Here is a 212288-nt window from a genome sequence, read left to right as displayed (position 1 = left end):
ATCCACCACCTGCTCTGTGGTGTCTTGACCATTGAAGAACAGGGCATGCAGAAAAAACAGATGGGCTATAATCTACAATTGTAGATCTACAAATCACTCCTATATTGTAAGTGGAGCTGCTAAAATCGATGATTCTTGTACATACAAGCAGGTGTACTTAATGAAGAGGCCGCATCTTCTACTTCAATAACTGCTACAGATTGTCTGCAGTAAGAACACTCCTTATCAGTTCAGTGGGAGGGGATAAATTGTGATAGTTTAAGTGAGTGGTCACTGTTTTGCTGCTTAGTTTCCATACATACACTGGGAAATGAACAGTCAGGCTTATGTGTTTTAAGAAAGTGTAGACAAAATATAAAATTCTTTTATTTAAAGAAATATATTTTTTACATTAAATAGGCCCTTTAAAAAAATAGTACAGTAAAAGCTGTGCTCTTGCAAAAATCTGAATCAAAATTCTTCAACATTCACTTCAGAAAGCGACCACTAAACATACAGATACAAAGCAGTAACAGATGTGAGCTGAGGAAAATTCCCACAGTCTAACTCAAGTAATTATACCCACACCAAGGGTGTCTGGACCAGCCGTCACCCCTTTACCAATAGGCAGCAGGGGGCTAGAGACAAATGCCTGAAGGTATTAGTGCCACCATAGATGAAGAAAAATTCTTCTTCTGAGTCTATACACACAGAGAAAAGAGGGAGGGGGCAGGGAGAGAGAGAGAGGAGAGAGAGAGAGAGAGAGAGAGAGAGAGAGAGAGAGAGAGAGAGAGAGAGAGAGAAATAGAGAGTCTAGAGTGTGTTTCTAACTCTTTTATGTGATGTAAGAGATCAGTGGAAATCGGTGATCCTAGCTGTGCCCTTGAGTGGGATATCCAACACCAAACCACTGGCATCTGGACATATGACTACTAATAATATCTGAAAGAGTGCAGAGGGATAATGCTAGCTCAAAAGCTGGAGAGAGAATTCTAGCTTATTTCTGCCCCTGGGGAAGTTGCTTTCCCACAGTTCTTAGCAGAATTTGCTGTGGCATGGTGTGGTTTTGCCAGGTGGGATGGTGATGCAGTTTTATTTCATTCTAATACAGTCTCCCAGTCTCATCCTCATGTGAACTCTGCTGCCTTGTCCTATTCACACTGTGTGTGGATCCTAAAGTCCTTTTCCACAGTATACTTGCTGCTTTTTCGCCTGTGGGCTATCCCTTAATTTCAGCCATATTATGCTAGCAAGTAGTTTTACAATGTTAACATAGCTAACAAACAACAGAAGCTAACATATTCATGAGTTTTTGTTTTATGTTTTATGCTGATGCTAATATTTAAATCATTATGTTGTATATTATGTTGTATGGTGGAGGCTTTATAAAAGCCTATCAGTTTTTTTGCCCCTCTCTGCATGTTATCTTAGTCTATTTGTGTGTATTTTAAATTTTGCAAAAATAGACTATAAACTATAAGATACCTATGAATTTTTGATTAGCCTATCAACCAGATGTTCATTCCTAAAGGCCTCGACTGCACAATCAAAAACATACCTGTTCTATCCTAACAGTGTGGCCTTTCACAAGCATATAAAATATAATTTTACATAAATAACACACAATAAATGTAAATATTTTCATTACCTGTGAGTTTCCCATTAAGTTCAACAAACTAACAATAAAGCTTCTTTTCCACCAAATGGTACCAGCTGAACTCGACTTGACTCTACTCTACTTGACTTACGTAGTATCTGGTATTATTTTGGCATCATCTCTACTGATGTTCCAAGCGACTTCCGCCAATATCAAAATGTGATGTGTAAAAACTGCAGACTACTGATTGGTCAGGGAGAATTGTCATTATCACCCTAAATGCACATGTTTTTTCAGCAGTCTTTTGTTTTGTTACCTTCAGCCTCTTCTGAACAAAATTTGTCTCTTTCACATCACAGCAGTTTCATGTGGCCTCACTATGACAACCAGCTACTTTGAGGGGGTACCATATCTGCATCAAACTCTCTCCAGTCTGATTGACCTCCAGTGAGCAAGCTAGCTAGCTTGCATTTTTAATGTTTTATAGGCTCTAATTTTATGTAAATACTCTTTTTACTTTTTATGGTGACTCTGGGTTTTTATATTACTTGGAGAACCCTGCTGAAAAAACGCATGAATTCCCTGTTGGTCTAAACTGGTTTGAGCTGGTTTATTAAATTTAATTCAAGTTTATTTGTATAGCGCTTTTTATAACAATGTTGTCACAAAGCAGCTTTACAGAAGTTTGAAAACATAGTTACAACATATATCCCCCAGTGAGCAAGCCAGAGGCAACGGTGGCAAGGAAAAACTTCCTCAGACTGGAGGAAGAAACCTTGGGAGGAACGAAGACTCACAAGGGGAGACCCATCCTCCTCTGGTCAAACAGTATTTACAATTTAATAAGCTAAATATTAAATAAAAGCTAAGAGCATCTCTGCTTGAAGTCTGGAGTCTTGATGGTAAAGCTTTAGAAACTGCACTGGTAGAGGCAGTTTCTGACTGAGGCAGTCTCTGACTGAGTCTTTATGAAAAGTGGGAGTGAGCTGAAACAGTCCATCCTCTCTCAATGCTGGCACATCTGGTTGGCACAGTAATGTAATTGAGGGTGTTGCAGTTTGCACAAATGAACAGGAGAGCGGGTTGGGGGTTGGTGATAGGTGAGGAGGAGGCCCTGATGGTCAGTCTTCCAACAGCGTTCAGTAGGATGGGAGGGCAGTCATTATCTCAGGAAGAGTAAAGAGACAAAATTAGTTCTGCTCAGGAGTATGACTAGGAAATATGAAAAACAAAATTTATGCTGGTCTGGTGCTGATTGATTTTGCTGGTGACCAGTATATAGATTTTCATTGTTGCTGACCAGCATACTAGCATCCAAAACACAACATGTGCTGATGTGCTGCCTTTGCTGGTGGCTGGCCATGCTGGTCTATGCTGTTTTTTGCTAGCAGGGAATCCTTCAATACTTAGTCAAACGACTATAACTCAGAAAATGCTGAAGGTGTTTGCGTGAAGTGTTGGTTAAATTCTTATTTGTGGTAGCCACCAATATCACTCCCAACATTTTCACAATTTTACTCCCAGAAACTGATATCCAGATTTCCGACTGGGTTCTATTAACCCTAACCTTTGTCGTGGATATATTAGCATAGACCAGCATGAATTCCGTATTGACCTAAGCTTGTTTATGCTGGTCTGGTGCTGGTTTAGCTGGTCATGCTAGTTGACCAGCATACCAGCATCCAAAATATATCATAAGTTGGTTTTGATGGAGATCAGCATATCAGCTATAGCTGCTGGTGACCTAGTATGCTGGTCTGTGCTTTTTCCAAGAATGGAGCTTCTAACTCTTTTAGATTTAGCTTCATCCGACCATGAACACTGTGGAGAAGTGGTGTGATGGAGAGCTTTGTGTCAGAAAGAAGAGTGCGAGAGTAAAACAGGGTCTAGGTCATGCAGAAGTGTATCCATCTCCATCTCTGTCTCTCTGAGAGAACGCTGACACAGTTTGTAACTCGAGTTGCTCAGATAGTGTTCACCTTCTCTGCCTCAGTTCGTACAAATGATCCCATCTGTCCTGTCTGCTCTCCACACACTTGAGCGCTAGAGTAGATAGCGTATCATTCACACTGATATCCGTACTTTATTATATGCTGCTTCTATATTAGTATTTCTTTCTTTTCTGGCTGTTAATCTTTGTTTCCTTAGTTGCTTTTCCTGACAAAAGTATGTAATCCAATGAAAATAAATAACTCAATATTTGATTGACAGTCCCTGAATTTCTAAGACTTGGAGAGTAAATGAGTGGTTGTGTTTGAGCAGCGATAATTAGCTATCTCGCATTACAATCCTATCAGATGGAGGGAGCAGGGGTGGGCTTTAACAAGCTTTCTGTGTGGAACTGGACAGGTCATAATTAAAGCCAGCGCTTGTGACTTTGAGCATGTCTCTTAAAAATGAACTACAATTCAGTCTCAGTGCATCCACCTACTTTCATTCTCTGCTTCTCCTAATTGAATTCAGCGCCTGTTATTGATTTGATCTTTCTGAAATCAATTGTTAAAACAGAAAAGACAGAAACATGACTGGCTTTAAAAACCCTCTCCACTCACTTGACACTCCACACACTTTATCTCCAGTAAAGAGTTGATTCCAGTAGGGATATTTCAGAAACAAAGATTTCTCTGTGAGTCAGAGAGCTTGCTTGTTATGTATTTAAACAGTCATAATTCATTTTTACATGACCATTTTCCAGCTTTTCTGTATCCCTTAGAATTAAGCAGGCTGTTTTTATTTCTGTGCCATTACTATTATTTAGTTGGGAAGCATTAGGGCCTTCTAGGAAGGCCTAATGATTTCTGTGGAGAAAAAAAAAAGTATTTCATTTTTATTTAAGTATGATCAAGCCATTGTATTTATCCACTCTTTTTCATTTCCATTTTAAATCTCAGTACAGCACTTTTAATATTTTGTTTATTGTTGTTGTTATTATTATTATTGTTGTTATTGTTACTGTTGTTGCCATGTGACACTTTATTTTGAGTGGTCCTCTATAGATGAAACAAACACTCAACAGACTCTCAGTAACATCTTAAAAACATATGATGGTTAGGATTAGATTGTGTGTTGAGGTTAAGGTTAGGGTTAGGATTAGGGGCAGGCTGAGGGTTAGGATTAGGTTTTGGGTTGAGGTTAAGTTTTAAGTTTAGGATTAAGGCCAGGGTTAGGGTTAGGTTTTAGGTAAGGTTGGGTAAGGTTAGGTTTTGCATAATGGAAGTAACATATTAACAATACATCTACTTAATATAAGAAATGTATCAACAGAACATCTTTGATGATATTTACTTCTATGTATACTTCTATGTATACATTATTATCTATTCAGATGCTTCACTGCTGCTTCTTCACTGATACTCTGTTAAAGTTCTATTAATCATAAACTCCGAATAAAGTGTTACCTTTATGATTATTAAAACAATGGGGCTTTAATGTGAAGGAACAAGCACAACAGCAAAAACAAGAATAGCATAATTAAAACATTGTGAATGAGATAAGAATTGAATTGAACTTGTTACAGTAGTAAATTGAAATGAATAAAATAAAGTGTAGTTCAGTGAAAGATAGAAATCATTAAAAAGATCAAAGAAAATGCTCATAAAACAGCATTTGAAGACAATGCAATTTTTAAATTTAGAAAAGCTAAGCTAAAAAGATTTTAAGCTGCTTTTTAAAACTTGCCATTTATGCATTGGCTTGTACAACCATAGTCATACACAGCACAAACAAGTGCTTTAAACTACTGAACTTTCCCTGAACATTGGTGTTTAAACTTGTTTATAGACTGATATTAAATGAGTTTGAACTTTATCACAGACAAGTCTGCCTTTTTTGAACATCAATGATAGAGGGGGAGAGAGAGAGAGAGAGATAAAATAGTAGATGTGCTCAAACAGGAACAAATTTCCAACCTTTCCAAAAATGGGATTTCCAAACTTTTTTATAATTACATTGTTAGGACATAAACAGAGTCATTTTGAGTGATTTAATTCTAGAGAAAATTCCAGAGTCAAACCTGTTCACAGTGGTGCTGGCCCAAAGAATTTAAACCCTTAAATCCCAGGGCCCTGGCTATATGAGGGGTTAATGCCTCTGAAAGCTCCTTTACAATAAGCTATTATTACATGAAATGGTTATAAATGCAGTTTGATGCCTAGGATTTGTTTAACTGTAGATTTGAGACAATCATTTGACTCAAAATGTTTATCTCAGAGACACACTCTACATATAGGGTGTTCTAACGCAGAGTAGTCCCCCATTATTTATTTATTTATTATAAATGTTGTTGTTGTTGTTGTTGTTCCAGATTTACCACTATTTTACCATCACAAATACATGTAATAACTCAGAATACATTTGTAGCTTCACTAGTTATTTCTGGTAGTTTATAAAACAACATACTTCTTATCAAAGCCATAGTAAAAAAAAAGTGGTGAATTTTTCTGCTATGAGCCATTACCACACAACTTGAACAGGGGAACTTCTGAACTCTGATGTACAATGAAATAATAAAATGTGTGTGTGTGTGGTTTGTTTACATACATGCACACCAAAGAAGATAGATGCTGCAAAACGACTCAACAAGTGTCTTAACTGGCTCATGTCATCCTGAACAATTACAAACCTGTACCAACTGAAAAATTGGAAGGACCTAATACAGAGAGGGGGAACGGAGATGGCCTTTTAAACAATCTGTGTGTGGTTGAATTTTGAATGAGGTGAAAAGATGTGACTTCAGTTCAATGTGAAAAAGGCTAAGGCTATGACAACAAGAAAGACTGTAAACATTTCCATTAAAGAAAATAAGACGTGGGAATGGTGGACAGCTTTTGGATCAGTTATTAACAACACAGGGTATAGCGCTCAAGAAATTTGACAGAGATTGGCACTCAACAGAAAAAGTACGTAGGAGCTTTTAAAGATCTTCAAAATACAATGATTTGTCTGTACAAACAAATATCAGAACTGTCAAGGTTATAGTCTTCTCTGTGCTTTTTTATAAGCGTGAAAGCTGCACAGTAAACAAGCGAGATGGAAAAAAATATGATGCCTTTGAACTTTGGTGCTCACGTCTGAGAGTACCTTGGCCAGCAAAGAAACAAACAGATCTTTCATCAAATCAAGGCTGACCTCTCACTTGTAGCCCAGATAAGCAAAGTAAAGCTATCTTACTTTGGACATATTCTGAGAAGAGCTGACACATTGGAAAAGAACAGGTCTAAGTTACATTAGGAAATTTAGTATTCAGAATATAGAAGGAGGAAAACTCATTATGAACATGCAGCACGCATGCACGCATACACATATACATACACACACACACACACACACACACACACACACACACACACACATCATCTAAACCGCTCATCTTTCTGGGTCATGGTGGGGAGCCTATCCTAGCTGTCATTGGGTGGAAGGCAGGATACACCCTGGACAGGTCGCCAGACCATTCATTATGAACACTTAACCTCTAAATAAAATACATACAGTTTATTGTTATATAGTTTATTATTGGGTATTTTAAAAACATCTGACATTGTGAAGCAAAAATACTAAAGACTAAGTAGACTGATAAATCAATGTAAAGATCAGTTACTAATCTTTGTTACCAAACTCTAATAAAGACTGAGTAAACTGATAAATCAATGTGATCAGTTATTAATCTCACTGTTACTCAACTGTACTAAGGACTGAATAAACTGAAAGATCACTGTGATGATCCTGAGTAGACTGACAAATCAGGGTGATGATCAGTTGTTAAACTTAGTGTTACTGAGCTCAGCTAAATCCTGTTTAGACTGAAAAATCAATGTGATCATCAGTTAATTTCTGTTACTGAACTGTACTAAAGACTGAGTAGATTGATAAAGGAAGGCGATGGTCAGTTGTTAATCTCAACAATATTGAGCTCTGCTAAAGTCTGTGTAGACTGAAAAATCAATGTGATAATCAGTCATTGATCTCATTGTTACTGAGCTCTGCTAAGACTGAGTATACTGATAAATCAAAGTGATCATCAGTTGTTAATCTAAGCATTACCAAACTCTGATAAAGCCTGCTTAGACTGATAAATCAATAAGCAGGTCAGTTGTTAATCTCGGGGTTACTGAACTCTGCTATAGCCTGAGTAGACTGATAAACCAATGTGATGATTAATGTTTAATCTCTGTGTCACTGAGCTCTGCTAAAGCCTGAGTAGACTGATAAATTAATATGATGATCAGTTATTAATCTCAGTGTCACTCTGCTAAAGCTGTCTTCTTTGTAGTGGACATTTGCGAGTGATAAGTTTGGCATCAGTATTGGATCCTGCACAAGGGGTATTTGGAGCATTAATTTCACATCTGCCTTCTCGATATTTATTCTAAACATACATTGTTATGTATTGTAAATGAATATGTTAGTAAAAAACTTTCAGGACTGTGTATTCAGTAATCATCCATCACTATTCTCGAAAAACATTTTGCTCATCCTTGTGAAAAAGCCATTGGGAAGGCAAAAGACACAAGCAAAATATAGCATATTCTGGAGAAACACTAACAATAAGGTTGCCAGGAGATAGAAAAAAATTGACAACACTACTAATAACTTGCATAGATGGATTTAGGAAAGGACAAAACACTTGTGTGTACGTGAGCAATTTTCCACTGTTCTGATGCCAGCTTTACCTCCTATTTCCAAAAACGGGAGTGTTAAGCAGTCAAAAGTGTCTGATCTTCATGCTGAATTTTTCTATGGCAGACTGGCTGTGGTCTGTTTTCTGCCCCAGGAAAGATCTGGCTCTGACCACTGCCTGGCTTCATTGAGGTCAGTAAGGTCAGACAGTTTTCTGACAGTTCCAACACACAAACACACCCAACAGAAACAGTCTGTAAGGTTTAATTGTTTCTTCTCAGGGTTTAATCTCACCATTAACTTTTCAGTGTTCTGCACACAGATGCATTCATTTATAGCTACTGTTGCATGGCTAATCCCTTTCAACCTAATGAATTGTGGTTCACTACATGACATTGAGTTTCCTGTTTAAAATGCTACACCACCAGGCTAGCCTATCACTATTACCTGAGAAGTTAGGTCAACTTGATATCAACGCTGGCGAATGCAACCTTTATGACAAACAATGCTTGTCATAAATGTTTGTGTATGTCACATATGTATCTTAAAGCTTATAAACACTACAGTAAATTTCTTAAGGGAACCACATGTGATTCTTTTATGAGCTCCAAAGGAACTTTGCACTTTTGTTTTCGAGTTTTATGCAAACATCAGCAGCCACATCTGCAAACTTCACTCAATCAAGCCTCCTACAACTCACACATAAAATGCTGTGTATGAAAGCAGGAATTTTCAAAACGGGAGTTCAAAAATGTTAAAAAATAAAAAATGGGACTTGTAATAACCACACAAGCCAAGAGGGAGACGAGAACATCAAGCTCCATGGTTGCTTCAGATCTGAAAAAATCCACAGGTACTTCCGTCCATCCTTCCACTGTGAGAAGACAACTCGAAGCTATGATTCTGAAAGGATGTGTAGCTATCAAGAAGCCCTTACTGAGAAAAATACTGGACTCCACCCCAGGTCTGGGAATCCAGACCTCAGCATCACGGGATTTGGGATTACTTGGGTCGGAAGTAGGAAGTGCAACCAACGTCTAAGACTGAACTTTGGAGGTGTGAAAAAAATATGCGAAATACTAAAAAGCCTGGAATTATGTTTAGTTGTTCGATGTAACTGTCTGTTAAGTATATGTTTTTTGCTTTTTAAGTTAAGGGTAAATTTTGCACAGCACTGTGTCAAAGGCAGCAAACATCGACCACAACATGTACCACTGTGAAGACCCTTTTATTAAAAAAAAAAAAAAAAAAAACATCACTCTGGTCCACATCACTGTTTGAAGGACTGCATACATTCATATTGTGTCGTACATACAGTTTAAAAAAAAAACCCACAGGGCGTAAGTAAGACAGACTCTGCAGAATCTCGTTCACATTCTCATAGGTAAGTGATCAGCTTACAGTCAGTCTACACAGTTTATAATGGCAAAGAAAAAGATGGAGGGGGTGGGAGAGGGAGCGAGAGAGATACTGTCTGACATTGTCATTCATATCGGTCTTTGTCTGCCTCTTTGTAGCCGAGCCTGTAATTGCCAACATCATATTAATCTCTGAATATACTGGTGCATTTATAAACACACCACTATGATAAAAAAAATTACATATTATATATAAAAAAAATAATAAATCAGTAGACTGCAGCAGTACATCATGAAACTCGTCATGCCCAAAGGGTTTACAGTACAGTACAACTTCCATTCAGAAACTAATGTACAGTGTCAGTTCGAGTCACAGTAAAGTGTCTCTGTAAAATAGAGGATGAGACAGAGAAGGGTGAGAGAGGGTGGGCGAGAGACCAGAGAAGTGCATGGGAGCTTGTGTCAAGGTGCTGGAACCCAGCTGTGGACACCAAGAGGGTCACCAGATAATGAGGTCAGCACACAGAAGGGAAGGAGGTGAGTCAGAAAGTCATCTACGTATGTACCAGGGAGGAGAGAGAAGGGAAGGGATAGATAGATAGATAGATAGATAGATAGATAGATAGATAGATAGATAGATAGATAGATAGATAGATAGATAGATAGATAGATAGATAGAGGGTGGGACAATGGGCACTTCTGTGTTTGGCTCTGTGAGTGTATGTGCATAGGCTGAACAAAAGTGATGCACTGAATTTACTAGATTAATGTAGATTACTGTCGTTTTATTCATGTGGAAATTGTACATAAATTAAGTGAAATTTAATGCATCACTTTTTTTCAGTATTATAGGTATGCATTTCTACATATATACATACATACACAAACATATGTATGTATGTATGCATATATATATGTGTGTGTGTGTGTGTGTGTGTGTGTGTGTGTGTGTGTGTGTGTGTGTGTATACATTTATATGAATGAATGAAAGATGTGAATATTTTTTCCATTTCCACTCTTGTTCGTTGGTGGCATCTTCTGTCCCATTTTTATGGGATTAGCTAACGGCCTCAAATCTCTAATGCATTCAGGCCGCGTGCCGGCCGGCTCGTGCAAATCCGGTGCGGAACGGCACAGCAGGTCCAACATTAACCTCATCCCAACAATAAACACAGTGACACATTTAAGACCCCCACCTGCCCCCACCGCTTTCCATCCCCCTTATCAGCCCCTCCCTCCACAGAGCCAACACCTGGCGGGCAGGTTGAGGATGACAGAGCACGTGATGTCACAGACGTTGCTAACGGCTAACGCACGCCGTTCGGCGTGAATGGCGCGAGCGCGTCTAGGCTGATGTCGGCGGCGCTGCGGTCCAGCTCGCACGCCGAGTCCGTGGCCAGGTCGTCCAGGTCGTCGTTGTTGCGCGAGAGCTGCGAGATGCGGTCGAAAGTGTCCTCGCGCTCGGCGCACTCCACCACGTTGGGGATGATGTTGACGTAGGCGCTGGCGATCTCCTTGTGCAGCAGCGTGTCCTGGTTGTAGGACACGAGCTCGTTGCTGATGTTGACCGTCTCGACGGGTGTGCTCGTGCACAGGCGCCTGCAGCCCAGCAGGCTCGCGAAGGCCTTGCGGAACTCGGCGTTGAAGGCGTAGATGACGGGGTTCAGACTTGAGTTGGTCCAGCCGAACCACACGAAGACGTCGAACGTGGTGTCACTTACACACGCGCCCGCGCTCGCGTCTCCCGAGCGCCGCGCTCCCGAGCCCGCACCTCCGCCCCCGGGGCTCGTCCTGGCGCAGAAGGGCACCACGCAGTTGAGCACGAAGAAGGGCAGCCAGCAGCACACGAACACGCCCATGATCACCGAGAGCGTCTTCAGCACTTTGGTCTCGCGGCTGATGGACGTTCTGAGCGTACTCGTGTGATTCTGGTGGTGGTGTTGCTGCTGGAGCTGCTGGTGCTCGCGGCACGCCGCGCGGCAGCTCTGCGCGTGCTCGGCCGCGCGCTCCAGCGAGGCGATACGTCGGATCTGGGTCTGCGCGATGCGGTAGATGCGTGTGTAAGTCACGAGCATGATGGCCACGGGGATGTAGAAGCTCACGAGCGACGAAGAGATGGCGTACTCGCGGCTCAGGCTTGAGTCGCAGTCCTCGCGCGCCGGAGCGCCCGCGTGCTCCTCAGGAGAGTCCATGTCAGCGGTGCTGGAGGTGGAGCGCGTGCTGTCGGCATGCGCCTTGTGCCAGTTCAGCTGAATGGGGATGAAGGAGATGAGCACGGAGAGCGTCCACGTGACTCCAATCATGACAAAGGCCACGCGCTGGGTCATCTTGCGCTCGTAGCGGAAAGGACTGGCGATGGCCCAGTAGCGGTCCACGCTGATGACGCACAGGTTGAGGATGGACGCCGTTGAGCACATGATGTCAAAGGTCACCCAGATGTTGCAGAAGGCGCCGAACGGCCAGTAGCCGGCCACCTCAGCCGCCGCCTTCCACGGCATCACGAGCACGGCCACCAGCAGGTCCGAGAGCGCGAGCGACACTATGAACGTGTTGGTCACCTTGGTGCGCAGGTGGCGGAAGCGCAGCACGGCCGCGCACACCAGCACGTTGCCCAGCAGCGTCCACAGGATGAGCGCACTCAGCACGCAGCCCGTGAGCGCGCGCAACGCCGGACGCGCGTCCGCCTCCGTGCCGTTCCACATCGGCGGGGGAGCAGCGGGAGGTGGAGGAACGGCTCTGGACGAGGAGGAGGACAGGCAGCGCGCCGGCGTCTCCATGCGCGCGCCCGCGGGGTCAGTGGTGTGTGCGCGCGCGCCCGCGCGGTACCGCCGCGTCTTGTTGCGCGCTCGGGCTCTCGCCCCGTGCGCAGAGCACGAGCGCGCGCGGGCGCTCACGGCCTTCGGTCAGCATTTGAGGAAAAAAAAAGTGAGTAGTAGAAAAAATAAAAAAATAAATTAAAAAAAAAAAGCAAAGAGACAAACAAACAAATGAAAACTCCACTGCGCGCGTGCGTTAATCCGGGGAAGGAAGCGCCATCGCGGAAACCAAAAGACCTCCTAACACCACAAGAGCTCCGCGCACAGCGCCGCACAGCAACAGAGACTGAGAGACAGATACAGGATAGACGGTGAGGACGGAGCTATTTAGAGCTTTAGGAGAGGGGAGGGGGAGAGGAACAGAGAGAGAGAGAGGGGGGGGGAGAGAGAGAGAGAGAGAGAGAGAGAGAGAGAGAGAGAGAGAGAGAGAGAGAGAGGGAGGGAGAGAGAGAATGGAGGTGGGAGAGAAAAAAGGAAGGAAGACTGGGGCTGACAGAATGGATACAGCGAGAATAAAAAGAGAACTCAGATAGAGATAATGAAGAGTGGGAGAGAGAGAGAGAGAGAGAGAGAGAGAGGGAGGAGTGGGTAGGAGAAATTAATTGAGAGTGAAGGGAGAAGGGATAGAGAGGAAGAGAGAGAATGGAGAGAGAGAGAGAGAGAGAATTTGAGTGGATGTGGACGTGTAATGAATCCACTTGTAGGATTCAGGGTTCAGGATTAATTTATTAGGATTTTTCTGTTCGTGCACTGCTGGCGTCACCAGTTTCAGCCTCTCTAATTAGTGGTATTGAGGTCACGCTGTTGCCTTCTGGTGATTTTAAACTTCATATTTCGCGACGTGTCTGGCTTGTATATAACGGCGGCAATGACGTCACGCGTCGCATCTTTGCTCCTAGAGGCAACTGCATTGTGATGTCATACATTGCGCTATAAGCAGGTGCGTATAATTGAATGTTGCGGGAGTGAATGATCACAGTGGTACATTTCACATTGGAGAGAGCAGCAGTGTTCAGAAAGGAGACTCCAGGCTACACCTGCAGGAAAAGCCTGTGGGACGATTCACGATTCACCATAAAAAGGATACAGCATCATATGAAAAAGTGGAATGACTGCTTTCTACCCCTATTAAAATAGAGGGTTCTTGAAGTGTTCTTTATTAAAAGCGATGGATCCACGAATTCTATATAGTAAAAGGTTCTTTGCATGATGGAATGATTATTTAGATTGATGGAGAATGTGTTGTATTTGGTTCTATATAGAACCTTGTTAAAATTCTTCTATACTTCTAAGAATTATTGTGTGTAAGGCACAGAGCTGTAAACATAGAAATGAATGTGGTTGGTAGTCTACTTGCTCCTCAAATCAACTTCACTTTGCAACATGACTAGCTATTAAGCAGGAGAGACATAGACATATATTATATAATGACTATTTCCCAGTAAACACCATAATCAGGACACCATAACTTGAATTAGTTTTTTTCAGTATGAAGCTGGGATTATTTTTTACAGCCTACTGCAAGCAGAACATAGATTTTTCTAAGGGGCGGTTAAAGCTGCAGGTAAAAATTAAACATCTGTCCCCCTCTAGTGGCCAAAACATGTATGTAAGGCTAAAACAGAACGCACGTAAGCAGGCAAGAAAGAAAGAAAGCAAGAAAGAAAGAATAATTTTAAACTGGTCTTGAGGGCCTGATAGAAGGGACACTGGGGCCCAATCCCATTTCACCTCTCGCCCCTGCCACTTAGCCCTAACCTTAGCGCGTTCTCATCTAGTGGCAGTATGTCCCCATTTTGGATGAGATAGAGGAGTAAAGTGTTAGGATTTCATGACCCTCTACATGGAATGGAGTGTTGTGAGAAAACAAGAATAAACAGCAAAATGGCTGCAGAAGCAACCAAAGAAACCCACAAATGTATTTTCTCTTTAAAAAAAATTGTTTATGTTCATTTAATGTGGTTTCAATGATTATGGTCTTTTTCTTCATAACAAGCAAAAGCATCGCTAGCAGTTTGCTGATGTCTTAGTAGCTAGCTAACTAAATATCCCATTCCACCTTACATGGTGCAGCAGTTACATTCTGGCACCTCAAGATTCAGAACCATTTAAGGTGGAACGGGAAAACTCTAACTAGAAGCTGGTGAAAAGCTGACTTCAGATTCATATCACCAAAGAATTAGAGGTGGGTAAAAATAAATTATTTTCATACCATCCCCTTTTTGAAAGCATATGATGCCCTAAATTTAAGACCAGCAGCAAAGTTGCTGAACTTTACCCTCCTTTGTCATCACTGCAGACTGTCAGGGTCACCCACAGAGCACCACTAGTAGCCTGTTAATGATGTAATGTCCTTTTTTATTTGATGCTCCATTTCATAGACTTCAACCACTACAACTTGTAACTCACTTCCAAGGGGCAAGATGACACTCAAAAACAAGGGGTAGGGATAAAAATAGGAAATGGGATTGGGCTTAGAAGTCATAAAGTTATGAAGACACAGTCTTGTGTCAACCAGACACACAATGTAAAGATAAACACTGTTGTTTGTTTTGTTGCAGAAAGTTTTATTTTCCATATGTAAAAACTCAGTTGGGAATTGCTGAACCCTGTGAACCAGCTTGGCATTTCTTAACAAAGCCCAGTAAACACAAACTTTTAATGTCTCACGCTGTCTGCTGCTAATGTCTGCTGCAGTCTTTAGTACCAAAAATGAGCATACTAGCTGCAGCTGCTCCCAACTGGGATACTTAAAGTGTTCTGGAGAACACACCCAACTGATCACAGCCATCTAAATGTAGCTCTTTGTTCGCTTCAGCAGGAAAACAAAACGTTTTTGATGTTTTTGAGGTTAGCAGCACCAATTGGTTGTTTTGCTCAGCTTGTGCATATAGGAATGAGTGTACAGAGGGGAGAGAACCACTAAGTTTTAAATTTGTTAAAAAAAAAATATATATATATATATGTACAACCCCAGTTCCAATGAAGTTGGGACGTTGTGTAAAACAAATAAAAACAGAATATGATGATTTGCAAATCCTTTTCAACCTATATTCAATTGAATACACTACAAAGACAAGATATTTCATGTTCAAACTGATAAACTTTATTGTTTTATGCAAATATTTACTAATTTTGAATTTGATGCCTGCAACACATTCCAAAGAAGTTGGAACAGGGGCAACAAAAGACTGGGAAAGTTGAGGAATGCTCAAAAAACACCAGTTTGGAACATTCCACAGGTGAACAGGTTAATTGGAAACAGGTGAGTGTCATGATTGGGTATAAAGGCAGCATCACTGAAAGGCTCAGTAATTCACAAGCAAGGATGTGAACAATTACGTGAGCAAATAGTCCAACAGTTTAAGAACAACGTTTCTCAACGTGCAATTGCAAGGAATTTAGGGATTTCATCATCTACAGTCCATAATATGATCAAAAGATTCAGAGAATCTGGAGAAATCTCTGCAAGTAAGTGGCAAGGCAGAAAACCAACATTGAATGCCCGTGACCTTCGCTCCCTCAGGCGGCACTGCATTAAAAACCGATATCATTCTGTAATGGATATTACCACATGGGCTCAGGAACACTTCAGAAAACCATTGTCAGTGAACACAGTTCATCGCTCCATCTACAAGTGCAAGTTAAAACTCTGCCATGCAAAGCGAATGCCATATATCAACAACACCCAGCAAAAGCCACTGGCTTCTCTGGGCCCAAGCTCACCTGAGATGGACTGACACAAAGTGGAAAAGTGTCCGGTGGTCTGACGAGTCCACATTCAAATTGTTTTTGGAAATCATGGATGTCGTGTCCTCCGGGCCAAAGAGGAAAAGGACTGTCCAGATTGTTATCAGCACAAAGTTCAAAAGCCAGCATCTCTGATGGTGTGGGGGTGTGTTAGTGCCCATGGAATCGGTAACCTACACATCTGTGAAGACACCATTAATGCTGAAAGGTACATACAGGTTTTGGAGCAACATATGTTGCCATCCAAGCAACGTCTTTTTCAGGGCCGTCCCTGCTTATTTCAGCAAGGCAATGCCAAGCCGCATTCTACATGTTACAACAGCGTGGCTTCGTAGTAAAAGAGTGCGGGTACTATACTGGGCTGCCTGCAGTCCAGACCTGTCTCCCATTGAAAATGTGTGGTGCATTATGAAGCGCAAAATACAACAATGGAGACCCCGGACTGGTGAGCAACTGAAGTTGTACATCAAGCAAGAATGGAAAAGGATTCCAACTACAAAGCTTCAACAATTGGTGTCCTCAGTTCCCAAATGCTTACTGAGTGTTGTTAAAAGGAAAGGTGATGTAACACAGTGGTAAATATGCCCCTGTCCCAACTTCTTTGGAACATGTTGCAGGCATCAAATTCAAAATGAGTAAATATTTGCAAAAAACAAAGTTTATCCGTTTGAACATTAAATATCTTGTCTTTGTAGTGTATTCAATTGAATATAGGTTGAAAAGGATTTGCAGATCATCGTATTCTGTTTTTATTTATGTTTTACACAACGTCCCAACTTCATTAGAATTGTGTTTGTATATATATATATATATATATATATATATATATATATATATATATATATACATACAATCCATCCATCCTCAACCGCTTATCCGAGTCCGGGTCACAGGGGCAGCAGTCTAAGCATAGAGACCCAGGCCTCCCTCACCCCCGCCACCTCCTCCAGCTCTTCCGGAGGGATATCGAAGCATTCCCAAGTCAGTTGAGAGATGCCTCCAACGTGTCCTGGGTCTTCCCTGGGGTCTTCTCACTCCCTAGGGAGGCATCCAGAGGCCATCCTTACCAGATGCACGAAACACCTCAACAGACTTCACTCAACATGGAGGAGAAGCGGCTCTACTCCGAGCCTATACCGAATCGCAGAGCTTCTCACCCTATCTCTAAGGGAGACCACAGCAACCCTGTGGAGAAAGCTCATTTCGGCTGCTTGTATCCGTAATCTTGTTCTTCTGGTCATGAGCTTTGGGTAGTAGGTGAGAGTCGGAACGTAGATTGACCGGTAAATTGACAGCTTTGCCTTCTGGCTCAGCTCTCTCTTCACCATAACGGACCGGTATAGGGTCTGCATTACTGCAGATGCCATACCAATCTGCCTGTCAACCTCTCTCTCCATCCATTCCACCCTTTTCTGAGTGAATCCCAACTCAAACTAAATCCTCACTTAAGCGGAATCCAAATCCAATGTCAATCCACGTCAATCCAGTTCCAACACTGACCACAAATCAAACTGAATCCTAACTAAAACTTAATCTTGGCCCAAACTGAATCCTCACTTAAACTGAATCCAAATTCAAACCAAATCCTGGCCAAGTTAGTCCAATTCTAATATTGATTAAAAATCTAATTAAATTCTGACTCAGACTTAATCCTGACCCAAATTAAATCATGGCCTAAACTGAATCATGATCCACACTATAACCTCACTTAAACCAAATCCAAATCCAAACTGGATCCTGGCCAAATCAATCCAATTCCAACCTTGGTCTCAAATCAAACTGAATCCTAACTAAAACTTAACCTTGGCCCAAACTGATTCTTGCCCCAAACTTAAACCAAATCCAAACCAAATCCTGGCCAAGTTAGTCCAATTCTAATATTGATTAAAAATCTAATTAAATTCTGACTCAGACTTAATCCTGACCCAAATTAAATCATGGCCCAAACTGAATCATGATCCACACTATATCCTCACTTAAACCAAATCCAAATCCAAACTGGATTCTGGCCAAATCAATCCAATTCCAACCTTGATCACAAATCAAACTGAATCCTAACTAAAACTTAACCTTGGCCCAAACTGATTCATGCCCCAAACTTAAACCAAATCCAAATCCAAACTGAATTCCGGCCAAGTCAGTTAAATTCCAGTCTTGATCACAAGTCAAACTTAATCATAACTCAAACTTAATCATGGCCCAAACTGAAACCTGACAGAAACTAAATCCTAATCTAACAGGAAGCTGTGAACCAGGTTCACTGTACAGATGAATCAGCAGAACAACTGTCCTTAAACACACACTCATGCACAGAGAAATGAAAACATAGCTGACAAAAGGAGACTGTAATTCGAGGTGGGAATGAAGGTGAAAAGGGTTCTGTGAGCAAGTTTGTAGTAAACTCTCATAAATGAATGTGTATGTGTGCACACTAGCAGCTTTTAGAACATATCACGGTCTCACACCCTGATTCTCAAACACACACGCACACACAAATGACCCCGCACGTCACGGCATTGTTTGTTTCATGTAAGTGGCCGGATAAACTGTGAAAGAGATTGTTGTCTAAAGGTCCAAACAAAAAAAGTGCTCACACATGCATCAGGTTTCTGTTAAGACACTTGAGTGGAAATTTACTCATGTACTGATATAGCATGGCAATAACTAGATAGAAAGGTATTTGAATAAGAATTTCATAAAACATACTTAGTATACACAAACATGACAGAGAACTGTCCATCATTCTATAAAAGAGTAACTTGTCATGGTGAAAGAAAAACCTTGTAACTTGTAAATAACCAGAACGTGCCAATTTCCCTTTACATTGTATTAACAATTTATGACCAATTGACCAAAAGAAACTGTTACCATGTTAAGGATACAAGGTTTCATAACAACAGCCTCAATTATAGTGCCACATATTTTGGAGAGTAAAGTTGTCTTCTGTGAAGGAGAGAACACAGAAACATGTGCCTGTTCGATTCATCTTCTGGAGTGTTTGAAACCAGGTCTGCCCAGAAAAATACATGTAAAACAAATGCAGCTCTGCCCAAATTGAATATTGGCCCAAACTGAATTCCAGTCCAGAAATTAATTGTTGCTTAAACCGCATCTCTGCAACTAACTCCTGACCAAAACTGAATTTAAGCTCAAACTGAATGTCAGATTCCAACACAACTGACTCCTGGCCCTAGCCCAAAATGAACACCAGCCACAACTAAATTCTGGCCCAAACTAAATTGTGGTCCATATTGAATCTCAGCCCAAACTGAATCCTCACTGAAGCTTAATTTTTGCTCAAAAGTGAATGCCAAGTCCGGCCCAAACTAAATACTGGCTCAAAATAAACCTCAGATAAATCTTGGCTCAGAGTGAATGCTTGGCAAAATTTAAATCAAAACTGATTCCTGGCTCAAACAGAATCATGGCCCAAATTGGACCCTAGCCCTAATCAAAAACTGGCCCAAATTAAATTGTGGCCTAAGCTGAATCTCAGAACAAACTGAATCCTGACGAAAAGTGAATTTTGGCCCAACCTGAATGTCAGATTCCAACCCAAAATTCTAAATTCAGCCAAAACTTTACCCTGGCCCAAAATGAACACTAGCTCCAACTAAATTCTGGCCCAAACTGAATCTCAGCTCAAACTTTGGTCCAATTTGAACACCAAATCTCAACCCAAACTGATTCCCCGATCAAACACAATCATGACCCAAAATGAACTGTAGCTTTAAGTAAATTGTCTTTGCCTTAAATGAGTTTTGATTTAAACTAAATTTTGGGTCAACTGTAATGCTAAATTCCAACTCAATCAGAATCCTGGCCCAAACTTCATTCAGGACCCAAATTTAATCTTGGCTCAATTTTGAATACTAGCCAAAGGTGGAATTTAGAGCAGAGTACTAGGCATTGTGATGCAATCTTTTGAGGCTTATGAAACTTTTATTTGTTGTTAAGTACAATATGTATCCTATGAATGACCAATCAAATGAGATATGTTCCAAAATATGTACTGCAGAGTTTGCGCAAGCACTCCAGGAAACTTAAAAACACCATTTGCGCATACACAAAGATGCAAAATCAGTTTAGTGCTGTGTGCAGTATGCTATGTATGGCTCTAGACTCTTATCAACAGAGGAATTCAAGTCTTCAGCATTGAGAACATGATCCATCGGACTACATACAATTCACATACAAATACAGAACCAAAATCAACAGGATTTGTTTCTTTCTATTACAGTAAACTCTCAATCAAGTCCAAACAGAAGCTTGTGTGAAAGTTTTACAGTGAATATGAATGTCTCTGTTTTTGATTTTAAGGCCAAACCACATCACCATCTGCTGTCCACAGCAAGAGCATGTAATGTCCAGCAAAATGAGCAGTGTTAATGAGAGCTCCTCTCCAGTGGATGCTACTTGTGCTAGTTCAGTATTAGAGATTTTAAAGGGTGTAAATAAATAACAAAAATGAACTGATCAGTTTTTTCCTAGGTACAATTAATGACAGCAATGAACAATCAAGTGGTTCCTGTATTTTCCAAAGGTTGTGCATGAGCGTGCAAATAAATCAGCAATTAAGCCAAACTATTACAAGCATAAGAGAAACACTAGAAACCAGAGTGGACTGTTAATGAGATAAGAAGTTAAAACTCACTACTCATTCTGGCTCTATTGTAAAAATGTAGTAAATTAAGTGACCAGCATTGGCAAGATTTGAACTCAGGCCACCATGAATTAGAAGTAATGAAACACATCTTTATAAATTTCCTTACTAACTAATATCAAATGTGTGAGAGGTTAGAATATATACTATTGTGTACAATGATTAGTTCCCATTAAAAGTATCATACGGGAGAGTCCTGATGTGTCACAGAGTTCAAGAAGATATATTATGACATAATCGCTCACAAGTAGTATCAGTCAGATAACAGATATCATCATTGACACCATACCTTTATACCACTACTCGTTGAAATCACTAATTTATACCAGAGAGTAGAGTCTCAGGGTGATGCCGTACAATCTTACTTCATTTCACAGTTGGTGATCCTTTATTTGACTGGATGTTTTTATTGATGTGGGCTGCACAATATATCATTTGATAATCATTATTACAATGTCTGTTTTTGAAGTATAAATATCATTCATGTTTTTTTTTATCATGTGCCATGAACATCTTGACCAATCAGCTATCCAGATGACTTTCTATGGGTGTTTTCAAGAATAGCTTTCATGGAAACCTAATTCAACAAAGGCAAACTATTTTGTTGAAAATACAGTACCATGCAAAAGTCAGAGACCAACCTTTGTTTACTTTATTTCAGGTTAAAATGGCTATTATGTACAGGCTATTCATTTTTCAAGAAATAGGAGACACAACCTACATGTGGAAGGGAGATGTCAAAGCAAGCAATAACCAAACACTCTTTAAAGCTTTCATCTTTGAGACACAGGAGAAATTCAAGCTACAGTCTTGTTTCAGGTCTGAAACAATCTACAGGTGTTTCCATACATTGTAAAAGGATGTCTGGTTGTAAAGAAGGACTTGCTGATAAAAGGAAAAAATCTGAACTATACCTGGAAAACTGATATATAGAGTCAGGTTTTATTGACTTGTAACTATGAGAAGCAAAAAAATGCAAACAACTTCTAAGATTGAACTTTGGAGGTAAGGAAAAAGATTTTTTGAAAAAAAAATGATAGCAAATCTCCTGAAAAGAATAGAAGCTGCAATAAAGGCAAAGCATGGACACACTAAATACTAGTTGTCAAATATATGTTTTGATGCTTATTAATGACAATGAAAACCTTATACCTTGCACTTAAGTGGTCTCTGAGTTTTGCACAATACTGTAAACCAGGCCATCTTTAATCCTCTAATATTATTTATTCCCCAGTGCATTTTTGATCAATTGCAATTTCAATGCATTTTGGATGTATTGCAAGGCATATCACAATGGTAATATGCTAGTATTTTTGCTATATTGTGCAGCCCTAGAAGCCAGTACAATGCCCTAACCTACAGTCATATGAACAAGTTTGATCTTTGTGAACATACATTAACATATCCTCTACAGACAAAATTGTTTGACCAGGGGTGCCCAAACATTCGCATACAACTGCAAGATAACCTGAAGTTTGAGTGTGTACTGTAGGCAGTAGCACCAATGAACAGCAACTCAACTCCACAGCCCAGAGAAACTTGAAAAGAAAATTTTAAAAACAAACAGCATTGGAGTTGGGAACTCTTGATGAGAGAGCATACAGAGCTCTAAAGGTGCTGAATGTATGTAAATCAAAAAAGTTTTTTAGCGCCACAGCACAGCACCGTGTGAGAGACATAGTCTGTCCAGTCACAGTGAGGAGAAAGCAAACAGCTCTTCTTTCTTTACAGTCACAGTGTGAGAGAAGGCAGTTTTCCTTCTGCCCAGTCAGACTACGGAGAAGGAAAGTCCAGTTTTTGAGAACTCATGGAGAAGACCTTTCAGTCTGCTTCTTCCAAACCATCTCTGGCTACACATACAGAAACACACAGACAGTCGGCCTGGATGAGCCTGGACACAGATCAGTCGAGTCAGGTGCTGGAAAACCCTTCTATACACTTAGATCTTACGGAAGACCTCGAAGAGAGAGGCCACAGAGTGCATGCGATAGAAGAGGCTCATGGGAAGGGCAAAGTTCAGCACTGTGCTCCAGATGGAGAATCCAAATGACGCCTCCTCCAGGCCATTATCGAACTGTGGCCGACAGCCAAATGCAGGCAAGATCCACAGCTGCAACACATAACCACAAACAGCACATGAAATAAGGATGCTAACTCTAAACATTGTCAAACTGTGAAACATTGTCTACTGACCAGGGCTGAAATTGGTTTATTGTGTTAAAATGAACACAACTGAGAACAATAAAATGTGGAAAGAATAAACATTTCTTAACCTGGATTATGGAAAAAAGAATAAAATAATATAGTGTTGTTGACTCCCTAGCTAACTCCCTAGTTCCCTAGCTAATTTTTTTATATTGGTCATGTCTTTATATTCAGCATTTAGAATTTCTTTGAAGATAAAACATCAGCTGTCGGCTCCATTCCAAAGATAACCAATGATGGTGCTGAGTTAGCAACACTGCTGCTGCCTGTGATAACTGCCAAAAACGTTACTACAGCTGTTGGTGTATCCATATTACAGAATAAGCATTCATTGCATCCAGTGTGAGAAATAATCAATGTAATCAATAATCAATGGGCCCTGTTTCAGTGGCAGTAGGAGTTTTCAATGGAAAGGCTAGCAAATGTTGCTTGTGAAATACATTTTGGAGCAGTACATCCAAACTTTCAAAAATGACCAGGCCAAAAGGTCATGCATAGGTAGACTAATAATTATTTTAAGGATATTTAGTTTGTCTTATTACCTTGTCCAGGTCTACATTTTGATCTAAAGCTGACCAGGATTTATGTTCATCGTGAGGTTAGCAACAACAAAGTTGGAGCTCTACTGAAGCTAGTTAGCTAATGTATATGCCACATGCCCCAAAGTAAATATTAATGTTCCATGTGAGTTTTATGGCTAAAGCAGTTTGTTTAATCCGAATCCTACACCTTCTCTTGTGTCTTAGATTTAGATGACTGTTGAAATTTCAATGTCCTCCTCCAAACTCTTGGAATATCACATATCCTAATGTAAAAGTACCCCATGCACAAAGTTTTGAAAGCATGTCAAAGGTGTCTGCACCCTGATAAAGTTGAGCTACTGGACAATCAATATTAAGAGGTGTGGTTAAGCAAAAGGTCAACCAATTCATTACAGAACCAACCTGCAACAGACTAGTGCCACAGCCATTTTGAGGGTAAAATAACACATGGCCCATGTTTTATCCACTATGGGCACCATCATGGCATAAATGTTGAATGTTTTTAAAGTTTATGCTCAGGGAATACCCAGCAGAATGCTGATTTTGAGGTTTTCAGGGGTAATTTAGAGGGTATTGGATCACTGGAGATAATAGCCTAAACTAAACTACATTGATCATAAAAAATCTCACCGAAATGTTGCACATGAACAGGAAGATGGCGACATTTTTCAGGACCTGCCTCTTCCTGCTGGGTGTGTCCTGGGCTCCGTGTCCAACAGCAAGTGACACATCTTTGGTTTTCTTGTCATATGTGTGCTTGTCAGTCTTGCTGCTCTCTAGCACATCCTGGTGTTTATCTGGACTTTCGAATGCATGGTTTACGATGCCATCATATGGAGGTGCCATGGATGCCGTGACTGAGAAGATCTCATGGGCAGTCGTGCTGTGGGCATGACATTCTCCTGGCTCACGGCGTCTGCGATACAGGGACTCGATGACGAAGAGGTTCTGTACACACTTCTCCAAGACCAACAACAGTGCATAGGCTAGATTGCTCCAACGGTAAGAGGGGTAACTCTGAGCCCCGCCCACTGCCACCACACTGCACCAGCACAAGAGCCACGAGCCCACAGATGAACCAAGCAGCAGCTTGGCATCAAGTGTCCGGGCTGGGTTGGGTGTCGTGTCCATAGGCCAGTCTTCAACACGGTAGATCAGAAGCCCCAAGGCACCAGCCACACTCATGCATGCCAGGATCACGATGCCAAAGCAATAGAACATGGAGATGGCTGCTTCACGGGCTTCCACTGACTCCTCCACGTGGATGATGTAAATGATCAAGACAGTGATGGAGCTGGCCAGAGCAAGAAGGCCCAGTACAGGCCCTATCAGCAGACATGAGCCACCTGCTGGTACACGCTTCTGGTTGGTCTGGTGGTCCAAGGTGCGACCGATGTTTTTCCACATGACAAAGAGGAGAGCTGAGACGAAGATGTGGTATTCAATGTTGAAGGGGCAGAGGTAATACAGGCTGCTGCTGAATATGGAGCAGGCACTTGTTGTACAGTTACAAGTGGGTTCCTCAGGTTCTGAAAAAGGGAGAGAAGGGGAAGGCACAGGGACAGTAGTTGAATGTAAGTGGGCAATAATTTTAGTATCCCAATTACTGAAAGAAAAATATAGTCATAATAAAAGCAAATCAGCAATTGATCAAATGATGAAATGAAAATCAAATGATTTTGATCCATTTTCCCTGTGTTTTTCCCCAAGTCCCTTTGTCATCTTTATGTCTACATTGTATGTGCCTACCTGTTCTCCAATTCCTGTTGAGAATATGCATCATTAGTCCTGGATTACAGTGCACCATTTATTTTCAGTATCTGTAGAAAGCAAAGATTTTTTTGACTCTGTCTCTGATTATGCTCTATTTCCAGTTCCTGTCCTTTCTCTGGTTCTGATTTGACCTTCTACTCCTCTCGCTGGTCCAACCCTTGTTTGTGTCTCGGGCCTAGAACCGAATTCTGACTCTGTCTTTGGCCCTGTTTGTGGCTGTGTGGTTCTCATATTCTTATTCTGGCTCCACCCTTCACTTCCTTGAGCAAGGTTGTCCCATCCTCCTATGAATAGTTTTTCTCCAGGACTATGTCTATATGGGATAGTAGCCACAGTCAATGAAGGCTCATAGCTTGCAACGCCCAATGCTGCTCAGCCTACGGTCAAGGATGCCGCACAGCCTGCAACAACTCTCTGACCGCAGCTAGTCTAGTTTCCCTATTAACTTGCAGCCAAACAAGCCACTCTACTTAAGCCTTCAGCCGCACACAAGTCCTCCATTCAAGCTGGTGCTACACAAAGTCCAGTTCTGACCTGCAGGCAAGTATTTTACAGAAAGTGAGTGAGAGGTTTCCAGACTTGGCTGGGTTCAATCTAGTTGCTCAAGCCTTACCTCCAAACAGTCCAGTTTTCCAGCCATGGCTGTGGTACCTGAGGAGGCTTTTCTGTCCCACATTTTTCTCAATATCCATTACCTTGAAGGTAAAGCTTTAACTGGTTTAGCTTTTGCATAAGTTGTTAAAGTGACTCCTGATTCAGCTCCAGACTCACTTGAGACCCTTGACAAAGCTCTGCTATCTGTTTCTTTTTCTGCCTCAGATCCTGGCCACATATTGTTATAGTTCTCTATTTGACTGCTAATTTAGCCTCTGATTTAGTTAGAAATTCTGAGTCCTTCTTTGTTCAATCCTCAGCTCCAGTTATTGATTTAGTTCAGTACTTGATTCTGAACCATACTCTGTCTCTGATTCCACTCCACTCCCAGTTTCTGTCCCTTCTCTGGTTCTGATTTCGGTCCCTGCTTCAGCTCATTTTTGTCTTACTGTCTTTGTTCATCTAGACCCCTCCACTCCTCTTCCAGTCATTGTGATTCCTCTTGCTGGTCCAACCCTCCAACCCATCATTTTAAAAACATGAAAAGTCAATGTGTTTGGTTTCAGTGATATTTGCATCACTAATCTGTTTTTTTTTTTTTTTTTTTGGATAGTCGCATCAACCGTAGTGAGCAGAACAGTAGAAGGGTCAGTCATGCTGGTGTTTGGGTGGAAATGAGTGCAGAGATCTGTAGAGTATCAGTTACTGTAAAAGCAACTGCCACCAGAGATTTGGGGTGAAAGAGGGGAGAGAATGGGGCAGTGTCCAGGCTGAGCATGTCGGGCAGAGGAGGGCTAGCCATGGGGGAAGGGGCAAGGGAGCAAGTGTGTGTGCATGTGTGTGTGCTGTCTGAAACCTTAACCTGGATAAAAACGTTGGATTACCTGCACCACCCCCCTTTGCAGGGACCAGTGGAGCAAGCCTCAAGGGGACTATTGTCCACTTTCTTTACTTAAAAACCAACAAGGTAACACACACAATCCGTTGCTCTCTCATATACACATACATTCAAAGGCATGGCTTACCTACAGTGAAGTTGAAATATCCAAGGGCTGACAGTCGTCTCTTGTGGTCATTAAGAGCATGTTCTGCCTCAGTCATCACTCCGTTACTCCAGAGCAGAAGGTTGGTGAACACGGCATGGATCACACCAAACCTGCCAAGCACCACCAGACAAATCACACAATAACACAGCGTACATCAGCTTGAACCTGAAGATACAGTATATATCATCCTACACCTACGAACACCACTATGTGGCCATGAGTCTGACACCCATCAGAAAACCGGGTAAGTTGAACCTAACTGCCACACTTGGGTTTGTATGATCTAGAGGTGAAGAGTATTTACTTCCATTTTCTTGTTTTCCGGTACTTAAGTAAAATTTTCAGTCACATTTTTCAGATTCTATCTTTGGGTTTCATTTTATTCTGTTATGTTGGTTCAGTATCTTGTAGTCTTTACTGCTGTTCATGGTTTTATTTTATATCAAAAGGTCACAAAAAGAGAAAAGTAGAACAGAACAAACTTCAGTTCTGTGCTGATAGATGCTGGAAGACCAAGAGCTTCTATATAGTACATTAGTTTGGCCTACATTTTTACTGAAGCTGGATTCTGCTGGCTACTTTTCTTCTACTTGAGTCTATGTTTAATAGCAATATCAACTCTGTATAGTGTTTGTAGACTGCTACCTTTCACATGTCTCATATCTCTTGATGACATCTTTGATGTGGAACCAGAGAAAGTGCACCTGCAATGAAGGAAAAAATCTAAATGGAGCACATGCAACTCAAAACACAGCTCAAGGCCAAAAGAGTAAGAAGGGGTGGGTGAATGTGGTCTGGATGATTCAGTTGATCCAGGTAATCTGCACACTCAGTGACAGTGCAGTGTTGTTCATGCTCTGTGATGTGTGTGGAACAGATCAGTCATTGTTCATAGACCATCTGAACTCCTCAAGCAACTTCAGAAGAGAAAATTTGATGCTGATGAGCAATTTAATTGAAGCGCTCTAATAAATGTGGATGGTTTAGTCACAATAACTGCGAGAAGACAGTTCAGTTTAGTGTGCTTACAGGTTCAGTGCAACTTTTAGGGTTTAATCCATTAAGGTTCAGATTCAATGTACCTTTACAGGTAAGATTATTCAGGTAAAGTGTTGCCTACAAATCTTTACTATCTTTTCAAATGGCTGCAAGCTCACCTGTGACACGGTGTGAAGCGCATGCACCACCGGGTAGACCCCCAGCATGATGGACACACAGGCCTGATACCCAACAAAGCTGCCAATGCGGAAAGCGTCCATGATGAGTGAGAGCAGTGCCAGCATGGTGAGGCCACCTGCACATGGAAGATATCAAGCCCCACTATCAGCTCCCACAGTCATACAACGGTCAACTTAGGGACATAGAGCAGTTTAGTGTCCATTTTAGTGCCTGACTTAGTGCCACAGAGCAGGGATCTGGTCACTTTAGTACCCAACTTAGTGGCCACTAGCCACCGTAGTGCCCAGTTTAGTGACACAGAGCAGAGCTGGGTCTGTATTAGTGCCCAACTAGTGCCACAAAGAAGGGCTCTGGCCACCTTATTGTCCGATTTAGTGCCACAGTGCAGAGCTCTGGTCATTTTCCTGCCTGATTTAGTGACTCAGGAGAGATCTCTGGACACCTTATTGCAAAATTTAGCAAAACAGAACAAACCCTACTCACCTTAAGGCTCACTATAGTGCCCACTTTAGCTCTTCTGAACTCCAGTTGTAGGAATAGGGGGTCCTGCACAGTTTTAGTTTGATCGGGTGTTTTGCGCCTGAGAATAGTTGAAACTCTACAAGGCAGTACAACCCCTGGGACTGAAGCGGAGAACCAGTGCCTTAGTGTAGGAATCTGCCTTCCTTAGTGCCATTGAGAAAGGCTTCTTAACTTCACTACTAGTACATTATGCTGAATAGATGCTATTAGAGTGTGGAGTAAATTCAATGTCATTGATACTGCTACTACTCAATAACAGACTTAACTTCCTACATTTCAAAAGACTTCATCAGAGCTTGCTATAAGCAGTCACTCAGGGTCTCCACACCACCTGAGGACCTTCTAACAATTCTCAAAAAAAATTTAAAGCATTGTTTTCAAGCCTTTCTTAAATAATGTTCCCAACTTTTTTCCAAAAAAAAATGTATGAAGTTTTATTTGTCATTATTGTATAGAGACTGATGCTATTCTGGTGGTAAGATGTGTTTTCCATAGTTTTCTGTAATGGGCATTTGTATTGGAGTGATGGGATTTGGTTGAGATGCAATAAACATATAAAGGTTGTTTTTTTTTTTTGTTTGTTTCTAAAAACGTGGGAGAAAATCAGTGACAAATCAATATTTCTAGTATTGTAGAAGGATAAAATAACTCATGGAAATACATTAAAGGGCTTTCACTATGTATTCATGAAGTACATTTGTGGAACAATAATAAGAATTCTAAAACTAAACAATGATATGGAAAATGTAAATTTAGAAAACTTTCTCAGCACACTGCAAAAAAAGAATTGTTGTTTTAACCTTAAAAGATGCTAACCTGGTTGTAATTAAGTTAGTAAAAACCACATTTGACTTCAAAACATCGCTAAAAATGCAGAAATTGCGGCTAAATTTGCGAATCTAGTTTCATATCTTGTTTTTCTTCATGTTTAGTCTCTGCGCTTCAGTAATAAGCACAACTGTACGACTCAATTGTGACATAGTCGCTAATGCATTTCATCATTAAATTCTTGGATGTTCTATTAACTTGAGATTGACAGTGCATTTAAATAAATACAAAAAAAACGTTGCAAATGGTGGTGTTTCACAAAGACGTACAGAAATAATAATACATTTAAAAATGCATAAATATTAAGTAAATTAATCGTTATAAGAATTACATTTAATTATGACGCAAGTATCTATTCCACCAAAGAGATTACAGTCAGTTCGTACAGACTTTATATGATAAAGTTTTGACATATTTCACATACTGTGATACACAATCACAGTTTTAAGATATTTTTATAATCTAAAAAATAGAACATAAAATCTGGTCTGTGCAAAAGTTATGGCACGTGATATTTTATGCTTATTGTTTCCCCAATATGTTAAAGTAGAAAATGCGCAGAAAGTTTATTCCGCATATATGGTTACCTTTTTTAAAAGCAACAAAACTTTGACCGAACGTTTACATACGACTGTATTTTCTACCCCTCTAATTCTTTTCTTACATCTGTGGCTTACACTGACCAGTAAACGACCCTGCTGAAAATTTCAAACGCGTGAAAGATCAGGTGTTCTACCTCGTATCCAGCTCGTAGCCGCTTGCGCGTCTCTCTCCGGTGGCACGCTGCGCCTCCGTTCTCTCCGCACCATGTAGCAGACCATCCAGATGAGCTGGACCAGCATGAGGGCAGTGAGGAAGGACAGCACGGTCTCCTCGCTCGCGGATGGGCCTCGGTAGGCCAGCGCGAGCATGAGGGCGACACCCACGAGCAGCAGGTTGATGCCGTACTGTGCGCTCAGCACCTCGCCGCTCTTCTGCGGGTACTTCTTAGCCAGGCTGCCGCGAAGCGCGCGGAGCAGCCTCTTCTCCCTGTCAGAGGAGGAGGTGGAAGAGGAGGAGGAGGAGGACGAAGAGGATGATGAGTGGGGACAGTACTTGCTGAGGAACATCGTGTCCAGGCTGCTGTGTTCCACCATGGTCGCCAGAAGCTCTAAAAGGCGCAAATGAATAAACCCGAACAGCCAGTCAGAAACGCCGCAACATCAATATGCGCACTCAAACAAGTTCGCAAACACGCTCGAGGTCTCTCTCCTCTGCGCTAAAAGGGCTCCGGTGCGGGCTCCCACGAAGAGCGCTCGCGTAACTTTGCTCTGAGCTGAGAAGGCCGAGGAGAAAGAACACACGGCTGCTATATAACCCCGCGTGTGTGTGTGCGAGTATGTGTGTGGCCAAGATTAAGCGCGAGTGTATTGGGTTTCATCCCTCCGCACTTCCACTCGGGCCACCTGTGCGCTGTCGGTGCGCCCAGGACACCAGGCGCTCAGCTTGAGCTTCTCAACAACGACCCTGCTGCCGAAAACATACAGCCTCACGACGCGCAGGGGGGGAGGTCGTATCCAGAAAGGGTGGGATGCGACCCAGCGTGCGCAGACCCGCCAACCAGAACGGGTAGAGGAGCGGGCGTGTCTCCAGTGCGTAAAGGCGCACGACGCCTGCCGGTAACGTAAAGGCTTGGCTGAGCTGTGCGCCCAGGGCCAAGGCAATGAAGCAAGGCTTTTAGGAGGCTTGATGGGAAATAGGTGGGCAGCCTGGACTCAGGTTTCACTGGTCAATGCTGCAGCCCCACAATAGCCCTTTATAGCAGGTGCCTTTGTGTGACACGCAGCAGCTCTAACTGCAGCCATGAAAATGAGTGTGTCAGGATTATGTAATGCTGAGCCCGGTCCTTTAGGCTCCGAGCAATCGGTAAAATCAAATGTTACCTGTATAGGTAGAACTCTGTCATGGTCCTCAGGGGGTTAACGTACATTTAGTACCATAGCATAAATAAATCAAACTAAACTCATAGCATAATGTTTATAGAGCAGTAGGCCAAATCCAAGTGAATTCCATCATAAACATCTTTAAGTCAACATAATGAATACATGTGTAGTAGGTTCAGGTCATGAATCCTAGCAAATTCTCCTGGAAGTTTCATTTCAATTAGGCTCCTAGTGTTTTAAGTAGCTGGTCCATGGTTGCATTGCCAAAGAGGTTCTACAAAACTTGGAAGCCCATTCCATCCAGGTTGAGGAGAAAGATATTGTCTATGGCTTCTTGTCTCCTTTTATGATTCTCAATCAGTCAACCTTTATTTCAACTGGGAAGGACATTGAGGGTGACCCTGACTTACAATGTAGCTGAGCAAATTACAAGGGACTGAAAAAATTGAAATAAAATTTACTAACTAAAACAAATATTCAGGCAGAGGTTTGTCAAAATATTGACTTAGTATGTCAAAGTAATGACATATTTTCTAGAAATGCTTACATATTATATACACACATAATAACATAACAATTTTGAGAAAACAATTTATTTTGACATTAAATGCTATTATTTCAAATTAAGTCATACTTCAGAGAAAATAAGGCATTATTTTGAGACCAAATCAAGATTTTGGCTTATTTTGTAGAAATGTTGACATAATATCTCGTGTTTTTTTCTGATTAAGTAATTATTTATTAAATACCTTCATTAAATTCGTGAAGTCCTGAAATAATGAATTAATGAATCATAGGAAAACATGTTGAGATGTCACTTATTTCTAGAAATTCAGTGAAAGTTCTAAAGAAAATAAGTAATTCAAGGTGCTGAGAAAATAAGCAATTAGTTCAATACAGTTCTATAACATTAATACAATTTCAATGTATTAGTGTAATATTATTTCAAGAAACTAAGTCAAATATTTGAGAAAATTAGTCATTAATTTGAGATACATTGAGATAAGTAGGAAACAAGAAAAAAATGTATCCTCTACTGGGCAGGAAAGGGTTTGCATACTAAACTGCATATATTATAAATATAGTAAGACTCATTTTTTTCAAATACAAGCTGAAAAATAAATAACACCAGGGTTTTTGAAAGAGTCCATTTCATTGTAGTGGCACAATAATGAGCCTCACAGGGTTAAACAAACTTTGCCAGACCAGGGCATGACTAACAAAAGAGCCTATTATAGTAAACACATCAGGTTTGTAGAGCAGAAGATTAAAAAGATCAAAGATTGGTTAAAATGTTTCCGGTTGTCATGAACTTGCTGACCCCTCCTTCCTTTCCCAAAAGCAGGATGACCCTGAGCCAATAAGGAGAGTCAAATGACTACACAATGGACCACAAAGAGGGAATTAAGAGAGGATATTCTGTGGTAATGTGGTCAGGTCTTCCTGAGGATCCACACCATGGCAACTGACCATCTCACCTGGACTGGTCCAACACCTAACGAACAGGTGTGAGCAGGTACTCGCACTTGTCGCCAGGGTAACCTCTGTAGGCGAAAGAGGAAGTAAATGATTGTGTGAGATTCACGAAGTTGGGTTGGAGCAGAGCAATTGAGGTAGGAGTGTTGTAGCAATCACAAGCCTCAAGTCTTGCTCAAGTCTTAAGTTTCTTAATGTTGATTTCTTCATGCTTGTTTCCACAACATGGCTAACAACCGTCTAAGACCCCATCATATTGCAAGTGCTCAATGCCTATATACTGCTCAAATCAATTTCTCTAGTTGGTCAAATTTAGAAGAAAGAAGTTAAGAATGTGTTTGCCAGCTCTTGTAAAGTTACCATGTTGGGCATCACTAATCTGTGGAAATCAAGCGGCAAAAAGAGCTCATTTTGATTTGACTGATTGACTTTGTGGTGTCACCAAAACCCACACACTATCCATCTACAGCCTAAAGCAGTTCAGGCTTAGGTATAGTGGTTAAAAAAGAGATATGCAAGTATTAATATAATATACATAAATACAGAGTGAGTGGAGAGCGTACAGTGAGGTAGTCTGTCCTGTGGAAGGAGCATATGTAAAAATATGCACAGTAAACCTGTACAGTAAATGTTGGTGCAAATATAAATAGTGCTGTAATAGACTGCAAGTGTCATCAGAGAAAAAATAAAATGAAAGAAAAAACTGTAAAATATGGACAGAAAAAAATGGTGAAAGCAGTCTGTTATTATACAACAGTTAGCTCTGGCAACATAAGCAGGCTGTGCTGTTATTTCGCCATTACATCACAGATTTTTCACGAACACCGTATCACTCCGCTAAAACGGCGACTTTGACAGCTGTACTAGACACTCAAGCCATCTGAACATTTCTACTTCTTAACTTTGCGCACAAACAGAAATGGATACTTTTAAGATTTTACCTACCGATTCAGTCAGAAGTTGATGGATATCACCACATGGGCTTGGGAGCACTTTGACAAACCATCATCAATGAACACCATCCGTCAGACTGTACTATCCATTGCCGACTTCTATGGGCTCAAGCTCATCTGAAATGGACTGATGCACAGTGGAAATGTGTATTGCGGTCTGGCAAGTAAATCTTTCAGATTGTTTATGGACTATATTAATGAACACTGTTCTCCAGGCCAAAAAAGAAAATTAAAGTACAAAAAAAAACAGTGTCCATCATGAAGTCGAGGTATTCATGGGTGACCTGCACATCTGTGAAACACTGAAAGGTTTGCTGCCTTTTTAACAGGGACATTTTTGCTTTTTTTTTTTTTTTTTGTCTCTTACTGAATGCATGTGGTGCATTATCAAGTGCAAAACATGACAATGAAGGCCCTGTACATTTGCACAGCTAAAGATTTATAGAAGTGAAGAATAGCACAAAATTCTTCAGTTTCCAAAAAATTAGTAAATGTTGTTAAAACAAATTATGATGTAACACTGTAATAAACAAACTACTGTTTCTATTTTTTGGAACGTGTTTCATGCATCATATTTGGAAATTGCATATATTTATAAAAAAAAAGTTCATAAGATGAAACTTCAAACATTGTGTTTTCCACTAATCAAACAGAATTTACTAATCACTGTTTCCTGTTTTTATTGGAATTTCATATAATATCACAACTTTTTCTGCAATTGGGCTCGTACCATGAATAGAGCTGCTTCCACCCTGACTGGATGGGTCCAGTCAGAAACACAGCCAACCTTCGTTTACAAACTCTCTAATTTGGTCTACCATCCATCCTGAAACCAGAAAGTGAGCAGATAGGTGAAGATGTGATCAAATGATCAATCATGGGAGGGAAAAAAAAAGCCAAAAACTTGTTAAAATGTAAATTGTTTTATTTGAAAACAGCACTGACCACAGGCATTTAACTTGTAAAATCACATTCTTTAGTCACTGGCTGGGACACATACATACACATTATATATATATATATATATATATATATATATATATATAAAAAATACAAGTTACACTGAAAAACAGGGTAAAAACAGACACTGCTGCTATAAACTAATGATATAAAAGAGGGAATTCCACATTATTTAAATACAGACAGACTGGATTGTGTTCCAGACTCCAGTGTGTCAAGATCACCCTGTAAAAGAAACAGAAAACTGTATTCATCGCTTCCATTCAGCACAGAAAAAGGTCATTTTGTGTCACCTGATACACTGATGATAGTTGTGTCAGCAGCTCACTATCTGCATCCTGGGTAAACACGCCCACACAGTTCACATACAGAAGACACATTGCATGGAAAAAACCAAAGGTTCCACCTAAACCCCACCCCCCCACACCCCCCAAGTGTATTTAATGAGAATGCATGTACACCAACATTCAAAGTTTGAAATCACTTACTTTTTTGATTAATATGTACATTGTAATATACATGTTATATGTACATTAAAAAATATGTACATTTATATAAATATAAACTAAAATATATATATAAATTAGATGTTCAATTAAGAACTTGGGAAGTGTGGGGGCACCTCCAGATTTCAAGACCATTTAACTGCCTGCTAAAAATAAAGGAACTAAGCCTTACTAGAATTAAAACATCTGTGTGTGCTTGTTTTAAGGTGGAGTTTGAATTGCTTTATTTACATATTGTCCATGCACTATTTAAAGGAATGGATCAGCGAAAAATTTAATTTTCACAATTTTCCACAAATGTAGTTGATCGGCCAAAAGATGTCTGAAGTGCATATACTGGTTCTTTAGTTTACAACTGGAGCTATGAGGCTGATGATTTGTGACTTCTGTAAACGGTATCTAGATCTTTACTAAGGTCGAGCACACTGGTCAAAGTGGTTTAGACCTCTGTATGATGGGAATAACTGGGAACTATAATATAAAACAGCAGGCATCCACTATAGACAACAGTGTCCTCCTCAGGAGTGAACCAGCATCTAGATCAATGACTGCTTTAAATATGAAGGAATCTGATCCATGATGATTCCTGCATTGTAAATACCAGCCGTGGTGCTGTCTAAAATGATTTAGGCTAGCTGGGTAAGTTTAAGTTTAAGTTTAAGTTTAAGTGATACTGTTTTGATCCCACAACCGGGGAAATTCCATCTCCGCATTTAACCCATCCATGCAAGTGAAACACCACACACACACACTAGGGGGCAGTGAGCACACTTGCCCGGAGCGGTGGGCAGCCCTATCCACGGCGCCCGGGGAGCAATTGGGGGTTAGGTGTCTTGCTCAAGGACACCTCAGTCATGGACTGTCGGCCCTGGGGATTGAACCGGCAACCTTCCGGTCACAGGGACAGATCCCTAACCTCCAGCCCATGACTGCCCACTGAACTTGACTACTGAGGTCTAGTATTTGTAGTATAAAACATTAGCCTTTTAGCACTAGATATAAACTAAAGCTGACTGAATACATCTGGAAGTGGAAACTGTGATGTGTTTGACAACTCCAGCATCAGTGCTGTGTCTGATCCACTTGTACATGTGCTACAACATGCCACCACAACATCAGAGAATGATCCACCACCCAAATACCATTAAAGGAATGGACAAAAAGGGACCAACAAATCATTCAGAGAAACAAATACAATACAATCTGCAATTGTAGGACTACAAAGCACACCTTTATGGTTAGTGGAGCTGATAAAATGGACAATAAGTATAGATACAAGAGGCATACTTGATGAAGTAATGGTGGTCAATCAATGTATAAGAATGACTTTTTTTAATATATTACAGAAAACACTGGTTACAGATGTTTGAACGCTAGTGTATGTGTATGGTATGTGTTCTTGCCTTGCAAGTCTCATCCTAGCAGAGAGATGAGCATTACCACTCCCATGAACTGAGTGAAGAGAATCACTGGAGTCAGGAAGGACCACACAGGCCACAGTGCAATGTTAAAACTGTAAAACAAACACACACATGCACACACACACCCTCCAGAACATTAAAAGTATAAAAAACTAAGACTATAGTTACACCATAAATACACAAGGGCTGCATGGTATATGAATAAAAACATACTGCAGTTTTATTGCTATGTGCTGAGTTTGCTTCGATACAGATTGGATCAGATATGCTTAAAACAGGCTTAACTGAATAACAATGTACCATCCAGAGCCCTTCAAAGATTCTAAAATACTTTATTGTTCCATTGGCTTGGTTTCTCAAGAGAGACCAGTAGAAGAATGTAAAATGATCAGTCATCAAGTATCAATTTAATGCCTTTCATGCCTTTTTCCTGCCAATTTGAGAAATCTTGAATGCATCTTTGAGTCATTTCACAAACTTACCACAACCATCCTACACTATAGAGCCACAGTGAGCAGGTATTATTAGGGTCATTCTCAGCACTGCAGTGGCATGGACATGGTGGTGGTGTTAGTGTGTGTTGTGCTGCTACGAGTGGATCAGACCCAACAATGCTGCTGGAGTTTTTAAACACTTGTGTTTACTTGTGTGTCACTGCTGGACTAAGAATAGTATACCAATCAGAAATATCCAGCCAACAGAGCTGTGTGGACAGCATCCTGTGACCACTAATGAATGACTAGACCAATGACTGACACAAACTGTGCAGCATCAGATGAGATACTCGATCTGACTTTACTCCTACAAGGTGGACCAACAAGAGAGGTGTGTCTAAGTGGACAATTGTGAGTGCACAGCGAGTGGACAGTTCATGAACTGACAGGCTCTAAGACAAAGACACATTCAACATTTCTCAGATTGGCAAAAGAAGGGCATAAAAGGCATTAAACTGAGACCTTCACAATTAACTGCTCTGTGGTGGTCCTGTGAGGGTCCAGATCACTGAGGATCAGGTTAAAAGGGAGCTAACAAATTATGCAGAGAAACAGATTGACTACAGTCTGTAACTATAAGAAAGTGCAATTATATGGTAAGTTAACTCAATAAAATGGACAGTGAGTGCAGAAACTAGATAGGTGTAGTTAATGAAGAGGCCCGTCAGTGTATATGGAAAGTTTAAGCATACTGCTTCACTGTGTAAGTTTGTTTTAAGAACACTTGTAGGGTGTAGAAAGTTCTAATATTTGTGCAATATTTTCTGAATGAAGAAAGTGGATTCAAAAGCTTCCCAGTGAATAAGAATTATAGCTCAAACTTTCGCCCACGGTCACTGAAAAACTAATTCAAACAGAAACACACTGAGCACACAAATCATTTGTTCTTATGTAAGAAATAATGCGTGTATTTATACAGTGCCTCTGATTCACACTGACTTGCGTCATCCTGCAATACCATATCTGCAGTTTTTTTGTCTTATATATTGTTTAAACTCAAATATGGGAAAAGGTGTCCCATTTCTATTTTCCAAGTATGAAATTTAACTACATAGAACATCAATGTTGTTCAAAGTAAAGTACGTATCTTCCAAAAGGTAAAGATGACAGCAAGCACTTTCTTACATTTAAATGCAAGTTAATGTACATTTAAAGACACAATGTAATGTAAAGACCTTTATTCTATGCAATTTTGGAGCATTTCTACTGGTCCATTCATCAATTGTTACACAATGTAAAAGCATCTGCTGAGCTCAAATTATGTAGAAAACTAAAAATGAAATAAAAATGTAAAAAAACATTTTTTTTCTGGACAGCGACTGTATACACTAATTTAAGTACATCTTTGGTTCAATTTTGGCTCTATCTTCTTAGCAAACCATCTTCAAATCCCCAAGGACACAAAGGTATCACTGTTGTCAAGTCAGGAGACTGACTAGGCTATGCAAGCACCTTCACTTTTAGAATGAAGTCTTAAGTTATTTTGTATGTTTGTTGTCTTGCTGAAATGCCCCTCTCCCTTCTTGGCTGATGAGCTTAAATTCTCCACTAATATTTCCTGGTACATTGCTTCAATTATCTTTTGATGACATGTAAAGCCCTTTTACCATTTGCGGAGAAGCAGCCTAACATCATGATGCTCCAGCCTTCATACTTCACTGTAGATATGGTGTTCTTGGGATCATTATGTGCAAGTGTTTTGTCTGTTCAGAGTACACTGTTCGGAATTGTCTAAATTCTCATATGCAAAATTCATATGTCTGTGCTTGTTTTTAGTTTTGCATGAGGTGTAGGAGCAGAAATGATCACTAGTCAGTTCACTGTTCATTGTTACGTAACTGTAAATATTGTGTAACTGTTGTTCTGCAACTCTTTTCAAGTGACTGCTGGCTTTTCTCTTTCATTTCTGAGTGAAATATTGCATGCTGCACCTGTCTTTTATAGGGACACCAGGTGCAATCTACAGGAGAACATGGTGTTATATTTGCATCAATAGTAGAATGTGTTTCTTTTGGTTGACCGTTACATAAGTGTATTTTTGTCAAACTGTTTGCCCATCATTTTCAGGAACAAAGCTGAAAGATACAATCTGAGTAAATCTGAAGTGAATACATGCCCTGTAAGTATATTAAATAACAAAAAAGTATCTGAACACTTGGTCCCCCTCTATATATTTAGTGCTCAACTAAATCAAGTAAACTTACATTTAACAGCAGAATTACATGTGATTCTTACAGTAATAAGAGTGAAGCGGTTGTAAGTGAAGTGTTGCCAAAACAGATGACTAATTCTGCATTCTCAGGGGATTTGCTTGATAATTCCATTAATTTCTTAATTGTTATATGCTGTACCTACTGGTTCGTAATGAATGGAAACACTAAACTTACTTACTTAAACACTAGACTTAACTACCACTTTAAATTAGAATAGTTAGGCTAGATAGAATAGTTAAGCTAGATATAACCATTATAACCAGCCAAAATGTCTGGTGGGTAATTATTTTAAGATTTAAGAATAAACTGTAAATAAATGACGTCATATGATCCCTACTGTATATGGTACATTTCTGAATTAGCTCACCTTCATGAATAAACAACCATATGTGGACACTTTCATTCCTTACCTTACCCATGAAGTCCTTTTCAAATTGGACGTAATTTGTGTGTTTTGACTGGTCGTGTTATACAGGATACATGTAATTTCCCCAAATGGAACCAAATAATGAGTCAAAACACCAGCGTGCATTTATTCATGTCAGTATTATGCGACAGGGTCCACACTTCTGAAAATTACAACACATTGTGCAGCCAAATGGCATGTAGACCAGCATTAGGCTAGTAAAGTGTGGTAATTCAACTTACCAAACTACTGTGGAAGAGGTACATTTGAGAGATTTCACTTGCTCTTGTAATTTGGCCATGACCAAAAATGTGGATGTCATGCACATGAGGATTAAGGAATTTTATCAAATCAAGCTCCATTTTAGCTGTTAGCCTTGTCTTCAGGTCACAGAAAAAAAGAAAAAGAAACTAAGCCTACTTAAAAATAATGGATTTTCGAGGGGTTTTCACAAAAAAAAAAAAAGTTCTATATTACATTACATTACATTTAGCAGTAGCGGGGTAGAGAAGGGAAGATGAGGTTGGTAGTGGTATATATAGAACCATGAACACTCAAAGACTCAAAGATCCCTTTGCTTGATTAAAAAATGTGTGATGGTGAATGTGTTGCATATGTTTCTGTATAGAATCATTTTGGAAATGGCTATTTAGGTCACTTTTCAGAAGGTTGCAACACATTCTCCATGAATCTGAAGAACCCTTTCATGATGCAAGGATCCCTTTAATCATGTAAAGGGTTCTTTGAGTGTTCATGGTTCTATAAAGAGCTAAAGAATTATCCTTGCTAAAGAACCCTTGAAAAACCATAATTTTTAAGTGTGTAGTTTTGCATTGCTGTGTCCTTTCAAACAGGACTACTATTACTGAGGGAGCTCTGAGGCTGGTGAATTATTGAAGGTAATTCGCTCCGGAATTATTACATAACAGACTTGAAAACCACTGATTCAGACTGGATTAAATGTTGAAAATCATTTAAATTAAGCCCCGACCCACCCCATTACTGAATAATCCATAGAAGTTACTAGTTACTAAATAAAAGGTTTTCAGATTAGTAACTTAACAAGGCTAAAAGTAAAAGGGTTAAATATGCACTTCATTAATATGCAGACCTCTAGGAGTATGCAGGATAAGCCTTTTAGGGCACAGGTTAGTGGGCTTCACACTGAGTGATGTTAATATGACAAGCCCACTCAGCACCCACAACTGCACCCGCACACTTTCGGTTATGGTCTGGTCGCAATTAGCCTTTCAACACCATTGGCCTACAACATGCCCAAGCATCCCCTACAATACAGGCTGGACCCATTGTACCTCCATAGGAGAAAACTGAAAAAAATCTTTTTTGTGTATTTATAGGCTAAACAAAACAGTGAGAAACTGCATGTCACCGCAAGATGAGTATTGCGCCGCATGATATCGCCGAGACAGACAAGCTTGTAGCAGCATTCATATGAATCAACCTTATGTGAGCATTAGCTAACTATGTTTGATGACATTTTACAGGATTTAAGATCAACCTGAAATCGAAGAAGTGCTACATGATTCTGGACCTCCAAACGAGAAGACATGAAACACTTTAGCAGATCATCATGTATGCTTTCACTGCCAATCTAAGGTCATGAATGGACAAAGTAAATAATAAAGGGCCCACAATAGAGCCCTGTGGTTCTAGTATTAGAATAGAGGGGATAAGTAAATTGGAAACATTAAAAAAAAATACAATAGAGCGTACTACATCAGAGCTTTCACCTGAAAAACTTGAAAAGATCCTGCAGTGTCATCGGCACACCCAAAGTCTGAATGACTTCTATCACCGGGCAAACGCCCTCCGCAGTTACATGAACCAGGAGCAGCATGAGCCTTTCAAATGTGTGAGAACGGTTGGGAGGTGGGGGGGGGGGGGTGTCATTTGTATGATTGACAGGAAACTGTGTTAGGGTGAATGAACCAATGAGTGGTTGCTGATGAATTAGATAAATATCAACAAATACACAATCAAAACATTATAAAACCTAATGACTGATTTTTGGGAATTATGATTTTTTTTAGCTGCTTTCATTAATCCAGATTTCTATTCTGCTATAGTCAGGAAGGGCTAATCAACAATCATCCTTAACGTCAAGTTAATAAACTTTGTTATGAAGGCTTTGCAAAACGTACCCCAGATCAGTATAAAGGTGTACTGCCGCTACAGGTCAATGTGACGACGTTTGAACTACTCAGCTGTCTAAATTACTTCTTTGATGCCATTTTTATATAACTGTATTTACTAGTTGATAGAAACCCACGTTAACATCTTCACAAGTTATGTTAGTGACTGTTCAGGAGTGTGACGTGTAATACAGTCACTGACCTGCAGGAGGCAGCGATGAAGGCTGCAGTGGTGATTGGTGGAATAGCAGGGTATTCCTGATCATATTGTTTGATCCCTCTGAACCACTCCAGATACACGATACAGAACGCTGCCAGGCCCAGACTCACAGCTAGGAGCACCAGGCCCACATTAAACCACCAGCTGCAAAAGAAAAACACATGCAGAGACACACACACACATCAAACACACCTTATAACAATTGTAAGAGAAAACACACATGCACACACCAATGTCAACACACACAGCAAGCGATTATATCGCTATATGCAGAGAGAGAAGAGCGAAGTATCAGAGTGACGCAAAATGACACAGGAGATCAATCTAAGCCAGGGCTTTAAGCTACTGCTTAATGTTCCATAGGAAATGCCTGATATCTAGCTAAGGTAAGTTAACACTCTAGGTAAGATAATGGGCAGCCTGGATACCCTCAGACATTACACAGAAAGATGTACTTAATGCATACTAGCATCACATACTGTACTTCACCTCAGGTCTCAAAAATTTCTGTTGTCATGTTTTGATGTAACATTCACTTTTAATTTAGTTTTCTCTGTACAAAGATGATACAACCAACACAGAAATGTTAAATTACATTTTTAATTCATTAAATTAAAAATCACTGTTGTTGTAGACATTCTCTCCCCCCTTGTTTTTTACTCTGGGGCAGCAAAACCTTCACTGTGCATGGCAGCCAGCAATAAGACAGTCAGTGCAGGTCTTTAATTACTACAAACTTCAATTCCAAAAAAACTGGGAAAGCAGTGATTTGTAAATGACATATTTAAATGAAAACAAGATATTTAATGTGTTAACTTTTTTGGTGAATTTTCCAGCAACCCATCCCAAAAAAGTTGTGACAGGGGCAACTGAAGACTAGGAACAATGTTAAATGTTCAAAAACGTCAAATGATACTGGAGTACAAAAGGAACATCCAGAAGAGCAAAGCTGGGTTTGCGGTAATGGAAAAATATAACAAAAAAAATGCTTTTCAAATCTGGATCAATTGCCATAGTAAACACGCGCTTTTTGAAACATGTTGCAGACGACAAGTTAGGAATGAGCATACATTCACAAAAACAACAAATAAAATGTACAAGTTATGAAATGTCTACAGTTCTTCTGTTTTCAGTTTAATACAGGTCAAACAGAATTTACTAATCATTGCTTTTTATTAGGATTTCACATGCTGTCCTAGTATTCCTGGAACTGAAGTTTGTGTTTGAAATTTACTAATGAATAATAATAATAATAATAATAATAATAACCATAATTGTAAACTCCAGTTTTTTACTTCTCTCAAGGGTTATCATTCAAGTTGGCCTACATTATTTAAAATATTTGCACCATCGGAAGTCAAGCGTCCAGTAACGTCTCTACCCTCTAATGACCTTAACAGTCTTAGATACATGTAAAGACATGCAACTACTGACTAAAGAATAATGAAATTATTCTTGAAATAATGCAATAAAATTTTTCTGGACTCAAATGTTAGTACCTGTCACTCAAATAGCAAACTTGCCCCGATGGAACTGCTGCCCACATGGCAATACTTCCATGTGCAGTCAAGGGAATGATCTCTACAGTAGCAGTGCTTTTTCTTTAAAATCAACAAATAACCAGTTTTTGTACCCTTTCTTCTAAGATCGTCATGCACAAAGCCCAGTAACAGTTGGAGTACTTAAAAGCAAACCACCACTGGACTCTGGAGGACTAAAAACATGTTTTTTGGAATGATGAATCATGCTTTACCATCTGACCGTCTGATGGACAAATCTGGATTTGGCAAATGAAGGAAAACACCTGCTCAAATGAATAGTGCTAACTGTAAAGATTTGTGTAGGAGGACTAAAGGTCTTCATTTCATAATTAGGATTGGGTCCCTTAATTTTGAGGCTACAGCACTGTCGCGTCACAACAGTGCAAGACCTCACTTATATTCTCGCGGAAGTGAACCAACACAGCCATGTTCCAAAATTTAGTGCAGTCTTCACAGAAGAGTGGGACTGTTACAATTGCAAAGGGGGATCAACTCCATACTTCCTCTACATTCAGTCTCAGTCCTTCTGCCTCATACCCTGTAGGTCCATCTCAGTCTCAATCGGTCTCAATGAATGAGGACTCGAACAGAAAGTGGGGGAAAAAAGACTAAACAGGAATTACAGAATACATAAAGCCAATTAAAAATAAAGTGGACTCTGCACATTAAAGAGTTCTGACCCCGTATGAATTTCACAGGACTGAATTTGTGAATAACTGACCTACATGTAGGAGCTGCCGAGACGAGCGTCAGAGAACCAAGCTGTTTATCTGAGACTGGATCTCATGCATTGTACCACTGTTACAATGACCACTCCTGTGCCATGAGAGAGCACCCAAGACTGCATGTGATGAAAACAGGTGGAGTTGTGTCTCCAAACAGTGCCAACTGAACAATGCAAAGAACATTGGTATCCAATGTCCAGTGTTAGTGTCCACGATTATTTTGCACAGGACAGCAATGTTTACTCTAAAAAATGCTTATAAAAAACAGGACCTTCAAGTTTTATCTCTGAATCAGAGGATTGTCCATAATCGATGGAGCAACTGATCATCAGACGTTTGTCGTCTTTCTCACATGTAATTCCTCAGATTTTAAACCTTTAATTGATAAGAAATGTGTTTGGACGCAGGACAGGAGATTAATTTGTGTTTCAAATCTGATGAAAAGCTGAATATAGTAATGCTTTATCGAAGAAGAAATACATTTACACTTTCCCAATGTTCTGTAAATTGTGTAAATATATTAATATCAGTAGTGTAGTCTACTATGAAGTAGTGAGTATAGCGTGAGTTACTAAAACACTAGCTTACTATCACTTATTGATGTTGTATTCGTGGTTTAATTTACCTTCAGTATCATTTTAAAAAGGTATTTACATGTATGTCTCAACATTTATTTTAATAGTCACCATTTTGTTATTTAGTCAAATTTAATTATGATCTAGTTAATCTCCTAAATGGCACGGAGCTGCCAACTAAATGCTCCTATAATTTAAGAATGAGCCAGTTTGCTTGCATTATAGTCCATCTAATTACTGAATAACACTCTATGGCAGGTCTTAGGATATAATAAGCTTTGGACCATCTCACCAGCAATCCATTCTGAGAATTTGTCCATGGCTCTTTATGCTCCTTTATATCTGCTGCCAGAAGAGTTATGATGTGTACATGTTCCACATCTGTGAAATGCCTAAGAGTATAGAATGTGATTTTCCTGCGAGCTACCGTGTTTCCTATCACTGTATTCATGAGGCTTCCTTTACTGTCGGTTGTACCATGATATTCTTCAGAGTGAACGTGAAAGCTCATTCAGAGCATAGTCCAAATTAGTAAGCATGTTCTTAAATCCAACTAACATTCCTAATTATGTTTTTGCGTGTTCAATAATGTAGTTTGTGAGACAAACCAGATAAAAATTGATAAATCTTCAGCTCTGTTAAAGTCATGTCAACTTTGTCATGCTCTTTACATATTAAATAAGCATAACAGCACAGAGAAATCACCTTATTCATTGAGAAGAGCACATTAAACTGAAAAAGACACTGAGTCAATCTTGAAGGGTTAAAAATGAACAGGTAACATTTACAAAATGCTTCCGTGAGGGACCAGGCAAGTGCACATACACACATCTTGCGCCGATGTCTTGTTCAGGTATTTTCACACTGTTGTACTGAGTGGGAAGCACTGCCTATTTTTTTCTGCCAAACTTTGTCAACATAGAAGACAAGACCACTGTAATGAGCTGGTATCTTTTTTCTGCTACCATTAACAAGTCTGCTAACCTTTAGGTGACCATGCCTAGCTACAGTGAAGCTAAGACTGGACAAAACCAGGGGAGTAGTTTAGCCTTGATCTCTTGCTTTAAGTTCATCAGCCAGCAGTGTTTTAGTATTCGAGTCTGGTCTTGAGACCATTTTATAAGCGCCATATACTATATAGGTGCACTTTGTAGTTTACAGACTGTAGTCCATCTGTTTCTCTGCATACTTTGTTAGGCCCCTTTTACCCTGTTCCTCAGTGGTCAGGACCCCCATGGACCCTCACAGAGCAGGTACCATTTGGGTGGTGGATCATTCTCAGCACTGCTGATGTGGTGGTGGTGTGTTAACGTGTGTTGCACTGGTTTGTATGGATGACACACTGAGAATGATCCTCCACCCAAATATTACCTGCTGTGAGGGTCTATGGGGGTCCTGTCCACTGAAGAACAGGGTAGAGAGAGCGAGAGAGCGAGAGCGAGAGCGAGAGAGAGAGAGAGAGAGAGAGAGAGAGAGAGAGAGAGAGAAAATACATATATATTTTATATAAATAAAAGTCTCTCTCCCTCTCCGCTCTCTCCCCTGTATCTGGTATATGTATCTGTTTTTTCACCAGAACAGTGGATCTGACCACACAATAGGACATATTTAGTCTAGCTCTGTCTAACCTTGCACTACTAAATTAAATCCATCAAGGCCTGCAGTGTCTACAGGCATTTGCATCAAATCCCCAGGTTTAACTAACTAGCTCTTTGTTGAAGAGAAAGTTCCTTGGTGAAATCAGATCACTGAATCCCTGATAGGCTACATTGATCACAGTGAGATGAGAGTAATAAGGATGCTCAGTAGAGTGAGACCATGCTGAAGCTTAGCCAGCTGAAGCAGTACATTCAGGACACAAATTGTCACTGTTGTTTCCAAAACAGAATGTTTATAGTGGAAAGAGAAAACGCTGCTAAGTTTAAATGTATATCAACATGTTCTTTCAAAACTTTTTGGACCACTCCTGTTGATCCACTCGGTATGAAATATTCATACAAATTTAAGAATTCAAATTTGAAAGAACTTTAAAAGAAAAAAAGAAAAAAAACATTTTGGTATGTCCGCCACAATATGCACAGACTCATGTACATGCACATACATACAAAAAACAATCTTTAAATATAACAGAAAAACAAGCCACCTCCAGTCCCTCCTAGTTTTTACCATTAAAACAGACTTAACAGGTCAGGCTGCTGCAGGTCAGTACTACCCTCTGATATAGAAGAGTTTTATAATTTGATCTTGCACTTGATTTATTTAATTCATTTTAAGTAAATCTATTTTGTAGGTTTAACAGTGGCCTACTATTGTGTGAAATTCTTTCACTTCTTAATAGGAATGGTTTGCAACAACCAAAAGCATATCTAAAATATTTTGACTGTGCACAATAGTAAAAATAAAACAAAGAACAATATACAGACAAACCTCAAACCTATGTCAATACTACTGTCTAATGCATGAATTCCACAAAATCAATACTGGGCTCATGAGACAAAGTCCGCTGTAAATTGAATACAGTTAGAATTCATGCCAATAAATGTGACATCGCATATGGTACATGTTTGTTCTGCTCCATTTAAGGTGAAACAGAACATCTTACTAAACAGCTACTTTTCCCTACAGGATTCAAGCAGCTGCCAAGTGCAGATTCTGAACGGGCTAAAAGAAAAACCTTGTAGGAATGATAACAGCTACCGATTCCCACATCTATTGTGGTTGTTGAGTCCACCTCTATTCAGTTGTGGATTCCAGAGTTTACTGGAAGTGATCACACCACATTAGAAAATCTTCTCTAACACTTATTTCAGCCAGAACAGACCACACTTTACATGGAAAACCAAGATAAACGATTGTAAATAAATTTGTAATGCCCAGTTTATTTAATGCAGAGCTGTAATCTTACAGTTTCCGATTTTTGTGTTTACTTTTATACGGATACTGCATTTTTGTTTACATTCATTTTTATTTATGTCTTCTAAGTAAATGACTTGTGTGAGCTATCCCTTCAACAAGCACTGCTGTCTTCTGGAGGCAACTATCAAAGCATAAATATATAGAAAAAATTAGTATTGAAGATATGTTAGCATTTTTTCCAATTCTACAATAAATATAAAAGATTTATTATATCACAATGCAATGCACAATATGTATTTGTTACATTTGTATCATTACTTGTACATCAAACAGTACTAGAAAAAAATTACAGTCATATTTCTTCACAGTTGCTGCGTGGACAAGGCCTGGAAATCGCATTGTTCACTCTTCAGCTAGGCCTCATCGCACTGGCCATTCCTTTATCTTTTCTTGAAAGTTCTTTGGTCAAATGACATGTTTTGTTGAATTTCTAAGTGATAAGTTAACACATCCTCTACAGAGAAAACACTTTAGCACATGTGAATGTACAACCATTATTTATTTGCTGAATCTAACTTACTGGGGAAAACAACAGAATCTCTGCAAATGTTATGGCACACTATCATTTTTGTCCCCCCAATATATTAAACTAAGCACATAAGCAGAAACCACAGACTATTTCTTAGATGTTCCCTGTATAGAAGGTGTTAACATATTTTGTATACCAACATAACCTTCTCTAGAGGAAAAAGAGCAAAATTTTAAATAATATAATATAAATGATAATCTTGTTTCCAAATGCCTTGTAACTGAAATCTTCAACAAGACATCTAAAAATATAAATTTAAACAATCAAATCTTTTTATGACACAGCATTTAGAAAGCTGGTCAGAAGATCATTTAAAGTACTAGTATAAAGGATATGGGGGATTTGAACAAGTGGATGTTCAAATCCCAAAATGAATGAAACAGGGAAATGCAGGACGTGACTGAATTACATACTAATATCATCAGTACCGTTTTGCATTCAATGTACAAACATCAAGTCAGACCTTCTTTTTAAGCTTGTGCATGAGACATTAATAGGCACATGTCCTCGTATGACATGGTCTGAAAAATTCACCCCTGTACCTTTGAGCTCTAAACGTTTATTTCAGGATTGTAACAGTTGACTTGCAGCTGCACACACATATTTTAGTGTGTTCTTTTTTTCTCTATACTCAGTAACGCAACGTCTTTGAGTTTTAACAAGAATATTAAATATTAAAGTGCTACTTTAATAAAATACACAAGTCAGATTACTAATAAATCGAAGTACTGGCGAGCAATTGCATAAACAGCGCTCAGAGAGAAGATTTTGACTCAGTCTGTTACAAAGCATTGTATCTACATTGGCTATGTGCCTACAACATGTGATCAACTGATTGCTGTGGAAGATAAGAAGACAAACGCAAAAGAAACTCACTAATCCTTGTATTTTTCCACTTGAACATGAGCATGAGAGACTGGATGTTCCCTGAGGTGAGAACAATAGCGCACCTAAACCTTGTGACACTGTACCCTGCTAGGATTCTAAAGCATGCACTCCTAAATGCATCATGGATACCACCTACATGTCTTTTGAAGTATCAGTTTTGCAAAGAAATCAAAATTATGAAATTTTACATATATTCTAGACGTAATCAATCAGCGATTCATCTCTTGTCTACAATAGCTGCCTGCTGCATTCAGTTACACAGTGAAGTTATGTTGATTTCTGCAATCAAAGTACTACCGTTCCCTTAATAGCACTGCATCCTGCTGCATTATTTCAAACTTTAGAAAAGTCAAATAAGTTTAGTTCGCTCACAGAGATGGCAAAATAATGAAAGCAGTGCAGGACTTTAAACCCACCATTCAATAAATGTCAACATTTCAATCTAACACCAATTTCTAAGTTGCAAACAGTGCTGATAACAAGGAGAGAGTAACTGGGTTGCGTTAGCTTTGCTAGCATGCTGTTCATCACAGAACAGGCTACATTCTGACTAACAAAAGCTTCACTTACACAAATTTAGGTGATAAGGATTCAGCTCTGAGGAAGCCAAGGCAAGCGATGTCATATGGACAGAAAGCCAAAATTAAACCTGTTCTCTGGTGTCTGGAGCTGAAGCCTCCTAGCTAAGCTAATGCTAGCCACCTCCTCTCTTAAAGAGATCCAAACACCCCAGTGCAGGTTCAACTAACTGGTAATAAAAACTTAAAACAGCGAGAGCAAAGTCAACTGATTAATGGTGGAGTGACAGAAAGCCAAAACCGAACTTGTTCTGTAGTCCTCTTAGCTTGCCTGGATAAGCTAAAACGAGTGCACAGTGATTCCCACAGCAGTATGGGCTTAGTTCTAGTGAACTGATGATTAAAATACCGGTTTAGAGGATATAGACTCAAATTTGTTCTCTGGAGTGATAAATCATGATTCACTATCTAACAGTCTGATGGACAAATCTGGGTTTGGCAGATTCCAGGAAAATGCTGCCTGCCAGAATGTATAATGCCAACAGTAACGTTTGGTGGAGGATGATGAGCTGTGGTTGTTTTTCAGGATTTATGCTCGGACAACTACATGGCTCTAACTCTGTGGCAACAGTTAGGGGGAAGGCCGTTTCCTGTTCTAGCATCACTGTGCCCCTCTGCACAAAGAACAGCCCCATATCAATGCCCATGATTTTGGAATGGGATGCCCAATAAACTCAAATAGGTGTGTCAATCAGGTGTCCACATACTTTTGGCCATATAGTGTATATTATGAATGCCTGTCCTTGTATATAGTGTGTATGAGTGCTACTGACATCAGATGACTGCACAACTCTGTGAATATGAGCAGCACAGCATGGAAGCACCGTAAACTTGGCAAACAAACTGTTCATACATCTAATCATACTTATATAAAACTGATGGATTGGGGTGTATATGCTGAAAAAGAAAGATACATACAGATTTTTTTTTTAATTATGTTTACTGTAATTGATCATATCTTTCTAAATTAATAACTGAAAAGGACTTTTCAGACTGGGTTTTCCCTTGTACAGCTGGTACAAGCAAGATTTGTAGAGTGACTCTGAAGTAAGCTAATGAGTAAAGAAAGTACTTTTCCAGAAAGTAATAACAATGAAGTTTGACAGAAGTAAACAGTAACTTGCAATGAATTGTTCCGTTTTGAGTAACTACCCCAACACTGATCTGATTTGAGTGGATTAAGAGAAGTTTTGGGGATGTATTGGACGAAAAGATTTGGGTGACTATTGACATCTAGCATTTTTTATTTTTCATTGAACTATTGCCTAAACTGATGGTAGTGGAGCACACAGTATAACACATCAGTCAGGATACAAATGTTATATCACAGGACAAAGATGATCAGTCAGAATTACTGTATTGACCTGTAGTGACCCTTCTCTCTAAGAGAACAAGTGATCCCCAAACCATGCCAGCAGAACGTTCCCATCACAACAAACCACCACCACACTCTCTTCCTGTAGGGGTCAACTATTAAGGCCTGTACCGCTCTCTTTGCGTACTCTAGCACAAGCACTCTCCCACTTGTTGAGAAGGACATCTATATTAGTGCATATGGTTTTCGCACTAATATAGAGAGAGTTCACCACTGAACTCTCATCTGTGCATTTGTCCTTGTAATGAGGGTTTATGCACAGAAGACCTGCTATAACATTCTTCTCTATGCAGTTGTCAACAGACTGATCTTGCAGATACAGTATCATTGCAACCTGCATTGAACATGCCAGATGGAAAACCAAACGGAATCAAACCAGCAGTTCTACATGAACTGGTCCTGTTGAGCAGAGCGGTAGACCACTGCGTATTCATATATCCCTTAGTTTGTGCTATCTGAAACATTAACTAAGGACTGGCACATGTCTTAGTATGTCTAATCAGTCTAGACTCCACCACAACAGTATATCAATGAATGTGAAATGCAAGCAGCACTGAGCTACATTTGCCTGAGGCCAGTGGAAGTGTTTCTGGTGTTTTTTAGCATGTGCTCTTATTCTATTGTAAACAGGAAAAGAATTGTATTACAGTGCATTGGCAGACACACTGTGCTCTCACTATAAAGGAACACTGTTTGATACAGGTTTGCTAATCCTGCAGATTAGCCTGACTACACCAGGTAAACAGCTGCATTTCAGTTCAACAAACCAACTACAGTTCATATGCTAAGATATTCATATACTAGTTTCACTGCCTGAAGATCATGTTGAATCTCGTTCAGCCAAAAATCCATTTTATCCAAGGTTACCCTCTCTCCAAAGATAGTCAATAAATCAGGATGTTTGGTTTGCTTCTTTAGTTTTGTAACAAACCTATCAGGCTAAAGTGGCTAACAAGTCCAGTCTGCGACATGGAAGCTAAGGCTATGTTCACACAGTAGGTAAAAGTGGTCCAAATCTCATTTTCTCTTCATCATCATCATCATCATTAACCGCTAGTCCAGATAGGGTCATGGTAGCAGTTGAGAAAGCAGAGAATCCCAGACAACCCTGTCCTGTGCGACTTCCTCCAGCTCATTCTCAGAGACCCCAAGGTGCTCCCAGGCCAACTTGGAGATATAATCCCTCCAGAGGGTCCTAGGACGACCCCAGGGTCTTATCCCGGTAGGTCGTGCCTGGTACGCCCCCACTGGGAGGCATCCAGGGGGCATCCAGATCAGATGCCCAGACCACCTCAGCTGGCTCCTCTTAATGCGGAGGAGTAGAGGCTCTACTCCAAGCTGCTCACTATATTAAACAGATTGAAGCCTGCCACCCAACGAAGAAAGCTCATTTGTGCCACTTGTATTCGCGATCTTGTTCTTTTGGTCATTACCCACAGCTCATGACCATAGGTGAAGGTCGGGATGTAGACCGACCGGTAAACAGAGAGCTTCACCTTTCGGCTCAGCTCACTCTTCACCACTACAGTCCGATACAGTGACCACATTACTGCTGCCACCTGTCCCAGCCTGCAGCCGATCTCACGATCTGATTTTATCACCGAATCCAATTTTTTTTGTTTGGCTGTTCACAATATATTTAAAATGTGATCTGTATGCAACATCAGTCTGAATTGCCCGAATTGCCTCATGTGGCTCATCCAGAGGTAAACAATCATGACTACGAACAAACACCAATCTCTCCTGGAGATTTCAGTTTCATCTTCGCCAGTGTCACAGGAGCCATCATGAGGCTTCACTAACTGACAGCTGGGCTCATCACCCAGAATGTGTTGAGCTTGCCATAAAAAGGATTTGATCACTACTTTGCTTTCAGACTTTTAACTGCTCTTTGACGCTGCAGCCTCACTCTTCTATGGCATTCTGCCATATCTTTCAAAATCTCTTAAAACACGGAGGGTTTTGGAGAAGTCTCTTCTCATTTTTGTACAGAAATATCGCCCCAAATGTGTATTAGGTCTCAGCAGTGCAAAATTGTGATGGATGTTAAGTTAGATTGACGTGAAAGCCACGTGAATTCCGATCTGGCTGTTGAGACAATTTACATTAAGATATGCAAAGCATATTTACAGTACAAACTTCGTCAGTGAAATATGAGGGCAAAAAAAATATATTCGTCCATTAATTGTAGTCAAGGTAAAATATTCAATTAGTCACATTAATCAATTACTAGTATAACTTTGTACTATTGTTTTAATCGCGTAATCACACTTTGTGTAGTTAATCACTATTAATCAATAATTTGTCTAATTAGTTTAAATTTACTCTCAAGAACAATGGATTTCCACTCAAAATGAGGTTAATTTTTGTACAGCTATGTGAGTGGACCAAGTAAGAATTCAGAATGTATTATATTTTTCCAATAACATTAATTTCATTGTGATTTTCATTGGTTTCTCATATTTTCTATGTATATGCACTATATGGACAAATGTATTAGGACGGGCCTCCTAATTCTTGATTTCAGGGGTCTCTGCCACACCCACTGCTAACAGGTAGACAAACTTAAGCACACAGATTTGCAGTCTTGATAGACGAACACTGGCAGTAGAATGGGTCACACTGATGAGCTCTGATGTGACTTTAAACATGGCACTCTCATAGGACGCCACCTCTGCCACAAGCTGGTTTGTGAAATTTCTGTCCTGCTAGATCTGCCCCGGTCAACTGTAAGTGCTATTATTGTGAAATGGAAGCATCGAGGAACAACAACAGCTTTGCCACAAAGCAGTAGGCAAACTCACAGAGTGGGGCTGCCAAGTTCCAAATTGCCTCTGGTAGCAACATCAGCAAAAGAATTAGGGGCTTCATGGAATGCGTTTTCATAGCCAATCAGCTTCACACAAGCCTAAGATCAAAATGCATAATGCCAAGTGTCAGATGGAGTGGGGTAATGCAAGCTGCCACTGGACTCTGGAGCAGTGGAAATGTGTTCTGTGGAGTGATGAATCATACTTCTCTATAAGGCAGACTGATGGACAAGTCTGGATTTAGTGAATGCCAGGAGAAATGTACTTACCTGACTGCATTGAGGCCAGGTGTAAAGTTTGGTGGAGGAGGGATAATGCTATGGGTTGATTATGGGTTGGATGGGAGCTTTCAAAGTGATAAAAATACAGCTTTAAAAGCCATTTAATTTTAGCAACAGAACTACAATTACAGATTTTAGCAAAGCAACAGGTAGCAGACAAGCAAGGGTCAAACTAGGAAAATGTGTTAATGGCATTAAAAAAAAAACTGTGGTGCAATTAATTTTATATGTTAACACATTATTACCTTCAACTCCTCACTCTTATTGTACATAACTTACATATTAGCTTCACAGTAGTTACCATATAATTGAAAGTAGCTACTTAGTATCAAGTCTCAAGAAGGGGTGAACAGATCAACTTTACTTCATTAATTACCTTTTAATATCACTGTTTTCTAGAATGACGTTGAAGAAATCTACGTAGTAGGTCAAACCCACAGAGGCCAGGATCCAGAAGACTGAGTGTCGGTTAATGCGGGGCAGAGGTTTAGACTCTGCTTCCTTACCTGTCAATGAAACAAAGAAACATCAGACACAATTACACGGTCATACAGTCATATCATGGAGTGAAATGGCCTGAGTGTGGAGGCATTTTAACGCAGAAGTGCTGAGCAAAGGTCAAGCTTCCAGTGGAGCCTTGTGATGCTTTAAGGAATCATGCTAATTCAACTGGACTGCAAATAGTCATAAATATATGTCCAAAGGCTTCACTGTTTGAGGATTTTCATAAAATAGATAAAAACTTGTATCCTTTTTATAATAGCCAATGAGCCTTTTGGCTCAAAATGAATATCCAGCAAAAAATCTAAGTATAATTTCCCCTTGACCCCAGAAGACAGGTATGGTGTCCATTGTGTGCTTCTTTAGTTTGGCACTGGTGCTGGACCTCAGCCCCTCCAGGAACTGAACTGGACAGCTCTGCTTTAAAAGGACCTAACATCTTAACTCCTTAAACTCCACATGTAGCGCTTCACTAATCGCTATCTACACAACCTACACATTAGTTTCACAGTAGTTATTGAAAAATGTACAGGAAATGTACAGGAAGAGCATTCAAATTATACTTGCAGTGATTCTGTGATCAATTGACATGAAGGAGTGAATCCACTTTCCACTGCCAGCATCCATTAGAAAAGATCAGACACTGTAAGCTGACAAGATCAAGCTTCTTGCCAGCAGTGGCACAAGGCCAAATGACCTTTACAGTCGGCCACTGACCAGTGCACCCGTCCCCATCCGTGCATGGCACCACAGCCCAGCACAACTACTGCCAGCCAACTGTACCAGCCTGCACACAGTATAGTCCTCATGTTGTTGCACCAAGTGAAATACACTTTCATTTGGGTCCAACTGAGCTTGACTGTCTAAAATAGGTGTTAATGCAACACTGCGGGTGTAAATGTAACACAAGGGATTTTGCTGCGCAGATTAACTTTATAAATAGCTTCAGAGCAGGTCTGCTCTGGTTTGTGCTGCAAGTCTTATTCTCTTTTTTATTAAAAACTGGCCTTTTCGATGTAAACACGGACAGGGCAGTGGGAATTTAGACTCAGAGAAAGTTGAGCTGCACTTTTTCACAGACTTTTTGGCTGTATGGTTGGAGATAAACCAGAGAAACCTTCTACTTTCTACACGTTGGCACGTTTGCATTTCGTGTAGGGGCGTAAACTAACCGGCGAAAGCGTTCTAAATCACTTACTCTTCTCGTCCTCCTCCGACACGGCTTGTAAAAGCAGTTCAGCATCTCTTTTAAACCGGTTTCTCAAAGTAAGAATCTCGCTTTCTGCGAGTGGACCTTCCATCGCTGCAGATTTAGGGCTGACTTCCGGGAACGGCCCGACGCTCCGATGACGTATCGATGAGCGTCAGCGTGCTGAGCTCATGACCAACACGTGCACAAACCGAATACTGTTATTAATAATCAACTCTTACATATAACATATATAAGGGGCTAAAACTGTTAAAACGAAAAATAATATTATTTATTTTTAATTTTAATTTGTTATATATTTTATTGTAATTTATTATCTACTTTTCTCTTTTTTTAAATATACTAACGATCCTTATTGTTATCTAATGTGTATTTATATAAATACATGTTATATAAAGAATTGTTGAATTATCTCTAAATACTAAATTATTTTTATGGACTGATGTGAAATTACGCATTCTTTTATAACAAACCGGCTGTTACAAAAACTCTTCTTATTGTACATTATGTACTTATTTGTGTTTGAAGATCAGTTTGATCTTTTGCAATTATATATCTGTTAAGCCTTCAGTGCGATGTTACCACATGGCACCACTGACCCTTTTATTCATTTATTTATTTTGTGAGTGTGTGTGTGTGTGTGTGTGTGTGTGTGTGTGTGTGTGTGTGTGTGTGTGTGTGTGTGTGTGTGTGTGTGTGTGTGTTTTCATTTGGGAAAAGAAGACTTTTTGAGTAAATGGCTTATTTTTGGTCTGATCACAGGCCTTTCTGATGCAATAGATACTTCTCTTCGCACACCACATGGTGAAGCCAGGTTTCTAAAGCTAGTGTATTAGGTCACTCTCATTGCGCAGACTGCAAATTGTAGTTCCATTGTCACATGATGTGGCAACAAAATGCAAAATGCAATTTTATTAGAGTGAATTAAATTTAAAATAGCAATAAAATTCTCCATCCATCCGTCCATTTGTAGTAAAATTTTTATTTCGATCAGTAGAAATTATTTTGCATTGCATTCATTTCTAATTGCATGTTCAGATGGACTTTTGAAGTTTTACGTGCGAAAATGTTTTTTATGAATGAATTTTATATTCCTTTACATAAGAAATAAATTTTCACTAAGCTCTGAGAAAATACTACTATGACAGTAGTAGTATCACTATAAGAGATACTGAAACACTGCAAAAGCTTAAAGAGATTGTTTTAGTATGTTTTTTTCTTTGTGATGCTTTAACGTGAATTAAATAAAAAGATGTTGTGCATTAAAAAATTCCAGAGGGATGGCAAATAGCAGAATATGGACAGAACTGGCCCTATTGACAAAGTAGAGCCGTGCAACCTTCTGAACAGGGTTGTTTGATTCCAGGAATTCTGGACTCGACTCTGATTCTAGTTGTAAGTGACAGGAATCATTGGAGATGATTCCAGGAGTCGATTCCACACATTCATCTCAATTCCAAACACTAATACATGGAGAAGGATATCTGGCAAAAATAAAGAGTAAAATATTTGCTATATTTGCCCTTGAAATGACCTTGAAACCTGAAATCTAAATGAGCTGAGCTAACAAGGGGGTTAAGTTGTACTAGTTGTACTGGCTAAGTTGATCATATAAAGGTGACCAGCTTAGGGTATGTTTTTGAGCTACAAGCCAAAGTGATCTTAGCTGGAATTTTCAGGAGGGCAAACCTGCTAAGTGGAAAATTGTTTAAATATGATTTGTATTTTATATTGCATTGTATTCAGACTCTGAGGAATTTGCCAGGCAGCCTTTAAATGCTTCCTTTCCTTGTCTATATAGAGGCAGAGCGATGGACGGCTGCCAACGCACCTGTTAGAGGAGCGCACACCTGTTAGAGTGGCACACCTGCATGGCTGGCTGTGGGTGAGCAGGTTCAAAAGGTCAGCTGTTCCAACAGGAGGCAGGTGAGAGGTAGATTTGTCCAGCTCTGCTGGGCTCTGCCAGCAGCACTGCTGTGGAACGCAGTATCAGTGTCTGAGGCTACAGTCTGCCAAGCAGGTCTAGAGTTCAGCTAGGAAATAAACCTGCGCTCACCTGCCAAGAGAGAGAGAGAGAGAGAAAGAGAGAGAGAGCGATGCCCACAGCTAGTGTTTCCCCTGAGTGGGAAACAGGTGAGATGGTGAAGGTGCACAATAGATGAACTCAGAAAGGTAGAGCAATGCCAAACACACCGCAGACTCTTAAGAGGATCAAAACTCTCAGGTGCGAGACACCCACAGAAGCAAGACCTAGACACTGAGCCGAAACAACAACAGAGAAAACCAAAAACATTTTGCAAACCAAATCACGAACGGGCACTGTGAGAATTTCATGGTAGAAGGGAAAATGTCACATACAAAAATACCTTTCCAAGTAATTGGAATTAGCAATGGTGCTACCAAAGCAACCTTTGTATCCGAACATCAGCAATACAGCAGAATGATTAGGAGCTTCCAATCCCAGGCTAGGGGAATCCACATAATCAGGGTTGGGATAGTTACTGAAAAAATTGTAGTTAGCTTCTTTGTAGCTACTTTCACAAAATTTGTAGCAGCTACAATTTAGCTACTCTTCCAGAAAGAGTAATGGCTACTTTTTAGCCACTTTTTGAAAAGTAGTGTGCTACTTTTTAGCTACTTTCAAAGAGTGATTGTCAGAATGTTTGTTTGTGAATCTCCATCTGACTCACCAAACAGGCCCAACTGAATGTAAACAAGACACGTTTAATCATTTTATCATTTAATCATGTGCCAGAAAGACACATACAATTGAAAAGCTGCAAATATACAAGAAGATCACCAAAAAGTGTAACCAACAATAACTTGCACACCCAAAGGCATGATATCCAACAAAAATTAAGACTAAAGGCAAATTAAACCATTCCAGGTTTTTACTAACAAAAGTCAACAACAATAACTGAATACAAACCAGAGAATTTTGTGCAAAGTGTTGTCAACTGGTGAAATAAAACTGCTCCAATTTAAACATTTCAGCAAGATTCACCGATCAGGCATAACACTATGACCACCCTCTTGTCTCTACACTCACTGTCCATTTGATCTGCTCCACTTACTATATAGGTGCACTTTGTAGGTCTATAGTTACAGACTGTAGTCCATCTGTTTCTCTGCATACTTTGTTAGCCCCCTTTTACCCGGATCTTCAGTGGTCAGGACGCCCATGAACCCTCAGACCAGGTATTATTGGGATGGTGGATCATTCTCAGCACTGCAGCAACACTGACATGGTGGTGGTGTGTTAGTGGGTGTTGCACTGGTCTGAGTGGATCAGACACAGCAGTGCTGCTGGAGTTTTTAAACACCTCTGTGTCACTGCTGGACTGAGAATAGTCCACCAACCAAAAATGTCCAGCCGACAGTGTCCTGTGCCCACTGATGAAGGACTAGAGGATGATTAGCTCATACTGTACAGCAAGCGGTGTCATCTCTCTCTTTACATCTAGTGGGTGAACTGACAACGCAGGTACATCTAATAGAGTGGACAGTGAGTGGACACTGTTTAAAAATGAGCGTAGATACAAGGAGGTGCTCCTAACGTTATGTCTAATTGGTGTATGTACAGACATCCACATTCAGAGTCTTTACTAAACTTTAGCAACATTTTAGCCTCAAAATTCTCATCAGTGACTGTGGCTCTGTTTGGGGTGAAAATCAGGCCTGAATAATCTCTGCGCTGCTGTTGTGGCTCCACAGCAGAACTAGATTTTTGGAGTTAACGCATTACTGCTAATTCACCAGCCTTTAACGCTGAAGACTGACGCACAGACTGTTGATCACACAGCAACGCAGAGAACGAAATGAGTCGATAATATGGAGATGAAGGGACTTTACATGAATTTACATTTATAAATCCCGCTCGGGACAATTCAAACGAGAAGCTGGAGGATGAGAAGTGACTTCAACCTCATAAAAAGTTTAATATTTAGAGACATTTTACAAGAAAGTCGTGGAAAGGTTTCCTGAGATACAAGAAAAGTGGCTACAAATGAGCTAAAGGTTATAGCAGAGCAAAGTAAGCCTGAGTCACCACCGGCCCAGTTAACGGCTGTGCTCTATGGTTCAGGTTTTGCTCAGATTGACTGAAGGCTGTAAGGAAATTGTAGCAAAAATGTTCACTACAGCGACACAGAAAATTATAGGCGCTACAGCTACTAGCTACATTTCATAAAACTGTAGCGGCTACAGCTACTAGCTACTAATATTTGTAGCTAACTACAAAAGCAAGCTGGGTCAGTTATGCAGAGCATGTGTTAAGATAAGACCCCTGAGTTAAGAGCTGGTCCACTGGATGCAGACGTTATTGAAAGATGATCAAATTGTCCCACAGATATGAAAGAGACAGAGACACTGAATAATAACCAATAACCAAATAAATAGCAACAATAATGTTTCTGGATAGGTCAACTGACTGTGCTATCAAAGGTCATTGCTTTGATTGTAAAGAGCACACACATTGAGAGTCATTCCCATGCTGTGGAAGTGGAACAACGTCACTAAAGTGGAACAAATAGAATTCAGTCAGATGTCAGATGGAAAACAACGGTGACAGCTTAACATCACAGCTTTGAAGAAGAAGGCAAACTTCATATCAATACATCAGCAAGGCACCAGAACAGTTGGGAACTTTTAAAACCTCCATATTCCATTCAAATGTTTAACATTCTCCAGTGACCCTCAAGGCTTTAGTTTTAGCTGGAAAGAAGTTAAACGCCGAACAGAAAATAATCCTGATTTTCAGTGGTATCTAGGTACAGCCAAGATTGATCGCCCATTGTTTAGGACTTCAGGAGCCAAACAGAAGGAACAATGTATCTTAATAACCACTATCACACTTAGGAACTGACAACAGAGTCAACCAATTGTGTTTTGATTTACAACAGATGGCATAATTTTATGAGAAAAAGCATCACTCTACACCAGTAGTCACCAACCCCCTTCCTGGACATCTACTTTCCTGCAGAGTTTAGTTCTGCCCTGCATCTAATGTGCCTTTGGCCCATTGGTCCTACCAATCAAGGAGTTCCGAAGAACTTACCTACAGCAGATGAGGCAGATTTTAGTTTAACTAGACTCTGTAGTAAGGCAGATGTCCAGAACCAGGGTTGGTGATCACTGTTGTAAATCCTAGGGATGTCCCAGAAACAGTTGTTAGAAATTGCTCTAAGGTAAAATATATAATAATGTTTGTTTCACATAATAAGCTTCAGTGGCTGGAATAGCATAACGGGTAACATTGCTGCCCCTCACATTGGCAGCTGGGGGTCGTGTCTTTGCTCAGGCAAACACAGCATGCTATACCAATAAGAGTTGGGCAAGACTCCTGATGTTGTATTCTATTCGACCACCCTGTAACATGACTGTAACAAGTTGTAACAAGAACAGGGGTACACAGCTCCAGACCTGGAGGGTGAGTGTCCAGCACATTTTGATGATTTACAAAATCTGCACCAATGCACCAATCTGTTAATTACCAGGATTAACGGGTGGTGTTATAATTGTGCTGGACACCAGTCCCCCAGAACTGGAGTTGTGCAACCCTGTTCTAGATTGTCTACCAAATGCATAAATATTAAAACAAATAAATAAATAAATAAAACATATAATGTCTCTGACAAGCTTCACATGTCTGTGTTTAATGTAGAATTGCCAAAAATGTTCTTGTGAATCAACAGGAGCTTAGCGCTAACATAATACTGGAAGCCCAAAGGGATGCTAGCAGAAATTGATGTTATCATAGAAATGTTTTTGCCTCGTTTCTGACAGAGTTTTGATATTTATGGCCCGACCTGAAGGCTTTTCTTTCCTTGCATGGCACATGTGGTCAATAATGCCAAGAGATTTCTGCTATTGTATTTATGATTGCCTAATTGATTCTCTGTGCTTGATTTTTGCTGCTCTGTTTGTGATTAAAGTCTTGTCCTGTTAACTGTAAGTGAGAGTGAAGGTGGGAAGGTAAGGTAGAAGAAGACAAAGAAGAAGAAACTGAAAAACAGTTGGGCGTTTGATAAGGAGATGCAGTTTGCAAGCATTTATTTATGTATTTCAGAACTCTCAGGTAGAAGCCACCTAGAGAAACAACAAAGAGCCGCTGAGCTGTTTTTTTTCTCAAGCTTTTTCAAGCTTTTTTTTTTATCAGGACATCAGCAACAGAGCAGAACAGTTAGGAGCTGGTAAATATGATATAGTTCTTCAAAAACGTTTATTAATTTTTTAAAAATCTAAACTATTAATGTATCACATTTTTATGAAACCTTTTTGAAACATTTAATGGAGAGACAGTTGTAAGATCCATGTGAAAAAATCCCAGCAAAGATTTGGTTTCCTCAGACAACTGAAGAAGAACTGTAAAAAGAAGCAGCTGCTTTTTTGTTGTTGACTAATACACACACTGAGCTGTACAGCCAACATATCCAAATATCATCAACACTGATGTGTGGCAATATCGAATATTCATTTAATGACTTCAAAAAATAATTTACTCTACATATTCATAATACAGAAATGAAGTATCTGTATTTACAAACTACATTTTGAAAGGGCAGCACTCAGAATATAGTAACGTTTTATATTTTATGAGAATCCTTTTGGAAATGCTCTCTAAATAAAAGAAAAACATGCAGTCTTTAAAAGAATCATCATCAATACTTATGATTACATTTATGAACTATTTTAAAATTGTTGCATGACAAATAAAACTTTCAGAAATACCCATCTGACTGCCAGATTTTGAAGTATTATTCATCACTCTAAAGAACACCTTTCCACTCCTTTAAAGTCCAGTGGCAGCATATTTTACACCAGTCCAGCTGTTGCTTGGCATTGCATATAGTGATCTCAAGCTTGTGTGCAGCTGCTTGGCCATGAAACCTCATATCATGAAGCTCTGAACACTTCTTGTGCTGATTTTGTTTCCAGAGGCACTTTGAAATTGTATAGTAAGTGATGCAAGATAGAATAGGTGATTTTTATGTGTTTTGCACTTTAGCCTTCAGCTACCCCACTCTGTGACTTTGTGTGGTCTACCACTTTGTGGCTGTGCGGTTATTACTCCTAGATGCATGCATTTCACAAAAATAGCACTTATAGTTACAGTAATTCTAGCAGGGCAGAAATTTCACATACTGGCTTGTATCAAAGGTGCCATCATATGACAGTGCCACAGTAAAAGTCACCTCTCTTCAGCTCCAAGGTATTGCCAGTCTATTGAGATTGCATGGCTATCTGCTTGACTCCATAAACCTGATAGCAACAGGTGTGGCTGTAATCATGAGGGGTATTCACATAGTTTTTACCATATAGTGTACAATGATAAATGATATAATGAAATGAAAGATTAATCAATTGATATAATTAACACCAAGCAATTTTATAAGATTTTTTTTCTTCTTGTGCCATTTAAGCCCACGTGTGCTTTAAATAAGCCTACTTATTGTTTTTCTTATTTGTCTTATCAAGATGTGTTGTAAATATATTGAAATACATTACTTTGAATGTACTGTAACAGATGTTTTTATTGAATACATTTAGGGGAATGTGTAAAGCCCCCCAGCATTGGGCTGTGGAGCACTGAAGGAGCATCATGTCTTTTGAGTGGGATCAGTGACCTCATTGATGTCCTTGTGGCTAAATTTAATCAAATCTTTACAGCAACCATTAAAAGAGTACCTTTAGACAATATCAGTTTCTGAAAAAGAGTTCTTTGGATTTATGGCATTACTTGTGATTGAGGTTCTCTTACTGTTTTTGTTTATCTCTCATCACCATAATGTGCTAAACAAAACACTAAAATCAGGTTTGATGATTTAAATAGAAGTCCAATTCCAGCAGAATTCAGTATGCACAGCAGGAACCTATCCATCTATCAGAATGACATGATCAGCTTACCATGGGCTTCTGCTTATCTCCAGCATGAAGAAGCTGCAGAAAACAAAACTCAAATTGTTCCCCAACAGCGTGACCTGAAATGGGTCAAGTGCTGATGCAAATGTGCATATTTGTATTGTGTTCTTCAGTCATATTAAATATTACAATATTCCATCTTCTGCATTGCTGAAGGCTTTATGGATGGGTTAACCTTCCTGACAACCCCGCAGTCTTGTTCTGCAAGAAGTGGTTGAGGCTGTGTGAAGTCTTTTGGGACCTTAAGAGATGCTGGGATAGGACAGGAAAATAAGGGGAGTGTAGTGACCATGAAATGACAGGCCCTTTGGTATTTCAACTAATCATTCCAGGCGTTACCCTGCCTGTGCTCCACTGACCTTCTGAAATGTGTTTTTTTTTTCATTCCCTGTCAAAATGAACGCCCTAAGTCTGCTGCAGCAGCTCATGGGTTTCATACATACTGGATATGAAGAATTCAATCAGGAGTATGTTAAGCGTGACAGTTGAAAAATTCCATAGAGGCATGAGGAAGAAACATTGGGAGGAAGCAAGACTGAGAAGTAAAACCTACAAATGGCATAGAGAAGAAATAGTGATAGGAACCAAGACTCAAAATCAAAATATAAAGAAGAAACACAACAAGGAATGAAGACCCATAAGAGCATGAGGAAAAAACAAGAAGTGTAACAAAGACTCAATGGGAAATTTCCTTACGAACATAGGGAGAAACACAGAGAGGAGTGACGACTCAATAGGAAAACCTACCAAAGAACATGGAAAACAGAAAAAAACAGACTCAAAAAGAAAATCCCCTAAAAACATAAGGAAGAAAGACTGAAAAGTCCCAATGCTCAAAAGGAAAATGTCCAAAAAGCATGAGGACAAACCACTGAGAGGAATCAACACTCAAAAGTAATGCTTCCCAAAGAAACACTAAAAGGAACCAAGACTCAAAAGGAGAAATGCCCTAAAAGCAGTGGTGGATGAAGTACAAAAATCATGTACTTAAGTTAAAGTAAAGATACCCAAGGTAACAAATTATTCCAGTAGAAGCAGAAGTTCCTCTTTTTAGACCTCCACTTGAGTAAAAGTACAAAAGTATTTCACTTCAAATGTACTTAATTACTAAAAGATTAATTATGACTCTAATGTCCTATTACCATATTTCTAACTCTTACTTCATTAGCTCATTTTAGGTGAAAATAATGTAGTGTCACTCTTGGTAAACCAGTCTTTTAATAGAATGTCATGAATTAGTCTGATGCTCAAAACAAAACAAGTTCAAAACAAAGTGCATGTTGTGTCCTGATTGGTGTTCTTGCTTCTTGCTTCTTTTGTTTTGACGTTACGTTTTTATGCACGCATAAGCCAAAAGGAACGATAGATTTTGCATAATGTAGTGGAGTAAAAAGTAGGATATTTGACTTTGAAATGTAGACTTTGAATTTCCCAAAACGGAAATACTTGAGTAAAGTCCAGATACACAAAAACCTACTTAAGTACAGTAATGAATTACATTAACTTAGTTACTGTCCACCACTACCAAAGACCATAAGGAAGAAACACTAAGAGGAACCAAGACTTAAAAGGAAAACCTCCCAAAAAGCACGAGGAAAAATACTGAGAGGAACTAAGACTCAAATGCGAAATCTTCCCACAACAACATTGTGAAGAAACCCTGAGAGGAGCCAAGACTTAAAAGAGGAAACATCCAATGAGCATGAGATGAAAACACTGAGAGAAACCAAGACTCATAAGAGGAAACTACCTAAGGACACAAGAAAGAGAACAAGATAAGCCGATGTTTAAAAGGAAAACCTCCTCTGAGTTTGAGTAAAAACGCTGAGAACGAGCCAAAAGGAACCAAAACAGGACATAACACTATTGTCACAAAATGTACCAGAAGCTCAATGGATTTTCCTTTGTATGTGAATAAGCAAGTCAGCATTTATGAAAATGTGTTCAAATCTGATTTTTTGATTTCAAGAAAGCTGCAGTTGTTCTGCATGATGGTCATATTTATGGCGAGGTATGAATTGTACTCAGCCTCACCCATTTACACCTCAGTGCTCGCTAGGAGCTCAACACAGAGTCACAACAGTTTTTATTTATACCTTTTATATATACCAAAAAGTGTTTTGTCATGTGAGCTGACCATTAAAAAGGTCAGATGTTCCTTATGATCATTGCTGGGAACCTAAAGAAATCTGATGTGCACCAAAACTGTCAGTAACACCATATTTTTCTCTTTCCTCTTCCTACAGGAAGCTTGATCTGGACCCTTGGATACAGAGAGCCAACAGTGTCCTAGTTAATCTGAAAACAGATTAACAGGGAGAAATATTTGAGTTGATTATATTAAGTTAGAATATTCGTCAATTTCAATTCCGTCAGCAAAGAGGCTACAAAAGCAGCACTGGGATTACACAGAAGAACGTTCCAAGGGATAAAGCAGTGGAGAATGTTAAAATTTGCTAAATGTAAGTTTCTTTTAAATGATCTGACTGGTGAAATGTAATTTGTCCTCATCCTATGTAGGAGGACAAATTACATTAGCCCAGTTTGATACTCTTATAAGTTATATAATGTTTATTTTTTGCTACACTTTTACTAAACACTTGGAATAAACATAAAATAATGCTTTAAGTAACTTATGTTTACCCTTTACATTTTTCCCTTTTTTCTTTATACCAGAAAAAGTGTTTTGTCACATGTGCTAACCATTGAAAAGGTCAGATGTTCCTTGTGATCATTGCTGAGAACCTGAATAAATCTGATACTCACCAAAACTGTCAGTAACACCATATTTTTCTCTTTCCTCTTCCCACAGGAGACTTGATCTGGCCCCTTGGTCTCTCAGAAGCATTAGAACAATGCCGAGGCGAACAATACAGGCCTGTGAGAGCCGCCGGTGGAGCAGCTTTATCAGAGACGTATACTTTTACATGCACCCCCCCCACGCCCCTTTAACGCTGGACTGCACTACAGAGAGAGACAGAGACAGAGAGAGAGAGCGAGAGAGAAAGAATGTTTTCTGCTGACTCTTGGGTTGTTGTTTTTACCTGAGTAGGCAAAAAGTGTTTTAGGGGCAAAACAGAGCGATTCCTTTACCTCCTGCTAGTCACACTGACCACACAGCAGTAACAGAGAAAACGGGGTCAACTCTGCCACCTTAATTGAAAGCCCAATTCCAACAGAATTCAGCAGCCGTCGCTGAAACTTAGACATCTATCAGGATGCACTATGATCAGCTTACCCTGGGCCTCTGCTTATCTCCAGCATGACTAAGCAGCGCAAACAACACTTGAATTGTTTCCCTCGCAAAAGTCCGATGCCCTCTGCATCCCTATTTTAAGTATCACGTTCTTACCTGAGTAGGCAAAAGACCTTTACAAGTTTCATCAGCTGAGTCACTCAGAGAAAGTTAAGAGGTCAGCTAAGTCATAATTTTTTATTTCTCTTATATTAATTGCATTTTTTTAGGAAATGGTCCACAGTGTTATGGGTGGGTAGAAGATCAGAGGCCAGTGAACAAGGCTTCAGATCTCAGAAGTCAATCTCATCTGATGGCTACTGCAATTGTACCCTTGGGCATGGCATTTAACCCCAAGCTGCTCCTACAAAGGACCGCTGTAGTTGGCGATTAATCTAATTTACAGACTAGTGGTCAATGTAGACATTTCACTTGAAATCCCAGTAAATGTATTAATTTTCAGTGAGATAAAGTGAGATAAAAATGAAGAAATATTCAGCTTATATTTGAAATCAAAACAAAAAGTGGAATTCAAAGCTTAATGGGATTTGTCACGACAAGCTAACTCTAGTTAGTTATAGTACACCTAACCATTTGATAGTACTATATTAAAGCAACAGGCCATTAATACAGTCACAGGGGAGAAGTTGAGTTAAAAGTTAGCAGGGAAGGCTCATAAATACTCCATGTTGCCTTGCAAAAATATTTGATGCCCTTAACCCCTTAAAATGTCAGGCTCATTACATACTAAGGCTTATTATTCAGTAACTACAGGGACTTTGATGCAAACTTGTTGAGCTATTGGGCCCTGGCCATGTAAGAGATTAAAAGCATCAGATTCATCTGGATTACAATCTATTCTGCTGAGAAAAAACATCCCCACTATATGATGCTGCCACCCCCATACTTCACTGTTGGGATGGTGTATGCTGAGAAATGGGCAGTGTTAGGTGTGTGCCAGTGTTTTGAATTCTGGCCAAAAATATCTCAATTTATGTTTAAACTGACCACACAATCTTATCCCAAATTTTAGCTCCACACATGCTTTGATGTTTTCTCTTCAGTAATGGCTTCTTTCTAGCCCGTCTTCTATGGACCAGTCTTTGTGTCACTGTTGGACTGAGAATAAACCACTGTTCAGCCAACAGTGTCATGTGACCACTAATGAAGGACTAGAAGATGACTAACAGAAAGTGTGCAGCAACAGATGAGAATCTTTGACTTTACATCTGCAGTCTGGACCAACAAAGTAGGCCTGTCTAATAGAGTGGACAGTAAGTGGGCACAGTGTTAAAACTCCATAAAAAAATACCTGTTCTGTGGTGGTCCTGTGGGAATCCTGACGGGGGTGAAAAGGGGCTATGCAGAGAAGTAGATGGACTACAGTCTAAAATACTACAAAGTGCATCTATATAGTAGACCAGCTAAAAAATAAATAACGCCGTCATGTCTCAGATCTGGTGAAACTGCACATCAGACCAAACCTCAGAGCCTCAGAAAAAACTGTGAACATGTTATACTGGCATTTAAATTGAGATACACAATAGTTCTCTAAGTTATACAAACCAGTATATGCTTGACCGGACTTGTGTTTGGTCCAATACTTTTTCTCTGAGGCCATTTGTTCTGATGTTCAATCTCAACAGATCTGAGATGTGATATTTTTTTCTCGAGACTCGAAGTCGTTTAGCTTGAGGAATGAAGCTGTTCTGACGCAGAGGTCTGAGGATGTTCTAAAATGTACCCTGTAGCCTTGCCTAGTGCTCATTACATTACCGGCATTTGGCTGACGCTCTTATCCAGAGCGACTTACAATTTGATCATTTTACACAAATGGCCTAACTGCATGTCTTTTTGGACTGTGGGAGGAAACCGGAGAACCCGGAGGAAACCCACGCAGACACAGGGAGAACATGCAAACTCCACACAGAGAGGACCCCGGGCGCCCAGCCGGGGAATCGAACCCAGGCCCTCCTTGCTGTGAGGCGACAGCGCTACCCACCACGCCACCGTGCCGCCACATAATTAACATATATTTGCATGTTGGTCAACTTAAAAACAAAAAAAGCAAAGTGGCAAATGAAAAGTAAATCACAAGCAGGTGGCGTTGATGTTCATTTGCCTTTGCCTTTTCATTCTGACACTTCAAGCACGTCCATGCTGAAAACTGAACAACAATCTGTCACTTTGCTATTGATTTATCAATATTGCATTTTCATTTTGTCAGACATATAGCCTATTGCTATAAAAAAGAAATAAGAATGTAAACATTGTATTTTGATTTTAGTTTTGACATGTATTTTGCATTTCATGAAGAAAAGCCAAGCATGGATTTTCTTTTCTCTATTAGCTTTTTCATTTTAGATGTGGTCATGAAATACCAGAATAATGACTAAAATGAAATGACAAATAGCTGTTTTAAATTTATTTTTGTTTTTGTCACAAATTACTTCCAGTGCTACTTGGTTACTTGGCTAATCTAACTAGCCTGCTAATCAACATCTTCAGCAGCATCTGGATATTGGAGCTTGGTGCGTTAGCTAGAACAGGGTTGGAATGTAGCTCTAAGGGCTGGTTCCATGGATTAAGCCTGGTCTTGGATTAAACTGTAATGGCAGTAGTGACTCACCATTGAAAATCCCTTTCACAGTCTCTCAACGCTGATCCTGGATCAACATTTGTGCCTAAGCTCAGTGTAAACGTAGGAGGAATCTTATCCTACATTGGCACTCCTACTCACACAGCTTTAGCGGAGTTAATACTTTATGAAAACTGTAAATTAGTAGTGCGCTAAGAATGTGGTCCTACCCAGCTCAATACCTTTAGGCAACTTTGAGCTCCAGGCTGTACATAAGTTTTATATATATGGTTAGAGTGCATTTTAGGTTCATTCTGAAATTTCATCTGAAAGCCAAATATCCCAAACTTTTTGTGAAAAGTATATATACATATATATATATATATATATATATATATATATATATATATATATATACAACCCCAATTTCAATGAAGTTGGGACATTTTGTAAAACATAAATAAAAACAGAATACGATGATCTGCAAATCCTTTTCAACCTATATTCAATTGAATACACTACAAAGACAAGATATGTTCAAATGGATAAACTTTATTGTTTTTTGCAAATATTCACTCATTTTGAATTTGATGCCTGCAACACGTTCCAAAGAAGTTGGGACAGGGGCAAAAAAGCCTGGGAAAGTTGAGGAATGCTTAAAAACACCTGTTTGGAACATTCCACAGGTGAACAGGTTAATTGGAAACAGGTGAGTGTCATGATTGGGTTTAAAGGGAGCATCCCTGAAAGGCTCAGTCATTCACAAGCAAGGATGGGGCGAGGTTCACCACTTTGTGAACAACTGCACGAGTAAATAGTCCAACAGTATATATACTACTCACAAAAAGTTGGGGATATTTGGCTTTCGGGTGAAATCACTGTTCTCTAACAGGAAGCTTAACAGTAAGGTGTTGGTGGTGGTGTTACAGTGTGGGCAAATGTGTCTAGTCAATACATAACTGCCCTGCACTTTGTGAATGGTACAGTGACAAGCCCATACTACTTGAATAATATCAGTAATCCAGTCATTGTGCCTCTGCATAAACAACACAAGCCTAATTTCATCTTCATGGATGACAATGCTCCAGCTCAACGAGGTTGCATCATGAGGGAATGGCTGCTGGAGACTGGGGTACCTCAAATGGAGAAGGCTGCACTTTCTCCTGACCTGAATCCCATTGAAAAACTATGGGATCAGTTGAGTTGCCATGTAAAAGCTCGTAACTCTGTACCCCAGAACCTCAATGACCTGAGGGCTGCCCTTCAAGAAGAGTGGCATGCCTCAGCAGACAATGAGTTGACTTGTGAACAACATGAGACGTTGTTGTCAAGCTGTAATTGATGCTCAAGGGCACATGACAAGTTATTGAGACATTGACATTTTTTGTTGGGGTATACCCACCACTGTTGTTGGCTTTTGTTTCAATAAATTGTTTGAGATGAGGAAGTCACCATTGCATGCTTCTACTTAAATGCCCTACTTTCATGATATAATATCACTGTAGCATGAACTTTTAACATTTTCCATAAATTTATGTACACATAAACACACTCACTGACCACTTCATTGCAGTTGTCTGCAAGCTTGTAACATATCCCTATGGTGTCCTTGAGAACCTCAAGGCTGGGTTGCCAGGTACTTGTCAGGACCTGCTTGCTATTGTAGCTAATGCTAGCTAATGTTCACATATGTCTCTGTTTCATTCACCTTTCCTTGTCTTCTTGTCCCTCCCACCCACTTGAACCTAACAAGCCCATTACAGAGTTTTGCTTTTCGTTTCATGCGATAGGTCAGTGTTAACACAGGCTGCACTAATTAAATTCTTCAGATTTGTAAATGGCAGAACTACCTTTTTCTGCAATAACAGCTTTAAGTCTGTTGTAGTGACTTTCTGTTTTGCACACTATTTGGTAGTGATTTTAAACTGTTCTGTGTTACTCATGAAAATCCTTATTTTTCTTTAAAAAAAAAGTTTTTATTATTAACTGCCATTGCTTTTTTCATGTCATTATATGCACATGCACTCAAATAATTGGATTATCTTTCAGTTTTATGCAGCCTGCAGACTTTACAACCTTCACCAAGTGCATTTTCAAACTAGCCTGGTGGGAAAACTGTGTACTTGGCAACTTAAAATAGTCACCTTAAACAGTCATCTTAGTTAGTTCTAAGCATAAGCTACAGCCACAGTGAAAAACGTTTATTTAACTTTTTTTCCAGTAGGAGATAAATATCAACCATCTTTGTGGACTCTCCTGTCAGACCCCTGCTACTATTCAATAAGCTGTGTTATATAAATAAAATAATATAATATATAAATATGAATTTTAAAATGTAATTAAAAACAATACGAGAAATGATAAAACGTCTGTTGGCCCATTCCAAAACAATAAGGACTGTATACAAGTTAAAATGTTTCTTATTTGCCTCTAACTAGGAGTATGTTAAGCCGAGCAGCAGCGGGCCACCCTAACAAGCCAGAGAACAGCATTTTAATTCCAGCGATCAGGAATGACAGTGCAGTAATACCTGAGCGTACACTATATGATTTCAGGTAAGTATGGGATCAGCCTTACTGTGTGAGGATTAGAAGGGCTTCAGAGAGCAGATGAACGTCTTTGAGTGTGTCCGTGTGTGTGTACCTGCCTCCGCAACAGACAGGCAAGTGTTTCAGTATGTGTATGTGTGCCCAGGTAAGTAACAGGCGATCCATTCTCCAGGTGGAAACCGACAGTGGGGTTCTGCTCCTCTGTGCAGTGGGCCAACCCACCCATGCCCTGCATGGCAGTGCAGGAATGTGTATTAGGATTCAAATTCACCCTCTCAAATTTACCCCCCTTCCTCCCCTTCATATGACTAAATCCTGAAAGATAAGAAACCAGAAATGCACTTCAGCTAAATGAAGAGACTTCGGTTTAGGAACAGTTGTGTAAATCTGATTTTCCCCTTATTCCAACTGTAGTAGTAAAAGGACTTACGACTGGGAAATAATCAAGCAAAAGAACACAAGACGGATCTTTATGCAGTAGATCACCACCTAGAGTTAATAAATTGGAAAACAATCCATTGGCGGAGTGGGCAACTGGAAGAATTCCCAGTTGGCTGGTTACTACTTTGTATTTATGAAAATACAACCCCAGTTCCAACTCCAAGTTGGGACAATATATGAACTTCTAACATGGTGGTTGGTTAGTGTAGTGGTTAACACCTCTGGCTTCTATGCTGTAGAATGGGGTTCAAGCACCCTACACTATACCAATAAGAGTCCTTGGGCAAGACCACCTTGGCCTCCCTGTGTAAAAATAATCACAATGTAAGTCGCTCTGGATAAGAGCATCAGCCAAATGCCGTAAATGTAAAACAAAAAGCAGTGATTAGCAACATTCATTTGATCAGTAATAACTGAAAATTCTACAAAAAGACATTTTTTGTTTTGCTTTATGAACATTATTGTTTTTCATAAATATGCACTCATTCCAAATTTCGTACACGTGCACATTGCAATAAAGTTGCGACAGGAGCATGTTAACCACTGGGTTACATCATCGTTGCTTTTAACAGCATTTAATAATCGTTTGGAGACTGACAAGGTCAGTCTAGCACTCTCACTCTCACTCTCTAATTACGCAGCCATGCTGTTATAACATGAGCAGAATGTGGCTTGGTGTTGTCATGTTGAAATAAGCATGGACATCCCTGAAAAAGAAAAGCTACTATTTCTGCATCGCTATTGTCGTGATGTCCGCTGTGCATTGTGCAGTCTTGGCTCATGGATGCAGTGATGGATGGTATTCATTGACAACAGATTTTCAAACTATTCCTGAGCACATGTGATAATATCCATCACAGTACCATGCCATTTTAATTGTAGTGCCATTTGAGATGTCAAAAGGTTCGAGCCTTTCTGAAATAGGATTTGTACCTTGCTGAGACCTACATTGCTTTTCTTCCACACAAAAATGCAAACAAATACAAAAACAAAACACACATTGAAATGCTACAGTCCTTTTACATTACATTACATTACATTATATTTAGCAGATGCTTTTATCCAAAGCGACTTACAAATAATGAGGTACATAGAACAAACATAGTCAGGCCTTAAAGGAGGCCAAAGGGTAATTGCGGGGTAGAGATGGGAAGGAGGGCAAGAAGGAGATGAGGTTAGTCCTATTTGGCAGTTGATGTCTTTCATAGGCATTCATAATACAGGGTGAGTCAAAAGTCCCAGGACACGGTTTTATTTCAGAAACGAAAGGGAAAATTACATATCTGAATACCCCAGCAAGTAATGGGTGAGTGGGCCTATCTTTTAGGCTATGTCCAGAACATCTTGAAAGCCGCTGTATATGATCAAGGGCAAGTTTTTCCAATGGGAAGGTGGTCATGTAGCATCAAAGAAAAGCAGACTTGTCTCAGAAATCAATTGCCGCAACCAGAATTGCAATATCTCTTGTGGTTCAAAAGTTAACAACACAGAAATTTGCAACAACAATTGGGAACGTTGCCTGTGATGCACAGCTATTTAACGTGTTCAATGTGCTCTCCCTGGTGCTGAACACAGAGCTGAAGGCGCAGGATCCAATCGTTATGAAGAGAGAATCTGAGAATCTCTGGAGAAATGCTGTCACAAGCCTCCACGATGCAGTGCTGAAGGTGGTGTTTGTTGCAGATTTTCTCAGCATACAAAATTTGTTTGGGATGACCCCACAGATAAACGGTGTCCTGTGACTTTTGACTCACCCTGTACATTGACCTGTTTCAAATTCTGTGCCAGCCTGCGGTAAGAACCTGGAGTTGGTTGATACAACAAGCAGTGTTCTACAATATGTACATACGTACATACATGTGAAAAACTATTAGCCTCTCTGATTCTTTCTGTTTTTCTCTCATATTTAAATGTTTCAGATCAGCCAAGTAATTTTAATATGAGGACAACACAAAATGCAGCATTTAAATGGTCATCATTGTATTTATTTGAAGGTTTTTCAAAACCTGTATCATCCATGTGAAAAAGTAATTGCCCCCTAAACCTAATAACTGGTTTCACCATCCTTGGCAGTGACATCTGCAATCAAATGTTTGCAATAACTTCTGAGTCTTTTACATTGCTGTGGAGGAATTTTGGCCCACTTTGCAGAATCATTTTAATTTGGCTACAGTGGAGGGTTGCCACTTTAAGGTCTTGTCACAGCATTGTAGTGCGATTCAAGTCAGAACTATGACTCAGCCACTTCAAAACCTTAGTTTTGTTTCTTTTCAGCTACTCAGGGGTGGACGTGCTTGTGAGCTTCAGATCATTGACCTGCTGCATAACCCAAATGCAGCTTTAGGTCAAGAACTGAGGTGTGGACATTCTCCTTCAGGATTTTCTGATAGAGAGCAGAATTCATGGTTCCCCCAATTATGACATGTCTTCCAGGTTCTGCAGAAGCAAAGCAGCTCCACACCATTACACTACCACCATGTTTGATTCTTGGTATGATGTTCTTTTGGTGAAACTTTACATCACTTTACATCAGACATATGGGACCCAGGGACCCAGGTCTTCCAAAGTTTCACAGTTGACTCATCAGTCCACAGAAAATTATTCCAAAAATCTTGGGGGTCATCTAGGTGTTTTTTTTTTTTGTTTGTTTTTTGTTTTGTTTTTTTGTGGTCAGAGGTTTGCATCTTGCACCTTCTCCCATGGACGACATTTTTGTCCAGTGTCTTTCTCATTGTAAAATCATGTACGTTGACGTTAAATGAAGAAGGTGAGACCTGGAGTTCTTTTCTGACCTTCTGGATGAGTCATCACTATGCTATTGGTAAAATGTTGGTAGGCCCATCCCTTCTGGTTCAGCACTGTTTTTTTCACAATTTTTCTCCATTTGTGGATAATGGTTCTCACTGTGGTTTGCTGGAATCACAAAGCCTTAGCAATGGATTTATAACCTTTTCCAGAGTTGAAGATTTCAATGACTTTGCTTCCGATCTATACAAGAATCTCTTCAGAACGTGGCGTCATGTGCTGCTTTTTGAGACCTTCTCACCTGCTTCACATTGACAGATAGGTACTATTCAAATGATGGTGGTTGGTTAGTGTAGTGGTTAACACCTTTGCCTTCTATGCTCTAGACTGGGGTTCAATCCCACACCAGGGCAAGCACCCTACACTATACCAATAAGGGTCCTTGGGCAAGACTCCTAACACCACCTTGGCCCACCTGTGTAAAAATGATCAAATTGTAAGTCACTCTGGATAAGATCGTCAGCCAAATGCCATAAATGTAAATGATGTTTAAATTCAACAGGTCTGGCAGTAAGCCTGCCTGGGTGTAGCTAGTGAAACTGAATCCAGTAGTCAATTGATATGTCCCAAGCAATTGGGTGGTGTGAAATTGTTGCATGTGATATACTCCTTGGTTTGCCGCAGATGTGCTTTGCAGTGCAGATTGTGTCACATTCACTTACGAGCTTTGTTTAGACCTCACTTGATACTTTTTTATTTAAAATGTGTTAACAAAATAATTCAGAGTATCTTTCTAACCTAATTTGAAGACAGTGGTTAAAATATCTTACTAGGTTTCTTATAGGTATGATATTAGAAATAAGTCAGCTGGTGATTTTTTTTTTTTTTGTTAAAAGACAATAGTGTGTGTTTCATTGCTTGGGCATGTGGAAAGTTCATGGAACCACAACTAATCATTCTTGGACGGGTGTGCCATGCAAGATTTCTCATGGACTCATGATAAACGTATAAGAGAAGCCAGCAGTCACTGAAAAAAGTTGCAAGACAACCAGAAAGCAGCACAAACAACAGTTACTTAGAGAACAATAAGCAACAAACCACCCCACAATCTCAGTTCCTACACCTTGCGGCACACTTTCCAGCTAAAATGTTAGGACAGAGAGGCTACAACTGGCACACAAGCTATTAGAGAAATCAAAACAAATATTTTTTCAACTGTATTAAAGTTTTTTTTGGACATTTCAGGAGCTCACAAGTGGCGTTATACTAATCTCTTCCCCATTACTAGTCTGGTAATGCCAGAGCTGCCCTGAACTGGGGGCTCAGAAAATACCTGGTGACATTGTGTACATGTTCTATATTCTTCACCGACATGCAGAACAAAAACATGAGAGTTAGGAAAAGTTTTAATTAAACTGTGGCACAACTTGAGTTGAGTGAACGCTAGTGCCTTTGGGTTGACTCAAAAACAAAAAACAGTGTAATAAGCTGTTAGTTGAAAGTTCACCAAATTTCATTTTTTGCAGTGTGAGTCAGACTAAAATATTTGAATGTGTTTTTCATTCATTCTCAGTTTAGGAACAATTACATAGTCATGCCTAGACACTGCTCAACGTTTCCACCACTGTAGATCAGTGCTGCTATACGAAGCACTGCCCTGTCAGAAGTCAACATAGCCAAAGTAGCCATAATCTAACCACACAAATTCTTGTGTCAAAATTCTTGAAAAGGTGAATGCAAAAGAAAAAAAAAAAAAAGTTACACATACCATCTTTCCAACTGAAAGTCTGCAACACCAAATGATTCATAATGTCAGTTCTGCAAAAATTATGAATTCCTCTTAAGGTTTTTCCATCAAAAAGCCCTCATTAAAATTTTCCATCAAAACGTCTGCATGACTGCAGCGTAATAAGTTGGGCTGTATTCATTTCAGCAAGGCAACAGATCTGTTCAAAAACATTTATTGTAAGAAAAGCAGAGTCTGTATTGTACATAGAACTGCTTCCAGAAGCAAAATGAGAGTTGTATGGCTTAAGATCTGAGAGAAGGAGAATCCCGATCATTCCACCAGTCTGACTTTGTCTTTCAGAATCTTAAACTTTGGATTGTTGATCTTCTTGTTGAACAAAGTGAAAAGCTGCTCCTCTGACTTGTAGTTTGCGTCGCCACTGAATGAATAATATGCTGCTAAAACCTGCAAACAAAGTAATAGAACAGACTCAATTGAACCAACCACCATAAAACATGATTATAGGCTTTGCATCAGTGTACTGTTCTCTGGAATTTTAAAGAACTTTCAGCCAATTACGTATGTCCCTGCCTGTAGTTCAAAGACATTACAGTTATTACAACAACTAAACTGTTATAACTACTAAACTGCTGAGATCTCTTTATATTTTAAATGGATCCGATTTCAGTACATGCAGTACCATTGAGTTTTCAATGTTTTCAGTAATAATAATTCTATTGCAGATACATGTACAAAATGAGTATAATATCATGCTAATGTTCAATAACAGGGTTGCTCAACCACTGGACACCCTTTGGGCCAGTAATGAGGAGAGGTCAGCAGTCCGTGATGGGGCAATATTGGCATTTTATCACAAAAAGTCAGTAGAAATGTTAGATGTTTTCAAACAAACAATATTAACAAAAGCCCTGCAACAGCAGCAGACAAAGGCATTTTTGTTCCCTTAAGCTAATAGAAACAAAATACACTCCACACCTACTTTCCAGTTGACCATTTGCAAGCAACAGGTGTAAAACAATGTGTTGTGGCCTGATTTCTGGTATAAAAGCTTTCGTTAGCCTGATCTGTTGATACTGAATGTTCACTTTTACATGTTGCATATTGCAGGTAGGCATTCAAATGTAGCTGGGTTGAAAATTTCCCCAAAAATATATTTGAACAAAAGTTGAGTTCTTTTATTTCCTGTGGGCCTTCAAATGGGCCTTTTAAAATAAAAGTTGCTGTAGCATCTAAACAAAGTTTCAAAACATACTGTTCACACTCCCTAGTCCATATATCCCATACATGAGAATTAAGCTTCAAAATGGCCTGTTTTGAATTCATTCTCACAATTAATAAGATGCCTCCAATTAGCCTATAGCAGTTTATCCCCAACACACTCATGCCTTATGATACGTGTTTCAGGAGTTTCAGGAACACAGGGAAGCCAAGCAAGAGAGCTTATTGGTATATACCAGTCTGAAAGCCACAAGAAATAAAAACAGTGTATGAAGATTAGAAAGAAATATTATTTATGACATTTTCCTGGTACATAAACATGTGTCATAAGCAGACCTCAGGTTTAAAAAAAAAAAAAGAAACAAGAAAAATATAGAATATTGGCTCTTTAATGATCAATCATCAAAGCCTACATAAAAGAATTAATGGCCTGCTGTAGGACACTCGCAGGACTTTCAGTGGTGCAAACAAGGATCTTGGGAAAACTTGATCTGGTTGTACAATGCTGGTGGGTTGTGCGCAAGAACTTGCATGCCTCTACAAAGTCACTGGCCACCACCCTGTGGTGCTGAATGATTGGTAAAGTGCAGGGAGTTGACTGTGTTTGACAGGTTCAAGGTCTCACCTTCTTGCGGAGCTTTTTGATGGAGAGGCCTTCGTCTGGTGCCTGCCGTAGAACCGCCTTTATCGTCCCCTTCCAGTTAAACTTTCCTTCAGGACAGAGATAAAGGGGTTGCGTCAATTGCCAAAACAGACTCTCCACTATGCTTCCTTTAGACTGTTGCATTATTCAGGTTAATTTGTGCTGCTGTTCTAATCTGATAAACAAAGCTACAACACTGCCCCCTGTAGTTTGATATGCAACACTGCTTTCTATGAAAGATCTGACCACACAGTGTAAGACTGACAAATTTTTCATTTTTTTATATATATATATATATATATATATATATATATATATATATATATATATATATATATATATATATATATATATATATATATATATATATATATATATATATAAAATACATTTTTAATAATTTTTATTTAAAAAAATGTACATACATACATACAGAGTATTGAGCTTCTCTATAAACTTTGCAATCAAACTTTGCAAATCTTGGCACACTTTCATCTAAAGGTTTACACTTAGATGATTAATATTTGTATATTACAGGAAAGGCAATCTCTCCTGACATTGTTCAAGAAGTGCCAGAATGACGACAACACAGCTTAGCCAGTTATTTACTCTTCTTGATGAGAACCAAGCACTACATCAATACTAACAGCTGCAGAACGAAACTACACTTGTATGGTCAACTTGTCTTTTTAGACAGATGCTTGTAAGAGGTGGTGGTGATGATCTAATTCGCAACATGCAGCTCCCCTGTTAGGTAGTGCACTGAATAACCTAAGGCGACTAGCATAGCCTTGGCAGCTTTGAGCAATGAGCTCTTTTTCTTCCATGGCGAGTTTGCCCCTCTACGGTCACATGACCTAAACATGGCACTGCCCCATGCGTGGACCCATGCATCATTATGATAAAATGGTTCATGCAAGCCTACAAGGAAATTTGCATCTTCATTTCAGGTGAATCTACGTTATTAAAGAAATAACTTAAATAGCATTTCTTGTTTTTAGTCATAAACCCCACCTACTGCTAAAATTACACTGAAGCCTCAATAACTAAATTGAATTTTTTTTTTCAGTATTGCATGTCTCTACCCTTTATCTTTATTGCGTTTACATTCTTTTCAGTAAACTCGCATTTAGTTCTTCAAAGAAATCTACAGACATGTTTTTCCATGCCTCCAAAGTTCAGTCTTAAAATCTGGTTGCATTTTCCGCTTCAAGTAAGCCTAAAAACATTCAACAGGCTTTACTGTAGCCACTCTATTTTTCTGAGAAGCTTCGAGGTCTGATTTGCGATTTTTCTTCTTTTATATCCTTTTTGACAGCTACACATCCTTTCAAACATAGTATCCATCCTTCTCACAATGGAAGGATGGACAGAAAACACCTGCAGATTTTTTTCAGAGAAGAGTGAATCTGGATTTTCTCCTCTCTGTCAACAACGAAAGCTTTAAGTAGTTTCTTTGATGGGGCAGATTGGTGGTCTAGCAGGTCTTGCACAGTTGTTAGGAGTTCCCTCTAGTTTTTTAAATTCTCATTGTTTCCACTTATTTTCCTCTGACTTTTCCCTTCATAATGAATTAACTTAAATGGTAATGGGGAAAGTATGATAAGTCTGATGTGTTGACCGCTTTTAGTCATTGCATTATTTAAGTGGTGATATCACTATTCTACTAAAATGTACTACTCTCCTTTTAGGTGTAGGTCCAAACTTTTGACTGTGCTGTAAGTGGTGTGTACCTTTAGTGTTGGACTGATCCTGCACCTCCTGCTGATCTTCCTCATCCTCCAGGCTTTGGTCCTCTGATGGAGAAAAACAAACTGAACGTTAACAAACACCTTTAAGAATGACTGTACAACCATGTATAGATGGGAGTCTGACCAGAATATTATTCCACAGTTGCAGCCTGACATGGTTGAAATGATTACAGAAACTATATTTATCACCGGGTTTAATATGTCATGAAATAAATACTGTTAATGGACCCATTTATAGCTTACATATACATTCAAAGAGAAGAGGCTCACTACCTTCTGGCTCCTCTCCTTTCCTTTTCTTTGGCTTATGTGTTGATTTGTTCCCCTCATTCTGTCCATCCTCCCCACACTCCTCTGCTGCTCTCTCTCTTTTCTTCTTTTTTTTCCGCTGCTCATCCGAGGCAACCTCTCCATTCTGCTCTTGCTTCGCATTGCCATTCTCTGCTTGCTTCCTTTTGCTCTTTTTCTGTCGCTCCTCTTTTCTCTCTCGCTTGTTCTTTTTCTTCTCACTGGGTTTCTCCTCTTGCTGCTCTTGAAGTTGGGGAGGTTGTGGAGGATCCGGTTTGGATTCAGGTTGCTGGTTTCCATTAAGCTGCTGCACATGAACATTCATAAACAAAACCAGCTGAATATAACCAACATTTCACTTAGTGATTTGGTAACTGGTTTCTCTGGGCGGCTGACTCTTTTTAAAGTGACAGTTTAGTGCGTACTTGTTACTCAATTGCTTTAAATTTTCATAAACAAGATAAGCCAAGAAGAATATGGGGAAACTCAAAATACAGTATTTAATCATTATCACTCGTGTGAAAAAGTAACTGGACACTAAACTTAACTGGCTATGCCACCTTCAGCTGCAACAACCACAACCAAACTCGTCCTATAACTGGAGATCATTCTTTCAAATTGCTGTGGAGGAATTTTGGCCCATTCTTACGATCAGCATTGCTTTAATTCAGCCACACTGGAGATCTTATAAGCATGAACTACCTGTATAAGATCCTGCTACAGCATTTCATCAGTTTTCAATCAGAAATGTTTGACTAGGTCACTCCTAAAACCTTAATTTTGTTTCTTCTGAGATGTTCCGAAATGGATTTGCTAGACAAGCCAACTAAACCCCAAGACATCGCTCTTAAAGACATTTTGGTAAGTCAGCCACTTCTGAAAGGTTTCACCACTGTTCCAAGTTTTCTCTATTTGGAGATATTTTCTCACTATGGCTCACATGAGTCCCAGAACCTTAGCCTCTTTCAACCCTTTGTGGACTGATAAGTAACTTTCTTCCAGAATTTATCTCTTCCAGAATTTCTTTTGACCATGGCATAGACCCTCTTTACTCCTGGTGACTTCATATGACTAGTATCTGGATTGCATCCTGATAAGATTTTAGCCGCATGCATTTACACTTGGTAGTCAAATACGTCTCTTAGTTGGACTGAAATCCAATTGCTTGGTGGGATGGAAATGCAAATCCACTAGTTATGCAGCAACCAATGACCAATTCTTTAGTTCAGCCTCTTCATGTTTTGCAGTGTTTGTCAATATTGCTATTAAGCATTTTGTTTAATCCGGTTTCCAATCATGTGTGTCCAGCGTGATTATCTTCCTCGTAGACACAGATCTCATGCCCAGTGACTTACTTCTTGGACAGACAGATGAGTTTACACTGCTAAAACATGTGGCTCATATGCATCTCAGACCCCTCCTGAACATGGCTGGCAGTAATAAAGCCTGGGTGCGTGTAATTTAATTGATTCCATTAACCAAATTATTTTAAATTGGCTGAGTAAAGGAACCATTACTTTTTCCACACAGGGCCAGTTGGTGCGGGATAACATTTTCCTTCAATAACTGAAATGGTCATTTAAAACTTACTCTGGGTGTGTCTGTCTTATATAATTTTTTTTTTAAGCGAATGAGAAAATAAAAAATCTGAAATGAGCAAATACCTTTTCATGGCAATGTATAAGCTTCCATTACTTAGTAGCTACATTAGCCTGTAGTGTGAAACTAAAGGGGCAAACTGGACAACAAACTACGGATGTGCACGGTAACTCCAATACTTGATAAAACCTTTACAGTACCAATATTTGAATTGTGCAATAATGTATCTATGGAATTTCATCAGAGGAAGACAAACTCTACGGACAAAAACTTCAATGAAATGCTGTTTCATTTTTTCCAAAGAAGAAAGTTTTGCTCATATTCGTGGGGTAAATATATTATGCTACACTTTATGCTACTGCAAAACACAAACGCCTTAAATGTGGGCACCTTGCCAGGAATGTGTTGCTAAGGCAGAGATAGTGTGGCTTTTATAGCTAAATAGGTTTGGCTCATGGTCCAGAAACAAAAATCATCATCACTGTCCTCTGAAAACCAAGCATCTCAAAAATAGTAACTTCACAGGAGAGAGTGAAAAATTTTACTTTCAGTGCAAGTTAATGTACAGGCATTTTATTTAAAGTATTCTTGGAGCATTTCCATTGTCCATCTCTGCTTCCATCGTGGCATTTTCACAGAATGTAAAAAGGACATCTGTTGAGCTCAAAATATGCAGAAAAAAAAATGTGTTTTTGTTTTTTTTTTTTTTCTTGGACAGTGACGACACATTTCTACAGTAATCACGAATATCAAAATCAGTCAGAATGCACACACCTACAGACACATCTCTGCTGATCAGCTAAAGAATGAATGCATTTATGAGCGCAGGACAGACACTTGCATGTCACTGGTCTCTATGCACATGAGACTGAGAAACTCTACTCACATTGCTGTCAGCGGTTGAGAAAATGTCCCAAACTTGGTCATGCAGACGTGTGTCATGGATCCTCAAGCTGTTCTTCATCCAGTTCTGCAAAACACAGAGAAAACTGATGTCATGCTGTGTAAATGTACAAAAGTGCAGTATCTATATTAAAGTAAACGCTACATATCAGTATTGAATGAACTGAGCATTACAAGTTCATGTACAATCTGATCTTTTGGTTCTATATAAATTGTGGCTCTCACATTTCAGCCAAAATGAGTGCGAGAGAATTTTCTCAAGTGTCAGTCAATCCTGGCAAACTGCAGACTCTACAACCAAACAGAGGTGCAAACCAGTAGATATTAAAATCCCTACAGCACAAGTTTTTGTCATGTCCGTTCAGAATCAGTGCTTAGCGGCTGCTTGAATCCTGTGGGGAGACGGAGCTGCTGAGACTTGTAGTTTCTCCACCAGGCCGAAGTTGGCTTCCTATTCATCAGCTACTAATACAATTTTCCGTTTCTACTCAAGCAGAGCAGCAATTATATGTTAGAACTTCTCCATTTCAGGTGGAATGAAAAATCTGAATAAGAAGCTGGTAACTTTAGCTTAGAGATTTCTCCTCGCTGTGGTCACTGAAACACTTGGGTGAATGTTCACAAATGAGATAGCATATTTGGTATTAGCATGGGTACCTGATCCTCATGTTAAGCAGTGTCGGGGCTGCATTCATTCAATCTACCACCTTTTAGCCACCATTATTTTACAGCATGAAATCAAACTGTATTCCATTCACAGCCCATATTGCCTCATGAGCAAAACAGATCAGAATGACCATGAAAGAGATAAAAGGATGTGTGAACACTTTAAATACAGTCTCCAGAAAAGAAAAAGAAAATGATAAGCTTGATTGGTGGACTGGACATGAATAAACTGCACACTTCTCGAGCTCAGAGCATTCCAATGCATATGAGATATTACTAAAGTTAAAAATGTCTACCAAAACTGCAAAAGCTCTTAAATTTCCCAGCTTCTTATTCAGATTTTCCATTCCATCTTAAATGATGCAGCAGTGACGTTTAGGCACCTAAAATAAGCTGACAAATAACAGGCCGTCACCATGTCACAGGAAAAATCTGTAGATGCACAATTTACCTAAAAGGTTGCATTCCTGAAACTTACGCTTGGAAACGTTTAATGAGCAACTAAGGAGCAGCACAGCAGAGCTCTCATCAACCACTGGAGCTGCTAGACTGTTAAACACATCTCACTGCTGATCCAATGCTGCATCCCAAACCACACATTTCTATACTTTATCTATTACATTAATAAGTGCACTGCTTTTTACTGACTATTCAGTATGCATATGGTTTAGGACATGGGACACAGTTGAAGTAACGCAGTGGGAAGTTTTAGCTGTTTAGATTTCAGATCTTATTTGTTTTCAATAAAGCTACAAATCAAAATCAAGGAATTATATATCACAAGGAAAAAACCTTGAATGATTGAGGTGCTGGGGCAAAGTAAGAGCAAAAACAGTTTGACTAAGCACTTAACATTGCTTAATAATCTAAATAATCTTTAGTTGACAAATAATTAACATGGACAGCAAGTAATGGAATATAAAAACACAGTACTGTTTGGTACAAATACCTGGAACTTGGCTTTCTTCCTTGGAACATTGTCATATGAACTGACTTGATTCAGCACATCTTTCAGTTTGGGAGTGATTCCTGGTTTATTCAAGGCCTCCTGTATTCTCTATGGGAATAAAGATGAAATTAGATTCAGGATTCCAGCTCAGAACATACTGAGAGATGCATATAAGCAAGTTAAAGACAATACATAATAAACTATAATATTATACATAATATACAGCATACAGACATTCACAGGGTTATTTTAAACCCCTCCATTGCAGCTCCACCTTGCTAGAGTTGGAGACTGTAGCTCATCTACTGATAGAAAACTTGTGTGAGCCATTCTTTTTTCTTCACCAGTGGTCACTTTCTGACCATACAGCCACTCTAGGCTGGATATTTTAAGTGGTGGACTGAAACTGTACATGACAGATGGGATAACTGCACACATAAACAGCGAGTAGTAACCATTGTTACTTATGTTATTAATATGCCTACAGTGCTGCCACAATAGTCTCTCTATTATTTCTGGCTTTCTGGATAATGCCGATACAAAATCAGGAATACTATTAAACGAATACGGTTCCAAAGACAGTAATTTCACATATTACTAATTGAGTCCTCAGTTAATTACAATACATTTTGAACTCTCATTGCCCTCGCTGTATATGCGCAAACTGTTTCATCCTGGTGGTTAACTTGAAGGTTACATATCGGTGTGCTACAAATTAAAGGAGTTGACCATCTCATCCGATCATTTGTGCAGAAAACTGATTTCTGTTCCTTCAACTGAAGACCAGCCAGTTGATAACTCAGATGATAGGCCGTTTATGGCCCTTAGGCTTTATGTTAGCACACTAGAAATCTGGCATTTTAAGGGGCAATTGCATTGTGTTTTTTTCTCCCTGTTCCCAGACTGAGTTTCCTTAGGAACTCAGTTTGGGGGGGTATTTTTCTCCTCCCTCACCCAATGTATTCTGTTTCTCTTTTCCATTATATGCATTTCGTTGCTTGTTTCGGCTTAAGCAATGACAATAAATTGAATCCAATCCAATCGATCAGGACAAGCCAACACACTCGCTGCTGTCGTAAGAAAACCTTGTATCTCCAAAATAGTAACTTTACAGGAGAAGAAAAAAAAACATACTTCACTTTCAATGTAAGTCAATGGAACCAGAATTTTGCTCATGTTATTTTGGGTAATTTCTTTCAGGCCAGTCATCACAAAATTTACAAACAATGTAAAGAGTAAGAGATACTTTCAAATTAGTCAAAAACTGAAAAACACCAAAAATGGAGATACAAGGTTTTCTTCCGACAGCAACAATATGCAAGAATAAGTAGAGAATAGGTACTTACCTGAATCCACTGCTGCTGTTTCACATCACCCTTCTGGACTTTGGCCTCGTAGCCCTTACCGCCATACTTCTGGTCCTCAGTGATGCATTTCACATGGCTCTTATAGTCCTCACCCCTTTTGGCAGGAGGAGAAAAGGTATAAATCACTGCACTTACGCATACAGAAATCTAAAGTATGGACAGATATACACATACATCATAAAGGGTCAGGCATCCATTTTAAGATATACCTCCATACATGTTGTGTAGATATATGTAAGTATCAGATATTGGACATATATAGCTTACATAATATAAGGCTGAATACATTCCAGAACAGTTATAGTTTACTTTGCTAACTACTTGTTTTTATTTAAACGAATAAAACTTCCATTAGTTTCATGTTTTGATCATTTATTGTATGTTTTTAGCGTTTAACTGTGTAGCTGTTATACTCATTTTCACTTCATTAGGAAGTATGTGGAAGCAAAGAAGATGCAAAAGCTAACATGCAAGAAAGATATGCCATCCATATATATATATATATATATATATATATATATATATATATATATATATATATATATATATATGATCAATGTTTCTGTAATATGTTGTTAAAAAAGCGTTATATGTTTGTGATTCTTACCTAAACATGGTTGAAATATAACGTATGTCTCATAATTGAAAATGGCCCATTTCGAATAAGTCACATATATGTCCCTTTGTGACAAATGCAGATTGGACATATTTTTGTCATATATTTGAAATCCATATATCAGATTTTCGTGGGGACGAAATGTCTAGGTTATACAGCCACAGGTTTCAGCGTGAGCTCCTCAATTGCACGCTGGAATACTTACATTTAAGTTAAATACTTAACCTACCAGAAATCTTTTCCACAGTCGATGCAAGACAAACATGTACACCCTCTGCACATGCCCTTGTGTTTGTCGATCTGCGCCTTTTTCAGCGACTCACCACACGAGTTACACGTGAAAAACACCATGATGGATCCAAACACACAAACACTTCTACCCCCTCATGCATAAAAGTAAGTTATCCGTTTAAGGTGAACCCAGTTACAGTGCAGTACCAACTACAGTCTGATTACGCAACTCAAACGCTTTCCTATAAGTGTACAACTTTTCCTACACCGAATAAAAAACAGCAGGAATCATTTAAACTAATCTCTATTTTAATCTCGAGCCAACGCATAAAAACTTAAAAACCACGCCGGCAACAGCGTGCACCTCCTTTTACCCTCCGCGTAGATTCATGAAACACTTATGGTTCCGTAATATAAGCGCTGCAGCCCATAATCGATTCCTTTTATACATCCATTTAAACCATTGAAAATGAAAATATCTGTATACATATATACTATGTATATAATAATTGAATGGTTCATGTGTCACGCGCATTTAGAAATAAAGAAGATTGTATTTAGTCACATCCATATGTCATACCATATCAGTGGTAGGATGTGACGTAATGGTTTCTCCACAGTGGCTGTGCAGCCGAAGTAAAGGTAAGTATTTACGTGATGCAAACAGCTGTGAAGTATTTAATGATATGCTCGTTATTTATTGCTGTGAAACACGCAAATGATTGTATATTGCTCTTGCCTTTGTGTGGTGGTGGTAAAGAAGCTGTAAATGTTTTGAACTGTGCGTTAGCATTAGCGTGTTCTGCTAAGCTTAAACCCAACTTTGTCCTGGCTGGTCTCTCGCTGCTTGGCTGTAGTTGGTGCAGAGCTGTGTCCAGCTTGTACCTCTGCTTCTGGCACAGTAGCACCTGAAACAGGCTCAGATCTTAACATTGAAGTTAGTAAGCTTCATGCATTAAACTGCATCAGACCACGTTACATTTCTTGCTTGATGTGATATGAAGATTTTTATTAATTGCATGAAATGGACAGTGTATTATATTTCAACATAATAAGGAACCACCTGGTCTGTGATTAGTGCAAAACTGTGAATATCTACAGCTTTTATTTCTCAGCCTGCTATAGAGGAGTTCAGTCCCACAACAAGCTGAACACCACCTGCCTCCCGCAAGAAAACACCTGCTTCTCAAAGACAGTCCTCTGCATAATTCAGTGGTTAGGATGTAAAGTCATTCAGACTTACAGACTTGGAATTCTGTAAAGTGGTGGTGATAGGAACCAGGGGTTGCAATGACTGCAACTCGAACATAACCATTTATTTACTATCTAAAACCACCTGTGAACCGACATGTGTCTTCTACGTTGTTGTATGTGATGTTGATAATAGTAAAATAGTGGTAAATGTAAAAAAATAAGGGACTAATTTGCCTTAGAACACCTTTCATGTACCTCTGCTATGGATGTATTTAAAAATACATGTTTTATGCCTTACCATTTTATGTTATAACTTTTAATGAGTGAGGTTTTAGGGGCATTCAACACTTCAGACGTCTGGTTCCTAACGCTACTACTGTCAACAGTTTTTGACTCTGTAAGTTACTATGAACCACTGTGAAAGACCAATGTGAAACTCTACTTCTGTTTAAGCAATTTTAAATTTACTACAGCTGCTCTAAGAGTCCCAATAAGCGTAGAGTACATAACAAAATATACCCAGAATGCATTTTGATAAGGCTCATTGGAAAACTCTGAAAACTGCAATTGTCCCTATTATTTAATCCTCACTGTTTATGTAATTCACACTGATCCTTACTGTTATTAGTTGACGGTTTTCTTCATTTAATTGTTTTGTTAATATGTTTCACAAGAAATTTGCTTATTTAAATGAAGTTTAAAAAAAAACCAGCATCATTTGGCTCACATTGTCTGTTTCAGTCAACTGCTGCTTCCATAATCCCACTGCTGTCTCATAACCTCAACAAACAGATGGCCATATGCCATTAACAAAATCTGTGATTTACAGTTAATGACATGTATGACACTTGCCACGAAGTGCATGTATGGGTCAAGTACAGCACCAGTGCTAAGAAGGAGGAGCAGCTTTTATCACCCTTCAAAAGATTCTAGTAGCTCAAATTAATAACTGTTTATCACATTGTTTTATCAGTCTACTCAGGCTTTAGCAGAGCTCAGTAACTCAGATTAATCACTGATCACCGCATTGATTTATCAGTCTACTCATGCTGTAGCAGAGCTCAGTAACACAGATTAATCACTGATCACCGCATTGTTTTATCAGTCTACTCAGGCTGTAGCAGAGCACAGTAACACAGATTAATCACTGATCACCGCATTGATTTATCAGTCTACTCAGGCTGTAGCAGAGCTCAGTAACACAGATTAATAATTGATCACATTGATTTATCAGTCGACTTAGGCTGTAGCCAGAACTTCAGTGTTTGTAAAGAAACAGTTTTTCTTTTTTTTTCTTTTTTCATCAGAGTATATATATGCCATGCATATTTTATATACATATTTTAGTACTTAGATACACATTTAAAATCTTAAAATAATATGTATAATTTTTATATGATCTGGTACTGTTTAATGGAGATAGTGGTGATAGTGATAGTGATAGGGTTGACTGTGTTGTGTTTGTGGGCCAGCCATGGATGGGCTGTACAGCCATAGTGCGTATCTGCTGCAAGAGCTGCAGGAGCAGCGGATTCAGGGCCTGCTGTGTGACTGCATGCTGGTAGTGAAAGGCGTCTGCTTCAAAGCTCACAAAAACGTTCTCGCTGCTTTCAGCTCCTATTTCAGGTGAGTGAAACGTCATCAGAGAGAGTTCAAATTTGGACAGTTTTCTCTTTATCAAAATGTAGTCAGTTAGCCAAAACATTTTTGTTTGATGTTTGCTTCTTTAGTTTTGCATTATAAGGCTAATGTAACTAGCAAGTAATAGAGACTTATTTCTACCAATTAGTATTGTGCAAACTGCTTGACAAAATCATTACAACTGCCTCAATTAACAGAGTTGTTAAGTAGTCCCAAATAAATCAAATCTCAAATCAGCAAACTGATGCAAGTATGTCATATAGCTATAACAGTACTAGCAGTGGTCTTGAAGCCCAAGTTTTAAATATAACAGAAATCTCTTTAGCAAGTCTATCTGTTATTGTTTAACTCAATATGGTTCGAGGCAAGTGTGTGTTGATTTAGGCATGTATTTTGCACAATGCTATTATACAATTCTATTACTACGTTAGTCACAAACTTCAAATACCAAACATAAATTAGCTGACTGATAACATCTACTGTAAGGGGAAAATTTTATATTTTTTTTCACCAAACTGTATTTTTAATCTAAATCAGGGATATGCAGTGTTATGTAATAACATACAATACTGTGCAAAACTCAGACAACATCCTTGAATAATTTAATGTCCAGTCCAAACAGTCATTAAGTAATTTTTCAACAATGATTAGTAAATTCTGTTTGACATGTATCAAATTGAAAATCACAGGAGCATGACTATCACCATGTTACATCACGTTTCCTTTTAGCAGCACTTAATAACTAATAGGATCCATACTCTCTAATTATGCAGCCATGCTGTTGTAACATGCAGACTGTGGCTTGGTGTTGTCATGTTGATATAAGCATGGAAGTCTAAAAGGCAGCATATGTTACTCCAAAACATATTCAGCATAATTATGCTTTCATATGTGCAAGTCACCCACCAATACACTCATACCATGATAGACCCGGGCTTCTGAACTTTACACTGGTAACAATCTGAATTGTTCTTCTTTGGCCTTCGAGAACATGATTCATTATTTCCACAAGCAATCTGAAAGGTTGACTCATCAGACCATAAAAACATGTTTCCACTGTAAATAAGTCCATTTCAGACGAGCTCAAGTCCAGCTGACAGCATTTCTGGACATTGTTGACTTTTCAGAGTATTCATCATGTGCTATCCATCACAGAAACGGGCTGGTTTTTAATGCAGTGCTGTTTGAGAGGTTGAATTTATTTGTGTTTTTTTGAGCCTTTTCGTTTAGATGTTTTTATGATATTATATACTGTATAGGGTTAAACCATTGCAATTGCTCACTGAGGAGTGCGATTTTAAACTGTAAAAATGTTTTTGCTGATGCGTTTTTTGGGAAAGTGGCGAGTCTCAACCCATCCTTGCTTATAAAGGACTAGGCCATTTCTGGATGCTCCCTTTGTACCCAAATATAATTGCATCACCTGTTTAGGATGTGTGTTGATAGTTGATAAGATAAAATATTGGCTATATTGTCTTTGTACTGTTCTTGTTAAAATACAGCTAGATTCACAAATCACTGCTTTTGTTTTTATTAGCATTTCACCTACTGCCCCAAACTCATCCAAACTCAGTATAATTTTATTCAATTAAATATTCAGGCATGAATGCATTGAAATAAAAAAATAGAAACTATATAAAAAAAAGAGGAAGTGTTCTGGAACATTGAAACTACACATTTGAGATGTGGATTTTATGAACTGATGAGTCATTTTTGTCATCGGGATTACATGGATTCTAAGACTAAACTTTAGAGGTGAGGAAAAATATCCCTGCAGACTTCTTTGAAAAAACAAAGCTGTAGTAACAGCAATGAGTGAACACTAAATACTATAAAACTGTATATATTTAGTTGCTGAGGCTTCTGTCCAGTTTTTAGGTAAATATGTTTTCTACTTTTTTTCTGATGCTAAATAACATGAATAATGTGTACTTAACACCTTAATAACAACAAATAAACAAATGAAAGGGTCTCTGACTTTTGCACAGTACAGCAGATACAAGCTTTTAAAAAAGAGCCAGTAACACATCGAATTCAGCTTGATTGTTTGAGTGATGTGGTTTTTTGTGCCTCTTTAGGTCTCTGTTCCAGAACTCTCCAGCACTAAAGAATGACGTGTATCACCTGGCCATCCAGGACGTGGGTGGGATTGGGCAGATTCTGGACTACATGTACACGTCTCATCTGGAACTGAACCAGGACAACGCACACACACTACTGCATATTGCACAGTGTTTACAGGTACATCTCGAATACACAGGAACTGCTGTAATCAATGCCAGTGATGCTGCCTAACTGCTGGAAATCCAGCAGTGCAACATTTTGCTTGCTTAACCTCACTGGCACTGATCGATTTTGTCCAGTAGTATTTATTCAGTGACACCTATGACTTATTAATAATACTTTATTACAATTTTCCTCGTATACTTCAGTCAGAGCTCAGAAACTGTGCATGTTTTAAAGTTTCCTTTCTTGCATTCCAACTTATTATTCCTAAACAGGTAAAATGAAAAATAAGTTAATTCTGTCCTGTATAATGGACAGTGAGTATTGAAACAAGAGGGTGTACTTATTATAGTGGCTGATCAGTGTACAGACATGCTTCCTGGCTAAACAGTTTCATGACATGTGATACAAAGTCATGCGAGTATATGGTAAAATGCAGAGGACATTGTTTCTGTACAGGTTTGACTATTGAATAAATCTATAGCATTTATACTATACCATATACATACTGCATATATCTTCTGTCTCATTATCAGAGAATATTTAGGAGTTCAGAGCTAAATAATTAACGAGTGGCCTACACAGAGCAACAAAAAATGTTAATTAAAAATTTATTTTTCAAATTAACTTAATTTTCAGTTGTGTTTTTGTTCCTCAGACTGGGTCCTGAACTCAATATGAGTCATAGTGTTTATCTATGTTTGATAAGCTTAAATCGGGCAATATTGTCTGTGGTTTTAATGCAGTTACTTTGCTTGAAAAAACAGGAATGCAAAGCTATGGGGGCACAATAGCCTATTCCAGCTGATGGTGCATTGCCCTCCTCCATCCCTGGCACCAGTCCTAAAAATTTGTATTATTTGTCATTCTCTACCTCTGCTTGTAGGTGTCCAACATCCTGAGCATGTGCAATGCATACCTCAAGCCAAGCGCTGCATCAAGTGACCCGCCTCTCTCTCTCCCTGCATTGCTGTCCCATGAGCAAGACTGTGTTTTGGGGAGCCCTTTGCCTCCTGAGCCTGACCTCCACTGCCCCACCTCTGACCCCCACAAGCACACACTCCTCCCAAATCCAGATGCTGATCCCATCCAGTACAAACGGCCCCAGCCAGCCCCGCCCCCTGGCACCTCAGACACACCTAATAACATGGTAGCGCTACCAGAGAGGCAACCTCTGCATGGTTATAAGCTGAGAAACTTTTATAGTAAGCAGTATTTCAAACAGAGTGCTGCCCAGAGCCTGAACCAGACACATTGCCATCTCATGGTGGAGGAGCAGTATAACATCAATCAGAACTTGCAGAATACACCCACTAATGTAGCTAGTCACAATCTGCAGAACACTCTTACAAATGTAGTCAATCAGAATCTGCAGAATACATCTGCAAATGCAGCCAATCAGACCCTACAGAATGTGCCCACAAATGTACCCAGTCAAACCATGCAGAATACAACTCCAGTTAACCAGTCACTGCCGGCTATATCCTCTTCAGCAGCCAATCAGTTGCTGCCACCCAGGCCTTCAGATGCTGGAAACACAACTCTATCTCACCCAGCTGAGCCAATGACATCACAGACCCCGACATTTTGTGTCAACGCCACTGTGCCCACTTCCTCCTCCTGTCCTGAGGTCCTAAACCCACTGCCTTTGGTCCCCACTGATCCCGGCACCCATTCACCCCCTACAGGTGGTGAAAAAAGCCCCCCAGCCCTGCGGGCCCTGCGACCTAAGAAGACTGTGTACCTGAAGAAGTTTAACTACCTTCGATCTCACCATGTTCTAGATGAGGGTGCGGAGCTGAACAAGGTGACTGACAGCTGCAATGCAGAGACAGTCCAGCAGGCAGAGACGCAAAGCCAGCCAGCCCATGTCAGTTCAGATGTGCCCCTGGATGATGGCGTTTCTGAGTCAGCAGAAGCACCTGAGCCCAGTTTGCCTCCCCAGCCACCCAGTCCCCCCACACCCCAACCTGAACATCCCCGTTCGAAAGGCCAGAAAGATGGGTCAGGGGACACCACTAGTAGTAATAAGTACTGTTGTGAAGTGTGTGGGAAAACCTTCAAACACCCCAGCAACCTGGAGCTGCACAAACGCTCACACACTGGTAAACCACACATTCTTACATTATGCAATTTTGACGAATAAGGTTAGAGCACGAAGTGGACTTACCTCTAGTAACTTACAAACTCTGTGTCAGATTTATAAAACTTTTGTACCATGTGGAAACAAGCAGAGATTTGAGCGCAAATGATAAGTTAGTGTCAGTGCGTGAAATCAAGTGCCAGCCTATCAGTACCTCATTTACATTATGCATGTCCGAATTCATCCAGATATCTCAGTAGAGAGCCAGTAAAATGACAGCATTCAGCAGCTCATAATACCTACAAGCACAGCCAGCAGACCAGACTGCTCCCTCTGCTGACCAAACTTTATAATAAAATTATGACAGTCGAATGATGTGATTGTGTAGTGTGATACTTCTCCTAAAGGCACATATTTAAATGCTGTGTTATTGCACTGTATGGGCTGCTTCTGCAGTAGCTATGTTGTATATTGTTTGTTTTGGGTGGTGTCAGTAATATTAAACCAAAGCACACTGCAATATGTCTTTAAATGGAATATGGAATAGTTGCAGCATTTGTTTATTTCAGTGTGCATGTAAGTTAAATACATTCGCTTTTGAACTTGACTGCCATGTTATGAGACCTATTGTAATTTTGTATTTTATATTTTATAATTGTTATTGTAGGTGATATTGATAGTAGGTTTGGTTAATAAACTGCAAATCAAGCATTATTTTTCAAGTTGTTAAATTATTACGCTCAAATTTATACACACACACACACACACACACACACATACATGTGTATATGTATATCTATCGTTGTTCAGACATACAATGAACTGCCACACATCTCTATCACACAAATGGTCTTGCGTGAAATCAGTGTGCACAAAAAAAGGAGCATATTTTAATTCTAAAGAAGATGAAGCAGATATTTTTGTCTGATTTTAAGTTGTTTTGTGTTTATAAACAGGTGAGAAACCATTCCAGTGTAACGTCTGTGGGAAAAGCTTCTCTCAGGTGTGGGAAGATTTCCGTCAGTTTGAGGTATTTCTATTCCACAAGTAGTGGTAGCAGCATAATCTCATTGTGTGTATTTGTTCGTGCAGGCAGGAAACCTACAGACACATCTCCGCCGACATTCAGGAGAAAAGCCCTATATCTGTGAGCTCTGTGGGAAAAGGTAACAGTGTTTCTATGTTAGAGCATGATATATATATATATATATATATATATATATATATATATATATATATATATATATATATATATATATATATATATATATATGTATGTATGTATGTGTGTGTGTGTGTGTGTGTATTAATATATATATATATATATATGTGTATGTATGTGTATATACAGGGTGGGCCATTTATATGGATACACCCAAATAAAATGGGAATGGTTGGGGATATTAACTTCCTGTTTGTGGCACATTAGTATATGGGAGGGGGAAAACTTGTCAAGATGGGTGGTGACCATTTTGAAGTTGGCCATTTTGGATCCAACTTTAGTTTTTTCAATGGGAAGAGGGTCATGTGACACATCAGACTTATTGAGAATTTCACAAGAAATACAATGGTGTGCTTGGGTGCTACAATGGGTGTTAATGTAACTTTATTCTTTCATGAGTTATTTACAAGTTTCTGACCACTTATAAAATGTGTTCAAAGTGCTGCCCATTGTGTTGGATTGTCAATGCAACCCTCTTCTCCAACTCTTCACACACTGATAGCAACACCGCAGAAGAAATGCTAGCACAGGCTTCCAGTATCCGTAGTTTCAGGTGCTGCACATCTCGTATCTTCACAGCATAGACAGTTGCCTTCAGATGACCCCAAAGACCCAAAGTCTAAGGGGGTCAGATCGGGAGACCTTGGGGGCCATTCAACTGGCCCACGACAACCAATCCACTTTGGAAGCTGGCACGTTCCCTGGGTTTCTCCAGCAAGATGGTGCACCACCACATTATGGGTGTCAGGTCCAAGCATTCCTAGATGAACAGTTTCCTGGAAAGTGGATTGGTCGTTGTGTATATGTGTGTGTGTGTGTGTGTGTGTGTGTGTGTGTGTGTATATATATATATATATATATATATATATATATATATATATAATATACATTATATATAATGTATGTATGTATGTATGTATGTATATGTGTGTATATACTGTAGCCTAAACTATCATGTATTTAATATGCAAAGGCCTTTAGGTAGAAGAGTTATTGTTAATAGATGGAAAAGTGATAGGTCAAATGAATGATAAACTGTGAAGTTTTCAACATTTTTATAGTATACATCATACTGCATCCTAAACCAGTTTGTCTGACCTTAAAGTTTGAGTAGTTGGGAGAAGTTTTGGGGAGGCGTTTAAGGAAAAAAAGATTCTGGTGACTGTTGGCTTATAGTGTTTTGTTAGCAGTGTTGGCTTATAGCTCCAGTGCTAAACGTGAAAAGCAACATTTGGACACCACACATGCTGACCAACTACATCTGGGCCGACAAATATTTTATCTGAAGCCTGTAAAAAGCAGTTCAGGCCAACCCTACAACTGATTATTGCAGTCTTTTTGAAGCACATGGTGAGACAAATTGCGTTTCTTCCCAGTTTTGCTGCATCAGGTGATGTCCAGCGTCACATCATCATACACTCAGGAGCTCGACCTCACCTGTGTGACATCTGTGGACGAGGTCAGTACTCTAAATAAGAGGATAAACATGATTACAAACATTAATACTCTGTAAGAAAAGAATTTGCAATAGGATTGTCTGTATTGAGTGATAGAGTAAATGGGATATACTGCTGGAGTAACATGGGGATTAGCAAAGCACTGCTCTTAAAAATCTGATTTCATTTTATTTGGATTAGATTATAGCCCTGTATAGATGTGTACATATCCGAATGATGATTTTCTCAGCACTGTTAGAGTTAAGAGTCAGATTTGGTATGTTGATTTTAGGATTAGAATGAGGGTGAGGGAAAATTTGTGTAGATTTGTGAAATATTTGTTTGAATGTAAATTAAGCCTCTACAAACCATGTAAAGTTGACTTTCCAATGTTTTACCAAATATCCTGCAAAACCCAGAAGATATTGTGTGAAAATAGTATGTGTCTTCATGCTGTTTTTTGTGTGTTCAGGCTTCAGTAATTTCAGTAATCTGAAGGAGCATAAGAAGACTCACAGTTCGGATAAAGAGTTCATCTGCGAGCAGTGCGGCAAATCCTTCAACATGCAGAGAAAACTTCTCAAACATACCATGAGACACACTGGGGAAAAACCGTATTGCTGCCAGACATGCGGTGGGTCTCTCTCTCTCTCTCTCTCTCTCTCTCTCTCTCTCTCTCTCTCACTCTCTCTGTCTCTGTCTCTCTCTCTCTCTGTCTCTGAACTCTCTGATTACACAAATTTGACTTAGACCTAATTATTTTATTGTTTTAATGTTAAATAACTGGAGTTAACTAGATTTCCTGAAGGAAATACAGTGCTTGCAAGGCTAATATTATCATAATGTAATATTTCTGTGTAATGAGTCACATAATTGCATTAAATGTATAAAGAAAACATGAAAAGGAAAGAAGCAAGAAAAAGAAGAAAGGAAAAAATAAGGAAAGAAAGAAAGAAAGAAAGAAAGAAAGAAAGAAAGAACTGGGAAAAGCATGAATAAAAGAAAGAACTGGGGAAAAGCATGAATAAAAGAAAGAACTGGGGAAAAGCATGAATAAAAGAAAGAACTGGGGGAAAGCATGAATAAAAGAAAGAACTGGGGAAAAGCATGAAAATCAGCAAGTCTTTGGGAAAGTAATTAATTAAATATCTTAAAAGTATGAAAGTTATCATAATTGAATAAAAAGTAGATAGCATACATCCTGCTGAAATTATCTACAAAACCATGGTTGAATGAAGTCAACCAGTTCAGCCGGTTGAGTTGTATTAATCTCATTAGGATAAGGAAAAGCATAATGGGGATAAAAACACTGTGCAGACACTGTAATTAAAAGAGAGGTGAGGTGGTTGAAAAGCCATTGAAAGGCTGAAAGTAGAAGACACTTTACACAAGCTCAGCCAATTAGCTTTAAGGGCATTGTGACATCAGCTATGGCAGTTGGAACTGATGGTGTTCTGATGACGTCATAATCATGCTGCCACTATTTTGAATGGCGAGTTCACTCAGCAGCGCTGTGGCTGTTTCTAATGAGATAACAAAGCCGTGACTGATCCATCAAAGGCAGTAAAAACATGCTTTAAACCTGAAAATCTTTAAAGCACATTAACCAGAGCACTTGTGTAATTGACTTTATTTCATGTGATTTGTTGTTGTAGTGATGACAAACAATAACAATGAAAGTCACAGCTTTCTGGCCAAAATGCCAGTGTGGTTTTCTTAATGACAATCAAATACTATGAATTCCACTAAATCTATTGGAAAATGCTATTAAAATGTACTACATGAAACAATTAAGAAGTTAGTTTGCTATGTGGCCTGTTTAGATATTCACAGCAAGCCGGCTGACCTTGATTTTGGATCAAGAAGGCAGAGATCTAACTGACTGAAAGAGAGTTTGTTGCTGGAACATGAGCTTTAGTCACAAAGACTGCTCAAGTGGCCAGTGTTTAATTAGGAACAGTGACTACAATGACGTTTGCCTTTAGATCTATCAGAACGACATCAGTAAATACAGTTGAAAATTGTGGTCAAACGCTCACATTCAATGCCCATGATGCTTGTGCAGTAGTACTATATGTAAGGAAAAACTGTGGAGAGCTATTCCTCAGGCAACCCCTTAATACGAATGTCGAAAGTAAATTTGAGAGTTCAGTGGTGCCGAAACTATAAATGCTAACCGATAAGTCATTCTGCCCCATATTCTCCACAAGTGGGTGGGTTTTTGCCATTTGGATTTAATAATAATGACTTTGTAGTCCATTCCAGAGTGATATACAAACCAAATCCATTTCCAGAAAAGTTGGGACATTTTGTAAAATATAGTAAAAACTAGAATCTGTGATTTGTTCATTCTCATGAACATTTATTTGACTGAGAAAAGTATAAAGAAAAGATTTACAATGTTTAAACTGTCCACCTTAATTGTATTTTGTAAACATAAACAAATTTAGAATTTGATGTCTGCAACACACTCAAAAAAAGGTCACCACAGCATGTTTACCACAGTGCTTCTTTACACCGTCCTTTCTTTTTACTTAGACTTTTCAATTCTTTAGGAGATAAAGGTTATGGGTGTTGCAGTGAAATTCTTGCCTTTTCTTGGTCAGTACAAGACTTTAGCTGCTTAACAGTCCTTGGTCATCGTTTGATTCTCCTTTTTATGATGTGTCATACACTAGGATACATCATACATAGGACACAGAACTGGACCACTGGCAGGCCAGTCAAGTGCACACACTCTGTGTCTATGAAGCCACACTGTTGGAGTACGTGCAGAATGAGGCCAGGCACTGTCTTGCTGAGATAACCATAGACTTCCTGGAAAAGACGTCTTGATGATAGTGTAAATCTATATAAAATCCCAGTATATGCCTCCATGTCAATATTACCACCACAAATATGCAGATCACCCTATATGTGGTCGTTGGTGCACCCCCTTACTGTGACAGATGTTGGCTTTTTGCTGATAAAAGTTTGGATGGTCCCTTTCGTCTTCAGCCCACAGAAAACTTGTCTGTTCTTCCCAAAAACAAACTGGAACAGAGACACATCTGACCACATCATACATTTCCACTGTCTTTTGTCCAAAAAGCCACAAACCACACCTAAGCAGATAAGCTTGGGCCCAGAGAACTTGGCAGTGTTTCTGCATAGAATTGATGTATGGCTCCCTTATTGCATGACGTTTGCTCCCTTATTGCTTGAAGTTTCATGTTGCATTTCTTGATGCAGTGGTGGACTGTGCTAAGTAAGAACAAGTAGACAAGTACTTTCGAGCCCATTTGGCTATATTTAATATAGTATATTTCTCATGCATTTCAAATTTTCAAGCCTGTCTGTGGGCTTGAAGGTAATGCACATTCACCAGTGGTTTCCAGCCTCGGCCCATACGGATTAAGATTTCTCTGGATTCCCAGAATCTTTTCACAATATTATGTACAATAGATGATGAAAGACTTAAATTCTTTGCCTCAACTTTTTCCACAACTTTTTCCATGTGTTGCAGTCAAAATGCAATTTTGGTCAGCCAAAATATTACAAATATTTTTTTATATAATTGCTAGTTAAATGAAGGTTCAAGAGGAATTACCAAATCACAAATTCTTGGTTTTATTGCATTGTACAAAATGACTCAACCTTTGTGGAAATGGGTTTTGTATTTCAGTGATTTTCTTTCTCTTCTTTTTCAATTGATTAAGTGACTAAGGGGGCTGTTGGTGTTGAATAACTTTTCATTTTATAAATAAAATGGTAATTTAAAAACTTGTTATTTAACTTATTATTCAACTTGTATTAGATTTTGATCTGAAACAAGTGTGACAAATATGAAAAAACAAGAAATCAGCACATACTTTTTCATGCTCTTGTACATGAGCAGAGATTGTAGATGGGGTCAGTGAGTATATAAATTTTATTGTATTTTACCATGTAAACAGTAAAGATCCAATTTTACCTTGTGCACATTTAGAAGTCTTACTGATGTGTTTGTGTGTGTTTATAGGTAAGTGTTTTGCCGGGTCAGGTGATCTCCAGCGCCATGTGCGTTCACACACAGGTGAGCGTCCATATGTGTGTGACACATGTGGAAAAGGATTCACACGCACAGCAGTGCTGCGCCGACACCGAACCCACTGCAAGCCTGCAGCCAATTCAGATGCTAATACACTAACACAGTCACAAGCAGCAGATGCTAATATGCTCACTCAGCCACATGGAGGTGACTCTAACGCACTTGTCCAACCGCATGGAAGTGACTCTGACATCCAGCCGCATGGAGGCACTCACACATTCACACAGCCACACGCTGGAGATGGTAACACACTTACACAGCCACTCATGGAGCCGCACACCACAGATGCTAACAGGCTAACACAGCCACACACTGCAGATGCTAGCAAAGCCACAGCTACACAAACGACTACTTCTCAGCCATCCAATCGGAATAAGACTCAACTACGCCCCCTTCCCCACACTGTCTCAACGCTGCCCCCTGTAGGAACCTGCCGACCTGCCCTGCCCCTCTCTGATCCTGCCTCTAGCACTCCTTTCCCTTCACACTCCTCACTCTCGGAGCTGCGCACTGTTGTTCCACACCATCTTTTAGCCCCGCCTCCTCTCAGTAAGCCCCTCCAAACACCTCAGAAGGCTCATCCTCCTCCTCTAAAACCTACCCTCCACCCTGACTCTTCTTTCGGTTCTTGCGGTGAGGAGAACAGAACTCACAGCCTCTCTGCCTCCATTCTACGACCCCACCTGCTGGCTCCAGAGGCACAGTGCAGCCCCCCACTGGCCAGCCGTAGCAACAGCAGCAACGGTACAGCCAGCTCTCAGATGCACAGTGCCCCATACAGGAGCTCTGAGGGCTTCTGCTCTAGCGGTGCTCTTTGGGGACTGGCCATGAAAACTCTCCAGAGTGACAGCGACATGGACCAGTAAAAGATTGAGTTTACTTCACCAAAAGCACTTTCACAGTAGTTTCACAGGGCACATAGCAACTACCTGGAATACCGTAGCAATGGCCTAACAATCTCAGCAACCACCTTCTATACCATACCAGCAGCCTACCCTCACTTTAATACCCATTTGTGATACCAAAGCAATGGCCTAGCAATACTTTAGCAACCAATTTTGCATAACATAGCAAAAGCCTAGTACCACATCAGTAACCACCTTGAATTACATGGCAGCCTAGTAATAGCATAGGATTCTATATTAACAGCTTTGTCAAGTGAGTTTGTTCACAAGCTTTCCCCTTCTAATTAAACTTGTAGTGCTGGATTGTAGTGAAATTTGCCGCAAATAAGAATATGCCCCCTCTTTCCCCTCTAGTCTGTGTGCTTTTCACATTTAGAGTACATTTAATAACCCAAATCATAATGCAAGCAAAACAAGTTAGCTAGCAAAATGCTATCATTAGCTAACATAATTGTTTTTCCTTTGCAAAAGGTAATGTTTATTTTTACTGCATGTAAAACATGCACATATCTATTTAATTCATTTGTGTCTTCGTGGTCTTAAGTAACATTCATGGACTAACAACAGGCTTGTTGTCTGTAAGACAGTGTTGATGGGCGCAACATCTTCTTCTGCCTTTGTTAGGTGCGGCACTTGTTTAGAAAGTTCCCGCTCAGTTTTTCCCCACCCTACAAGTCTATGGTATCACCCAGATTCAGCACACAATTTTTTGCAATTGTCTCCAGACCTTCTTGTTACTTCTTGACTGTGTCTAGTCTTTTGAGACTACTTTCACAGATGCATATATATGGATATGACACCCATCTTTGAGTCTGAAATTATTGTACATCTGCAGTTACACCATTACATTCCGGTTGTAGACATATCCTCAGTAACATAGAATGTACCTCTGCACAACCAAATATTATGGAGAATGTGAATTATACATAATGTGTACAAAGAGAAGCTTGGGCTTCTGACTACAGGTCTTGGTACAGAGACAACGGTTCATCTGCCTACCAGTTCTCATGGTCATACAAAAGCACAAATGCAAGCTCAAGTAATTCCAGCCTTCAGAACAGTACAGGATAAATCATCCCCAGCTCATTCCTGAGGATTGATTGATACTGATGAGCTGAAAACGAGTTATGAAAATGAAGGTCTGAAACTTTCTTTTATTCCATTTCAATATTTTTTTCTCTCTAGTGACTGATTCTCCTCTCAGGGATTGCTTAATATGGAATTTCTTTCATTAAATGTGTTCATACTGTAGTACTGGCTTTATGGTCTCTATGGCAAAAAGAGGATTACTTTCCTTACAAATATACTTCAGTTAAAGTATTACGATTTGAACATACTCATGCTACACATGCTAGAAAAGCATAACTGCTCTGATTTCTCTACGGTGGAAACCACAGGTCATGATGTCTATGCAAATATGGCCATTTACCTATTCATTTGTAATGATGAGAATGGCAAAATAGTGGTACATCTTTTAAATAAAAGTTTTGTTTGGATGTTAATTTACATTTACATTTACATTTTACATTTACAGCATTTAGCAGATGCTATTATCCAGAGCAACTTACAAGAAGTGCTTTGTCTATCTAGAGAAAATATCTTTGCTAGGTACCAGTAGGTTAGAGAGAAAGCCAGTCCTGAGCTCAGACACTGCTAGAAACAAAAGTCACTGTTGATACCCAGAGAAAACAAACAGATTTGAACACAGAGCAATACAATACAATACAATACATTTTAGTAAGTGCAGTACAACACATTACAATCAATACTTAATTTGCCTTACAGTGCTCTACACGTAGCACTCTATTTTGAATATATTTGTAGCTATTTCCTTAAATTAGCTTTTAGAGACCTTAAACATTTCAGATGTCTGGTTCCTACCACCACTGCTGTGTTTTGACTCAAGGTTTTCTAAAATGGAGCATTTCAAACTTTTATGACATCCTAATTATTTAGAAATGTAGCAAAAAAAAATGTACAATGAAATTTAAAATGCATATACCTGAATTAATGTAACTACTGCTCATTACATGTACCAGAAGCTTAGCATTGTGCATTACTCTAACATGGTTCAACACAAATTTGTCTCAAACAGTGTTTAGTAATCTCAAATAGACTTGCAAGAGAACATTTGTTAAAAATATCAGTTGTAGACAATTTGAAGTGTTTTTCACACTAGGTCAGTTAGCTTGCGCGGTGCTAATTAATAGGCTTTAAGCTACATTAGCCTCATAGCTCAAGTGCAAATCTATATCAGCAGCATCTTATTGAAAAATGTGTAGATTAGATTTTATTGTGTGAATCAGACTGGCTGAACTATTTCTTTTAGGTAATCCTCAGTTCACTTTAAGTCTACTGGGACAGTCGGAGCCGAATTCCCTTGCCTCCTACAATTAGCTTCCCACATTAAAGAAAGGCACAGAGTGTTTTCAGTGTCTCCACACTACCTTAAACTGATGATGATGTGTCCTCTACTGCTATGTCCCTCTGTGTGTTTGCCTGACTCTGCTGGGCCAATGCAGCCTGGCAACCAGTGGGACTGGGATAATTACTAAGAACGCACATATACCAGCTAGGACATTGTGTCATAGTACAGCCCAGAGAGAGGAAGAGTAATGGAGAGAGACAATGCCCTACATGTTATGATGAAGGCACATGGAAGCAAGCAAGTGGCTACTATCCAAAACAAAGAAACCTTTCTACAGTATTATATCTCTCAATGCGTTATTGCCACACAAAAACTTTGGTGGTATGATGTGTGTTGAAGTCAATGATACACAATGAGGTACATAATACAATTTCAGACAAGATAAAGTGCAAAATGGGAAACCACATTAAACATGATAGAAATGTAATGGACTGCAAACTAGTATTGAGGAGTGCACATGCAACAGAGCAAAAAGTACTGTAAATAAACTATGCAAAGTAGTTAAATGTTTCAGTAGTTAAATGTAGTAACATAGTAACGTTTTCTTACCCCAATGTAGTCAATTAGCCACAAGGGTAACTAACAAGTAATGACTATTCCTAAATCATCACATAGGCCCAGGTGCCTGTGTATATATTGTATATTTATATCGTTATATAACAGTTACTTTCAGCCATGCAAGCTGATTGGTTGAAAAGTGTTCTAATCGTGCCCTTATTTCACCATAACAGCACAAGTTTTTCACATGGAGACACTGTTGCTAAGCAACAACTTTGACAGCTATAGGAGACACTTAAGCCATTTGAATGTTTTTACTTCTTACTTTGCACATAAACAGAAAATGGATACTATTTAAGATTTGACCTACAGCCGATTTCGTCAGACTCTGAAAATGAGACCGCAATAATTTGACGGAAGAAACTGTTAAAACATATTAACAGCCCAATTTATTAATTTCTTGCTTTATATATTTAACTGTTGTATAAAAGCAACAGAACACTCGAGGTCGTGTGTTATAGTGAAATATCGCGCCTATGGCTCGTGCCAGCGTCCTAGTTCGCGATAACACAGTCCCTCTCATGTACTATAAACCACTGTAATCATGCGTCATTCCATAGTCCTCTTTATGCCCATATTAGGAACTCCGGGTCTAAGCCCCATTTCTCTATAGACCACTGTAGTCGTGCGTCATTCCGTAGTCCTTTTTATGCCCATATTAGGAATATTAGGATTTTCGAAAACGTCGCCTCTGTCGCACCCTATGTTAAATAAAAATGTTCAGAACCTGATGCGTTTTGTCCTGTGAACGCTCCTCTGTCGAATACCACTGGATCCTCCGAATTACAAGGTTGTTAAACAGTTGAGTGAATGTTGCTACATGTGAGCTGAAGCTACTGAGCACCAAATTCACGTCATTAGACTGGCAGCCTCCTTAAGCAGGTTTTGGCAGCAAACATTTCCATGTTCAGACTAAGGGCAGATGAAAAGGAATCAGAACAACATCGGCAGGTTTACCTGCAGTTCTCTGTTCTTCATCTGATGCTCACAATATGGCGCCGACACGACTGCAATGGTCTATTGCTTAAATACACTTTTTGTACAACAGCTTGTTAAAAACACTAGTTGATTTTGTGATTTTATTTTTTAGAGCACTCAACGTTAAGAAAACTGGATTGATAGCTAACTTAGCCACATGTTGAGGGAACATTCCCACAACGTTCCCACAACCAAAATAGAACGTTCTGGGGATAAAGCTGGATTGTTTTAACAATATTTATCTGTAGTAATATGCTTCTCTATGGATTGAAAAATGACTCGGGTGGTGTTGGTGCCAATTTGAAGTTTTATTAAACGTTAATGTCGTTTGCATATTAATGTTAATTAGAGTGCTGCCTGGGTTCTCAGATCCCTCACGCCTCAGGGCCAGTCTGAATCTACAGCAAAATACCTTCTGTACCTCAGTGATGCCTGTGAGTACCTATTTGTATCAGAAATGAAGACTTTGTTAAAATGACAGCAACGCATAATAACCTCATGCCTGTGAGGCTGGCGGTGTACATCTGCGTTGTTAAAGCGCAGCTCGCTGCTCCACCCCTAGCTGTGTTGAGGCAAATTCATTCGCCAGGCCATTACATCACTCAATCACTCACACACACTCACGCACAGTCACACACACCTTCCACCGGCGCTCCAAACGCACAAAGGACGCGCGAAGTCTTCCGCAGCAGAGCACGAGCTCCGGGCGGGTCGACTGGGAACGAAGCGTGCGGGATTGGGAAGCGCTTTCTTGGAAAGGTAGGAGCGCGACGAAGGCAAACTATAAGGGCTCCTGCCAGTAAACAGCACAGCACTGGATGAGGGATGTATCACAATGAATGGTTTTGCATCACAGTGGATGACTATGCATCACTGTATAATTGGGCTTGGCGGTGTATCATATATTGCATCATTGTGCATCACTGTTATTATGCATCATGATGCATCATTAGGGAATATGATTGTTCAGCTAATTTGCTGAGTTTTTAGCCTTTTCCCCCTTAATTTAGGTCGTTCTTATCTAATAATAACAATAACTGGTAAACTGGCCAGTGTGCATTTCTTAGCTTGACCGCTAGAGGGCACCTTATAGCACAACTGTATTTTCACTGCATGGAATTTCGACAGGTTATAGAAACTGTGTGTGTGTGTGTGTGTGTGTGTGTGGGTGTGTGTGTGTGTGTGTGTGTCTGCAGGAGGAGGATCACGGTGGGTAGCAAAATGGTGAAGCTGGGGATTACTGTGAGCGAAAAGAAGAGCACGGGAGCGGAGGAGGGGTTTGACACCATCCCACTCATGACTCCTCTGGACGCTGCACAGCTGCAGCTCCCTCCGCCGGACATGGTGAGGCGCCACTGAGCAACAGCCATTTCCACAGTACGGTGTTCATGCCAGAGGCCAGTTTAAGGGGAGGCTGGCCCCTTTCTATTTCTCTGAGTGTATCAAAATCATGGGTGCAAAATGCCGCTCACAAGCAAGTCCTTAATGAGTGGGTGTAAGAGGACCTGAGCGGCTAAAAACAAGGAGTTAAAATAGCTTCCAACCACTTGCTCAGGACCTTTGTTTAATTTTAGAAAACAGAAGGATGAAAAGCAACTACTAAGTGCTGATTGGTTGGAGACCTGGCTGAGTGATATGGTTCATGCTCACTGATGTCATGAACACACATTTACACATTATGATTTTGCTGACATGCTCCATAGTAGCCCATTCATTTTGAGCTCTCTAGAGAGCGCCCTCTAGTGTTTGACAAATCCAGAAAACATTACTGAGTGGCAGTTCTCCTCTCTACACATTCTGAAGGTGTGTTATCATTCTGTCGTCAGCATCGTACACATATTATGAACTCCAAATCCAAGCTGGTCTTTTTTACATTTTGTCCATACATTTTGCTGTATGGACATCGCCATATGGATGTCTGAATGTGATAAGATCCACTGTACTGTGAGGTCATTCAGGAGCCAAAACACTAGTGTTATACACAAGACCATTAGAGATGAGTCTGAGTCAAGATCAAGACCAAGACCAGGGGCGGTGAGACCGGGATAAGACTGTTGATATTCAGTAAAGATAGAAAACTGTTCCATTTCCAGTTACTTCAGACAGAAGCATTTCTCTTTGCCTGTCTCAAGAACAATTTTCGAATCCACCCTATCCTTAGGCCAAGACAAGACAGAGTCAAAGAGATGTCAAGGCAGAGACAAGACCAAGACCATTCATTTACGGTCTTGAGACCAGATTTAAGTCCTACAGCACTACAAAAAATTAAAACTATTGCTACATGCAAGTTAATGCATAGACCTAGGAAAGTCTGTTTACTCTGTGGCCATTTTTGCAATGCCACCACAGTTATTTCCAGCTGTGCAATACCAGACTCCTACTGCTTTGAATAGGGAGCAACTCAAAACCTTGAAACTGAAGGTCAAATTACTGTTTCAAAAACATATTTGATGTCACTGGGAAAATGTGACAAAAACCTCATAAATAGTTTATAGCATTTGGCTAAATAACTGGTTGTTCTGGCCACTGTGCTTGTGCAGATCTCCGCAATGAGGGGAGGGCTCTCCTCGCTTTTGGTATAACCAGCAAGCTGATTGGCTCTTTTTCTTTAAAAACCTTCTCCAAATCAGACACCATGTTGAGCATTATGAGCTTTCCTATTCATATTTCAACCACATTTCTCATCTTAATAGCATCTCTCACTGAAATAACTCTCAGCCTCACCAAATTACCCATGAAATTAGTTAGCTTTGTCAAGTGTGATAATTAAGCTGTTTTGGCTCTATTAGGCTATAGTTAAAGTAGATGGAGTTGGTATCTAACAGTGTTGTTGTTTAATAGTAGACTAACTTTCATGCAATGTATGTAGCATTATTCATATTTTCACTGCTAAATGACCTCATAATTCAAAGTATCTAGTGTCAAAAAATACATAGGACAAAATGTTACCACATTTTGTGTTTACCACAGGCCACAACATAGCTGTTAATTTTTCTCAAAGAGTGCGTTTACATGCACGCCAATAATGTAAAATTCAGCATTTACCTCATTATTCAAGCAGTCATGTAAACAGCGTATTTTAATTTCTTAGCTTGGATTAAGGCCATTTTGTATTTCTAGAAATCTGATTATAAGGGAGCTGGATTTTAGCTAATCCAATTTTTCAGTGCATGTATACCCTTACTCTGTTTTCAAAATAAGGAAAGCGAAAGAAATCAGAGTGCTGTCCCGGAAACAGCAAGCAGCATTTAACACTGCACCCACAAAATGACAACAAAACACTTTTGGAATGATGTTAAACTGACTACATGCCCGACGAAATGCAAAACTTCAATATTCATCTGACTATTGATGAGTGTAAAGCTGTTTGTTTTTAGGGACGTAACATAAAATCTAGCCACTGTTAGAAAAAGTGTAACAGTGTGACAGCAGTAACTAGAAATAACATTATTCATGTTGGTGTCACTGTGTGCATCAGGTGGTGGTGAAGACGAAGGCAGACTACAGCGAGGAGAGGAAAAAGGAGAAATTCCATCCAAAAATCACTGTCGTGGACGGAGTATCTGAACGGATCAAAGTAAGGAAGTAGGAGGAAGGAAGAGAATATACTGTCTTTTAGAGTTAATCGCAGTATTGGCCTTTCAGTATTCAATGTGCAAATGAGCCCTCTAACGAATCACAATGTTTTTGTTTACTCTGTACTGTGAACAGTGGCCAGTCACAGTTCCAGAGGAGTGTTTGGATGAATCAAGGCATTAATATCACAATTGCAATATGTTCCAGTGTAATTACAATACTGGTAATTTTGTGCAGCTCCGCTGAGTTGCAATCAGTACTGTTTTGTTGAGTGAGAAAGACAAACACATAGGACTGTGAGAGGAAAAAACTGCCTGTGTGCATGTGTGCTTTCAGCATCCGGTGTCCCTCCCTTGAGAAATCCACCACCCCCCCTCCCCCTCCCCCAACTGGTTTCGGTTACTAGGTAACGCTGTTCCATCTCCGAGAGGCAGTAAAAGAGAAAGAGAGAGAGGGAAGAAGCGAAAGAGGAGAGGAAACAGAAGGAGCAAGTGTGAGATATTTGACAGTCCAGATTTTTTCTTCTTAATTAGCAACTTGGCAGCGTGTTTGGTTAAGCACACAGGCAGTATGTGCATATCACTGCTGTCCAAAAAAACAAGTATCTTCTCTTTTTTTTTGACATTTTTAGTGTTCTAAATAATTGGAGCTCAGCTGCCTTTCACACTGGGTAAAAATGTCATGCTTAATAGACCAAATTGCTTGGAATAACACCATGTTACATTAGCTTGCATTAAAAGATAAGAACATTTTTGCGCTCCCCTGGGAGATTTGCCGATTTGAAGGTGTTTTTCTTTGGACAGTGATCATATAGAAAATGTAGATGCTTAAGGAAACGTATTTTTATAGGACTGAAATATTTTATTGTGTGAAATAGTAACAAGTGTTATTGATGCAATACACCAGCATGTAGTTCCCCAAAAGTTTTATAAAGCACGCACATCTCGCATGTCTATAATGCTCAATAGACTCAGTCATTTCAGCTAACACAATGTTGTTTTCACTATAGAGTGCCAGTAGCTCCCCCTTGTGGACAGGTTTGTTAAACATGAATGAGTGAGTGAGTGAGTGAGTGAGTGAGTGAGTGAGTGAGTGAGTGAGTGAGTGAGTAAATTACAAGCCAGGTCTATCAGGTACTTTACATCTGAAAACAAAACTGAACAATATAAGATATAAACAATGTCAAAATTGCTTTCTGGCAAAAACGGTGCTAAATGTAGAATCGTGGCTAAATTTCTACAAACGTCAAGTTGTCTTTTTATTTGACAGCTTTTTGTTGTAATTTTCCATCTTAAATGGAGCAGCAGCTACATTCTGGCATACGTACAGGTAAGAAAAAGAAGTCAACTCCATATACTTCTGCTTCCAGCTTTCAGTCACTGCAGGAATTTGGAAAAATGTCAGTAATTTATGCCTCGGTACCAGCTGGTCTGTAGCTTGCACAGAGACTATAATGCTGTGTAATGTAGCTGACTGAGCCAGGTACATCCTCAGCCAGGACTCATCAGTCTGGTATCTGTGTTGAGGCTGACCCTACAAGACTGACCATTCCTTTATGTCTGTTGCCTGAAAAACAAACTTCAGATGCAACCCTATGAAAAACAAAGGTGTTTTTTTTTGCCATGGGAAAACCTTTGGTTCCATGGAGAATCTTTCAATGGAAGGTTTTTAGAGAACTGTTTTGTAAGTGAACATAATGTAGAAGGTTCTTGATAGAAACCTTAAATTAGTGTAGAACCTTCACTTTATGTTTACTTCACAGATCTCTTTTTCAAACATGGTTCTGTAGGGAACAAAAAGTGATTCTTATGTGGCATTGTGTGGTTCAAAGTGGCACATTTGATTGAATCCGATCATGGTGACATGGTGAGATTTTGTGATGTAGTCAACTGTTTTCTAATGAATTCTAATCAAATTGAATCAACGTGAGGTCAGATATTTACACCCCTAATGTGCATGCGTGCATATGTGTGTTTCCCTGTGCGGATGAAGAGTGTGTTGGTGTGTTGGTGTCATCGCCAGCCATACTGTGAGCTCTTTATCTGCTGAGATGCTTCACACTGAGCTTGGAGATTTGCCTGGATGCTAAAAACACACATGCACACACATACTTGTGCACATAAGACAGCAGGCCTACAGCTCTTGTACTGTTTTCGCTGCAAACAAACCAGATACCTGTTACTTACGTAATATAAAGAGACAAAGGAGCAACACTTGAATATTTTCACACACACATGCAAACACTTCTGAAAGTGACTTTTAAAGCAAAGCGAGCTTAGGCTTAGCAGAACAAAGCAACCCATTTGTCACTGAAAACGCTCCTCTTGTCTCTTACAAAAATATCCTCTGCTGAGTCATCAGCTCAGATCACAGCTCAATGACTTCGGTATAGGAGAAGAAAAGCTAGTTCTCTGTTCAGTCATGAATAAAGGACAGAGCTTGACAAGGCCTTTAAAGGAATAGTTCAGGGAAAAAAACAAATCTAGACATTATCTTCTTATATAAAATGTAGTGAATCAGCGAAGACAGGTTTTGTGCCTCATGTTTAGTAACAGCGTCCTTCACGTGCAACTACAGGTCATACTGCTACCTATTAAAATGGACAAAAATACTTACAAAATTTAGCCATCAAGATGTCTGCAAATGCTACTTCTATCTATATTTTTATTTGTACCCAATTTTCTACACATTTTAGTCATTCCATCCACTGGCTCAGTCTCCATGTTCACTTAATTCTACTAAGCTGGGAGTGTGCAAGCTAACACATGCTTGCTTCGAAACACATGAAGCACCACCACATCTTTTCAAACTGCCACTAGTTTAACATCATTGGACAGCTCAACACACTTGGTGGAGAACGCTAACTTAGCTCTGTTACATCAGATAAAAGATGCACATAATGAAATGTAACAAATAGCTGAATAGTTGAAAAGTCTTCCTCAGAATTTCCTACCTACGCCTTGGAAGCTGTAAGTATGTCATGGTACATGTTCAGCTGTTTTTGGTCAGAAATAAGATAAACATGATGAACAATGCTTATTTGTTTACTTTTGCTTCTCTGTGGTCAAAGAGGGCAAGTTTTTTTGGTTACTGTAGCACAATAAATAGCAGAGGTTCCTCTTGGTTTTTGACTGGTTGATTGGTTTTTAGGCAGTAAGAAGCTCATATTTTCACATGTTGAGAGCGGGATTTTGCATGTGTGTTCACTGCTGAAAAACTAAAATACACCTAGTCAACAACTCAACTTTGAACATCTTTTCAAACTGCTGCCAATGCAGAAAGTCAGGCCTCATCGAAAAATATAATTTTGCCCCTAGTTATTATAACTGTGTGGTGCCGTTCATGTGTACTTATGCATAATAATAATAATAATAATAATGTAATAATAATACACATTCAGACATGACTTGAAGCAGCAAATGAGTTCAGTATTCAAGTACTGGCACCATTCTTGGCAGAATACACTCCACCATCTGAATGTAGCCTAATAGGAGCCAGCATGTATATTTGATTGACTGATAGACTGCTGTGTCTGTGTGTGTACAGATGGCTCTGCTGGTGGTGTGTGCTCTGGCGTTCCTGGTGTGTGTCGTGTTCCTTGTCGTGTTTAAGGTGTATCAATATGAGCAGCCCTGCCCCGATGGATTCACCTATGTGGTAAGATCTTTGCAAGCATGAATGCACTTTTAGCTGTTTAGCAGAACTGAATTATTCAGCCATGCAGCCAGAAGCACAAGCTTTTCAAAATGTTTGTAATAAGTGAGCAGCTTTTCTTTGTTGGGCTGCAGTACCTTAACATATTAAATGAAAAGCTGCTTAGATTTTCCCTTTTTTCTTTGCAAAAACTGCAAAACTGAAGGACAAACTGATTAAAGAGCTGCCTTGGGAATAATGTAGTACAAATGCAGTCTTTAATGGATAATTCAGCTGAATTGGGAAAATTTCTGCATAATTGAAGTTGTTGAGATGGGAGCAGAGTCATTCACAGATTTCTGATGTGAAATGCTTCCATCTAGAGAAATATACCAAATCAAACTTCTTTACATTTGTGGTGAACCATGGTTCTTGAGATCTACAACATAACAACGGCCCCTATCCTAACACATTTCTGATATCAGACAACGTATTTGTGTCAGTTGCATGTAATAAATGTGTAATTTGTAGAAGCATTAAACCATTCAGAAGTCTGATTCCTATCACCAACATTCTGACTCCAGCATGACTTTATTTATATCTATTTCGTTATGCAGAAAATTAGAAAAATCGTGTTACAGTGTAACGGTGGAGCAGTGAATGTTCATAAAAAAAGTGTTTTGCATCAAAACATTAGACACGGGTATAAAACTATACTAACTAAAAGAAACAGAATATAGGAAGTAATATTTAATCATTTAGGAGTGATTATGTGGAATCTGAAAGAGCAGAAATTGTGTTATTCTCTTGGTAAATATCCTGTAAGCACATTTTGGAGGTCTGAGCCTTCATCTATTCGCTCCCCTTAAAGTTAACCTGAAACCAAAATTGACCCTTTTACCTTCCTGTTTTCCTGCAATCTTCTTTCAAAATAAGCTTGCTCATGTCTAAAACGTCTTCTGGTTTCTGATCGCCATGCATCAGCAGGTGAAGAAAAATATTAAGCCTTAAAATTATGTTTCACGTCCCCGTACCACCACCTGCAGCTGTCACGGTCATGAAGTTTTAGCTGAGGATGAATTGTCGACTAAATAACTGCAATTAACAATTTCATATTTTGACTTGAAGTGTCCAAATTGATTGATTAGACTTCTTACTTGCTAGCTATGTTTACTTTACTAGTTACACTGATGGTACTATGTTGATTCAATGGTGCAGAACAAAAAACACTCATTCTGCTAGCATAAAAGCTAAAATGTTAGAATTAGCTTTATAGCTAACAAATGAACATTACTCAGCATTGCTCTTTAAACATGTTAAAGCACCAATTTAGAAGTTAGCCCTATTATGTCTCAAGAAAACATTTACTGCACACCTTTGTTTACAAGTATTTGCCTCAACCCAATTCATTATGTTGTTTGTGCAAGCATAATGAAACAAATAACTGTGGAAAATCAGTTTGATCATCTTGAGTAGCTACAGTCATCTGAAATAATTGTGATTAACTGATTATATAATTGTGATAGGCCTGTAATCCTCAACTTTCAGCAAGCAAAAAAATGCTTAGATAGCTTCAAAACCATCCCTTGTATCATGTTTGACTTGGAAAATGTGATAATATTCTAAACTTCTAAAGAAAGTCTCCCATTAGGGATGGGCAATATGACCAAAATATTATAATATTTTAAGACATTTCACAATATGAAATGTGCATTATGATATGTATATGGTATGTTTTACTAAGATTAAATGAGATGGAACAGATAAAATCTGTGTCTGTACCACATATAAAAATTACTGTAGTAATAAAAAATCCACAACTACAATAACTTTTATTCATTATTTTACAAACTAAATACAATTCAACAGGCATAAAATGCTTACTTTGTAAAGAAACATGTAGTCAGTGCTTTTTTTTTTAAGTACTGATCATATCCACAATATGCTTTGAAAAGCATGTTGTGACATTATCACAATAACAATAAAATATGGTCCTATTGCCCACTGCTATCTCTCTTCAACAGACAGTACTGCTAAATTAGGCCTGAGAAAATTCCTTACAAATCCATCTTAACATAAATATTACATCTACACAGTGAACAACCAACAGGAAACACTGCAAACATGATGGTTTTTCAGCTGCTTTTCAGCTGCTCTGAAAACCAAGAGCTCATAGCTGACATGATTGTTCCTCATAATACACCCTCCACACACATATATTCCCCACACAGTCTTTAATTGGATTTTACCACATGATGGCTTTCCATTTCCTGTATCTCTGCAATCTCCTCCTGTCCCATAGCAGCAGTAGAAGGCAAAAAGCAACCACTTTACAGATTATAAGAGTAGGCTTGCGGTGTAGCTGCCTACACATAGATTAACATAACAGATAGCAAAGGGATAGAGAGACATGGAGAAACAGAGAGAGAGAGAGAGAGAGAGAGAAACCAAAAAACACATCTGAGAATATGAGAATATGCCAGTTCCTAGTGGTTAGTAAGTAATTTAATTATCTGGGAAAAAAAAACAAATAAACAATACACTGTCATTTGTATTAAGTGCTGTCAAGTCGGTTCAACTCCTGCCAATCACATGGACCCTGGCATCTGGCCATAATCATTGGTGTCTTGTTAAAGTCACTCAGGTCTTTACGCCTACCTATTTCTCCACACTTCAACTTGGAGAACCAATTTTTCACTCCCCATCTTTTATATCTCAGACTTTGACATGATAATCCTGTTATTTGCTTTATTCCTGATTGGTCATGATGTTTTGGCTCATTGGTGTGATCTTTGCATTACATTTAGCGTTAACAAAGTAAGCAGGGCATAAATGTGCTGAGCCATTTATGTAAAACGTGGAGTCCAAAACACACAGTGTGATGCTGTTTGTTTGTTTGTTTATTTATTTATTTGCTGAATTACATTATACTTACTCAAACTTTGTGATGTTATTACTGTAGCATGGTCTTAGCAACTATGTGCTCTGGACGTTCACAACACAACAAGCAGGTATAATTAAACACTACAACGTTTCTTGGGATAAACTGGGACAAAATGATCTCAAAATCAGGATGAAGATATGATGACCATAGTAGATAATGAGCTTATGTTCCATTCACCAAGTTCTCTTTGAATGCTCTTTCCATACACTCACAATCATCAGCTTTATCCACTCAGGGAAGGGGTTTGAAGTACAACCCATGTTACAAAATGGTCTTCCACATGTTGCTTGCAATTACACAGAGAGGTTTCCAAACCCCTAAAACTTACATAGTGTAGCTTTAAGTGATCTACAATATATTTGCTTAAGTGGTTTTTGACACTGTGTGATATTTATCTATCTTTATGCTATCTATAAATATATTACAGTGCATAGCATAGCTAAAAAACAATAGCTGCAGCCACCCTGGAAACTTTAACATGTCAACAATTGCATTTGAGATGCTGAACTTGACAAGTTTGAAGCAAGTGTAGGCATGTAGGCATACAGTTTGCACTACAGAACGCCAGAGTTAGTCAACTTGTTTTTTGTTTCATTTTGGAAGGTCCAGTTACATCAAATTTCTTGCCTACAAATGTGCAATATAAACAGACTAACACAAGTCAATAGCAGTAAATCAATAATGATTAGTCCATTGTGTGGCTATTAGCTAATGTTAAAAAGTTTAAAAACTTTTAAAATCTCTTTGAAAAAATTGTCCACGCAAGGCAAATTCTTCGTGTTGCATGAGGTAAAATATATTATATTAAAGACTGTTCTTAATGAGCATTTCACGGTCTTGCGCTTTCTGAGAATATAGGCAGCCATTCTGGTGCACGTTTCATGTTGAACTTTGGGTTTATTTTAGTCAGAACTAGATTTTGTCCTCTGCTATACACTATAAGCTTTCATCACTTGTTAGCTATATTATCCTCATTGCTGCAGTGCAAAACTAAACAAGCAAATTTCTTGGCTGTTTGAGTACATTGTGTATTTGATTTCTTGCCAAAGCATCACTCTACCTCTCCCCCTCCTTCTCTTCTCCCTGCAGCAGAGCCGGTGTGTCCCAGCGGGGGTGTATAGTTACTACCCCCCTCAGGGTCCAGCCAGCCGTGGACGTCTGTTCACCATCATAAACCACTACAACGTGGCCAAGCAGACCATTACACGAGCTGTTTCACCCTGGCTCAGCATCACCGCCGAGGAAAAACTCTCACAGCTACAGACCAAGACAGAGCAGAACCTGGCCTAAAACACACACACACACACACACACACACACACACACACACACACACACACACACACACACACACACACACACTTTCATGCTTAAGCACGTATATACAGTACCAGTCAATAGTTTGGTCACACCTGCTTAAATGTATAGTCTGCAATAATAAGTCTTAAATATATTTAGATGTTAGATATTAGGCTTATGCTTTAACACCTGAAAATGACTAATGGAAATGTTAGGATCATAACTGAATACATTTAATATTCAGCAAAAATGTTCAGTTTACAAATGTCATTTTTGAAACACTCTTCAAGTTGTTTTTAGCGGCCAAATCAAGGAGAAAATCAAGCTCCACTTGCTTCAGATCTGAAAACAATCCACAGGTGTTTCTGTCCATCCTTCCACTGTGAGAAGACAACTCAACTCTATGAGTCTGAAGTATTTGAGAGAGAGAAAATAATTAGAAAAATAACATAACCCCCAAGTCAGCTCTATTACTGTAACTGTGTCTGACTTTTTATAATATTGGCACAGTCATAAAATAAGGATGACTCACAAGAAATGTTTTCATTGTTTTCCTCAGTATTGAGAGGTTTGTCAAGATAAACCCATCAGGCTTTTTGCTTTGATTTAACATGGATGATGTAATAGTTGATTACATTTTAATGTGTATTTTGTGGCTTTTCACATGAGTAGAACAATAACTGGCTTAAGCCGCAAGCCTAAACTCTCACTCTTCAAAATAAAAGTGACAGAAAGCATTCTTAGCATTTTTTGTTCCCTAAAGAACCATTTTTGTGTGAGCGTGAAAGATGCTTGATAATGTGAACCTTTAAAGGGTTCTTCATATTCACATTTACATCTCATTTACAGACTTAGTTCTTTTAGGGAACTGTAATGGCTCTTTTATTACATTGCTCAAAGAACATTTTGTGAGTGCTGTACTATTAGCCCTGCTAGCCTATAAGTAACAGGTGTGTCTAAAAGTTGGAAGACCCAACTATTTTATAGAATTTTTCTGAAATGTGAAATAAGGGAAATCCTGTGTCCAAACTTTACCAGGTACTGTGTATATACTTACTCCAACACACACACATAATCAAAGCTCCGCCTGGTGTAAGTGAAGCTTCCCTATCTGAATGTTTTTTGCTGGCAAACTTGAATTACTATAACATCAGCAGGTTGGGTTTAGACTGTCACTATGCCAACACCCCCCCCACCCCCCACCCCACATATCTCATACTGGTCCAAGCTACACACTACTACTCTCTCTCTTTCTCTCTCTCTTTCTCTCTCTCTCTCTCTCTCTCTCTCTCTCTCTCTCACACTCATAAACAGACAGGGATCTCAGTGTGCAGGTTCAGACCATGGATGGGATGCTTACCAGTATAATAAATAGTTGACGCTGTTAAAAGTAAACACATTACACTTAAAATTACTTTTGGATATGTTTGCTCGCGCGTAACGTATGTTTAACTAATCTCGCATCAAAAGATGACATCTGCAATTTGCTCTGAGGTGTGCTGCCTCCAAAAGGGTTGTATTTAGCTAGGCTGGAGAAGAGGACATCACCGTATGGAACACATGTGAGGACCCAGTCACTGCAGGCCAAAACACTGCCGACTTCAGCACACTACCTCATTAAACACACCTGACTCAGCTCATCAGCTAATTAGTAAGGTCTTCATGAACTAAACTCAGAGTGTTAAATGAGGGGTAAATGCTAATCTCTGCAACACTTTGGCCCGGAAGGTCCCCAGTTTGACATGCCTGGTATAGAAAGACTTTAGCTAGCCAATTCGGAACCAAGCAAACTCAATTGCTTAAAATCTTTATATTGTCTTTTTAGCGTTCTGAATGGCAGCCACCGAGAATTATTCACTTTGGGTCAGACAATTGCTGTAACTGTGCAAGCTGTCTATCTACAGTACGTAAAGTACCAAAAGACCAAGAATACGCTTACCTTTTGAGGTCGGAAATACAACTGCTAGCAAGCTAAAAAAAAAAAACTTCAAAAATTCAAACAATAAAAATTTAGCACTAATGCTAAGAGCTAATTCTGTATGAGGTACCTTATTTTCTCCTCATTGGATGATGTGCCAACACATTGTTTTTTTTTCTATGTACCACTGAGAACAGAGAATATCTTCTCTAATGTCAAGTAATATGCTTAGATTACAGTAAAAGACTACAGTTTGGTAGGTACCTTCAAAGTCCTTATAGGAACATCTGTTCAGTCAGCCTCCATCTTTGCGATTCCACCGGGTAGTTATTTCTGGCCATACAACACCAGACTCTCTTCTGGTAAAGTCTGACAAAAATCAAAAACAATTTTTTTCAAGTTGTTCTGGCTACTGAACATGCATAGATCTCTACAATGGGGGGTCTTTCCTTGGTCACGGTGTAACTAGCAAGTAAACTGGCTTTTTTTCTTGAAGAGCAGGAATTTCTCCACGAGTGGAACAGACACCATGTTGAGCATTATTGGCTTCCCCATTCATCTTTGAACCAGTAACTTATAAAGGTATACCTTGTACCTACAGTGTACTTATATAGCATCTAGGCTAAGCATAGACGTAACCAGTAACATTCGATAAACTTTTCTACAGCTTCAACTTTGTGCAGTGTCAACTTGCAGCATCGACAGCTTTATATGTGAAAAGCTAACTTGGTAGAAATGATGCATTAACTTTTAACAGAATCAGTTACTCTTGCTACACTGGTCATAATGATGTACCATGGTACATAAGACAATATTAATGATGTTTTTAATGATGCAAATTTAAAAATAATAAGTAAATAAAATGTCACAATGGAAGCAAACAGCCTACAACTTTAGTCTCCCTGCAAAGCACTCACAAAAACAAAGAATATTTACAGTTATAATCTGGACAGTAAACATTAATAGTGCTCATCATTTTCTATTCATTTAAACTGTAATAGATTTTTTTGGTGTTCAGTGAAGTGTATCAATGTAATATATGCGGTGAAACAATTTTAAAGTGAATTAGTGCTTTTTAAACACTTTCATTATACCACAATTACAGATGACTTGATACTGATGAATTGATTTTTTCTGATATTGAAACTGATACTGAAACCTTGAATATCGACTGATACCGATACCCAATCCTATTGTATATTTCCTACTACTAAGCTTTAAAATGAGCTGTTTTTTTATTGGCATGAGCATCTATCATTTTAACACTACTCAAACAAGTTCTATATCATCCCTAATTCAGACAGACTTGTCAGATTTATTTGATAATTTCTAAAACTAGCCTAGACTGATTTTTTCAATTGTTCAGTCATGCTAGGGTGGGCAATATAATGATATTATGACTAATGACATCATGATACATTTTTCTGAGTACAATTTGCCAAACTGCAGCAGTTATATTGAGTTTGTGAAGAAGACTTGAATAATAACTTAATAAACTGCACAGAAACAGTAGCTGATTAGATGTTAGACCATTTGGAGTAGAACTCCAGAAAGAAACACTGGTTCAAACTACAGCTAGCAGGTTATTCTCATCATTCTTTTATTCTGCTGTTTGTAATGTCCACCTGCTGTTCCAAGTTTGGAGAGGAAGCTAGAGCATGATGCATCACGCTGACCAAGAAATGTACACAGATAAGAAACTGAATAAAAAAAAGTTCATGTTTGATGCTGGTGTCTTGACTTTCTTTACTGGAAGAGAATTTGGGAATGACTGAATTCCTAACAAATCTAAGGATATGTCTGAAACTACACTAGTTTCATAATGTGCCAAATGTTTTTAATGAGTGACAGGTCTGGACTTCTGGCAGAGCAGTTTGGCACCCACATTCTTACTCCAGAGCTATGCTGTTGAAATACATGCATAATGTGGTTTTATACTGTCTTGCTGAAAAAGACGTCATCTGAATGGCAGCATATGTTGCTCAAAATCTTGTATGTGTCCTTCAGCATCCCTGCTATGTGCACTAATGCACCCCCATACCATCCTGGATGCCATGAGGCCCAAAGAAGGTGGTGACATTTCTGGATCCTGTTTATAGATGTTTTCTTCTTTGCATGGCAGAGTTTTAAATTGCATTTTGTGGATGTAGCAACAAACTTTGTTATCAGACAATGTTTTCTGTGCAAATGCATTGATTTCCACTACAGAATTGTGTCTGTAATGCTGACATGATACTGTCTGAAGATTATGGCCAGCCAATATTGGTTTTCAGCCTTGTTCCTTGCATACAGAGATTTCTCCTGATTCTCTGAATCTTTTAATATTACTTACCATATATGATGAAATCCCCAAGTTCTTTGCTATTTTATGTTGAGAAACATTATCCTTAAATTGCAGCACGATTTGCCTATGCAATCTTTAACAGAGAGATAAACCCTTGCTATCTTTACTTATGGAAGCCTCTTTGGGATGCTCTTTATACCCAGTCATGGTACTGATCTGTTGTCAATTAACCTAATTAGAGTGGACAATGAGTGGACGGAGTGTTAAAAATACTCCAGCAGCACTGCTGTGTCTGAACTACTCGTACAACACAACAGTGCAACACACACTAACGCCACCACCACATGAGTGTCACTGCAGTGCTGAGAATGATCCACCACTCAAATAATACCTGCTCATGTGGTGGTTCAGTTTGAGTCCTGATCACTGAAAAATAGGGCAAAAGGAGGCTAGCATAGTATGTAAAGAAACTACAGAGACTACTGTCTTTAATGATAAAACTCCTGATTTTTCAGTGTAGTTAATAGTGATTAGGGCCCCATTTCTGTTCTTTATACCAGTAATCTAGCTACACCATATCTTCAAAAGAATTCATAAAACCCTTCCAGTTGATGAATTCGGTTATTTTAAGGTGTATCCACTACAAACAAATACAAAACTGACCATACAATGGGACATACATGAGCCTATTATCACCACGTGCAAAGCCAAGTGTTGGCTAAAGGGGTATAACTGTCAGCACTGGGCTGTAGAGCAGTGGAGCTGTGTTCTGTGACAGAGCTCCATCCAATACCACTGTGATGAGCTGCACAGGTGTTTGTGATCCAGAACTAATCGTCCAGTATCAGCATTTGACCTCAGTGATGCTCTTGTGGTTGAATACAGTCAAATCCTTACAGCAATGGTCCAACACCTAGTGTAAAGCCTTCGCAGAAGAGTAGAGGCCGTCACTGCAGCAAAGAGGAACAAATCTCCTATTTATACCCTTGATTTCAGAAAAATGCTCAAGGAACAACACATTTAGGGTCTTTTGCTGCATCTAGAATGTTTATTGATTGATAGTCTCATCGTGACCTCTGTTAGGACAATCACAAACAAAAACAGGTGTAAAGAGGAATAGATGTGTTTAAGGAATACTCAACCAACTGTTGATGGCTGATCACCGTGGATGACAATTTCACAACATTCTCTGTACTTAGCAGAAGAATACTTAGTAGAAGAACAGAAAACCTGCTGAAAACACTGATAGAGAAGATCATTCTCAGTTTCTTCAGCAGAGATTGATCTAAACAGAGATTTGGTGACTAAGGCTGCAAATGCTCAATCAATTCACAACAAAGCACTGATACAGTGTTACAATCATCCATTTCGATTCCAAATTCATCAAATAGAGCATTTGGGGCCATTGAGATCATTCATGTTCAGATCCAGGACTGGAATATAATTCTAAAGGTGACCTTCACTATTTCACTGAAGCTGCTCTGGTCAGGTTTCTGAAAATATATGTTATATTTAAAGGGAAACTGAGTTGTTCATCATGCCACTACAACATAACGTGAACGGGTGCAGTCTGGTTTAGTGCGATTTATAGTGTCTCTAAAAGAGCCCATCTGATGACATCAGTTCTGGTTGCATGACGATGCACTTCCTGTCCTAGCTGTCATACCAGTCCAGGAAAAGCAGAGAGAAGGAGCACATGACTAGGAAGAACAGGATCCACACGCGGAAGCCCGCATTGTTCTTGATTGCCTAAGAGCCGAGAAAAAAAAAACAACACAAAAAAACTAAGCTTATGTACTGGATCCACTTTGACATTGAAAATCGTGTAACAGTAACACTTCTGGCTAAGATCAAATGTGTACAATGTTTCCTTACTTTAATAGATAGATACTGATAGATCAGGCAAGACATATTTGATGTCTGAAGTTTGCTTCTTTAGCCTTTGACAGGAGCTGCAAGACTAATGTAGCTAACAAGTATTAGCATCATGCCAATTGCTAAAATCTTCACCCACTTGCCTCAAAGATCACTGTGTTGGAAAAGCTACATTATGTAAAATTTGGGGAGTTGGAGATGTTCAGAAAAACATTTTGTAATGATGGTTGTGCTTTGGACCCCTTTCCAGAGTGGATGAATAGCTCAATAGATAGATAGATAGATAGATAGATAGATAGATAGATAGATAGATAGATAGATAGATAGATAGATAGATAGATAGATAGATAGATAGATAGATAGATAGATAGATAGATAGATAGATAGATAGATAGATAGATAGATAGATAGATAGATAGATAGATAGATAGATAGATAGATAGATACTTTATTGATCTCGGAGGAAATTTAGCATTTAATAGTAAATGGTGAAAGAGAATTCGAAGACAACTCAGTCAAAATGTGGCGAATTACTTAATTTTGTCATCAGCATGTTGTTGATTTTAAATTAAAGACCTAAACATTGAACACAACCTTTTTAAGCCTTAGGGACTCACAGCAGCACATGCACACCATACTTTAGAATGTGGTAAGGAATTCATTTGCTTTTTTGCCAAGCCATTGCCATCTTTCAAGAGTAAATATATATATATATATATATTTTTTTTAATTTTCATTGGCTGTACCCCCTCATTTAATAAGACTCTTAATTGCCCAAGTCAGCCATGCAGTGAAGAGAAGCAAGCAAGTATTTAGACACTTGTCCATTTTAGGCTACATACAAAGTGCTTCCACACAGTGTATGGATTAAACAGTTAATCACAGTTATTTATATGGAATTTAAACACCACCTAAAATTCTGACAGGCTAGTAATCAACATATTTTTATAACATATCTATAGTATGATTACTGTTTTTTTTCTGTAACTATAACAGACTATGGTTACCTTTTTGTATCCTGGTTATGACCTTTGGATTTAGAGTGCAATATTCTAAGATATAATATTTCTTAATAAGAAATGCTCCAGATAATATGCAGGTAATCCATAACAGTATTAGGGAAAAATGTTGAGTTGTGCTGCTGATGAAGAGTGTTTAGATGATAATGCTGGGTTTATCCTCACTCTGTGTGATTTCAACTTTCTCACCTCTCGTATGTCCTCATTTCCTTCTTTAACGTTTTCAGTGGCACCAACAACCAGCTGATGGATATTGTCAATCTCCGTCTCCTGCAGGGCGGTAACAAACAGATTTGTTATATACACAGACTTTGGCACAGTGGTGCTCCAGTTACATTCACCTTGGGGGAAACCCCAGCATCAACTTAAAGGTTGTTTTATTACTTTGTTAATTCAAGTGCAGTGCTGCACAGAATACTTTAAAAACATAGTGCTGACTGAAAACTGAATACAGCCAGAAATGCATTGAGCAATATATTCCATTACAGTACTTAAAAAGTAATACTTTTAGAATACATATTGTTTAGGCAGACGGGTTGTTTGATTAGACTGTTGTTCTCCTTATTTAATTCATACTGTTCCTTGCTGTTATTGGTCAACAGTAACAAAATCTTGCTATTTTGATATAAAGTGTGTAGCTGTGTGATTTTCAATTAGTGACATACATGCTTTTCACTCATGTCCACTACTGTGGTGACTGTTCAGTTCCATCATCCCTAAAAAAGGTTTGGTAACACTGAAATATATAAGTCTACTCAGGCTTTAGCAGAGCTCAGTTACTCTGAGATTAATACTTGACCATGGCATTGATTAATCTGTCTACCCAGGCCTTAGCAGAGCCCAGTAACGCTAAAATTTAATAACTGACTCACCACATTGATTATCAGGCTTTAGCAGAACTCTGTTAATCTGACATGAATAACTGATCATGAAACAGAATTCAGGAATGAGGATAGGAAATCACGAACCCAGAACACACAGAAGAGATTATGAGTACTATGAGGACAGCTGTCACATTCAGGGCCAATGCCAGGATATATAGGGGCAAGTTTATTCTTGGACTGATATGCTATATGTACAATTTTACACTGCAACATTCTATGATGACATCGGGGGCAGTGCCACTGGATTGGCAGACTGGGGTGGTGGTGCCTCTTTTTAAAAAGGGGGACCAGAGGGTGTGTTCCAACTACAGGGGAATCACACTCCTCAGCCTCCCTGGTAAGGTCTATGCAGGGGTACTGGAGAAGAGAGTCTGGCTTATAGTCGAACCTCGGATTCAGGAGGAGCAGTGGGGGTTCCGCCCTGGTCGTGGAACACTGGACCAACTCTTTACCCTCTCCAGGATTCTGGAGGGTTCATGGGAGTTTGCCCAACCAGTCCACATGTGCTTTGTGGATTTGGAGAAGGCAATCGTCTGTGTTCCCCGGGGTATTCTGTGGGAGGTGCTTCGGGAGTACAGGGTACATGGCTCTTTGCTATGAGCCATTCAGGACCTGTACAAACAAAGCAGGAGTTTGGTTCGCATGGCCGGCAGTAAGTCAGACTCGTTCCCAGTGAGAGTTGGACTCAGTCAGAGCTGCCCTTTGTCACCGGTTCTATTCATAATTTTTATGGATAGAATTTCTAGGCGCAGTCAGGGGATGGAGGGTGTCCGGTTTGGTGACCTCAGGCCGTGAACTTCAGCTTTCGCTGGATCGGTTTGCAGCCGAGTGTGAAGCGGCTGGGATGAGGATCAGTACCTCCAAATCCGAGGCCATGGTTCTCAGGTGGGAAAGGGTGGAGAGCTCTCTATGGGTCGGGGATGAGCTCTTGCCTCAAGTGGAGGAGTTTAAGTATCTCGGGGTCTTGTTCACGAGTGATGGTACAAGGGAGCGGGAGATTGACAGGCGGATTGGTGCTGGGTCAGCAGTGATGCGGGCTCTTTACCGGTCTGTTGTGGTAAAGAAAGAGCTGAGCCATAAGGCAAGGCTCTCGATTTACTGGGTAATGACCGAAAGAACGAGATTGCGAATACAAGCGGCCGAAATGAGTTTCCTCCGCAGGGTGTCTGGACTCTCCAGGGTGAGAAGTTCGGTCATCCGGGATGGACTCGGAGTAGAGCTGCTGCTTCTCCACATCGAGAGGAGCCAGCTAAGGTGGTTCGGGCATCTGGTTAGGATGCCTCCTGGATGCCTCCCTTGGGAGGTGTCTCAGGCAAGTCCACCCAGGAGGAGACCCCGGGGAAGACCCAGGACACGCTGGCATGACTATATCGCCAAGCTGGCCTGGGAGCGCCTCGGAATCCCCCCCAGGGAGCTAGTGGAAGTGGCTGGGGAAAGGGAGGTCTGGGCCTCATTGCCTAGATGCTGCCCCCACGACCCGAACCCCGGAGAAGCGGAAGATGATGGATGGATGGATGGATGGATGGATGGATGGATGGATGGACATTCTATGATGGGGGCATATTAATGAGCTGTAGACCCCCTTCAGAACTGTTCCCACAGTGAGTATTTTTTGTTGGATGGACATAAGCCACTCACATACATACACATACCTGGTGCAGAACTTTCTCAGCAAAAATCTCCTGTAGCCGAGAGATCTCAACAACCTTTCCTTCAATTTGCCTGTAAAACAAAAACATACAGAAACATGCATAAATTCAAGGGTTGGACAGTATCCAGTTTTATCATACCTTCAAATCATCTCCAGATATTACAAATATTTCAAAAAAGCACCTTCTCAGATCCATCTATCTCTCTCTCTCTATACACACACACACACACACACACACACACACACACACACACACACACACACATATATATATATATATATATATATATATATATATATATATATATATATACATATATACATACATACATATATTTTACAACCCCAATTCCAATGAAGTTGGGACACGATGATTTGCAAATCCTTTTCAACCTATATTCAATTGCATATACTACAAAGACAAGATATTTAATGTTCAAACGGATAAACTTTATTGTATTTTGCAAATATTCACTCATTTTGAATTTGATGCCTGCAACACGTTCCAAAAAAGTTGGGACAGGGGCATGTTTACCACTGTGTCACATCACCTTTCCTTTTAACAACACTCAATAAGCCTTTGGGAACTGAGGACAATAATTGTCGAAGCTTTGTAGGCAGAATTCTTTCTCATTCTTGCTTGATGTACAACTTCAGTTGCTCAACAGTCTGGGGTCTCCGTTGTCATGTTTTGCGCTTCATAACGTGCCACACATTTTCAATGGGAGACAGGTCTGGACTGCAGGCAGGCCAGTCTAGTACCCACACTCTTTTACTACGAAGCCACGCTGTTTTAACACGTGCAGAACGTGGCTTGGCATTGTCTGGCTGAAATAAGCAGGGACGTCCCTGAAAAAGACGTTGCTTGGATGGCAGCATATGTTGCTCCAAACCTGTATGTACCTTTCAGCATTAATGGTGCCTTCACAGATGTGCAAGTTACCCAGTAACCGGACAGTCCTTTTCCTCTTTGGCCCGGAGGACACGACGTCCATGATTTCCAAAAACAGTTTGAAATGTGGACTCGTCAGACCACAGGACACTTTTCCACTTTGCGTCAGTTCATCTCAGATGAGCTCGGGCCCAGAGAAGCCGGCGGCGTTTCTGGGTGTTGTTGATATACGGCTTTCGCTTTGCATGGCAGAGTTTTAACCTGCACTTATAGATGGAGCGACGAACTGTCTTCACTGACAATGGTTTTCTGAAGTGTTCCTGAGCCCATGTGGTAATATCTGCTACAGAATGATGTCAGTTTTTAATGCAGTGCCACCTGAGGGATCGAAGGTCATGGGCATTCAATGTTGGTTTTCTGCCTTGCCGCTTACTTGCAGAGATTTCTCCAGATTCTCTGAATCTTTTGATTATATATATATATATATATATATATATATATATATATATATATATATATATATATATACACATATACACACACACACAACCCCATACTGGGGTACTGTTACATACAACACAAATAAATCAGTTAAGAATGCTTTGTCCAAAAAAATTAATAAATAAAACCTTTATCTATATCATTTGAGTTCAGCGGCTACCTTTCACACTGTGTACTACAAAATTGCTTAGAATAAAATCTCTTTATATTAACATATATTAAAAAATAAAGAGCATTTTTTTGCCTTCTCTTGTAAAGTTTTGGAGATTTTTCTTTGGTTTTTGGTTTTTCTTTGAACAGTGACAATTCTTGTTTTCAATGATGGTATTCAAATGATGCTTTTTGTTTTACTCACAGTAGCCAAAGATCCACTGAGAATACAGGTTGATCTTTCATGTCAGCAAAATATTAGAATGTTTTACATCCTTTACTAGGCTCTCACTGTTTACCTAAGTCTAGTACCAGGTTCATTTAGGCTTATAACATTTTAATTACGAACCAAGAGAAGAGTGCCATTTTCACAGCAATGTGTATGAAGGCGTATGTGTAAAGCCCACCTGACTTCATCCACCAGACTGTTCATCTCACTCACCAGCCTCTTATTCTCCTGCTCAAACTGAACAAACACAAGCACACACATATCATCAGAACAGGGACAGTAGACTGCCTGTGTGTCCTGCTCCTGTTCTTACCCTGACACTTTAAATCAGGGGTCTCAAACTACTGGCCCAAGAGACAGATTAATTCAGCCTGTCACATGTTTACAATGCATCCTTAAAGGAGAATTCCAGAATTTTCACAATGTTTTGCATAATTCAGTTAACAAAATTCTATATATTTAACAGAAACTTAAAGAATCATAATGTGATAGGAAACCGTGGCGATGAAAGGAAACAGAGGAGTTTTATTCCTTTAAAAGCTCCATCACTGGAAGTTATTATATGACATAATCATGGATGTGCTGCCTGATGCCCAGGACACTATGTGTAAGAAAGAGTGTGCACATATATGCATGTCTTTGATGACACTACAGCATGTGTGTGTGTGTGTGTGTGTGTGTGTGTGTGTGTGTGTGTGTGTGTGTGTGTGTGTGTGTGTGTGTGTACCATCTGTATCTCCTCTGGTGAGAGCTCATCCTCCACTCTACTGTCCTCCCACAATTCAACACCACCATCAGAAACGGGCTTGTCTGGGAGCAAAACAAAAGTTGTCAAAGTTAAGGCATTAATAATGCATTAACACAAACAATTATTAACACCACTGTTTTTGAAGGCAGTTCCTTTTTACTTGTTTGATCTATCAAACCATTTGCAGTATTTCAGGCATTGCATATTGCTATCATATAATCTGTGATTGTAGCCCTCTCATTCCAATACAGCTTTTAAATAGCTTTTAAATCTCAGGAGAACTACAAATTAACCAACCAGTAGCAAACTACCAAAAGCCATAGCAAAGTGGAAAGCTCCTCTTCTGGAAATAGTTAATATATAAATGAAGGGCCTCTGGCTTTTGTGCAATACGGTTGTTCTGAATTAATACGTGCAGAGGCTCATATACCGTTGTTTTCCTCCTGTGCTGGTGTTTTCTCTGCATCTTCGCTTGGAGGTTTTTCCACTCTACTTTTCTGCTCTGGTTCTAAACGAGACCTGTGCACATAAACAGACGCACATGGTAGATGTTGTTGCACATTCAGTTTTCAGATACAGTTAAAGCTCAGTTTTGCTTTATTGAGTGACTCACAGTCTCTTCTTGTCCACCACTCTCTTCACACGGATGGCTCTCTGCTCAGAATACAGCTTACACACGCCTGCAGAAACACATATGAACAATTTTGCAAGTACATAAACTCATTGTCTTGTACAAGAGAAGTTATATGTGTGCACACAGTGACAAAGTAAAAGCATGTGTGCATAAATGGGTGTACACACTTATGCTCGTATTTATGAACCTGTGTTTGTGTTCACCTACTTTTAAGATATGACTCTATTAGGTCCAGCACAGCTCCACGATGCTCCTTCATTTGAGCAGAAATTCCTGTCTTCTCAGCTACACACACACACACGCACACACACATACAACAATGCATAAAATACACATGAAAAGTTGAAAACCTGTGCATGTTAGCCTCAGCATGTACAGTACTGAGCAACAGTCAAAGACCACAATTAGTTCATTTCCATTCAAAACAACCTTTAAGTGCAGTTTTTTTCAGTATCAGGAAAAAAAGTCATATAACAATTAGAAATTACTCTGCCATTATTACAGCTTCCAGTCTTTTCAGGAGACTTGCTTTCAGAATTCAGCAGGGATATTTTTCTACAGCTTCAAAGTTCAGTCTAAGAAGTTTGTTGCACTTTCTGTTTCTCATGATCCAAGTAATCCCAAACACATTCAGTAATGTTATGATCTGGAGTGTTGTTTTAATTTAACATCTTTAGTGGAAATTGTCCATAAACTGAGCTGTCTGTAGGGGCAGCACTTCATGTGTAGTTTAAGCTACCACATCGCAGCAGGTCAAGTGAACAGAGTGTTTCAATACAGTGTGAACCTATAAATCATAGTCTTCGGCCATACACAATTGGTGACTCAAATGTGTGAGCTGTTACAGAAGAACAAGATTTCTAAAATCACATAGTGTATACCTGTCGTTAGACGTCTGCGTGCATGTAAAAGTGTCTGCATATTAGAGAGAAGAAAATGCATGTCTGAAAGTATGTGTGTATGTTACCCTCAGTCCTCAGCTGTTTGATGGCATCTGAACATGTCCTCATGAAGATCTGAGCATCCTGATCAATCTGGTCTCTCTCATTGTCCGTCATACGATTTAGATCTGAAGAAATTAAACTGCAGACAGACATGCAAATTATAATATTCAAAATACTAAGTTGAAGTAAACTTGCTATCATTGTTACAGTGAACCGACATATATTTTTGAACAATAAACAGTTTATCTCCTTAGAATACAGGACACGTCAAATACACTGTAGCTTGATTGCTTACTGGAGTGATTGCTGGTGAGCTAGCTAGATAATAAGCCTGTGTGTGATTGCATGTTAATATTAATGAACATTAAGCTAGCCTTCTGTAACCTTAGTGTACAAGTAGACTGAATGAACTTAAGCTAACTCCCTTTCTGCATTTTGGCTCTGCAGTTTCTCGCTGTGATATCTAAGCAAATTTCTTTCTATTTGAATTTGTTTCAAATTTCCCAACATTCACAATTGTTACCAACATGCTTTGTTTTGGGAGCAGCAGCATTTGTGTGATTGGCCAATGGCCACACACTGAGAGTGCAGCTTTGTGCACTTCTGTATTTGCCTGGTGTTCTTACGAATTGTGGTATGTTGTCAAAATGCCCTACCATATATTTACAAGTAACGCTCTACATAAAATTGTAAGGAGGAAATTATGATATCCACAAGCCATTTGTCCCCAGGTGGTCTGAAGTCATGTTATATAGGGCTACATTAGAAACGACCATGCACTTCTCTCTTATTTAGTGTCTTTCATAGAGGCATAGAGGCACAGAGGCCCACCAGAAATTGTCCCAACCCTCCCAATGGCCAGTTCATCCCTGCACTAGGCAAAGATAGGCGGCCGCCTCACCCAGAGGCAAGACTCGCATTAACATACAAATCATATGGACCAACTAAAATGGGTTTGCCATTTTAGCAAGTATTTTCATTGCTGTCAATGCAATGCAGCCTTGCACCCAGGTCAGGTTATTCTATGTTGGTATGCACTTACACAATTGCGTGCGGTCAGGCTGGTATAAGTAAGTGAGCAATAAAGCGTAGAAAGACTGAACTCCTGAGTTATGTTCACATTACAAGTGTTATTGCTCATATTCTTCTGCCCTAATGGTTCACTTTTATGTGTCTCGTATCTGTCTTTAGTGTGAATGGATCTCGGCCCTGAAACGACCTGTACGCGCACATCCTAATCAAAATACCATCATGTGAACGATCTACACGCATAATGAAAAACAACAATAAACAGATGAACTAGCAGCCCAAGCCTTCACTATAAAAACTAATGGCTCTCAGTTCATGATTAGTAGAGAAGCTGAACAAAGGCCAAGGGAATTCCATTGATTTCTCAAAATGTTTTATAATTATGTGGTTAAGATGTACACAAAGTCTTTTAGAGTGGAGAGAAGAAAATATTTGAATTGCTCTGTTCTAAAGGAACCAAGTCAGAATTTTTCACAGCTGTGGTGACAGGAAAAAGATATCTGAACCATTTATCGCCTATAAAAGCATCTTCACAGAAGGTTATTACACAAAGTGCTTATTAATGATGCCTAAGACATTGTTCTATGACAGTTTTGAGCCAAGATTAAAAACAAAATATCTATTCATAGTTAAGAGATACATGAAGGGTGTTTAAGGCAAACAGTCCTCAAAGAAAACCTTTCAGATTTACTACTGTTTTACCATCATCATCAACATGTAAGTACACTGGATAGTAAATAAAATGACAATGTGTGTTGCAGACATTGTCACCCTGGGTTCCTATCACCACCACTATAAAGAAATCAGAAATGGTAAGATTCTCTAAAATTTCACTTCAAAGCACTCTGAAACACTGTTTACAAAGAAAATGGTTCTATATAGAACCATGAACACTCAAAGAACCCTTTGCATGATCAAGGGGTTCTTTGCATAATGAAAAGGTTCTTCAGACTGATATGAAACCATTTCCTTTGATAAAGATCCTTTAGGACCAATCATTTTTAAGTGTGTAATTATAGTACTTCTGCTATTGCTGTAGTAATGGATTGGTACCAATTCCATGAGTATTAGTGTAACAACCAAACTTTTGGAATTATGAGAATTCTAACCTCATTTCCATCTTTTTCTACAGCACATTTAATATTAAAATTCCCAGTAAATGGATACATATTGTTAAAGTCTTAAAGAAGAGAGATATACAACTAATAAAAAAGAACCTTGTAAATTAATTTAACAACGTAGTTAATCCAAGTCTTTCTGGGCCATTTCTATTATTCAGTTCATCCCATAATGTTAAAATAATGTAAGATGGCATTCCAAAGGGTATACAAAAATGGGGACTTTTTTAATCACAGTGACAATATGGAATACTCAGAAAAGGTCTGTTAGAAGTTAAAAGGATCTTTTTCTCTTCAGAGTTAGTTCGAAAACCCCTGTCTGACATCATCTTCTCCAATCCCCATCAGTATTCACGTCAAACAGCTCTATGCTTCTGTGCTAGTATTTTTCAGCCATGAACTGATAGGTCCCTCTGATGGATTGCTGCAGTTTCTGCTGAGCAGCCAGCATCAAGTACAACCTTGAAAATGGTTTAGATAGCAGCTATAAAGCTAAAGCTCTTGGTGTGCAGCCAGCGCCGCACAAGATTATGTGTAAAGTGATCTTGAGGGGGGTCAGGATGTATGTAGATTGCACAAGGGGAGGTATGTAAGGCCTGGGGCCTTATGCAGGTCAAGTTCGCCATCTAGTGTTGATTAAAATCATCAAACCATTGGTTTTAAAGCAGTGGTGCCCAAAACAGTCCTGGAGATATACCACCATGCAAAGTTTAGATCCAACACACTTAGTTCTAAAATTCAGCTGTCCCTGAAAGCCTTCATTTCCTCACATATTAGATAAGGGTTGCTGCCAATCTCTGCAGGGTGATAGGTCTTCAAGATCAGAACTGGGCACCTTTGTTTTAAACCAATAAAATGTGCACCCAAAGACAGCAAAGAGATGTTTGGTGTCTAAAGTCTGCTTTTTAAAAATAGACTTGCTATTGAGATTTCCGACAGCATATTAAACAGTTATCTATAAATTACATAACAAAAACATTAGAAATCTGTACAAATATGTTTAAGACCCCAAAAGAATTTACAATATAAAATTCAATACTACTAATAACAATTATAATAACTCTAAAGTAGTGTCCATGATTTTGGAATGGAAGGTCCAATAAGCTCAGAGAGTGTGATATGTATTAGCATTATGGTGAAATATAACATTTGTTTCTGCAGGGTTACAAAGGCAGTAAAATCAATAAAATACAGACATTTTAGTGCAATTATCTGCCCATAGCAATAATCTGATAGCCATCACCCCTTATAATAAAAAGAATAATAAAAAAAAAGCTATTACTGTTAGAGGCAACGCAATGTACTATGTACTTGGCTAATTGAATACAATTGTTGGAGTAAACTGTAAATCTGATTAAATATTCTGTTAAGGAATATGAGTATTTAAAATTTGGAATCCAAAGATTTACAAGACTGGAAACATTGTTCTGATAAAAGTGATAAAAATGTAGCAGATAAATGGATGAAATAATGATTCTATGACGACGGTACAGTGCTACAACTTGACAGATATCAAATAATTAGTAGGAAGCTGTAAAAAAGGAAAATGTAGTGATCCAATCTCAGGCAGGTCACTTATCAAGAAATTAATCTCAGTGCATTACTTATCATTTAATATCTTTTTGACAGAGAAGCGGCTTAGAAAATGGATGGATGGATGGATGGATGGATCTTTTTGTTGTTGACATACTGAATAAAACATCTTGAAAGATCTTCTGGTATCTAGCTTAGAGTATTTCAATCTATACTGTATATCTATACTGTCTAATCTGAAAAAATGACAGCAATTATTCCTTTGACTGGAGACTCCAAACCTTTAAACACTAGTGTAACTTAGACAAGAGTATCCAGAAGGCAGTGGCATGTGTGCGCATATATATTAGCTAGCTATACAAAGAATCTGAATAATGTTGTCTGGTAAATGGAACAATAAGCTTCAATAAAGCTATCATTTTCCCTCTTACATTCTTCCAAAGGAGTGCAAACTCAGTCCATACACTTTGTGCCAAGAACAGAAAGAGGCTTTAAGCAGCTAAAGTGCAGCCTGTAACCCTTCCCACATTTAGGATCAAAAGGTCAGGGGTAGGCTTACCTACTGGCGTTTACATAGTCCTTCCTGTGCTGCAGTAAGAAATCCTTCAGCTTGGTGATGTTAGAAATCTGAAGGAAAAGAGACAGCAAGACTGAGTGAGACAAAGAGACTTAAACCTGTTAATACACAATTTAAGTAATTACATAATGCAAATTGAACAAAAACAAAAGCTCTAGAATTCTAAAAGTGAAGCAGACTGGTTTATAGACCTGCCCACATTGTCTTCTAATAATTCAAATGCAACTCATGCAAGTCTTGCAAAACATATTTTACCCCTGATATGTTTATATACTGAAAATTCACTTTCATTTACACAGCACCTAATATAGCAAGCCAGACCTCATGACCGACAGAAAGTATGGTCCTGTCTGTTAGCATGGGCAAGAGAACCATCTACTTTGATACAAGGGGGCTGCTTGACTGAATTGTAAACTGAACAATTACAAGCTTTTCTTTTTGAAGGATGTATTGGAGTAAGTCGTTTTCAGAACAGCCCTACAAAAAAACAGACCCATGAAAAACTAAGAGTGGTTGGTTAATGTAGTGGTTAACACCTCTGCCTTCTATGCTGTAGACTAGGGTTCAATCCCCCACCTGGGTAAGCACCCTACACTATACCAATAAGAGTCCTTGGGCAAGACTCCTAACACTACCTTCGCCTACCTATGTAAAAATGATCAAAATTGTAAGTCGCTCTGGATAAGAGCGTCAGCCAAATGCCATGAATGTAAATGTAAGTGGAGCAGTCTTAGCAAAAAGGGCTCCATACGGTACCAAAAAAAAAAAAAAAATCAAGTTCTTTGGCTTGAAACAATGGTGGGATCCATTTTTGGTGCCATCTAGAAACCTTTTCAAAAGGTTCTATATAGAACCATCTACAACAAACTCTCCACCAATCTGAAGAACCCATTCATGGTGCTTTTTCATTTTACATTTACATTTATGGCATTTGGCTGACGCTCTTGTCCAGAGCGACTTACAATTTTGATCATTTTTACATAGGTAGGCCAAGGTGGTGTTAGGAGTCTTGCCCAAGGACTCTTATTGGTATAGTGTAGGGTGTTTGCCCAGGTGGGGATTGAACCCCAGTCTACAGTGTAGAAGGCAGAGGTGTTAACCACTACACTATCCCAACCACAGTGCACAGAGCCCTTTAATCATGGAAAGAGTTCTCTAAGTGTTAATGATTCTATATAGAACAATTTTCTAGAACCATCTTTTTTAAGAGTGTATGTCTATTAGCAATCTGTATTTCAACTAATCTTGATATTTGAGAATTATTCGCAAATTAATTAACAGAAACCCGATTGACTACTGGTAAAGACTTCAGTAACGCGGCAGCTCACCTGAGGAAGATTCAAACCTGTAACCCTTAGTATAGGGGAGCAGAGTAAACAGAGTGAGCTACCCACTGAGGATATAAGTAAAAAGGACCCAAGAGTCGACACAAAATAAAATAAAAAGCAAACCCAATCGTGTGTTGGTGTGAACCAGGGGAAGTAAGATAACTGGGAGGAGTATGAGACAGTAATGAAAAGTAAAGGCTAAGAGAGACCCAGAGCAGGATGGAAACTGCAGACCCCTGTCTGACACAAATTTGTCACACCACTAGAGGGGTTGGCAGACAGCAAGAGGTAATGGAAGTACAGGGCAAGTCTAAGATGAGGAGCTTGAGATCGAGAGAGCAAATTAGAAACATATACCAAGTTTCCCAACAAAGGAAAGGTGGGAAAGGGACAAAGAAAAAGATGCAAACAGGCAAATCCTGGCATGGAGGGCACAGAATGTCTGAACTGAGGACAAAGTGCTCAGCATATTCTCTGAGTGTTTCTTCTTTTTCTCTTTTTCATTAAAACTAAGAAGGAAAAGAAGTGCAAGAGATACCCTGAGAGGAACGCTTGAGGGGTTAGGAGTGCGAGAGGAAGACCCAGGAGAAAACTTAAGGGGCTTTACCAAATTACCAGCTTAGATTTGTATAGCACTCTGAAAAGACAGCCCAAAACTCAGTATGGAAGTTAGGGTGAGCTTCCCTTAAGTAGGTAAGGAACAAGTGCTGCCGAATGACCCGTTCACGGAGGAGTGGTTCTGTGCCTCCCTCTACAGGCCGAGAGCAGCCTAGCAGACAGCCCAGCCCTAGATTGGAGCCTTACAAAACTGGTACAACATTGGCTGCTGAGGATTTGTTGTTTTCTCTTCAGTGGATGATGTGCCAACATGCAAGTTTGTCAGAGAAACATATTTTCACTTTTTTAGACCCAGCCAACACCAGCTAGCATAGGTAGCCTAGTCACGAATAAACTCGTGCTCCTGCCATCTCTCAGTCACATTCTTAACAAAGCAAACACATTTAGGAACTTATATTATCATACACAATTAAAATTTTACAGTCCTGTTAAAAGACAAAAGAAGCGTGACTTGTTAGTCTGTATATTTTCTCCCTATTCCTGTGATAAAACAACAAATACTGGTATAGTGATTTAAGTATTTTAATAATGGCACCCCAAATGGTGAAGTGAGTACTTGAGTACCTGCATATGTCCCCAGCAGCCATAATCTTGTTAATGATTTAAATAAAACTTCTATATAACTGAAAAACTTCTCAATTCTCAGTCCTCAGATTGTTTCCAACAGTTACAGGTTGGCTGTTTTTCTTTATGTAATTGTTCTGCTAACTGAAAAAATCACTTATTTCATTCACTTATTTAAATGAAGTTATTTAAATGAAGCAACACAGAGATGGCTAATTAAATGGACATTTAATTAGCCAAACAGAATGCAACTGACAGAATTCTATGAGCTCCATGTGCTACACACCCCAGATGAGAGTAATAACTGATCATCACATTGATTTATCAGTCCACTCAGGCTTTAGCAGAGCTCAGTAGGACAGAGATTAATAATATATATATATAAATATATGTATATATATATATATATATATAGATAGATATAGATATAGATATATAGATATATATATAGATATAGATATAGATATATATATAGATAGATAGACACACACACACACACACACCAACACACATATACTTAAAATCACTACTTATTGTATTAATAGTGTTTGTATTTATTCTAATATTAGAGTCCTTCTGAGGAAATAAATGCTTAGCGTCCTGATTGGTAAGTTTTTTATTTTCTCTTTTTTTTAATCACTGTGAAGCTTCTATTTATGACAGTATCAATACTGTTACTTATTAAAGTCTATTTTTATAATAGTAATATTATATTACTTCTATGATCCCAATTATTATTATCATCATTACAGCTGAACCGAATAAGAAGCATAAGAGAGAAAACACACACACACACACACACACACACACACACACACACACACACACACACAAAACACACATCCCCAGACCTAATGCAGACTGGCTCAGTCTCGTTTCTGTCTCTACATAAGACTGTAATTGACTTTCATTCATTAGCCTGGTTTCTACCTGCTGGGCACAAGGTGAATAAATGTAGCAAGTGTATGCTGTCAGAAAGCTTTTGCAGCCAACGCAGCCAAAAAAAACACCAAGTATAAAATGAATGACTGTGAATGGTGGGTGAGTAGTAATTGGCAGTAATCAAGGCTGAGCTTGCAGATGCAGCTGTGTGAAAAACATCCTTTCAGTCAGTGCATCCAGCAGCTTCACTGCAAACTCACTTAGGAAGCAAAAACCTGAGCCAATATTTACTGAGTAATTTTGTCAATATCCTGAAATTCAGCTCCAAATTACCCACATAACCACAAGGGGGTGCTCACACACACACACACACACACACACACACACACACACACACACACACACACACGTCAGGAGAAATTCTATGTCTGAGAACAGTATCCTTCCACTGTGAGAAGACAACACTATGGATCTGAAAATATGTGTAGCTGTCAAGAAAGCACTTACTGAGAAAAGGAAATAGACAAAAAAGAAGAACATTTGCAAACAGAACAAAGATGCTGCTGGTGTTCTCGGAACAATGGACTGACCACCCCAGAGTCAAGACCAAGTGGGTTTGTGAGAAGCAGAAAATGCAACCAACTTCTAAGTATGAACTTTTGAGGTGTACAAAAATATTCCTACCAATTTTGGTATCATTGGATGCAATGAATACTGCAAAAAAAAAAGTATTATATTTAGTTGTTGAGGCTTCTGTTAAATATGTTTTCTGCTTTTACTCCTAATGCTGGAAAATGAATAAATAACTTATTTTATATATATATATATATATATATATATATATATATATATATATATATATATATATATATATATTGTATATTTTATAACACACTGTTTTGGCAAGAAATTAAATAAATGAAGGGTGGTCTCTGACTTTTGCACAGTCCTGTACTCAGGCAGAAACATGCATCAATGTAATCACAACACATGCACATGCACACACAAGAGGACTTTTCTGTTCAGAAGTCACCCGAAAAAAAAATCCAGCTAGACAAGTGACGGCTTGAGCAGTGACAGGCTGGTTTGGGATTGGTGGATTATTTCGGTGTGTAAGCATAGCCTACTGTCTCTACCTTTAACCACCGTAATTACATAATGACTGCAGTTGTAGAAGTTGACCCCAACTTAGTGGCCTAATAGCAGGTCCAAAAACAGCACAGCGCAGCAGGAGGGAGGGTGAGGCGTGCACACACAAAACATGTTTGTTTTTATAAAATGTCAGGACGTGGGGTCTGAGAGGTATTCGTATCGTCGTATCTCCAAAATGGTTAAACTTTACAGAAGAGGGAAAAAATATCCTTAATTTGTAATCGAAGTTTATGTAATGACATTTTCTTCCAAGTAATACTGGAGCATTTCTACTGGATCTACCGAATCATGAAATTTAACATGTGCAAAGGGTAACTGTAGTCCTCAAATTATGCAAAAAAGTAACAAACGACAAAAATAGACATAGAGCGTTTTTTCATGCAACACTGCCGACATGTTCTAAGCCCATCTCTTAACCCATAAAGCAGAAATCCTATCTATTTTTCAGTTTCTGCATAACTACATCATTTAAATGTAAACATTCAGATTGAGATATTCAGATCGGTTTAATGTGAAGTGCTCCATTCTAGAGAACCTTTTCCAGCAGTGATGATAGAAACCAGACATCTGAAGAGTTTAAAGGTCTGTAATATGTAACATATGTATTCGCAATATGTTGCCTGATGCCTGATGACTGTAATTAAATGTATGTATGTAACATGTAATTTTTAGTCATATTTTCTATGTTTTATGGATGTGATAATAATCAAGCTCACCAATCGGAGGCCAGTTGTATTGGTTGCAGTCCAAACACGCATGAAGATTTTGTAGGAACAGCTGAGCTTGTTTGTAGTAGAGCACTGAAGCTTATACGACAATCAACATACTGACTTTAAAAATGCAGAAGTTAAAGAAAATACATTGTAGAGCAGTGCGGAAAGGCTGGGGAATGACGGTGAGTATGTCATAGCAACTGTAATATAGCCCTTTTTTAGTTTATCTAGGTGCATCCTAGTCTGTTGATGCCTACGAAGACCTGCAAACTATTAGATTCCCTTGCTAATGAATGCTGCTTTTAATACGAGTAGCAGTAAGCTTTGAATCCAGCCTCAAACAGTACGAGATGAACCATTTGAGAAAGAAGAAACAGATTTCTTGAGGAGCAGCGAAAATGACTTCATCATTTTTTCTTTTAAGCGCTAGAACTAAACGATGCACATGTAACTGGGAGAATTTGAGGCTCTGCTTCTGCTTGTTGCTCCCCTCATTAAAAGGAGTGTTCATTAGCGAGGGAAGCCAATAGTTTGTGGTTCTTTATGGGCATGAATAGTCTTGGAAGCGCCTAGATGAACCAAAAAAACGACTACATATAGTTGTTGTACCCCAGCTTTTTGTTCCGCTCCACCAAATATTTTCTTTAACCTTCCCATTTTCATAGTCAGCATGGTGCTTGTCATGTAAGCTTCAGTGCTCTGCTACAAGCAAGATGAGCTGTCCTCCTCATTCATTTCAATGCTCATTTATTTGGGCTGCAACCACGACAGTTAAGCTCTGATTGGACAACTTGATTTTTAACACATCTGTACAACACAGACAATGCAAGGCTCTGATACAATCATCACATCTTCGTAGCCCATCAGTTTCGGACTTGGCGTGAAACACGGCATTAATACACGCTTGTTCATTTTCCAACATGACGTGTGTGTTTTCCAGTCGTAAAAGGGGATGCGAGTACCCTCTTGTGGTTGTCTGGGTAATTTGGACTTGGTTTGTAAAGGCATGTAATTTATTATTTTCTTAGATTAATTAGTACCTCATTAATTAAATATTAAATAGCACAAGGAATTTTTTTAACACTGTTTAACCATTATTAACACTGCGCAGGAAAACACAGTGTGTAAGCAACTGGTTGTGTAAGATAGTAAATAAAATGGCTACATTAGCATTAGACATTACAACTGCTGGTTCCTATCACCACCACTGTATGGAAATCCAAGTCGCTCAGCTTCTTTACAATGCACATATCATATTACTCCGAATGACTTTAACAACTGAAAAATTACAACCCCAATTCCAATGAAGTTGGGACGTTGTGTAAAACATAAATAAAAACAGAATACGATGATTTGCAAATCCTTTTCAACCTATATTAAATTGAATACACTACAAAGACAAGATATTTAATGTTCAAATGGATAAACTTTATTGTTTTTTGCAAATATTCACTCAATTTGATGCCTGTAACACGTTCCAAAGAAGTTGGGATTGGGCAACAAAAGGAATGAGGAATGCTCAAAAAACACCTGTCTGGAACATTCCACAGGTGAACAGGTTAATTGGAAACAGGTGAGTGTCATGATTGGGTATAAAGGGAGCATCCTTGAAAGGTTCAGTCGTTCACAAGCAAGGATGGGGCGAGGTTCACCACTTTGTGAACAACTACGTGAGCAAATAGTCCAACAGTTTAAGAACAACGTTTCTCAACGTGCAATTGCAAGGAATTTAGGGATTATTATCATCTACAGTCCATAATATCATCAAAAGATTCAGAGAATCTGGAAAATCTCTGCAAGTAAGTGGCAAGGCAGAAAACCAACACTGAATGCCCGTGACCTTTGATCCCTCAGGCGGCACTGCATTAAAAACCAACATAACTCTGTAACGGACATTAAACATAGGCTCAGGAACACTTCAGAAAACCATTGTCAGTGAAGACAGTTTGTCGCTCCATCTACAAGTGCAAGTTAAAACTCTGCCATGCAAAGCGAAAGCCACATATCAACACCACCCAGAAACGCCGCCGGCTTCTCTGGGCCGAGCTCATCTGAGATGGTCTGACGCAAAGTGGAAAAGTGTCCTGTGGTCTGACGAGCCCACATTTCAAACTGTTTTTGGAAATCATGGACATTGTGTCCTCTGGACCAAAAAGGAAAAGGACTGTCCAGATTGTTATCAGCGCAAAGTTCAAAAGCCAGCATCTCTGATGGTATGGGGGTGTGTTACTGTCCATGGCATGGGTAACTTGCACATCTGTAAAGGCACCATTAATGCTGAAAGGTACATACAGGTTTTGAAGCAACATATGCTGCCATCCAAGCAACGTCTTTTTCAGGGACGTCCTGCTTATTTCAGCAAGACAATGCCAAGCCACATTCTGCACGTGTTACAACAGCGTGGCTTCGTAGTAAAGGAGTGCGGGTACTAGACTCACATTGAAAATGTGTGGCACATTATGAAGCGCAAAATGGGCAACAGAGACCCCGGACTGTTAAGCAACTGATGTTGTACATCAAGCAAGAATGGGAAAGAATTCCACCTACAAAGCTTCAACAATTAGTGTCCTCAGTTCCCAAAAGCTTATTGAGTGTTGTTAAAAGGAAATATGATGTAACACAGTGTTAAATATGCCCCTATTCCAACGTCTTTGGAACATGTTGCCGACATCACATTCAAAATGAGTGAATATTTGTAAAAAACAATAAAGTTTATCCATTTGAACATTAAATATCTTGTCTTTGTAGTGTATTCAATTGAATATGGGTGCAAAAGGATTTGCAAATCATCGTATTCTGTTTTTATTTATATTTTACACAATGTCCCAACTTCATTGGAATTGGAAAAAAACGTAAGAAACCAAAAAGAAATAGTTTTGCACTTTCAGTTTTAAAAAAGGAAACATGCTTTATAAAGCACCATTCTGTGTTGTGGAGCCTGCAGACTAGCCTTATTTTCCTCAGGCTGTCCATTTTCGTCCTGAAAGTGTACAACACACACACACGCTCTGCTGAGGGGCACCGGTGCTGTCCATTTTTGCCCTGAAAGTGTACAAAACACACACACACACACACACACACACACACACACACACACACACACACACACACACACACTTTGCTGAGGGGCACTGGTGCTTTCAGGGACGGAGGGCTGTGAAAAATAATAAATACGTCCCCCACTGTGTAGGAATGAAGGACATGCTCAGCTGGCCTCTAACTGCTGCAATAATACAATTAGAAGGGTTCGCCGTTAATCGCTGTTCACACACTTAGTTGCAAGAAGGGTGTTAAGGAAATCACACACTCCTGTGCCCTCGAGGCCGTGAAACGTCTGTAGGTGTGTGTAGGGGCAGTCTGTGATTTCTCTGGAATGATGACAGCAAGGACCTTCTGGCAGAAACGGCTAAACTGTTGGAGTAAAAACAACTGCATCAGTTCAGATCGATGCAATACTCCAAACCCACTGTGTAGAAAGAAAGAAAGAAAGAAAGAAAGAAAGAAAGAAAGAAAGAAAGACAGACAGACAGACAGACAGACAGACAGACAGACAGACAGACAGACAGACAGGTGGATTGTATGCAACCTACTTCTAAGACTAAACTTTAAACGTGTCCTGCAAAGAATGGATGCTGTTAATAAAGGTAAAGGGTGGAAACACTAAACACTGAACAACTACAAACTATATTTAATAATCAAGGCTTATTTAAACCAACAAATACCCCACCTGATCCACCTGATTACTGCCTTTGATTACAAGTCTTTGATTAGCTGAAGGAGGTGTGCTAGATTTGGACTGGAGGTGAAACCTGCAGGAAGTCCACTGCATTACATTTTCAAATTAATTCCTCCTCCTGCCAACAGAGGGCAGGAGACACATAGAAAAAGTAGATGTATGGCATGAAAGAGACAGATGGGCGTCTGGGAGCATTTCTTTTCTCCAGAGAGAGAGAGAGTGAAAGAGAGAGGGAGTGTGTGTGTGTGTGTGTGTGTGTGTGTGTGTGTGTGTGTGTGTATGTTCATGCATGTTTTTCTCCCATGTGTGTGTACATACAGGCTCCGATTCCCATGGCGTCCGCAGAGGCTTTGCGTGAGGTCAGAAGGATCAATTGCTCTGGTAATTTAAGACCCTAAAGAGCAAGTAATACTAAACAATGAGGTAGGCCTGGCCTCAGTGTGTGTGTGTGTTGGGGGGCTATAGGAGACAGTCTGCCTGGCTGCGTTTAATCTCATCATCAGAGACCCCCACTTTACCTCTCGTTCTCACACACACACACATGCACGCACACACACACGCACACACAGATTGTATCTTTACATGTTCCAACTCTCTCCTGGAACAAAAGCACTAAAGCACACAGGTCTTGTCTGACAGGTAGAGAGAGAAGGTTACACACACATCATCATCCTCATCATCATTATTAGCCTTATTATTATGAGCGCCGCTGAGGAGTCTCATCCAGCACCCCTGTATTCGCAGTTGAAGCAGGTAAGCGTAGAAAGCTGATAGAGATCGCTAGTGACAGGGTTAGAGTAATTTTGGGTATTTTTCCCCCCAGGGTGGGTTCAGTTTCAGTGGTGGGGAAAATGTTCTGTTAGGAGCACACGCTTCTCCAACAGAGACTTTTATTTACTTTTCATTAACTTCTAAAGATGTTAGAATTCATGGCAGCTTTTTCTTTTACTCAATTTTATACAGTCCTCAAAGGAAACAGAATCAAATTAAAAACAAAACAGAATTAACCAAAGACAGAAAATCAATGTAACTTCAATTGTAAAAAATTTTTTATATTACAATAAATACTACATAATGATATATTATTACATCAGCTGAAACAATGAAGAATTATACATGATGTTTTATTCCAAAAAGCTCTAAACATTGAATTTGAATACATTTTTTTTGTTTTTTTATGTTTTGTCTCTCATGATATACATTGTTGGGACAATGTGTTTCATAAAAACAATACACAATAATAAACTATAATAAATTAACAAAATACTTCACAATACATTTACTAATTAAAAAATAATACGAATATGATGTTATATAAGATTATTTAGATTTATATTGTAGTGACCCCTTTATTTTAAATGCAAGACAATGTCATACCATGCTCACATGATTTTTACATAAATGCCACCTATTCTGTTTTTTGTTTTTCTTGCAAGGGCTAAATTGTATGTTGTATATTATTATTATAATAATAATGTTTACACTAATATTATATATTTGAAAATATATACTTCCCATTACCTAACAAATTTATCTCACCAAACAGCTTTTGATGAGAAATTACTATAAACAGAAAATTACAATTATTATTTCTCATTTACTGTATTCTATGTTGTATATTCATATGTTGTAACTAATTGTTGTTTGCAAAATACTTTAATTCATAAATAAGCCATTTTATGGTTTGTCTAGTTTATAACATTTTATTTCACAATGTTTAGGTTATCATTGAATAACAGTCATTAATATGCCATGATTCCAAACCTTTGACTGATAGTGTATCATTTATATATAGTCTATTATACTGCTTATTTGTCCAGTAACAAACCTCACTAGTAAGACACTCAACATTTAACTCTTAATTTGTTCTATTTTGTTAGTAATTTGTTATTTATTTATTTATGTATTTAGTACTTTTTGTACTAAATAAACAAGACAAATTACCAAAAGAGACAATAACGCTACTAGACTGTGTGCTGGATTGAATAAAATGTTAAACGCAGCAGTTGACCTTGGAATTCAGACCAAATTTACCTTCTTAGTTTTAGGATCTAGCTCAGAAGCAAACTGGTTAACAATGCTGACAGTGCCAGACAAAAAGTCAAATAATTTCTTAACAGTGCCTGTGCTTTCTTTTTGTTCAGACTTTTGAAGAGAAACACAAGCCCATTAAAATGCATGTGCATGCACGCAGCAGAGCTCCTCTGTGAACATCAGGTAGTGATTTGGTCTGGATTTACCTGGCCTGAGTTCGCTGGTAAACGCTCTCTCTCTCTCCCGCCTGGCTAAACGGCTGCTGCATTAGCACAAGGAGGCCTGTGGCAAATTCAATTTAGCAGTTTGTTCTCAAAATCTAAATCATCTGTTATTCTCCAAAAACATCAAACGTGGAAAAAAAAGAAGGGGAAGGACTCAACAGAAACAAAAAGGGAAGGCAAAGTGAACACAATTCACATGAAACTGAACTTGAACTGCTTTCGAATGCAATGACCGAAAGACGTCAGCATCTAGCGGATGAGCAGTCACATGCCAAAAGCAGTTAATTTTTACATGATCATTTTCCAACCTTTTCTTATTCTTTAGAACTAAACTGGCTACTTTCATTACTCTAGCTAGGATATATGTAGAAGAGCTCACTTCTGATTGGCTACTTTGTACTCATTTAAAAAGCAAACTGGGCTGAAATTCTCCTTTTAACTTAAGTGTAAATGGGTGCGGCTAATCTGCTGTAGGCTGAATAGGCGGATATATGGCATCAGAATTCGAAATGTTTCCATATATTGACTGCCAGTGAATGGGATGTTTTGAAACTTTAGCAATGTTTACAAACTACATCAAATTCTAACTTCAAAAAAGTTGTCCATGATAAACTGATATTGCACTCTACAGTCTTTGATGAAACAGATATATTGCTAGCTAGTGACTGATTAACTAATATAGCTAGTAACTGCAGGTTTATCTTTTTAGGTGGCAGCACTGGCTGGAGAGAAATGCACTTGAAAACATGTTTTACACAAACAGCCAAGGGACATCGTAGCTTTTCCTGTTGGATGAGTATCGGAGGCTGCCTCTTGGGCTAAAAGAGTCAACCAGCGTCACACTGGATGCTGCAGAGGACTTGCTGCCTTCTACACAAGATATTTTCACCTCAATGTATGATGTGCCAACATGTTACCTATCAGAGAAATGCATTTTCATTGGTTCTGGACCTAGATAACATCAACTAGAGTAGCTAGCCTAGTTAGTCACAGGCGCACACTTTCTGCCTTCTTGTAAGTTTCTTAATGGCACTGCAACATATCATATTTACTTGTGAATATAAGAAAAAAACACTGTATTTTAGTTACACAATTAGCTGTAACTAATACCTATAAATAAATACTAATTACCGGTTTTAAGCATTTTAGGGTTGGCAACTTGAGCAGTTAACTGAGTGCGCAAGTACTCATGTAGATCCCTAGTCATTTCAGTCTCACAGCTGTAAAATAACTAAATGTCATTTTGATAGTCTTATATTGGCTTGTAGTACACTGCTACAGTATATACATTTATAGTAAAGCAGTACACTATAGGCTAGTTTGTTTACAGTGTGTAAACAGCCATATATCTTGGGGTTGGGTCCCTAAGACGGCACTGGATTTCTGGGAACGGGAGTGTGTGAGGGAGAGGGTACATTCAGGAGCTCATAAGTGTAAGTGTGGGTGTGTGTGTGTGTGTGTGTGGATTCAGTAGCTCAGAAAGTGTGCGCGAGTTTATAAGCATAACGCTCTGCACTGAGCCATATCAAGGAGGTTAAACTCATTCAGCTGTGCCTCCACACAATCGCTAATGAACACACGTGTCCCACAGAAAAGCTGCTTGTTTTATTTGTTTAAACTAAAAAAGTAAATGCATTTCCAAATATAATAGGTTTGAACTAATTCGATATAATGGTCCATATACATGTACTTACATATATATATATATATATATATATATATATATATATATATATATATATATATATATATGTGTGTGTGTGTGTGTGTGTGTGTGTGTGTGTATGTACATACATGTATATGGACCATTATATCGAATTAGTTCAAACTGTGAAGAAAAAAAAATGTAGACTGAGGAAACCTACAAGGATTAAGTTACGGTCTATTTAATTTATTTGGTAGGTGTCTGACACTAACCTCTAAATTATTTGCTTTGTTTGCAATTTTGAACTCAAAAAATGCTGTTCCAAGTTTTTCATGTCACTATCGAAACAGTTTTAATGTATAGGCAAAGCTTTATTTTAGCCACACCCTGCATTTTAGGGCAGAAAATGAGACTGACAATCCCTGACCCTCAAGGCTACATAGTGAACAGTTAGATCACATTGTTTTGAAGTAAATATATCCCAAAGTCTGAAAATCAGTGTGTAACTTTAAGAATTGTCACTACTGACACACATTTTTCTGCACTTAAGTCATTTTTTCGTATTTTAATGAAAAATATTATGATTTTATATGTGTAAAAATTTTCAAAGCTGTGTTTGCTAATCATGTACTGGCTAATCATGTACTGTGTTAGGCCAATCATTTGATAAATAATTTCTGTAGTGTTATTATAGATTTATTTAAATAAAATAAACATTAAGGTAGAGGATTATTCTAAGCAAAATAATTTTAGTCCAAAGTCTAAATAGTTGAAGTCTGAAATGAATTTTCAACATTAAACCAATTTGGTACAATGGTTTATAAGGCATACACTGTTTGATATCAAATCTATCAATATTTAATTTATGAAGCCTTTATTTTGTGTCAGACAGTCAGTGTTACAGCTGTGGTATCCCAAGAAAAGTTGTTCCCAAAAGTTATATTCCCATTCACAGAAACACTAACATTCATATCAGAAACCACTCACAAACACCTCAGCTGCCTTACAGATTACTTACTTTATATGCATCTAAATTGGCTAAGCAAGATACTTCAGAAGATTCAAACCATTATTTAAAAATATAGAAAACCTGGGATTCTTAACAACCATGTAAAATCTGGTTGACCACCACAACTGTCACCATCAGATAAACAGCACTTAAAGCTTTCATCTTTGAGAGAGAAGTGAAAACCAGGCTTCACTCTTGCTTCTGATCTGAAATCCACAGATGTTTCAGTCCATCCTTCAACTGTGAGATGGCAACTCAACACTATGGGTTTGAAAGGGAGTGTAGCTGTCAATAAGCTGTTACTCAGAGAAAGAAAACAGACAAAAAAAAAAAACACGAAAACCTGCAAATCAAAGAAGCTGGTGGTGTTGTCAGAACAATGGGCTTACCACCCCAGAGTCCAGACCTCAACATCACTGAATGAGTACTGGGTTTCTTTAAATCATAAGAAGCATAAAATGCAACCAAATGTCTAAGACTGAATTCTGAAAGTTTGGGAAAATATACCCGGCAATTTCTTTGAAAACTACAAGCTGGAGTCCTCAAAAAGAACAGATTCTGTAATAAAGGCAAATGCTGAAAAAACTGATGTACTCACTCTTTATAAAACCAAAAAACTAGCGGGTGTTTGTCCTCTTATGATTGACAAATTATCATATAAAGGCAGTGATGGGTAAAGCATGGGAAGGAAAATAAACTCCTAACATATTATTCTATTCATGGATTCAATCCTTGTTCACAAATTCGAGTGAAAAGCTGAAAAGTCTGTGATGTGGTGAGGTTGCACCTACAGAATGGAGTGAACAATGTTTATTTGTAAAAAGCCAGAAAAAGCTGTTCTGTTCTTCAAAGCAAATTTTAAATTCATAGTGACACTCTTCCCACAGACATGAAGAGCTCAGCACCCTTTGTTCTTGGGGAATGCTCTATTTATGTGTGTGTTTGTTTTCGTACATTTTCTGGACAGAATGTCCTGAAAACCAGGGAAAAAGGACTTGCTTACAATGTCAAAACCAACAAAAAGTCCTTAGGCTTGTAAAATGATTCTAATCAAAGCTGCATGTTTCATAAAAAAAGAAGGAATAAAACAATTTCTTACTGGTTACTGAGGTTAAGGTTAATGCAATGTTTCTTAACCCAGCCTATGAGAACCCACTGCCCAACACAGTTTGAAGTACTTTCAACCCGAACAAACCTGAGATCACTCATGAATTGCTGATAATCAGTCAATAAGCTGCACCAGGTGTGTTAAGGCACGGAATATGCTTATGACATATAGGTATGAATACACTGATAAGCCAAACATTATGAATAAATATATATTATAATATAATAATATATTATTATAATATATTATAATATATTGCTTGCCCTCCATGTTCAGCCAAAACTGCTCTGTCCTGACAAGGCATGGACTCTGTAGGTGACCTGTGGTATCTGGCATCAAGACAGATCCTTTAAGACCTGCAAGCTGCAAGGCGGTGGCACTGCAGATCTGACCTCTTTTTCCAGCAAATCTCACAGATGCTCAATCGGATTGAGATCTGGGAAATTTGGAGGCCAAGGAAACACTCTGCACTCTTCGTCATGTTCCTCTATCCATTCCTGAACAATATGTGCATTGTGACATGGTGCATTATCCTGCTGAAAGAGGCCACTGCCATCAGGGAATTCCATGAAAGAGTGTACCTAGTCCATAATGTTGTTTAGGTAGGTGGCACGTGTCAAACTAACGTCCACAAGAATGCCCAGACCCAGGACGTCCCAGTACAACAATGCCTTAGAATTCTGGCTGGTCTGTAGCTATGCAGCCCCATACATAGCAGGGTGAAATGCACTGTGTGCTGTTACACATTCCTTCTGTAACCATCATTAAAAATTCCTGTCACTTGTGCAGTGACCTTTCTATCATTTTGAACCTGATAGTTTAGCATTCCTGCCACTCCTTGGACCACTGTCAATAGGCACTAAGCTAACCAGGAACAGCTTTGCTGTTTCGGAGATGCTCTGAACCACTCATCTGGCCATAAGGATTTGATCCTTGTTAAAGTCGCTCAGGTCTTCACACCCGCCCATTTCTCCAGCTTCAATACATCGACTTCAAGAAGCCACTGTTCACTTGCAGTCCCAAACCTAACATGAACTGTTGTTACAAGATAATCAAGGTTATTTGCTTCTTCTGCAAGTGGTCATGCAGGTTTGACCCACCGGCTCACCAACGCTCATTGGCTCACCTCATTAGTGTTTTGACTTGATACTGGTCATTTTTATCACTTAAATGATTTGTTATGTGTTAGATATTGACACTTTTGCAACCTTAATCTTAAAACCAACAGATTTCAACACCCAAATTTTCAACCTTTTTTCTCTTATATATATATATATATATATATATATATATATATATATATATATATATATATATATATATATATATATATATATACACACACACACACACACACACACACACAGACTCCAGTGATTAGGAACAAAGTTAGCCAACACTGAGACACAAATATAGGAGACAGTTCACAGGTTAAAAAAGAAATGAGAGAGCACATTACGCTCAACAAGTAAGTTGGATTAAATAAAAATCGATAGAAGTCCACATGGATTTGAAATTGACCTGTACCCAAACCTTTGAGCCCCAGCCCACATAGGCCCAACTGGTACTGCTAAATTTGAAATCCAAACCTGACACAAACCCATCCACACATACTAACAGAGATGCATTATCCCAGTCACTGTTTCACAGGGCTCCTCTTTACCAAGGGCTTTGGTTAGTTGGCTGATAGATAATGTTGGGACAAACTGGTAGTTCACATATACACACTTAAAAAGTATGGTTCTTCAAGGGTTCTTTGGTGAAAATACGGAACCATAAACATTCTAAGAACGCTTTCCATGATTAAAGGGTCCTTCGCATCTTGAATGACTTCTTTAGACTCTATATAGAACCATTTTCTTTACTAAAGAAGCTTTGAAGAATCATAATTTAAGAGTGTATGTAATACACTAACAGCAGTTATTATAAGCACATTTTTGTGTAATTGCTTTACCATATACATGAAAAACAAGAGCATACACTTTCTCTGATCAACTGGTAGTCCACAGAGCTTAATACACTTAATACATCTCTCTAATTATCCATGGTGTGACAGAGTGGTGTACTGTTAAACTTCAACCAAGTTTGCATTCAGGAGGCACGTTTACCCACGGTTCAGACATCAGAGCTACACTATATTGCCAAAAGTATTCACTCACCCATCCAAATCATTGAATTCAGGTGTTCCAATCACTTCCTTGGCCACAGGTGTATAAAACCAAGCACCTAGGCATGCAGACTGGTTCTACAAACATTTGTGAAAGAATGGGTCACTCTCAGGAGCTCAATGAAGTCCAGTATGGTACCATAATAGGATGCCAACTGTGCAACAAGTCCTGTCATGAAATTTCCTCACTACTAAACATTCTACAGTCAACTGTCAGTGGTATTATAACACAATAAAGTGGAAGCATTTGGGAACAACAGCAACTCATGACAGAGCAGTGTAAGCGGATGCTGAGGTGCATATTGCACAGAGGTTGCCAACTTTCTGTAGAGTCAATTACTACAGACCTCCAAACTTCATGTGGCCTTCAGATTAGCTCAACAACAGCGTAGAGAGCTTCATGGAATGGGTTTCCATGACCAGGCAGCTCCATTCAAGCCTTACATCAGCAAGCGCAATGCAAAGTATCGAAAGCACTACACTCTAGAGCAGTGAAGACATGTTCTCTGGAGTGACAAATCACGCCTCTCCATCTGGCAATCTGATGGATGAGTCTTGTCTTTGCGGTTGCCAGGAGAACGGTACTCATCTGACTGCAATGTGCCAAGTGTAAAGTTTGATGGAGGTGGAGCTATGATGTGGGGTTGTTTGTCATTAGTTGGGCTTGGGCCCTTAGTTCCAGTGACAGAAACTCTTAATGCTTCAGCAGACCAAGAGATTTTGGACAATTTCATGCTCCCAACTTTGTGGGAATAGTTTGGGGACGGCCCCTTCCTCTTTCAACATAACTGTGCACCAGTGCACAAAGCAAGGTCCATAAAGACATGAATGAGTGAGTTTAGTGAAGAAGAACTTGACTGGCATGCAGTCTTGACCTAAACCAGACAGAACATCTTTGGGATGAATTAGAGCAGAGACTGCGAGATAGGCCTTCTCGTCCAACATCAGTGTCTGACTTCACAAATGCGCTTCTGGAAGATTGGTCAAAAATTGCCATAAACACACTCCTAAACCTTGTGGAAAGCTTTCACAGAAGAGTTGAAGCTGTTATAGCTGCAAAGGGTGGGTAAATATCATATTAAATCCTATGGATTAAGAATGGGATGTCACTCAAGTTTATATGCGTGTGAAGGCAGATGAGCAAATACATTTGGAAATATAGTGTATGCCAACACAGCTATAGACTTTAACGTTACGGAAGAGAGAGAGAGAGAGAGAGAGAGAGAGAGAGAGAGAGCATAAAATTTAGGTAGCCCATATTTCTTCAAATCATTCATCAGAAAACAAACCCATTGTTGCATGAAAAAAAACCTTTCCCAAACATGTCCTGAAACTCAACATTTTATTGGGCCCTGTCAGGCCAGAGCCAGGTAGCAGACCTCTAATGCACATTTATAGTGTAGGCGTATGCAAAAGTCTGGATGACCCCAATTAGATTACATATTTTGTTGATTTACATAAAAATAACACACATTTAAAACACTTCAGCAAATAAACTGTATATTTAATGATATATAAACTATATATAATATAGAAATAAACAGTAATTCTGCATTATATTTGCAGAATTTAACATGGGGGGGGTGGTCGGTGGTCAAGAAAGAAAGACAAAGGCCTTTACTCTCAGCACTCTTTGCAAATTCCTTTTAGAACAAACAAACAAAACAGCTCTTGCGCATTCTGATATTACATTTGGGTTTTGCAAGCTTGAGCGTGAGAACTGTGAGATCAGAGAATACGAGAGTGTGTGTAACAGACTGGAGTGAGAGTGGATAAACTGAGACACCAGTATAAAAGGGAAGTAAGTCCAAGACTAAAAATATTTTTTAAATATTTATATTTTAAAATTAAGTTACATTTGTCTTAATGATTCCCCTTCATTTTATTAAGGTTCACCAAAAAACAAGTGACCGCAAAATAGAAAACTTCAATGTGTCAACTCGGTTTATTAATTCAATAGTTATTGTGATTTACAAATAATATAAGCCAATATAATTTGGTCTGGTCCAGAACAAAACATACTGATCTAACTGTTACTTATCAACTGTAAATGATCAAATAGGATTGTCAATTTTGTTGTCTTTAACATTATTAATATTGTAGCAACGGGACAGAGCTTCCTAAAATTCTTCTAATTAGGTCTTTTTCTAACTTATTTTTCTTCATTAATTTCATTTTTGTGTTCTAACATATTGTTCTTATTCTATGGGTGAGTTTTGGGTGATTTGGGGGGAAACAACTCAACACAGAAAATATCAAAAATACAACTGAATCTTGGCGTCAAAATTGAACCTGAATATATTTATATAGTTACGTCCTTAGTGCATATTTTCGCTGTACTGAAAAATGTACACGATTGTATCATGCTGTATTAAATTCTGAGTACACCCCCTACAAAATGAAACTAAAACTAACTAAAACATGCTTTCATGAGATCCTGCTGATGTGGGTTCATGTCGGTCTCATTTTCTTCAGTCTTGCACACTATTTGAGTACTAACATTTAGTACTAATATTGCCCCCTTATAGAAAACCTTTAGTGTGCTACTAACCTTCACTTGCTATAACTGAATGCAATAAACAGGGCCGTATGTTTTGTGTTCACGTTTACCAGCCCAAACCTATACTGCTATCAAGCAATACTGGCATATTACTATATAAGTCAGGCCCTAGTCTAAACTTCTGATTGGTAATGTAGACAGAGACAGTGTGATCTGTCATATGACTATTGGTGGGTTTTAGAAACAGTTTGTCAAACACAGCAAAAAGAAACTCAAAAACATTCCTTCATTTCCTCCCTCGCCCTGGTCTGAGCAAGAGCGAGAGCTAAGAAGAAGCGCAGCCCCAAGCTGCAGCTTCGATTTCTGAAATTTGCGGCTAATGGAGCAGAGACGGACGGAGTCTGTACTCCTGTTTATGCTTCTGTCTTTCATTTCTTCATTCAGACAGACTGCTGACTAAAGACGTTTTCCATGGACTCCTTCATTTCTCTCTCACCCTCTCTTTCTCTCTTTGCTGGAAGCACCCTCAGGTGACTATGTTTGGCAAAGCCACTCATGGCAGTGTTTGCTTTTTCGGACCCAGTGGCTTTACATCTGTTTTGTGTAAAATTTTCAGCAAAGTATAATTAAAGCACCTCTTTTGTGAAAGCCAAATGTACAAAATTGTCCGCAAAGCCCAATCAGATGTGTTTCTTGCTCTAAATTTGCTTCTTTATTTTTACAGTGGAACTCATGTAGTTAAAATGCACTAGAAAACTACAGCTACTAAGTTCACATCATGCAAACTGCATGTCTAAAACTTCACACACTTGCCTCAAGGTCTTCAGTAGTCTCTTCAGTAGTGGTTTCTGACACTGTATGACATATTGTCTTCAAATAATATCTTCAAAATTCTATAAAAGTACAGACAAAAGTCCAGCTTCAACATGGCTGCTACTGCAGTTATGCATGCTACTTTTATCCATGTTTATAGTTAGCAGAATGTCATTCAATGTCAGAAATCATATCAACAAATGCAAATCTGGCCCAAGCACTCTAACTTACTGTTAATGATATTCCTCCCTGGGTGAAAAATCCTGTTATCCACTACGCTATCCACCCACCTCTGAGACAATCTCAAGACAAAGGGGAACAAGGTATCTCAGCACCATTTTGTTGAATAAGAAGTCATTTTTCCATCCTATTGATCTAAAAACAGACTTCAAATATGATAAATCAAGTAATAAAATATGTCAATACTAATCAGTTTACCCAATATATGGCAATAGAATGTAGGGCTAGGATGATTCATTGGTAATTGATGATGGCCATGAAATTGATGGAATCCTTCCAATGGAAAAAATGATGCAATGTGTGTTCCCAAAGGTTATCTAAACTCCAGTACTGTCACATAGGGTAAAGGATATCAGAAGCAGTAATTTTGCACTTTATTAGTTTAAGAATTGAGAGACAATTTTTACAAATGTAATGCACTGAACTTTGACATCAAGCTTTTTTTATCAAAGAAATGGATTTAATGAGAAAAACAACAACAGCGATTAAGTAATCATCTAAAGACAGCATAAAAGACAGTAATATTTGTTATGTAAAATGTTATCTTGCTTTTTTCTGCAAAACCTACTCTCACTGTCACAAGGCTGTACAGCTCTGGTGCTAATAAACACTGTCCCAGATAGTGAATATGCCACTGTAAAACTCCTATGGTTTTCAACCAGGCCTGGGAGATAAAAATAAATAATAAAAATAATAACCCACAATATTATCTAGTAAAAAAAATCTAATCATAACACACGTTCTTGAAAACTAATGGATTCCTGAACTTCTTCTGCTGCAGATTCGTGAGTCTGTGTTATCACCTTTTATTCATCACTTTCAATTTACCTGTTCAATTACATAGGCCTACTGCCCAGGCGTAGATTTAAATAACGTAAGAAATTGTACTGTTCTATAGATTTTAGAGGATGTTTACTGTCCTAGCTCTAAAACTATGTCGTACAGGCAAGGTGTTTATCATGTCAAACTAAATTTAAAGTCCAGTTGTCCACATAATATGAGCTCTGCACTGCTGTCTACATGCCGTGCTTTACTGCCCTAGCCTTGCAGATTTCAACCTACCCAATCCACATTTCCTTCATGTTAAAGGTAGAAATCAAAGGCAGTGGTGAACCCTGATTTAATCGGAGTCTCTCTGGTTGCGACAGGCTGGAAAAAGGCAAACTGCAGTCTCACCCTCGCGCAAGAAATTACACTTAGTGCGGCCAAAGAAAATACAACGGTATCGTTTACTTTTCAAATTCAGCGTAACAGACGGCCCTTGCAAGCCTTTTGCTCTTTCCTGGAGTATTTTTAGCGTATCGCACTGGGCTGGCTGCCGGTTGGAGGCATTCAAAGAAAACACCGCCAATGTCAAACCACTGATTTGGGTTTCATGCTGCTAGACCCCCGAACCAAAGCGCTCCACCGTTTAACAATTTAAAACACCCTCAAGCACTTACTACTGAGACGGAGCCCACAGTGAAAAACAGATCAGAGAGAGAGAGAAGGAAAAAGAGAAAATGACAGGGAAAGAGAGAGATAACAAGAGACAGAAAAAGAAAGCAGAAAGAGGAAGACAGAGAAGGAGAAAGAGAGATGGAGTGAGAGGAAGAAAGTAAAGATGCAGAAAAGTGAGAGAGTGAGACAGAGAGAGGAGAGAGAAACCACTATTTTTAGTATTTGCAATGTAGCTCTACCCCAAAGAATTGCTGTAGTTGCAAATAACAGCTAGTTTTAAAATGTATATATGTATACAGGTTATTTAGCATGAGCATGTACAGAGAAAATGTTTTCTACTTTGTCATTTTTAATGCAGCCATTGGCTCATGGGGCACGAGGCAGCTGCTCACCTAATGCAGCCCCACTCCATGGTTCTAATGAACTATTCCATGTTGTTACGTGAAGACACAACTAAACATAAAGACAGGCTGGTACTAACAAGGCAATTAAGCAATAATCAACAGTATGGAGAGCAGGTTCTTCTGTATGATTTTCTGGGTACTGAGAGGAAAAATCAAATAAAGTCATCATAATGAAGCAGAGAACTCAAAAAGAGTGAGGAAACCAAACGTTTTTCACTTCACTTCCAGCTAACAGTGCTTTACTGGCTAAGCAGACCAAACTTAAGGCTAGCTACAATGGTTCCAGTGTTGGGCCAATTACTCAAGAAACAGTAATCTATTACGAGTTACTAATTATTTTACTCAAAATGTAATGGGATTATGCTGTTTGCTTACTTATCTGTTACTCTGTTCAAGATGATCTCACTGTACTGGCAGATAATTTTGCTTCTACTCTACTACAGTCTTAAAATGAGAACTGTGAAAGTTTTTATTTAGCAGCCACAATAGAGATACCTGTTCAAATGGACTTTCACTGGCACTTAAACCAGATCTTAGGCTGGCTAACTTGCACATGAATTGTATACCATAAAGCGTCAACACATCCGAAACTCAGCTGCTACAGCTGCAAGCATCTTAACTTGATGGAGTCGTGGGCAGGAGGTTAGGGAGGGAGGCGGTCATGGGCTGGAGGTTAGGGAACCGGTCTTGCGACCAGAAGTTCGTCGGTTCAATCCCCTGAGCCGACAAGATGTGACTGAGGTGCCTTCGAAAAAGGCACCTAACCCCCTACTACTCCCAGGGTGCTGTGGATAGGGCTGCCTACCGCTCCGAGCAAGTGTGCTCAACTTTGCATAACTAACTTTATGCAAAGTTGAAGTTTTTCATTTTGTCTGCTAACTGAGGGATGACAAGAAACAAAGGTTTGTCAAAGCTAGTGATTCCGTAACCAGAACTGGATTAACTAGCAAGCTAACTGTAGCAGCTGTTTGAACATGTTTATCTCTTTGTTAACAGACAGTATTTCACACCTACTCATTTAGCCCTTTTCGTTTTTCTCTTTTCCAGCATGTTTACAAGTACTAGTGCAGCGACAGATCTGTGCCTGATATAGCCACTGTAAATAATGCCAATGGCAGCTGAAAAATGTAAGCAGTAATAAAACAATAAAAAGCTTATTAAATATTCACATGTAGGGAGATATCATGTTGCATGGTCCTTTTGATTTATACAAAACAGTGGATTATACTTAATATGACCAAAGACATCAACTAACTAATCAAGTAATAATGTGTATTTTTATTTTAGGTTGAACTTAATGAGGGCTGAAGTCATTGTCCCACTGGACCCCTGGAAACTCCACCGGGGCAGGCAGTTCTGATAGGAACTGCTTATGCAAAAAAGTTTCCTCACTGTTTTCGTGCACTCTTTCAACAATAAACCAGCTTTTTCACCTCACCCAAGAGTATTACCGTTTTTTTTAACTTTTATTATTGCTTGTTTATTTCTGGCTTTTCATTACAGTTTATTTAATGCACATTTTCAAAATGGGTAAAAAAAATAGGTGGGCAGAAAACCCACTACACTCCTCTTGGCCTTCAGCACCTAATGTTGTGCCAAAAACATGGATATGAAGAGCCTCTCTCTCTCTCTAGCATCTGGTGGCCATTAGAGCCCGTTACTGAGCACCTAACTCAATATTGCCCCGTTTTCATCCCCCACCTTTAATCAAAGGTTGGTGGTGGGATCGGCTTTCGGACAGAAAGAAGGGAGAGTGCTTCTGAGGGATTTATGGAGTCATAAGTATCGCAAGGGACAACTCTCTATCCTGGACATGGAATAAGCCTAAACTTGAACCGTGTCAGCAGGGAATTACCACTGGATATTCTTTTTCGTATAGGTTTAGGATTAATCTGGGTCTGAGAAACTGGCCTAATAAGTTATACCTATGAATACCAATAAACCCTAACTCCAACCCCATTCATAGGTTTCTTTCTAATTATGGTTAAATGTGGTAGCATTTCCTGGTGAGAGTAAAAGACTAATTTATCACTTACCTTTATTATTATTATTATTATTGTTGTTGTTTTTTATGTTAGTAGTAGTACCATTAGTAGTGTCTATGCAAATATTTCTGCTTCTGCTTTAGTGATGTTCTTCAAAGTGCCATATAAATAACAGTAACAATAACAGAAATACTTAAATACTTCTTCTTCATGTAATTTTAGGTTTTTCCCCTTCCTGAGAACCTGGGGCCATGTTACAGAAACTTCCCACCTATTTGTCTTAAGTGAAGATTTGACAGGTCAAGATTTTTCACAAATTACAGAAGCAAATCTTACCTTAGCTTGGGAATCTTTTTTTTTTTTTTTTTTTTAGCTTGGGAATCTTACAGCATCTTACTTTAAATTAGGAAATTTTACATTACTCAATTGAAGTCATCAATCAACCCTCATGTCTGTTATCTAGCACAGCTGAAAACTCATACACGCACAGCTGAAACATAAATATGCATTCAAAATAATAAAGTTAGTTAGCCAGTCAGCTAATGTTAGCTACTGTTATTGATGTAAAAACAGTCAAACAAAGCTAAAGCGCAATAAAGCTAAGAATACTAAGAGCGTGCTGGTTATCAGAGCGCCAATGCTCTCCAGTTTCAGTTAGCCAACTGTGCTAACGTTTAAACAGCAACACATTAGGCTGTGTCTCCTCATTATTCACCACCATCACTGTAATGTTTCATATGATGAGCTTTCATCAACATTAACACTCAAAGGTAATAAGACGGGAAGGTGGAAATTGTGTTTGCACAATTGTATCGTCACTCTGTAAATAATACTGCACTGCAAAACGATTGAAACCGACATTAGAAAGGGGTTGTCGTAAAGTTAGGACAGACTTTAGGAAATTGTGTCTAGTTGGAATGCATCTGTTTTTTATTGTTTTTTTTTTTTGTCTGGAATTAGGATAAGATTATGAGTTTTAGAACTATTGCCCTGTAATAACTTCTGTCCTAAATACATTCCTAACTGAAGTTATCTTGATGATTAAACAGATAATATTTCAGAGTTAAGACATTTCTGTAATACGGGCCCTGCTCTCTGAATTCTTTAAGCACATGTTTTACTAATGCAACTGTAATTCTTAGTTATTTATTATTATCCATCCATCCATCCATCCATTTTCTAAGCCGCTTCTCCGTCAGAGTCGCGGGGGGGTGCTGGAGCCTATCCCAGCAGTCTTCGGGTGAAAGGCAGGATACACCCTGGACAGGTCGCCAGTCCATCGCAGGGCAGACAGACAGACACAGACAGTCACTCACACACTCACACCCAGGGGCAATTTAACATGTCCAATTGGCCTGACTGCATGTCTTTGGACTTTTGGGAGGAAACCGGAGGAAACCCACGCAGACACAGGGAGAACATGCAAACTCCACACAGAGAGGACCCCGGTCACCTGGCCGTGGAATCGAACCCAGGCCCTCCTTGCTGTGAGGCGCTACCCACCACGCCACCGTGCCGCCCCTATTATTATTATTATTATTATTATTATTTTTGTATAAATTACAACCCCAATTCCAATGAAGTTGGGACGTTGTGTAAAACAGAAATAAAAACAGAATACGATGATTTGCAAATCCTTTTCAACCTATATTCAATTGAACACACTACAAAGACAAGATATTTAATTTTCAAATGGATAAACTTTATTGTTTTTGCAAATATTCACTCATTTTGAATTTGATGCCTGCAACACGCTCCAAAGAAGTTGGGACAGGGGCATGTTTACCACTGTGTTACATCACCTTTCCTTTTAATAACACTCAATAAGCGTTTGGGAACTGAGGACATTAATTGTTGAAGCTTTGTAGGTGGAATTCTTTCCCATTCTTGCTTGATGTACAACTTCAGTTGCTCAACAGTCCGGAGTCTCTGTTGTCGTATTTTGCACTTTATAATGCGCCACAGGTTTTCAATAGGAGACAGGTCTGGACTGCAGGCAGGCCAGTCTAGTACCCACACTCTTTTACTACGAAGCCACGCTGTTGTAACATGTGCTGAATGTGGCTTAGCATTGTCTTGCTGAAATAAGCAGGGACGTCCCTGAAAAAGACACTACTTGGATGGCAGCATTTGTTGCTCCAAAACCTGTCTGTACCTTTCAGCAGTAATGGTGGCTTCACAGATGTGCAAGTTACCCATGCCATGGGCACTAACACACCCCCATACCATCAGAGATGCTGGCTTTTGAACTTTGCTTAAGTTTATCCGTTTGAACATAAATACCTTGACTTTGTAGTGCATTCAATTGAAAATAGGTTGAAAAGGATTTGCAAATCATCGTATTCTGTTTTTATTTATGTTTTTTGGGGTTGTACATATATTGTATTTATTTACTTTCTTTTCTATTCATGCTTTTTACCAAAATGTAATTGAAATTGCAAGTTAATGAATGACATCACTGATGAGCAATTATTTTCCCTGTGCGAGGGGGTTAAACCCAACACTGGACAGGTTGCTGCTGGCACTGTTAGAATGTGTCAGCGATTAGCAACGCAGAAGAGCAGAGAAAACAGGGTCATATTTCCATTGTAGATGTGTGAGTTTGTATCTCCATCAGCAGCTGCATTACACTCATGTTCACAAAGTTATGGTGCTAATCTTGATTACCCTCACATAATAACATCTAGGCTACCTCACAATATCAGCCTGACCATGTTTAATATGTTGTGATACTCGTTAATATTCCAGTGCATTTTCTCCCAGACACACAGGACAGCCTGAATGTGGGGTCATGTGCTGGAGGCTAGGGAACCAGCTCTGTGACCGGAAGGTTTCTGGTTCGATCCCCTTGGGGACAGTCCGTGACCTTGAGCAAGGCACCTAACCCCCAATTGCTCCCCGGGTGCCATGGATAGGGCTGCCCACTGCTCTGGGTAAGTGTGCTCACTGCCCCCTAGTGCGTGTGTTCACTAGCGTGCATGTATGTGGGTGTTTCACTGCACGGATGGGTTAAATGCAGAGGTTTAAATTCACAGTGCGCAAACACAGTGACAAATGGTTGTAAATTCTATTCTATGTGAGACAACAGATTTACAGGCCCTACATAATACCTGGCAATAGTACCATGGCAAATACCATGGCAACCTGTCCAGGGTGTATCTTGCCTTCTGTCCAATGACAGCTGGGATAGGCTCCAGAACCCCCCGCGACCCTGAAGAAGAAGCGGCTTAGAAGATGTGTGTGTGTGTAATGTAGTGTAATGTTGAGTAATGTATCTGTAATGCTGTATTATTTTAATATAGTTGCATAATGTAGTGTAATGTTATATAATGCATCTGTAAAGGTGCGATATGTTAATATAGTTGTACAATGAAGTGTTGTTATATACTGTAACTGTAATGCAGTTATGTTATATACTGTAACTGTAATGCAGTGTTATGTTATATACTGTAACTGTAATGCTGCGCTGTTATATGCTGTAACTGTAACACTGTTATGTTATATACTCTAACTGCAATGCAGTGTTGTTATATACTCTAACTGCAATGCAGTGTTATGTTGTATACTGTAACTGTAATGCTATGATATGTTAATTCGTCTCTCAGGTTGAGTCTCTTTAGCCTTTAGCTCGTCGCTAAGCTCAGTTTTCTCACTCACCACTTCCTTAGCTCTGCTGGAGAAGCCGTGTTTGGGTCTGTCTCTCCTCATTAACTCGTCCCTGCTGCTGTCGTATCCCACTCCCATCGCTTTATTCCGAGTTTTTACAGTTTTAACACTCGCTCTGAAAACCACAGTCATATCCACCGCCATCGCTGCGACACGACAACAATCACACGTCACCAGCGGCTACGTCACATTCCCGCGACGAGCGCAGCGCTTCAGGACTTTTATTTTCTTTAGATGTTATTCGTTTTTAAAAACACAATAATCAAACCTCTATTCACATAACCATCATAAAAGGAATAATTACATAACAAATATTTTTAAATATAAATTTGCATTATTATTACATTATATCAATTATCAGATTGTATCAACTGCATTTTGAAAAAAGGAGTGTAAGGATAACAGGATCATAAGTGCAACTATACAATAAATAAATAACAGTGGACAGCTCAAATGAACCCATTTGAAGATAAAAATTCTGGAGGTAAATGTTTCTCTTATGTGCACACAAGTTCTACACAAAAACCTCTTAGCCTCGGGGTTTGCATTTTATCACTGAATAATGACACAACCAGTATTACAAAATAAAAGCAGTAATAAGCAGACATTCAGTCATTCATCATACCTTGGTAGTTATTTTTCTTCCTTTCTGTATCTGGTAGATAGTTTAAATTTTTTGTGTTTTTGTTTTTGTTGTTGTTTGTTTGTTTTTCTTTAAATAAATATTGACTTAGCATATCAAAAATAACAACTTACTTTAGCTAAATCTTGAGTTAAATTCCCAGTTAAAATTCCCAATTTTTTTAAAATGTCATTATTATTTTTATAATATTATTCATAATTTTGACATAGCAAGTGAAAATAAATAAAACACGATAAATACTTAATTTGACATAATAAGTCACTATTTTGACAGTGTAAGTCAATATATTGGGAAAATGAGCCATTATCTTAACAAAGTAAGGCATTAGATGAATGAGTAGATGGAAGGAGTACTTTGAAGAACTAATGAATGAGGAAAAAAAGAGAGAGAGATAGTGGACCAGGAAGTGCAGAGAATTAGTAAGGTGGAAGTGAGGGCAGCTTTAAAAAGGATGAAGAATGGAAAGGCAGTTGGTCCAGATGACATACCTGTGGAGGTATGAAGATGTTTAGGAGAGAAGGCAGTGGACTTTTTAACCAGGTGACTTTTTAATCCTGGAGAGTGAGAGGATGCCTGATGAGTGGAGAAGCAGTGTATTGGTCCCCATTTTTAAGAACAAGAGTGATGTGCAGAGCTGCAGTAACTACAGAGGTATAAAGTTGATGAGCCACACCATGAAGGTATGGGAAAAAGTTGTTGAAGCAAGGCTAAGGCGAGAGGTTCAGATCAGTGAGCAGCAGTTTGGTTTCATGCCCAGAAAGCGTACCACAGATGGAATTTTTGCATTGATAGTGTTGGTAGAGAAGTACAGAGAAGGTCAGAAGGAGCTACATTGTGTCTTTGTGGATCTAGAGAAGGCATATGATAGGGTGCCAAGAGAGGAACTGTGGTACTGTATGAGGAAGTCAGGTGTAGCTGAAAAGTATGTTAGGGTGGTGCAGGACATGTATGAGGATAGTGAGACAGTGGTGAGGTGTGCAGTTGGAGTGACAAATGGTTTCAAGGTGAAGGTAGGGTTACATCAGGGATCAGCTTTGAGCCCCTTCTTGTTTGTAATGGTGATGGACAGGTTGACAGATGAGGTCAGGCAGGAGGCTCCATGGACCATGATGTTTGCAGATGACATTGTAATCTGTGGTGAGAGTAGAGAGCAGGTGGAAGAGAATCTGGAGAGATGGAGGTTTGCACTGGAGAGGAGAGGAATGAAGGTCAGTAGAGACAAGACGGAATACATGTGTGTGAATGAGAGGGAGGCAGGTGGAAAGGTGAAGATGCAAGGAGTAGAAGTCGTAAAGGTGGATGACTTCAAATATCTTGGGTCAACCATCCAGAGCAATGGACAGTGTAGAAAAGAGGTGAAGAAGAGGGTGCAAGCAGGATGGAGTGGGTGGAGACGGGTGTCAGGGCTGATATGTGACAGAAGGATAGCAGCAAGAGTGAAAGGGAAGGTTTACAAGACAATAATGCATCCTGCTATGATGTATGCTTTGGAGACTGTGGCTCTGTCTAAAAGACAGGAGGCTGAGCTGGAGGTGGCGGAGATGAAGATGCTGAGATTTTCGTTGGGAGTGACAAGGATGGACAAGATTAGAAATGAGCAGATCAGAGGGACAGTGAAGGTGGAGCAGTTTGGAGATAAAGCCAGAGAGGCCAGGTTGAGATGGTTTGGACATGTGTTGAGGAGGAATAGTGGATATATTGGTCAAAGAATGTTGGAGATGGAGCTGCTGGGCAGAAGGAGAAGAGGTAGACCTCAGAGAAGGTTTATGGATGTAGTGAAGGTGGACATGGAGATGGTTGGTGTAAAAGTAGAGGAGGCAGTGGATAGGGCAAGATGGAGGCAGATGATTCGCTGTGGTGACCCCTAAAGGGAGCAGCCGAAAGAAGAAGAAGAAGAATCTTGACAAAGTAAGACAAAGTTTTCAGATGCTGACTCAGCATTTTATATACTACAAACACAAAAAGAGAAGCAGACAAAAACAAACAAAGACAAAGGCAAAGGCTTTGAATCAACTGTCTATACAATGTCTAAAATGACTATATGGACATGCTGCAAATTCTACAATAATAAAATTACATTATGTTTTATACAATAAATAGGAATAACATTAACACAAAAAGTAATGATTTTACGTATGTCAATGTGTTCATTTACCTATTTCCAAACCTCTCCTCATTACAGGCCAGTATTATTTGTAGCTAACATCCAATACCCAGTTTGGCTAATCAGTTCTTCATTAAGTTAAATCAAGTGTGCTGTTAATGGAATGGAATAAATCCATGTGATGGCTGCACTCTCTCACTGAGGAGAAATCTAGAACCAAACTTTGTTATTCTAACTTGCTCTCAAGATCTCAGATACTTTTTTAGAAACCAGGACATTCTTGCACAAAAATCTTTTTTTTACTGTATTTATGTTACATTTATTGCAATGATATATCATGCTTTACAGCATAAACACACTTTTTGTGCAGATAAATGATTGCTGAGATAATAGACATTATAATTATGTTTAATTTTGACATTGAGCATGTTTCATATACATTTATATTGTTGTATAGCTTAGTATAACATACTGTTTTGGAGAGCAGTTTGCTTGCACAGGCTGATAATGGGCTTCCATCAAAGCAAAAGAGAATGTTTAATTTTTATTCTTTCCATTCTTTTATTCTTTCCATTTTATCCACTGGGTAGCTTTTAAAATGGTTATTATACTTTTTAATGTTTAGGTAATTGTAGTGCTTCATTTTCATATTTTTTATTTTTATGTGTTGTAAAAATGTGCCCTACTTCACTTTGTCCTTTTTTTTGGACTTTTTTCATTTCTCCTCCTTAATAAACATAATTCTTATATCATATGCAAAAGTTGGAACACCCAATAAAATTACATTTTGTGTTGGTGTTTTGAAGTGAAAGCAAAGTTAACACATCCCCTAGATGGAAATGAAGTATGGTGTTTTTCTGCACATTTTACAGAACTATTTCTATTTATTGGTTTAACATAATGGAAAAAAGTGAAGTTGTTGCAAGTGAAGCCTTGACAAACAAATACACAATTCTGCACCTTCAGTGGATGCTTCCATAAAATTCCAACAAAATAAGCCAATCATGTTTAAGCCACAAGTAGGGAAAGCGCTCCTCCCTGTTCAGATCTGCAGGCAGAACAAGTTGTGTGTTATTTGAGCCAAATGCAACTAACTATACTTATGTTGTTTTTGTCAGAGTTTTAGTGACTTCAGTTATGCTTCTGAAATGTTAATGTGGCTTTTAGTTTTGATTTTATAGTTCTCTCCCCATTGAAAGAGATAATAGTCCGGTCTTTTATGAGGGTAAATAACTGGCTATCGGAGTTGCCAAGCTGTCCATCGAGTTGACAGACATTGATCATACTACTCTGGACGCCTGGTTACCATCACTTTGATCAATTCTGATGTGGAATGTTTCTCTAAAACATTTAATTATACAGAAAATCTTTGGAAAAATTTTTGGAATTCCCCTTTAAAGACCAAGGGGGAGGGAGTTGGCAAGGTTAAATCTGGGTGGTTTGCTAGAAAGATGAACAGACTCATTTGACTGAGAGTGGAGTTAAATTGTGTGAACGTTGTACATGACAGATTGCTTGAGTGGGCTGAAATAGACTGTTTGCAACATAAACTGACAGAGACTTTTCTAAAAGTAATACATTGCTGTGGGTGATGGACTTTTTCACTAAGCTCAGGGGCCTGAATGTGGTGAAGTCATTCACTGACACACATTAAAAACCTTTGTACAGGCAAACCACAGCCTGGCAATGCTTACCTAACAAGTAGTTCACCCCATTCACATTCTGTTTGTTGAATCATAAACGTATTATTGTGTAAGCTAACAACTGTGGAAAATAATTGTGGCCAGCTTTTTGCGGCATTGTGTTATAACTGTGATGGCCATAGTCACATCATGAGCTGATTTGCATATTACGCAGAATATAGCAACTGGATTTTAACAGGAGATTAACAGGAGATGTGTTTCAATACCAAGAATAAAAGTGTTTGGTGTAAAATCTTAATTCCCTTTCCACCAAATGATGTAGCAATTAAGACAACCTAAGCAACTCAAGACAAGACAAAGAAGTGAAATGTTCTGCAAAGGCCAATTCAGTTACCTGATCTCAATCCAATCAGGCATGCATTTCTAAAGACAACACTAAAAGAAAAACACTCCAAGAACATATAGAAACTGATATTACAGTGACAGGCCTGACAGAGCATCACCAAGGTCCCAAATGTGATCTCTATGGGTTCCAGAGTTCAGGCAGACATTGACTAAAAAGGATTTGCAGTCACATATTTAAAAAATGACAACTTATCATTTATTTGTAGTATATTTCCTACACCATTCATTGGATGTAGATAAACTAAAATTAAAGCTGAAATTCTGAATTTTGAGCTCCGATTCTTTTTATTTATGTATTTATTTTTGTGACGCAAATGTGCATGGATCTGACTGTTTATTTGTACTCTCTAATTTTCAGAGACATCCATGCTTGTGTCTCTGTCATGATCGGGCAGGGAGGAGATAGATAGAGATAGATTACGGAGGCTTTATTAAAAGGGACAAATCCAAAAGTAGTAGTCAAAAACAGTTCAGAGTCGTAATGTGAAACAAATAAAACAAATGTAAAGCACACCATGAGGTCAGACAGTCCAGGGTCGAAGCACGGCAGACCAATTCAGGCAAAAATCACAATCAGAGAAACGGGCAAAAGAGGTCATACATGGGAAGAACACACCTGCATAAAAAAGGAATGCTTTGTAGAGAAGGGAATGAACTACATACAATACTCAGCAGAGACACACTGGAAACAAGGAGGTATAAATACTGGTAGAAACAGGTGAAGGTAATCTAAAATTCAGGTGTCCAAGATCTGGTGAGTGTCATGTGATCAGTGATGCTAGAGTCCATTGTGGGAGTTGGTGTTCGTGGGCCGGAGTTCACCGTAAGTGACAGGTGCAGGCAGAGTGGGGACGCCAGAAACGATGGGCATGACTGTCAACATGAAATGAAACTAACATGTTGAAATTAGCATGGATGTCCCTGAAAAAGACATCATCTTGAAGGCAGCATATGTTGACCCAAGATGTGAGCAGCATCAATGATGCTTTCACAGCAAGTTACCCACAACGACCTCTCCACTATGCCAGTCACAATGCCAGTAAAAATCTGGAAGGTGCTTTACTTGTTTGGCCCCAAGAATGCATTGTCCCCTACTTCCATAAATAATTTGAGAGGTGGACTTGTCAGACCACAGCATATGTTTACACTGTGCATCAGTCCATTTCAGATTTTTAGCACTTCAAGGTCATTTCTGGCCATTTGTGGATTTTCTCAACTTTTTTTGGAATTGGGTTTGTATAACAGTAGAAAGGCAAACAAATTATAAATTACTTAAAAAATTGGATCCAACAGTTCATTAAGTGTTGTTAAGAAGAAAGGTGATGTAAGTGTAAAATGGTGGCGCGATGATGAGGCAGCCGCATGTGCGAAGACAAGCAAGACTTATTAAGGGCAAATCCATACTCCGGGTCAAAACAGTCCAGGTTCAAGAAGCCAACACGGGGGTACAGAGGGACAGACATAACTTAAATAAACACAGACTGTAAACACACTACACGAGAACACATATCAAACAATACATACAAAGACCAGCCAACACAAGGGGCAAACACAGGGCTTAAATACAAACAGGGATGATGACAGAAAACACGACACAAGTGGAAAACAGGTGAAACCAATCAGGGGCAGAGTCAAGAAAACAAGGGGGCATGACAAAGAACTTAAAACACAAGCACATGGATAACTGGGAGGGGCCAATCATGACATGTAAGACAGTGTTAAACATAAAATATTGTATTCTTTTGTACTATTTTCAATTGAATACAGGTCAAACAGAATCACTGCTTGCTGGTTTATTAGAATTTTGCACACTGTTCCAGTTTTGGAATTGTGTTTGTATCTGGGCAGGACAATATTGTATTTCTATAGCCTATTAACTACATAACAACTATAACTTACAAAATCAATTCATTAATGTATCATCCCCAGTTCTATTCAGTCAAACAGTCAAGAGGACTTATGGGTTTGCGCCTCCTCTGGCAGAAATGGAAACTATGTGACTAATATTTGAAACAATATAAATATTGTAGGTTTCATTATTTAAGGAGCCACAACTTCCTCACATTTTGTGGTGCATTGTTAGCCAGCTGTTACTGGCCACAGCCATGCGACACATGAGCAGAATGCTCCCTAACAGTTCATGGTAGCCTCGATTCTCAGTTCTTCTTGATCTACGTATAAACATGGCCTAGTGGGCTAGTCCAACCTTTGCAATAAGAGTTCTTAAAGAGTAACCCAGTAAATGAATAAATGCTGTAGAGCAAGTAACCTAGAATTAGCATGTCAATGATATTTCTTGAACACGGTACAATATTGATAATTATCGACAATTTTGACAATATTTGCTTATTGTCTCAGCCCTATCATCCAGCCTCAAGTGGACCTTACAGCTCCTTAACATTTCTCTCTCTCTCTGCTGTCAGTTGTACTCTAAGAACTTGTATGTGACCGACCTGTTGACCTGCCGCTGAAGTGAGAATTCTGTACTTGTTAAGAAATTATTTTGAAAATGTAACATTAAAAGACTCTTCTGTCACTTTCAGCCTTCACTCCCAACCATCACTGTCGCCCGCTGTTTCCACAGCGATGTAGCTCACTGTTTCCATGGCGCTGTTTCCCTGCCCAGCCATGAAAGAGCCTTCTCTTCTGGCCCAGTGCATGCCGGGAGACAGGAAACAGCTGACGCATCATTCTTTTCAAACCCCCGACAGGATTTGGCATGTCACCCGCTGGGAAAATGAGGACAACATGCGCCAAATAACGCTTCTTTATGTTATACTGCACACACACACACACACACACACAATCTTCTCCTGGTTATGTGTGTGGAGGAGGCAGTTAGCACTGCGTCAAACATTCTGTTGCTGAAGGAGAAATATTATGTACAAATTACTGCACTCGGCTAGACAGCATATTTCTCTCTCTGACTCCTGCCAGGCTGTGGTTTGCATGTATAACAGTTTTAAACGGGAGTGTGATTGAATGGCTTCTGAAATGTTTACCACATTCATACCCATGCACATGAAAGGCGTCCATCACCCACAGTAATGTTTTACTTTTAGAAAAGTCTCCGCCAGGCCATGGTGCCAACAGCCTGTTTCAGCCCATTCAACAAATTCCTTTAAAGGGTCCAAACATGACTGATTTTTCCTCACTTTAAAAAGTAACTTTAAAGTATTATAAAAACATTGTTAGTCTCATACCATTCACTCTCCAGGTACATACAGCCCACATATAGAAGTTGCACTGCAAGAATGGCATGACTTGAATCCAGTGTTTTTGCGATGTCACAAAAATGACTGCATTTACATATATCTGCCTACCCAGCTTTGGCCCCACCCATTCTGTTTGAAGTTATAAGTGTTTCAGCCTGGGATGCTTTTGAGTAAGACACAAACGGAACAGCTAGTCAGAACAGAGGTCATGTGCTGTGTACAGTCGCAAGGCTGGGTGCCCCTGGACAAGTCATGTTATGCTGATTTCTGAAAATCAACAACAATAACAACAACAACAACAACAAAAAGTGAAAATAAGTACACATACAGCGAACAGACTTCTGCACATTTTCATGCACAATACCGTTCACTCGTTGAATTTAAATTGTGGCCTGTGACCCATTTTGTGTTTTATTTTTTCCAATATATTGAACTTGAAATTGAAATTTGCATAGAAAATGGCATATTTAATTTTATTACCTGTAGAAGATGTGTTTATGTATTTTCACAAAACAAGTTCAATTTTTTGCATTCAACTGTATGACTTTAATTACATTAATAGCAAAGTAACAAAAGCTTCTTTAAATCTGAGGGATAAAGAGGATTTGGAAAATGATTATGTAAAAAATGACTTTAGAGTGTGTTAAGTGGATAACCTTATCAGCCAATGTATGTGTGCATAAATATACAACATTTAGTAAACAATCTGGTTGAGAAGTGTCTTTACTGCATTATTAGTAGTACCTCAAAGTGAAGGCTGCAGTTGAGGAACAAAACACTCAGCTAGCACTGGTAAACAAAGCCTTCTCATAGTGTTTTGCTGGAATTTTTGCCCATTATACTTGACAGAACTGGTTAAGTCTGTGGGCCTCCTTGCTCAGACATGCTTTTCCTGTTTAGTCCACAAATGTTCTATGTGATTCAGGTCAAGTGTTTGGGATATTTCAATGCTTTAACTTTATTGTATTTAAGCCACTTTGCTCTAAGTTTGGAGGAACACCTTGAATTACTGTCCTCTTGAAACACCAGCCAACTTGCAACAAGTTTTAATTTGGCTGATGTCTTGAAGTGTTGCCTTAGTAGTTCTAGATAATTCTCCTTCCTCATGATGCCATCTGTTGTCTGAAGTGCACCACCTTTTCCAGAAAAATGTTACCACCACCATGGTTCACATGGGACAGTGTTCTTCAGATTAAGGGTCACACCATTATTCCTCCATATGTAGCACTGATAATTATGGCCAAAAAGTTACATTTTTATTTCGTCTCTGACCAGAGAACGGTCCTCCAAAATGCTAGGTCTTTGTCTTAATCACTGCCTGCAAACATCAGTCTGGCTTTTGTATTCTGGTCTTGGAATAGGGTCTTCTTCCTTGTGTTACAGTATTTCAGGCCACGGTGATCTAGAACATGTACAGTCTTTGGTACCTAATGCCTATAACTCTCATTGTTGTTTTGGAGTTCAGTTGAACCTTTCGGACCAAAGTTTGTTCAACCCTCAGGGTTAATTTTTGCCTCCTTCCTGAGCAATAGTGTCTGTGTGGTCCTATGATTAAAAAAAATTGGCCATCAACTGTTTGTATAGATGTTTGTGGAACCTTTTCTTTAGGGAGAACTGGACTTGTGAGGTCTTGGCTGAGTTGTTTGGATTTCCCAAGAGCAAAGAGGCACTGGCTGTAAAGGTAGACCTTTAAATACAGCCACAGGTACATTCCCAATAAACTCCTAATAATGACAACAGACAAATCTAAAAGTCATTATATCAATTTCTGGACTTTTTAAAGTGTTTTAAGTGTGTATAAAGATGTAGTGCATTAAAGCTGAAATAAATCTGTATCTAATCAATTGTTTTAAAATGACCACTGAGCTGAAAAAAGTATTCTATATGGCCAAAAGGATGTGGATACCTGATCCTCACACCAATGTGAGTTTATTAAATACCCTATCAAAACCATAGTCATTAATATGGAGAGGATAATTTAATTGTCTAAAATGTCTTTACATGCTGTAGCATTCACTGGAACTCAGGTGAAAAGCCCAAACCCTGAAAAACTTTACTAGCTTTCTCCTGGCAATTGCAAAACCCAGATTACACTTCCAAATAGTGAAGCATGATTCATCACCCCAGAGAACACATTTCTACTGCTTCAAAGTCCAGCAGTGCCATGCTTTACACCAGAACAACTGACACTTGGCATTGCGCATAGTGATCTTATGCTTGTGTGCAGCTGCTCAGCCATGAAAACCCATTTTATAAAGCTCCACAGATTTTGTGCTGATGTTGCTTCCAGAGGCAATGTTAGCTTGCATGGCTCCATTGCTAAGCTGTTGCTGCTCCTAGACGCTTCCAATACACAACAGTAGCACTGTCTTGTGGCAAAGATCCAGTGACAGTGCCACGTTTAAAGTCATTGAGCTCTTTAGTATTTCCCACTCTACTGCCAGTGTTTGTCTATGAACATTACATGACTATGTGCTTGATTTTTGCCTGAACTCAATCATTTGGAGGCATGTCCACATACTTTTGGTCATATAGTGAAGATACCCTAATTAACTTGCCAAAAGAAAATGTTAGAATGTGCTTAGCCCAGGTGTCTGTAAACTTTTGGCCTAAACTGTAATGCTAGCTTTAGGCCAGAATACCCTTTAAGAGTACTCTAGCATAGGTATTTTAAACCTAAAATCTAAAACAGAAACCACAAGCCTAAGCCCTAACCCCTAACTCCTCACCTCGATCCTTCAGGTACTGTAGTACTTCTTGGTTGCTGGGCATTCCATTCCATTACATCCGTTTCCATTTTTTTCTAAAGTAAAGCAACATTGTATTTCTTCCCCAAAGCACTCCAATGTTACCATCTTTATTAAGACTTTATGATAATCATTTGATAATGGATTTGCCATATCTTGTAGATCTTTGTGTTATGACACTAAATGCAAGTGAAGGGTGAAGGCCTGAAGCTCTGCCTATTCAGAGAGGGGCATTTATCCCTCTCTCAGTGTGACCACATCTACAGTTCATCAGTCAGTTGATACTGCTGTATGTAGTTGTGGTGTAACTACCATAATTAGAATGCCATGTTAGTGCATGCACGCCAACCACATAGCAGCAGAACAATCACACTTTCTTTACGTCACACAGAGGGTCCGCTGTCTACCGCTGGACGTTAGTGGATTTTCAGGGTCTGTGATCATAGAGCAGATTTTCCACTGCGTCCTTTTTTTGCTGCACTAAAAGGACATGGTGACATTTAGGAGTTTAAAGCTAGAAGCCTCCTCCTCCAGCTGCCGGTCCACATGATTCACGGATTATCCATTCTGTCTGTTTTGGGTTTGCTGGCATGGTAACTGTCATGGCTGAGCTGCAGAAGAAAACCTGATCCTAAACAAGCTTTGCCTTTCATTTACATCAAAATAAACGCAAAACAAACAAAGCCATTGCTAACGGGACAACAGAATCCTCTGCTATGCTTTTAATGTCTTACAGTTAACTCAGTCATACACACACTTTCATTTGTGGTCTATTTTTAGCTTGAAATCAAAGAATCAGTACATGTTTTGTGTGTGTGTGTTTTTTTTTGGTCACTCTTCTTTTTGAAGGTTGCCTATAGATTATCTACCCATACTCAAACTGTACAGGGAAGATCCACAGAGTTAGAAATAGGGATAATGTTCAGACTAGTGTTTTAGTATAAGTTTAGGTTTTGGAATAAGGTTAAGGTAAGGAGTAAATTGAGCATTAAAATATGAATTCAATAGTCAAAATATGAAGTCAATAGATTTTTTTTAAAATTTTACATAATACAGTGGTTGAGATGTAAACAACGTCATCCACAGTAGTTTGATGTAAAATGGTTTGTTGTAGAGAAACATACAGATTCCTTTACAGTGGTGGTGATAGGAACCAGGGTCACATATCTTCTAAATATTCAGGTATAATGTTGGTAATGTTAAAATGCTGGTAAATCTGGAATAAGCTTTCTCAGTAGGGACATCAAAGAATAGACAGAAAATGTATTGTTCATATAATTAATGGTCCACATTCACCCAAATTTTCTTAAGTTTTTCTTAAATAAGTTCTTGAGAAAGGTCCCAAGAAAAAGTCTATGTCAGATTCATTATGTGTTCTTAAATAGCAAAATTGTTCACACCGTTGTGCTCTTGAATGTGTAGTGTTCTTACCTAAGAACAAATCCCAAATAAGAAAACACTGGTCAATGTCAGAATCTTAGCAAAAACTGCAAAAGTGGGTTTTAATAAGAAATGTGTTCTTAAGAATAGATGAAGAATGAGGCACATTGTTGTTATATTACAATTATTGTTACTTCAGCTTTTTTAAACATATTGGAGTTGGATTTACTTAAGTTTTTAAGCTTTAATTTGGAGGTACTTACATCCAAATCAGTTGACCCCCAACTATTTTTTTGTTCAAAAGTACCTTGATTAAGTAACACAATCTCATCAATAACTTCTGGAAAAGGACAACCCCAATTCCAATGAAGGTGGAACGTTGGGTAAAACATAAATGAAAACAGAATACAATGATTAGCAAATCCTTTTCAACCTATATTCAATTGAATACACTACAAAGACAAGATATTTAATGTTCACAGATAAACTTTATTGTTTTTTGCAAATATTCACTCATTTTGAATTTGATGCCTGCAACACGTTCCAAAGAAGTTGGGACAGGGGCACGTTTACCACTGTGTTACATCACCTTTCCTTTTAACAACACTCAATAAGCGTTTGGGAAATGAGGACACTAATTGTTGAAGCTTTGTAGGTGGAATTCTTTCCCATTCTTGCTTGATGTACAACTTCAGTTGCTCAACAATCTGGGTTCTCCATTGTCGTATTTTGCGCTTCATTATGCACCACACATTTTCAATGGGAGACAGGTCTGGACTGCAGGCAGGCCAGTCTAGTACCTGCAATCTTTTACTACGAAGCCACGCTGTGGTAACACATGCAGAATGTGGCTTGGCATTGTCTTGCTGAAATAAGCAGAGATGTCCCTGAAAAAGACGTTGCTTGGATGGCAGCATATGTTGTTCCAAAACCTGTATGTACATTTCAGCATTAATGGTGCCTTGACAGATGTGCAAGTTACCCATGCCATGGGCAATAACACACACTCATACCATCAGAGATGCTGGCTTTTGAACTTTGCACTGATAACAAAAGAAGCCGGCGGCGTTTCTGGGTGTTGTTGATATACGGCTTTCGCTTTGCATGGCAGAGTTTTAACTTGCACTTGTAGATGGAGCGACGAACTGTGTTCACTCACAATGGTTTTCTGAAGTGTTCCTGAGCCCATGTGGTAATATCCATTACAGAATGATGTCGGTTTTTAATACAGTGAGAGATCGAAGGTCACGTGTATTCAATGTTGGTTTTCTGCCTTGCCGCTTACTTGCAGAGATTTCTCCAGATTCTCTTAATCTTTTGATGATATTGTGGACTGTAGATAATGAAATCCCTAAATTCCTTGCAATTGCACATTGAGAAACATTGTTCTTAAACTGTTGGACTATTTGCTCAAACAGTTGTTCACAAAGTGGTGAACCTCACCCCATCCTTGCTTGTGAACGACTGAGCCTTTCAGTGATGCTCCCTTTATACCCAATCATGACACTCACCTGTTTCCAATTAACCTGTTCACCTGTGGAATGTTCCAAACAGGTGTTTTTTGAGCATTCCTCAATGTTCCCAGTCTTTTGTTGCCCCTGTTCCAACTTCTTTGGAATGTGTTGCAGGCATCAAATTCAAAATGAGTGAATATTTGCAAAAAACAATAAAGTTTATCCATTTGAACATTAAATATCTTGTCTTTGTAGTGTATTCAATTAAAAATAGGTTGAAAAGGATTTGCAAATCATCATATTCTGTGTTATGTTTTACACAATGTCCCAACTTCATTGGAATTGGGGTTGTAGAACCCCTAAACATCAATAAATGCTGGGTTTCTTTCCTGAGTAATCTCAGCCAGAACCTTACTGCAGCTGTCTTCAGTTTCTGCTTGTTCTTGGAGCATGTTACCTTTGGTTCTGCCTTAAGTTGTATGTGTGCTTGATTCTGAGTTCAGGTGATTGACTTGACCACTACAGAATGTTTCGCCTTAAAAAAGTCTTGCTTCCACAGTATGCTTTGATTCATTATCTATCTGCACTGTGGGGCATTGTCCAGTGAGTTTTGAAACACTGAGCAAATAATATAGCCCTACACACCTCAGAATTCATCCTGGTGCTTTCTGTCAGCCATTACTTTAATAAATACAGGAAAACCAGTTCCATTGGCAGGCATACATATCAGGCCCGTAGCCGGGGGGATCGAAGGGTTCGTTCGTTCATGCAAATGCAGTTCTGGGGTTCTACATTGCCACTAAAAAGGCACACAAAGTTTGATGAAAATCTGTGTCAGTTGAGTTCCAAAGTGTCCGATTTCCCGTAAAATGACCCTAAAGGAGAGGAAAAACAGACAGACAGTGAAGGCAAGACCCAATTAAAAAATAAAGAAAAAGAAGGCGAGATACAAAAGATGGAGAGGAAAAATAGACAGACAATGAAGAAAAGCAACAGAGATACAGAGGAGGGAGAGCAACAACAGACCTAGGTGAGCAACAGAGAGAGACAATGAAGTCCCAGCACAGTTGTAGGAAGATTTGAATAAGACGGAACACTTCAATTTATATCATTATTAATTCATGTTTAAGTTTTAATGACCATACCGATAGTGCACCTCATGAAGTAATTCTTATCTATTTATGTCAACAGTAGAGAGAGGCAATAAAGGACAGCAACATCAGAGACAGACAATGGAGGGCAGCAACAGAGACAATGGAACAAAGCAACAGACAACTGACGTGAGCAACAGAGACAGACAATGAAGTCACATCACAGATGTAGGAAGTTTGAGTAACACTTACATTTATATCAAATTTATTTTAACAGTGGGGAGCAACAGACGAACAAATAAGGACAGCAACAACAGACTCACAACAAATTTATAATGAATAAAATATGTCTAAATTAAAAGGTTTGAAGTGTGCTTCTGTATTTAGGGGGCATTGGAGTAGAGAGCCAAATGAAGTCCACTTTTGGGGGAAAAAGATCCCCCCCATCACAATGCTGGCTACGGGCCTGCATACCTGCACCATAATACTACCTCCACCATGCTTGACAGATGTGGTGGTATGCTTTAGATCATGACCAGTCATTTTCCTTCTCCATACTTTTCTCTTCAATTCATTCTGGTATGAGATGATCTTTGTCTCATCTGTTCATAAGATGTTGTTCCAGAACTGTACACAGCTATAATCTAGCTTTCCTGTTTTTGAGGCTTACCAGTGTACATGTGTAATAATGTACAGTGTACATGTAGTAAACCCTCTTTCTTCTCTTGATTGTTGACTTTGATACAGATATGCCTGTGTCCTGGATGATGTTCTTGATCTGCTCCAATGACTTTTGAGCTCCTACAAATTCCAGTTGCGGGGCTTCCAACACATTCGGATGTAAAAGGCCCTTAAATTTATGCGAAAGTCTGCTATTTGACCTCATATTCATTATTAAATTCAATATGATGTGGTACACAGCTAAAATAATAACTCAATTCAAATATTTATGGACCTGACTGTATGTAGTGTTAATGTGAAAACATAAATGATCATGTCAAAATGTTTGATGTTAATAAAAAAATGTATTTAGTAATATTTGAATATTTAGTAAAATTTGTACTAGTGGTCACCAACCTTCCTTCCCAGCCTCCAAGGCTAAATACCTCACTACAAACCTACTTTTCACTACTTTTTTTCTGTCTTGTAAAATTTCTTCAAGTTCAGCAGTCAATCAAGACTGCTTCAGTAAGAAGCCCACCCAATAGATCGACATTAGCTTGACTTCTGTAGGTGGAGCCACTGTTGCTCTGGTGCTTTCAGTTTTCGACCAAAAGAGAAGAAAAAAAGAATAAATAGACACTTATACAAGGTGTCAAAATCTAAGACTTTACGAAGAGTTTTAATGGTAATGAAAATAAGATGTAAAGATTAAAAACTTTGTTTCCTCTTTCTCCTGTTCTTGTCAGCACAGACATGATGAAACAATACGAGTGGCAGCAGATTAACATGGAAAATAATGGCCATGCGGAAATACTCTGTTAATTTATGAGGATCATCAGCAGCAGTACAAATTCCATTTGAAAAAAACTTATTTGATGTGAAGAACAGAAACTAAAGAAGCAGAAAGGAAAGTGCCGGCTACCAAAGCCATCAAAGCCATCTGCAGCCTCAGAAAAGGCCAAAGTGCAAAGTGTAACTAAAAGTAATAGAATTTATTTCCTTGGATGAGCAACTGTTCTCTGTTGTTATGGATGTTTGATTTTGTGTAGTATACATACTACAGCCAGACAATGCATTATTAAAAAATTATTATTTCTTAAGAAGCAATTTTATAATGATAGAATGAATCAATGAATAGGCACATACAGGTTCAGTTTAGATTAGTGGTTTTCAACCTGTGGGCTGCAGCCACCCCAGTGAGCTATACTGTTGGCCATCAGATTTTTTTACCACAAAAAATGGTTAAAATATAGACATTTAACATAGTTTTTAATAAGACAAATGTTGTTGATTATTTGCAAAAATGAAACATCATATTTATACATATTATATATATATATATATATATATATATATATATATATATATATAATCAAAACACTAGATAGATGTGTTAATATTTTGAGTGCAAGTCCATGTAAAATATTTAACTTTTCAATTATATGGAATTCAACCATCTTGAATAAAGGGTTTAAAGGGTCTCCTGAGACCATCTACTATGGGCCATCTACTAGTGAAGAACACCCCATATCTCAGACTGAGAAAACAGAAAACCAAGTATAAACTGAAACAAAGAAAACACAGCAGTGAGTAGCATGTGCTTGGCTTCATGAGTGTAAGAACTGAAAATGACTAACTACCTCTCAGTGCTGTTTGCTCAGAGGTCTTTTAAAGGTCAAGACTTGAAACCTAATAATTTACACCATTACTTGAATTGACTCAGAACTCTGTTTGCAGGCCTTATTCTCTTTAACCTAAAAAAAAAAACAGCACTCAGTAGCTGCCAAAAAAATTCCACCATCTCATCAGGCAAGTCAAACTTATTGGTTAAGTTTTGTGGGCTGTGGAAGCTTTTGCGGTCATCTGTGCAGGACCAGAGTTACAAAAAATATATAAATCCCTGGATTAGGCAGTTTAATTAAGACTAATGCAAAGACAGAGATTTCACTGTAGAAATGATAAAGATTTACCCTTATACATGTGCATAAGAAGACTTTAGAAATGATAAGTATTGAGCATTGAGATGAGTACAATCAAAGTTTTGGTATCCAAAAGAAAAGCAATGGTAACATCCACCCTTATTTCTCAATAGTGTAACCCCACTGTTGCTCTGAAATTTGGCCTGTCACTGTCTCATCAAAATTTGGTCAAGTCTGAGTCAAGCTCTGCTGGAGAGCTGCAGTGGTCACTTGACTTTCAGGAAAAACAGCACAGCAAATTTCCCTCCAATGAAACAGGATCTGCAGAGTAATTAACCCTTACAGAAAACAGCATTTTTTTTTGGCCTGGTTTCCTCTTGCATTCCTGTATAATATCTCATTCAGGGCTTTGAAGTCAGCCTGTGCCACCCCAAATTACTGCTTTCATCATCCAATCAGTGCTGAGTATCAGGCTGACATTCACAATAAGCTACATCGCCCCCCTCTGTTGCCTCAAACTTTGAAATATGACTTTAAAGTAAATGCTTCAAACAGCCAGTCAAAGTGGACTCTATGTGAGACCTTTTTAAATAAAGTTGCTGCATTGAATTGCTCTCTTGTGTTCACTGTACAAATGGAACAGGGTTGAGGTTGATTTGAAGTGTTTGTAAGATCTGGATTGATGGAAAACATTGTTCATCTGAACTGCTATTTTGCTTTTGCGTCATTTTAATCAAAGAATGTTTTTGACTTGAATGAAACCAGTTAAAGTGCTTGTGGTCACATGAATACATTGTTTTAAAGGCTGAACTGACAAAATATTGTTAATGTAAATTGTCACAGCACGCGTTTGTCTCATTTTCCGTGCCTTCTGGTCATGGGGGTCGTTTGGATGGTGGATATGGGGGGTTTGGGGTGAGGGCTGTTATAGAATCACTCAGATATGCTAACTTCTTTAAGGACTAAAAATTAGTGGCTCAGTGAGGTGAAATGTTTTTTAGAATACACAAAAAAATGAATAAATAAAAATAAAAAAATAAAAAGTTCCAGACCAAATGATGAGCATGTAATATTTTCCATGCAACATAAATCATACTGGAAAAAATGTCATTTGTTGTGTTTGCTGAAATATAAAGCAAAATGGAGTCGGTATTCAGTCCCAAACACTTTCACTTCCTCTGTCAGGATGAAAATGCATGTGAAAAGATTTTGATTCTGCAAATATCCCAATCTGATTCCAAAATGATTTTAATTTTGATTCTGAAAAGATTCTTATTCTGAAAAGATTCTGATTCTGTAAATGATTCTGATTCTCAAGAGATTCTGATTCTGAAAAGATTCTAATCCTGATTCTCAAAATGATTCTGATTCTGAAAAGATTCTGATCAAAATAAAGTTAGTATGTGGTCCCAGACCCTTTCACTTCTTCTACAATGATGAGAATGATTCTGAAAAGAACTTAATGCTGATAATGTCTGATTCTGATTTTTAAAATATTTTAATTCTAATTATAATCTAATCCCAATTCTGCAAAGATTCTGATTCTGAAGATTCTGATCAAAATCAGGTTATTCAGAATTAGTATCTGGTCCCAAACTCTTTCACTTCCCCACTGCCGCTGAAATGATTCTGATTCTGAAAAGATTCTTATTTTGATGCTGAAAATATTCCAGTTCTGATTCTGAAAAGATTTTGATTTTGAAAAGATTCTGATTCAAAATTTGATTCTAATTCTGAAAAAAATTCAGATTGTAATACCAATTATGGAATGATTCTGATTCTGAAAATACTCTGAATCTAAAAATATTCTTACCATATTCTGCAAATCAGATGTTATCATTTTGAAAAGCGTATATTTCTAAATAGATGTAAATTCTGCAAAGCTTCTGATTCTGATTATAAAAATGCATGACAAAGTTTTCAGCAAATCCAGAAAAGTCAGATCTAAAGGAATAGCTCAGTCAATAATTCTAATAATGCTACCAATAAATGAAAGCAATTAGCAACTTAGCATTACAAAAATGACATCATGCTAAGATGCATGGTGGCTAGTGGCTTACTTTAATTGTCAGTAACATTAGCATGTGTAGTTGAGCATTTGCTTTCAGAACAGACATGAAAATGAGGCACTGAAGTGTGAAATGATGATGTGTTGTGGCAGGCTGGTGGTGGGAGGCCTCGCTGTGCTGAGCTGATTGACAGGTCGGTAAGACAAGCTAAAGTGTGTGTGTGTGAGAGAGTGTGTGAGTGTGAGTGAGAAAATAAGACCCGCAGTGTTTCAGGGACTGAGTAAATGTGTGTGTTATGGTTCACCTCTTTGGCAGCATATTAAACACATTTGCAAATACACATACACACACCTTCTCACTCAGACACACTCTCACATATACAGAAGGGTCCAAAAGTCTGGGACCACTTTGAAAACCTGGGATTCTTCATTTCAACCTGGAAATGAGCATAAGCAAGGAAGAAAAAAAGCAAGGAAAAGTAACAATGATTAAAATTAAGGAGATTCCAAAGATTCAAGATTCTGCAGAGTGTCTAGATCACTTTTCAAAATTCAGCAGATTTTTGACCTTGACAGTGCTTTTGTACAAACTTCAGCCTGTGACTCTCTACAGTGCACATCTCAAAAGATTAAGAGAATCTGGTGATCTGTTCATAAAGGGCAAAGTCATACACCACAACTGAGTGCCTGTGACCACGTGGGCTAGGGAATACTTTGAACCATTCTCAATAAACACTGTTCCTCACTGCAACCACAAATGCAGGTTGGGACACCACAAGCACAGAGGACACCACATGTCAACAATGTCCAGAAACACTGCTGATTTCTCAACTTCATGAAATGAAATGATGCATGGTGGAAATGAGTTTTGGTTTCAGATGAGTCAAACTGTCTGTTTTATGTGTCGGTTTATGGAAGTTACAGATGTTGTATTTTCTGGATCAATGAAGAAAAAGCCTGTACAAATGGGCACAATCATATAAAGTTCAAATGTGAGTATCTGCCGTGGTATAGGGATGTATTTGTACTAATGGCGTGGACTGTCTGGCATGGACAATGTGGATGTCTGTGAAGGCACCATTAATGCTGCAAGATATATACACATTTTGGAGCAAAAATGCTGCTTTCTAGATGACATCTTTTTCAATGCCAAGCCACATTCTGTATGTGTTACAACAGTATGCCAGCAGAATCAGAGAGTGCGGATGCCCACACCCATCTGTGGCCAAGACTGCAAGTAAGCAGATCTGGCCTTGATCTCTGTGTGGGCAGGATTGCCTACCCTCTGCCCCAAACAATAGAATTAAAAATTGTGTGATTATCTTTTTTTGCAGTATGTTATCACAGACTGTTCATTCTTTATTTACATTCAGTTGCTCTTGCTACATCTTTCAGACATTGTAGTTTGTTAGTCTATAGCAGTGGTCTTCAAAGCAAGGCCTTGAATCCAGTTTAAGGTCCAGTATTTTGTATTTATTTGATTTTTTCTATTTTGTATTTATTTTTTTTAATTTTTTTTATTTACTGAACTAAACTGTTGATGTAACTGAATGGCCATCTGGTGTAATATCAAACTGAGATTACAAAATCCAGAGCCAGAATCTGGATTAACCATATTTACAGTGTAAAAGCATGTTACAGAAGTGTGTGGTAAAACTTTGGGCCTGCCAGTGGGCATTTAAGGGTTTAATCAAGAGTCATTTTGTGGAACAGCTTTGGGTCTGGGTTCAAGCACACAGTCCCAAATAATCAGTGGGAACATGGATGTTTTTCAGTCATCCAAATCATAATCATGTAGTGTTTCCAACGCTGGTCCTGGAGGTGCACTGCAGGTCCCCAGCTTTTTTCCAGCACATGCCACCAGAAAGAAGCTGCTTAGGCACAAGAGAACCATTTGAGAGAAGCATTCTCTTCACTGCTATTCATTTTGGTCTTCAATCCAAAAACAAAGACACATCTGATGCCCTGAACTCTTCTAGAAAAACTGGACTTTCTGTTGTTTGACCCCAAGCTCAATTATTACTTTACAGCTTCAAAACTGACGTATTTCTATGACAGTACAGAAAGTACTGTGATAAAGCTGAGAAGTGAAACACTCTGTTTTTCTTTACATATGGTAGAGAATAATTCATAGCAGTGTTAATTTCAAATTAATTTCAAGTTAATTAATCTCAAAATAGTGTTTCATGTTTTAGTGGTCAATGATCATTATTACAATAACAATTTAGTCAAGGCTGTTTGTTTACACTTTCGGGTCTAATTCCACAATATATTTTACACAAACAACTATTTATGGAAGAATCAGTAACTACAATTACAACATTTAGTGTTATTTGCACCATCAGTATTCAATTGTCCAACATTTTAATGCTTTCCCTGATCTAACATACCCACTTCAACTCAGTAAGGGGTTGTTAATGAGCTGTTTAACTTGATCAGCTGTGCTGGGAGCAGTTAAAACATTCAAATGTTCAGAGCAGGGCTTGGGAAAATTGATGTAAACAATTTTATATTTTATAACAATTTTCAATTTAGCCATTTTATGTCCACTGTAGTTTATTCACACTAAGCTGCTTTTGGATAGTAGAGCACTGTAGTGGTATACTCATGAAAAATGCCTCACCACCAGGCCAGGATCATCCCATGGCTTTTATGGGTGCAGCATCTGATCTCAAATTTGGAAACCTACTCAATCGAAAATAACAGTCAACTGTCATGTCTGTTAACACAATATGCACACAGCTGAAATGTAAACATGCAATCAAAATAATGTTAAATAATTACAGCTACTGTTAATAATGTAAAAAAAGGTAAAAATAACTAATGTTTTTACATTAACTAATGTTCAATAACCGTAGAGTAACTATGTTATGAGTGTTACCAGCTGTTGTTTATCAGCACAACACCACTCCACAGTTTCAGTTTCCATTTCCCAAATGCTTTAGCCATCCTTTGGGCCATGCTGCAATATTCCTGCTAATAAACAGACACATGCTCAACTGTGTCTTGAGTTTTCATCAACATTAACACACAAAGGTAATAAGAGAAGATAGTGGAAATTATGTCTGCAGTGCCTGGAAATTTTAAAATACAAAGTTAATAAAGAAAAACACCTCACACCTGAAATCACTGTTTTGCAGGAGCGTATAAATGAATGTAATGTCATGATGCTAGTAGTGAACTATGCTACCTGTAATACTTGGCTAAAAACAATAGATGATTAACAGAAACAGAAATTAAGACACCTCGGAGTGGTCTTAAAGCTAGGCAGTATTTGGTCCAACATTCAGTCAAATGGGAAAAAAAAATCACCCGAGAACTAAGTGACCAAGAATTAGCATACTACCCCAGCTTTAACAAGGAGGGTATGGCTGTTTTTTACCCTTAGCTTTCTGAAACCACGGGAAAAAAACTACTTAGCATTAGTATGTTGTTAGCCAGTTAGCTCACATGGTTCCTGAAGGGTACTTTACTAGTGGCACAGTGGTACTGTATTATGATACAGTCTGACCTTGATGTTCTCCATGTCTTTCCTGAATGTCTGTTTTCTCACAATTATCTCAGTCAAGCTTTCAGTTTTTTGGCAGCAAGCTAGTGTTTCTGTGAATGTGTTTTGGATTTGATGTTCAAAGATGTGTCTAGAGGTTCTGTAAAAGTCAAGCTTGATACCCTGACAGAGTAGATGATGCCGAAGTCAAGGATAAATAAAAAAGGCCAGGTATGTGTAACTTCATGTTCTTTCCTAAAAGTTGAGCATTGTAATTTTTGAAAAATATTTTGTGTCTATTACTATTTCTGGAATTTGGTTAGCTGCATAAAATGCTGCTGGTATGTACTAAATACTTAATATTGTTTTATTTTTCCTAATTTCTGAAAACAACATGTGAATATTATATGATATATGTATATATGAATATTATACTCAAACTACACTGCTCAAAAATATAAAGGGAACACACAAATAACACATCCTCGATCTGAATGAATGAAATATTCTCATTGAATACTTTGTTCTGTACAAAGTTGAATGTGCTGACAACAAAATCACACAAAAATCATCAATGGAAATCAAATTTATTAGCCAATGGAGGCCTGCATTTGGAGTCACACACAAAATTAAAGTGGAAAAACACACTACAGGCTGATCCAACTTTGATGTAATGTCCTTAAAACAAGTCAAAATGAGGCTCAGTATTGTGTGTGGCTGTATGACCTCCCTACAACGCCTGGGCATGCTGGGTGGCGGATGGTCTCCTGAGGGATCTCCTGCCAGACCTGGACTAAAGCATCCACCAACTCCTGGACAGTCTGTGGTCCAACGTGGCGTTGGTGGATGGGGCGAGACATGATGTCCCAGATGCGCTCAATCGGATTCAGGTCTGGGGAACGGGCGGGCCAGTCCATAGCTTCAATGCCTTCATCTTGCAGGTACTGCTGACACACTCCAGCCACATGAGGTCTAGCATTGTCCTGCATTAGGACAAACCCAGGGCCAACCTCACCAGCATATGGTCTTACAAGGGGTCTGAGGATCTCATCTCGGTACCTAATGGCAGTCAGGCTACCTCTGGCGAGCACATGGAGGGCTGTGCAGCCCTCCAAAGAAATGCCACCCCACACCATTACTGACCCACTGCCAAACCGGTCATGCTGAAGGATGTTGCAGGCAGCAGATCGCTCTCCACGGCATCTCCAGACTCTGTCACATCTGTCACATGTAGTCAGTGTGAACCTGCTTTCATCTGTGAAGAGCACAGGGCGCCAGTGGCAAATTTGCCAATCCTGGTGTTCTCTGGCAAATGCCAAGCGTCCTGCACGGTGTTGGGCTGTGATCATAACCCCCATCTGTGGACATCGGGCCCTCATACCATCCTCATGGAGTCGGTTTCTAACCATTTGTGCAGACATGCACATTTGTGGCCTGCTGGAGGTCATTTTGCAGGGCTCTGGCAGTGCTCCTCCTGTTCCTCGTTGCACAAAGGCGGAGGTAGCGGTCCTTCTGCTGGGTTATTGCCCTCCTACAGCCTCCTCCACGTCTCCTGGTGTACTGGCCTGTCTCCTGGTAGCGCATCCACCATCTGGACACTACGCTGACAGACACAGCAAGCCTTCTTGCCACAGCTCGCATTGATGTGTCATCCTGGATGAGCTGCACTACCTGAGCCACTTGTGTGGGTTGTAGAGTCCGTCTCATGCTACCACGAGTGTGAAAGCACCACCAACATTCAAAAGTGACCAAAACATCAGCCAGAAAGCATAGGTACTGAGAAGTGGTCTGTGGTCCCCACCTGCAGAACCACTCCTTTATTGAGTGTGTCTTGCTAATTGCCAATAATTTCCACCTGTTGTCTATTCCATTTGCACAACAGCATGTGAAATTGATTGTCAATCAGTGTTGCTTCCTAAGTGGACAGTTTGATTTCACAGAAGTTTGATTTACTTGGAGTCATATTGTGTTGTTTAAGTGTTCCCTTTATTTTTTAAGCAGTGTATTATAACCACGCTAAAGCTCATTGTATTTAGTTATATAAATAGAAACTAAATTATTGCAGTCTGCAGTTTCACAAACTGAGAGGAGGATCCAGATTGGAGAATCCAGTAAACAACAACTGCCAGCATCAGTGTTGCCTCAGTCTCTTCCTTCCTCCTCACTACCAACCGTGGACCACAGAACATAATGCAGAGTTCATGTTAATGGTCGTGTGTCATCCAGGTGAACTAAATAGACTGCACAGACACGCCCGTTACAATGGTGCCGTGACCTTCAAGGAATCAGGGATCGACGCCAGTTTGTTCACTGAGGGTTGTTGCATGCAAATGGGCCGTGCACTTCAAGGTCTCTGAGATCGATGCTAGCTAATTTTGTGAGGTTTGCTGCACATACACTTTTTTATTTCTAAGAGGCACATTTTTTTGAACATTACATTTTTTGGGGGGCCAGCGGAAAAAAAAGATTATTTTGAATAACTGGGACTAATTTCCTCTTCTAATTGTATGAGTAATTATTCGCTGTGTTCTCTGTGCACATGTCAAGTGTCATAATGGAGGAGGGAGATACATATCCTGTGGGAGATGATGTTAACAGTGGTGGAGATTATGACTCTTTCAACCTAATGGGTATGGGGTGAGGGTTTTTCAGTAAACCCTATGATCCAAAGATGCCTGGATAGAGTGTTAAATTTGGTACACCAAGGTTATCTTCTACACGTTATGTTGACTGAGTAATGCCAAGCCAGACTGACTAGTGCTTAGATATACAGTGGGGAGAATACTTATTTCACACAATAAAATGGAAATTAATTATTTGAAAATCATACAATGTATTTTTCTGGATTTTTGTTTTAGATTCCATCACTCACAGTTGAAGAGTACCTACGATAAAAATTACAGTCTTCTACATGCTTTGCAAGTGGGAAAACCTGAAAAATCAGCAGTGTATCAAATACTTGTTCTCCCCACTGTATATACATACAGATATAGATGCACTCATTACTCAGTTAGCTGAGAAATTAGGAAAATCTATCACAGCTCAGCTAAAGTGTGATAGCAGGAGCAGTGGCAGTAGCAGACATAGTGAAGAAGTGAAACAGAATTTAGAAGGAACACTGTCTAATGTTAGGCTTATAATGCAGCCAGACACAAAAGAGCCTCCAATATTTAGAGGTAACAATTCAGACAAATACTCAGTTCATGAATGGGAAAATCTCATGACACCGTACCTAAGAAAGTGAGCTGTTCCATTACATGAGCATTCTCAAGAGATGCTGGCTAAACTAATGGGCAAGGCAGGTGATGTAGTGCAAATTAAGCTATGCAACACAGCCACTGATCACTTAAAAATATCAATCAGTGATCTTTGACATCCTATTCTAATATCCCTTTGGCTGACTTCTATAATACACTGCCAAATTCAGGGAAGGATGCTATGGAATACTTGATATGCCTGAATAAAACTGTGGATGTGGCAGAAGAGTGCTTAAAAAGGCAAGGCCGCAGTATTGATGATCCTGTCATGTCCAAGTCATGAAGTTAGCATGATGTTCCTCAAGCACAGCCATGACGAGTCTCTTTCCAGGATTTTCAAGTTTAAAGCTGCATTGAAATCGAAAGTTTCTGAAATTCAGGAAAGGCTTGATGAGTATATGCAGGGGAAGAAACTGTCTGTCACAGAGATGTGGTTTTCAGGAGCATTCTGTTCACTCTCAGTATTTCTCACCAACGCCAAGCTCACTTAGTTCTGGTGCTCCACTAACATCTACCCCTGCTCAAGCACAGCCAGGTCAAGCTGTTACAAATAGTGATTGTATGAAAAGTTTGGTGCAGCTGTTGGACAAACTCGTCACTCAGCAACCTCAGATGCAGTTTCAGACACCCAGTCATAATTGTTCTTCCCAGCCAGTTTCTTGCAAAGCCTGTAGATTGTGTGGTGCCAATGATCATTCCACATTTTCTCATTGGCGGCATGAGAACCTCTGTTTGAGAAGCTTATCCAAAGGCCACTGGAAGAAGGATTGTCCATTGCGAGGTGCTCCACAGAGTTCATCGGTGGTAATGCAGCACAAAGCCAGCAGTCAAACTGATCAACCCACATCCGGAGGGGGAGTGGTGTGGGTGAAATTCATGAAAACCTCAATCATGACAGCAATGTAGAAGCTCTGTTTGAGCAGTGCTGTGCTAAAATGCCCAATGGCCACAAATTAATTTTTCAGTCTAGTCAAAAAGTCCATGCTTTCAGTGAACTGTTTTATTGTCCAGTTCTGGTCAATGGTCTAGTCCAACTTAGAGGAGTGCTGGATTCTGGATCCATGGCTTGTATCATAAGCAAAACTGCTGAGCAGGAACTCCGTGAGTGTGGTGCATTGCCCTCAGAGATGCATTCAGCAAGCGACCTTGTACTGGTCAGGTGTGGTGGTTTACAGGCACAACCAGAGGGTTTATATGATCTGGAGCCACATGTCCTGTGCCAACCCTTGTTGTACCAGGCCAGCATGATGACCTTAACTTGGGTTCAAATGTAATCAAACACCTGCTTCATGTGAAGCTTCATGCGACTACTAGGCCACTGCTTAAAAAAACACTGATGGATGCAGTAAAGATGTTCAACATTTCTTGTCAATGTTTATGGGCACAGAATGGTGGAAGAGTGTTGATATGTCCAACAAGATTGGCACTGTCAAACTAACCCGAACAGTTACTCTCAGGTCTAGATGTGAACATTTGATTTGGAGCAGACTTCCTCATAATGTGCCCATGTCCCCTGGCAGCACAGTCATTGTGGAACCCACTAGTTCCAAGGTCATACCCCGTAATGTTCTTGTGGGTCACATAATTACTCCAATGTGGGGAGACAGGTGGATCCCTATAATTGTTGTAAACCCAACAGCACAAACAATGACACTTAAATGCAACTGCAAGCTAGCTGATGTATCGCCATGTTTGGCAGCTGAGGACTTGCTCCACTTGATTGTTCTCCTATACATTCAGCAAACCCAAAGTGCCTGTCAGACATCAGTCTAGGTGACATCGACATTGATTCCAGTCAGCTCAGTGAGCCTTGTAAGCGTGAGTTGATGGACTTACTCTACAAGTCCCAAGACATTTTCTCCAAGCACCCACTAGATTGTGCAGGGGCAAAAGGCTTCACCCATCAGATCCGTCATGACATTCTGCCTGCCATATTGGAGGGTTCCTCCAGTGCACTACCAGAAATGGAGACAAGTTCTCTCTGAGATGGAGGAGAGAGGTATTATCAGGAAGTCTATGAGTGTTTATGCATCTCCTCTGGTCATGGGTTTGGAAAAAGGATGGTGGCTTGAGGATATGTACGGATTTTAGGTGGCTTAATGCCCGCACTTTGAAGGATGCTCACCCACTGCCACACCAATCAGACTGCCTTGCTGCTCTTGGAGGCAACTGTCTGTTTATCCATCCATTTTCCAAGCCGCTTCTCTGTCAGGGTCGCGGAGGGGTGCTGGAGCCTATCCCAGCAGTCATCGGGCGGAAGGCAGGATACACCCTGGACAGGTCGCCAGTCCATCGCAGGGCAGACAGACACAGACAGTCACTCACACCCAGGGGCAATTTAGCATATCCAATTGGCCTGACTGCATGTCTTTGGACTGTGGGAGGAAACTGGAGAACCCAGAGGAAACCCACGCAGACACGGGGAGAACATGCAAACTCCACACAGAGAGGATCCCGGGCACCTGGCCAGGGAGATGAACTCAGGCCCTCCTCACTGTGAGGCAACAGCGCTACCCACTGCGCCACCGTGCCACCCCACTGAAACTGTCTGTTTAGTTTCATGGATCTCACCTCAGGCTTCTACAACATACCTGTGCATGAAGATGACAAGAAATACACAGTTTTTACAACACTGATAGGGTTGCTGGAGTATAATCAGTTACCTCAAGGTTTGTCCAATAGCCCCACCTCCTTCATGCACATGTTGCTTGGCATTTTTGATGACGTAAACTTCTCGAAATCTTTAATTCTTTAAAAAGATTGTCTAAGTAGCAAACCTTTGCTACTTAGACAATCTTTTTAAAGAATTAAAGACACAAATACAAATGATAATTATAGCAACATCCATAGTACTAAAGATCTCTGTGTCCTTAACGGAAGAAAGAAAAAGAATAAAAATACATAAATAAAATAATAATAAATAGATAAATAACAATAACAAAAAAATAATAACAGTAATAATGTCAGAACAAAATAAGAGTATAAAAATATTAAATCCACCAAGGTTGCCAAAAGTCAAAAGACTTTTAAAGTTAAAGACCAATTTCTACCCATTGTTCAAAAGTGTGTGTGTGGGGGGGGGGGGGGGGGGGGGGGTCCGATTTGCCCCAATTTCGCATTATTGCTTTCTTACTTGCTATCAGTAATAGACAATCTTTAAATCTTTGCTCCAAACTCTGAGTCGGGTCCACATTGTGTTTGAGAGATTGAGGGAGAACAACCTAAAGCTAGCACCTAAGAAATCCCATCTCATGCAAAGGAAAGTGAAGTTCCTTGGTCATATCATTGATGGTGGAGGCATGTCAGTGGGTCCTGCAAAGGTGGATGTTACAACACAATTGACAGTGCTTGACTTGAGTCCTTTCTCCGCATGGTATTTTACTACCAGCATTTCATTCCAAATTGTTCTGCCGTTGCCAAGCCTTTATTTGCACTGACTTGAGGAGAAAAAAGAAAGGTGAAAAACTAGCAAGACACAAAAACCCCCAGGCAAGCTCACTTTGGCTGACTGGTCAGATAATTGCACCAAGGCTTTTCAGGAGCTGAAAAAAATGCTATTGGAGTGTGTAGTACATGCACATCCTAATTTTGCAAAACCCTTTATACTTTCAGTTGTTGCATCTTTGGATAGGCATGGTGCTGTTTTGTTGCAAGTACCTGAAGGAGAGACCAAAGATAGTCCTGTTGCCTTCATTGGCAAGACCCTTAATGCAGCACAGAGAAAGTATCCAGCTCATCGCCTTGAGTTTTTGACTTTAAAGTGGAGTGTTTGTGAGAAATTCATTCACTGGTTCAAGGGCCATAACTTCACAGTCTGGACCAATAACAACCCACTTACTTTCCTCTTGAGAAAGCCAAAATTTGGTGCTGGCACCTGCCAGGGAAGAGTAATGTTGTTGCTGGTGTTCTAAGTTGTGATCTATTTGCTAGGCCTATCAGTCAGAGATTGTTGGGCATTTATCATGCCCTTTTGGACAAAGCTTGTGCAGTGCAGGGAGATATAGTACAGGAAGTTTTTAGGTCAGCTGCCAGTCTCAAGTTCGGTGTGGATACAGAGCTATACAGAACCCACTGTCCATACAAGCTCTTGACAGCACGGAGATTCATGCTTTGTGTGAAGTCAATTCCGACTGGGCTTATGCCACTGAGTGTAGAGCCATTTCATTGACACAGTCTGTTCAGCAGTTGGCAGGTGTTCAAGACATCTTTCCAGTGTTCTCTGAAGAGGAGCTCCAGTCTGGTCAGCAGTCAGATCACTGCATTTTCCAAGGTGTTGCCATTCGTTAGTGAGAAAAAGAGGCCATCCAGAAGGCAAAGATGTGGTGCTGACCTGACCTCTTTAAAGCTGTTTAAGCAATGGAGTTGCCTTAAAAATCCGCAATGGAGTCTTGTACAGGGAAAGGACCCAGTCACCAAGCAGAAGCGTTTCCAGTTTGTGCTACCTCAAGCCCTAAAAGATAAAGCTTTGTCTGGCATCCACGACTTGGCTGGTCGTCAGGGCAAGACCAGACCTTGAGCTTAGCGAGACAGCACTTTTATTGGGCAGACATGGAAAGGGATATTAGGGAATATTTCCGTTGCTGCCAGAGATGTGTGGTTGGGAAGACCCCTGAACCTGCTGCGCGTGCACCCCTTGAGAATATACAGACCTGATCTGCCCTAATTGAGATGGTGTGCATTGATTTTTGGTCAGCTGAGGATAGTAAGCAAAGGTTAGTGGACATCCTCGTGATCACGGATCACTACACAAAACTAGCCCACGCCTTCCCCTGTGCTAAGCAAACAGCCAAACAAGTTGCCAGGAAGTTGTGGGACAATGTTTTCTGTGTCTGTGGCTTATCTGAGTGAATCTATTCAGATCAGGGCACAAATTGTGAGAGTAACTTGATTGCTGAGCTCCTCCGTTTGGCAGGTATTGCAAAATCGCACACTACCATGTACCATCCAATGGGAAATGGGGGCACAGAAAGATTCAATATTCAATCGCACCCTCTGTAACATGCTCTGTACTCTCCCTCTCAAGGAAAAACACAAATGGCCACAGCAAATTCAGACCCTCACATTATGAGTTCTACATCATCTGATGAGATTGGCTTGGCTGGCACTACTACAGATGGTCCAGCACCAACATCTGGACATAATGAGACTATGCCTTCCCCATGTTTAGTTTCTGATGTAGCTGTAGATGGTGGAGACAACAGTAACTCACACACTGACACAGTACCCGTACCTGACATATCAGTTCACACTGATTCAGATCCACCAGTGGAAAGCTCTGTGAGAACATGTGCAGTTAGACTGGTAAAGTCTGTAAACAGATTAATTAAGTCAATGATTACTGAAAAATAGGGTTATTTTAGTTTAGAAATTATTCGCATTTTGAGTTTAGATGCTCTGGAGTTTAAAAGGTGTACTGTCTCTTTAAGAGGTAGCTATACCAACATCATCTCATGGGAGCCCTCAGTCCGCGGTTTCGCGATCTGGGTGGAGGGAGCTGGAGGCCAACGTGCACATCAGCAGTGGTCTAAAAACTGACTACATTAGTAAAAATTATGAAAAAAAAATTATGGCAACAAGTGACATGTAATTGAATAGATTTTAATCACCTAAACTAAAATGCATTAAATAATTGAACTAAATTTGGGCAAACAAATTAAGTAAATGTTAATAAAATCAGTTAAAATTTGTTGTACTTAGTAATAGTAGGCCACATTATGAGTTAATGTAGCCCACAAATATTGAGCAAATACAAATTAATTTAACAAAGAAAATTTTGTAATATCTACCAAGTGTCTGAGAAAAATTGCTTTATATTTACTCAGTGTCTGGGGAAAATGTATTTACAATTACTAAATATCTGGTGAAAACTGGTTTATATTTATTACACTTTACTACAGCTGTGGTCGCCAGATTCACAGTAAAATTATATATAGTGGAAAAGTAGAAGACATTACAGCATGCTTTTTTGCCAATCGTAACTTTCTCTGTTGAGAACTAACTATATAGCTGCTGGCCACCAAGCTAACAGCCCCACACTTCACAGACCATAGTTAGCTAACTAGGTAAGTTCGCTAGTTTCTGCGTTTCTGTCATTCTAACACCATTCAGTCTCTTGACGTCCCATTCAGATTTGAGCTCATCATAGGCAGGACAGGTGAACCGGTCGTCCAGCAGAGCTATTAACTTAGCCTAAGCTCGCTCACATGTAGCTAAGCTAGCTAGGTTATTTAGATAGCTAGCAACTCTAACAAGTGTACACACTAGTTTAGAATTAGGTTTGAATAAATATTTGATTGAAAGCTGCTGCTACATCAAATAAACCAATAACTTATTCACCAAACACATTTTGAATCCTTCTGAAGTTTCCAGAAGCAGCTGAAGGTACACAGTTATCACCTCCACGGTGAAACGTTGGTGATGGCTCAGAGCTCAATACAGGTATGATCTGCTCTCCTCAATATGAGTGGAATCTTCCAGTATGTCTTTTGCTGACACATCAGAGAGTCTAACCCCTATCTGCACCTCAACAACAAAATCTATCATTTAAGTCTAGGCCTGGTTTCTATGCTAATCAAAACTAAAATGCATGAGCTAGCTGCTAGCTTAAATTTAACTGAAATTTAATACGTTTGCTAAGCTGCAGTAACTTAAAAGAGTGGCCAACTGCCACAGCAACATATGTGGAAATTGTTTGTTTCCTAGCAGTAATTAAAAAGGTCTTACCTTTGGGAAGTTGGAGGACTGCAACCCCTGAAGCATGCAGTCACTGGTGTCCATGAGGCACAAAATGCGTTGGGCAGAAATGTGAGGATATTAAAACCAATGACCTCCCAATGAGTTAAATCAATTGATTTTCTGCATCTCTGTTGTTCTTGATAAAACTTAAGTAAATTCTACTCAATGCATTACAGCTAATTTTATTCAGCCAACACTGTAAAATGCAATTAATAAAACATTCAAATTTATTGGATTCAGCTCAGTTTGATTTCTAAAGGAACATAGTCTTTTTATTATGTAGAGGTTACTATTAGTTATTTAGTAAATATTAATTAACCCCATTCCCACTTTTTACAGTGTGCATGAAGTCCTCAAAGTTAAGATATAAATGGTTCAGAAGCATTTTTTCATGCTTACCATGGCAATATGCTTAGCCTAGGATGCTTGATTTATAATTTAAAATTTTGTTGGTGTTGTTTTCTTTGTTATGTACATTTCATCTCTCCAATTCTAATTAATTTCTTAGAATAAATATTTTGCTCGTCAAGAGTTGACACATGCTTCATAAAGGAATGTGTACCACTAGAGGGTATTTGAATATATAGGATGATGACTGTACTGTTGCTGCGATGGACTGGCGACCTGTCCAGGGTGTATCCTGCCTTCCGCCCGAAGACTGCTGGGATAGGCTCCAGCACCCCCCCCCGCGACCCTGATGGAGAAGCGGCTTAGAAAATGGATGGATGGATGGATGGACTGTACTATTGTCAGTAATGGCCTATTACATCATGCCAAAAAAGCACTATTACTGTGGCTAGTATGTCAGCATTGTGTTGTTCTTATGTGACTTTGCTTTGGTATAAGAAAAAAAATGAAAAAGTAGGGATGTCCCAACCTTCCAATACCAATACCTGATCCTTATGTATAGTTCAATACTGAGTACCGATAAAGATAACTAACCTAAATAGCTTATAAAAAGCCATGTCATAATTTAAAAGATACCAAACTTGAATGAATGGCATTTACTTTTATACACTGACAATCCACATCATGAAGTACATCTACCTTGTGGGGGCAGTCATGTGCTGGAGGTTAGGGAACCAGCCTCATGGCCGGAAGATTGCCGGCTCAATCCCCAGAGCTGACAACACATGACTGAGGTGTCCTTGAGCAAGACACCTAACCCCCAACTGCTCCCCAGGCGCTGCGGATCGGGCTGCCAACTGCTCTGGGCAAGTGTGCTCACTGCCCCCTAGTGTGTATGTGCTCACTAGAGTGTATGTGGTGTTTCACTTCACAGATGGGTTAAATGCGGAGGTGAAATTTCTCCATTGTGGGACTAATAAGGGTCACTTAATTGTTTCTACAATCTTTGTCCATTTTATCAGCTCCCCTTACCATATAGATGCACTTTGTAGTTCTACAATTACAGACTGTAGTCTATCTGTTCCTCTGCATACTTTGTTAGCTCTCTTTACCCGGTTCTTCAATGGTGAGGACCCCTACAAGACCACCACAGGGCAGGTAACATTTGGGTGGTGGATCATTTTTAGAATTGGAGTGAACATGTTGGGTGGTAGCAACACCGTGAACTCCATCAGACAGTTTATCTGTCAGTGTCACTGCAGTGCTGAGAATGATCCACCTCCCAAATAATATCTATGTAATGTCTAGGATAAGACACTGGATGGAAGAATACTGACCTTGCTGTTGAGAACCTGAGAATCAGATTTGGAGAGTGAAATCTGAAGCAAAGCTTTAATCAGGCAGTCGAGACAGCCGGAAAACCAACACGGATGACACACTCACACACTTGCTTTCTCTCACACTAAGTGGGTTTGTGGCCTGGCGCTAGCTTCCTGAGGTAGACCACTCATCTTAAATGCATACACACACATATTTCATCTCTCTCGTTACTCGAGTCAGCAGACACTGTGCCCTTATCTCTGTCAGAGGAAAGAAACATAAACACTTAACCATAAGTTTGGAAGAGCAGAGCGGATACTGGATCATGTGGAGAAAAGAGAGAGAAAGAAGGAGAGAGAGAGAGAGAGAGAGAGAGAGAGAGAGAGAGACAGAGAGAGAGAGAGAGAGAGAGAGAGAGAGAGAGAGACGAGAGTTAATCTTTTGCAGATGTGTTTTTGTTTACTGTAACATAATGATACAATACACTATCTACAATTGCTTTATATCATCAGATTCAGCATAAACACATCTTTCTCTTTATATATGCTGCTACTGCGCTCCATTATTGTTTAGTTTTATTAAAATACACTTTGTTTCCCATTACATAATGATGATACTAAAGCATTTAAGTGGGCAAATGTCCCAGTTATTGTTATTGCTTTTCCTTTTATAAATGTTTGAGTAATTATCAAATTTATCGCATTTTACCATAAGGTGGTGTACTGCCACTGGCACTTGTTCAGTCTAAAGCTGGGGTACTCTACATGACTTTTGCCCCAATTTCAGCCCGATTCTCAGTCTGGCTGAGTGTGAGCTGGTGTCAGTCGGATTTGACCAGATTCTAAGCATAATCTCATCAAGTTCATCAACTACTCAATCAGAACAGACTACTGCAACAGCCAATGAAAGCTGAGAGCACGACAGAAGAAAATACAGCAAGTAAACAAAGAAAAATGGCAGGAAGTCACTCGCATGTGTAGAGGAACTTTTTAGTGAGCTGAGTTTAAGCACAAGCACAACAGAGTTTATGTACATTTAAAAACTCTAAACAATACCACTATCACGACTACCACTGATCACTATTTTAAATCCATAACTCTTACTTAAAAATGTTTACTTGCTGCTTCTTTACTGTGTCAGTGCAAATGGGAGAAACAGCATCAGCTGCGAGCAGCTCCACCCTTGTTTATTTTTCTATTTCCTAGTAATAGAAGAACGTGTGAGTTTGCATGCATGAGTTTGTGTGAGTTCAGTGAGCTCTGTTCAGTTCAGCAACAGCTTAAAGATCCCCAACATTTTAGTCTCCCAAAAAGTCTGCAGAAACCAGTGGGATAGCATGAGATGGCCAGTCGTTTCAGAATCATTAAATTTCATGTTGTGTTCCCAAGGCTCAAGATGTACACGTTATTAGTGTTATTTCAGTGCTGGGCTGTGGGGTAGTTGTTATCAGTGTTAGCAGTGTTAGTGCCTACTGTAAAGAGAAAGTGTATGACTGAAAGTAACCTGCTCGCTAGCCCAGCTGCTTGAACGGCTCTGGTGGCGGTTCTCCCTAGCTGCCTGTTTAATATAAGAGAATTTGCACAATGTCTCTCTCTGGTTCATCACCTACATGCTGCAAAAAATCTGTTGCAGCCCTATTGTCTGCTATTTTCACACTTCTGGTTTTTATGTATTCTGTCCAGAATTAGTTTAAGGGATGCTGGGACCTTTCTATTCATCTCATTTTATCACATCCTCGCTGTGCTACCCAAATAAGTCTAGTACTTTAATTTCTTCATTTGTTTGTATATTGTTTAAGCAACTTTGTTTTTTTTATCATGCAACTCCACATCTTTATGCATTTTGGAGGCTATCTTCAGCTAGCCTTCACAGTTTAACTTTACATAACTTTGTCATGTATAAGCTGGGTCTAATCTTGGCATCAGTCCAGCTATAAAACTATGTCAGTCTATTGTTTCATGGTCTGGCTAGGTGTCTGGTATTTGTGCGCATAGGAATAAACTTTCGACATATGGCTAGTGCCCTGGTTGGGTTGCAGTTTGGATTCTTCAAAACTCATACTTTCACACTAAATGCCTTACCACAGCCCATACACTGGATATTGTCACAGGAAAATATAGTACACCTCAGTATTTTGGTTATATGTTGATTTTTTGGGAATATGTTTACATATCATCCATAGACAAACATACAAGTTAAACTTCAGGGAGTACCAATATGGCAGCTAAGTGGCTTCACTTTACTGTATATTGTGACCACAGCCGTGACATTATACGCGATAACACATGATCTTGAGTGTTCTATTGCTTTTATACAACAGTTAAATAAATAAAGTAAGAAATTAATACATTTTGCCATGAACATGGCGTTTAACAGGTTAGCAATTCCTTCCGCCAAATTATAGTTACTTAACAAGCAGCTTGTTGCTATGTTACAATAATGAGCTCCGCTCACTCGCTGCACAGCCGACAGTTTGTTCTCCAGCTCCTTACACTAAATTCCGAAACTGTCATTACCACTGAGCAGCTTTTTTGTTTTTTATTGTGGCAGTTTTATGGCTCAGTCCAATTCGGTCAGACACTGAAGATCAGACTACATGTTTGGTGAATGGTATTCAGTTGATTTCTGTCTTATTCCAGGTTGATTAAGTTTTCTTCTGTCATAGCTGCCAACTGAAAAGCTTGCTCAGTGGTATTGACAGTTTGGGAATTTAGGGTAGTCTCATCTTCAGAGCCTGACCAAATCGGCTCTCGGTCAAATGCAATCTTAAAAGTATCCATTTTCTGTTTGTGCGCAAAGTATCCATCCATCCATCCATCCATTTTCTAAGCCGCTTCTCCGTCAGGGTCGCGGGGGGGTGCTGGAGCCTATCCCAGCAGTCTTCGGGCGGAAGGCAGGATACACCCTGGACAGGTTGCCAGCCCATCACAGGGCAGTGTGCGCAAAGTAAGAAGGCAAAATGGCTTGAGTGTCTCCTACAAAGTCATTGCAACAATGTCTTAGTGACACAGTGTTTTTGAAAAACTTGGATGTTATGGCAGAACTACAGCATGGTTAGAACGCTTCTCAACTTGCGTGGCTGGATCTAACTTTTGTTTAAATAAATACTGATCCTGATATAAAGGTACTGATGTGAAGTTCTTTAAACAGAATTCATATATGTTGATACACTGGAAACTGCTTTGTGTTGAGAAAGTAAGTGCATAAAGGTTTTGTAAACTGTTTATAAAGTACAACTTTGCACAAAGCTCTGTTAATTCCCATTTATTTTGGTTCTCTCTCAAGTGCCATCTAGTGTCTGACTAACCCAGAAGAGATCAGTAAGTGGGATGTCTCTCTAACTATAAATTCCCTGGTATATCATTCATTTACTCTGTAATAAATCGGTTTGGAACATACTAATTACTTCAGAAATATGTTTCTGCCATAGTATTTAGTATTTTATAAATATTACGCTTTCACTATATTTTAGAGTTGATATAGTTTATAATATGATTTTTTTTCAGATCTGAGGCAAGTGTGGAGCTTGATGTTCTCAGAGATGAAAGCTTTAAGTGCTGGTTACCTGATGGTGACCATTTTGGTGGTCTAATAGGTCTTTTGTGGTTGTAAGGAGTTCCTTTTTCTCTCTGTGTTTAAGGAATTGTTTATACTTTAGGTCTGGAAATTCCTTTGTTTTTCCTCTTTTATAGCTTTTACTTTCTTCTTCCTTATGTAAATGGGTTATCTTGTATCAAATTTAATCTCCTCAGAAATTTTTGAGTATATAATGGCTGTTTTGACTGGAAATTAAAAAAAGTTAGCTGGCCCTTGATTTTTTAACCTTTTTTCTCAAGAAGGCCCATGAGAAAATTAAAGGTCTAATCATTCAGTGCAAGTATGTGGATTGTGTGTATGTGTGTGTGTGTGTGTGTGTGTGTGTGTGTGTGTGTGTGTGTGTGTGTGTGTGTGTGTGTGTGTGTGTGAGTGTGTGTGTGAGTGTGTGTGTGTGTGTGTGTGTGTGTGTGTGTGTGTGTGTGTGTGTGCGTGTGTGGATGCCAAAGAAGTTTCCTACTGGGAGAGTGTCTCTCTCTCAGTCGCACTGTCTCATTAGGAGTCATTTTCACTTCAAAGTGGCATTTATTTTCAGGCAGATCACAGATCACTAAAGGCAATTAGGAACGCCCCCCCCCCCCCCCCCTACCCTTCCCTGCCTCCCTCCCAAACTGCCTCAATTACCCCTCCCTTCTGCCCTGCAGGCCTCTGGGGCGCATCCTCATTCAGGCCATTATGAACTCTGGCCAGTTTGTGTGTGTGTGTAAAAGGTTCAGTTAAACTGTGTGTAATTAACTGCCAGTCACATCTGAGAGGCCTGTGTGTGTGTGTGTGTGTGTGTGTGTGTGTGTGTGTGTGTGTGTGTGAGAGAGAGAGAGAGAGAGAGAGAGAGAGAGAGAGAGAGAGAGATTGTTTGAAGCTTTTGTTCCTTTTGTGAGTTCTGAGTGAGTCAGCAACATCAGTATTTACACTTACCCCTTCACAAACACACACAACAATCAGAACAGCACCAGACAGGTTTCTGTTAAAGGGATTGTGTATGAGAAACAGCGTCGGGTATAACGTGGTACAAAGGAACACTTTACAGTGATGTGCTTACTTTTCCCTGTAACAATGTAACGCCTTCCAGTTTACATTCTTGTAATCACATCACCACTGACTTGAACAGAATTACTTTACTTGTGTTAAACATCTGCCTCTAAAAACCTGTTTACACATTGCATTATGGTAACTTCAGCCTCGCATATCCACCATCTTTCATTTTGTAGTTTGTAGTCTCATTCTCCTTTCCATCTCTTTTCTCTTTCTTGCTCTCATTGTTTCTATCTCGCTCTCTTGTTTCTCTCTTGCTCCCTTTCTGCCTCTCTCTCTCGCTCTCTCTCTCTCTCTCTCGCTGTCTCTCTCTCTCTCTCTCTATTGAATAGTAAATGGCTTGTTTAACAAGACTTTAACATGGTCCTAATGTTTATGTTTATTCTCTCTCTATCTCTCTCTTGCTCTCTTTCTCTCTCTGACTCTCTGACTCTCACACACACAAATATTCTCTGACTTTAACTGAAGAGCTGCATTTAACATGCAGTTTAAGTGGAGTCATTGCAGATCAGATTTCACTGATAAACCATCAATACACTCATTCAGTTCTCTCACACACAACCACACATTCACACACATAGGTTTACTGAAAGCCCTAGGGAACCTAATTCATGTTTTCTTTTTAAATAGACTAATCTTCTACATAATGTACATGTACAAAGTATATCATGTGTAAAACTGTCCAGTGTCCACTAAATGGACGATGTATTGGGCAGTCCTAATCTTGGGTAGCGCTTGCATAAGCACTATACGCACTAATCACCAAACTAACCTAGTAAGCATGAATGAGCTCGCAAACTAGCTCATCTGTCTGTTTGTTCCTCTGTCTATTAATTCATTCAACTAACCATGCTAGAATTCTTCCAGCAGCAAAGTGAATATGAGTTTTAAGATGTCACCATATGAAAGCTGGATAATTTTTTTACTGAGTCATATACAGAGTGAGTTTAATCTTCAACAAGGATTTCAAATCTTGGAGGTTCTCGGGTCTGTATTGAGGAGGAGCCAGTGGTCTAGATTTGACACTTTATGTCATAAAAATCTGTCGACAAAAGAATTTATATAATATTAAAAATATACTAAAATATGTTCAAACGATTAACACTAACATGCAACAATACATAAATGCAGTAATGCAGTTTTGCCTCAACAAGAATGCATTCAAACTGGAAAAAATTTAGAACTTTTTTTTTTTCTTTTACATTTTTCAGCAAATTTGATGTAAGATAATTGAGAAATATGGCCAAAAGAATGTGAACACCTTGCCATCATGTATACGTGTGACATCTCATTCCAAAACTATGGTCATTCAAAGGAGTTGCCTCTTTATCCTCACAGCTGCAACAGCTTCCACTCTTCTGGGAACACTTTCCACAAGAATATAGAGTCTGTCTGTGCCCGTTCAGTCAAAAGAGCATTTTTGAGGTCAGGCACTGATGTTGAATGAGAAGATTCCCAATCAACATTACAGTGCATCCTAAAGGTATTTACCTGGATTGAGGCTCAGTGCAGGCCTCTGGAGCTCCTCCACACTGAACTCAACACCCCATGTTTTTATGCACCTCGCTTTGTGCACAGAGACAGTCATGTTGGAATAGGAAAAGGACTTCCAAAAAGTTGAAAGCATACAATTATCTAAAATGTCTTTGTATGTTGTAGTATTAATATTACCCTTCACCCTTCAACTAAGAGGCTGAGCCCAAACCCTGAAAAACATCCCTTGACCTGGATTGAGGCTCAGTGTAGGCCTGTGGAGCTCCTCCACACTGAACTCAACACCCCATGTTTTTATGCACCTCGCTTTGTGCACAGAGACAGTCATGTTGGAACAGGAAAAGGCCTTCCAAAAAGTTGAAAGCATATAATTATCTAAAATGTCTTTGTATGTTGTAGTATTAATATTACCCTTCACCCTTCAACTAAGAGGCTGAGCCCAAACCCTGAAAAACATCCCCTGACTATTATCCCTCCTCCACCAAACTTTATTATTAGCACTGTGCATTCCAGTAGATTACTCGTATTCACCAAATGCAGATTTGTCCAACAGACTGACAGATAGTGAAGCGTGATTCATCACTCCAGAGAAGACATTTCCACTGCTACAGAGTCCAGTGGCAGTGTCGTTTACACCTGTCCAGTTGAAGCTTGGCACTGCAAATATTGAGCTTAGGCTTGTGTGCAGCTGCTCAGTCATGGAAACCCATTTCATGAAGCTCCTGATACACAGTTTTTGTGCTAATGTTGCTTACAAAGACTATTATGAAATTTGTTGTGACAGAGGAAAGGCAAATTTTAAGCACTACCTGCTTCCGCACTCAGCAGACATACTTTGTGAGTTTGTGGGGTCTACTACTTTGAGACTAAGCTACTGTGCTCTTCAGTGCATTCCATTCTGCTGCCAGTGTTTGTCGATGGGCATTGCATGGTTATTTACTTGATTTTATGCAATTAATCAATTAATCATTGTTAGCAATGGGTGTAGCCATAACACCTGAAGGAGGAGTGTTCACATATTTTTGGCCATATAGTATAGGTCACTGCTGCGCTCTTCGCATTCAGTGTAATTAAAGCTGGTGTTGTAGGTCTGGACTGGCCTGGTGTAGTTCAAATCTCTTCTTAAAAGGGCCTATTGAGAGAGTATTGGATTGATGGCTGTTATTGAAAGGTGCCTATCAGAATATTAGGCCACACCAGGAGAGTTCTCTGATAGGTCTCATCAGACGGATCTTGTCAGGTTTAATAGAACACAGTTTTTAATAATTCACACTGTATTCCCTAATCTGTCAAATCTAAGCTTCTCCGATCAAAGCCTGAAGGACAGGGAGTCAGTGTATGTGTGAGTAAAACACCCTGAGCTCTGTATGTATACGTAGTCAGGGGTAATTGCACATGAGATCCAGTTTTGTTTTGTTTCGTTGTGTGTGTGATGGGCGGCATGTCTGAGAGAGTGTTTTCCAAGTGTTTAGGAAGTGTGTGTGAAGTGTTGTTAAAAGCTTTGCCGTCTCGTCGGCTTAAGAGTGGCAGAGTGGTTAGAAAAACAGCATCATTACAGAGAAACCTTCACAGCTCACTACCAGCCATCAGAGTCTCAACATTTACACAGCCACCCACCGAGCTAGTACACACACACAAACACACACACACACACACACACACACACACACACACACACACACACACACACACACACACACTCACACACACACACACATACACACACATACATGCACTCAGCACATCAATAAAGCAACACAAAACCTGACAGGGGTCCATTCTCATCAAGGCGTAAAGATCAAGGACATGTTTAACGCAAAATGTTGAAAAACTAAAAAAGTGTTTCTACACTTATATCACCGGTTGAGCTCTTAAAGGGACAGTCTGATATAATAATTAATACAAGAATTTAATCATAATTTAATATATTCATCATGGTGTATTTAAGTTCTGCAAGTTTTGGGAAACTACTCTTACTTAAAAGTTTTGGTCAAAAACAAAAGAATTCTATTCTTGAAAGTGATTACATTATGTTATTATGTTTAGCTAAATTTGCCAATGTTATATTACATTATGTTACATTACATTACATTACTCTTGTTAATTACATTGTTATTATTTTTAGCTACATTAACCAACATTAAAGTATATTATTATTGTTAATTACACTAGCCAACATAACATTACATTACTATTGTTACTTACATTACATTATTATTGCTAGCTACATTAACCAATCTTACATTTTTTAATTATATTAACTACATTAAACCAACGTTAAATTACACTGCATTACTGTTTTAGCTATATTAGCCAACTTACATTACAAAACTATTGTTTACTACATTATATCATTTTTGAATTGCTGATTAATTTTTTTTCTTAACTAAATTAGCCATTTTTACTTTATTAACCAAGATTACGTCACATAATTTTCTTGATTAGATGTGACATTCAGACACCAAACACAATTCATCCAATAGATCTATGTAGTGCAAGGCTATATTTGTGCTAGTTTGATTTTTTGATGAACTGTTCCTTTTGCTCTGTATCAAGTGATCTTTGAATTCTTCCTCAGTTTGAAGAATTCAAGGAATTGCATGCTCTCTGTTCTTCTAAAGATTGCTTGTATTTATCAACACACAGTGATGAGATAGGTTTGGGCCAGATGAAGAGGTCACTTGACCTAGGCAGCATCTGACACTTCACAGAACCACATTAGCTCGTCTGAGTGGGGTCAAAGGTCGAGGGTGGATCAGGGTTGGTGTTAAACAGGCTCAGATACACTTCGCTAAGCTGACTGCTGCCTCTGTTATGACATTTTCTGCTCCAGGCCTGCAAGGACACAGCGGGAGAGAATCTAGCACAAGTACATGCCTAGGCTGCGGTATCGGCTATAGAAACAGAGCCATATAAAAGTAGATATAACAACATAATCGCTCTCTATATGTGCTCTGCAGGTCTATATATGCAGCAGTTAAGGACATCTTAATGTGCCACTGTTGTGATAAAACTTTGTTTTAAAACAACGTACCTTTATGGATAATATAGAAGGTGACAGGGGTTTAATGTGAGCCTTGTGGGTCAGAATTATTAAAGTGGTGGTGATAGCAACCACGCATCTCGCATAAGGCTATTAGACAAAGTGCTTACATTAATGATGCCTGAGATATTGTTTCATAATAGTTTTGAGATAAGTGTTTTGCCTAAAATGTATTTTTTCAAGAATATTTATGGTGGAGGGAAGCATGCAGGGAATTTTAAGGCAAAAATAGTATCTAATTTTTTTTTGTATTTTTACCATTCAAAATTCAGAAGGTATGTAGGTTCAGTGTTTGTTTTGGATGGCTATATTTATATTGTATACACCGTGACCCTTGTTTCCTGTCATCACCGCTATTAAGAAATTTGACATTTTATGACATTTTATAATTTTACTGGTCCAATAATTATGAAATACTCTTGTCATGTAAAGCACAGCTGCTTGAATAGGTGCTATACAAACTGCACATATTATTGTTTGTTTTTAATAATTATTTTATGATAATTTAAATTTTTATTGTTATTCAGTTGCAAATATGATCATCAGAACCAAGTCCTCAGTTAGAATCATTGATGTGAAAGCAAGCAAAAAAAAAACATATTAATCTCTGCTATCTAGACATCTATTGGATGTCTAGTGGTGGCAGAAACTAGAAATCAAAATGTTGATTAATTGTGTTCTTCATATGATATTAGTAGTTAGTCTAATGTATAAGGCCTATACACAGCTCCTGAAGTGCTAACCCTAGAGAGCTAGCTTAGCTGTATCTACAAAGATACCACAGGGGGAAAATGCACTATTTTCTGTCCCCTCCCCAGATGTTAACACTTTATTATCCAACTCAACTCAACAATAATAAAAAAGTATGATAAGAGTATAATATTATTATTATTATTATTAAATACAACAAGCATGATCATACTATTAAATAAAAATGGACTAACTATTATAGGCATTTATTTTTCATTATCAGAATTCATTGGGCTTAGGAAAAATTGATGCTTGGCCACTTTAATTAATTAATTTATTTATTTATTTATTACATTTGTCTTTAGTGGATAGAATAAATCAAACACATAACATATCTTACTTGGCTCTGCTTGGGTTTTCAAAAATGTCAGACCAGCCCAGTGCCACACACACACACACACACACTGTGCTGGTGGTCCAACATTTCCAGACTGAAGAACTTCATAATGAATGTGAATCAAACCTCTGATTACAGACAGACACGTGGTAACCACACACACACACATACGCAAGTGTACAAACACACACAATTAAATGCATATGATGCACAGACACACATACACTGTGAGAGGGAGGAGGTGTGTGACTGATTGCAGAGTATATAACCACCCATTAGAATGAGGAGAGTAACAGCAGAGTGACAGAGACTGAGAGGGCCAGAGACAGAAAGCACACACATACACAAATATAAACATGTACACATTTCTATACACAGATATACCCACATACATGAGTATGCATATGTGTACATACATATATTAACACATACAGGACTGCACAAAATCTGAGACCCTCTTATATTTATTTAATGTCCAGTTTGGAGTTTAAAAACTTGTTATTATATTGAGAAAATGGGGAATGACTGCACAAGATCTCATAAAGCACCAAAAACTTACAGCATTTTTTTTTACAGCTCAAGCTCAATTCTTGCATCAGATCTGAAAAAGCCACAGGTGATTTTGTCCATCCTTCCACTATGAGGAGACAACTCAACACTATCAGTCAGACAGGATGTGTATCTGTCAAGATGCCTTTACTCATAAAAATAAAACAGACCAAAAAAGAACATTTGTCCAGACTTCAACATCACTGAATGTGTTGGGGAATGCTTGAATTGTAGGAACCAGAAAGTGCAGCCAAGTTCGAAGACTGAACTTTGGAGGTGGGGAAAAATATCCTTGTAGATTTTATAGATAGAACTGAAGGCAAATCTCACAAAAAGAAAGGAATAATAAAGACAAAGAGTGGACATGTTATATATCAAAAAATAAGATATTATATTTAATTTATAATAGTCTGTGAAATGTATGTTTTCTACTATTTAGCTGAGGAAATGAATAAACTGTGCATAATAAAAAGAATTTTGTTTGTTTGTTTGTTTTTGATTAGATATTAAATAAATGTAGAGTGGTCTCTGACTTTTGCACAGTACTGTATTATGTATGTATATACACAAATAATGCACACACCTGCATAAACATATTAAACTTCTTTTTATTGAGAATATACTCCAGATTTAGGCTGTAGCTTTGAAAAGTCTGCCTTGTTGCCAATGACTGAATAAACAGAATAACCAACAAAATCATAAATAAGTCACAAACAGAAATACAAATGAGTCATTGTCCCATTACCAGAGCAGTAAAGTTTTTCTCGTTTTGCCTCAGGGGTGTGCTTTGGTGAAGAATTTGCTATCTGTTTTGCACTTTTCCCTTCAGAAACAAGCTGAATAACTGCCTTACAACACACACACACACACACGCACACACACACGCACACATACACACACACACTCACACACACAGAAAGCACCCACGGCTGTAATTGCCAACATGGGTCTAGTTTATAGTTTAATCTGGCAAATGTGCCTTAAGTACACAGATGCATGATGGGTATTATGGAGAAAATGAGTGCTTGACACGCAGCATTAATCACACACACACACACACACACACATACAGAGACAGAGCACAACTGTGTACATATATGTGGATCAGTCTACTGAATTGGTTCAAAGTCTGAGTTCAAAACACGTTTCAGACTTCTAACTGACTTTATACTTCTGCTTTGAGTGACCCTATACTTTAATTATGTTTATTTTATTAAACCAAATGACTAAACATTTCATTCTGTCACTCACAAAAACAATCATATCACTAGCAAAACATTTTAAACATTTCAGTAGTGACAATTCTAGAAATTCCAACTTTGAACACAGATATACACACATAGAATGATACTATTTTACATTAAAACATAAATTGCAGGGAATAAATATTTCAGTAGTGACAATTTTTAATGTTGCACACTGATTTTCAGACTTTGGGACATATTGAAACGATGGGATCAAACTTCTCACCATGTGGCCATGAGGGACTGGGCTGCAGTTTCACTTCCTGCTCTAAAATGCAGGGGTGTGGTTAAAATAAGACTCCGCCTATGGACTAAAGCTCTTCGTGTTTCACTAGTTTCATGAAAATGTGGGACAGCACTTTTTAAAGTTTTTTAAACTCATGATAGATACCCCATAAAATCTCAGGCTTTTACATACTAAGGCTTGGTGTTCAACAACTACAGGGACTTCAATGTAAACTTGCTGAGCTATTTTTAGGTTGTAGAAGTGTGAAATAAAATTTAGGTGCATCAGTGTGCCCTGGCCTTTTAAGGGGTTAACTTCATGTTGAAATTTAGGGGTACGGGTTTGGGACAGCCACTTCCCAATAGAAAGTATTCTATAAATGATGAATTTTGTATATTGCTGTTGTCAGAAGAAAACCTTGTATCTCCATTTTTGTTGTTTTTCAGTTTTTGACACAGTTTGAACATGCCTGTTGCCCCTTACACTGTAAATGTCATGGTGAATGGACCAAAAGAAATGACCCAGAATGACAAAAGTCTGGTTACCATTTTGGAGATTCAATGTTTTCTTCCAACAACAGTATAGTAACACTATATTGCCAATAGTATTCACTCATCTGCCTTCACATGCATATGAACTTGAGTGACTTCCCATTCTTAATCCATGGGGTTTAATGTGGTGTGGCCCACCCTTTGCAGCTAGAACAGCTTCAACTCTTCTGGGAAGGCTTTCCGCAAGGTTTGGGAGTGTGTTGGTGGGAATTTTTGACTGTTCTTCCAGAAGCACATTTGTGAGGTCAGACTCTGATGTTGGTGAGAAGGCCTGGCTCGTAGTCTCCTCTCTAATTCATCCCAAAGGTGTTCTATCAGGTCGAGGTCAGGATTCTGTGCAGGCCCGTCAAATTCTTCCACAACAAACTTGCTCATCCATGTCTTTATGGACCTTGTTTTGTGCACTGGTGCGCAGTCATGTTAGAACAGGAAGTAGCTGTCCCCAAACTGTTCCCACAAAGTTGGGAGCATGAAATTGTCCAAAATCTCTTGGTCTGCTGAAGCATTGAGTTCCTTTCACTGGAACTGAGGGGCCAAGCCCAACTCCTGAAAAACGACCCCACACCATGATCCCCCCTCCACCAAACTTTACATTTGGCACAATGTCAGGCAAGTACCATTCTCCTGGCAACTACCAAACCCAGACTCGTCCATTGGATTGCCAGACGGAGAACACTCCAGAGAACACATCTACACTGCTCTAAAGTCCAGTGGCTGCACTTTACACCACTGCATTCGACACTTTGTATTGCGCTTGGTGATGTAAAGCTTGGATGCAGCTGCTCGGCCATGGAAACCCATTCCATGAAGCTCTCTGTGCTGTTCTTGAGCTAATCTGAAGGTTTATGAAGTTTGGAGGTCTTTAACAATTTAATCTGCAGAAAGTTGGCGACCTCTATGCACCATACACCTCAGCATCCTCTAACCCCGCTCTGTCATTTTACATGGTCTACCACTTTGTGGCTGAGTTGCTGTCATTCCGAATCACTTCCACTTTCTTATAATACCACTGACAGTTGACTGTAGAATATTTAGTAGTGAGGAAATTTCACGGCTGGACTTGCAACAGGTGGCA

At 39.1% G+C, this 212288-nt stretch overlaps 7 protein-coding genes across 8 annotated transcripts; 2 read left to right on the top strand and 5 right to left on the bottom strand.

Moving 5' to 3' along the window:
• Positions 1 to 10790: 10790 nt before the first annotated feature.
• Positions 10791 to 12692, bottom strand: drd5a (dopamine receptor D5a). The gene has a single exon (XM_017705357.2). It carries the CDS (start codon positions 12324 to 12326, stop codon positions 10857 to 10859), a length of 1470 nt encoding a protein of 489 aa, XP_017560846.1. The 5' UTR covers positions 12327 to 12692; the 3' UTR covers positions 10791 to 10856.
• Positions 12693 to 21847: 9155 nt separating this feature from the next.
• Positions 21848 to 30662, bottom strand: otop1 (otopetrin 1). Its single transcript, XM_017705369.2, has 6 exons — positions 30204 to 30662; positions 28096 to 28232; positions 27584 to 27642; positions 26918 to 27048; positions 24156 to 25054; positions 21848 to 22888 (listed from the first exon to the last, which is right to left on the bottom strand). The coding sequence occupies exons 1-6, from the start codon at positions 30601 to 30603 to the stop codon at positions 22718 to 22720; spliced, it is 1797 nt and encodes a 598-aa protein (XP_017560858.1). The 5' UTR covers positions 30604 to 30662; the 3' UTR covers positions 21848 to 22717.
• Positions 30663 to 34725: 4063 nt separating this feature from the next.
• tmem128 (transmembrane protein 128) lies at positions 34726 to 56266 on the bottom strand. Its single transcript, XM_017705402.2, has 5 exons — positions 56109 to 56266; positions 54786 to 54915; positions 42174 to 42335; positions 36688 to 36797; positions 34726 to 35003 (listed from the first exon to the last, which is right to left on the bottom strand). Exons 1-4 carry the CDS (start codon positions 56209 to 56211, stop codon positions 36698 to 36700), a joined length of 495 nt encoding a protein of 164 aa, XP_017560891.1. The 5' UTR covers positions 56212 to 56266; the 3' UTR covers positions 34726 to 35003; positions 36688 to 36697.
• Positions 56267 to 77533: 21267 nt separating this feature from the next.
• On the bottom strand, positions 77534 to 87965 carry lyar (Ly1 antibody reactive homolog (mouse)). 2 transcript variants are annotated; one of them, XM_017705372.2, is made up of 8 exons: positions 87568 to 87965; positions 86702 to 86816; positions 85356 to 85463; positions 83724 to 83807; positions 81224 to 81542; positions 80933 to 80995; positions 79182 to 79267; positions 77534 to 77782 (listed from the first exon to the last, which is right to left on the bottom strand). In XM_017705372.2, exons 1-8 carry the CDS (start codon positions 87687 to 87689, stop codon positions 77648 to 77650), a joined length of 1032 nt encoding a protein of 343 aa, XP_017560861.1. In that variant the 5' UTR covers positions 87690 to 87965; the 3' UTR covers positions 77534 to 77647. The 2 variants fall into 2 exon arrangements, with proteins under 2 accessions (XP_017560861.1, XP_017560860.1); XM_017705371.2 differs by having other exon boundaries at positions 81224 to 81545; positions 87568 to 87963.
• Positions 87966 to 88172: 207 nt separating this feature from the next.
• zbtb49 (zinc finger and BTB domain containing 49) lies at positions 88173 to 103148 on the top strand. The gene is made up of 9 exons (XM_017705403.1): positions 88173 to 88211; positions 90236 to 90389; positions 92483 to 92645; positions 93517 to 94735; positions 95670 to 95716; positions 95806 to 95879; positions 97312 to 97394; positions 97844 to 98005; positions 101372 to 103148. Exons 1-9 carry the CDS (start codon positions 88175 to 88177, stop codon positions 102304 to 102306), a joined length of 2874 nt encoding a protein of 957 aa, XP_017560892.1. The 5' UTR covers positions 88173 to 88174; the 3' UTR covers positions 102307 to 103148.
• A 3744-nt stretch (positions 103149 to 106892) lies between these two features.
• On the top strand, positions 106893 to 121404 carry nsg1 (neuronal vesicle trafficking associated 1). The gene is made up of 5 exons (XM_017705404.2): positions 106893 to 107068; positions 107506 to 107653; positions 109788 to 109886; positions 113432 to 113542; positions 117552 to 121404. Exons 2-5 carry the CDS (start codon positions 107531 to 107533, stop codon positions 117750 to 117752), a joined length of 534 nt encoding a protein of 177 aa, XP_017560893.1. The 5' UTR covers positions 106893 to 107068; positions 107506 to 107530; the 3' UTR covers positions 117753 to 121404.
• A 1577-nt stretch (positions 121405 to 122981) lies between these two features.
• stx18 (syntaxin 18) lies at positions 122982 to 164157 on the bottom strand. The gene is made up of 11 exons (XM_017705373.1): positions 163966 to 164157; positions 135729 to 135796; positions 131513 to 131628; positions 130753 to 130830; positions 130525 to 130591; positions 130342 to 130430; positions 129891 to 129973; positions 129342 to 129400; positions 127393 to 127462; positions 125046 to 125126; positions 122982 to 123711 (listed from the first exon to the last, which is right to left on the bottom strand). Exons 1-11 carry the CDS (start codon positions 164116 to 164118, stop codon positions 123616 to 123618), a joined length of 960 nt encoding a protein of 319 aa, XP_017560862.1. The 5' UTR covers positions 164119 to 164157; the 3' UTR covers positions 122982 to 123615.
• Between the last annotated feature and the right edge of the window lie 48131 nt (positions 164158 to 212288).

This window comes from Pygocentrus nattereri, chromosome 14 (genome assembly GCF_015220715.1).
Source record: "Pygocentrus nattereri isolate fPygNat1 chromosome 14, fPygNat1.pri, whole genome shotgun sequence".
Taxonomy (NCBI): Eukaryota; Metazoa; Chordata; class Actinopteri; order Characiformes; family Serrasalmidae; genus Pygocentrus; species Pygocentrus nattereri.
The sequence above is the reverse complement of the archived record's forward strand: the minus strand, read 5'-3'. Positions and strand labels throughout refer to the sequence as shown.

Coding starts and splice junctions, on each gene's coding strand:
- drd5a (XM_017705357.2), bottom strand. CDS start 12,326: ATGGAGACGCCGGCGCGCTGCCTGTCCTCCTCCTCGTCCAGAGCCGTT.
- otop1 (XM_017705369.2), bottom strand. CDS start 30,603: ATGGTGGAACACAGCAGCCTGGACACGATGTTCCTCAGCAAGTACTGT. Junction 27,643..28,095: donor CGCTTCACACCGTGTCACAG/GTGAGCTTGCAG, acceptor CCTTCATTGCAG/GTGCACTTTCTCTGGTTCCA. Junction 27,049..27,583: donor AGATATGAGACATGTGAAAG/GTAGCAGTCTAC, acceptor GGTGCTTGGCAG/GTTTGGTGTGATCCATGCCG.
- tmem128 (XM_017705402.2), bottom strand. CDS start 56,211: ATGGAAGGTCCACTCGCAGAAAGCGAGATTCTTACTTTGAGAAACCGG. Junction 54,916..56,108: donor GTCGGAGGAGGACGAGAAGA/GTAAGTGATTTA, acceptor TTTCATTGACAG/GTAAGGAAGCAGAGTCTAAA. Junction 42,336..54,785: donor GAAAACAGTGATATTAAAAG/GTAATTAATGAA, acceptor TTTCTTTTGCAG/CTGGTGGTTTAATGTGGGCC.
- lyar (XM_017705371.2), bottom strand. CDS start 87,689: ATGGTGTTTTTCACGTGTAACTCGTGTGGTGAGTCGCTGAAAAAGGCG. Junction 85,464..86,701: donor AACAGCAGCAGTGGATTCAG/GTAAGTACCTAT, acceptor TTATTCCCATAG/AGAATACAGGAGGCCTTGAA. Junction 80,996..81,223: donor GAAAGGAGAGGAGCCAGAAG/GTAGTGAGCCTC, acceptor TTTCTCCATCAG/AGGACCAAAGCCTGGAGGAT.
- zbtb49 (XM_017705403.1), top strand. CDS start 88,175: ATGGTTTCTCCACAGTGGCTGTGCAGCCGAAGTAAAG. Junction 88,212..90,235: donor GCTGTGCAGCCGAAGTAAAG/GTAAGTATTTAC, acceptor TTTGTGGGCCAG/CCATGGATGGGCTGTACAGC. Junction 97,395..97,843: donor GTGTGACATCTGTGGACGAG/GTCAGTACTCTA, acceptor TTGTGTGTTCAG/GCTTCAGTAATTTCAGTAAT.
- nsg1 (XM_017705404.2), top strand. CDS start 107,531: ATGGTGAAGCTGGGGATTACTGTGAGCGAAAAGAAGAGCACGGGAGCG. Junction 107,654..109,787: donor AGCTCCCTCCGCCGGACATG/GTGAGGCGCCAC, acceptor TGTGTGCATCAG/GTGGTGGTGAAGACGAAGGC. Junction 113,543..117,551: donor CCGATGGATTCACCTATGTG/GTAAGATCTTTG, acceptor TTCTCCCTGCAG/CAGAGCCGGTGTGTCCCAGC.
- stx18 (XM_017705373.1), bottom strand. CDS start 164,118: ATGGCGGTGGATATGACTGTGGTTTTCAGAGCGAGTGTTAAAACTGTA. Junction 125,127..127,392: donor CTGAGAAAGTTCTGCACCAG/GTATGTGTATGT, acceptor ACCGCCCTGCAG/GAGACGGAGATTGACAATAT. Junction 123,712..125,045: donor GAAATGAGGACATACGAGAG/GTGAGAAAGTTG, acceptor CTCGGCTCTTAG/GCAATCAAGAACAATGCGGG.